Genomic DNA, 212,968 nt, shown 5'->3' on the forward strand with positions numbered 1-212,968 from the left:
GGTACACAGTTTGCTCACATCCAAAACACTGCAGGAGGTACCACTGCCTCTTGGCTAGTTACAGAAACTTGTCACACATTATATTTCATTCAGAGAATCCTACTGGATTGCATGCCTAGGAGTTATGAAAGTCTCCTCTTTCTGTTTTGTCTTTGGGAGACGTAAATGAAAAGGAAAAAGGAAAGAGGTGTTCCCTTTCCACTGCTGAATTGGAAGGAAGGCACTTCTGGAGCACATGATGGCAGTAGAAGAGGCCAAAGACTTCTGCACAAACTTCAAGGAGTTCTGTGAAGGCCAGTGCACTGAAACACTCATTTCTTCCAGTTCTCCACATGTAATCCTCCTCCTTCTGCCTGTCTTCCTCCCACTGTATCCAAGATCACAGAAAAGGTAATGCAGCAGGGACAAAAGTGATCCTGCATTATCATATAGGATGTGCTTTTCCTGGGTTTTATTATCTACCAATTTAAGATTATTTGAAGTGTTTTAAATATTGAAAATTTGCCTCAAACATATTTGTAGCTAACACTGATATGTTTTACAATGCATAGCTGTAAATGCAATTTTATTTCCCATACATTCTGCCTGCATAACTATTAAAAATTATGTTGTATATTGCAATTATATTTTTACACTTGACAAATACTTTTTGATATGGATCAAACAATACATCCATTTCTTTAGAAAAAGAGAATCTCTGCATGTGGCTTAGACTTGGGCTACTGGTTCTCTGTAGTTCCTTAGTACCATTTTACAAGCAACTGTAAGGGTTATTTTGGGTTTTGTCACTGGTTGGGAACATGTCTCTGAGTTAATCTGGAGAAGATTTTCTTAGTGGCTGTGCAACGTAGCAGCCCTGACCTGTCATCTTTGTATTCCAGAGCAGACAGCTGGTACTTTTTTCCTACATTTCTTTCCTTTGCTGTGGTCTGCAGAGCTGAACCCCAGCTGAAGGTGTCTTCAACCTTGTCAGACTTAATGAGAAATTTTACACCCTTTCCATTTCTGGTCCTGGCCTTTATGCCAAAAGCCAAATTCATTATGAGCCTATAGTTTCTAAAACATAAAAAAGTGTAGTCTAACAAGAGTACAAATGAATGTCAGGATGAATCTAACCTAAAACAGGAGGAGGCAGAATCTCTGTCTTCTATACAAAGAAGTCATGGCCATTAAAGACAGGAGAGATGTGAATGGCCTATGGTGAGCTGCTACAGTATCTGATGGAGACTGCGAGAAATTTAATTTTGATTAATCATTTTTTTCACTACAAACAAATGAAAATTAGAACAAAAACCCACATATAACTTTATAGGAGTTTCCCCTCCTTCATAACGTGTTCAGTACTAGATGATGATCATTCTTAGCAAATATATCATTGACCATTTCTTAGTTAAAAATACCTTTCTACACTAGAAGTGTGTTCATGACACGATCATCTTAAAGACTCGTCAAAATCCCATACCAGAAAATGAAAAATACCTGAAATAAATGAAACCAACGAAAAGGAGATAGCATGTCCCAAACAGAGGAAGAACCAGAACTATTTGGCATGGTTACTGATTTTGAGAACAACAATCTGTGAGGCTTTGCTGGCATGTGTCAACATAAATACTTGCCAAAGAAGTGCTTATACTTATCCTAAGTACTTACACTTCTTTTCCCCTCCAGACAATATAAGAAAAAGCTGGAAATCTTCTTAGAGCATTTGTGCCCTGGTGTTTTGAATAAGAAGCACATGTAGAGCTTTCTCGTCACCACTGAACACCAACAAAAAATACATAACCTTAACACACAAATAAAAAACCAACTGTGATCAAGGCTAAATACATCTCAAAAACCACAAATTAGTTAGTATTTATTTGCCTTTGTTTATGCGTGCATTTGTAAAATATAATAAAAATACCCAGAGGTCAAAATGACTAATACAAAAAATAGTTTTTGCATAAAAATGCATGAAACGTACAAGCTTAGGAGAAAAAAAAAAGTTTCTTCTTTTCAGGGTGCCATTTAATTACACTTCTTGATAATTTTCAACATTTGAAAATTGTTACAATAATAGTCTCAGCCATTGTGTTTGATGACTTTGTTAGCTTTAGAGCTAACACAATTAACAGAGACATTCCCATGCATGAACAGAGATATTCCCATATATTTGTCTCCAAATATTTACCTTTCCATTATTATTGGTACAAATAAAGTGCTTTCCATAGAGAATTAATAATAGCTCAAAACTTTAATTTTCTCTAATACATTTTAGCAAGAAATTCCTAAAAGTACATGAATTGCTTGCTACAGAACAATGGAGCCATGTTTACAAATGCAGTTTAGACAGCAATATTGAGGAAAGCTGTAGACAAATAATTAGTAGAGATGATTTCCCTAGAGAGGGATATTAGTGTTTACTTTTTTTTTTCCTGTGTTTTTAATCCAAATCCTAAACCCTTACTCCTGATCTTGTTGAGCAAGCTGTTTGCTGAGTTCATTGGAAATGATGTCTAAGTACATTCAGGCTCCCAGTAAATAATTAGTACCCAATGTCAATTCGTTCTCTAATTGTATTTCTTCCGCTTATTTCTGTTTGTGCTGTGGGATGTCTTTAAAAGTATCTCTCAGGAAAAAAACTTTGGATTTTCCTCGGTGCTTGGTTCTGCCATTTATTTTCTGCATGACCTCTGTGAAAGTACTTAATCACTTTTAATAGTGTGAGTGGAACAAGAATGCATTCATTAATATTTGTGAGGCTGCCAGATACTATGCTGTTGCAAGCATTTACAGTACCTTAAAAAAGAATTATAATTGCACTATCCAGCTGGTTAATGTTTATCCAGTTACTGAACAGCTAAACAAAAAGCAGAGAGGCAGACCTACTCTTTGCTCTCATCGGCATTGAATTTGAAAGGACTTTTTCCATGTTAAAGCTGTAGAATTAGGCAGTAGATGAAATACCATTAGCAGGCCTCTGTAGAGAATAATGAGCTGAAAGCATGCCCGGTGCTAGTCCGCAATTAGGGTGAAAAGTGAAATAGGGCAAGAATCAGAATACCATTTCGGGCTCTCACTTTTCAGAGCGTGCCCTTTTCATCCCCACCAGGGGGAGCCTACTTGAAGTTAATAATTAGGAGGCACAAATAGCGTGTGTGAAGAGGATGCTTTCCTTTGCCACTTTCTTGAAATAGAAAGATACTTTGTGATCTTTGCAAGACTTTGCCCACCCCCCGGCTCCCCCTTCCCTCTTTCCTATCCCGCCCCCCGAAATTCCTTTTGCTTCAGCTATCCTATTGTAGCAGAGAAGCAGCTTGAGTGTTTTTCTATGTCCCGGGGCTATTATTCTGAACACTTCTGTTATTAAGCATTGATGTCAAGTACAAGATGTAGCTCAGAGTTTACCTAGAACACCAAATGGAAGTCTCCTACATCTTGGCATGCACGGCTATTAATGCTGCATGTGCAACTCAGAGTAGTCAAAGTGCAGTGAGAATCCACATCAGTTCACCTTGAGTACAAGTGACCAGATTGTCCTTACAGCTCCTGACGGTAACTCAGGCATAATTCTGTTCTCAGCAAATTATTGTACTTCCCTGTACTCTGCCTCTAGGGTGCTCCTCTTCTGTGTCTAGTTAACCTCCAGTCAAACCTGAAATACTGTTCAACTCTGCAATCCTTAAAACCATGCTCATATAGAGGGGCCAGTGTGTGTTGTTGGATGGCAGGAGGCATGCAGGCAGCAGGCCTCATGATTCGTTTGCATAAGCAAATTTTCAGCTTTAACACCTAGATATATTATGGAGAATCCTTCAGATTTTCTTTGAAGTAATAATTTGGCCCTTTGTGTCTAAAGAAAATTATAGCCTTGTTTGAAACGAAGATTTCTCTTTTGAAACTGAGAAATTCTTTACTGTGAGGGTGGTGAGGCATTTCAAAAAGTTGCTCAGAGAAGCTGTGGATACCCTATCCCTGGAAGTGTTCAATGCCACACTGAGTGTGACTCTGAGGAACCTGGTCTAGTGAAAGGTCCCTACACATGACAGGGCATTGGTACACAATGATCTTTAAGATTCCTTCCAATGCAAGCCATTCTATGATGTAAATAAAATGTTAGTAGATGCCTGTTCAGCATTTCAGCACTTAACAAAATCTGAAATTTTATGTTCTGCTGCAGATGAAAAACATTCATGTAATACCTGTGGGAACAAGTGGGCTCACACATATTCTTTAGAAGTGGTGGGATCAACCATTTAATATATGTTTAAAAGCCTTTTTCTCTTTGAGATGTAGTTGCTATCTCTCCCAGCCCACTTGCAGTACTTCAGACTCGTGGGGATCTGAAGAGGGGAGTGCCCTCTGCTGCGCTGTATGCAGGTAAGAGTTTCAACCAAGTTATTAAGGGGGAAAGATTGCACTTGAAGGACTATCATCAAATTCACTGTCAATATTCTCAGCAGCAGTTACTCTCACTGTCTCATTTTGCTCAGTGATACTATTATTTCAGTCATTCAATAAGGTAAAATTCAGTAATAATTTATTATCATGGACTACTTCTGTGTGGAGGATTTCTTCTCATGTAAAGCAAATAATACAGGTTATGGTGTGGCATTCAGGAAATGTTACTAACAACAATAGGCCAAGACTCAAAAAGATTATAATGGATAATTGCAGAAAGAATGGCTGGAGAGGGAGAAATTAATGAGGATCCTTGAGAATAGAACAGACATCTTGCAATTGGGAAAAAATAGTAGTCACCTACCATAAGCAAGAGAGTTTCACAGCTGGGAATGCAGTGCCAGGAATCTGATCCCCCTGGCCTGGGCTGCTCTTTGGTGAGGCACTACCTCCACAGGAGAGAGCCTGTGTCAGTGGTGAGGAGAGCCAGAGAAACAAGCTCGCTGAGCGTCAGAGAGCAGAAATGCTGCTGGACTGGAGTCCCAAAGGGATAGGACTTTTCTAGGTACTCCTGGGAGGAACTTGAGTGGTTTCCCTTTTTTTATGTGGTTACTGAAGGCACCGGGATGGAGGTAGCTATTGGAAAGACGATTGCTGGGAAAGGGGTCAATCAGATAAGCATATGGAGGGAAATAATAAATTCTGTTTGTGTGTTCATTGCTTACTTTTCTTTCTCTGTAGTTGTATCCCTTTCAGGCCAGACCTTCAAATTACAGAGCAGGCAGATAAATGGAAATGAGGAAACAGAACAAGCATCTGTGATCAAAAGTATTTCTCTCTCCTACATCTACCTTGAGCTCACTCATGCTGTAGAAAATGCAGGAAGCAGGGAGATCAGCATAGAACAATGCATTGCATGTGTTTTCTTTCCACAAGACACTTTAGAAAGCCTTCAGAAAAGATGCTCAAGGCCTCAAATGGGTGGCAGGAGAAGCACAACTGATGTTTTTATCTCACTACTTTTTTTTAGAATAAAACTTGACAACATGTTGGCAATAAGTATCAAAAGGAGAGGACTTAACTCTCTTAATTCTCTTTCTTCTGAAATCTTTTTTTTCCGCTTTCCTTTCTCCTTTTTGTCGTCCCCCCCCCCCCCCCCATTTTTTTTTTTTTTTCTATTTATGGCAAACTGACACGATAATTTCTGGGAGTTGGTGGTGTTCCCATAGAAACAGCCTTGATTTGATGATATCACTGCAGGTTGCTGCTGTTATTCTGCTATGTTCTAATTACAATAAAATCTTTGTAGATACATTGTATTTAAATCCTCAGACTTTTTTTTCTACGCATTTGGACTGGTATAATCTCCATTTTTCTTACGACCATGTTTGAACAAGGGCCCAAAAATTACGATGATCAAGACACTGTTCTCTTTGAAGCAATCTTTTTGTCTCAGTTCTCCAGCATTCATAAAACCCTAGTGGGCTTTTATGCCTAATAATAGTAGTTATAAGTGGCTTTAAGTGATTTGTGGGATAAAAGCTGTAACTGTTACATGCCACTGAGGAGCTGCTTCTTTTACTCAATGTTTAATACTTTGTAATAACAACTGTTTTTGTTTCAGGATCTCAATGCACTTTCCATTATTATGGACTTAAAGTGCTAATGAATTCCACATTAAAAGCCAGATGTAAAAGTATCTGAGAAAAAAACTCTCCAGAGAAATAGTTCGATTGCCTGCAGTAACTGTCCTGCAAGTTACAAAAGGCATGGTGTGTCAAAACCACTCTTTTTTGTCTTCTTGTTTGCATCCACTTCTCCTGTAGGGCATAGAAAAGGCTCAATTGCCAACTCATCTGTTCAAGATACTGAGATGAAAATAAAATTGTGGGTTTTTTCTAGCTTATGAAGCAAAGGATATTAAAGGACAGAAGGGCAAAGCAGGATTCCCTCAAGTTTGTGTGAGTTTGAGAGACCCACTACAGTTCTTATTGGTGCTGACAAAGACACCTCACCTTCTCTGACATGCGAAAACTTCTGTTGCAAGGTTTGCTACCATCTGGTTTGAGGTGACAAAACACTAAGAATACAACCCAGCTCTCATTCTCTGATTTCTCCACCTGTGGTAACCTAGCCCAAATAACCATAAGCATTGGTGCTCCTCAGCAGAAGGCAACACGAGTAACACCACGAATTTCACCTCTCCCTAGGAAAAATAAGATTAATACTCTGTTGCAGAGGAGATGTAATTTATATAAATGCAGAAGTCCCACAAGTGGAAAACCCATGAACAGAATTTGGGGCAAGATCTTTTTTCTGCTTTCTCTATCCAAAACTTGCCATCAAACTCCCTTTTATTTAGTGCTTTTATTGTGCTTTGTCATTTGGTTTTAATCATATATTTATCAAGTCACTATGTTTATCCTCAGATAAACTCTCATAAGTAAACAAAATTTACCTGAACATGAGGTAAAATGCATCAAAGCTGAACGCATCCTTAGAAAATACTGGGAGATGAAATTTACCAAGGCAGAGATCACATTTTTATTCTGAGGCTGGAGTGTGATGTTTGTGGTAGGATCAGAGAAAACTGTCTGAGGATCCTTGATAGTACAACAGTAAAAGAATATAAAAATATTTGTTCCCTTAGAAAGTGTTGCAGTATCCAGAACTGCCCAAACAACTCATCTCAGAGGCATAGCATGTACTTCAGTTCAAAAGCTAAATGGATAAACAGAACCAGCCCAGACAAAATAATTTCTAATTGGATTTCCAAGGTATGCAAAGACAGTGTGCAGAGGAGCAGCTCAGCACTAATCAGGCTGATTATTCTGCTGTTCAGCACAAGAGGGCTGTGGAACGGGAAAACCTTCCCTCAAGGCTGCTCAGGTAGCCCTCAGTTTCCTTCCCCTCTAGAAAACTCTGAAGCAGGGCAGGTGCTAAACACCACAGGTGCTCTGGTGCAGGAAAACATGGTACAGAACATGTCACCAGCCAAATTCGTCTTGACACAAAGGGCAGAATGACCCCGCAGAAAACAAGCTGCCGGCACGTTGTTTGCAATCAGCCAACACCTCTGGCTTGTACTGCACTGCCAGGTCTATCCCAGCCAACTGAAAAGTCACTAACAAAGCCCATTTTAAATGTTTCCAGGCAACAAGGTCACCACATCTTCCTCAGTTATGCCATTTTCTTTTTACCCAGCAGGCAACCACTTTGTCTTAAGAGCTAATTTCTGCCTTTTCTTTGCCTTCTAGGACTCTCCAGTATATTGCATACCACCCTTTTCTCCAGTGGGGGGCAGTTTTTGGAGGGCTCAATAAAAAGGAACAGATTTTGATGCAGAATTTGCTGAAATCAGAGGTTTCTCACCAAGTGGCTTCTGCTACTCAGCTGCTCAGCTACTGCTTTTAATGTACTTAGTGATCTCTTTCATGGATCTTTTTTATCTACTCATCTTTGAGATCATCTATGTCTCTTTCATTCTGATTTATAACAGATTGATCCTTTATTTCACATCTAAGATTTTCCAGTTTATAGTTTGTCTTTTGAAGAAAAGAAAGAAAAATCTTTTTGATTGGAATGGAAAACAAGATTTTTTATTTTATAATTTGTAAATATCCTGACATTTAAACAAAAGTTTTCTTTTTTTGCAGATGGTACGTTTCTTTGTGAGCTTTTGTATATATAGTTTGGAATAAAATGACATTTATTAGGCAAAAGTGTTATGCTTACACCAGATTCAGCTTAAGGCATCTCAGCAGCATCAGAAAAAAAGAATTTTCCTGCCTGCAGTTAAAGCCTCGGTTCATTCTACTACAGGAAGGGAGGAAGGGAGGAAGGGAGGGAGGGGAAGGATGGGACTATAGAGAAAGTGGGGAGGACAGTTCAGGAGCGCCTGACTTGCTGCTGCCAGAGGAAGGCAGCTGCTTACTCTGAAATGGCTCATTCCCTGCCCTAACCAACAGTCCTGATTAGGTTTTCAGGCTCCAGGTGTGGCAAAATGAGAAGCAGGACCATGGATGTGTACTGCCTGTAGTACAGCTCTTGCTGTCTCTGCTGCTTGTAGTTGGCCTAAATCCACATACAGCTCTCACTTAGGTTACAGGAAGATGATGTTCAGATCCCTTTCTTGCCTGATTTGAAGAAAGAAATTAAATTTAGGTCTGATGTTGTACGAGAGTGCCTTGGTCATTTATTTAAGGAGTGTTTGAACTTCTGCTCTTGAAACCATCCACTTTGTATAACTCTGGTGATCGGAGCTGGCCTTGGAAGACACACAGGAGATCCTTGAGGTGCACTGTTCTTTGCTCTCTGACCTAAAGGACATTTGACCTCTATGAACAAGCCCTGTGGGATAGACTGAGAAAAAACGTTGTTTCCATTACTCTGTCACTAAACCTGGATGTTGTTCTTGGTTCCCAAAACATAGATTTATTTTTCATTCTCACGAAAACACCCATTTCCTCATTTTGATTTTCACCTAGTTAGTTCAGCACACAACTGAAATTTACGTTTAGTTTTACATTATGTTAACAACAACATCATTGACCTTCACTCTTCTTTTAATGGTTCCTTTCTTACATGTCACACTAGTGCAGGGTTAATGTGTTGCAGGAATTTGAACTGAGTCAAAAAAAAAAATCCTGAAGGAAGTGGTTTTGTGTCTCTTCCTGAATCAATTTCTGTTTTCTTTTCCTGCATTTCTAAGTTCTGTGTGTTTTTATGGAACTCTGCCAATCTGATCTAGTGTGTATTTCTGCAATCTTAGGGCTCACACATATGACTGAGGCATGAGAGCTTAAGAAGTTACTGCACATCAGCTAAGCCATGGCAACTATCCTGTGTTCAGGCTTAGCCCACAGCAAATGCGATATAATGTGAGTTATCTTAAGCCTCTTTCACGACAGACTTATCTCTCCTCTGTACTTTCCTGGGAGGCTGCTGGGTGTCATTATTCCAGCTGCGCTGATTTGGCTGTTTGGGCTCTCAATCCCCCCACACTGTGAGTAATTAAATCACCTTGCACTATATATTTAACCTTGAAAATCTTTCCTTTTTTAACTTCACTTTAATTGGCTGTTGCTGCAGATACCTTATCATACTTTGCTCCTACGTGGAAGACTGCACTAAACATTACAGGCTGGTTAGAGGAAGGTTTTCAGCACAGAGGAGACCAAGAACAAGAGTGGATGCAAACAAGTCTGTACAAAAATGCAGAGAATCCCTTTCTAAACAAGTGTCTGCTGTAAAACAGACCACTCACCTGACTGCTGATGCACGAGGCTCCAAAGGCCTGATCAAAAGTGATGGATGAAGAGAGAACTGCACCCAAGGTAATGACAGATGCAGGACTGAGGTCTGCAGCTGCTGCTTGGGTGTGACTTTGGCCCAGTCTTACTTTGGTTATGGGGCAACTCTGGCCGGCACAGCCAGGGCTGCAGGCCCCTTGTCTGGTGCATTTGTGTTGCAAATGCTGGAGCTGCAGACTGCAGCCAGGCAGAGGTTAATGCAATGCAACAGGGGCCTGGAAAGCTGCAAGTCTAATCATTACAATTGAGCAACTGAAGTAAAGAATGTGACTGCTAAGGGCTCAAATACCAGACGAATGAGCAGAATGTCTGTAGTCCATCCAGGGACCGGGACAAGCCCACCTACAGCCTTAAAAGAAACAGTCTGACCTGAGTACCTGTCACTGCTGAGACTTGGAGTTTGTGCCCCTACTTAGGGCTTGGGGAAACTATGTAACTCTTTAGAAAGGCAAGGGTAAAACAGAATACTCAACAATATGTTGCAAGATACAAGAAACTAAATAAATGTATACAGAAGACATTTGCAGCTTGAGGGTTATGGGATTCTGGGAGCTGGACAGCTGACCACTGCTCAACTGACAGTAAACCATTTCTGTTTGTTAGCCCGCCCTAATAAAGTAAGGCCAGTCATAAATCTTGTGTCAGCTTGAGCTCTGTGGCTAAGCAAGGCTGGGAATAAATTTGGTTCCTGGGATAAATAGGATTTGAAATCAATTTAGGAGCAGGCAATTGTGGCTTAGCAGCTGCACCCTAGGGAGGCAGGAGCTGGAGTGAGGTCTGCCTTGGGGAGCAGCCAGGGCAGGGTGGGCCTGTGGGAAAAACTCATTTAAGAGTGCTCAGTTCTCGTGTCATGAAACTAAACAGGTCTGAAATAAGTTAATAGAACTGCTTTTCAACAAACTTTGTCTTATCCACATTTTCAGCCCAACTAACACACGAAAGTGGAACTAAAGCAATCCCAACATTCAAAATTCAAAAATGTCCAAACTCAACCCTCTTTCCAAATATGAGCTAAATATGGGCCAAATGTGGATCAAAAGTTTGCATCTCAGGGTCTTCCCTGCAGCTAATAATTCCAGAAATATTCTTCCCTTATCAATCATGCAATGAAACACAGCAGATATTTAGTAGCCTCCTCCAAAATACAGAACAAGACCACCTGTCAAAGGCTGGTGGAACTGGGTGCAGCAGAATCCTCCTGCCAAGTCACCAGGAGGCTGCCACATGTTCAAAAGAGATTAGGGCAATCATGGGACACCTACAAAATCTGTCCTGAATGTGTGCAGTCAGGTTATTACTTTCTGTAAGAGTTTTTTATGCCTTTAACAGATTGTTCATTGCAGCATTGGGTCTGTGAAGAGAAGACAGTTGGCCTATTTCACTATCTCATTACTTTAACATTAATGAAATTGCATAAACACATTATAATCAAGGGAGTCACACAGAGAACAACCAAACATTGCCTTAGACCCATGAGCAGATCCCTGTACTCTGAGACAGTTGCCAAAATGGTGCTATTTTCATGGCAACAGGGAAATAAAATCTACAAAAGTATGTTAAATTTTCATTAATGTATATGAATATGTAAAAAGGAAAAGGGTTTGGTTTGACATAAATAGAATTGTCACTGCTGTAGCAGAGTATACATGCACCCAAACACAGGAGGGTGCTGCTAAAGGAAGCTGATCCTCGTTTTCTGTTTGTCTCTCAATGTGGCTTAAACTGACAAAAGGATTAATAAACTTGTCACATCACAGAGGTTACAAGTCACAAAGTGACGCGGCTCCTGTTGCCATCACTGTAGGAATGAGAATAAAGGCAAAGACACTAAGAGACCATTTTGATAGTGGCGTTCATAGCTATTTATTCATTAAACCAGTAGGAGTTTAAACACAGCAATTCATTGTTCAGCCCCACGGCCAAATTTCATCTGCTCGTGGTAGCCAGACTTGGCTGAACTGAAGTGCAAACCCCTTGTGGTATGTGATCCAGATCCCATCTGTGCCGATTCACAGAGGCATTTTACAGCTCACAGCTACGATGTCAGTGATCTTCAGCTCAAATTGTAGCAGCACATAGATCCCTGAGGTTTGTTTCCCCAGGGTCTGAGGTTCATTCCTCAATGTATCAGTCAAGGCAGCAGCCTGCACACAGGCTTCCATTGCAAAAAAGAAATTGCATGTGAGACCTTGATATGACTGAGAAGATGGCCTAGTAAATATGTTTTGACACCAACACATCCCAGGCAGCCAAGATCAGCACCTTTCATGTAAAAGCTGTCCACGCTGCAGACTGGGACATTAACTTTGAATGTAGCTTCACCAAGTAAAGCTTTACACTTATCAAGGGACTGCAATTGTGTGATCAATTTGAAGACATAATTATTAGAAGGTGCATAAATCAGGTATTTTAATCCAGCAACAGCTACGTGAGTAGAGGACAGATAACATACTGATATTGAGGTGCTTTGCATCTTTATTTCCAACTGTTGCCCAGTTAACCTCTAGTATTTGCACTGTTTAAGCTGTATCAGCTTAAAACCAAATATAATTAACATCATCCTGCTAGGACCTGGTCCCTTGAATTTAGAATTTATTCCCAACCAGTATTCATGTCCTGACCAAGGCTGTTGTCATAATCCAATATAATGCTCATCAATTTGGATGCACAAAGGGAGGATTGGGCTCCTGTGAGTGATGGAGCCTTCATTTCCCACACTCTTTAGGACTCCATGTTGCTCACTGCACAACAGATTTCAACAGCACCCTGTTCCTTTAATCAACAGGAAGCAGGAAAATATAGGTCTGGCATTCCTCCCAGGTTTTAAGCAAACACATACCTAGCTACATGGTCTTATGAACATATTCCAACCCTGAGTAATGTTTGCATAACTACATGCATGATAAAGCATTGGGTATTTGAGTTTTGCCACAGTATTTTCGGGACATGAATTGTAACAGTGTGACTGTGGCATGGTGGCCACATCCTGAGTGCAGTCTCTAGTATCCGTGGGATGACTGGAGCTGAACCCCCTTTTCAGGTTTGAATTTCAATGCCTCTGCCGTAAGTTTGACTTAACCATGCAGTTGGTCTTGAAAGATAAAGTTATTTTTAAAATCAGTAATCTTGAAGTCAAATTTCTTTTGGTTCTGTTCCTGAGAGGCACTTGGTCCTTGCTGCTCAACAGGGAGCCTGTTAGCAGTATTGGTGGTTTGATGAAACACAAGCCAAGGTTCCCAAGACAAGATTGTCTGTATTGGATCACTGGCTCAAAACAGAGTATAATATAATTGGCAAGAGGCTCTTTATTCCAGTGAATAAGTGAAAAGTTGTCTTGTGTATGTCTGTGTAATTGTGTCTTTGGAGCTGGTTGCATTTGGTGATGTGTTTGGTCACAGTGCAATGAATCACCAACAAGAACATTTCATGATGGTTCATGGATCACTGGAGACACAGAAGACATGCTTTGTTTAAGAGCCCAGAAAGAAGTCAGTCTTTTGCAATTTTTTTTTCATTTAATAAATCACGTGGAACTAGAGACTTGTTCCCCACATTGTAAGTGCCATTTAAAAAACCTGGGATATGTAGGAGAGGATTAATGATTATGTAAGCACTGAATTTCTCAAAGGACAGGATCCTAAATGCCCTTGCTTTTGTTAGGTGGCAGCACACAGCCTGCAGATGTTCTGGGTGAAATGGTTTCTCATGAAGTCCAGGAACATGGGAGGGGAGCTCCATGGGCCAGGAACTGTGGTTGTGATTGCATATTCAGTAGCTGCACCTAAATACGAATTTCCTGAAGATTGTGGGTTTTTTTCTTTATAGCTGGTTGGCTTTTATAAATGGCAAATGATGTTGGACTGCAGAACTTATTGCAGAGCCCTCCAACAACACTCTGGAACACAGAATGAAGGTGGTCTGAAAATACTATTTAGACATGACTTCACTTTAAAAAATTGCTAGTTGTGACCACAAGAATTAAGGTATCTTGAAGTGATGTAAAAAGATGTTGGTTTTGCAGAAGAATCAATAATGGTAATTATTTTGTGTGTGTGTTTTCTGACTTCTGTTGTAGAATACAGAAAACACTTTTGAAATGGCAAACAAATAAGGATAGATAAAGTAACTGCAAAGTTATATTTAGTGGACTAAGCACATTGACCTCTAGACCTCTAAGTAGATGTAGTACATGAAGTTCCTCTTCTTCCTTCTTTCAGCACTTCCAAGTTGACAGGTTCCTTCTGTGAGTCAAGAAATTCACTTTTAAGCAATACGTTTTGGTAACCTTTGGTAAATGGAAGCAGAGCTAGTGCCCAGATAACTTTCAAATGCCTCCAAGAACGGTGACTCCACAACCTCTCCGAGCAGCCTGTGCCAGTGCAAGTCATCCTCACAGTGATGGCTGCACTAGGTGATATTTAGAGGTCCCTTCCAACCCAAACCATCCTGTGATAATGGAAAGTGTTTCCTGATGTTCAGACAGAGCTTCCTGTGTTTCAGTTTATGCCCACTTGACAACACTGAAAAGAGACCCATCTTCTGTGTACCCTTTGTTCAGATATTTGTACACATTGATGAGAAACCCCCGCTGAGGCTTCTCTTCTCCAGGCTGAACAGTCCCAGCTCTCTCAGCCTTTCCTCATACTCTGCAGCCTGGGATACTGTTGGACTCCTGGTAGCTCATGTCCAGCTTGTTGTCCAGGACCCGCTATGAATAATTCTGTTCTCCCTGCAATCATAGAGTTTACAAATAACATTTATACGGCCAGAAAATTTGTGACTAAATAATAGCATGCTAATTTTTAAGAGACTTAGCTGCATGAAACCCAGCCAGCTAAAAAAGTAGATGTGTTAATGCAATCATTTCTATTGAGTTTTCTGAATGGTGATAAGTCAGAGTTGTGCAGTTCAGGTGGTTCTTGTCTTTGTAATAACCAATGTCAGTGGTTCAAATAAAAAGTTACCTACTTAGGGCTGTTTCTTTTAGAGCAGGGCATAGTAGTGAAAGCTATGTCATCTACATTTAAATGGTTTGCCTCCTTGATTAATTCGCTCTAAAATAAGAACTACCTTTGATTGCATGATCCTTAATATTTACTTTGCATGTGTTATTATGGCGATATTTTCATCTGCACCGTCATTTCTAAGCAGTGCCATACACCTGCTGCCTACGGAGCTGGAAAATGGCATTAATTCCCTTTTACCACTTGGTGGCGATCTCTTAAAAATTATGGAAACTAAAAGTGTCTTGCTCGTTCTTATAATTCCCGTATAAGTAAAGGAAAACTCAGAGACCAGACTTTAATACATCAGAATAGCAATCATAAAGTCTATCTAGAGGAGAACAATATTCTAGAGTCTGTTTTTTAGGCATAAGTCCCAGCAGATCTGGCTATTCTGAAAACAATATCATTTTGTAATGTCACCTGTGCCAAAGTATTCAGGTACTACAGAGTTTATTATGACTTCTCGCAAGAAACATAGGGCTTTCTACAGATGTAGAAAGAGATGTAACTCACAGCTTTGAGGAAATCTTTTAGGTGTAAATCTTCTCTGACTGGCATGTTTTTCAAAGTGAATTGCAGCTGCTTTTCAGTCACTGTTGAGGCTTTTGTAGTCACTGACACATATACACATAAGCAAAACTTTTCTGCTTCCACTCTGAAGTGACTCTGTCATGTCAGCAAGTCCCAAATATTTACCTCTTTATTATAAAAATAAATAAATATTTAGACTTACCCAACTCTCTAGGAATGCAATGTTACATTACCTAACCTACCTTTGAATTTGTGTTTTCTTTTGTAGAGTTTTGCAAATGCTACTGAGAGTGAATGGTGACCATTTTCTTGCAAAACATCGCTGTTTCCTAAATTCAAAGCTCTTCTGACTTTTACCATACTTCTATTATGCAGTGCTGCTATGCATGTTCTTTATTATCTTTCTCTGCATTTAACAGTAAGAGTGGAGTACCTGCCCAAAACACATTTCATCTCATTCTCTGATTATTGTCCAGATTAGGAAGTCACCAGGAAGCCCTTACCTTTAATGAAGACCTACCAGCTGTGGTCCTGCAGATACACCAATTCCTTTATCATGCCCTCAGATATGAAAATAGAGGAGGCAATGTGGTCAACAGGATAAAGAAAAATAGAGAAATGTTTTTGAGAAACCTAGCAATTAGCCTTTTCAATATACTGAGGGTATGTATTGTCCACTGACAGTGTTTCTAAATGGGTTTATTTCATAGCCTTAAAATGCCACAGTCTGTTTAGAAGCACGGCTGTATACTCCAATTGCTTCTAATTAGTTGAAGTTTAGTTGAGCTGTTCAAAGGAGCTATAGGTTAGATACAAAACTACCAGCTGGTCATGCATCCCCTGACAAATCTCCCAGGTTTGGGAAAGTTTATGAAAGTGATACCTCATAGATGGGTGCATTATTTTATTGCATCTATTTGAAAAAGTATTTGTAGTTTCAGGATTATTCTGATTGATGCTGGCATATGCTTGAAGAAGTCTTTTATTTATAGCTATACTTCTGTTAAAGTTTTTAACAAGTGTTTTAAAACCCCAATGATAACGAGCTGCATAGCACTACAGTGCTGCAGAAAAAAAAAAAAAATTAATATAAGGTGACCACTACCTTTTCCTAACTCAATCAGAAGCCACAAGACATGCCCATTTCCTTTTGACAACAATTAAATATAGAGATATGGATTTCAGGGAATAAGATAAATAAGTTGAGCCTGGACTCTGCCAACTGCAAACAAAAGCTGAAGAGCAAAGGTTGGCACCACACCCAACTACCCTTAGCTTGCTTGTTTTCATTTAGTCAGCTTAGTTACAGCTGAACAGCGTGAGATACACCTTCTTCAGTCACAGGACATGCTGGGGAGATCAACAGGACCAAATGGACAAGGGGCTTTGGATCTTGACAGCTTTCATCTCTTTCTTATCCTAATGAGATAAGACAAGAAGGGTCATAATTTTTCAAATTTACTAGAAGTGTTCAAAATATGAAACAATAAAAAAGCAGTATCACAGAAGGCAAGAAAAAGCCCTTAGAATAGCTATGAGATGGAAGCACTGCAGCTCCTTTGCCAAAGAACTGTTTCCAAAATGTTTGTCCCTATGTAGCATTATTACAGTAGTCATTCCTGCCATGCATCTCACAAAGTTATGTCTTCATTGCTGGCTTTTGGATTTATTCAGGAAATTTAACTCTCTAGGTGCTGTGGAAATGCAGAATCACCCTTCTGAGCGACCACTTGGCTTTTGGCCAAGACATTCTTGCTGTCACTGAGCAAAATGGAAAGGAATTATGACCACAATAAAGCATTCAGCTTACTAATTGCTATTTAATTGCTGCTCAGAATTTCCATTGCATTAGTTAGCAATGGCAGTGTTGCATAAACACCTGAAAGCACCAGCTGACTCTTCAGGACAAAGGGAAAGGCAGTGTCTGGCTGCGTGAGTTCATGTGCATGTTTGGAGGCACTGGACAGGAAAAGGCTTCCCTTCCCCACTCTGCATGACATATAGCCAAGAAGCATAGCGATTTCTCCACCAAAGGAGATAGCCACTGAGTCTGGGTGCTCCTTTCCTACAGACTTAAAGTCCCAAGAGGATGTACATATCTTCCAATACAAGAGCTCTCTGACAATGGGCTTCCATCTTCCAAATGGAACTCCTGGATTTTTTGTTTCCACCCCCACTCAAAAACACTCCTCTCAAAATGTTGAGCTTCATTAGAAATGCAGTCTGAAAATGCAGGATGAAAAAAAGAAAATTAAAACAAAAGCAGAGAAGAATCATCTACTTCCCTTCTCTAAATGGGGGGAAGAACAGCACACAGGGAGAGCTGGGGGAGACAGTAGGACTAGGACCATAGGGAGCCTGCAGTGCAATCCAAAGCCTGGACACAATCCATCAGAGGCAACGGCTTCCCATGAGCAGAGTGTGGTTGTGGTTTTAGTGGGCTGAGATGTAGCTGCTGGGCTGCATTTCAAATGCTTTCAGAGCAGCACAAATCTTGAAGTGTCCTTAGCTCTGTGCACATCAGGAGGGCAGACCTGCACTTCCCATGCACTGCACTCTATATCTCTGTTTCTGGCACTGACAGCTTAATAGCTAATTCACATTGTGTGAGTCTGACTTTATTGTCCTCTGCAGGCTCTAATAAAAAGAAGGAAAACTGATGCAGAAATCCCATCAGTATTGTCCCATCAGCAGGAGTCGTGGTGCCTTCCCTATGAACTATGTGAACATTCCCTTTCCTTCTGCACTCCTCCATCACCACTCTGTGGCACAAAGGGTGAGCCACCAGCACGTAGGCACCGCAGAGACTTTAGGAAGGGCACTCACTCTGTAAGCACATAACACTGGCAGATGTCCCAGTGAGGTGTGGATGACACTTTGCTTAAGGTAGCACTGACGACTACATAAATTCAAATCTATTTTCTGTCACAAGCTTCCTGTCTGATGTTGGTCAAATTACTTCATCTGCAAAATAGGGCATAAAATAATTTCTTTTAGAACCTGTTTGGGGTAGAGACTTTCTCTCTGAAACATAGATGCATAGTATTGACTACAAAGAAATGTGGGTTTTATCAAGAGTCTCTTCACATGCTTGTAACATATAATGAAATAATAAAATAGTAGTCATGGGAAATTTTCTTAGTAACTCATAGATTACCTAGGTTGAGGGATTACTTTGGTTAATGTATCTGACTTCACAACCACCATGAATTAGGAGATTTTGACAAACATTTTCTTGCTTGAATTAAAGCCTTTTATCTATAAATAATTTTATTACTACCTTAAAATTGCAACGATTTTATAAAAAATTACATCTTATTTATAATCTGGGTTTGCTGCCATCCTGTCCTAGATCTTGTTGTATCTTTGTCTGGGAGATGAAGGAGGCTGAGATCAAAGTTTTGTCATGCTGTGGCTCCTTTGTTAAGCTAAATAGATTGAACTCTTCTTGTCTCACACCGAGGTCTATTTTCTAGTGCTTTAATCATTTTTGTATGATCTTACATGATCAGCTTTCTCTCTAATCACTCCCAGACAAATAAAGTAGATGTTCCTTTAGAAGTGGCTACACCAGTGGAATGGTGGAGGCAGTATGCCTTCCCCACTCATTCTCATCATTCTCCTGCTCACACATCAAGGTTTATGGTACATACTTTGGCCACTGGAAGCTTGCAAAGAGGGCTTGCCTTTCGTGGACTGAATGCCCTATGGTTTCTGTAGGAATTGGGTTTCTTTTCTATGTATTGTTTGATGTTACCAGAAGACTCAGACTGGTCTTTGTGCATGACGCCTCTTTGTTTTTTCACCCACTATCTCCAATCTTTGTGTAAGCTCAAGACTGCAGTAATTGTTAAAACTGGGAATTATTTTTTTCTTCCATGTCACTCATGAAAAATGTTTAATTACACAGGAATAAGAGCCAATTCATGTCAGATTTTACTGGCAACACAACCATGTTAATTTCCTACTGGCAGTGAGATTTTGGACATGTCAAGTATTAACTATTAAAATTTTTTGCTTTTTGTTGGTTTTCTTTTGACTATTAATAAAATAGCTAGTGTTTTTCCATTAGTATTTCTGTACATAACAGTTTCTGTACCTAACCAACCATACTTTAAAATCAAGGTATTTAGGGATCAAATTCTTCCCCTTGCAATTTCTCCCCCTTGCAATTTCTCTATTCAGGCTTTAAAACTGAAACCTAAATATCTTTGAAAGGGAAAGGCTAGTCCAATCTCCATTGTCCTGCCAAGGGGCAGGGAGGATGGAGGCACAAGTATACCTCAGAATCAGAGAACCACAGAACTTAATAGGCTGGAAAAGACCTTTCAGATCATTGAGTTTAGCCCATGAACCAACACCACCTTGTCAACTAAACCATGGCACTGAGTGCCACATCCAGTCTTTCCTTACACACCTCCAGGGACGGTGACCCCACCACCTCCCTGGGCAGCCCATTTCAATGTCTAATCACCCTTACTGTGAAGAATATTTTCCTAATATCCAACCTAAACACCCTGTGGTGCAGCTTAAAACTGTGTCCTCTTGTCCTATCACTGGTTGCCTGGGGGAAGAGACAGGCTACAAACTCCTTTCAGGGAGCTCTGGAGGGTGATAAGGTCAGTGAGCATCAGGAACTGACCAAATCCCTCTGTCTAGAAGGAAGCTGGACAAACTCCTGATCAGCAACAGTGAGGGCAGAAGGGTGCAAACTCTTCTTGCAGAGGTTGTGCTCCCTAAGGAGCACCCATCTGCAGCTACATCTTCCTGCTTCAGGGACATGCTCCCTCCTGCTTGACAGTTTTGGCAGAGGTTTACCCAGACAACTTTTATTCTGCACTCCATCTCCCACAAAAATCAGAACTCTGTGAAATCTGTTTACAAGGAAGCAGTGAAAGCTTGTCTTCATCTTGCTGTAAGGAGACCCAGCCACATTAGATGAACAAATGAACCTCCTGTGGAACCAAATGGGTGGCCAGCAAATGCCAGTTCTTGCTCCATGCTCTGAAACTCCTCAGCCAAAGACTTTTGCTGCTATTTAATAATTGGATTTTTATTGCTAATTTCTAACCTAAGTTGGCAGATTTACTGCTCTGAGGCTGTGTTTGCTGCTGACAGATGGGAATGTGAATATTTGCTGTCTCCTCGGATTTGTGCAGCTCCAGGGTGGGCACTGTGTTTCCTGCTGTTTAAATGAAACATCCAGGGACTGCTGCAAGGGACTGAGCTGAAACATTCCCTCAAGTTGATTCATGCCTATTTTAGGGTTCTCCAGATGCAGACAAAACTATTTAAACATTTTTTCTTGGTTAGGAAATGAGTTGCTCCAGCTCAGGCAAGAAAAGGTAAATGTTTGTGGGCACAGTGTGAGACGTACTGGGAGAATAAAACACATGAAACTCAGAACTTTCCCACACTGGTTTGTTCTGGACCATGGAAACACCTGCGCACACTGGTTCTTGCTGAGATTTTATCTTCTGCTTCTTCATCAGAGCCAGTTGTTCCTCTTAGCATGCACTTTGCATTTATGGCTTCAGCTTCTCCAAGGCCAGATGGCTGCAAACCTCAGAGTCATTGTGGAAAGGGCCAAGTTTTGGCATTTACAACCCCTTACAAATCTTATTGCTGAGAAAGACCCACCATCATTCCCAAGAAGAGGCTTTCCTTTATATTACTCTACCTTCCCATAGTATGTGCCAGGTATCATGGAGGTGTTATGGCCTTTGCTGGTGTGAAAAATATCCTAGGTCCATACAGGGATTGCAGTTATTCAGCGTCTTTCCCAGGACCAAACAAATGTTTTACGCATGATCAGGTTCATATAAATTTCTTCCCTTGGTGGGAATGCTCCTCCTGTGTCCATAAAACAGCCATCAGAGACAGACAGCCACTATTTCTCCCTTTACAACCAACTGCTTGGAAGGCTGGAAGGAATCTGAAGAGATCCCTGTCTCCAGCCTCCTGCCCCAAGGCAATATTATATTTCTGAGAGGCCCTTATCTTAAAGCTGAGTACAGCAAAGGCAAGCTTTCCAACCTTTGCTTTTTCAAATGTCAAGCCTAAGCTTCCACTTTCAAGTCAAGACCTATTACTGCTTGCATTAGCTACCAAGGACACAGGAAGCAGATTATTCTTTCTTACAGCAATTTTATAGGTGTTTCAAGATCATTATGTTTCCTGTTCTTTCTTTTCCTTTCTAGATTAAAACCATCTAATTTAATTTCTCGTCTGTCCTCATATATCACGCTTTCTAGGCTTCTGCTCATGCATATTAAGTACCTCTCATAAACCCTTTTTACTTACCCACCCTATTTCTTAATGCCTGAAGGGTTCAAACTTGGATGAATACTCCAACTGCAATCTCATCAGTGCAGAACAGACTCGAAGTATTGTATCCTTGGCCGCCCTACCCTTGATTCAACACCTTCTCTGCAACAGTTAAATAGCATTGTTGGTGGGCAAAAAGCAGGTCATGGTGTTTAAGGCACTTCAAGTAAGAGCATGGCATTCTTCACAGGGGTCAGAATGCACCTTCAGGAAGAAAAGGACTCAGAGGTCTGGACACATGAAACAATCATTGCTTTTCTACAGGTTTTTTTGTTGTTGACGTTGTTTTGCTTTCAAAGAGACTTCCTGTTGTTTCTGCAATAAACTGGAGAACAGTACATCAATGCCTTGTCAGTAAAATTATAGGGATCTTATGCTCATTAAGGATATAGACTCTTCAGTAAATTACTGTCATTCTTCATTTCATTGAGCTGCTTCTGTGATGCAGCTCATCCAGACTGCAGCAATTCTCGCTGCCCTGGTTGTTCTGCTACCACAGCCTGTCATTTGCATGCAATCTTTGCACTACCTTCCTGGTAAATGCCATACTAGAGCAAATCTTCCTAACAGCCATATTCCTATGATGCTTAATGACAATTTCCCTCTAAACTGATGAATAAACTCCTCCCTTTCTTCCTTCAGTTCCTTAAAACCAGCAGGCTGCTTCATCTGAGGTCAGCTGAAACCTAGAATAGACATTTCAAGAACAACTAGGGGAATTCCATGCTTTTTTCCCACTGATGACAGCAGAAGTTGGATGTCTAAAACATATTAACATTTAAAAAAATTAAATAAGAATTCTATAAAGCTCCGTTGTGAAACATTGCTTGGCCTCTGGATTATGTGAAAGGTTGTAAGATAAATAGTCCATTTTTAAAAAAAAAAGGATTTTTAATCCTAAAGGGTGCTGTTTGTAACTCCCTGAAAATACTGGGACTCATTTCTAAACATTTTGTCTACTCGCATGAGTAATTGCATGTTTCATTTTACAGAGAGTATACAGGCAGTCACACCATGAAAGGAAAAGGACTTTAAAGAGGAATAGTTCCACACTTTATTCTGTCTCTCTCTGAGAGAGCCTTCTTTCTGTTGCTTTTTTTCATTGAAGCATTCTTTATTTAAAACAGAAGACGTTGAAACATATCTTGGTACTTTGTGGAGAATATTCCACAGGAAATGATAAGGCATTTAAACAGATACATGATCACTAACTAGTGCAAAAAGGAGTGACTCATGGTTTGGGTACTCAACTCGAAAAGTAATTTAAAGTATTTTCAAGGAGGAGCCCAGTTTTTCCTGAGAAAAAGAACTGCCAACAGAGAGGCAGAATTTAGCATTTTAGCCGGGGCCACCAGCTCAGAGCTTGGCAGTTCCACGATTGTTTTCACCTGCCTTTTAATTTCTCTTGGAAATATCCCATCCATGTTCCAGGAGGCCACGTTTCCTGCCCACTTTTCAGAACTTGGCAGATGACAAGTGAAATTACATGGCTCATCCGAACCAGCTTTACCTCCATGCTCTACTACAGCTTTCCCTTCTTGCCCTTCTTTTGTATTCACTGTTTACATTCACAGGACGTTCCACAGGGGCACTTCCACTGAAACTTTGGTCATGGGATTATTTTGGTGGGGGGGGGGGGGGGAGGGAAGTTGTTTGTTTGTTTGTTTGTTTGTTTGTTTGCATTTAATGTGAAGCAATTAGTTGTCTTCAACTCCAAAGCCTGTTGGCTAAAACATCTCCAGTTACTGATCCTCCAGCTGAACCAAAACATCCATTTCCATAGCAAAGGGCAATGGCAGACACCAGCTTTGCTCCACCTGAATTGCCAGCTTCCAGCTTCCCCAAAACGCCATACTCTCTCTCCCCTTTCAAAGAGGGAATATATGCTGATCAGTGAATAATGCCTTTGCTATTGAAAGTATGTGAACTTAACCTGGAGGGAATATGCCAGAGAAATGAGTGATTTCTAAGTTAGCACTTAGGATTTCAGAGGGTGGCATTGTTGTGAGTAATGAGCTCATGGGAAATGCAGTTGCAGAAGTGAAGTTTGCCAACAGGAACAGGATTATAGAAAGTGAAGTTCAGTTGAGCTGAACTCAACCACAGCTGCAGGAAGGTGTTGGTGTTTGTTGTTTTTTTTTTAATAACTACTGGACTCTCAGCTATTTCTTCAATAAGTATTTAATCTTTCCCTAATTCAAAGTGCAACATGTAAAAATAGTGTGAAAACATGGCACAGCTGTCCTTAAAAATATAACTTTTTTGGTGCCTTTTACCAGGGGAATTTTTTTTAAAACCATTTAAATTTTCTTCAGGGAAGTCTTCTCATTCTAAAAAATGAGGCTACTCCAGTGTCTGTCTGCTTCATAGCCATTAGCTAACTTATGTTTGTAAAGCACTTTGAATTCCTCATATAATGAATGTTACTAGACAAATGGGAAAATGTGGTTGATTTCTGTTAAAGATAAATCACTCTTTAGTCTGGATCTCTCTCTAATCATGAAAAAAAAATCTTTTCTCAGCCCTCTCTAGCATAAGAGTTAGAGTTGCTAATTCATTGAGGCTGGTAATATTTCGTAAACTCTTAGCTCTTTGAAGTCTGATTTATTTTCAGAGATTAATCTAAAACTGTGAACTCTAATGCACCTCAGACTTGCAGTTTAGGCATATCCTAATTTTTAAGATCCTATACAAGAATTTGTTAAACCAGACCAATTGGTAGCAAGACCCTGATCTCAAAGCAACTATTTGACTATAACAGAGAAATAACCTTTTAAACTACCCTACGTCCTGGCGCCAAGACTCTGCCATGACCTGTGTTATGAAAATAACATAATCTGTGGCAATATAACAGCACTGAGTTAGTATCAATAGTCTGACAGAGGGTAGATAACGAGCACATCATGCTGTTTTAAAACAGCTCCCTGCCATATATTTACAAGGGAATGATAGATGGCTTGTATACTTTTTATGGGACTCACAAGATAGCATGTATCTTCCAGCACTATCTGATGTACAAACTTAATTTCAGTATTTGCCTCTCAAACAGACAGATTTATGGCTCCCAAGTGCAGCCACACTGGATCTGAGCAAAGGTCCATCCAGGCTGGTAGCTGGACTCTGTGGCAGCCAGTAGCAAATGTTTGGGATAAGAGTGTAAGAATAAAGCAAGTGCACAATTCTACTTCCTCTGGTATATTCTCACAGATCCTACCAGACTAGCTAGGGCCTACCTGAAAGAGGGATTTATTCCATATCTTTATATTTAATAGTTCTGATGGCTTTTTTTCATCTGCAAATTTATTCATAACGCTTTCCTCAACTTACGCTTTTTGTCTCCACAACACCCTATGGCAAGGAGTTGCACATCTTAATCTACTGGCTGTGAAAAATAAATCCTAACTGCTTTAAACCAGCTATCTTGAGCTTTTGTATAGAGAGAAAATAATGGTGTTCTCCTCACCTTTCTTTGCTGTTTTTGATTTTGTATAGATGTGTTATATCTGTTATGTTACTATTTTTGGACAAGCAAATGTGTCTAATCTCATCTCGAACAAAAACCTTCCCAAACCTATGACAGCCTCTTTACCTTTCTATACACCTGTTCTAGCCTACCATCTTTTCACTGAAATAAGGACCAGAATTGCCTTTGACAGACATACTGTGGTCACATCATGAACTTGCAGTTTTCATGTTTGTTCTCTGATCCTTTAGTGATAAATCTTAACATTTGATTTACTTTTCTGGACTGTCACAGGGTACTGAACTGGCATTCTTGCTGAAAAAGCCAACACAACAGTTTCAAGCTCTCTTTATTGCACAGTAATGATTTCTGGAGAGTTTACCATTGCAAGGGTTATTTTCCTCGGACCCATTACTGTACTGACTTTGGCTTTCATCTGTCATTCTATTTATCAGCCCTTGAGATTGTAGTTTAAACTCTGACTTTTCTGAATAATCAATAGTCTTGTCACCTTGCCCTCCACTGCCTTTTCACCGAGAGCTGCTTCCAGCACTTGACCGCTTATTACCCTTTAAAAGTTGTGTCTTTTAAAATATTATTTTCATGAGAGGACTATTCCTTTTTCAATTAAATAATTTATTGCCCAAGTAACAAGGGAATCATTCTACTAAGTTTTGATTGCTGTGGAAGACAACTTTTCAAATCCATGCCCTTTTTATACTTACAGCTTCAGTCTTCACACACAAGAATTGAAAGAAATGTCTTTCTTTAAATATAACAGCTCTGGATGCTGCAGTCAAATATGTATAATTTTAAAATACATAAAGTGATTGCTGCACACTGAAGCTAAAACATTACTTTAGCCATATAGTCCTATGGTCCAGTAAAGCTCTCCATGTATCTACCAGTAATTAATTTTTTTCCAAAGTGCCAGGAAATCAAGATGTCTCTGCATATAAATCTTGGACAATAAAAGCAGAAAGAACTCATAATAGTTCTCTTGTCTCTGAGGCCAGCAGGGACTGTTGGTATACTTCACTGAGTATCAGATATCAACAGTATAATAGGAAAGCTTTTCTGTCCTTAGCAGCTTTTCTCAGTTGAGAAATTAAATGTCCTTTCATCCAGCAACCATGGAACAGGATTAGCTTTTGTACATTACTACTTAAAATGCCAATAAAGGATTTGTTAATAGGCATTGTGTCGTGCTCATAATGCAAATAACAACAAAAAACAGAATTAGTGTCAACCCTGCTCCCAGTCTGTTAGTGGGCTCTTTTTCTCACCATACCAAAGCAGACTGCTTGTCCACCGCATAACATGCATAAATACTTACATCCAAATCTGTTTCATAATGGATGTCCCTTCTGAAGACAGTATACTGTCACACCTTGTTCCTTTCTGGCAGGTTTCCCTGCTGTGTCTGTAACCAACTCAGAGAACATGATGTCCTGCTCCTCGGCTGCTGGTCTTCCTGCTCCTTCAACCTTCCAGCTCTGGCACAATTCACAGTTCAAACCAACAGCATTTGTAGCACTCATGGCAAAATCACAAAGAATAAACTGTATTCCCCATGCTCTGGCTGGTGGAGAGACAGACTTTGCCCTGCAGATTTCTGGCTCCCCTCTCCAGGTGCCTTCTTGGACATTTTCAGGAGCATATTGTCAATGGGTTATGGGTCTTGTGCCATCCCTTTTGTGGAGCTGGCAGTGTGCATGACTGCAGGCTGGGAAACATCCCTTGATCAGCTTTTCTAAGCCAGCAAAAAGCAGAACTAGTCAGCACATGCAGATGGAAAATGCAAAAGCCTTACAGAGAGAATACAGAGTGAAGGACCTTTCACCTATGCCATAGCAGCTACAGGTAGCTGAGCAGAGGACAGCAACAACCCCACCTTTTGAATAGAGCTACTAGGGAAGTTGGGAGAGAGAGATTAAAAACTATTTTGGTGCCCACTGATATTGCTCTGGGCACAAGAAAAAACCATGTCAATACAATGAACTGGTGAGATGCCTATGTACTATTTTTTAAAGCTTTCTGCCACTTCTGGCAAGAGTGAGCCATTCATCCTTCGTAATGCCTTAAGCACCCAGACATACTTTTACACAAGCATTAAGAACACCAGATTAAGTCTTCCTCTCCAAGGAATCTAATAAAATTATAGGCCTGACTTACTTCTGATTTGGTTATATAGAGTACTCTTAAATTTAAGCCAAATTAAGCTAATCCTACAGTGTGTTATTAGTTGTGGATAGCAGACAGCTGTAGAAAATCTGTGAAAGTTGTGTCTTTAGCTGGGCTGTCACTGTCAAGAGGAATGTCCTCAAATATGAAAATTAACGTTTATACCATCATTGCTAATGTATAAAGCTTTAGGATATTTATGTTTATCATAATTAAAAACCTGATTAAAACCTCTTGGAATCTCCTGGCTGTGTTTTCCCTTGACATACCAGTCTGCAGTTTCAGCATGCCTCTTGAGACCTCAGAGAGCAGAGTGTGAAGACTGATGCATCAAAGAGCAAAAGGTTTAATTGTAATGGAAAGCTTGAATCTTCCAAACAGGATCACTCCTGACAGAAAATCAGAATCAATAGCAGCAGCTATATTCAGTGCCCAACAAATAAAGCTTGTAAACTGCATGTTTTCAAACTCATAGGAGGGTGAGAAAAAAAAATTTGTGAGCAGCAGATTGCGTCTGGGACTCACAATTCCTACAGGTTAAAATCTCAGTAGTTACTGAAAGACAGTTGTCTGATTTCCTTGCCTCAACTTGGCAATGCAATTTACAATAGCTTCTACTCCAGAGGTACTTGAAGTTCCTTCAAAAAAAAAAAAATCTTTGGATTTGTTGTTGTTGTTGATTTCTAAACAGATTGTGAAGTACCTATGATAAAATAAGTATTTTTAGTGATTTTTTCCCTTGGGCTTACTACAGTGGTGTAAAAAGCCAGTCTTTGTGACACTGAGGCTGTTGCTGAGGAATCCCACACAATCACAGAATATTCTCAGCTGGAAGGGATCCACAAGGATCAAGTCCAGCGCCTAAGTGCATGGCCCATAGGGGGTTGAATTCATGACTTTGGCAATATTGTCACCATGCTCTAACAACTAATACCTAGAAACATAAACTGTGAACATAAACTTAAAGAAGCTACTCTGTGCCAGCTCAGGAAATGATCAATGTTAAGCAATTTTATGTACGCATGAAATGGTAAGCTTCACACGGCTGGAATTGTACAGGTAAAATTCTCACTCTTCTTGTAGATTAAACTTTTACCAGGGTGTACTCTAGATCATCTTCAGGTTACAACATAACTTATTTAAAAATATTTCCCTTGGTATGTAAGTTTAAAATCTGCGGTCATCAGAGAGTAGGTGAGTGTAAAAGCTACCTTCTACTACAAAGGGAACGCTGGAGATGACACATCTGGGTGTCTCCATTGGGAAGGGGATGAAACCTCCCAAGGATGTGGGTGAAAAGCCTCTCACATCAGCCCCTCCCTGTAGCAGGAAGGACATTTTCCACTACTGTGTAATTCTGAATATTTTATTGTTTGAACATTGGACAGTTTAATTGCCATAAACACCTGCATGCCATTTCACCCGGCATATGCCTGGAGCTGTCTTTTGTGATTATTGTTGGTTTGTTTTGAGTTTTTTTAAATATTGAACATGACAAAGCATTTTAAAGATACTTCATGTTCTAGTGCAGGCACAGGACCTCCTGCCAAGTACTCGTTCACCCCTAAGAGCAGAAAGCCATTCCTTCTGTTCATGCAGCACCCATGCAGAGGAATTCAAAAGCATTTAGGAAATACTATCCGCCTGTGAACAAGTACATGATGTGAAAAAGTACAGCCACAATTAGATAAAATATGGCAAAGTTATAGCTCATTGTAGCTGTTGCAAAAGGTACCTGTTAGGTTTGAACCAGAGAGAAACCTGCACTGACAAATGCACCTTTACTGTAGTCTTTAGTAAAGGGTCATTGCTCTGGTGCAAATTACTTCTGGTGTGATAGCACAGCCATGTTCCCTAAGGAATTTCAGTTTTGGACTCCATTCCAAACTCAAAGCTTAGGTGCTGAGTTCAGGTGAAAGTTCTAAGGACAGTCATGAGTACTTTGTGTCCTACCTTTCTGCTGGATCATGCTTCCACCAAGGCCACCTCCAGAGCCTAGGACTGCCTCTTGAGCCCACATGCAAGCACCATTTCTTCCACAAAGACCCAGAGCTTATTTTCAGTTTTTCTTTTCAAACAAGATACAGGTTTTTACCAGGTCAGACTGAACATCCATCTAATCCTGCACCCTCTGACAGTAATTGATAGCAAATATTCCCTTCTCATCTCCTGAAGAGGATGAACATGGGATAACTCTTCTGCTATGCTCTCCCACTTCTGACAAGACATCAACACTGACTGTTAGAGAAATTCCCGTTGGGGGGTTATAACCCCATCTTTGTACTGGAATTTGCCTAATAGTTTTTGAGCCCCATCAACAGCACTGACATACCAAACCTGACATTTAAAGCACTTACAAGGAAGGTGGCTCCCTCAATTATGTTTCCCTCATGTCTGAGGGGACTCAGACCTACCTCTGTCACAAGAGATACCTGGGGCCATAAATCTTCCTAGTCTATTGGATGAGCAGGTTTCTCTGAATGCCTGATACCACAAGGCATCTCCATCTTCAGGCATATTTTTAATAGCCTCTGGGCAGGTTCAGGGTGAAGATTAACAGCACGGGCTAACAGACCAGCTGTAAGGAAGACTGATTAAAATGGCACACGGGTGATACATTGCCATAAGCATAAAAAGAGGACTGCTGACATGCCTGTCTTAAAACCAATTACATGAGTGAAAAGTCTGCACATTCTCCACATGTTGGGATCTCACCCATTGGAAAGGATGAAGAGCCTCAGGTCTAAAATCCTTCAGAGTGCACACCCTACTAGAGTGTAAAGGGCACATAGATCCATCCCCCATAGTCAGCTGCATCTTCAGATAAGATCCTGCCACTCATACTCATGAGAATTTGATGGTTGTGTTCACCAACAGATAGAGGCCTTAGACAAGGGAATATCTCCCCATAAATTTAGCTCTGTTTAATCACCTAAAAATGACTTTTCTCCAAGTTCTTTCCTTAGTCAAGCCTTCAGTGAACCACACCCCTTCTCAAATCTGTCAAACATTTCCAAATGATATTGCCATGCTACTTAAAGGCAGATGAAAGCAGGTGGTAAAGCTGTCACAGCAATAGGCAGCAGAAACACAGCTCCCATAAGCAGCTTTGATTTGGCAAAGAAGATGAAGAGGCGCTTCTCCAGGATCCCCGTGGCACTAACACCGCTGGTAGTAGCTTTTACTTCCCAGTTTGTTGGTTGAGCAAGTTGTCTTTCCTCTCGAGGAACTGCCAAGGTGCTCTAGGAGAAATGTGGTGGACTCAGCCTCCTCAAGCCCAGTACCACTGACGAGTCACACAGGGTGTGCAGGGATGCCCCAATTCCCAAGCAAGATAGGAAGGACAACATTTTTTAAATGTTTCCTGCATGCTGATTTGCACAGGCTCATGTCTAAAAGCAAATCCTTCACACACTCTGGCAGCTGGCATCTTATGTGCAGGTACCAAAGGCTGGGTGTGTATCCTGAAAATATCCCACTTGCTAGTGCTCACTGGGCATTTGCATGCAGAAGTTGCCAATCTCAAGAAGCCAAATTTGTGCTGTCATTTTTGCCTCTTCCCTAATAGCAGGCACTTTCTGGTATCACTTGTAGAAACTGCTACAGAGCACACAAATGCCATAAAAGACCAGCAAAGTCTTGGCAAGTGACCTTCCCTCAGCCTTGGGAACAAATCCTGAAAACCTTTACAGTGATGGTTCAGACCCAAAAACAAGTTAAAATTGTGCCGCTGGTTTCTACTCTGGATTAAAGGGTTTCGAAAGGTGTCGTATGACTGCTGCTTGACATGGGCATTTGTTGAAGCAAATATTTTTAAAAAGAGCTTGAATGGCTCTTAAGTAAATGGGTTTGTATTGTGCTGTGTGAGGGTGTGCCCTATCCTGGCTGGCAAAGCAAAACAGGTAAAGGCCAAAGCAGTAACTAACACCGAAACACAGGGAGGGATGGGGGGGGCTCCACACACCTCAGGACTTAAAACCCTCTTCAACCTTTGGTCTTGTTCTCAATGCACACAAAAGCATGAGAGAAGGTTTCATTGGGCTTTATAAAGAAGCTGTTTAGCAGTAAAAGCTGATCTACAGGCAGTGGACAAAAGAACAATAACCCTGCCGAAATGCTACACGGGGCTGATGTTCTGTAAGGAATAATTTCAAGTCGACTGGAAAAGATCAAATAGCAGCTGGAAAGCAAGAATATACCAGGGAGGAGGGGAGAAAGCAGCCACACTGCTTCAGCACAAACAGCTGAAAACACAGAATAAAAAATACGTGTGTTATTAGGCAGGTCTTTTGCATTGTTAACTCCATTTGCATTGGTAAATAAACCAGAAATTTTCCTTTTTTACCTTTTCATCTTTAGTACAATTTTGACAGTTTTGTGTAAGTACGCTCCCTTTTTTATGGGGTTTTACTGAAGCTTAGAGCCACAAGGGTTATGAGACACCATTGAAGTAAATGGAATCAGACACCTCAATGCTTTTGTCAATGTGACCCTTTGACCACACTGGAGATCTGCAGCTGCACGAGGGGAGACACATTCCCACACAATCACACTAGTTTACATACACATCTTAGGATATAGCTGAATTGTTTTTCCTATGTGTGCAAGGGGGATGCCAATGCCACAGATGCAATTCCACTTCTTCCTGTCTCTGGTTCTAGTTGAAGTCTCAGCCATGTCCTGGAAGTCGTTGTGCAGTGATGTGTTAAGTTTAAATCATGTTAAAACTCCCACATACCCAAAGGTTCCTCTCGGAAATTTAAAACTTTAGAAAGCCCATTTGACACTCTTGCCTCCACTTTTCACACCTTGGTTTTCTTAGGTACTTTTGGTATAGTCTGATTTCTGTTCTCAGACTAGATGCATAATTTTGTTCACATACTTAGAAGCTTTACTTTAGCCCTACTCCCTCCATTTCCCTTCTTGAAAGTAGGGATGATGCATGCCTTTTTTCAGAAAGATGAAAGGATCAGTTTTCAGGTGAGCTCACTTCTCCACAGCGCTCCAAATCTGCAAGGTTATGAATTTGAGTTTAGGTTTATGCATAAGTCATAGGTTTATCTTCTAATTTTGTGGAAACATTTTGCAGGTGACAAGCTTAGCCAAATTCTTGCTTCAGCAGAAAAAAAGTGAAAAAGCAATCAATAAAACTAAGGAGGTAATACATAGTGTGTAAGAATAGTCATTAAAAAGGTATCTGTATGGTAAACTATTACAGCAGAAAAATAAAAAAATATGGATTAAGAAAAAACCAGCTGTCATCAACAAAAACAGATAATATTTTAAGTGCTTCAACAGGTCATTTAAAGCTTCAGCTTCTAAAGCCTATGCAGTTTCAGTCATGCTCAGCAATGTCTGCTGTTCTAATGTGATTCCTCACTTTCTCACTCTTTGCCATGTCAGAGGCAATTCAGCAGATGTTAATTAACACCTGTGATAGCTAATATATTACCTAGAGGCATTTTCCTATCTATTGTTAGTCAGTGGAGAATTGAGCCAGGAACAAACCATAATTTGCCAGCCTTGCAGGAAGAATTAAACTACCTCTAAATGCTCAGTGCAGTATCTAGCCATGGGCTTGTCTCTTCCTTAAATGTATGCCAGTGTAAAATGCTGTCCTTGTTCATTCTGTACATCGGCTTATTTCTTAAATTCTATTTCTCTAGCTGTTTTAGGGTCTAGCAAGGAGATTGTTATAGCACTGGTATAATAAAAAAAAGAACACAAGAATAGAGAAGTCAGAAAATGTGCTTTTTTTCTCCTCCTCCTCCCCTTTTGCAGAGGTCTGAGCAACAGAATTTCTAGGAAGTACTGTTGGCAGGATTTCTCTTTGAAGTTTACACCATACTCCTAGTCCTGAACCCAATGATGTTAAACAGGACAGGTGAACCAATTCTGTTCTTTGGAAGCTTGTCACTGAAAGCACATGCCAAGATAAACACAACCAAGAATGTACAGACTATGAGGCTCCTTCTGTTTCCCAGGTAGTCATAGCTCCAGAATCAAGACTAAGGCTCAGTTCTGCTCCTGTTCATAAAATTCAGTGGGAAAGAGGCCAGAAACAGATCTATTTTAACTTTCCCTTTTCCCTTTGCCACTGAAGTGCTGCCCACTCTTCTGTCACTGAGAAGCTCTTGAGAGATCAGTGGATGGTTTATCTGCTCAAACATTTACAGACTGAGGATAAAACAAAGACCCGGAAAGCAAAATGAACTTAAGTCAGCAGTGGGAAAAAAGGGTGAGTCACCAAAGTTCAAGTGCACACTACTTCTAAGTTTTCACTTCAATAGGCATACAAAGGTATGGTTCCTATTTTCAGTAATGTGGAGAGTAATGCCCTTTACCTCCTTACATGAAAGGAACTACCACCATGAACAATAACTTTGGATGGGGGGAAAGACCAGACACATTGCAAGCAGGCAGCTGGAGATTCACAGCACGCACAGGCTTGTGTTTGAGAATCATGCTTAGTTCCCACAACCCAAAACATCTGATAGTATGGTAACTAATACTTTGAAAAGAACCATTCTATCTCATTTTACTTGGAAGAAACAGGATGTTAAGATCCGATAAGGATTATTCACCAGGGTAGATTTTTTGTTAAAATCATGCCTTACAGCTATCATGGAAAGCCACTTGCTATCCCCAAAACACATATTATCTGATGTTATATTGCTTTATCTAGATAAAATGGACAGTAAGTCAAATTCATAAGCTGCAGCAGCTAATCAGTATGCTTTAGTTGAAAACTACACTCAAGTACTCTTTCTTAGAGCTACTTGTGAATTTCAGATGTGTCATTAAGGATAAACTATTTCACTACTTCTGTTGTCCAAAAATTGAGCAACTTTCTCTCTTTTGTTGTATTCTGAAATGAAAAATCAGAGCCAGCAGATTGGCCATCTTATTTACAGTAAATTAGAGATGAAGGGGAAAGGTTTGCTTTTCAAAATGGTGTAATTAGATGGTCTCAAATATCATCCTATAACCAACCCTCTCTTGCCCCAGCTTTTAAAAGATATCTTAGAAAACCCCAGGTTTGGGTTTCTTTATTTTGTCCTACCAGATAGAATCCCAAAAGGAGCAAAATGAGCTTCCAGTTTGTGCCTGTATTAGAAACAGCTTGTCTTCTGATATCAGCTGTTTAAGTGAGCCAAATTAAATATGGACTTAAAGGTCAAGCATCCAGCTACACTGGCCAGGCCAAGGCCAGGAGTTCTGCCCTTCAGATTTTAGCCTTCATATGAAGTTATCTTGCTCAGGGACAAGACACTTCATATTTCAAATATAAAATTATCGCTGGTGCCATTACAGTGAAGAAAAAACTAAGAAAACAACAAAGCAATAAATTCACCACCATTACCATAAATACCTCCAAAAAACCCAAAGCAAAAAAACCCCAAAAAACCCCAAAAAAACCCCCACAACTAAAAAAAACCCCAAATCAAAACCAAACTGAATGAAAAAAACCCCTACAACCCCTCCCCATCCCCACTAAAGAAAACCCAGCCCTCCAAACAGTGAAGACTCCTCTCTTCCTCCAAATAGTGTCGTCCCTTCTCCATTCTTCCAATTCAGTTTAAGTCATACCCTGACATAACATCTGAGGTTAGAAGGCTTGAGGCTTTCAAGACATTTATTCCAGTGTTTCCAATTTAGGATCATTTCCTGCAGGTGCTCCCTATAATCTTTGTTGAGGTCCAGACCGACCAACCTACAATAGCAGGGAATGATTCACCAGGCAACCACTCAGAGATTTATTTTTAGTTTGGGCAAAGAGTAGGAATAAGCAAGCATATACTTTGCAAGTTTATTTGAAAAGTTCATTCTATTTGCTAAATATTTTTTATTGCCCCAAACCAGCAATCTGTAGTATCTGGGATAATATTAAGAAAATGGCACTATAACTGGCATAGCTGAGGTTCACCTCATCTGCTTATTTCCATTTATTTTGTCAATGTGTCACTGCCTACTTTAAAAATACACAGCAAGTACTTTTTCAGTTGCTCTATTTCCTCAACATTTTTTTTGATCCATGATCTTTATAAAGAAGATGAGAAAAATACCCATACTAAGAGTGCAAACCGCCTTTTAATAATCCAATGCCCAGAAATGCAGTATTGTTATAACAGAGCAAGTATTGTCCAAGACATAAGAAACGATTTCCACTTCAAGGGTTACAAACAGTAATTCAGGTGCTCCATAAAATGCCTTTTTTTTTTTTTTTTTTAATCAGCTTACTTAATTTACATGTGTACAGATTACTTAAGCTTTATTTGGTGCTCTGTCTGAGAAACAAGAGGCCTTCTCCCTCCTCCTGGTACATGGGTGAGCACTAAGCTGCAGGTATTGCTGTGCACAGAGGGCAAGGAAAGTGAGACGAGGCAGCCAGCCCGTTTTCTCATGGATCTAGTTTTTCAGTGGCTGCTATCATATTCATTGAAGCAAGGATTTGACTGAGCAGGAAGATAGAATTACGTCTCCTTCCCACAGCTCAAGGTCAGGATAAAGATGGAGGAGCGCTGTGAGGTATTTTACGTGTGTTTATTGACTTTGTATTCTGACCAAATTTCCAAGATGAAAGTATCATACACAAGGATTCAGACATGGCTAATAGTCACATATTAGCCAGTATTGATATTGAATCTTAGCAGCAGCCATCTGAACAGCACACCAGACTTCTCAAATAAAACCCAAACTGGATATTTCTTGTGCCTAGGTAAAGACTTGCAACTAACAAACCTGAGGCATTTCCAAAGAGCAAACAGAGGTTCACTGTAGAACAAGGCAGCTCTGAGGTACAGAAGAGAGGAGGAAATTGTATTTTCACAACAGTTAAAGGATTAAAAATGCAGAAACATCTACAGGAGATATATAAAAACCAGTAGTTTGCATTCATTCTCCAGCCTCTGGCTAGTTCTGAGGATCTGATCCTCACAGAGCTCACATCAAACCAGATGCAGAAGTTAAGAAATGAATCAGTGCAATTTCTGCCTACTTGTTCTTCCATTTTGGGCACACACACATACAAAAATGTTTCTTCGGACCTTAGAATACATAAACACAGGCAGACTATTTGTGCCTGAAAGAAAAATGAACAGTTTGCCCTCCAAAGGTAGTGTGACAACCCTGACAACAAAGCCATCCCCTTCTGCCTCGTTCTCCCCCACTCCCATCCCTGGGTTATCTGTAGCTGGAATATGCTTCTTCTTCATCCATGTCTCTGTTTCCAGCTTTTAAACTTTCCCCCTTCTCTCTCACCCCCTTTTTTCAAAACTAGGTTTGCTCTGATTGCTTCTTCTCAAGAGAATGATTTCAGATGTCCCTTGACTGAAGAGGCCTCCCACAAGAAAAGCACCTCTGTGGAGAAAGTTTAAAGAGCTCCCGTAAGCCCACCCCAGATCTTTGCTTGGTCAGCATGGAGTCACCAAGGCAGTCCAAATCCAGTACCTTGTAGTTTTACTAAATGAAATTTAAAAAGCATGTATCTACACACTGGGTGAAAAAAAAAAGAAGCAGATTTCATGGAAATCTATTTGATTTTGTCCTTGGGATCCAGAGTCTGAAGGAGTCAATGACCAGTGAGCACCTCAGCAGCTACGTTGTCCGAGTTTATTGCACAGCAGCTTTCAAGGTTCATTACATATTATTGTGCACATTGAACCACGGGACACTTGTCCAGCATCTAGTGCAACATTTCAGTGATTGTCAGTGAGTGGCTGGTTTAATCCATATTTTCAACTGGAACTCAGGTCTTATTTCCTTTCCAGTCACTTTTTATTTTTAATTGACCTCAAATGATTAGTTACAACCAAACAAAATCATAACTGCAGAATACTTGACCGTAAGGAAATAATTTTCAGTGCCTGCCACTATGCAGTATCTCGTATTCAGAAAAACTCTAAAAGCATTTTAACAATATAAAGTATATTGCAAATGCATTTCAAATAAATAAGTCAGTTGTTGCTACATCACCTACTATCAAGAAATGTGTAATTGCCAAGTATTTTTATCTGATTTTGCTCTGTAAGGCACAACACCAGTACAAATCTGGCTTACATTTATTTGTCCAAAAATCCAAGAGCTCTTAGAGGGAGCAGATAACTACTCGAGTGAAAGCTCATTATCTCACCATCAGAAGAAATCCTGGGACATTTAACCTTGCCTCAAAAGCCTCAGACATGGTAAACAGTATAAACACTTCCAGTGGTGCCCAAGCCTACTTCCACCTTAGAACTGCAACCCTGCTTGTGCTCTCCAGGGCTGGTCTCATCTCCCAGAAGAATGTCTACATACTATCACACAATTTCTTCATTGGAGCTTCATTATGCCAGTTATCACCGATTAAGCAAAAATCATGTATCCCCTGGGTAAATGGTGAGAATTGCTAGACAACGTGGGCCTCCCTCTGTAACAGAGCTATCTCTGTTACAGGACCAGTCTCTGAAATACCTGCTTGGTATCACACAGCAAGAAGAGGGAAAATACAAGCATGGTCCTGCCTTTTCCATATGGAAATGTGATGTGGGACATGGGTGAAGGCAGGAGCCTGCCCCTCACAATACCTCACTTTTGACCCCAGTGTGGGATGGAGGATGTGTTCGTGGCTAAAGGCAGGACAGGTGCACTTTCAGCACCGCCGGAGGTCCTCAGCCCTGAAATTAGATAAGAGCACTTTGTTCCCCCCTTCCTTCGATAAGACAGCTTGGGAGATGAAAGCAGCAAAGTGCCTCCTTGGCTTGAGAGCCAGAAGGAGCTGGCTCACAGGCCTCAGAGTCATCACGTTGGCTCCTGGCAAGGGCTGCAGAAAGGTTCAGAGAGCCCACCATCGGCCTTGGGATAGCACCTTTGAGTCCGCTCACCACAGTACAGGGAGTGGGGAGTTTATTTGTGTTTTTTTAAAAAGACAATCACATCGTCCCGTCATCAGGGGGTTTGGTATTGGCGGTGTTCAGGTAACACAGCGCGATTCCCTGGCCCTGGCAGCGGTGCCGGGCTTCCCGCAGCGTCCGGTCAGGGTTTGGGAGGCCGCTGCCTGCATAGGTCCAAGCCCAGCTGTGGGGCAGTCACTGCCTCCGGCTGCCGGTCCCGCCAGTTCTCCGGCCACCCATCCAGTGGCAGCTCCTCGGCAAGGTCCTGCGGGGCTACTCGGCCCCTTGGGCGGCATGGCCTGGGGCGCCGCCGCCGTCGAAGACCTCGGGGCTGTCGGCCAGCAGCGAGGTGCGCACCTTCCGCCGCTCCTTGAAGCGGCCCGAGTGGGACACCCGGAGGCTCCGCCGGTTCCCGACTCCGGTTCCCGCGGCGTCGCCGCTACCGTAGGGAAGGGGCTGCTCCTCCCGGCCGTCGGGGCTGGGAGTGTCGGCGGGGGTCTCGCTGGCGACGGAATGCGGAGAGGCTACCGACGCTTCCTTGTGCTTCTTCTTGCTGGTCAGCGATTTCCACCAGGGCCCCGCCGAGCCCTTCACGCCGGCCCGAGGAGCGGCGGTGGCCGCGGCGCTGTCCGCCATCTCGGTCTCCTGCGGGGCGAAAGAGGGCGAGGGCGGGTTGGCAGCCAGGCAAGCCGCGTCCCCGCTCGGTCGGCGCCGGGACCCCTCTTCCCCAGCACCGGGGGGCGGGCAGCGCAGCCGGGGCGGTGTGCCCGGCGCCCGGGAGCGGCTCCTGCGCCGGCGGCCGGGCGGGCACGGGGGGAGCGCTCTGCGCCCCGTCCAGCGGCTCGGAAGCGCCGCCCGCCTCCGTGCGCGGCTCGCACAGTCTCAGGTAAGTGACGCCCGGGAGCCGGGCCGCGGGACTCGCTCGCTGCACTCGCCACCCGCCATACCCAGAGGCAGACCAGGGGTCCGGTACCTTGGGGCTGCTGCCTCCCCGCGGGACGAGGCCGGCAGCCCGGCGCGTCCTGGGGCTCCTGCGACGGGGCTCCTTTCTCTCCCCCCCTCCCTCCTTCCCTCCTCTCCCCGCCCCGCCGGCTCCCTGCGCAACAGGTACGGGAGGCGACACTGACCTGCGGCGCCCGCCCGGCGCTGCGGGAGCGCTCTCCTGCCCCAGGGGAAGCGCGGCCGCCGCACGGCCCTGCGGTCCGCGGCGCGGCGGGGAAGGAGGGCAGCGGCCGGCGGGGAGGGCGGCCGGGCGGCTGTGCGGGGCGGTGCGGAGCGGAGCGGCGGCAGGTGCCGGCCGGCCCCGCGGCTCGCCCCCGTGGGCGGAGCGGCGGCCCGGCCAGCCCCGGGGCCGGGCGGCTCCCGCTCACCTGCCCGGCTCCTGCGCGGGACTGCAGGGAGGGGGGGGTCGGTGTCCCCTGTAGGGAGACCCGGCGGTGGGGAGACAGGGGGAAGAGGAAGAGGAGCAGGGAGCCTCAGCGCAGGTGAGGCAGCGCCGTGAAATCCGGGGCTGCCGAGATGGATGCGGTGTTGACAGCGTGCATGGCTGGAACAAAATATCACTGCTTTTTGTTTGTGCACGTGATGGATGTGTGTGGGTGGGTATTTTATAGCCTTGAAGAAAATAGAATTGTGGTTAACTCCCTTCTTTAAAAAACGAATGGCGCTGTAGGTCACACGGTGTAGTCTGGTACTTGTATTCAAATTGACTTAGTATTGGGACTTTGACTTTCTGTGTGGTGATGGATATATGACCATACAAACAACTTTGAGGTATTTTTATTCACCAAGAAAGGAGAAAAAAAGATTTGCTTGTGCCACACTACACGTTAAAAGTGATGATTTGCTCTTTGGAGAGCTACGCCATGTAACATGCATTTCATTCCTAACGCCCTACCCATCAACTACACAGTCAGCCACTCAAGGGTGCCTATGATGGTACCGAAGAGTGTGTGAAAGCATCATATTTCAGCCTCATCTTCTTTTGCAGATCAACTTCTGCTATTTGCAGCTTCCCCGAATAGCCCATAAAGGTAAGAGGTATGGAAATTGGTGAGTGCAGGTTACTGAGGGAGAGGAACCTGGGGCATGCACTATACACGTTACTCTGTAGATTGCCCTCTTCAAAGCTAAAGGCTTTTGGATAGGGAAGCATACACACTTGAAAGTACGCCAAACTGTCTATCACACTAATTAAGATCAACAGAAAAAAACTTCTGTGGAATAAAACACTAACGTCCAGTGATAAAAGATGGCCTTCACATTCCCTCCTAACAAGTAAGCAACTAACATTTTCCAAGACACAAAGCACCAGGGCATCAGGCTCTCCTTGGGCCAAGGGCAGGAGCAGAACACAGGGTCAAGTTTCTCCTTGTGACTATGACCTACTGCTTTGCTACTCCCTTGTATCTGTAGAGAAAGAGAACACCAGCATCTCTCCCCATCTTGTGTCCCAGAGAACTGCCTGGGAAAAAAGGAATTTATGTGGCCATAAAGGTAGTTTTTATTTTTAAATGCTCTTTTCCCAAAAAACATTACTGGTCATCTTTTATAACATTCACTCTGCAAACAGGCTCATACAAAATATTTAGTATTTATTTTATTTTGATTACCATACATCTTAGCTCATAAACCATACTCTTAGCTCTCAAAATGCCAAACTTCCATCAAATCAGTGTGTTGTGGCTTTTTTTTTTTAAGTAAAAACCCATTTCAAAGAGTCCTAGAATGTGAGTTTTTTTCCTTTTTTATAGTGTACTGAGAGCAGAGTCTACTGAAAAGAGAGAGGCAGGTTGGAAAGATTGTAAGAGATGTGGGAGTGGGAGGATGCTGCCTGCATGAGTCTGTGGTGGTGCAGGAGGAGAGCAAAACCTGCTCTGCTTTTGAAAGTCTCAACATGCTGTTCCACAAGATTGTCACTAAGGTTAGTGTTTATACAAAAACAACTCTGACAGTGAAAATGTATGCTCTCTCCCATTCTTGCTGCAACAGTATTTGTTGCACTCTTTCAGCATACATATATTTACAGCGTTTATTTAAACAGAAAAGTAAATAACATATTGCTTATTTCAGTGCATGGAAGTTGGATAGCACATTCATTTAATAAGACTGCTGCAGTTAAATTCTGTGCTGTCTTTGCAGGAGGCTGGGATAAAAAGCAGTGGGGTTTTATAGTCCCAGGTAGGGTGTCTGTGCAGGATTCTAGCAGATGCCACAGTACACTGCAAAATAAAACAGTAGGGCCTTTCTTTATTATAGTGTAATATATATATATTAATATATAGTGTAAACTCCTTTTGTGAACAGTTAAACCATATCGACATAAGTTTCTTCATAATTCTGCAGGCTCTCCAAAATTCAGAAATATCCAGGTATTTTCAAGACTTAGATTCTCAAAGACTGATTTTAATATCAGTCCTCAAACTAATCTTATTTACAACCCCTAACTGTTATTGCAGTGAATGGAAAAAAAAAATAGTGCTTTTTTCATTTCTCACTGTCCTTTTTCCAAACTTTGCAGACTCTACTGTGCTCAAGTTGAAACTGGGCTCTGAGAAGCTTGGATTGCCAAACCACACCCTTATCTAACTGTGTTGAGGGAACCCATCTCTACTAGCAAGACAAGAGAGGCACCATCCACTGCAGACATCAGTCTTCTCAGCACCATGGAACCCTTTGGCTTCCACAGCTCTGATATTAAATGCAGTTACAATTCTACCAAGGGGACCCCCAGAATCATAACATGCACTGGTGAATATTGCTATGAGAGCTCTCATTTATCCTGAAACCCCAGACCATCAAGCAAATACACTGGATGTTTGAAACTTGGGTTTCTCAAATGCTAACTTTAAGGCCAAGGATGTGTTCACACCAACTGAAAAGAGTATATTGCACTGGTACCTATAGAGAGCAGAGCTCTACTGAGGTCCTTATTCTCAGCAATATTCAAATTGTATGTTCAAATTTCAATTAAACTCTTAACTCTGCCCTGAAATACAACGGAGCAATTGGCTCATAGAAAAAAAAAAAAAAGCAACACTGATACCTGTTGGCACAAGCTGGCCCTTTAATATTCAGCATTAAAACAGTTCTTGGAACTCCTAAGTCTCAGAGCCTAAGTGTTATGTTAATTTAAACCAATGGACCTCTGTGGTCAGGAAAAGACCACACGAACAACTGTCTCCCATCTGCGTCAAGCTGCCAATTCAGAAGAAGCCAGCAGTAACTTAATTTCTTGTAGATTTAGGTTTCCATGTGCTAGCAGCATCTCAAATCTTAGCTTTTACCATAATAACCACAGGAAGGACTCCAGCCATTTTTTTAATAGGCAAGAACATTTTCCCTGTTGACACCGGGCTGCTGCTCAAGACTGGAACTGCAGCATTCATTACCAGTCTACATCTGCCCTGCCAAAAAATCCCAAAAACCAAAAACCAAAACACCAAGGAAAAAAAACCAACAAAAACAAACAAAAAAACCTCCCCACCCCCACCCCCCAAAAAAACCAACCAAGAAAAAGCACAAATTAATACCAGGGCATGGGTTTTAACCCTGGACCTGGTATATTTAGCCTACTAGTGGCGAGTCCCTGTCATAATTTTGAATCTGGGCCTCTGTCTGTGTGTGCACTGGTCAGGCATCGTTCCAAGGCAGCGGGAGCAAAGGATTATTCCCCTTAAGCAGAATGGATGAAACTATACAAGTTTGTCCCCCTCCCCAGCTTTATTGCTACAGGCTTTGCACCCTCCAACACTTCAGTTCACAACCACTCCTCATATAACAATCTAGGACATGCATTGCACCATAGCCTCTGGGCATGAAAGCAGCAGTTTGATGGGCTGAAACACAGCCCTTGCACAATTTTTGAATCAGTGCCTCTAGAAAAAAAATGAATCTCAAAGGCCACAGGTGACACCATGGGCCCCTGAGAGGACCTCATTTAAGTAGAATGTAATATGGATAGGGCACGATTGCCTTGACTCCATTTTATTGACTGACACAGATGTAGTCTTAAGTTTTCTGGTCTTACCTCCACACTAGGGCAGACAATATCCTTATTTACATGGGCCCTAAGGTAGCTCTGTGAAGGGAACTAGTCCTGTAGCGGAATGCAAGGCGTTAGCTTAGTGCTAGTGCTCATTCTCATTCAACGGGAAGTTCAGCTGCATGAATTGTCTCAGAACTCAACAGATTCTGAAACTTTACCTGAAGTCCCCATAACTACAAGGAAGGCCCAAAACTTCATCAAAACAGACCATAACACACAGCTCCTCAAATTTTCAGTTCCCAGCCAGCCTCTGACACCAGCCCATTCTTCTTCCATTTGCATGCCCAGCAGCAGACTCAGTCTGATTCTTTGAATCCCAAACTCTTAAAACTTGTCTTCTCCTTCACCCTCATACTATCTGAAGAAAAAACTAAGGTCCTATTCCTTCAGCAGATCAGAAAAACATGGATAAATATGGTGACTATTGACACCAGTACCCTTCCTAGCTCTGAAGGCCTTGCAAAAAAGTCTGTTCATCTAATATCCCTATTCTTAACCAGAGAGTCCACACACTGTGTAGAAAGACAGAACTGCTCATTAGTGATACCAACATGCTGCAGTTTTCACAGCTTTGGGAACCACTCAGTCTTAAAGGCTTTAGATTTCCGAGGTCTGTCCCTAATTCCTACTTTAATTGTAACTGTGACACTCATGTCTGAAACAACAGAAACCCCACCAGAACAACAGCCCATTACTGACACCATCCCTATTTCTAATACTGAGGGCTATGCAGTGACAATACTGGTTCCTCAGTATCTGGATTATTAACCTCACCCTAACTGTTACCTATGGATGTTATGGATACCTATGGAGCCCAGTCTCCTGAAGTTCTTGGGCAGCAGCATGTGGTAATTAATATGGATTTTTATGCACATTGATCATCGTATATGCCCTACAGTAGAACAGAAATTAAGGTATCTTCAAATATGACTGGCAGCAGTTTGTGCTCTTTAAGATCTGCAGTTCCAAACCCTACATCTAACCCTACTCCTCATTCTAACATTCCTTTTAGTGGCAAAAAATGGCTCATACTTTCAAGAAAAGAGAAAATATTTTGACTGGCACCTTGTCAGGCCCTGCAATGAAAGCAGATCCAGTGGCAACCTTGGTTTGTGCCATCCCCAAACCTGCTGCAAACTGAACCCTGACAGTTTCTCTACTTATAAGCAGCTGTTCATTTGTACTGTAGCTCACAAAGCACTTGCTCCATCTGACACAAGCCTTCTTCCTAACTGCAGTCCTTAAAACATCCTGCAGTAATCCATGTCCTTCAGGCTTTGAACACCCAGTCCTGGCATTACCTGCAGCATCAGCATAGTTATATAGTTATATTTAGAACAACATGCCTTTGGAGAGAGATAATGTAAAGTACGGCCCCATATAAGATCCACTGATGCCTGGAATCTGCAGGCCCTAGGGCATTCAGCAATAATCTTAGTTCCCTAAGGTTCAGATTTCTGAATCCTAACTGTTTTCTTTAATCAAGGAATTAATCTCTACAGCTAAAGAACATAAAGTGTATTGATGCTCTCATTCTTATCTCTATTAGCCCTATAGTCTCCTCATTCCCTTTGGACAGCTGTAGGGATAGCAGTGTAATTCTGCTTTGAAGATCCAGTTAGATTGCATTCTTCTTGCCTAGGTGTTTGTGAGCTACTTCCCTACTCAAAGAGTTTTTGTGCTTTCAGTCCCTGGTTATGGGTAGGGGGTTTATTGGCACTGCAATATTTTTCCTCTCTTTTCTGCAGAACTTCACTCTGTACTTGTCAGTAAAAGAGATAAGAAGATGGTCCTGCAGGGAGGTTGCAGAGGAGTTGGACTAGACAGCTTTCAAAGGTCCCTTCCAACCCAAAATATTCTATGATTCTATGATTATGTAATTTAGTCCAGCTATTTATTACTCCAGGTATTCCCAGCTCCAAGGTCTCACTAAGCCCAGAGTTTAGCCCAATACCACACCTGCAATCCCTCCTCCCTCCCGCATACTGCATTTCCCAGTAATACACAGCTAGGTCTGTCCAAATCCTTGTTTCAGAAGAGACCCCAAACCTGATGCATTCCTTCCCTGAGTGAGTCTTAGGCTAAGTGCCCCTGCAGCATTGTCTCTGTCAATAAGACTCAAATGCTGTGTGATCTTTGAGAATGTTATGTGTGGGGAAAAGTGTAGACTTACCTCTTCTTAAGAAGTAAAATGAATGTGGTTCCAATTCACCCAGCTTTGTGCTCTCTTAGACTCGTTTTGTAGCTTAAACTGACCTCAGCTTGCAAAGCAGAGAGTTGAGAACAAAGCTCTCTCTTCTTTGTACTTTGTAACTTCACGTTAAAAAAAAGTTTTCCTTACTATGCACTTTCTTTCTCTTTCTTCCCCCTCCCCACCACAAGCTCTTCTCCTTCCTCAGTAACTTCTACATCCTTTGTCCAATTCCAATAGTATTTGACAGCAGGAGAGAAATAATTTTCTCAGCAACTGTTGTCTGGGTGGAGGAGCCCCGAATTGGTGCCTCATTTGAGGAAGTCCTTTGACAGTTCCCTGTCCAGTGCCCTCTCAGGATGTGTGTGCTTTGGAGTCAGACACAGAGCACACTGCCTTGTCTCCAGCATGGCGGTGCCAGGAAACAATTTCTTTGCTCAGTTCCCTGGTGGTTTCCCAATACTTAAACCTGACAGCAGTGAGTCTCTCACAGATGAGTATAAGGAAGATATTTCAACTGTTCCACGGCACTCAAAAAAGCTACCACCTTACAAACCATTAACAACTTTGATGCAATGTTTCACTGACTGTGGCTAAGACACTTCTGCTTTGTGGAGGGCAAGTTGTCTCACCTCAGTTGCTGTGAGTGTCTACAGAGCAGCACCCAGAACATGGGGATAGCTGAATGGCAGACGGGAATCGGAGTGAGTGGCTGCAGGAGGGGACTTGCTGCTTCACCAAAGGCCTTCTCCAATAGCTGGAGGGGAACAAGGTTTCTGCTGAACACCTGGCTGCAGGCAGGATCCACTGCAGTCAGACACTGGTGTCACACCTGCTCCTAGAGGTGCAGGACTGTGTTCTAGTCAAGATGAAAGGACTTAGCAGGGAAGTTACATGGGCTCACACACAGCCTCCTGGAGCATCCTTCAAAGGACTCTTACTACTACTCACTGCTAGTGCCTCACGTGAGACAAGTCATCATGCTCTTCTTGCTGAATGCTTTGAAACAAAGGGAAGGATTTGGTTTAATCCAGTCAGACCCTTTTCCCCCACCTGTGTACTGGATTATAGGTTTCCATTAAAGGCAAACATGATTTTTCTACTGTGGCAGCAGTCAGTTTTGCAGAGGGAAGTCTGCTGCCTTTTACTTTCTCAGATGGTGAATCTGAAATGGTCTGACCTCAGCGGTGCAGCTCAAGCCCAAGTGCAGCAGTGATGGCCACAGCAAGTCCGACACAAGAGAAGAAGCAGGCACAGCACAAGGTGGCACTAATGAGGTGTGGAGGGAACAGGGTCCTTTTACCTCCGTGCTCAGTATGCCCCGAGGATGCTGGACATCGGCTGATCAGTTAGCCAAGTGAAACGTGAACAATTTAGTAGATATTTGTGTTTTAAGATGCAGAATCATACTCATTGCTCTGTCCAACAGATTAGAAAACTTCTGCTCTCCAGACACTAAGCATGGGTGCTTCTAGGCACACTGCCTTGTACTGTCATCAAATCCTTAAGATGGGACATGTGTTGGAGATTCCAGACAGCGAGACAAGCTAAAGCTGCCTGTGTGCTGTCTTGAAAAAAAAACCAACTCATAATGGAACCGAGCAGAAAGAAATAAAGAAAACCACTGTTAGTCAAATGTTTGTGTTGAAGACTGTGGAAAAATACTCTGATGGCATTGATTCTCGGATATTGATTGATGCTGGGATTCATAGCTTGCTTGAAGTTTTGCATAGAGGTGGTTCAGCATGGTCTCTGAAAATAAATGTATGCATGTGCTTGGCTGTGGTAGTATGGACAACCAAGTGCCAATCTGAAACTGCAACATGCAGTAAAACTCCTCTAAATTTCTGAGCAGGAAAGTTTCCAGTAACGTCAGAATGGTAATTAGCGATTGATTTTTGTTTGGCAGCTTGCCGTGTAGTCACTGACAGACACCAAAACTCTTTTAACACATTTAATGGGATTTTTCCTTCCATTTACACTATCATAAATTACAAAGCATATTTCACTTCACAAAATAAAACCATTTCCAGATCATCTTTATGACAGTATTAAGTAGTACATAACCTACAACAAATAGTCCTGTACAAGGCAGGAGGATCTATGGAAGTATTGGGAACTCAGACTATTTAGCACCTGCTCTGCAATCTGGGTTAATCTATCTAGCCCTTAGTTATTTCTCTAGAAGACAACAAATTTACAGTCATACCCTCTACCTCTCTTCATTATCATAGTTACACATATTTTTCAATTTGAATAGAAACATGTGCTCCCTGAAATAATTCAGGAAACTGCATCACTGAATTACCAAGCATATGATACAAATGATCAAGATGAGGGAGTATTAGAAATTTTCTTTGTATTGAAAATTGAGTTTGGTAGTAAAGTATGTTGATTTTTCTATGCTTGTAGAAACATCTCATGCTGAGAAACAGTTTTAACATTAGGAATAAGTTGCAGTTAGACTACGAACTCTATAGGTCAATGTTTGTGAGGGGAGAAAATATTAAAATTTGGTAATAATTAAATTTACCAGCTCCCACATGTCCTACACATTCTTTCTTTCTTTTTTTCTTTTTTTTAACAAACCATCAGGAAACACATTCAAGATAAATACCTACAATTTTAGCTGATTTACTGTACATTTATAAATAGAGAAACATGACAAAACATAACTCAATTTTTACAGAAAACCCAAATCCTTCATCATTCACCCAAAAAAGTGCTGTCTTTCAACAAGGCCAGAAAATATCCAGTGTCCCAGCATCATGTAACTTATATATTACTGTAATCCAAGAAAAATCTGGCATGTGAAACTGATATTACCACCAGGACTTTTAAAAAATTCTCAAGACCGTATTTTACATGGGAGGGAAAAAAAAAAAAGAGAAAATTCTATATGTTTTGGGAAATAGTAAATGGCTAGAAGTGTACAATCCTAGGATGCTAGTGCCTAAATGCAAAGAAACCTAAGGAAAATTGAAATATGCACAAGAAAGGTATTCTCCTTTAAAACACTTGCAATGGAAGAGGTATGTCAGGATAATACTGCATTAGTGGCAATTGTTTTCAATATATCATAGCAAAAACGCAGGAAACAATTACGTGAAAATAATCAATGCACCGCATTGATTTATAGTTTGCTAAAATAAAATGCCATTCTTTCAGCTAGGTGAAGTAAAAATATCTTTATAATATAGGTTCTGTTTCACAATTGACATATATAATTATGTCTCATGAAGAAGGAAATGTATAGGCGTATACAAGTAACACTGATTAAGTACCTTTTTGCTTCTCTAGCCATATTAAAATACGTTTTGCGTTTCTTAATAAGTTAACAATAAAATTGTTTGAAACTTCTCAAAACAAATATACATCTGAGGCAAGGCAAAAGATACAAGGTAAGAGGATTTTTTCTGACCTTCTTCTTCCCTTCTACAAAGAGGCATATGTCTATGAGACATAGGCTTTCCCTAAACATTTTGGCATCCATCTGCAACTTTGCAGAAATTGAAGTGCAGTCAAGGAACTCTTCCTTTCTGTTTAAAAAAAAAATTAAAGAAATGTTTTTTTTTCCTTCAGACTAATCATCTTAAAACAAATGGCTTTGAAGATATGCCTCTCTGACTAGAAGAGAACATCTTCATTTTCTATTAAAATCTGCACAATTAACTTCTGGTACCGCATGTCATTCAGTGTAGCAAGGGTACTGTCCTCTGGAGGTCTCATTAAAGTAGGTCCAAACACTATTCCCAGGTTTTCAGCATTCATAAAATTCTCCTTTTCATGCAAGGTAACCCTAAAATAGAAGAAGAAGGAGAAAGAAAAAAAAAAAAAAGCAAAAAAAAAAAAAAAAAAAGCAAGTAATTAGTTGGTTACTTTCCAGAAAAAAAAACAAACGGGTATCTGCATCTTTTTCTGTAGTCTTGCTTCACATCAAGCACTAGTACATAGACATTTTTCAGTTACAATTTCTACTTTATCTCAATATAATAACTGTTTCCACAACAAGTACAATGCAACTACAGTGGGACTGTTGATTTTTAGTGCCTTTAAACACCTCTCATGGGTCTCTTCAGTGATTTTTCCATGTAACGGTCTCTTAGAGTGTAAGAATTAGTGGAAATTGCTTTTTTAAAAGCGTAATCATGATTTAAATTATGATGTATGGAACCGTCGTCTATGCTACAGTAACTGCAGCTCTCTGGCAGGTTGTGCTTGTTGTGTATCACATAGGGGGTGTGGGTGTGCTCCACAAATACAGGCAGAGATTTTCCTTAGACTAATGACACTCCCAGACATGATTCCAGCCTGCAGGAACCTACCCCTTCTCGTGGATGTTCTGCCTTGCTGACTGCCTCAGGCCAACCAGGAGCTGAGTGACTCCAACTACTTGTTCCACTTCAGGAGTAGGGTGAATCCTGCACCTGCCTGGAGAGGTGGCTTGCTTAAATCAGGCTGCTATAAATGCCATCTATCCTTGACACAGAACAGAGGCACTTCAGGGAAGAGCCCACTGCTTTGTTTGTTGACATAGGTCATATAAGGTAAATGCAAGAATGGATGGACTGCTTGTGGCTGAAAGCAAAGAAAGGCCACCAAGGATTGGCCAAGCTGCAGAGATGTCAGCCCTGACTGGAAAATCAGTCAGGCCTGCTGGAAAACACAAGGTGTTCTCAAGGTTTCCCTCCAGGTAACAGTGCTGGATGACATCAGTGTTGTCCTATTTGAGTGGCATATTGAATTCAGTCCTGAGAGTGCTCTTTGCATTGTGGTGTAGGACAGCCCCTTGTAGGACAGCCCCTTGATCCATCATGATCCTTGATCAGTCATGGACCAGACATTTCCTGTGAGAAGTACAGCCTGGATAACGTTTCACATCTCTTTCATACAATGACTCTGCCAGGGTGAAGCACAACTGGTTTTGATGACAGCTCTGCTGGCAACCGCTGCAGCCTTTCCTAGCCACAGCAATTCCCAACTGGGCGTTGTGAGTGGATTCACTCATGCCATCAGGGGAGCACCAAGTGGCTGAAACCAGAAGTATTCTGGTCTTTCCTCGTTTGCAAGTACTCATGTGACTTCGTTTTGCTTCTACTGTTGTCTCTCTGCAAAGAATGGCTCTGTCACAGAAAAATGTTGTTCCTCTTTGCTTTCAGGACAGAAATCCATGAGTGCTCCTACTCACAGATACACCCTCATCTTCTAGCACATATATTAGTTGTGCTTTGCAAAGACAAACCAAGGCTGCAAAGCTGAAGCCACCTCTGTGCAAGTGTGTTTGACACTCTGCTTTCCCTCTGTGCATGTATGCAGCAGGGATGTTCAACAGCTGTGCAAAGCTACACAGATCTTACTAGCACCTCTGTTCAGGAGTGTGGGGCTTACTGAACAGTTGGGGTGAACACAGAGAAGATTCAGAGCTTGACTGCAATGTCAGTGTGGATGGAGTTGTATGTATTTCATCACAGGGGGACTGCTCATACATTTCCTTCAATTTTGAGCAAAAAAGTTATAGAAAGATAATTATTGACCAACAAACTCAATTTTTTTGTGACTGATGTTGTACTCTGCTGGATTTTCCTGTTTTTTTAACAACAACTCTGGAGTTTCTTTTCAGTTGAGAAACAGCAGTGGTGTACAAGTTGTGACCATGCCGTCCTTACATAGACTTACATACTGGTGCCATGCAGCAAGAGTCCTGTGGGGTTGAAGTTGGAACTCTGTGTTTAATCTACAGAAGAGCATAGCCTGAACCTTTATGATTATTTCCTCTTTCACATTCAGATCTCTCCAACAGATTCTCCATGGGAACTGATGTGCACTTGATTTCCATGCAGACACCAAAAGCTACAATTTGGGAATTGAGAGGAAACTCATTGCATGACTTGAAGATATTTGAGAGAGAAAGCCTAATCAGCACTTTGGACTCGTTTTGCCTCATCAGTAGCTCAGCTCAACAGCTGAACCAAAGCCCGGACTGCAATTCATGAGAAGCAGGAAGGCAAGTCCATACATGTCTATTAATAATTTGCTGCAGGACATGAAAGTACTGATTCTGTGTGCAGATCACTTTTCTACAGCCTCCACAGGCCTTCTTAAAAGCTAAAGTGAGTCATCATCAGTTGTCCATGCATATGTACTGACAAGGGTGGGTATTTGCACATCTCATTTCCTCAGAGTCCAAAGAAGCTCCTGCATGCCCAGGTAATGTCCCATCAAGGGGAAAAATTACTCAATTGTAATGACCTGAGCTGATTCAAAATGAGGAAAAGTCTCTGCATAATGGGAATGTGATAGAGCATGAAATGCACTTCACAAAAGTTCTCTAATGCAGCTTTATGTGAATTGAGGTCCTTTTAGGTTGGCATTAATAGTGCAGAATAGTGCAGATGAAACCCAGGAAGTACTCCACATTTACGACTGTGTTGCAAGTAGTGGGACAACTAAGAAGAGATCAGTGATTTTCTGAATAAAAGGTCAGCAGCTTTATTCCTCCCTTATCCCTTTTTCTGTCATTTCCAAGTAGCAAAGTTTAACCAGAGACAAGGAATAACTTCGGCAATATAGCCATAAATGAAGGTCTGCTTTGAGGTGACAGCACCAGTCTGTACTCAGCTTCAGTTTTTAAAAATTTAGAAAGAAGACCTCTTGAGGCATGTAAATACCCAAAGCAGAAAAGTAGAGTTAGCATGGTTTTGAAAAACAGTTTTGCTTGAAATGAGTGGAAGTGATGGACCTTCTCTGGAGCAGTCCTTAATTTTTCTAGGTACCTAGCTGAAAACTTGGAAAACTTGGAAGTACACTCCTAAGTACCTTATAAAATTAAATTTAGGCACTTTTGAAAAGTTTGAATGCTTTATGAAGCTTCATGAAGCCCCTCATGGATGTGTTATTTATGCCTAAAGAAGCTTTGGAAAGCAAATGAGACCAAACATGTTTAAAACCAAGAGAGATATAACTGGGACCTGCATTACTTTTACTAGTCATATAAAAATAGGGCCTGCTTGGTTCTTGGCTTGCTGTGATTTGAGCAAACAACTCACACGAGACAGCTCTTTCCTTTTAGGGTTATTATACAAGAAGACAAAACAGGAAGTAAGGAGAGGCAGAAGCAAAACATGGTCAAGTGCTGCCTCACAGCAGCACATCTCTGGAGTACTCACCATTTGGTATTTTTTCAGATATTATCTGCCTCAGAGAAGCATGACAAATGTCAATTAACTCTTGAAAGGCTTGCAATAATATGCCAGCAAAAGGATCTATGCTATATAAGTGCACAGCTTATTATATGCACTTATACAAACAGCTTGTCTGCCTATCTGTAACATTATTGGTTTAGTGGCAGTGCCCTAATGGAAGCTTTATTAGGATTTCTGTAATATTTCTCTTTCAAAGCAGAAAATTGTTAAGCTCTTCAAGAATTACCCTGCATGTCAATTAACTCACTTTTTGAGATGAATCATTAGGTATCTAAGTGTCTCATAGTGAGCAGCAGGGAGCAACATCAACACTTCATGTATTGCTTCTAGTCGTTCATCAGGATTGGAGATTTCTGTAAAAACACCAAACAGGATTAATGTTAATAGGGATTTCCATGTGTACACAGCAATAAATCAGGGAGATAACTTATTATTATGGAATCATTTACAAGCCATTGACTGTGCTTGCAGGGATAAATATTGCACTCATAAATGTGATGCTTATCAGCAACTTCTGCATCCTCAAAAAAAAAAAAAAAAAAAGGTTTTCAAAAGAAATCAGCAACAAAGACCTCCCAGGAATTATCTCCATGGTCTGTAGCTCTATCTACAGGTCTGTAGAGATGCAGTACCTGAGCTTTGTTAAGTGCTTCATAATACTATTCTGCCCAGAATTGTCCCTTTAAAATGTTACAAAAAATTACTTCCATTAGCCTTCAAAACTAGATGGGAGTGCAGATATATGACTTTAGGAGACAATGCTTGAATGTGATGGTTTAGCTAGAGATTGAAATGGCATGGAATTACTTCAAGATTCTCAGTGTATTTCAATATGTAGGTATCAATGATACCTACATATACTGAGCATTGGTGCTCATTTAAAACTCTTTGGCAATCTCTCTGAAAATCTGAGAAGGATTCACACTATTTTTTTTATCTTGACATACAAAAAGACACTGAAACCACATTTTCTCATACCAGTTGGTTATTTTGATACCATACATGTACTTCTATTTTTTTTTAACCTGCATGATATCCCATCTGATGAACAATCAGGCAAAAGCTTCATGTGAATACAGGACATGGCAGAGAAAGAATGAAGACAGCACCCATTTTCCCCAGTCTTTTTCCTGTCCTTTCCTTTAACACGGACAGCTTGACAGATGGGAAATGTAAATAAAGGTTGGTACAAATGCCATGCAATACTTACTTGCTGCCTCTATGAACTTGGAATAGGTGTCATAGGTGATCACGGGAATTGGTAAGTCTCTGAAATATAGCTTCAGTGCTCCAGCAATGATGTTTATGTCTGGATAAATACTGGCAGAAATATCAGCCTTGTCACCATCTAAAAAAGGAGGAAGAAATCTATTTAAAATCACCCTAATTTTGATGCAAGCAAGGCTGGACCTCTAAGTCAGATTTATTGTGTGCAACCTGACAAGAAAATCAACCTGAAAGTGATTGGAAGGCTTAAATGAGAATATATTGCTACCAGCTTTACAGTATATCAATGAGGAATGGTAGTTGCCTTATGTTTTAGTAAACACTTTCTATGCTTACATCTCTTGTAGGGGCTGCATCCATATCTGCAGTGTACCACCTCAAACATACTGTTTTAATGATGGATTAAAAACCATGTTAGTAACATATTTCTTGCATTTAGCCCATTTATTCATTGAAACTAAGATATTAATAACTTATTCTGACATCATATTTTCCATCTGCAGATCAGTGCATAGGAGTATGAACCATTTCTTCATCTCCACTCAGGGAAAGAGAGGCGTAGAGAAATAACATAAATTTCCAATGACCCTCAGGAGACCAGTAGGAAAAATCAAGAAACAGCCAAATCTTGTGCATCTTGTACACAGTGATTAGCTGAAAAGAAAGCTGCCTTATTTTCTGCTATCTTCTAATGTCTTAATATTTCGCTTATTTGTTTATAGCAAAGATCTGAATTTAAATAGACATGCTAAGGCATTTAGCTATATAATTATTCTGAAATGTGCATTACAAATTTTTAAAATTAATATGAATACTTGTAAAGGATGAAATGCCAAACAGATGAATTATGCATCTAAAAAGGCATACATTTTGTTTGCCACAATATAACAGTTAGTCAGAACTCTTTTACAGAGCACTTTTAAACACATGAGCCTAAAGTTTACAGGTGTTGCTGGAAAGTCCTGGCTTGCAGTGAGTGAAATTACAAAAAGTAGCAGCATGGCAGGATCCCTACAGTTTTTCAAGTTCAAATGACTACCTCTGTTCTGTACTACCTAGTACTCTCATACCAACATTTATCTCCATATCAAGAAATTCTGCTGTCCTCCCTTCCTAGGATCTGTCTATCTTGGTGGTCTTCCAGTAGAAAGATGGTCCAAGTAGGGGGTGTGGCTGTCTGGATTTAACCCCCAGCTTTACCTCAGGCTTCTTGGAGATCAGTTATAACTTGTAGTCCCTATTTCCCACCCTTCAGCTAAGGATACTACGCTTCCCTCAGGGCAGGTGGTGCAGGTGAGCACCACACGGTGCACGGGGTGATGCAAGGTTCTGCCTGCTTGTACAGCAGAGAGGGGTTTGCTGTGTCTGCCAGGAGGTGCAGGCACAAGCTTGGGCTGTTACCAACAAGGTGCTGACATGTTGTAAAGCCATTGCCTTGCTTGTCTCACAGTAACAGTGCTTGTGGACATGGCCTGATACGGATGGATGAGTGGGGGTGCTTGATGCACAGCATCCAAGATGGAGATAAAGGCTTTCACAGCACAATAAAAGAGTTTATATTGATTGCAGACATTTTATACAAACCTATGGCATTAATCTTGCAGGGATACGTCCTGTCCAATGTATGCACATAATTCTCATTAAGACTAATAGCACTACATGTTCTCATCAAGAGGAGATTATATGCTTAAGTGTTTAAAACAAACAGCCTTTCTTGATGCAGCTGAGCAGTCTGAATACATCCATCAGCATTTAATTTAATACAGCATCAATAAGCCCTAGGAGGATGTTTACACTGCCCCAATCTTTTGTTTAATCCACACATTCCAGGCATGGTAGCATTAGTCTTGTAAAGCTTTGTGTGGAGAGCTCTATTTAATTGATGGACACTCAAAATGCTCCACTGAAAACAGATACCTCCAAGGAGCTAGCAGCTGCATCAGAACAGATATAGCAAAGCACAAGCTTACATCTATTATCCAGGTCACCAGTACACTAAATAGAAGTGTTATTTATTTAGTAGTTTTACAAAGCAGCCCAGCAAGCTTCCTTAAAGGGGCACTTCAGCATGAGGTACTTCAAACTACAATGTACTTCAAACATACCTCTTATTTACATATGTGCTTACTGCAGGAAAAATTATGAATTCCTGAGTCAAAGATTTTACTCTTCCCTTCAGAAACAAATACACATCCATTGGAAATGCACTGAAGTTTATTTAAAAGTAAGCCCAGCAATACATCTACTGTAATATACTCTGCACATTTTTGCAGCAGATATGTAGGGATTGGTGTGTGTATGCATATATGAATTACATGTGGTTTACATGGTACTTTCTGCATTACCTCAATAACTTTTTTCACTCTTCAATACAGGAACTTTTTCAGGTTGGAGCTGGTATTTTCAGTATCATTGCAGCATTCATATGGTAATATAGTTTTTGTGGGTGTTTTTTTTTTTTTTCCTTTTGGATCACAAACACATTTCAGCCTTACAAACCTAATTCTACCCAAACACCATAATTTCCCTTTCTTTGTTGGTTTGACTCTCAATGTATTTTGTTGCATTATGCTGAAATTTGAGTATCTCAAGAAAAAGAAAGTTTTTATTCTTTTCCTTAAAGGTTTCAGCTGACTTTGGATGCCACGGAAATCATCAGTAGTTCATTACAGAATGAAATAGAATAAGTATTACATTCTTAAAGCCTCACTCATGTCCTCTGAATACTGAATTAGATTTTATTTAAGTTCTTTTCCCCTAAATGTTTTTTTAATTGCACAACTTCTATCATGCTAGCATGCTTCTTTTTGCTTTTTCTTTGATTTAGCATTTGGTTTTCAGCTACGCTGGCAAAAGAGTATGAATTAGGATGCTTCTAAATACTCATGTAATATTTAACAGCATAATATTTTTAGCAAATGTATTGTACCAGCCAGCCGTACAAACAAGTGGGGGGACAGAATGTGGTGGTGACAATGGCAGCTCTGTGGATAAAATGCACAATGGGTGTTCTCTGGATGCCACAACGCCACAGCTCAACAATGCTGACAGAGAGCAACTGTCATTCTACAGCACCAACATTCACCAGATTAAATAAATCCACATTATTCCCCTCCTTCTCATTACAAAAATCACTAAAATGGAACATTGTCAATGCCTCAGAGAGAGCCTAATGCTAATTTACAGTAGGGGTATTTATACTGCTTGGGCTTTGGAAGGCAGTTTAAATCAGATGAAGACCAACTTCACCCTTTTTTAAAACCAACTATCACAGCTACTTTTGGCCCAAGTACTATTATGTGGGATGCTATTCTCTTCCGGAGATGGTAACTTTTTTCTGCTCTTGCTGTAATTCTTTGGAATCACCAAGTGACTGCCTCTTTGTCAAGGCAGAATTAGTCAGAGGGAGAGCTGGCTGCTCTTCATTGCACCCCTTCAGCTGCACATGAGATCAGCAGGAGAGGTCCCCCACGGCCAAGTCAGTTCCCATGCCTCATCCTACTGTATCCTGCTGTCTTCTGGCCCCTGTGGCTTGGTGAGGAGCTGGGAACCAGAACACTCGATGGCATTATTTGAAGGATGGATCCTGTGCATTAAAATGGGAGGACTCTTTGCCTGTCTGTTTTCAAACCCTTTTATTAAACGCTGTATTTCTGGAGATGCAAAAGTGTCCTGGAATTTAATTTTATTCAGGTGCCTGGGGACTGACTCAGAAATGATGGGCAGGGAGGGACCTCTGGAATGCTGAAGTGCAGTGTTCTGCCACTGCAGGCACCTTCTCATAAAACCTGCAACTTCCATTTATAAAACTAGCTAATGTTTTTTATCCCTGCTCTTATTAGAATGTTTTTTTCAAAGCCTTGCTTTCAGATGGTTAAAAAATGGTCCTTAAATTGTTAAGTGAAATTTATTCCTGGCCAGTGTACATCCTCCAGTAGTGTGCCAAGACTATCAATTAGATTAGAGTCCTCTTCTCTGGTTCATACCCCTGCTCTCAGCATCTCCTTTGACTATCCTTCCCCCCCCCCAAAAAATTAATTTCCTGTAGTTTTAGTTTTCCTGTAATTTACTTTTTTTCTTTTTTTTTTTTTTTTTTATTAAAAAAAAAAGCTAATTTGCTGTAGTGAATGCGGAAATAAAAATTATGTAAAACCAGCACAAACTTCACTTTCTGGGCAGAAAATTAAATTTGAACAGAAAACTTCCAGGTAGTGTTGAAGACAACACCTGCCACCTAGCACTCAGATCCTTTCTCTCCCAGTGCTTTCATCTGGGACAGAGAACTTGGATAATCCTCATTCTTAGGATAGTTCATTCCATGCTGCTCTGACTTCTAGTACTAGAAGAGTTAACAGGGCAACAGAAAAGCAGTGTGTTCCTACCTATGGGGCTGGGATGCAAAAGAGAGGGTGGCATCCCTGTCTGTGTCAGGATCTGACAGGGAAACAAGCCCTGAGCTCTCTGATTGGAAGTGTCTTGTCAATTCAAACTTCTGCCAGCTGACAAGCACCTTCAAGCTGCACAGCCCAGAAGTGAGAACAAAAAAAAGCTGTTTTATTTTTCTTTAAATTCTTTCCTGTAAAAACTCTCAACTCTTCCTGCTTTTCCACCCCAGTTCAGGGAGAAAACATTTTCAAAACAGGGAAGTGTTGAAAGTTGTCAGCTTCTGGTCTCCACATTACTCTAGTCCTCAAGCCCATAACAGGATTATGTTCTTTATTCTCCTGCTTTCATTCATGCCTTTTTATGCACGGCAAACCTTTCTTAGCCCTTTCCCCTCATGAAACTGTTAAAAAAAAAATGAAGTCACAGATTTTGGTCAATTTCTGTCCAATGGTCTTCCCCCACAGCCTTTGTATACAAGCTCTGTTCTTGCTTTCCCTGCTTTCATGTTTATCCATTCTTTTTTTCCTTTGGAAATCCTATACTGCTAGTCACCTTCCTCTTCCTGTTTCTAGGTGCTGCTGCCTTTGTAAATTACAGTTTCTTCCTTGCTGTGTATCTAATCCAAGTGTGTATTGCCATCAATTATGCTGGGAGTATACTTAATAAATAGGTAATAAACTGAAGTGGCTCCAGTGGTTCAAAGCATTTGCAAAGGAACTACAGCTGCAGCAGTGCTGAAGTCATGCTCAGACATACATTTAAATCTGCTTTCTTGCAACTCTTCTCTCTACAACCTGTGCCTCTCCTTCTGGGTTTCATCCAGGTTGGTACACTTAGAAGAGAACTAGCACACAAAAAAAAAGGGTTTCCCAGGCTAGATCTACCTGCAGGGAGCAGAATGGGACCTGTGAGGACTGTAAGCCTCCCAGGATCATTGCTCCTGTGGCACATCTGGAACACTATCTTGCCATGATAGCAGTCATATCACTGTGCATCTCTCTGGCCCGAAGAATGGCTGACCTACGTGTGTGTATGCATATGTTCACAACTGCAGCATCCGACATATTTTAAAATATGTTTTATTTTTTAAAGAATATTTCAGGATGAAAACAGCCAATTTGGAAATTCCTAGCTGGACTTTCTTTATGGTGGTGTCTGCATGACAAACTGCCTTCAAACCAGAAATGTTCAGGCACAGCAAGTGCAAGATGTGCCACCCAAAGACCTTGATGGCCTATGTAGCCTCCTCTGAAGCCCCCACATCTCCTGCCCATGGGCCCCCAGGGCCCTCAATCCCTGCCTGAGTGACATCATAGCTGTCTCCAGCTGCACCATGCTGATGTGGGGCCATCCACCCTTCTGGTCACTACCCTGACCCACGAGCTAACTCTCTGGCTTGTCCTGGACCTGCCTTGCACCCATGGACTTGTTAACACAGGGCTGTGTCTGATCCTATTCTCTACTATGGCAGAGGCAATACCTGAAAAAATTAAGTAGGAAGGAAACCACTATTTATGAGAAATGAGAAGAATATTCACGCAACTTATCAAATGTACTTGCAAAGGTATTTTCTATTGATGGAGGCCCTACCCTGTGCTCACTTACATACACACTTTAAGTTAGTCCTGTGTGCAAAGGCTGTGTGCACAACCAGAACCAACATAATCAGCTCAATCAATTCAGAAGGGCTATGAGGATGGTAATTAGGCAGTGTTTTAATTGTTAGTTTTTCAATATGCTGTACAACTCATCTCAATGCCCCTCTCATCTGTTGTGCAGATCCAATCACGTGTGCAGTGGTGCAGTGCTTTCTACAAGGCTACATGCAGAAGGACTTCCCAGTTGGAGTTCCTGGTCCTTAAACTCATAAATAGACTACTGTATTGTAAAGCACTGAGTCTATTAAAGACAGGACTTACAACTTTCCCCAGGTACTATCTATGCTCACACTTGAACTGGGACCCTAGGCTGTGCTCTTAAGTTGAGCAATCATCCAGTCCCCCGCTTAAGCTTCTACATACCAATACTTCACATTTAATTATTCCTTCTAACTATGTAACATAATTTCTTCTTATGAAAAGGACTACAGATCACTTTAAACTCAGAAAAGACAGGTTACTTTCTGCAATTCTGCTTATATGTCAGTTTCATTACCATGGCACATGTATAAACCCCGAAAGATCTGAAATGTCCAGAACTGAAAGCTTAGATTAAAACTGTACAAGATTAAAAAGTGGTGTACCTCGATCAAAGGCCATTTTCACATCTTCAATGTGCTCAGTGAAGCCTGAAACTCTATAGAGGCCCTCGGACTTTAAACCTGAAACAAAAAGTTCTTTTTAACTTAGCTTCAGTAACCAACAGATATTTAGGCTTAAGAACAATAAAGGAAGAACAACAGACCTACTAAGCAAAGCAAACTGTTATTTGTAATGTGAAACTCTGGAGCAGTTGAGGAAAGATCAAGATGATGTTAAATTTTTTTAAAGGATTAAAGCATTTTAGAATTTATATTTCCTGATTTTGTTAGGTACACGGTTGATTTGATTATGTTAGAGAAAAATACTGCAATTTGCTAATGGTGAGGCCTGTGATGTTATTACTATTTATTCATTTTAAGTAGGAGATTTTCCTGGATTTGGCTATAATTAATAAAGATTTAGAGGTTTCCCTTCCTTTTACCAGTTGCCTAATGATAAATAGCAATGCAAGTAAAAGACTGCCTTTCCCTATGAGCACAATTCCTTCCTGTTTTGCTGTCAGCTTTTACTTATACACAGCTGCTAGATATGATGGATACAGTTCTTGCCCATATCAGTTCATCCCTTCTACAGTTCTTTCACCACAAGAAATCTACTCACTTGCACAACTCTCCCCCAGTTGCTCCATGCCAACATGAAATGCAGGGCAGCTCAGCAGAGCAAGTCAAGTTACACACACATTATTCATTTCAATCCTCAAATCCCTTATTGTAACTATGCACTGCGCTAACCTACTTATAAGTTCCTATATTCTTTGTCTTAAGAACAAAATCAGAATCTTTCATAGTTCTATGGCAATTAAGGAAAGAAATATAAAGATGTTGAAAAAACGGAGAGCAGGCAGCAGATTTTACCTCAATCAATAAATGTACAAGTAAGTGATTAGATCTCAAATGCAATGTAGCTTCCTGCTGTATCATCAGAGTAAAGCTCTTCTGTCTTAGTCCATACTATTCTTTCCATTTGTCCCTGCAATGATGATATAATCCTGCTAGAGCTTTACAGAGCAGTGCAGGGGATTTACTAGTAAGTCTTTGAGTCAATTCAGTAGATGATGTGTGGGTTTGAAATCCCTATGGCTAGTATCAGTGTGTTGCTATGCAGATTACTGGGATGCCATGAATTCAACATTATTAGATTCCTGTTCTGAAGCACTGGCTAACAGGAAAATTTGGCTTATTGGGCAGCACAACATGCACATTTGCTATCCAAAGGAAAAATACATGAATATTACATGATTTTTGAAGGTTTTTCCTTGAATCTGGCACACATCTGTTTACCAAAAACCTGTCACAAGCTTGAGTTTTGGCTGTGACACGCTGCCTGTGCCACAGGATCCATCAGTCAGTAACAGAGCATCATGAGAAACCCCACACAGTTTGTGTCCTAGCACAAAAACACCATAGCCCCGGACCCCACTTGTCTGAGTCACTTCCAGTCACTTGTGTTCTCTTGCCCACAATGTCCGTAAAGGTTATTAAAAATGGATTTGATTCAAACTGATTACTCTGAAATTAGATGTGTCCCTAGGTATGTTAAAATAAAGTAATGAAAAAAGACACATAAACATGAACTTAAAAGTTCACTTTAAAGTTCACCCCTTTCAGAAGTGTAACGTAATACATGTTTTGACATGTTTTCAGAAAGCATTTCAGGGAATTGCATTAAGGAATGCCATGATTTAATTTCACTAGCTAATGCAAAGCAATGCATCACCTACACTAAAACACCCCTTTTCTCATCCTGTTCTCAGTGTGCATGAGCACAGCACCGTGTTCCAGCTTAGCACGTAACTCAAGTCCTCCTCATCTCGCTGTGTCTGCTGCTCTCCCCAGCACACAAACCTCTTGCTTCGATCTCCCGAATGCAGGAATCCACCACCATGGGCCTCTGGGTGTTGTGGGCCTTCACCAGTGTGGTGAGATCGCAGCAGTAGACTCGCTTTATCCTCTTGAGGTCTGGCTGGCAGTCGTTGGGTACGTATTTGGAGCACTGCTTGTGCACGTTCAACCCGCAGTCTGCAAGCAGAGTTAGCCAGGTTAACTCATTAAGTAATTAATACTAAGGCTGATAGGTCTTGTCTAACAATTCATCTCCCTGGTCCACATCGAGCAAGGGGCGCAATTTCCCCATCAGTCAGGAAAGATAGAATGGTGTGGAGGTGAGAGGGATGAGCATGAGAATGTGTAAAAATCTCACGGTGGTAAAAGTAAACTCTAGCAGGGTTGTCAAAAAGCTTTAAAAACTCTGGATGTTCCTTACACTCCTCTGAGCTGAAGGAGACTGCTGGTGCAGTCTGGATCAGTTCATTACTGGACATATAGCTCAAGGTGTTGCATTTAAACACGTGAGACTTAACTTCTGGGTATTTTAGATTAGCCATAAATAAAATTGGCACAGTAGTGACTGTCTTCTGCCGACTGTCGTGTGGCTTAGCACTGATCACAGTTGGAGAACCTAAGATTCACCTGAGCACCCCAACTGGGACAGTGCTGTGAGCCAGCATGCCTCACTCCCCTTTCCACATTGCTGCAGTGTCACATTCTGGCTCGCTCTGCCACATCAGCAGACTCCCCATCTCTGGCCCATCACTTCACTGGCGACTAAGTGTCCCCTGTGGCTTAGCCTGCAGGTCAGCTTAGGCATATAAAATGCTGTGAAAGCCATGATGTACAAAAGTGATTCATTTTACAATTAGTTCTTGCTATCTTACTCTAGAGCCAAATACTGCCCTCAGTTGCACAGGTGGGTTTCTCTTAAACCACCACTGCTTTACCTCCACAAACTGAATTTTTCTAATAGATTCAAGTATTCAGCCAAATGAATTTATAAGCTTCAGTAAAGCAAACACCACCACTGTGAGTTGCATTATCTTATATAACTCTGATTCCTGTTTTAATGCCTTCCCAGTCATGCGCATCACTGATGACCCTTTGAGATAATTTAACATTAAGATACTAAAAATGTAAACATGACTAATACTGACAGCATGTTTCAACATTATACTCCATAAAATATTAATCAAGCAAAATCATAACCACACCTAAACATGTAATGGAATTGGGTAGGTTTTTGTGTGCTTCTCCATACAGTTATTACTGCATAATACATTCTTTGTGAAATCTAAACAAATGTGAGGAGCTGCAGTTAGGATCCTGCCTGCATTGTGTTCAGTGCTGTTCTCCAGGCATGTGAAGTTAAATTTAAATGCATATGTCTACTTAGAATTAAATCTTGGTAATTTTATGAGGGAGAGTATTATGTTTCATATTAAATAAATATGCCTTTTCATAAGTTTAATATTTTATGTATGTGAACAAATACAGTGCTGTGCATTAGTGAGGTCAGGTTTTGTACACTTGTGTTTAAGATCAAATAGCTGAAAAGCAAACTACTATTCTTTTTTAATGTCCTTCTCATATTCTTTGTGTTACCACTATTTACTCACAGACAGACAAGATGTAGCAGTAGCTGAGACTGCGCTTATTAAACTGTGCATTTGTGAAAGCTATTTTGATCCTTCAAACTGTGGTCTAAATTAATTTTAGGTAACAACCACCTCCTCTGTCTATGAAAGGCAGATGTCAGGGTTGGATGTGTTTGGTGAATCTGAGATCAGGAATGCCTGGAGGTCAGGGCAGGGAGAGGTAAGACAAATAATTTTTTGAAGTGATTTCAGATCTGGAGAAAGAAGTTACAAAAATCCATTTGTAATGCACCAAATAATAATTCCTTTGCTGAATCCAAAAGCACATGATGTGATGATTATTGCGCTTTTGCAAGATAATTTTTTCCACAAATGAACAAATTAATTTAAAATAATTAGGCACTATTAAAATGCCAATATAGGCACCAGAAAACCAATCCCTCTTGGAAAATGAAGGTCATATTTTTTGTTTTTATCTTGAGGTGGGATACTTCAGGCTTGCAGCAATGCATGGTATTTTTATGGGAAACAGGTGGCAGTCTTTTTTGCAGACAAGGGCACTTCCCAGCAATTGGTAGCAAAAAGAGGAGTCAGGAAGCCTCGTTGCTGGCTAGCTTTGCCATTTTCAGTGCTTGCATCTTAAGACATAAAAATGTCTTTGAATGTATATAGTAGGCACAGGCACAGGCAGGATCAAGGCACTACTAGAGGATGTAACTCAGTAACCAAGGGCTGATGGCTTCATTTCCAAACCAGCTAACAAGGCAAATGAAAATGCCCTAACTTCTATGGGAGGATTTCCTACTTTGTTCTTTTAAAGAAATTCCAGCCCTCCACTCCTGCAGGGAGAGCAGGCTGGGGTGGGACAGATGTCTGAGCATTTCAAGAGAATGACAGAAAATGTTGAAGTGCTACCTGAACACCTCACTCCCTGAGCGATGAGACCCCACATGAAGTTGGCGCAGTACTCACACCAGTGCGGACCTCGAAACGTATGGACCTGTAATACAAATGGGGGTGGGGGAAAGAAATGGGGTCACTGGGAGGCAGATGGTCTGACAGATGGAGCAACTGAAATGGATAAACAACAGAAGACTCAGTAGGAGTAAATCTTTAGCACATAGTGCCCACATCCTTCCAACGTCTAGATGAAATAAACCATGGGAACAGAAATTTGCTTTGATCTTGAAATTTATCTTTCAATAGGCTTAACATAGCAGAGAACCAGGCTGTGGATGACACTGAAAACAAATAATTTTTGCCTGCTGACATTCTAGCTATAGCAGAGGGGGGGAAACCAGGAGATAAAAAGTAAAATTAATAATCCAGAGAACTGTAGATAAAAGCACCCTTCCCCAGTCTAGCAAGTAATTTAAACTCACATAGGGGAAAAGATGTCAATAGACTCTTTTTCAGCAGATCAAACTTCATTTTGCTACAGTCCACACACAAGCAAATAAAGAAGAATAAAATGATTTGTGTGCTGACAGAACCCACATCTCCCCAGCCACGTTTTGCACACCACTGCTGCTTCCGCCACTGCTTTTCCAAAGGCTACAGCAGAAGATCTTTTTATTTAAGATGTGTATTCTGGTAAAGTAAGCATTTAATTTCCATTGAAATGAAGAGTAAACAGTGAGGTCTATGCCCCTGTGAATGGGCATGGTATGAGCTAGTTCTGGCCAGAGACTTAATTGAGCTTAACAAAACATAAATCATGCACACTCTGGCTGCAAATGCATCCTTTCCTTCTCTCTGCTCTTGTTTACCCTTTGGGTGGATGGCTGAAAGGCCACTTCCACCCCTGGGATGGGAAAAGCTGCTCTTTGCTTTTCATAGAGTGAAAAAACAGTCATTGGCCTTTTTCATATAAACTGTAAAGTTTTAGGCCAAGCATTTTGCATGCTAATGTTTTTGCCCCATTTGTCTGCAGGATCACACTGACACAAGCCTGTACTCTTGAGTCCAGAAAGACGAAGTATTGTGATTTTAATAAAGACTTCTCTTCCTGATTTTCAGATGAAAATGTGAGCCTGACTGTAAATGGCTCCTGACCACCTACTCACAGTCAAATAATTGTGTTAATAAACCTAAAGCAATAGTAGTTCATCTTCCCTTTTTACAGTGAAAAGTCAAAACCGGAGTGTTTGACTTTGAGATGGTATTTTACCTCTCAGAAGAACATGTGTCTCTGTGAAACAAGAGTTGGCAATAAGGTTTGAGATAGATATATTAATAGATACTTCCTTCTCATTTAATTTGATTTTGCAGAGTGGGTAGCATGAATTTCAGACACAGCTTTTTGCGGGGGTAAATGGCTCAACGCAACAGCTGATGACCCGAGTTTCAGTCAAATGTACTATGTGACCTTTGGTGAATACAAAACTACAGATAAAACTAATTATGCCTGCATCTTTATCATTTATAGACTGAAAGCCACATAATTAGTAGGTCTGCACCTGCACTTAATTGTGGGTGAAAATCATCTGCTGTGGGAAGATAACTATCTGCGTCTTCTGCTTTGCAGCAGTTTACAAAGGCTAACCTTGTGAGAAGGGGTTGTAAGAGCTCAGCCAGGACTTTTAAAAATGCACCATTTCACAAATAAAGTCCATTGCAGTTGCTAGGATATTTGAGGCCTACTTGCTCACTTTACATAAAGCTTATTTCAACTGATCTGGCTGAGGCCTATTTTGAAAATGGTAGCTGATTATTCCTTGATCTTTCCTGCCATTAATTGGAAAGTCATCAATGCTGACTGAGGGCTCCAATTGAGAAGTGCTGACAGCGCATCCTTCCCTTTTTCCATTCAGCTTGGTGGCCCTCAGAGGTTGAGTTCTCTTTATTCATTCACTTCAATTTTTCACGGATCCGCATTTTAGCTCAAATGGCAAGCCTCCAGCTGAAATACTCTGTGAAAAGCTAGTCTTGGTGGTTTCTGGCCAAGTTGAAAAGGGGAAATGAAGTGAATAAAGGGAGAACTTCAAAAGTTTCTAGATGAAGGTGCAAAAGTTCCCTTAAGATGCAGTTTCGAACTAAGTCTCTTATGGTTTGTCATTAATTTTAAAGAAATAACTGAGGAAGCCTGTTCTTAGGAGCACAACATTTTTGAATGGTAAATAGGAATTTTGCCTGCAAGATTGGCCTTATCTCTGTTTCTAAAAGGAAGAGGTAACAGCAAGTCTCAGATTTTTGAGATGGAGTTTTAGTTTTAGCCCCATCCTTTGTAACCACATCATTACAAACAGACTGGGCATAGATTTTTTGGAACTGTGATCTGGAACTATTTATTGCTCGTTCCTACCCCATCCTGAAGTCTCAGTAGACCTCTCTGTGTACACACAGCATAGACTTGAGCTGCCTGAGTTACAGTTGACACACAATTCAAACTTTTAAAAATAATTTAAAATAAGCCAACTCCCTGACGTTTCAGACTATACACTGTACTTTTCTTGTTCAGTCTTTCATCTTCTTCCAATGAAAACTTGTTTCTTACATTTACTGTCTCTTCTCTGCTGGACAATCTCACACAACACTACCCTGCATGTCTCTTCTTGTTGCCTTCCTGTTCTCTTTGCCCTTCACTGCCCACCCCAGTGCCCTTGCTTTCAAATGGCAGCATTCCCCCTGCAGGTGCTACCTTATTCACTTCTAGTTTGTGTCTGAGTCATCTTCACAGAGGGGGAAACTGAGACCAAAGTTAAGGAATGCCAGTACAGTGGCAAAACAAAATAGTGCCGTGAATAATACTGCAGAAATGAACAAAAACAATTGTCCTGTATTGAAATGCCCCCCCCCCTTTTTTTTTAATTGACATTATACAGTGTTGTTTTTGAGACAATTTTGGTTTTATGTGACTGGGTCTGAAGACTTTTCTATTTGCTTTCCAAGAAAATAATTTTTTTCAGACTTTTGCCTGAACACAGACATATTTAGACTCTTTTGTGGACTCCTGCTGATCATGAGCCATTTGCAGGGAAGAAAAGCTGACTCTGCTGTTATTTTTTGTTTAAATGAATGCACATAATCTTGGTGATGTCTGTAAAAAATGTCTCCCCCAAACCCTTTGTCTCCCAGAAGCAGTATTATCTGCAGTGCTTAACACAAGGGTAAATTTATCCCAGAGCCCCCTCTCTCCCAGTAGATCTCCTGACTTTTCTGTAATCAGCTGCCTTTACTCCAGTGGCCCTCCTGCAGAAGGGATTTGCCAATGCTCTGGTGGCAAACAGGCACAGTACTGTGGTAAATGCACATTATTCAGCCATATTTGCCCACTCAAAGCAGCACAGAAGCCCTCTCATGAACTCCCGGCCTAGAACAAAAAGTGTGGAGCATCCCCAAACTTCGTGCTGCTGCCCTCAGGCACAAGGTAGACCTCACCACCAGCTGGGACCCCACTGAAGCTGGCAGGTAAAGCATATCCAAAAGAGACTGCTGGATCTGAACTGAAATGAGATGCAAGAGGACTTTGGGATCCAGTTAGGCTGACACCCACATAGCTAGAGAAATACCTCTGTGTTTTTATAACAGGGCTTCAGAGATTTATTCTCTTTCCTGAGTTATGGTATGTCTACACTGGCTTATGCAAAGTTGTCCCGCCAGACAGACGCCAGCTCCAAACCTAAATCCATGTGACTGTGTGGTGTGCTCCAGATGAACACAGCTTAACAAATCAGCCTGGATACTAAATCTTTTTTTGTCCACTTGCCTTGAGTGTCCTGAAATTTGGAAGAGAGGCTGAATGAGAAAGCATGGATGCTCAGAACAGCATAAACCTGGTGCCCTCATGCTCCAAACTTCAATGCTGACTTTTTAATTTTTGTATTAGCTTGGCAAGGATGGAGGGAGAGCCGTCCTTGCTCCGAATTTGTGCCTTGTGCCTATTTCTTCCTTTTGTTTCTTCTCTCTTGCAGTAAGTAAGGTCTTTGGTATAAGACGTACAAAAATCCCATCAGCTTCGCTAGAAATGTGCCCTTCATTTTCTGCCTTCTTCATGGGTAAAGGACAAAAGCTAAAGAGTGCCTGTGTTTTCATGAAGAATTGCCTGTGACAAGATTATGAGGGACACTGTGACACATAACCTTTATCCCTAGAAACTGAGATGAATGATATAATGCCCATCAGTATTCACCTAAAAACAGGGAAGACAACTTTTTGGATGTCTTCAAAATAGCACTGTCCTTCAGATAAACCCCATATCATCATAGCCTGAGTGCTGTCAAAAGCCATCAGGCATCTTGCCCCAAGATCCGTAAAGCCATTCTTTCTTTTTTAAGTGTTTTCTTAACCCTTTTATGTAATGAATATGGAATATATTAGCCTTGAGCCATGTTTTAAATTTAAATGTTCTGTTCTGAGTATACTATCCACATTTTTTGTTCAACAACTGGACGTGATCTAATATATTCCTTTGGAAAAGCAACTGTATTTGCATAGTGAACATATATGTCCCTTAAGCAAATGTAACACTTTTTATTGACCTTTCTGGACAATTATTTTTAAATTGTTTGTTCCCTAGGGTCTGTTATTGCCTTTACTAGGATAGAACAATTCTTTTCTGCTGTCAAGTCGTTGAATACATATCTATTTTAATCATGTGGCTTTCCAGTTAAACTATGACTCTTTTGAAACAGAAAGGAACTGAAAACTGTACAACAGCTAGATTGTGCAAACACAAAGTTAACTGGGCACAGGTCCAATTATAAATCAAAGCCAAAACAAGGGAAATTTTGAAGAGGAAAGAATGCATGGGTCAAAGTGGAAAGAAGTCTCAGTCATGAGAAAATATTTTCTAGTTAAACTTAAATAGTTTTGATATTAAAATGATAATGAGGGCAAAACCCAGAAAGAATGGAAGTTGGCTTAATCAAGCAAGAAAACACAGAGTGTTTCCCCTATTTCCTTCAGTGCTGATCAGAGAGATAAATATCGACTTTTCTGTAGACTGGGTCAAGGAAGGGGAATGAGAAAAGGGATGCCATTATTTGCTTTGTTCCCTAATATTAAATTATTGATTTGCCAACAACAGCAGAAGCACTGCAGAGGTTAGAAATGTCTGCAGAGCAGAGTATGTAGAAAAATAAGAAGTGAAACTTTTTTGCTAAGTGAAATGATTTTGATCAGTGCTTCTCTTTTTTGACAGGCCCTAGATGAATATCAGAAAATTCTTGTTCTGCTAATGAGTTGAACGATTCTGACAGTGACCCAGATCACCATCCTCAAGGAGCATTAACTAAACTGATGTTTCAAAGCTGAGATACGTTCCTTTCTTGTCTTGTTACTGCCTCTTATTCTTGATGCTCATCCCGATACGCATCAAAACACAATCTGACGGCATTAGTGACGGTAACTGGCTGGCATGCTCCGAAACCAGCACAGTCCTTTTGGCAAAACATTTTAACACAAGCTGCCTGGAAGGTCCGTTTCTAAAGCTGAGTCACTTCCCTGCTGCAGTCTGCCAGAGACTGCACTCGGAAAATGAATCCCTAAGAATCTGATTTTGTACGTATAGATAGCAGAGACATGATCCATTTAAATGTCCCTGTGTTTGCCCAGTGATTTGTTTTAGTTTGACAAGCAAACACAAGCTCAGATCCTATAGCTCAGTGGGACTCTGAGAACATTTCCTTAGCATATGGTGAGGGAACAAAAGCAGGGAGACAATACCCACCACTGTGCTTTGCTTCATTGTTAGAAGCACCCGAGCTCTCTCAACTTCTGAAATCAGAAATGGTCCAAAATGTTTGATGGTAAAATCATACTGGCTTCTGATAATAGCTAGATTTTGAAAAGTGGCCTTTTTCTTATTTAAAAGTAGAAACACTTAAGATAAAGACAATAAATATGAAGTACTTTGTTTCTGAATAAAACAAGAAAACCAAAGCCATGAAGAGTTAAATTGTCAGTCAAGTAGTACAGTGAAAAGGAAAATCATTGTTTGGATTAAGTGCCTATGTAACAGCATACTAAGAAATCCGTTAATGGAACTTAACATAGGAAGAAAAATTAATTTTTCAACACTCTTCTTAGAGCTAGTATAAATAGGTGCATGCAAACCTCATCACAATAAAAAATAAAATGTGAGGCATCTCAACATAACTTTTTTTTAGCTGAAAATAATAGCGAGCTGTGCTTACCTTAAAATTGTGTGCTTTTTCATAGTTGAAGTGGTTGTCGTTCTGAGTTAAGGCTGCTCTTCTGACCAAGGAGGTGATCTGTGAATAGGCAAAGAGTTTCAGAGGTTGCCACAAAAGTGCCCCCTTGACTCCCACCTTCACCCCCAGGGCCACGGCCAGCAGCTCTTGACGCTTCCTTCCTCGCTTCGACTTGTGAACAACAGCACAGTTTTTCTCATTTTCCAGCCACAGGTCCTCTGAGAACATAGCGCTGGGATCCCAAATCTTTTCCCTGTCTTCCTCGGCGCCGGGGAGCCTGACTGTAGTCAGCACGGTACAGTTTGTCCAACTGCTTCTGATGTTAGACAGCAGATTTGAAGCAGCTGCAGCCCATTCTGCCGAGACCTCTGGCATGTGACTTGAATGGGCCGTCTTGTGGGACGGAAGGAGCTTCTGCATCTGAATAAGTAACGGCCTGTGCCGTGCAGTTTCTTGAGGCAGATGTGTGCCTCGAACAATAGCACGAATTCACACACTGAGCAGCCTCCCCCACCGTGCTCCCTGAGCGGGGGTCCCCAGATAGGTGCTGCCGAAATACCGGCTGGGGGGCACACAGCTTTACAGCTTCACCCCCAGAGGCTTTTCCAGGGACAGAGCTCTTCAACTCTGCAGCGGGTTAAAAAATGAACAAACAAACAAAAAGCCCCTGGAAAGCCCACACAACCGAATCCGATGCTGCATCCAATTACACTCAGACTCGGAGACTTACCAGCCGGCAGTCTGCATGCCAGCAGATTAAGTTCTTAAAACCATGATGATTGTTTAATCTTACAGGGAAAAAAAAAAAAAATCTTTCTCTCTCTCCCTCTCTCTTTTTTTTTTTTTTTTTTTCCCCCCATTTTCTTTCAAATCCTGTACAAGGGAAAAAAATCCAGCAGCACTCCAAGCATTAATAGCACTTTCATGCCACAGTATAAACTAATCATTTTGTCAGTGTGCTCTTGGGAGCACTGAGGTAGCTCACTGCCAGGGAAAGCTGAAAACCCAGCTGGGACTAGGAGGGTTGCAAGCCCTGGAGCTCTATGCAGAGCTCTCGAGTGAAGGCAGCAGGGGAGCTTCACATGGATGCAGGAGGCCCATATGCACAGCCCTGGTTGCAGAAGAGTCTTCACGGTGGCAGGACTGGTTGTTCTTTGCTCTAGTTACCTTCATCTATAGATTTCGAGGGGAACTGTTTTCTGGTTAAAGCCCAGGGACAGAAGGTATTGAGACCCTGACTAGTAACAGCTTTCAGTGTTACTCTGGACATGTGATCCACTGTTTTACAGGCAGGTAGTTCCATGTCCCAGGACAGAGATGTCTGATACTGAGCATTTGCTGAGGAGCACATTCAGTGCCCCCTCCCCACCAGTTTCCTTCCCTCCAGCTCCCCTCTTCTACTCCTTTACTAAGTATTCCAATCCCCCATCCATAAGAGGAGGACAGGAGTTAGCTGCTCGGCAGAGCACTGAGAGATTTAAGTCTAAAGGTGTGCCTAATGCTCAAAGTGCTGCGACAGAGCAGAGTGGGGAGTTGCCAGTGCTACCGGGAAAACTACCTATTTGAACTGGAGACACTAAAGACCGCATCAGCCTCATCACATCATAAAGACCACAGTCTGTCCCTCTTCAGCTAACCCAGAAAATATGTGAAACTGAAGTATTTAATTCACTTATATTAACTTGTGAAGTGGACCTTGCATCTATTTTTTTCCAGTCTGCTTTTACCTCAGGCTGGAAAGTCAGAAGGTTCATCTAATTCACTTACTAACCCCTCCACCACACAGACTGCCTGTGCTTAGTAAAAGTGATGCTCTGCTGATTTGGAAGCCCATGGGAACAGATGGTTGTCCATCAGTAACATCAGGCCGTGCAATTTCAGAGAGTACCCTAATTAGGGTTTTCAAGACGTTGTGCAACCTGCAAAACCAGCTTCTCAGTCATAAAACGATGCACGTACGTCCGTGTATAGCACACTTAATTCTTTTCTTTTTCAGGTAACTCACACCACCACTTTTTACACCCTTCCATACTTCAAAGCTTCTGCTCCCCAGAAGGGAGGACTTCCACACAAACCCCCTGCTCCCTGAGCAGTTGCTGCCCATTCAGCCTTTCCCCAGGGCTTGGCACTGTTATCTGACCACTGGTGACAACTGGCTGTGGTGAATGCATGAACATTGCTGTGCCTGGAGGAAATCCCTGCTGCTCTTCCATGTGTCCTCTTGTAGGGAGTCCCAGTTTCTGGTAGCTTGGGACCTTTATCTGCTTTCCAGCAGATAGGACAGACTATAGCTGCCCAGCTCTTTCTCCATGTGTTTCAAGTGGTAAAAAGTATTGCTTTTTGCCAGCAGCAATGGCATCGGTTTGGGCCGTCACAAATGAAACCTTGGAGTCACTCAAATTTCTTATCACATGCCAGTTTCTTTCCTAAACACCATTTAAAATGTATTTATATTTATCAGAAAGAAAACCTCCAAACTAGCTCTGGGTTGTCAGACACCTTTGAAACTACAGCATCTAAATCCCCCACATATAAATAAGCTACTTTTTCTCTAACTTCCCACATAACACATCCAAAGTCAGAGAGAGGTCGGTTTCCTAATAATGCTCTAATATTTGCATTTATGTCACTAGACTGATAAAAATCCCATTATATAACCAATATTTTTTACATAACATGGCAGATTTGATACTCAAGTGACAGGCTTATGATGATACATCTTGGAATTTCAATTTATTAAACTATTTTTGGAATATCACAGTGTCATCCTGGGATCAGACATACAGACATATTTAATGGAAACTCTGAGTGTTCGCACAGAAGCATTAAACTTAATAGGCTTGGGGAAGGAAAACTCAGCCAAACCAGTTCATGTGACTAAGGCAGAGCAGTATTTACTGTTTATCATATATGAAAATTTATTTATCCCCTGGGTATCTGCCTTGCTTGGGCCCTGTTTAGACAGTTTTTCAGGGGGATTCGTTAGAGACACAGGATGTGCACAGAAGGCCAGCAGTGAGTGCATCCTCTGGAGGAGTTTTATCAAAGCCGCCACAGGTTTGGTGTCTAAATGGTGCTGCAAACCTCAGACGAGCTGGACCACCTACACAACCACTTCCTTCTCTAAATACAATGCAAACTTCAGCAATGACAAATTCTCAGCTGCAACCAGTTCCTGATACCACAGGCTGAATCCAGTGCTCCTCTTTTATCTGCTTTCTTAATACAAAATTGGCTGCATATGTTGTCAACTCATTCAAAGAGCATCCCTTGATCAACTTAGCCTGCAGCTAAAAAGGAGAAGGCCAGTGGCTAAGAATATTATTGCTGGTTGTCACTGAATGTGAAGCTAGTGAAGGCTGGAAGGCGAATATGGATTATCTGTGTTTTCAGACCACAGAATTTCTGCCTAACATATAGTTTTAGTTTACAAGTCTCTTTGTAAAACAGATGTGCTGTATGGGAAATTGGGCATTTAGAGACAAATAAATGTCACTGAACCAGAATAATAAAATGAAGGGGCGGAGCAGGGGGGTAGAGGGCGACAACTCAGCTGTTGCGCTATTTCCAGTGCGCCTCCGCAGTGTGAGCTGAACCACACCATTGTCTCTGCCCTCAAAGACTGGCGTCTTGTTTGCTAACAAAGGCCTCGGGCGCAGGAAAGAACAAATTGCAGTATGAAAAGCTTTTGGTTTTGTACATGTGGCATGATTTCTCTTGCAGTCTTGAGGGCAGCACAGAGGACTTGCTGGAAGCAAGTGGTGGGGGAACTCTGCATGCTGCCCTGCTTGTCTGTGCAAGCTCCAACACAGTGGGAAGAGATGCTGTGGGAGTGGTGGCTCCTCTCCTGAGCTGCCACCATGCCTGACCGTGGCTGGCAGGGAGGGGAGATCAGGCAGCACATCCTTGGCTTGCTGCTCTGCCTGCTGAAGGACACAGCTGCGGGGGGGAAAGGAAGAGCACGGGCATGTCTCTTTGGACGACATCACAAGTGAAAAGGAGATTTCTCCATGATGAGGAACTGTGACAAATCTATGACTGATCTCTAACTAAATACACTTAACTCTGCACATAGATACAGTCATAGGTCAAAGAGAGGCCTGTTTCCTTGCAGGCACTGCACACTGGGTTATCTGCCAGACAGATTATGTTTGCTCAATCGCAAACACGTGGTGGAGATGACACACGGAGCAGGAATCTTGCAGCTATTGGGTTTTTCCTAGTTTTCTCCCAAGGAGCTCTTCCGACGATGCACAGAACACGTCAAAGAAGCCATCTCTTAGCAAGACACAGGGCACAGAGGGGAAATGGTGCTGAAGGCCAGTCAGCCAAAGGCCTTTGCCATACCACAGTCCCACCAGTCTGTGTGTGCCTGCCACTGCCATGGCACTGTGAGTTGCCATTGAAAGGCTTCTGTGCTGCTGAAACAGTGGGAGGAAACAAGCTCCAAGCAGAAAACATGCTAAACACAAAACCAAGCACAATGCTTGAAGAGTGGTGTCTGCCAACCTGTTCTTGCAAAACCCGCTTTCCTAAGAAACCCTCTCTCCTGCAGGAAGGCTTCATTAGGTGAGCAGAGGTTGCAGAGCTGAGCAGGGCCAGGAAGATCCACAACATGTGGCCAGGGGAGAAATCAGATTGCACAGCTACTGGGCTGCTGCTACTCTCTAGTTTGCCTCTTCCCCAACCCAAATCCAATAGTCTCTTGCTTCCAGCAGAAAACTTCCTTTCAAAGTGAATTGTCATTCAATAAACTGAACACTGTTAATAAAAAAAAAACCCAATCAAAACACTACTTTTTTTTTTTTTTTTTTTTTTTTTTTTTTTAATGATTAAGATTTATCTATAGTTTTGCTTTTTACTACTTGGATTTTCAACTTTCTTTTTTTTTTTTTTAATAACCACCAGTACCTCTGAAAATTATGACTGAGCAGCTGCCAATAGCATGCATAAGTGTTTAGGCAGCAGACTACCTACACTGGGCTCCTGTTATGGACAGCCTGGTTGCACTTCCATCACCATCATTCACGCCTATCTTTTGCAGATAATCCATAGCAAATTAACTGTTTATGAAGAATCCCCAAGTACATGCTCTAATGTTAAAGTTATGGAAGTTGTAATATTTACACGTCTCCTAAATTAATGTGATTTATTAGCATCTCAGCAAACAGCTGTCACTTATATGCACTTATTTTTGACCATGAGTGTATTCAGTCCATTCTTCCACAGATAAAAAATATCATTTACCTATAGCAAATGGAAACATAAGCTCCCAAAAACTTCAGATCTCCTTTCTAAATCCTCCCCAAACAGATTTTTCTGTATGCATCATGATTATTTTCCTCAAAACAGTGTAGTAAACCAAAGAATACAACAGCCAAAGGTGAAATAGTGTATAATCAGGAAGGCACTACTGAGACTATTATTAAAACTAATAGTTGCTGTAAGCCTCTTATGGTGTATTAATATCATAAACTATTGTCTATTTTGGAACAACATTAACTGGTATGCAATTACATAGTCATCTTCAATTAAAAAAAAGTGAGGGGATTAAAAGATTTTATGTTGTCAGGCAATTCTATCACTTAATGCATTAATTTGTGTATTTCCCATCCACCTTTTTATTCAATATTTCTGAAACAGTATTTTGATTTCTTATTTTTGACAACTGTGATACATAGGCATTGTGTTAGAAATACAATGTCAGTGTCACGGAAGAAACAGTCCAGAAACGAGGAAAGGATCTAGGCACAGTATGAACTACTACAGCAATTCCCTCAAATAACCCTGCAGAGATTAACATGGTAACAGCAGGTCTGGCCTATTTATTGTCTCGACTTCCTTTCCTCCCACTCTCTCCTTTATCCTTCCCAATCCATCTCCATACTTGTCAAGGTTATTAATGACGTTTTCCTGGCCAAGTTCAAAATCCTCTCCTCTGTGCTTAATATTCATCACCAAAATGGTAGCAGAGGGACAAAAGAGAAGAGGTATAAGGACTAAGAGGGGCAGATGAGAGCAGCACCGCACACCACGGCCACTGCTGCTGCTGCTGCTGCTGTGGTGGAAAGGGAACACCAGGTCCCCACAGAACACCAGCCCCCACAGGGCTGCCAGGAGCTGCTTCATCTGCAAACAGGGCTTGCTCAGGGAAACTGCACTGGATTGATTTCTGAATCACCTCTTGTTCTCTCTGGGGATGCAACACATGCAACTGACTGAATTTGCCTGCCTGCAGTGTCTGTCAATGAGTACTGTTATCACACGTATAGATCAATGTGTATCCATGATAATATCTGGCCTCTAGACAAATGAAAATTCAAGCACAATATTTATCTTGGTATTTGCAAAATATTGGCAGTGATCCTGTTATTCCGTCAATGATGATGGTATTTTTTGACAACAGAACTAACACAGTATTTTTCTAACAAATAGACATTTAAGAAGAGTATGGATGAATGGATGCATGCATGCATATATGCATGCATAGCAGATGTCTAATCTAAAACAGTAACATGTTCTTGCTTTATAAACAAAGGAGAAAACCAGAAACCTCCAGACAGCGATTCATCCTCTTCTATGAGAGGTTAAGGCTAAAATGGATGAGCTTGAATTGCCTTCTTGCAGGTCATTTATGGATCATATAGGAAAACTCAACGGCTCTGGTAGAAACAGATAGCTTTACTGTAAGGTAGTCAAAATTAGGTAAAATCAATGTCTCTTTGTACTATTTTCTGTATCTATTCTGTACTATTCTTCTGTTAGCTATTCAGTTTTAGAATAAATTAAGTAAGGAATAATTTATTTTATCAGCCTTAACCATACCTATAAGTAATTATAGATTAACAACTGTACTTTGTTTTGGTTATCAATACTCCCCATACTTCAGACTGGCTAAGACTCATGCTCTGGAAACACGGAATATCCAGCTTACTACATTATTTGTTACACAGCTGCATGCAACTTTATAGGTTTATCTGGGCTCACTGAATGAACTTTTTCAAGAATTGGAACTACAGAAGGAGGAGTCTATATTAATACAGATTTCTCACACTGACTGTGTAGGTAGCCAATATTTTGACATCTCACCCACAGAGGAAATAGCCTAACAACATAATGAACCTAATATGACATACAATGGCCTCGATGAGTTAAGAAGGAAGTGACTCATGCTGTCTGCAATATCAAGTCAAGAGACAGAGATTTAAAAAAATAACCTAAACACTACAGTTTTTATCCAGATCCCCAGTGGATGTTGGCTCAGCACCATGTAAGCTATACACCTATACAATCTGCTCACATTTTCACTATGAAGTTCTTGCTTTCCAAAGAAACATTTCTTTCTCTAGGAAAGCCAGCTTGCCATTGATTAAAACCATCATTGCCCTGCAAGGAGACTGCAGAGCTTGAACCAGAGCCAAACCCACTGGGCTGCCACAAAGAAGTGGAGAAGTTAACGCTCTTACTTCCCTGTCTGGAGAGAGGCAGGGAGGAAAGAATGTCCCTTCTGAGAAAGACAGCTCCTGTGAGTGTGGTGCAGTACCCTTGAAAGGATGTGATGAGAGGAAAAGGAAAAGATGGCAAAAGGTCTGAAGGTGTCACAGGCAATAGCAGACCTGCCCTTGGGGCCTCTAGGCATGCTCATGTGGGCTTGTCATTAACCATAACTGCTTAATGGAGCTAGTTGGATGTCATGCTCAAACACAGGGTTAGACTGAGGCATGTTTTGTGAGACTGCATTAAGTCTGTGTAATATCAGCTTTTTAATAAATCCCAGTGCTATACAGATACTTTCTTGTACAGTGGGCACAAGGCTTGGATGTTTGACCTTATGCCTCGTTATACTCCCTAACGTACACACGGCACCCTACACAAACACCTACACTCTCATTTTCGGGATAATTCTCATTTCTCTGCTTCAAACACTACTACACCCTACAGCCAGCTGTTATCCCAAAGAAACACAGTAACTGTCTATCTTCTCCATACACAGTGAAACCTAACACAACAAAAATAAACACAAAACAAAAAATAAAAGCTATAAAGTTCTTCTGTTTCTCGCTTTGACTTCTGATACTATATGTTAGTGACAGTAAACTTCTCCTGGACTCTGACCAACTCAGCTTTGCAGCACACACTCTGGACTGAAACTTACAGGCTGCAGTCAGAGTGCCTGTTCATACAGAGAAGAAAAAATCTGCCCTTCCTGGGATTATGATAAAATGTGGAGAAAAGCAGGCTTTGTGAAAGTTTCCCAGAAACAACAGTCGGAGAGCAATGGTATTTATGTCCGGAGCCACTAACCGCCCAGCAGAGCCAGCATATCTCTGGAGGAGCTGCCAGAATGTAAAGTATGCTGTGGCAGCCTCAGGAACCAACAGCAGCCCCCCAGGTTTTGCCCTAGCTTAAGACAGCTTAAAACAAGAGACTTTGTTGTGGGTTAAATAGAGATTTATGCAGCCTAGAAGGGAACAAATAATTCGTGAACCAGTGAATCATGAACTGCTGATCATATTGTCTAAAACACTGGCAATCTATAAAATTCTTCCTGGACAGTAACAGTTCAGGAATGGATTCTCAACGGTGTGATGCTCTGTTCATTTAGCACTCACAGGGAGATGAGAATGATAAGCAATTTGTAGGGGGGACAGTGCCAACATCAGCATCAAGTGGAAAACAGGATTTTTCTCAAGTTTTGGCAGTTTCTTGGTGGTGTGAAAGAACTCTAAAGCTTCATCTCAAACTTAATTCACATGACTGAATTACACTGCTGCTCAGCATTCATGGTACCTTCAGATAAACTACACAGTACAATGACCTAGAAATGTAGTCATGTGTTTTCCATCATTAGTAATATTTCTGTCCCCTTTTACTGCAGCATCTTGTGACTTTTTCCCCATAAAACAAGCATAAACTCTGTAGACAATGTAAGGTGAAAAGACTTATTCATGCCATTTAAGAAACAAAGTAGGCAACTAGCAAATAAGAACCCAGCATGCCTTCAGGTTGAAAGAATACTTTTTAACAAGCCTGAACCAACAGCCCTTAACCAGAAAAAAAAGGGAGAAATGCTAGTTTTGTAAAAATGTTGTGCTTTATGGCTGTAGACTTTCATTTCAGTATACTTTAAGAACTGTCTTGTAAAAAATCAAAGAGGGCAATAGGGAACTATTTTCCACATGCACAAGTGAAACTGTGGCAAGGAGGAGATCACTGGTTTTGATGATGGCCCAGCCATGGCTCTCTGACAGCTTGTCTGAGCTCACTTGCATGTCCATGGATGTCCCAGGACATGTTCCCCTGAGACAGGAGCATCCAGTGCTTACAGCTTACCTGTTTGTGAAATATGTGCTCCTGTCCATCACCTTTAAGGAGTGTCATTAACCCTGGTAGTGACAGACAGTGTCAAATTCCAGGCTGTCATCCCAAAAGAAGTGGTAAGACTGTATGGTCCCTGGTATATCTCTGGCTACGAAATGTGTGTTTGCTTAGAAACAAGGAAGGAATCCATGCAGAAGAAAGTGATGTGGGGTTAAAGAAAAGACAGAAGGCTCTGAACTCAGCCTGGTTAACTTACCTATTTCATTATACACCTGGACTTTACCCCAGGAATGTATTACATTCCCCTTGTTATGCAAGAAGGGTTCCTATAGCTTACTCTTGTATCAGTTTCTGTTCTGAAATGGACCCGGCACAGAAGAGAAGAGTTGGGACAGGACTGGCACCACATATGGCAAAGTTGAAAGACATCTGCAGGAATGGGCAATTTCATTCTATGGGTCATGTACCCTCCTTCAGCTCCTTCCAGCTCACCTTGCTGAAAAAGCCACTCAAAGCATAACCAACTTCTCATGCAAGAGGTTTTGAGCACCTCAGCCCTCGTTCAGCTTCCCTTTTCCCACAAAGCAGCAAGGGAATTCCTGTATGCTCCAGACTGCACATGAAAAGCGCGGTTCAGTGTGCTTTTAGAAGGGCATGTTACAGGATACGAAAACCACTTGAGATCACACTCTTTGAACTTGCGTAAAGTACCAGAATGCATCCAAGCTGTTTTATTTTCCTTTCAAAATAATTGTTTTGTGTCATATCTGCTTTGCCCTCTGCTTGAAGCTGGCTTTGTTACTCCATCACTCCATGGGTAAGTAGCAGCACAACTATCCTTGAAAACACACAGGCATTCCCATGGCCACTAGAGAAAGACTCAGACAAAGGCTGACCCCACTTCTCTGCTAGTGAATGAACACACAAAGGCTGTATGATCCTAGTTTTATTTTTCTGTACAGGTGTCATTTGACCCTGATAGCCTTACAACCCCCTTTGGCCTGCAGCCCACTGCCCTCTGGTATGAAGCAGAGGCTTTTGTTCCTGATGGCACACCGTGCACAGCTGCTTCCATCATTGTCTGCAGAGGGACAGATGGCTGCTCTCAGCACAAAAAGGAGATTAAAAAAAACCTGAGGGAATGACATCACTCCTCAGCCTGTGATTTAATTGATGGGACCTGTGGGGCTACCAGTGGCATGGACTAACACTCCAGTTGACTCAGCCCACAGACAGGAAAACGTTTGCACTTTGCAGAGTAAAAGACATTTTTTAAAAATATATACAGTTGCCAACACTCTGATACTTTTATTCTTTAACAGGTTTTAGTTCATCTGAATATATACTATCTTATCAGCAGCAGCACTTGGAAAGTTCTCTGAAAGCAAGACTGATACAGTACTTCTATCTATGGCTGTAGTTCAAGCCCAGTAACTTGGTTTAAAGCTTATTTATTTTGTTTCTATTGTAATGAGGAGTTCCTAAGATGTAGCTGGGGAAACATAATACAGAGCAAATGACTTTCATCATTAGGTCCAATCCTGCTATAACACTTGGTAGGTAAAAGATGCCATCCATATCTCATAGACCCATTAAAGTCAATTGAACAGAACAAAAGAAAAAAAGTGTAAAATGTTAGTTCTGGAAGTAGTGAGCTTTGTTGTCACTTTTCTGCCTTGACTTCAGCTCTAGATCTATGAAATCACTGAATTCTTCTTTTTGTGATTACCAGACACCAGAGGTATTTATCTGAATTTATTTATTATCTTAAGCACATTACTTGATTTCTGTTTGAGACACAGGAATTTAGCCTCACTCTCTGAGGTATTTGGTGCCATCTGCACCCATGTTTTTCTCCAGAGCAGAGATTTTTGCTTTGCAACAGATGTCTCATTGAAGACCCTTGTCAAAGTGGCCACTTAGCTGCTACCACACTCTTTCTGTTACTGGCAGGCACTAGATGTGCAGGAATGCTGCCACAGGAAGGTGAAGCCATTCCACAAAGAACACAAAGAATAGAACGCTCCTTCCAGGCTTGGGGGAGGTTGTTTTTGTTTTTTACTGAAAGGAAAGAAAGCAAGCAATTTCTTCTCTCCTTGAGTGTCTGGGAACATCAGAGATGCACTCCTTCATGCAGCCTGATGGAGCTGGGACCCATCATATGACAGTGCCCTGGCACAGCTCCAGCTTCAGCCCCAGGATCAGGCTCTGGCTGGAGGATGGTTTTGCTCCTCAGTGCTGATCAGCATCTGTGGGAGCCATCACTGTCTGTTTGTGATTCTGCCCAAAGAACCAAGCAGAGCCTTTCCTTGCGTGTAACCTCCCAGAGTAAGGTTCAGGTTATTCCCTGGGGCACAGCTGTACAAACCAGCTCTGTCTGGGAGACTCCTGCAGCAAAGCTGTGGCTTTCAGTATGTTTGCACAGCAGTGACCAGAGGATAGGAGTGCAGAAAACGATGATACTGATGAGACAAGAGATGTAACAGCTCCCATCCAAACACACTCCGAGTTTTACTGTCTCAGCAATGCTGATGGCAACATAAAGTGGAAGGCCTCGAACCAACAATATGTTACACACCTTCCACTGTCATTAATTCAGAGTAGATGGAATTCAGCAAACCATAGAGTTAGACAAGAGGTGATGACTAAGAAGAGTGATGATTCCTTTGCTTCATAAAGTACTATCATGTTTTATTTGCTAATCTGAAGAGTAGAACATCTTATCAGGCAGTATGCTTGAACCCGGGGGTGAATTTTTCAGGGAAACAGTTTTTGTTGCAGAACATGTGACTCATCAGACCAGGGACTTTGCACAGGGAAGTTCTGACCAAGAGCCAAATCACGTGGGGTTTTTTTTGGTTTTTTTTTTTTTTTTTTTTTTTTTTAAATGTGGAAACACTTAGGTTTAAAGTATTTTAAAAACCAATTTTTGTTTCTAGTTTGAAATGTTTTGCTAAAAACAGTTAATAAAACATTAAAAGTAGTTGGAACAGTCTCAGTCAATCGAACTTAAATATTTTTCTGCCTTTATCCTGACTCCTCAGTGCTTGGTCATAAAAAGTTGAGTTTTACTTTTATCACCAATCAGACAGAAGTAAAAACAGAAGAGCAGAAATTACCCATTACTGTTACAACCCTCCCCTACATGCTTTGATAAAACATTAGTTTCAAAGGTGATCTTCTAATGATGACTGCCAAGCAAGTTTCATTCCCCTGTATGAACTCAATACAGAGACACAAAGGCTTTACGTTAATTTTCTTTTTGTTAATCAGTTGTTCCCCTGGGCCCTTTTAATCTGCGGTGACAGCCTCAGTACCACTGAGAATGCCTTTTCTGCTATTAAAACAAAAGGCACATATCTAAACACTTGATAATTTCAAGCAGAAAAGCATCTCATTCTCCTAGTTAAAGAAAGCGGTAACAAAAGACTCATGTCCTAGAAGGTTGATGTGAATCATTGCCATCTTCTGCTTTCACTTTTGCTCTCTGGGGACTTCCAACTGAAAGACAGACTTAACCCAGCCAGCAAGGTAAGGGGCCACACCACAGCCATGCCCCTGTGAAAGCTAAGGGATGAGAAGTGCTCCTGAAGGAATGCCTTGGAAAGGCTCTCAGCTGTTTGCAAAGTATCACACTTCAGTCCCTGTGGAGGGGCCAGGCACACTTAATATAGAAGGCATTAATGAAGAATTTATTCAGTCAGGACCAGACAATGCAGCAGCATTTTAAACCCGGAGTTTACAAAAACCAGACAAAAACTTGCCAGAGCACAAGACAACTGACATCAGACCTCAGTGCACTGAGACAAAACCATAGCTCCAAGCATGTCCTTTTGGGTAGCACGTTTTCACACCACACCGATTGCCTCCATTTATATTACATCAATTTCCAAATTAGATTTTTTTTTTTATTTCCACGTTAAAAATAACAGCTTGTTGGTTCTACATTTGAAAAATAAGCTGTGCACTTAATTTTTCATTCAAACACACTAAGTTAACTTATCACTTAAATGCATTTTCACTTCATTTTTAAGCCATTTAATCTTTCAGAAGCTTAACAAGGTGGTTTACTATTGCTGTAATACAGAGAGATTTCATTAAATGACCTGCCATCTTCTATCAACATCATTACGATTGCATGTTGCCCTTGTTTTATTTTAATTTATAGAAATTTTTTGGTCCTTGCCAACATGGCTTCTTAGCAATGTCACAGACTGGCATGGAAAGCAAGCCAGTTGCTTCCATTTTCCCTGTGGTCAATGTTTCATTTTCATCCCAGTTTCACAGCCATCAGTGCTGCATGGTACTTGCAGGGCATCAAACCTGATGTGTAGAATGAGTTCTTCAGTTGGGCTTTTTTTTTTTTTTTTTATGCTTTCTTACTTATCTTCCACATTAATTCCAGCAATGGCAAAATGTTGGGAAGAGAAAGGTTCCCTCAACAGGCAACAATTCACAATCACCTCAAGCGTTATAGGTTTAAGCCTTTCAAGCATTAACATGCTGAATTTGTTCGCAAACCAACAGGCAAAACGTGCCTTACAACACGTGTGTACCACTTGCTCTGCAATGCACAAGCCACCACAGAAGCTCTTGCTCAAACACCAGTTTCTGGCTTGGCTTTTAGGAACAAGCAGCTGGTAGCAGCAATGGGGCAGCCTGTGGTGCCAATTAATGTTTCTAGAGGGAACTACTGCAATCACCAGGTTGTTGAAAGGTAGTAAGTGGCCTTACTAGAAGTGCTGAAGAGAAGCAGAGGGTGCAGCAATACCTCAGCTGCAGGCTCTAGTATCACGCCACAGACAAGCCTTGGGACTTGAAGGAGCTGTTACCCTCAAGAGATTTCCAGGTGGCTTCACCACATCACAGAGACTCAGCTCCAAGTTATCTGGAACTTGCCTGTGCTGCTGACTTCCACATTGCTGCCCCCATCTGCAAGATGCATTTGTGGGTGAGATAAAGCCCTGCACCTCTGAAGTGCCACAGTTGCCTGGCCTCTGGCAGGGTGGAGACAAGGAGGAACATCTGTCCCGGGGAGCTCCCAGGACAAAGAACCAACACCTGGAAACAAACAAGTGGTTGCTCTCAGCTAACAAAAAAAGCCACTAAAAAGCAGTTATGGCTGTTTCCCCTGCCAACTGTTTGCACTGACAGTGTGATCAATGATGAAGAGTGTGAAAAACATACAAATTTACTGATAAGGCGAAGAGCTAGGAACCATCCAGATATCAGCTCTCTACATTCAGACAAGGACCAGGTACTGGGTTTTGGCAGGGTGCAAAGGAATGAGACAAGGATGGGGAAGCATCACTTCTTAAAACCACAGCAGTGCTAAGCACCAAATGAGATCAGAACAACTTTGGAGATCAGTCAGGGACAAGGAGATTAGCTCCTCAGTTTCACACAGACCAATGTCATGGAAGTTTAACCTACAAGTGAAGAAGAACAGTGGCAATTCTGGCAGATTTTTCCATATTTGAAAAACATCACCTAAACAATCAGAAAGTTGCCCTGAGCAAGCAGAATAATGTCTAAAACATTAATCCAAAACGACAGTGTCAAAGGCAACTTACAACAGCAGCTCTTTTATTTCTTACTTTTGCACAATACAGTGTTCCACTTCGAAGGAAGAACTCGGTGAATACTCAGTCAAGACTCTCTTGCAGTTTGGCACCAGCTCTAAACAGTGATCTCTGCCTTGTCATTTTGACAGACTTTTACCTTGTATATTTTTCACCTTCTGCTTCCTGCCCTTGTGTAATTGCCTGTCTCAGATTAGAAATGGGCCACCCATCCCACTGAACACATTTGGACCACTATTTTCAATGCAGTTTTACATATGCTATCCACAACATCAATATTCCCATGATTTCCTGTTCACATTTAGCTGAGATGACTCTGGTCCCACAACCACATGAAGCACCAAATGAGAAAAATACTTTCTGAGATAATTCAGCTTGTAAAGTTCCATCTGGAATCACTACTACTACTAGAATTAAGTCACTGCCTAGAGAAACTTTTTTTTTTTTTTAAAGAACAAAAAAAGAAGAAAGGCCCTCTACAGTTACCTTTATGATAATTCATGAAGTAAAAGGACTGATTAGACTCTCCGCATTTACAGAAGTACTTAGCTGTATGCTTTAGCAACACTGCAGCTTACAGAGATTTATACTTACAGAAGCCCTTTAGGGCAGGATCCCAGAGTAAGAATTCTCCTTTGTTTAGGAAATCTGTATAGTCTCACTATTTATTGTTAACATGAAATGTCATCATATTTACCATCAGCAAATCTTCCAAGGCCTGCAAATTATCAAGTAGCTGCATGGCTTATTTATAAAACTCATTACTATTTTAAATTGTCACTACATGTTAAAACAACCTACAATGGAGAGCATTGACTTTGACACCGGATTTTCCTCAGTTCATACTTAGGTTAGACTCCAATTGACCAGACAGATTCTTTACTTTTCAGTAGTGTTTATTATTTGCATGGCAACAGTGCACAGAAGCATGAGCCTTTGACCAGGTCAAGGCAACAACGATGTGGTACAAACAGAGTAAGAGACATTCCCTGCCCTGGAGAGCTTACACTCTAGAGAGCTGCCCTGCCTTCAGGATAACGACATTTCTTTATCACACAAGAAAGAAAAACAAACATGAAATGAAACATAACCACAAGAGATTTAATGCTGTAAAGAAGAATTTTCATATATCAGATTAAGGACCCAACAGTAAATTACTAGAGTATTTTAAAAGTGCACTATATGTAATACCCCAAGTAATAAAGTTCCTGCTTAAGTGAGAATTTTTTAAAAATAAAGTCTCTGCTTAAGTGCTGAATTCCTGAATAAAATGCAAATTAAGAAGAGTACAGAAGTAAAAATCCCATTTAATTCAAAGGTTGTTATCCTTGCTGTCCCTGTTTGATCAGAATAACCAGATCTCTTATTTGTTCAGGGAATAAGTTCAAGAGAGAAATGCGTACAACAGTGATCAGTCAATGTATTCAATGTTTATAAGAATCTAGAGTTCTCCCTGAGTATTATAATGGGATGTAGATTATTTTATAACCCAATACTCCATTTTGTAATTCCTGACAAACCCCAATCTGCCCAAGAACCCTGCTATTGCAAAACTCTGCAGTCCACATCACAACAAAACTATTTTTGGAACATCTACTGAAAAATCACAAGTAGTTTTGTTCAAAATGAGCCTCTCATAGACTTTCCATTAAAATACATCTTTAAAATAACTTTCTATCTTTATAAATAGACTGCAAACTAAAACATCGGGAGCCAAGAAATACCAAAGCTAAGAACTATCTGAAGAATTCCCCCTCTGCCCTTCTGGGCACAACAGAAATCTTACCTACTTACAGACAACATATTTTGTCTAATTTGGTGTGTGTGTATCTACATACACACACATATACACATACATAGATCTGTATGTACTCATAGAGTCTGCCAGTCCATGAACATAACAGGAAAAGGCAAATAGTAATATAAAGGTGTTGTGGATTAACATGATGAATTATCCTACTGTGAGTGGACTAGGCTTGGCTGCAAAGAACGGCGTTTGTTCTCTGTGAAATCTCTTGTATTTCTTCCAAAATTTTAAACTCCAGGGGAAGTGGTGGGCATTTGATGGAAGGAGTTTTCTGGCAAAAAATGGCCCAGTTTCAGGTCTGTTATGCCTGGGGAAGATCTGCCAGCCAGACTGTGGTTCGGGTTCTCAGCTTAATGGCAGACTGCCTAAGGCCCAGGGATCATTAGCTTTCAACATAATTAGCCCATCTATCAGGCATATTAAACTGAGGTTTAGGACACCCAAAGAAATACAAGAAAGTAGTGAGGTGTGAATGCTGAGGGTGGAGGTGTGATGTGTGAATACATATGGTCACTTGGAGTCAGTAAAATATTTTTTTCTTTTGACTGAAACATTTCAGGCTCAAATAAATCTTTTCTGAGAAATAAAAAAGCAAAAAACCCCTAAGTATTGCTGGAAAACTTCCAAATATCTCTAACCTGTACTCCTGCTGAAGGAGATAGTGCTTACTGGAAGAACCAGGACTAATTTAATGAGCAGTGGGCCTACTTTTTCAGCATTGAAGATAAAAATAAATATTGAGCAGCTGCCTACTTGACTATGCAGCAGCCACAGGCTTTAATCCATTTGATAGACTGTAAATCTGCATGGAAACCAAAGAACAGTGAAAGTATTTTATATTTATGAATCTATTATATGCATGTAATGTAACATTAACTATTTGTCTTTAGCATGTCTGCATATGTACATATCTTTTGAAATGCTACACACATCCTATATATACATTTAATATGCATATCAGTATAGAAAAATCTCTATATCTAAATTTAATTAGTTGTCCTTATTTGAAAAATGTATTAAAGATGAAAGAAAGACTTGGCATGTTAACTGGAGCCATGCACAGTAAATACTGCCCTCATATACCCACAATCTGTCTCTAAACTAGATAGTATTGTGCTAAATTGTGTATGGGTAAGATATAATAGTCAGGATGTTTCATCAGAAATATGCAAACATTTAGACTTTTGGATGCACATTTTTGGCTATTACCATCCCACACAACTGTATTTTATAGCAGTGGATATACAGGGAAAAAGTACAGCATTTAGAAAGACTGACCACACTTTTTTCATAGAGTTCATGAAAGTTCATAGTCAAACCAAAAGAAAGCTTTTTTTTTTTTAGCAAAATGTGTCACCTATTCTTCCTGCATACTTTTCAAATATTATTGTTTAAAAAAAGATTGTGCAAGGAAGCACACTACTAAAATAGGAATCCCCAGGAGCTCTGTCAGCGAATGTATTTGGTCAGTACCTAACTGTCTACCCAAGAAGTATAAATCATCTTTCCCTAAAATGGTACCAGCAATTAGCACAATTTATTAGAGCTAGTATCCCTTCTCAGCCGTCAGGAAGAGCAGTGCCTTGCATAATTTAAAACGCCAATGAGGATGTGAATTTTTTTCTCTCACGTAGACTTTGCAAGCAAGAATCTTCCCTGGTTTACCACCTCCGGCGTGAAAGAACTTCCACCCCATTTGCTCAGGAGCAAACCTGGAGCATCCACCTGAGGCTCTACATGCCAGGCTATAGCGACCAGAGCACTGGGCTCCCTGGGATTCACTTCTACCCAGTGGTTCTCCATCACCATTTGGAACTTTGCTTCTTTCTCCAATTTCCTTCTAACATTTAAACTTGGCAGGCTACAGAAACATCCACATAGATGGATTTCTGAGATTGGCTGGATTTTGAAGAGAGAATAGCAAGGAAGAGTACCAAGCAAGACTGACCTGCCAACATCATCCTTTTTTTGGATTTTGTTGTTTGATTGGTTGCTTGGTTTTTTATCTCCCTGAAAGTACCATTCCAGCTGCAGGCCATGCTTAGACTCTACTGTGCATCACCTACTATGTTTTTGGGTTTTGTAAAACAAGACCTGTCACAGCTGGGCAGGAAAGATAAATTGTTATAAGTAATAGATAAATAAATACAGCCCAGAAAGATTCATTTTACCTTACTTCAGGCAAATCCCAATTGATTACAAGTTTCCAGGAAAAGTAACTCTCTTCCTTATTTGTACATAAAGTGCCTAGTACGCATCAGTGCTACTAAAGAAAAAAAAAGATTTTAATAAGAAGAGAAACTATTAATAGTATTCCTCAGGATATCTATGAGATGAGCAGACGCTTCTGGGTGATGGGAAGCAAGTGACCAACTGAGGATCACAGTGAGCATGGTCTAGGGATAAACACTCTAGAGAATGTTCTGAAAAAGCTGATTATTTTCCTTTTTATTACAATATTCTGACTAAAAATTTTTGCTTCTAACAACCACAATGATGGTTGTTACCCTTAGTGGTAAAAAATGCTCTAATCAGACACATTCTGCTCTTGAAAAACTATGAAACATTCCCTGTGTCATTTGTTTTATTTGTTTCTTCCCATGACTTCACAGAACAAACCGGTGGCTATTTTTCCATCACACTGACTTGCGCTCAGCAAACAGCTGATTACTCATTGTCATGTATGTAAATCTTTGAAGTGCAAAGCAAAGGAAAGAACGTCCCTATTTATTTCTAAAGTGAAATCCCAGCATCCAGCAGAATTTTAAAACTGATTTTTCTAGGGCAATACTTCTTTCATCCTCCCAATGCTAAATATTAATAAGAGAGATCTGTCTTAATTCAAGCTGCGCTCTGACCCTTGAAGTCTTACGATGCTGTGTGTGTTTACACGAGCAGAGACTATTTTTCTCCAAGCTAGTTCACATCACGCACGTTCCTCTCAAACTCTTCAGAATCCAGAATGTTAATGACCCTCCCTTCCCTCCTGGCTTGTCAGGGAATTGGGAAGCTGTGGAGTCTGGATGCTGCACAGCAGTTTTCATCAGAAAGCTGGTATTATTCCTGGTTCATTGACAAGAGGCTGACTCGTTATATTAATCTTTTCTCATTTTTGGCATCTAATTGGAGTTGCAGCTTGCATTTTTTAAATAACATTTAATAGGCTGTATTATTTTCTATATTTAGATAACAGATCCCATTAGTTTCACCTGCACTTACTCAATACTTCTGCAGAATCTAATTTGTGCACTCAGTAGCAGAAGTAGCCTCATTAGCCTCTTAACACGTTTGAACTACTTGCCAACACAAAATGAAGGCTATGGGCAGGGATGTAATCCAGCCTATTGTGCAACTTTCAACCAGTTTCATCACTGCAGCAGACTTCTTTTTTTCATTTTCATCACATGCCTTTCGCTTCCATAAAGAGCTGGGAAAAGCTGCTTGTCCACAGCTACCCACTCACTCACAGCCATGATTTAATAGTGGAAACAACTGAAATAGTAGTTAGCTAGAGCTGTGGCATTCAGGGGAAAGCAAAGTTTGGAAATTCTTCTTGTTTTTAAACCTCTTGAACTGAACCCAGGGAAAGCAGCATGTTTAACTACATAACCATGCTGCTTTAGTGGAGCAAAGGTTCCCCAGTGCACTGAGTGAGGCAGGAAACCCACAAGAAGAAAAGAGATCCTGTAACTAAAACCTCCCCCACCATGTAAATGCACAGCTGAGGTTGTACTGGTGACCCTCTGTCAGGCGTTCCTTATCCTAATTTTGTGCCTTCAAAGCTCTTTTAATATTGTCTCTTTAATTTAATTTCTTTGGATTCCTGCAACAGTGTGAATCTCTTCCCCAAGCTAAAAGTGTGAGTGGGGGTACCCCAATGACTCCAACATGGTTAAATGCCCAGACTGGACCAAAGCTTAAAAAAACAAGGACAGACATCTGCAGTATGAGCCAGCAGAGCTCAGCAAGGAGTAGGTAATAACTTTGTGGATGGGTCAATCATCGGAAGAGCATGAGGAATCAATGAATTTTCACTTTTTTTTTTTCTTTTTTTTTTTTTTTTTTCCCCTGACAACAGGGCAATTATGCGACTATGGACCCAGAATTTTTAAGTCCTAAAAGAGAGTGTGTCATGTGTTGGCCAGCCTCAGGCTCCTTCAGGTTCTATCTGCTAAAGTGAGCAATTTGTTGGAGCGGAGCCTCCACTACAAGGAGTTGGCATTTTTCAACAGAAAAATGCTGTGTTGAAAAATTCCGAATGAACTACATTAGCTGGAATCTTCTGTGTGCTGTCAAAAGCTTGTACTTTCCCTCAACCTCATCTGAGTAGTTTCCAGCAGTCAGAGAAGAAAATCCAGCTTGACGCATATGTGGAAACCTCCCAGTCAAATGGCTGAGGCTGAGCAGAAGAATGTTTTTTGGGCCTTTTTCAAATGGAGAAAATCACGCATTCATCTCTCTGCACAACCAAGACAGTAACTCACCGGGAGAACAGTCCCACTGAAGAAGAGAAGGAAGCTCAATCTCTCTTGGAATCAGGCCAGTCAGAGAAATGGAGAATAAGTTTTAGAAGTAGCCTAATCAGAGATTTAAAACAAACCAAACCTAGAGGATGCCATTTGATGTGTATTTTTCTGTTGTATTTTTTCTGTATCACTGAGCGCACATAACTCCAAGCACAATTTGGGGAAGTGGAGTTTGCAAACTAGTTCAGAACAGATTGTCCTGAATGATTCTAGTGTCTACTCAGGTACAAAGACAAGACCAACTCTGGAGGCCCTTCTCACCACTTCTGCAAGGAGGCAGTGTATGTTCCTTAGCTAGGGACATAACTCCATCACAGAAGGGTGATAGCCCTTTCACCGGGAGTCCTTGTTCCAAGGGAAGGAGGTAAAAATGAGAAATTTCTCAGAGATCTCTGATAGAAGAGGAAAAGGAAAGAGATTCCCTCAATTTTATCTGTTGTAGGTAAACATAAGGGCTCTTTGCCCCTTCCAAAGCTGCTATTCCTAGGAGCAAAAGGCAGGAGCAGTTGTTCTGTTCCCTTCAGTCCACTCGAAAAGAGGTAAGTCTGGCAGCCAGATGCTACTAAACTGTGTGAAAAAACAGCTTGAGTAAAATCTCTTTTTTTTCCTCCACCCCTTGTAAAAACACCAGCCACTTTTTGGAGAGGAAGGACTCACTCTCCTCACAATTTCAAATGAGCATGTCTCAGACTTTTGGTGAAGCACCCAACTCTCCCACAGACATTTTCTTCCAGCAGCTCTCAAGCACTGACAATTGTCATCAGCTACACCTGTGGTATTCAGGGAAATTCAGATATTTATGTTTTTTTTAAGCCACCTGAAACCAACCTGTGAAATACAACAATTTGGCGAGTCACAAACACCCAGAAGCAGGCTGTGTGACACTGGTTAAAACCACTGGAGCCCCTGCAGCCATGTATTTTGCAGACAGAAGTAGGTTTACAAAGACAGGGTGGAAAAAAAGGCAGAGGTAAATCTTACCACTACACTTACACTTACAGGAAGGTAAAAAATATGCCTAGAAACTGTATCTATGGAGCTTAAAAATATTATTAAAAATAAAAAGTAATATCAGCTTCAAATTAGCCAGGCTGCCTTAGAAATGTGATTGCAGTGTACGTCAATCTCTTTCGCCACTTGCCCTATCTTCTGAACCAACTGGCTGATTTTAGCTGAAATTGATGGAACAACAGTCTGAGTATCATGAAACTTGGTAGCTTGATTGAGGTGACAGATGTGGTCTGAGCTGCTGCGCTCCCTCCTGACCAACCTGGAAGCAATGCCTTCTGCCTCCTCTGCAGGTGAAATTAAAAGGAAATAAGGGGAGAAGAGGGTAGAGGAAGGAGGAATGGAGGTGAGGGATGGATGTGTGAAAGGTCAGGAGGGATGGCTGGGCTTGCTGAAGTGGGAGTACAGTGTGCAGAAAGATAGAGCACAAATGAATAGGGAACCCAGGCATCACCAATTCCAATGCTCACAATAAAATAACCCTTCTAATAACTGGTTCCAGGTGTTTTGTGTCAACCAGAAATATCTGGAATTGCAGAGATTTATTCTTTTATGTATTAATAGATTTCAGTGCTTAAAATTTCAAGGCATTGCATATCTTTGCTATGGGGCTCCCTTTAACCCCTTTGCTGCTGGTCCTTCTTGCATCTTCTGTGCTGCGGCAGAAGGTGACAGCTTTTCTTTGCTGTGCCGGTGCTCCATAGGCAGAAACCAGGGTATCTGTGTTGGGGTTTCTGAAGCATAAAGTGGGAAAAAGCCAAAAGAAAGACTTTTTCTTGTCCTGGGAAGGCAAGAGGGGAAATAATGAGGAAAACTAAGGCTGGCATAAAGTGTTGTTTTAGGATGATAGCTTGAACAAAGGAAATTAAAATGATTGAAGGAAAAACCACAAGGTAAGGGAGGGGAGATATTTCAGTGCACCAGATTGGAGACAAGTGTGTTGGTTTCTCATGTGATGTTTTTACCAAAATCTCTCTCCTTAAATTCTTAGAGTGTTAAGGCAAAATTCCTGCTGGGGGATGCTTCTGAGAGACAATTTTATACAGCAATTGAATTTGCAACCTTTCCTGCACTTTATCACAGCTGACTAGGGTGAAAGTTGTCATTTCCTCCAAGATTACTCAGAGCAACACCTGAGAACTTTGCAGGCAGAATCCCAACATAGAATCCCAATTTGAGACCTAAAATGTTGAGTCCCAACATGTTTTCTTGCTGGCAGGGAATGTAGAAGGCTGAGGAGAAACACAAAGCAGGCTGTGCCCTCTGTCAGTCTGATCCTTTTGGCTCCCAAAGAACAGGTGTATTTAGGTTTTTTTCATGGAGCAGATCTGAATTGCCTTTTTCCCAGTCTAGATCCCCCTGCTGTCACTGGTCTTTCTCCTCTCCCTTCCCTGCTCCTCTTCCAAAAAAACTACACATAAAAGAGTATGCCTCTTGATAAACATCTGCCTCAGGGAAGGAGACCAACTCATTGACTGGATTAAAAACAACTTTAAAAAAACTTTCCAGGGCATCCTTTCCCTAGAGTCTCAGAAGAGGCTCCATTTCCACTTTGACTTCTAAAACAAGTCAGCAAGGACCTGAGCAGCCTTATGGATTGTGTGTCCTGATGTTGCTCTGATTAATCCTGCTCTAATCAACACACTGTGATGTCCATAATTTCTTTAGTTAATAAGGCAAAAGCTGAGACTGCCACACACTTAATGTCAGCTTTGAAAATACTTCCCAATGAGGAAGTATTTCCCACAACCAGCCTGGATGACCTTGAAGAAATTAAAAAAGGGCAACAACAACAGTTTTCCCCTATTTGTGTACATGACCACATACTGAAAAAAAGGGTATTGTTTTTCTAGAAAAAAAAATTATTATGGACATAGAATTCTTTAAAATTTATTGTTAAAAAAGTGTGTATTCCACAAAAATAATGTTCCAATTCTTCAATGCCTGTTTTTTGGCAGACAGATCTTACAACAGCCTCAAGCTGATACAAGCTGTTGGAGAACCAGATCCAACAGTTTCTTAATCTAGAACTTTTTTGCTTTACATAATTTTCATTTTCATATATTAGCCGTATTCAACATCTACATAATAGTTATGGTATCCATTTGGGGACCAAAAAGAATTAGTTTTATTTCTTAATAATCTTCTTCCTTTAAATGATGATAAGCACATTTATCACAATCCCTGGGTATTTTAAAGGGTGCTCCTAAAAATAAATAGTGTAGCTTAGCTGGATCCAACCCTTTATTATATATTATATGTGTGTCTGTAATACACGGCCATTTTGTTCTGAATTTGGAAGACTTCTTTCCACTTGTTGCTGTGCCTTCAATTTCACTTAAGGCTAAAGAAAGATAAGAAGGCAATTTCTGTATATCCCTCAAAAATTCCCATGTTTGATCCTTGAGAGTTTATTTAGAAATGTGTACATGTTGTTCAAATGAAAAGGGAAGTCAACACACACTAAGATCTGCCCAGAGAGATATTTATTTCATATTTTTGATGTTTGCTTTTTTCTCATTGCTTCCCTGGAAGTGATGTCACTTGTCAGAAGAAATTACTAATGCTCTGTTCCTTAGTAGCAGCAACAGGAAGTCACACTTCTTATCACGTGTTTCTCTTTGCAACGGAATCTGAATAAACCTCAAGCCCCGTTATACCAAAATTATTTGTCATTTCACCCCTTTTAAGAGATTTATGTTGCTAAAGAGGGACTGAGGCTGATCTCCTGTCCTTCAGGCTAGTATCCAAACAGTGGGAAGGATTTGCAAATATCCAGTGGGAAGAGGTATAAATAAAATCTGGTGCTACACACTCTTCCTTCTCTGGGGTTAGGCTAGACACCACAACACAGCTACAATATTTATCATATTTGGTCATCCCTCAGAGAAGCAAAGGATGGGACAGTACATCAGATCTTGGTGCTGTCTCTTCCCAAACACCAGACACCTGAATTTCTTCTTCTAACTATCAGCAGTGGCCTACTGCTGGAGTTTCCCCTTCACTGAAGGGTGGCAATGGCAGTAACTCAAAGTCTCATGTCCTGGGGCAAACTGGTGGGGACTGTTTGTAGTAGCTGGTATATGGGGCTTTCTAAAAACCCAGTGGTTTCATATGCTTGTTGCCCATCAGCTCAGGAGTGCAGACAGTGCAGTTACCAGTCACTGCCTCTCCTGTCCCTCTTGCCTGGTGGAAGAGGCTGAAGCATAGCCCATGGTGACTGCAGTATTGGAAGACAACGCTCAACTTTATTGCCTATCCCTCTGAACAGAGCAGCAGAATTTCTTCTGAAGTGACAGCACAGCACTTGTATTTTAAGCAAAATATAAAATAGAGAAAAAAATTGATTACTGCTGTGGGACATATGCAGACCACGTCTTTAGATTCAACAATAACTCCTTGTTTTGAAGTGTCTCCTTCAAAAGATGTGGAATCTAACCACATCCACAGTTTCAACTTCTTTAGAGACAGTATTTCAAAATCACTGTTCCTAGCTTGTGGTTTGCACAGTTTCATGTGTCAGAACAAGTTCCCTGGACGCCTTTATTACACCACCAAAAGTTCTCAAGCTTGATTTTGAGAAGAAAATAGTAAAGCCCTGTAAAAGCAAGTAATTAGACTGAACAGAACGGCCCAAAGCTAAGGAAGGTAAAGTTCAAAGCACCATTACCGGAGATACACCCATGAGGCCTCAGCAAAGTCATAGATGTGGAAGCTGCAAAATGTTTAACTGGAAAAAGAACACTCTATTTATGAAGTCCCTCCCAAGCAGACAATGTAAAATTTTACTCAGGGCTGATAAACTGAGGTAGTGGGACCTGTTGAACCAAGGGATGAACTAAGAGGCAAATGCTGCTATAGTCAAACCTTTGCTCCCATCTCACTGTGCACAATCAAAGGCTCACCACATCCCTGTGCTGCTATGTTCAGATGCAAATCACATGCTTGTCTACTCATCTGACGGAAGATTTATTAAAGCCAGGGGAGTTTGGAAATTCAGGCTTTGGCAACTAAACCTGATGAAATCTGTAGCACTATCTTTCCTGTATTTGTTTTACGCTTACCTACAGAGATGTATTAAAAATTCTGCAGGTTTTAGATCCAGAAGTCTGAACTATCAAGACATTTGTAAAAGTGTAATTAAGGCAAAATGTTTTGACTTTGGCATTGTGCCACAGAAGAACGTTCAAGGAAAAAGGCTGATGACTGAGAACAGTAAGCAATTTTTTCAAAGCCTTTTATGCCATTTCAACATATGCTATTGTTTCTGCCTCTCATGGCTCCGTAGTTTCTTCACAATAGCTGTCTTTTCTGTGTTTGCCGCGGAGATCAATAAGGAGATGTTAATTAAAAGAAAATCTGCTGGAGGTTGTACTTTTCTGTTGGGATTTACCAATCTTTGGCAGCCACACCTCACTGGCCCTGACTACAATGCCAAAATAGGCTTGGTCTTGGCTTGTCATGGACACATGCTTGGTATAACCCTGACCTTTAGTGACAGTTCCACTAGCACACATGTGCCTCCTTAACATCCCCCCCACCACATGCCCTCCTCTACAGGCTGACTTCTGCAAGCTGCTAGGTATACAAAGTACCTTGTGCATCAATATTACTATTCCAAATAAACCATCACGAGACCACATTCACAAAACAACCCCAATTACCATAGCCACTGACATATCACCCTTGAACAAGACAGATCTGCACTTCTGCCCTAAAGCAACTGTTTGTGCATCTTCGCTTTCCTGCTTTCCTTTCTGTGAATGGAAGAAAGTGTCCACATGTAAAGTCTCTTGTGCAATAGCAGTGGAGATAAGGTCTTAATGGAAGCCATGAGGAGGGATATCATCAACTGCTGAGATACAGACATTAATTCATGGCTACATACAAAGGTTAAGGGAAGACAATGAAGAACTTCCCATTCTTTGGCTAGCAAATGACAATCACAACAACACAAGAGGTTTTCAGTGCAGAGGTCTACCAATGGACCAACTGGGCTGTGTAAAAATGGCACGACAGACAACCAGCTCAGTAATACAGATTCAGCAGAATGTCCACTGCTAATGGAAGGAGAAAAAGCATCCTCTGATGCTCTGTGTGACAGTTACTTTCACCAGGTTCAGAGAAAGCAAGCTGAAAAAACCTCCAGCACCCCCCAAAAAAGACATCCTGCTGAAAATAAACCAGACAGTTCAATGCTCATTACTGTGCATTTTGCCTGCACCTGTGTGTGGGCTGAGAATCCTTTTTACTAAGTTTCTTGCTTTTTAAATATATCACAAGCACACGCATAGACAAAACACGAGGCATAGACCTGTCAGAGGCAGACTAATGTCAGCACTTCAGCCTCCTGGCTGTCAGGTCTGATTCCAAGTAACCTTTTGTCTTCTTGTTCCAGCTACTAAATTACAGATCAAGTGAAAAATGTAATTATACCCCAAAAGGCCATGGACAGCATCTTGGAATACAGTGAATTGTGAACAGAACAACAATAATAAAAAGATAAACTAGTATTACCTGTGGTGCATGGCTGATTCAAAATGCTCCACGGTCCCACATGAGCTATTATAAAACTGTTTCCTATTCGCCAATTTCTCTTTTTCAGGGATACAAACAATTCCTCCCACATCCCCCCACTCCCCTGGCTCTTTTTAAAGCCTTGTGAAAAATACATCTTCCCTGTTGCAATAAATACTCAGTTATACTGTTACTGAATTCTACTGTATTGGTTTTTTTCCTTGAGGATGATGCAGAACTTGTGTTTTTTAAAGTCTTATGAAGCTGCAAATATCAAGACTTATTTTCAGTGTGGAAATTTATCTGCTAAACTTTCACAGAAGGAAAAAATTAAAAAATTCATAGGAATTATTATTTTCTCAATTGGCTCTGATGTTATATTAGATTGGAGGTGCTATCAAAAACTGAATTAACTTCTTTTTCATTTGTTTATTGGAATATTAAATATTCAAGGACTTTCTCTGCATTCTTGCACACATCTCTAAATACACAACTGTTCAAAATACTAAATTATTCTTAGCAGCACCTGACAAGATAAAAGTAGGTGGTGGTGTTAGAGTGTAAACTTTCACAGTTGTTAAACCAATTTACATACAGTCAGAAAGGCTGCTGATGGCAGAAATTTTTAATCACCTCTTTCTTATTAGTGTCAAGATTCTTACCCTTACTCAGGTACTTGTACTCATGTTTTAAAAGGAAAATAGGCAATAAACTGGGAAAGTATTAACCTTTCAGCTACTGCCCCTTTATTTGCAGTCTTCTATCTCAAATACAACTGCAGAAGAATCAAGCTTCCCACCTCCATTTGCTGGCACCAAAGAGGGTTCTTCTGAGCCTGAGAAGATACAAATATTTATTACTCCATAGACAGCTCAGGCTGTGCTTGCTCAGGAGGCTGGCTCAGCAAAGCTCCAAGGCACTGGGCCCTGGAGATGTGTATCACAACACACTGGTCCACATTTCTAGTTCTGGGCAGCTCTAACAGGACAGCAATGTGCCTCAACTCGTGGCTATGCAGGCTTGCTCTCATTTCAGCTGGGGCAGTATCACACCTTTGTTCGAGAGCATCCACTGTGACCTACAAAGAAAGAAAACGCTACAGGTACCTGAGCTACCTTTTGCTTTTTAAATTTTTTTATATCTGCAACATCAAATTTAGTGAGAAATAGAACAAAGGAAATCAGAGGAAGTTTTGTATTTTCTCATGAATTTCAGTGTCTATAGGTGGATGATACAGAGCTTGTACACTGCTTGCATGTGGAGAAGGAAACAAACCATGGAATTGAGAGCTCATTAAAAAACCACACATGGCAAAATTCCCTACAAAGTATCATGTGGAAGTTATATGAATCCTGCACTGAATGCAGTGTCTCATAAAAAGCAAGTTATATCACCTGATAACTTGACTCTGTTCAACTGGGATTCTGCCAGCCCACAAAGACACCACAATCCAGACTTTTCCCTTAATTCCTAGTACTTCGAGGTCTATGAGAAACCAAATCAGGTGAATAGTGTCCTTGAAAAGACTCTCGTTAGTCCAATCTCTGGTAGTATACATCAATTTCAGCCATTCTGGAAGTGCCTTAAGCTCTGTCTGCAAATTCACTTGGCTTCAATTTCAGCAATGCATTATAGACCAGATGGATTTAGGAAAGTCCACTGACTGGACTGATCAAATTAAAGGAAGGGGATGAGAGAAACAAATAAATAAATAAAAGAAAAAATACTTTTCCTCTACTTCCTAAAATATATAAAGAAATAGAATTAATTTGTTTGAAATTAATAGAGAGGTGTCTCTCTTTGTACTTAGGTTGCAAACCACAGTTTTATGAATGCAGCCTGGCAGCAATCAGGGATCCAACCATGGACATGCAGGACAGCTGCTCACTGCCCAAGCTACATGCTGCTCTATTAGTATTTTCCTGAGGCCTGCAAAAATAACAGACATAAAACCCTTTACAGAATATGGGCACCAGAACAACTGATAATGGAAACAGGCATAAATTCATCTTTGTGGTACGAATCACAAAGACTCTCCTGATGCCAGAGCACAGATGCTTCGGGCACAGTTTTGATGTCCTAATGCAAGCTGTTAAAATCATAGAATCACAGAATCATAGAATGGCTTGGGTCGGAGGGGACTTAAAGATCACCTGATTCCAACACCAGGCATGTCTGGGGTACAGTGTTAAAAGCAAGGAGAGGATCTATCCCCATAATCTTGTTCTTATGGCAAAGTCTCTTTTCCACACTCCTCAGCACTGGCATAATGAGCACACCCCATATTTAACTCCCTTTTTATATGGCCAACCTTGTTTGTACGAGCTCACGCTCTCCAGATAAAACCAGTTCTGTCAACTCAGGTCCATACATAAGTTATGGCAGAGCAGACTGACAGACAATAGGATTCATCCCAGAATTTCGTCTGATGGGGCAGCTACAACTCCCTTCCAGGGAGAGCTGCAAAAACCTGTGCCATCAGCAATATGGATATCTCCTGCAAGAACAAAGTTTATCTTCACAGTATCTGCAGTTAGTCCAAAGGACCTATTTGTCAGCTTAGAGCAGATATACTGAACAGTATTTTTTTGGTAGAGGCTAAGTGCTCTGCCCTGGTGATGACTGTGGCCCTGGCTTTTCTCAAGGTTGAACTATGTGAAAAGGCGCTTTTTTTCACACGACAGAAGATAGCTACACTTATTCTTTCACCAACAGAGAAGCAACAGCATACGTTAAAACTGCAGTCTGGGTGATGTAAAACGAGTCACACAGACATGCAGAATAAAAACATATTTTCTGTCAGTAAGTATTTAGCACTAACCATTGGATGCCATTGCTTTAAAATCCCACCTCTGAAATCAAAAGCTGTGCTTTTCGTTCCCAGAAGAATAAACGTTTTCTTCATTTGAATTTTTAAATGCATTATATATTCCCACATTGGCTTTTCAGATAAGTAAAACAAGTAAATCATATGATGTATTTGCATATTAAAACCTGTCACTATTTATGTAAGTCCTCCGAGACTGGACCCTTCTGTAGGACCATCTCCATGTACACACCTATTTCTTACAGCACTGCATTTCACAATCTGTTTTAAAACAAAAGTCACTTTGAGAAGCTGAAGACTAACTCTAAGGCTGAATTAAGCAATGGTGATGTTGTGCCACGTTTTTTAAGAACAAGATGAATGCTTGTTGCCAAAAAAAGGCATGGGGTGGTCATGTTCCCATGAAACCACCCATTGCTCAAGCACAAATGGGTGCCAGCAGTGTAAGATACCCCAATTCAGTCCCCAGAAACTCTAAAGTAAACATGCCACCTAGTGTTTAATTGTGACAATTTCATCCATAAATCATCTTGATTGATTCCTCACAAGCTGTTCCCTGCAAGTCTAGGTTGTATAGAGTCTAGGCAGAGTTATCTGGAAACACCTTCTCCAGATTTCCCCCCTTCCTCCCCCACAAAAAGCCCTGTCTCAACTTCTGTTTTGCTACCGAGAAACTCTGCCAAGTTACACTACTCCCAGTCCATCCTTCTTTTTTGAGGAGCCTGCAGTGCAGACTGCCATGAGCAATTCAGAAGGAAGGCACTGAAAACTGACCTCAGAGAGTCATTCCCACTGTCAAGGTCCCAAACAAACCCGACAGACTTCAGAAAAGCTGCCTTGTACCACCAGCCAAATGGCACCTGGCACAGACCTCCAACATCTCCCTGCCTAAAGGTACTGGGCAGAATTACTCTGGGAAGGTGAAGCACAATCTCTAGCTTACAGCTTGCCAAAAATGGATGAGTCACCAAAGCTATAGGTACTGTTTTGATGGATGGAACCAGCAGAAAACCAGGGAAAGATGCTTTCAAAGTATAACATCATCAAAAGCAGTGAGGACAATTTCTCTTGACGCCCTGGCAAACTCCTCCTTCGTCACCTCTAGCCTGACACCCCTGGCTTGAATGCAAACAAGCCTCCCCAAAGAAGAGCTACCGCCCCTTTGTGGCTCAGCTCCTTTCTATGCACTTAAACCCCACCAAATTCTCCTCTTAAAAATTCTATCTGAGATTCTCTTGATGCTTCTGCCATGGATGCTCATTATGTTCCTAGGGATTAAATTCCTACACTGAGTGACATCATAGCACAAAGTGTCCTGAGTTTTTGGTGATGTCTTGTTTGCCTTTTTTCCAGATCAATAAAAATCTGAAATGAAACTCCTGTTCCTGCAGTACTTCATCAGCCACTTTCCCCCAGCTCATCAAGTTGCTGTCTATCTCTATTCTTTGCTTGAAATTCCTCTACCTATTTTTGGTCCATGTAACCATGTTCATGAGCCAACCAAATTTGAATTAATGTCAAGAGTGCAGTTTCATGAGAGATTGTACCACTTTACTAAAAATCCAATTATTCTGCATCTGCTGCATTCTTTTCACTCAGTACTTTTGTAAATCTGTCAAAAAGGCAATCAAGCCTAACTGGCAGCATTCCTTCTTTATAACCCATGCTGACGACTGTGCGCAGTCCCGTTGATCTCCAGGGCTGAGAATGCACTAAAAGGAAGAGCCCACTGTTACCGTCAGTACTCGTCACTCCACGGCATCCTCTTCTCCAAACACGAGCAGTTTTTATAACTGGTTCCCGAACTCTGGAGTCCAACCTCAGCTGAGAACAGTCAACAGCACGTGCATCACTGTGGCCAGCTGTCCTCCTGCCCAGGGTGCCTTCTCCCGCCTGGGAGAGCCATCAAGCTCTATTAACTGAGACTGTGCTCAGCTTTCTGATGCTGACCCAACCTGAAGGTGACCAGGGAGATACCTGCACCTGGATTCCCAGTATCCCAGTTGAAGGATGTGGATGTAGGCTGCTAACCTGTCTCTGTGGTGAGAGACCAGATGAAAAAGCCTTGGACACCAGGATTGTGGCTGCAGTTAGTGCCTTACTAGTGCAGTGGCAATTCTGAACTGAAGGTTGAATGTCCCCTCCTCCCAGAGGGAGGAATCAAATAACCAGTCCTTAGCTACTTTTGTACATTGTCTTCATCTAGCCAAGATGAATCAGAGCCCACATAATATATTTTCAGACACAGAAAACCACAAAGAAATAGGACTAGAAGGTACTGTGAGATGTTTTTCTCCTGCCTGCCTCAGGTATCCATGCTATCTGTGCCATTTCTGCCAGATGTTTTCTAATATGTTTCTATGCCTTCTGATGAGGCAGATTTGTCACCCCCTCAGGCACTCTAGCCCAGCATTTCATTATTCTTTCTTTTCTCCTTTAATAGCTAACCTGCAATGTTCATCACTGTATTTCAGTCCTATCATTTCTTGTCACATTCAGCATGAACACAGAGGATAGGTTATTATTTTTATATAATTAGCCAAGACAATGTATGACCTAGACATGCAAATCACTTAAAATACTTATTTTCTAATCAAAATATAAAGGAAAAACACTACTCACAACTTAAATCCTCTCTTTTTGACACTAATTCTGAGTCCTCCACTACCAGAAATTAGTATCTCTCTCTTACATTCAAGAAGTTGAACACTTGTCTTCCAATTTCAAAACATGGCAGTTTAAAGGTGCTTGTAAAATTTTAGTTTCTACTCCTACACAGTGTCTCAAGATTCATGCAAGATAATCAAGTCTAGATTTTTACTTAAAAAATGCCTTTTCATTTTCTAGTGGCTAGACAAATGAAATGTTTATGCTGAAGGCTTCATCCCAATCCCTGTGGAAGTTTATTTATATGAATTTAATGCCATCAAACTGTGTAAAGAGTATAAAAGTCAAGATAATATACCCTCACATATGGTTTTATTTTTAGTACATCAGAGTAAGCATCGTTTTTATGCAACAGATGTTTAGCCTTAGTACAATTACTAATAAGATCATAAGACGAACGTACCCAAGAGAAAAGGGTTAATTTATGAATTTGGTAGGGGTTACCTGCAGATACAGTCCTGCACTTGAAGACACAAGTGGCATTTACCTTAGGAGTACTCTAAGCACTTCTGGTATATTGAATAATTTTTATTACTAAACTGAAATTCTCATCTGAGAAAATTTCAACCTAGCTGTGATGTTCAAATTGCTTCCTTTTGGCTGTCTTTCAAAAACACTGGATTGGAAAACAGTATGGTGGTAACAAACTTGGTATTTACCTTTGCTCCATATGCTTATCAATGCCCTGAACTACTCCAAGACTCAGTGAAATCCTTGGGGGTCTTCCCCTTAATTCAGTAGCATTTGGATCAGATTATACCCATTGCATCATGTAATTTGTGTGGATCAGTATTGTCTCCAACTTACAAGCTCTCTTCAGGCATAATCACATCACTTCTTCTGCTTAAGGCAAAAGTCATGAATTCTAAGCTGACAGTAATAATACAACATAAACCAGGAACCTGGAGAGATGTTAACAGTTCAGGGAACAATGTAAGCAAATACTTTGCTATGGAACTTCTCTTCCCCTTGATTCCCTCAATTTTCACTATTTTTATAATTAATAAAAAACTACTCATTTCATAAATCCTTGCTTAATCAGGCTAAATATAAGGTAATAGTTAGGAGTGTCACTGAAAACTACAAAGCACTACCCATTTTCCTGTGCATAAACAAAGACAGCCAGAGGGAAGGAATTGAAACAGACACTTTCCACAATTATGCTTGGGTAGCTTTCTTATTTTTATTTCTTATATTGTGTCTATTTTATATTTATGATACACTAAAAAAACAAAAAGCTGCAGAGACATGGCTGGAAAATACAAAAGAATGCCAACACTGAAGGGAAAAAAAAAAAGATCAGCAAAATATATTTTTGGTATGATGCAGTTTGTCATTTGAAATATAAATTTATTAAAAGATATATGCTGGTAGACCTACTGTATTAATATAAACTCCTCCTTGCTGTGCTGTAATATCAAAGAGTATTCTGGATGGAATCACTCCTGAATTGCTAACAGTTATTTAAAGAAGAGAGTCAGCTATGTAGTTAAGAACTCATGTCAAGGCAGGCTACAATTAAGTACGTACATGTGGTAACCTGTGTGTAGAATACTACTCTTGCAGGACAAGCCTGAGTGACTGATGAAAGGAATTCATTACTCCCAAAGTCATTTTGATGTATTAGTTTGTTGCTTCTAGCAGCAAAAATGCCACAGATCTTCTATCACTGCATGTATTACTTAACCCTGAAGATAATGGCCACCTTTGTGTGCAGGATTTATGTTGCTTTTTATCAGTGTGGTGTCTGAGCATCTTCTGGGAAAAATCAGTACCGCAAGGGAGAAGTCCCTTGTGAATTCTGTGGCTATGCATACATGAGTGTGACTGTAACCCCTAATAAAAGATGATGGTGGGTTGTTAATATTCATTTAGAACTGAGCATTTCAATTTTTTCTGACCAAGCATGCCGCAAAAAGAAGGGAGTTGAAGGCAATGTAAAATACACCATATCAAATTATCAGTGCCTTTCCAGCCCAGAGTCTGCAGGATGTTTCTGCTCACTACCTTCTTAACCCCATGATCTGCTGCTGGGGCAGCACAGTGCCCTGCAGCCCTCCTGTGGAAGGAAATGCTCAACATCTGGATAGACATCCCAGCAGAGAATTAAACACTATCTAGCAACCTGTAATAGGATCATTAGAGGTTATGGGGAGCTGCAGAATGGAAAGAATAATGAATAAATGAAAGACTGAAAAGATTTCTTTATTGTTTGCTAATAGCAGTACCTGTAGAAAATTCAATGAAGAGACAAAAATGGAGTTGTAAGATGAGGCTAAAAAGCCTTCAGAAAGGGACGTGGTGCGAATAACAATGTAAAAGTGTCAAATACCTACAAAAATTGAACCAAACCACAGGTTGTCTTAAAATTGACAGTCTCTTGTACAATTTTGATGTACAAGAAACAGCAGTGCCCCTAAAAATTTAGTTCCATAACCAGATTACATCTCCAGTTAAGGGATGTTAGAAAATAGTCTTTCCTGGAAGTCTTTCATTTTCTTCTATGGGAAACTGTGTGTGAGCAGCATGACTAATGAGGACAGCACTATCAGCTCCTAGCAAAGTTATTCTTCCTTTTCTGCCACCTTTGCCTTAATAGGAATAGTTTTCTTATCTGTCTATTACTTGTGTGGGATTTTTTGCCAAGGAAATCTACAACTTCTCAGACTTCATAATATGCTAATAATTTCTCCTCTTTAGTTCTAGCTACAGTGTTAACTGTGGGCACTTCAAGGTCTAGTTATGAGTTCCACCAAAACAGATACAGAGAGGCTACCATGTCAAACAGCCACACGGAGTTTTCTGCACTGTCCCGCTGCTAAGTGAAGACTCCTGGAACAGCTGGCTCTTGGTTTAGCTCGAACTCTGCACCGTTCTGTACAGACCATCACTGCTAAATGCCTCATGCTGCTTCGGGCATGTACTTGCAGCCAGAGAGCAGAACAAGCACTCCAGCCCAGGCCCCAAGCAAACTCATATTTCATGTACAACCGGTATGTTTGAACTGACTGAGCCAGATCTGACTAGGAGAGAAGTTGATGGGAGCTTTGCCAGGACCCAAATAAGCAGAGACTTGGCACTGGAAAAAACCTTCCTTAATCTTTACTGCACTTACCAACAGTTTGTCCTCTTTCAGATAGATTAAGATCATTCTTTTTGCAAACACTTGAAGCTCAAATGCTTCCAAGGGTTTTCTTTAACTCCAGCCTGCTCTTCTCATCAGACCAGCGCAGCAAAGAAACAAGTTGTGGGGCACAGCCTTTCTCTGACACAGGGCACTGTGTCACAGCATCCAGGTCTCGCCCAAGGCACGGGGAGGTTGCAGTAGTGCACAGGGCAGGTCACAGTAGTGGGATTGAAAGTGCAAGAGCAGGGAACCAGGATGGCTTTTCCATCAGCAACTGCAACAGTTTTACCTGATCAGGGCATTCATGAAACTACAGCTTTTATTTACTTCCAACATTTCAATTCTTCAAATATATTTTCCAAATTACACTTGCTGAGGTAGGATTCGAAAGGAGTATTATTTTCTCCCTGTCTGTGGCAAAGTCGGCTGACTCAGTGAGGGCAGCATTTGCAGGAAAATGCGATAGCAATAAATGTTTCAGAACTACATATTTTACTGACAGATTACTGCAAATTTTTTCACTCCTGGATGTGAAGATTAATTGCTTACAGCAGGTTACACTTCTTCTACATTCACCATTAACTTGAACTACTGGTAATTAATTACAGGCTGCACCAGTACCAGGAACTTATCTGTCCTACATCCTCTAGTATGTGCTCATTTTCCCCAAGTACAACATTCCCTAGGCAGAACAAACATAAAGCAGGGGATCGCAACTTGCCCAAGCTTAAGTCACAACTCTAAACAGACAACAGGCGATCATCAAATTTTCTTTGCACAAAAAACTATCCAAAATGCTTGTTGAACCTGGATCCTGTTAAAAGGACAATTGCCTACACTGCTAAGAAAGAATCTGCAGTATGCTGTTCTCCCACAACACCTCATTCCTAAAAATCATTGCGGTTGCTTTTAGATTAAAGATCTGTTAAACTACTCTGGCTAAAATTTAGAATTTGTGCCGACAAATCAAGCACTTCTTCAAAATCAGACAGAAATAACTTCTGGATGAAACACCAGCTTTAAGTATCTTAGAGCATAAATGCTTCCTTAGGTCCGATATAAAAAATGATTAAAAAAAGCATGAACAACAACAGCTTAATCCAGCCCAATTATCACATCCCCTTCTGGAATGGGCATGGCTCCACTGATTACAACCTCAAAGAAAATATCATTATGGGAATAGACAAGTACCCCGGGCAGTACCAAGACATCTCATCTGAGCGCTGGCTGTTCCTGCCACCCTGTCGGTGGCCCCCCTCTGCCGACCCACCCCCACGGAGGCGGTGGCACTGGAGTGACAGAGGCATTGAATAAACCCCCCTGTCACCGTGGGAGGCGACAGAACGAACAGACTCCCGGGATGGTGTTAACAAACCCATCGAGGAGATGAATGCCTTCAGCTGCACTTTCACACTCCGGAATTAGTTTCAGTATGAAACAAAATCTCGCTTATAAAGAGTCTAATTTCAGAGTACTGGTGCTTAACCTTAGAGCACCGAATTCTCATCCTCCTCTTGAGAAATAATGGAAGTTTCTGTCCTGCATGTATGGCTTCCCCCCATCATTTCGGAATCATTCAAAACACTCTAGGCAGCACTTTCAAATAAATCAGCTCGATAATCTTATTTTTTAACATTTTATACCTGTTCAGCTGGCCAGAGGAAAAAAATGAATGATTTTTCACACATTCAGCAAAGAATTTATTTTGCAGAAAAACATCATACTGAATATGCATTCACTTATTTCTAGAGGTCTGAAATTTACTGGAGTTACTGAAGTGGGTGAAGGCTGTGATTTGAGGGCAAACAGTGGCCTTTGTCTAAAATGCTGTACAAGACATCCTAGCCTCAGGCAAAACATCTGACAGAACTCTCACTGAACTACCACTTCCCCACAATATTCTTCTATTTTAGAGGATTTCTAAAGTTTATATAAAAAGAAATACAAAATTCCCTTTATCCTGTTTTACCCTCATTTTTTAGTACTGACAAATGCTCGATAATTCACCAGTTTATTCCAAAGCCCAGTCCATACTTTATCTGAGGCTACTGTGAGTAACAAAATGGAAGATGACCCCCGGGTCTCTGCTACCAAACCTCTCATGACTTCCCCCAGGTGAATTTGAATCAAAAGCAGCCATGATAGGCTTCACCATACAGACTTTTGTGAGCTTTTTACTTAGTTGCTAATATTTGACTTGATGTAATCTTTTTTTTTTTTTTCACATGGATTTTCATGAGATGATGGAAAACTACTGGTACTGGTAGAGAAGCCCACTGAGAGTCCAAATCATCAATATGAAGGCTTCAGCTGCTACATCAAGTCTTCAGCCTGAGCAGATCCCCTTGTCTATTTAGTCCCATTCCTCTTATAGCTGTGATTGCTCCTACTCCTCCTGGCAAGAAAAATATGCTAGAAACAGCTGCTATTCCTCCTTCTGGTTTTCCCCTCAGTGGGAGGAAGGCAGAGGGTTGCCAACAGTGTACTTGCTTAGCTGAAGCCAGCTATTTTTACATGACAGCACAGCCACAGAGCCCAGCCTTGCAGGCTGCTCCTGCCTGCACGCACAGAAATCTAGATGAGCACAAGTCCTTGTAGGCCAAGGACCTGCCTTTCACATTATGAACCTCAGAGACAAATAATTCTCTAAACACTTAAATTTCATTCAGCAGCAATACAAAAGAAGACCTAATATAATTGGTAATGAGGTCCAGAGGTGTGTTTTCACTATTCCTAGTGCATTGCATCAACTCAAAATGCTTTCAAGCACAGGTACCTGGAACTAAGAATGCAGTACTCCTCTCACCTTAAGCCAATATAACCATTTTCGAGCTGTTATCAGGGAAGAGTCCTGTGCTGCATTTCCACTCACATGAGGTGGATCAGGTAGCAGATGTGGCAGAAAATTCACTTATTTTTTCTTCTGGCTGAGTCAGTTTTAATCTGGAGCTGTTTGCTAGTGGCACCTATTGTGTAGCTGCACAAAACCATACACCAGTAATAGGGTGATGGAGAACAAGAGAGGCCAGGGGGCCTTTCAGCAATGGTTTGCCTTCTGTTGGTCTAAAAGGGTTTTTACAATGCCTACTTAAAACTGCCCAGCCTGAAGACTGGCATCCAACAGCAAGCACAACAGAAAACACAATCCTTTATGGAATATTTGGTACTAGAGCAAACCCCTCTGAAGCCTTTGAGAGCACTTTGAGAATAACAAAAGACTTGCTCCTCAACTACAAAAACTGTTAGTAAACCGAAACACAATTTTGAAACTGTGTTTTTCTTTGTACAAATCAAATTCTTCTGATTTCCTAGAGAATGAAGCATGGCTTTCAATTGCCATGACTGCTTTGTTACACTACATGCATGTAATAATATTTGCAATCATCCCAATAATGATCCAGTTTCCTTACTTACACAGAAACACCTACACCAAAAAATTTGTCACACTGCACTATGTCTGCTTCTTATTGTGCCTCAAATGAAGTAAAAATTCCCTTTCTTATGCCTGTTACAGCATTTAAAATCACCCAGTGTCCAGTCACAGGAATCAACTGAATGAGAATTGGATGTCTCAATGGCATCTACTCCTCTTGGATATTACACCACCATTCAATTGAACCAAAAACTACCATCACCAGTGGAATAATTTTGAAATAAAACGTGAATGGAGGACTTGTGCCATTCTCCAAATGCCTTCCCTGCATCAGCATGTCTCCCCTAAAAAATGTCATTGTCAATGAAATTTACTTGCTATAGAGGATGAGTAGGTTTACATGTCAGGTCAGTTACTCAAGCAATTACTATTACTGAGAAATCCAAACCAGTAAATGATCTGCCAATGGAGATACGTGAACCCAACAGACAATTCTGCTAGAAATGCCCTAGAGACACGAGGATACACATAAAAAAGCTGATCTCTTTCATACTTGCCATGACTATATGACAGCAAATTCACTCCCTGCTTTACAAATAAAAACTGGCTCTAGTTCCCAACTAGCTGGCCAGCATTGAACACCAAAATCAACAGTCACACTGCAGAAGTATGCTTAACAAATGTCAGTAAGTCAATTCAGCACAAGGACCAGAGTCAAAAACAAAGTTTTGTTTGACAGCTCTTGCTGCCATACCACCTGGGAAATGAAAATATCCACATGTCCCTGCTTACAAGGCTGTTTCTCATATGTAAAATAATTTCTAATTTTACATCTTCAGATGGCTGCTAACTGCACAAAATTCTCAGTTTATCATCATGTAAGTCCTAGTCCATACAATGCTCTGGGATATGAGTGTGTAAGAGAAGGAGATCAAGCAAAGCCCACTTCAAATGAGAAGAGCGAGAAGAAATGGAGGCAAACAGACAACATCCCAATTTCAGATCCATGAGAAGGAAAGAAAACACACAATATCCCAATTTGAGACCCATCCACCAAAGGCTTGTCAGAGAAGAAGAGCTTTGAACCACATACAGAAAGACAACAAACTTGAGCTGTGGTGAAGGGTCAATGGGAACCAGATTCATAACCCTACTGTGGAAAATGCTTGAGTATATACCTGGACAAATATAACCTGTGACCAATTTCAGATGCAGCTCCTAAGGTAAATGGTATATATCCATATATTTACAGGGTGAAAACAGTTGCATTTGGTACTTCTTAGAAAGTTTTCATCATAAGCTCTAGTCAAATATTAGTTGGGAGTCAAGGTCACATTAACAGGATGTAAACTCTGCAGTGGAATAGCAATGTTTATTAAAGTATAGGAAAATAGAAACAGGTCTCCTGACAAAACCTTTTCTTCTCAGGTTTGATAGAAGGACTGTTGTTAATTATGAAAATTTCAAACTGAATACTTACCTTTTCAACTGGAGTATTTTCTTCACTCGTTACACTTGCTTTTCTTGATTCATTTTTTGTTCTGCTCAGCCTCCGGGACACTTTTTCTCTAAGCAAAGTGGCATATCCAATGTGCTCATATATGGGGTTTGTTGTCATTTTGGAAATATACTCAGAAGCCTTTGTTTCTATATACAATGTTATCAAGCCATCTGTAACCAGATCATGGATTGATTCAAATCTTTTCTCTCCAACGAAGTGCTTCCCATCATAGAACAACCTGTAGTTTAAGGTCTGATTACCAAATCTGCCAACACCAGAAAAAAAACAGAGGGAGAGAAGAGAGAGAGAATTCAGACTGTGTGGAAGGCTCTTCCATCCTGAAGCATTTTTGAGGTGCAGAAAGTGGGTGCTTAATCACATATGGGCATATTTACAGTCAACAAAGAGATGGGCATCTACCAAGTAATCAAAATCCTAAGGGTCTGAATCATGCTCTGTCAGGAAGCCAGGGAGACCAAGCTCCTAATTCACGGCCCAATTAAATATTCAAAGTTAAGTGGGAAAACTCTAGCCCTATTTACAGCATCTGTAATCTATTGGGATTTTTAAACTGTTTCAATAATCCAAGTGATGTAGTAGTACATTCAGTTTGTGACACTGAGGCTGGAATCCCATCACTGATTGAAGCATTCAAAGATACAGTACTGTGTTAAATGGTCCTTATATTGCATCAAAACTGCATGTCTTTGCAAATTTTGTTGGGAATTCAAACCCCAGTGGTTTAAACCTCTTATTTTTCGCCCACATTTTTCATATAAAATCCCAATTTATAATTAAACTCGGATTTGATTCTACAAGTAATTATGCAGATGGATTTAAAAAACATATTGTTTCATCAAAACAATAGGCATTTTACCATAATTCTTATCCTTTATTATTTTTTAATTCTTCATTTTGAAATCTCCTCTAAAACCCTAAAAAATTGTGTTTGCTCTTTTTCAGCTGACACAAATTGGTTTTAATTTACACCACTTTTTAGTTGGCATGACTCACCAGCTTTTCCAGCTTTACCATCTGCACATCAATACAAATTCTAAGCATGACTTCAGCACTGTATCACAGCTACTTGGGGTAACTCCTCAAATGATTTTTCTTCATATCTTACCAGCAGAAGGGTAAAAATGCAGAGTTTTAGTTTGTGTATATCTCACAAGAGTAATAATGCTATAAAAATTGCAAAATATTGCCAAGGAGTTTGTTTCATCAAAACCCAAATGAATAGTTTGTCCTCTTGCTGCTAATGCATAGTGTCCTTAAGACCTGAGAGGGCAGGTTTTGAATGGCACAGCTAAGCCAGGAAAGGCACCTGTGAGAGGCAGTGAGTTTGGAGCTTAGATTCCCACTGCATTTTTCATTCAGTTGAATAGCAGCCTCTTCTTTGAGCAGCAGCATCCCATGTTTCACAATGTATTCCTACAAAAACTTGAGCTCTTACTGGGGAAGAAAACTGCCAGTTTTCAGCTTCTGGATGTCATGATTTTCCAGTTTTATTTGGGCTTATTATCATAGATAGTTGTTGATGTTTGTACACAACATTTGAGTTCAAGGACAACTTGGCTGTGTCCTCTACTGGGACGCGTTCCTGTTCTGTATTCACTCTCATTTTTTATAGAGTCTTGAAAGAGAAGATCCATCTTTACAAAACTTAACTCTAGGTTAAAAAAAAAATAAATCTGGAAATGGGCACTGCTTCTAAAAAAGGACTTCCTAGCCAGGTGCTGAAGGGGAGACTGGGTTGCTGCAGTATTGTGAGAGTCAAATTGCTGACAAGAGGGTGTAAAAGCACTCTAGTATCACACTCTGTATTAAGTAAAGTGGAGGCAGACTTCACTCGAAAGCGACCCATACAATTCCCTCCATTAAGCACATTTACATTGGAACTAAAAGCCTCCATTAAACCAGCATTTACCTGAGAGCAAGAGTGTAGCAGCCGGGTTGCCGCTGGCTTTCTCTAAGAATATACGCTCCTTCTACACCAGCAAGAATTTCATCTGCCTGCTCCCGAGAAATGATCCCATGAAACCTGAGGGGAGATATTTCAGTGACTTACAGAATAATCCAACCAGAAAAACATCCTTCTCCACCCCAGAAAACATTTGAAAACTTCAGCACTCTCGAGCACCTTGGCCTAAGCCATCAAGGTAGCATCCAAGGAGCAGGTAGGATGGTCACACGACCTGGACACGTTCAGCACAGACAAAAAAAATTAAAATGGAAATGCACTTTCAGTTGGGATAAACTCAGTTGTACACAAAGATTATTTTCTGTAAGTGCCCTGTCTTTTCTTATTGCAACTTTTCTCTTTTACCAGCCTATGCCTCTCCTCATTTCCTTTCTAATGGCCTTACAACAGAATTGAAAACTAGGCAAAAAGGCATTTTAAAAAAATTGAACTATTGTATTTAAATATGTAGTTATTTAAAGATACATATTTATTTACATAAATATTTAAGTATAATTAAAATCATAGGTCTTCTCATTATCAATTTGCTTTATTTTAATATTATATTGCTTCCTCAAATTTGTAAGGAAAACAGAGACAAAAAAGGAAACAGTTATTCAAAATTCTATTCTGCATATATTAAAGTAGAAGGTGGTAAAAAGAAGTCTCGAGAAAAACATTGTTTTCTTCATGTCAAGGAGCTCCTCATTCAGTGCTGGAAAAAAGCAATACTTCTCTGATTCTTTTGTCATTGCTATTTTAAGAAAGAAAGAGGGCCTAGGATGCACAATTAACCTTATGAAAACCAATATTTAGCTGTGATCTCTCCATAGGTACAAATTCAGTCTTGACAGCAGTTTGAGTCTTAACTCCTACGCACATTTTGCTAGCTGATAAGTTTCTGAGGGTCTCTTCAGAGGTTTAGAAAGTTTCTATTTTTGCTGCTGTCTAAAAAAAGGCACTAAAATCTACTGGCCTTCAGCATTTTCTCTTTTCTGACAATACATATGAAGTGGCACATTCCTAACACTGCCTCTGGCTTGGTAGTGAAAGAGAAGAAAAACACGTTGGATGTAAACGCAATTGTTTCATTCCCTTTATGTTGTCTTTTCACAACTAATACATGTTGAAAATATTAGGTTTAGATGACCTTTCTAGTGTGACTTTGTGTTAAAGGTAATGTGAATTGATTCATCTTTTTCCTCTGTACAGGTGGGGACAAGCATCCTCTAAATGACATAACTGAAACACGATTTTAACCAGTAAACTCAGGGCAATTCATAATTTTAATTGAAAATAATAAGCATAAGCTATTCCCCACAAAATACAGCAGATATCAGCTTAGATATTAGGACAAAATATCTGTGATCAATTTAAGAAATCACGTGGATGTGACACTTGGGGCATCTGTGAAATTTCTTTAACCATGGGCGGTAAGCACTGGGTAATCTGGGCTTTCTTATGGATATTTTTAGTACATTTTTATAAGAGCATGAAAAGAGCTTGTATGTGGGACAAGATCCCCTGAACTAATGCCTGCTTCTGACAGCAGCCAACAAGAAATGCTTACAGAAAGAGTGCAGGAAGCAGTGACATATTTCTTTCACTTCTTATCCCTGTCTATCCATCACTGCTTTAGACACAATTGTGTCTGATCACTTGTGACCTTACCCGTCACATATTTGAGAATCTCACTTGTAAACCCTTTTAGATCTTGGTGCTTTTGGCCTCTGCAGCTGCCTCTGGCAATGAACTTGAAAAAGGCACTGTGCACGTCCCCTTCTTGGGCACCACTGAAGTGACCTGTTCTCCTGTGGCAGGAGCTGCATCCCTTCAGTCCACCATTGCTGCCCCTCACAGTACCTTTCTCTTCTCCCATAACCTTGGAGAAAAGGATGGAGAAGGAAAGGATAGAGAGGGACCAGAAATATGTGCACTTCTTAAAATGCAGCCACATCACAGATTTATATAGTAATGTAATGATGGCTTTTTCAGTTTCTTTCCCTAGAAATTCCTGTTTCTCTTTCCAAGTACCACTGAGTACTGAGTCAACGGCTTTTAAAGGACTACCTCAGTACTTCTGAAATCTCCTTTCTGAATGGTAATAACTAAGGTGATCTTGCCTGGACAGGTTCACCAAGGTGAGGTCTTATAGTTCCTGTCAGCCCAGCTGCTCCACAAACCCAGGCACGTTCCTGGATAACAGACTGCAGAAATGGTTTTACAAGTCCTGCTGTAGGAAGTGTGACGTGTTACTCAACTAGCTGCTGTCTTCAGCTCTGTTGTACTCTAGTGGCTGCATCTGAATTCCTCCTTGGCAAAGGTAATATTTAAAAAATGAAACTTCAGTAATTAGGGGCGAAGCTACTGGCCCTTGAGGTTTCTGATGGTAGAAAAAGGATCATTAAACACAGATGGCGTGGCTGGGATGGAATAAAAAATAGAACACGGGATCTAAGTAATTCAGCTAGTGATAAGGGCGGGGGTCTCAGCATATTACTCAGCAAGCCTCTCAACATATTACTCTAGTACAAAGGCCAAATGCCAAGGCTGGGTGCATGCTGCAGTGGCTGTGCCTTTCAACTTCACCTATCCAGATCTCCGTGCTAATGCACAACACAGCCCCTGCCTGGTTATTTACTGGCAAAAAGACTGCTGAGCACAAAGGAATTACACTCTAGTGGTTTTCTATTTTCATTCATAGAAAAATACACCTCTTATTTGGGTATTTTGGACCCCATTACTTTAGCAGGGAGAACAGCAGGTGCACAAGCAGCAGCATACACATAATTCCACAACTCAGTAGGGCAGTGAAAGGAACATACACAAAAAGGCAGCGAGAGAGGCAAACTGCTTCTCCCCTTCCCAGGCCAGTGCTGAAAACTCTAGCAGGTTTAAGAAACAACTAAAGTAAAAGGAAGGAATACCTCAAACAACATTTTTTGCCCAGAATTCTCCTGAGAGTAGTGAAAATAACATGCAGGCTCACACAACAGCATAATCCAAGGATTGTGACCAGCAGCAATGGACTGTAGCACAGCGATATTATTAGGCTTTCATTATATTTGGCTCCCAGTTGAAGTGAAAGGTAAAGTAAAATATTTTATTAGACCTCCATTGTGCCTTTTTTTTATAGGTCTAGAATAATAACTTTTGGAAATACCCAACAGACAGTTAAAAGAGAAAAGCACTTACTCTCTTCCATAATACTTTGGTCTGTTCTCCACCTAAATTTTGAAAGAAAGAAAAGAAGTATTAAAAATACATAATTCTAAGTAACTACATAAAAATAAATTCCTCTTGATTAATAAGGGGGACTAATGCACCCATCTAAGCTACAATATTCTGCAGACTCAAAACTGTGACTGGAACATGACCACACAGAAGAACAAAAAAATGTAAACAGAAGAGGTGGTTTTATTGAACTATTTCTGGGAGGGAAAACACGAATCAGCAGTCAAAAAACAGGACTACACACAACTGTATGAAATCTGACCAAACAAACAAAGAATATTTTACTACGGTTTTGCCAAACCAGTATTTATAACATAAAGTAAGACTATTTTTGTTATATACCCTTTGTATACATTTGCATACCCTTTATTTATATTACATATGCATTACGTATATATACTATATATACTTAAGGACATTTATATACCATTTATATACATTTTTTTTCAGTCAGGCGACTGACTGAAAACAAAATGCTTAATATCCTTGGAAAAAAACCAGGCTTTTATGTATTTAGACCTAGTCCTAAATTCCGTGAAGTCTCAAGCTTTTGTGGGCCTGACCCACAATAGACTGGAAGTCGCCGAGAGAACTCCCAGTCGTTTCAGAGACCTTTGGACCAAACGTCAGGGATGCCGAGCTGTCACCCACGAGCTCTGGGCACGCGTGGCGCGGCGAGTCCCGGCTCCCGGTGCCATTCCCGGTGCCCGTGTCCCCTCCCGGCGGCTCCCGCGGCGCGGCCGGCAGGGGGCGCCGCCCGCCCAGCCTTGGCGCGGGGCCGCTCCCGCGGGCGCCGCAATTAACGCGGCCCGGCCAGGGAGCGCTCATTAACGCCCAGGGAGCGCTCATTAACGCCCAAGGAGCGCTCATTAACGCCCAAGGAGCGCTCATTAACGCCCAGGGATCATTAACGTCCCGAGCTCTGCTCAGGCGCATCCGCACCCAAGTGTCTGCAGAAAGAGCCGCTCCCTCTCCAGCTACAGAGCGCACCAATAGTGTCATCTTGCCGGGCTGCAGCTTCGGGCAGTGCTTTCATACAGTAAGCGTGACAGAACTTCATCTAAGATACACATTCTCCAAGTTATTGAAGAAGATTATCTGAGCTCTGTATATCTCAGTGAAGATGTCTGTATGGGTGGAATTACTGCTCCATATGTGCTAACACATGTAGTACAAATTGTGGTTTCAAGACTGCTTCTTTCTTTAGCATAAAACACCTCTAGTGATTTTTCCCTCAGTTTCTCTGACTAGAAGCAAGTGCACTTGTTCTTGTTTTCATGAATTATTATTTTGCTCATAAAAACTTTAAATTGGCAAAGGTTTTCTTTTTACTTTTTTTCTGAATAGCAAATGCATAACTGTCACATTTTTGATTCAATAATCTACACGCCAAGCACTGAAGAGAAGCAGCTGACTTTCTACCCTGCAGTCACTAGGGCTACAACACAGCACAAGATGAACAAAAGTCTGTACAAGATAATGAGAATCTTCAATGGAAGACCTATGGGAGTTCAATCAAGTCCTTATTGTGCTTCTTTCCCAGCTCGGCATTTCTTTTCTAGCACGGCACTAACAATAGCAGTATCATACCCTTGGAACTCCTACCCAGGAATAATACCTTGATACAAACATTTCTGAGGGGCAGGAATAAGAGAGAAAAGAAAACACAGAAGTGAAGAGAGAGCAAAATCAAAGGAATTGCCAAGTGCAGGTGCTGTGCTTCCATGTGCAGATATGGGATCTTAGAGAAGAAAGTGCGTGAATTCAACTTTCTATTTTTAAGTAAAAAAATAATATCAAGAAAAGATGTATTACCTCTGAAAGGAGGTTGTTCATAGGTTCATTTTCAATAGCACTGTATGACTATTATCTTGGAACTGTGCAGACTTCTTGTCATCCTTATAGACCTTAATAACCCTTGAAAGCATAGACTTAGCTGGCAACTCAAAAATTGGGTATCAGAAGCTGGGTTACATAAGACCACCAAATGCAATCTTCTCTTTCATGGAAACAAAGGCTACTCAGTACACTGAAAATTGCCAAATAAAACACTTAGACAAAAGAAGTAAAGCATGACTTTCATTTAGTAGTCAGAATTTGCTTCTGTTTTAAAACACTGATTTACCTTGATTGCATTTATATGCAGAATAAACCCCAACACTTTCAATCTACCTCAGAAAAATGAAAGAGTTACTCAGACCCACCTTTGAAATTAGCTTTAAGCACAGGTTCCCCCATATGTATATATGTATATATATGAAGCAATACATATATGTCAGGTATAAACACAACCTGGAAATAACTCCTTGAACAAAGAGAGGCAATTTTTTCATCCTTCTCACACTATTCATGCAAAAATAGAAACTTTTATGTGAAATTTTTATAATTTGACTAGCAACTGACTGAACCACACTGGATAATGTGATTTCCACTTTCCCTGCTGTTCATTAGTTAAAAGATTTGCTCTACTGAGAATCCACACAAAGCCTCTCTACTTCTCTTCTTCCTCCTATTCCATAGAACAGAAACCTTCACTCCAACATATTTTAGCATTCATGTGTCTAAAATCACCACAACTTCAGCATTGGCTTTAGACATGAAAGATATTGTAGTATTTCCTGAAATGAAGCTCCTGATCTGTCAGCCCATCCAGGTGCCTCAGAATCTAAAAATCCCCTCTTGTGCTTACTGCAACCTTTACCCTGAAATAATAATTTCTGTCCTAACCAAATTTACCACTAGGAACAAACACAAGGAAACAAAGTTAAAGCAAGATAAAAGATCAAAAATAACATCAGGATCTCTACATCAAAACCAGAATGTTGGACTGAACTTGGAAATAAACCAAAAGCCTGCACAATTGATGAAGCAGAGGCTTAAAAATATCAAAGGAGCCAGTAGGTCTGTTTTGTGCCGACTGCAGACTCTGTAAAAACTTCAAGGGAAATTCTATATATTCCAGAAGGCAAAGGTGACTGAAATTCAGTTGGGATTAGCTTTCCCTCTGCTGTTATAAATGGGCTTGCACACACAAAGTCAAGCAGATCCACCTAAAAAAACTCTCAGCAGTGGAAAGAGCAGAAAATCCACAGGTAGGGAAGTGACTATTTCCTGGTGGTAGGAGCCCAGAACAATCAGCCCTATTCTGAGGACACATGAGGTATTTTTGCATAGATAATGCCCATGAAGAACACTGTCATCACTTTCAGTATAGTCCTCACAACTTCCTTGCTGAAAAAGGAGACGCCTTTCCTAGGCAACCAGTTGGCTCTAATGCATAACTCCCATGACACGGAGCAAGGGGAGAAATCAGAGGGTTTGAATCATTTATGGATTCTTACGCTAACAAACAAAAACAAAGTACAAAAATGAGGAAAATTACCTAAGACAAATTACAGCTCTTCACTAGTGAAAGCATATTTTGCCTTGAAGAGCATCACAGCTTGTTTTTACTTCCCCCGTACAGAAGATAAATTAAATGGTTTCTCCTTCTCCACTAAAAGTATGTGGCAGCTTTCAATTCAAATGTGAGATGATAATTTTTTGGCTTAGAAAAAGGCATTATTGCCAATTTCAAACCAAAAATGTTCTTCCAGAGCAGGCATTTTTGGCTGTTGTTCCAGAAACCATGGGGAATATGCTGAAAACCATTAATGAAATTCATAGTTGTATAAATTGTGAAACACCAGTGAATGCCAAAATTGTTTAAAACTCATGTCACATTGATCAGGAAATAAGATGTATGGTAAAACAACCTAAATCACTACTAATCCAGTAATCTTACAAAGCCAGCAACATTCAATGACATCTAATCTTGATGCATGCTCAAAGAGAAATGAAACCCTGCACAGCTCTCCTGGCACTCTACAAAGGCCTTTGGAAGCTCATGTTTGAGAGACTCTGCATACTCCAGCCTGCCAAACCTGATTGCCTCTCCCACCCACAAAAACCCCTTGCTTGTTCACAGTCTAATTTTTTACAGTGTTACAGCATATCCTTCAAGGTTGTACTTGGATTTGATGTCAACACTGAGAAGAAAATAAGCCTTCTTAAAATGAACTACCTATCTGAGCTAATTCAATATATAGTGTTTACATAATTTTGAAGTTTACTGAATTTCAATGCACTGGGATTTGTGGCTCCTCTTCTGGCCAGGATGGTTTAGCCCTAGCATGACATACTCCCACTAATGTACAGATTATTGTATTAAAATCCCACACCACTCTGCAAGATAACTCATCACAAAACTACTGGGAATCATGAAGGCAGGAGGTGAGCATCGCCTAATGTGACAGATTTTCATTGCAAGCATCGACATCCGAGCCACACTGCACTCAAGATTTCAAGATACCCTGAAGAATTCTTTCTGCGTAAGTACTACCACAGAAATAGAATAACCCTAATTTCAGAAAAAATTAATTTCTCTTCCGTTTCATTGCACAAGTCATATTTCCTTATCCAGTGGCCAGAGCTGAAATCTAGAAATGCTGGAATGGAAGTTTAGAAATTCCCCTAGGACAGCAATTCTCTAAGTCATAAGGGCCAGCACAGTATAACATTGTGGACCCATTTCAGCCACTACCTTAATACATCCATGATGAGAATATAAAAGGGGAAGGGAACCAATAAGGTGGGTAGCTGCACCTGGTTCTCTGTTCTTCAAAATACAGAACAGAGAAACACGATCCACGAGTTAATAATGTTGATGTGTTTACTCAGCGCAGGCAGTGAGGCATTTTCCCAAAGGAAGTTTAATCGGATATATTTTCTGTTTGGAACAATCCTAATTATTTTTCAGTAACTCTGGTTGACTGGATATAAATATGTTTTTCAGCTCAGTTTGACATAAAGAGAAATAGAAGGGTTGGAAGAGAAGTTTTCAAGACAAACACAGTAAAACAACAAACTGTAAAGAAAAGGAGTTTATTGTCTCTACTGTTCAGCTTTTGGCAGATTTATCATAAGCCCACTGCAAACTTTATACCTACAATCAACAACCAAAATGGATTAAGAGAAATTGCAAGCCCCCGTTAAATGGAATGAAGGAAAACTATGCTGTATTTCTTTACTCCTATAAAACCTTTTTTTGCCTCCGCATTTTTAAAAGGAAAAATTCTACTTAAATCAGTTAACATGTCTAAAATTCTCTCCAAATAGGACAAATTATTTCACACCAATGATTCTTAAGCAACTTGAGAACATTCTTTTGGAAGGGAAATATTTATCTCTTTTTCTTTTACCTTTTAACCATTTTTTTCCCTTTATTACCTTATCAGGCTTTCTGGCACCAGGTTTTCAAAGAGAAACAACTCTTGGTTTTGCAAAATGTTTCACACCACAAAGCCTGTTGCTAATTTGGTCAGTAGGAATAGCAGCAACACAACATCTCTAGTCCCCAGCCAAGGACAGACCAGTTGTGGAACTTACAGTGCACCCTATGTAATGAAAATATGGTTTTCTCCCTTAAGATTTTCAGTCAATGCCATGTGTAACTTCCTGAGTCTGCTGCTGTACTTTGATTGTGTGGTGAGGGAGGAGCAAAGGCATTCCTCAGAAAGAAACCAACCCAAGTCCCCAGAACATACTCCACCTGCATTGCCCATGTGCCAGAAGCTGTCCAGAGAGAAAGGTGACACGAATGGTTTGAGAGTGTGCACCTCCTTTTATCAGTCAGTCACAGAGCCACGGAGACACCAACGTTGTGGCCACCTGAGGGATGCACATTTAGCCATGAGAGAGCAAAGGATTACAGTGCCTCCAAGAAAGCAGCTGGGAGCAAGATGTCAAATCTATTCAAAACACCAGAGGGTCAGTGACTAGACAGATCTCTGCAGAAAAGGATCCTGCCATTGTTACAGATCAATAAATGAACTTGAATCACTGGATGCTGTCTGAAGCGGAAACTGCCAAACCCAGAACGTCATACTGAGGTACAAACCCAAGAATGCAGCTGACAAGACACCTTAGAATAATCCTCTCCTTGTGATGTCCACTCAGAAAGATGGAATACTGACTGTGAGTTCGGCGCCATGTCTCAAGAAGGACTGGAGTAAATAAACAGAGTGAGCAGGGCTTTAGCAACTGTGAAAAGACATGAAGAAAAATTGGCCTAAAGTACAGAAGATAGAGAGGGGCTGTAGCAGATAGGTACAAAAAAGGCTGCTTTCCAAAGGAAATAAATTTGTTGTCTGTGTGTTGACTACATGTGACAAGAAGAAATAGGCTTAAACTGCTTAAAAAAGAAGATTGAACTAAAAAAAAAGTTAATTAAACTAACTAAATAAGCAGAGGCAGTCAAGACATCTGCATGAAGCCTTTTTCAAGGCTTTAAGTTATGCAAACATATCTTCTTGACACAGGGATGACAACATCTTGAGTTTCTTCTGGCCCCAAGATAGCACAGTCCAGCCTATTCCTCATCTCTGCCTGGGCTGTTCTCAGGAGATAGGGGTAAGCAAGGAGCAGACTTGAACAGGCTGTAAAAATCACATACAAGAAAACAATAGTACTCTGCCCACCTCTATGAGGGCTCTCAGAAGAGAAGGCAGCACCAAGAAGGCAAGGCACCAAGACAATGGTTCTGGAAGAGAAAGCCAAGCCTTCAAGTGATAAACTTGTCACCACTTAACTAAATAACAGAAGCCAGTTTAAATCCATCATCATTATAATGGAGTGCCAAACTGTGTTTGGTATCTTCCAACAAAATAATTCTGTGGAAAAATTTACAGTGCCAGGCAGAAGGTAGGAGTGTTCTTCACCACTAGAAAGAATGTAAAGTAATATAAGACAAAAGTGAAGAGCAGAAAGAATGCTTTAATTAACTGCTGTTCAAAGCTGTACATCTCTGCTCTGATGGCATGCTGCAACCTATGGAGAAGGTAAAATCCATAACGACTCCTTTGCAGAAGGATAGCACATAACAAAGAAACACAGGAAGCTCCACAGATGTGACTGTTACTGTGGCACTTACTGCAGGTTGATTTCCACTCAGTCAAGGTTATTTCTACCATTTTTAAAGACAAATTATATTCAAATAATTTAATTCAAATAATAAGTTCACTTAGTTGCTTGTACCAAACTTTCAAAAGAACTGCTTTAAGCCATCCTTTCTGAGGGTATTTTTAACTCAGGTTTGTTTCCCTTCTGTGACCTTAAACAAGCTGACCAGCAGCCAATAATCAATATACCAGACAAAACACTATAGACTCCAGAAGATAACAAAAATCTCTCCCAACATGGACATCTCTATTTCTACTAAACCATAATGTATTTCTGTATATACTCAGCTCTAACAGAAAAGATCAAGATTGAATAGGAGAAGAAAATCCAAATATTTTCTCATCCTGTAAAGAAAATAATGGTCCCTTGAACATGAGCTAAAATAAAATGAAATAAATCTTAATCAAGAAGGCTGCTGCTAAACAGTCAGGGGAGACAGGGTCAGGTTCAAACAATTTCAACAGCAAAAGCAGGAGTCATCTATTTTGTTATGCAGCTTCCAGTCACTCAGTAAGGGCATCATTAAATGTAAAAGGAATATCGATGTTACCCTGAATGCAGGATGAAATATTTGAATATAACATTCAAACGATGCTCCTTTTTTCCAAGAACGATCTGTTGAGTCATTTAAATGGGAAGAAAAATATCTCCAGCAGCATCAGATAAATGCAGTAAGCCACATCAATGCTCTGGATCCTTCTGTAACAACTGAGAAGAACTAAAACATTCCTATGACACATGCCACAGTTCCAAAAAGATGTGTGTAACCGACTGATTTGATCATTCTTGTCTTTAGCTATATACAAACACATACAGGAAATATAGGAAGATAGAGAGATGTGCAAAGTTTCTATATTTATTTGTATTAGGAAATACAAATTCATCAGTTGCTCAATACTCTTGAGTTCCTGGTTTTGACTGGGGTAGAATTAATTTTCTTCACAGTGGCTGGTATGAGGCCAAGTTTTGGATTTGTGATGAACACAGAGTTGGTAACAGAGAATTTCTTTTTACTGCTGAGCAGGGTTTACACAGAAGCAAGGCCTTTTCTGCTTTCTGTACTGCCATGCTGATGAGAGGCTGGGGTTCTTGGGAAACTGGGACAAATGATCCCACCTGACCAGAGGGATATTCCAGACCATGGGACATCATGCTCAGTACATCAAGAGGGGAGAGGAAGGAGGTGGGGCAGAACATTCAGGGTGATGGTGTTTGTCTTCCCAAGTAACAGTTACTCCTGATGGGGCCCTGGTCTCCTGGGGATGGCCAAACACCGGCCTGCCCATGGGAGGTGGTGAATTAATTCCTTGTTTTGCTTTGCTTGTGTGTGCAGCTCCTGCTTTCCGTATTAAACTGTCTTTATCTGAACCCATGGGCTTTCTGCTTTTTATTATTCTGATTCTCTCCCCAATCCCACTGGTGGGGCAGCGATTGAGTGGCTGTGTGGGGCTTAGCTGCTGGCTGCAGTTAAACCAGGACAGTTCCTCATCTTGGAACTTGAGAAAAGATACCAGACACAAAGTCAGAGAGCACAGACAGTAAGACCCCCTTCTAAAGGCACAAGGAATACTGGCCTAAATTAAAACAGGTGTGTAAACCTGTATAAGCACATAGCTTTTTCACTTACACATAGGCTTATTGATAAACTTTATCTAGGTCAAGATATGAAAGAGGATTTCATTTATTTTGGCTTGAAAACTTCTTATATTCAACACCATGTCTAAATAAAAAGAACCTGCTTAAAAGAGTGATATGTAACAAGGATAAAAGGAAATAAAAATCTAGGAGAATAGCAAAAATCACAGACACACACATGCATCACGCACTTCCAAGGAGAGATGGAAGGGAGCATGAAACTGCAAAGATTTCAAGGAAACCCAGAGGGATAATTAGCATGTTCATCAGTCCATAAAGACAGCTACCTACTGTTTGTGCTCATCAAACAAGTCAGAGCTTACCATCATGTCTTGCAAAAAGATGGTTTTAACTTTTCCATTTCACAGTGATCAATAAAGGCACTAACTGGTTCATACTGTATTCCTCTGATGAAGATGAACACTAGTCTAATTTGCAAATCATAACCTAGACCATTAGTAAATCAAAACTGAGGAGATTCAAGTGAAACAGATAAACCTCTTCTAGTTTTGTTTAGCTGTAACTACTTAAGTGAAATATTTACTATCATGCCTGCAGAATAATTAGGAAGCTTTCTCCTCTGTTCAGTAGTCAATGGACTGTTAAAATGAGAATGATGTGGCTTCGTCTGAGTGCTCCACCAACTCAGTATTACAGCAGAGAGACTGCAAGACTCATGGACTCTAGGAGAGATGAGATTTCCTGTCAGTCACTAAAACGCCTTGGAAAAAAGCACCAGCAAATTTCTGTGATATGATGACTACAAGGGAATTTTGGGCAAGCAATATTCCAGCCTCTCTTCTTTCTTTTCCTTCAGCTGCAAACCACAGGCATACTGTGGAGAAAAAATCACTACGGAGATTCTACAGAAAAATGTCATTTTTCTGCAAAATTTTAAACCCACAATTTAAATTTATGTAGAAAAACCTGAGGGTAGCCAGTTTAGAGGGATGCTGGATACAATATGTTTTGACATTCAACGGGCCCTCGGCACCAGTTTAACTGAACACCGTCCCTGGCCTTCAACTATTCTCAGCCACCATCAGTGCAGCCAGGCCTCCCACTTCCTTGCTATGGGTTTCAGCTGAAGAACTTTCCTCCTTTTGTCATTGTCTATTCAAAACTGCTCTTTAGCCTCATTTGCCCACAGATTACTACTGTGTCCTCTTTGTTTCTATCATAAAGAGGATGATAAAAACACAATTAAAACATCAGCAATATTTTAAGAATTTGAAAATATAGGCTCCATTAAGTCTTATATGTACAAACATTTTCATTAACAAAAACAGTTTTCAGCACTATTCTGCTCATTTTCACTTAATTGCTGGCTAATGGGGTCTCTTGGTGTGTCACTGTGTGTGTTCTGAGGCTTCTTTCTAAGGGAAAGATAATATAATATTCTGAATTATCTCAGAGAAGCTCTCAGGACTGACAGTAAAAGACACCTCATGGCAGTGTCTGACTTTTTGCAGTAGAGTGATTTGAACAAGTGCCATGAAAATTCCCATTTACTCCCATTATTTACCACCAATTTTATGGCCAATTTCAATGCCCTATTACAGCTCTCTATTACTTTACCACAGCACAGAAATTGTTCTTGGAAAGATGAGGGCAGAGGCAGAGAGGAAATATTCAGCTTGTAAAGGTCACTAAGTGAGCAGAATAAGGGAATTCATGGAAGACTTATTGCAAGGATTAAATACTTATTATCCAGTCAGGTAAACTATTCAAATATCTTACTAAGGCTGAATTTTAACAACCTTGCTCAAACTTGCATAATCACAAGCTTTTCCTAACGTAACAGTATAAAGTATTGTTGTATCTGAAAGAAGGACTGATAAAAGTAACCACTGTTTTTAATATCGCAGTTGTTTAAATGATACTACTCCAATTACACTGTTCTCAGCTTGAATCCCATGCTTCAGAAGAAGCTTTGGTGAGAACTGAGCAAATATTAATTTGCAACAGTTCAGTTTCGGAAATGTGCAATAACCCTGTACATTTGCAGCTGGTAATGCACAAGATGGCAACAGCTTTAGAGACCTGCCAGTGACCATTTCAACAGCTATGCTCTATGAAATGCCATTATCTATACACTTGTTTTGATAAATCTAGGTAATGGATACCCAGAGGGTCAAAACAGTTTCTGACCCTCTGGATGGTTAAAGACTCTCAGCAGGACACTCTAAGATGCCATCATTATTTTAATCTCTTACAATGACTTAAGCAAAAAGAAAAAGGATTTTTTTTCAGAGAACAGTCTCCCTTTCATAATCATATTTGTTTTTAGTCAAGATACCATAATTTTTATACAGTAAAAGGCAGAAACAATAATCTCTATTGCTTCTGACACAACCTATTTGGAATTCAGAATGACAAGAAAGGCAATTAACTGACATTTTTCTACATAATAATATAAGTTAGGGCTCTAAGGCTTTGTCTACACTAGGGAAATTTAGACAAGTTTCTCAGTGTTGCTGACACTGGCTTGGCCAAGGCACTGTTAGGAATGTGGAAGGTCTAATGCAGACAAATTCACCAGTCTCAAAAATTGCTATCAGCAATTAAGGATTTCTTGGCACAGAATGGGAATACCATTCACAGGTATGAATATTTCTACAAAAATAATCCAAGAACTCATGAGTAAGACTCATTCCCTCTTTGAAAAAAATTTTGAATGTGCCTATTGTTTAACCAAAAATAGTCCAAAGTAATGTCACCATCCTTCCTTAATTCTATTACTTTGTTAAAGCCTCCATTTTTAAAAATTATATTTTAACTTTGAATAATCTACTCCTGAAATACTTCTTAAAATTAAGAATCATTTGACATGTTCATTTTGAATAAAACAAAGAAGTTGAAAGCTTGAGTTATTTTCTGAGCATGTAATTATTTCCTAAGCATTTCTGTAGAACAAACCCTAAAAGACACCTTATGAGTTCCTTGTGACATAGATTGGATTCTTTGGTTCCTATCACCACACCAATATTTAAAAGCTACTCCTCCACCTGAACAGTGCTTTTAAATGGAACTTTTTCTATTTAAAAGCTAAATCATTAAAACACTGCTGGAAGGAATATGGTTACAAATGAGGATATTGGCAGAAATCCAATGTTATTGGGAAGGTAGGATATTCACACTCGTCTGCTGCCAGTGGTGATTAATTAGAAGACGTTGGATACCTGAAGCCCGAATGGTTCATCCAATATTATTCCCATTGCAGGAACAACCTGCTTTTGCTGACAAGGTATTTATACAACCAAAGAAGAAAAGGCAAATCGTGATAGCAAAGCTCAAAGACACAAGGATATAAATGTTCATGTTTTATTTACAGGACCAGCTTTTAGTCTGGTGGTTTACATATCAGGAGAGGTGATTTTTGTCTCCACAGTATAGTTTATCAAGAAATCTGCACAAATTAGTAGACAGAAATGCAGAGCTCTGAGGCTAAAACCCCTGTGACTATGGAGCAACAGAGAAGTAATGGAAGAGCAAATGAACATGGAGAATGTGAAAGATGACAATGGAAAAGATGGAGGAATGATGAAAATGTTAAATGGTGAAAGAAAAAAGAACCTACGATCTTTGTTTATGTGTTGTTACAGATTCGGTTTGCAGCAGATGCTTTAATTTCCTTGCAAACAGTGTAGAATTTGCCAACTACGAAAGGCATCTTCCCCCAAGCGCGAGGGATTTCAACTTATTTGCAATTTTTAGATTTGTTTGAATTAGTCTGAATAATAAATTACACATGGAAATACCCTCGTCAAAGTCCACTTCCTATGATATGCACATGGGGAGACAAATCTTTTCTGTCAGCCACACATCCTGCTGACACCTTCTCTCCAAATACTGGATAAGCATCATTTAGTTGTGTACTAAATAACTACCCTGTTTCCAATTAATATATTTTCACAAACAACACAAAATTAGATTTTGAGATCTTTCTATGTAACTGGAAAACTCAGTATTAATAAAACACCGTCTTAGTGAAGCAAGCCTGTAAAATCATCACATGACACTGAAATCAAACTAGAATCAAGAAAAGCAGCCCAAAACACCCACCTTAAAGACTGTGTGCTAAAAAAATAGGTAGTTGGTGCCATAGGAGCAGAGTCCTGAATCTCCTCTTTAAAACAACCTGTGATGCTCTATAAAGCCACTGTGTAGTTCTACTTTAAAATATAAACTGATAATATGAACCACATATTTGTATATGTTGCCATCTTCTAGGTATGAGGACATCCCATCTGCCCCACCTCCCCAACTATATGCAAAAATAATGTACATCAGCAGTGTCATAGTAGTTTTTTGGCTCTTGGGTCAGAGAATGGTTTCTGGCAATCAGGCTGTGAACACATACAATTGAGCTACACAAAGAGTCAAAATCCAAGTAACAGGGACCAAAGATCATATTTGTGGGAATTCATACTGCTTTACATACCAATCACTAAATAAAGTCTCTGTACTTTCAGCTGTTTTACTAACTTAAAAATCCAAACAACTCAAAATAGGACTCTGCAGTCTATGAAGCGAGCAACTGAAAATTGTTCATTAGTTAGAACCAAACACCGGCTATGTGAAACAGACATCTTTTGCTTATTTTGTTATGTTCTGCTTTGTCAGTTATGTATTTATTTAATTAATATTATGTTTAATCTTTAATTAATTAATATGATTTTTTAAATTAATATGATCACTTCTTTGGAAGTGACCTGAAAAGGCACTAAATATGTATGGTCTTTAAACCTCAGGTAAAAAGTATAACTTCAGTTGTACATAAAATGGTCTTGAGTTCAAGGAAATAAGTTAAATACAGCACACTGGTAAGGAGTTCACAGCTGCACATTCACTCCCCTTGTGTGGATAATCTTGTTTCTAGAACAATAATACATTTGCTACACTACTTTGACTATTTTACTTTGATTCAAATTTTCTGTCATGGAGGCAAAATAGAAAATGTTTACATTTGAGTTAGCAAATAATGCATTTTGGATTAAATTTATACAGATTAATTTGTATTCTCACCAAGATGAGTTCATATTGTAGACAAGTAAGCATTCAGTGTTTATTAATCAGGTTTTCTAAAGACAAGTCCTTCCTCAAAGTAGTGAAATCGGTAAAATAGATAAACTATTATATCAAGAAAAGAAAGGAACTCCTCTAAGACTGTGCTGGAAGAAAATGAATTATTAACCTTAATTTTTTACCTTAAAAACTTTGTATTTTTATCTATACCATGACTAGTTTGATATCTGTTACGTGATATTAATTCAGTAAAAACCTTACTGTCCTCTCCTTTTAAGAATACCAGCCACAGAGACCTAACTGTCCTTTGGTTTGCATGAGGATTTCGGAGAGGAAGGTCTTGATGAAACCTGTCAGCACATGTGCAGTGAAGTCCCAGAGGGCTAGCACACACTTCTCCCCAAGCCTCATCTTTGACAGGGAAAAAGGACGGCACAAGAGTTCACCCACTCTGGTGTTCTGCTTGTCCTTCTTAGCATCCTCTGTATATGTCTTGAGACCATCCCAAACTGACAGGACTTGCAGACTTCCAGACTGAGGCCAAGAGCCTGCTCTCCCTGCCTGCCACTAGTGGAGGGCACTTGAGAGAAAAATGCAGAGCTCCCTTAGTTAAGGCTCTGGGTGGACTCAGGTAAACTGTACTCAATTCCTGCCTTTGCAATGGATTTTCTTCACGAACCTGTGCCTTGCTACAAAACCTCCTGCGTCACACAGAAGTGTTTTGAGACAGTATGTAAATGTTTGAGAGATGCTAGGACTCTGCTTTCATGGGCACACAGTGTGGGAAGCAGGAGAGAGCTCAGGATAATGTCTGGGAGTAGAGCTGTGTATCACACCATTAAGCTGTGGTTTCTTCCTGCACATCATCTTTTACATCCTGTTCAGTATTTCTGCTGCTAGTATCACATGTCTATTTGCACAAAATTTGTCCCTCACATTAGAGGAGATAAAGCTATTGCAGTTTTTTGGAAATGAGCAGAGACATCTACATGTTTTCCATTACTATTATGCTATGCAGGTTGATGAACTGACATACTAAAGCAAGTAGAAATGGAGAAATACAGAAGAAGAAAACAAGGGGACAAAATGACGCAGCTAAACCTGCAGCCCTGCAGATTTCTATATATTCTATATTCTTCAAAGTCTCTGTGAGAGAACAGAGCTCTCTGGCTATCATTTCAGTATTTTAACTTGAACATAGTACTTGGCAGGAAGCATTCAACAAACTGAAACTATGTGTATCATGTTGAAACACATCACACAGACGTTATTATGCAGATGCAGGAAGAAAAACACCTTTATTTTGACAAGGAAACTCAAAACTTTAGGTAGTACACTGAAAAGCACACTAAACAATGATGGGTAAGTACTTGTCTAATGGAGGTGCTTCTAGCGGTTGAATGAGGCTGCCAGTCCTAATTAGCAAATATTATCCAGCTATAATTAATCAACCTTAACAGAAATGATTATATAAAATAATGGCATAGAAAAGTTAAAGCAAATAATACCCACAGACCGTACAAAAGATTTTCTGGTAATCATATGCTGCTGACAATTCATCAGATATAACAAGATAGAGCAAAAGAACTGACCTCCCGAGGACAGATGATTCTCTTGGGACGTGGTGCCTCTTGTTGCAATTGATACACTGTCAAAGACAAAAATGTACAGATCATTAAAAGATGGCAACATACACAAACTTTTATTCAGATGAGTCTTTTTAGCCAGGGGCTGCAGAGAAAAATGCAAATGTAAAGACAGTGACAGCAAAATGAGGTATTTCAGTGTGTCTAAGTCATTTATATGAAAATTGGTTGTTGACTGGCAAATTAACTGAAGTGATCAATGCCTTAACTGTTAGAAGTATTATCCTTTAGTACTGGTTTTTACATTTCTATACCAGGGAAGACTAGCCAGAAAGACTTACTAGGTCTGTCTCAGGATAAAATCCCACTTTTGCATATACCATGCTGTAACAGCCCAAGAACAGAATGTTTACCAGTAACACAAGCAGTTTTTGTGACAGGCCAAGAAAAAGTTCAATACCTTTGAATGGGTTCATCACAATCTCATAATTTATTTCAAGATCTGCTGGCAATTACTGAGGAGCAGGCAAACATTTCTTTCAGAGCAACTATGCCCTATTCAAATGGCCCTGGATCAATTTTGCAAATCTTCTGAGGGCTGCAGGAGAGAGATCTGAGGCTAGGGGTAGTTGCTGCCTGGCCCCTAGACCCTTCACTGCATGTATTTAATGAGATCCTCTCCCTCCCTCCCACTCCAGAGTCGTGAGAAGAAGCTGACATGCAATGACAGTAATCAATTCCAGCACAGACAGACTGTCTCTCCGTAACTCCAGTAAAAATCCCAGAGGTTTGGATTGCCTCCCTCGAGAAAGGCCTTCTGTATGCTGACCTTCTTGTATTTGGAGAGATCATGTCGTGCCCATGAATTTTTTTTTTAATGTTTCCAGGCCACATTTATTCACAATATTAGTGAAGCTCAGAATCATGCCCGGAAAGGTGGGAGATTATGGGAGGAATCGAAATGTCTCTAGGTTTGATAAACACAGAAGCCCTGTTGCAGAAAGTGAATTGAAAAGGCAGGTGTTAGCCCTCAGCACCTTTTCCCACCTTCTGCACCTTATATTTAAATGGGGCTAGAGGCAACGGAATCTGGGAAGTGGGGAAATCCTCAGCTTGCACCCAAGTTTGTCACACAGACTTGATGGGACATGAAAGCTTTGGGAGGTCCTGCATTCTGCTCATGTCAAAGTGGAAAAACCCATAACCTCTTTAACCAATCCAACCTTCATCCTGGTTCCTTGGAGAGGCACAGAAAGACAGTCCATCATTTCTTATATTACCTACCAATTTTAATGCTGGATGTGATCCAGCTCTAAATTTCTACTAAGGCTTCGGATTTAGTCTGTATCATTCAACACTGTCAGATCTCCTGCTACTTTTGCACAAGATTTATGATAACTTGATAATATTTTGATGACTCCATGATAAATATGGTCTTTTTTACCTCTTGTAATTATGTGACTAAAATTCAAAGACTTCTACTCTTTTTTAATCTACTCTTTTGTGATCTTGTATGTCTGAATAAAGTGTTAAACAATGTATGAAAATTTTGTTCAAAAATCACAGATTGTTTTTTAACACTCTGATTATTCTGGAGCCCAATATCATGATTTTAGAATTAACTTCTGAATGTCTGAAACGAGCATAACCATTGATTAAGCAAGTTAATGATGCTTAATACTAAACACATCAAGAGGAAAATAACAACTTTTTCCTTCCAGTGGAGAGAAGGAACTCTAAAGATTCAAAATATGCATGGCAAGAATATGACTGCTTCTCATTTAAAGTAAATTATCTATTTCCCCAAATAATTAATTTGAATTTTAACTGAAAAATCATACTTCATAAAAATTCTATTTTTCAATAATGAAATCTGTTAAACATTGACTGACACAGCAAATTAAGCTAGTGGAGCTGTTTCTAAGACAGCTTTGATAAGACTGATGCAAAACAAGTTGTTCCGAAGAACACACAGGAAGCCTATCTTGTGATCAGCTGCATTTTTGAGAAATGAAAAAAGCAAAGCGCTCTCTAACATGACCAAAAGGATCTCTAAGGCTGATAACACTGAAGAAACAATGGTGGGGAGAAGAGTCAGCATTTCACAAAACAAAGGAAGGAATGATTAACAGGAAAGGGCAGATACATACATGAAAGACCTGAAAGGAAACAAAAAACTGGATGCTTATAGGGTGTAGTGGGATACATCAGTGTAAGGATTCACGATGAGTGCAAGGAAGACAAATCAACTTAACAACTGTATTTTGAATAGACTGGAAAATGTTGCTGTCATTTTCAGAGAAAGGCAGGTAATTAATCTGCACAGTAATATAAACTGAGAAACATATCTGATTTAGAAATACATCAAAAGAAGACATAGTAAGATTATTACTATCCAAATAAATAATTAAAAATTATGTGCTAAATGTACTGGATGAGAAAATGGCCCAAGCATGATCAAGACTTCTGTGAATGGTGGTAACCACAGAAAATGTCACAAATAGGAAATGGTTTCTTCTGAAAGACAAAAGATTTGCTCGTATTAACTTTAAATTGATAGTCATTAAGCTGACAGAAAGACAAACCAGTGGAGGAAGATACAGAATCACTAGATGCAGGGAGAAAAGGCAGACTGGGAGCAGAGAAAGGACTGAAAACCACCAGTGGCACTGTGGTAAGGGACACTGAGCAGCTCTGTGGGAGACAAACAACAGAGAAGAGACAGACAGACAGACGCTCGGCTGCCAAGGATGCCCAGTAAAGACATGCAGCAAGGCAAGGGTGGAGAAGGTAAAACAGTGAAAGTTCCGTTAAGTGGAAAACAAGGAAGGCAGTATCTCACAGACTAAGGCATTAAGAAGCAAAGCCAGTGCTTTGGTACGTGACCCTACCAAAAGCTGTGTTTTCCTTTAGAAAGGTCTCTGCAGTATCTGCTTCAAATGATTGCTATGAGGAAGGCTGATAATGGGCTATGAATACAGTGCAGTATTATGGCTAAGGTGACTTGAGAAAAATGTGCCCTACAGCTAAGTTCCAATGAGCACAGACACCTCATTAAGTGACCTCATTTTCAGAAGTGCTGAACATCCTGCAGCTCTGCCTGATCTCATTATACACTTTTTCCAAAGTGCTGGGCACTCACACTGAGGCTGACATTGCTGAGACCCCAGCACAGTCCAGGGGATGGTCAGAGATTCAGAAGGCACACGTCCCTCACCTACTTGCTCAAATGACAAACAATCCTTGCCTTTCTGCCTCATTTTCCCATCTCTGAAAATCTTAAAACAGAATTCAATGTATAAGACCATGGTTAAGTGAAATAATAGAAAAACACATTTAATGCAGTGGCAAGCAGTGATTGACATCTGACCCAGTCAATTCCAGCATTTAGAACTGACAGGCAGGTTACAAACCCACTGTGATCACAGAAAAGATGACACTCGAACATAATGATGCATTATTATTTTAGCCCTGAGAAAATTAACCTTATAAAAAGTCAATCGCATGCAAAAAGAAAATGTATTATCACTGCTCTCAGAGAACTGCATCAGACTGGGAGTGTTTTTTTGTTCAGCATCAGATGCAAATGAAATGCACAGTAATAGTGCACATTAAACATGAGGCAAAAATGCAGCACTGCAACAGAAAAATGCAGTAGCCTCTATTTGACCCTTCAACATCTTTATACTATGAATAGCTTGCCAGCATTCATAGTATAATAATCACATTGGAACTTACAGTGTTAACAAAACTTAGATTTAATATTGAATTACTTGAGGAACATTTCTTTGAGATGTAAAGTAGCTGGTTAGAATGTATCTTTCTCTCTTTTGTTCCCGTTACAGCACAAGTCTTGTCTCAGGGGATGAAACAGGGAAATTCTACAGTATTTTTTCGGAAGACCTGTCTAATTCCAAAATCCAATCTGCCTAAGAAACACACAAAAATCAACACTTACTCCTTTTCTGCCAGGGAAGAAGAGCTATCACCTGTTTCTTCCTACCTTTTTTTAAAAAAATTATTCTGCAGTGTGTTAGGACCTCAAGCTTGCTTTCTCCTTTAACTCACCTATGATGAGTGTTCAGTGATGCTCCAGCGGAGAGGAAAAATTCCTATCACCACTTTTACCAAGCAGCAAGGAAACATACCGCCTTCTGTCTCCGAATGTTTTGCAGAGTTCCTTAGTTTTACCTCCTCAGCCTCATCTCAGTCAGGCATTTTCTATCCATGTGCTGAGCTTGAACAATATGAGCTGTCCTATTTCTGCAGGATTACTCACATGCTTAATTAGGAACCTAAGTGCTTGGCTGAAACAAAGACTTAATTTCTAACAAAAATGAGTCTCGGACACTGTGCCTATTATTTCATGAAGGACAGAAGGCAGAGAAACTTCGTGAGGAGCTGAAGCATGGCATCAGCTGATGCTCTGTGCCTTGCCACTTAGCTTCCCACCAACACACAGATCTTGAATAATGCAAACATTGAAGTGGCATTGACACATGACTGACTCAGCACATGCTAATCTCAACAGGGGTAAATGGAGGAAAAGAGTGGTTTCACATCTCTTCAAAATTGAAGCACATATGTGCTGAGGCTAGAGACAAGCAACGACTATGCTCTTTCAGTCAAACCAATTGCCTGCTCCTCCCAATAAGGATAAGGTGAGCAAGTTCTCCTCTAAGAGGACAGTGCAGTACTGGAGCAGGTTACCCACAAAGGTGGCAGAAGCTCCACTCTTGCAGGTTTTCAAGACTCAGTTATGTAAAGCCATGGCTGTTCTACTCTAGAGCCAGCAATAGTCATGGGAAGCTGGATCAGCTCACCCCAGAAGCCCTGCCAACCCACATTCTGTGATTCTTATCTTTCTTTGTTTACTACCTCAGTGATGGTAAAATGGCAAAATACCATTTTCTATAATACTTCCAACATATGGCAGACTACAAAAAGAAATCTGTTATTGGAATGATACAAGAAATCTGTTATTTGTTGATCTTCTCAGGTAAAAATGCAATCAAACCCACTGTCTAAAGACTGCTGGCTGCTAGAAACTTTCCAAACTTTTTCCCAGGTTCCTTCCTGTTAATACAAAATTGTTCTTGCCATTTCTTTTATTGTCTGTGTCCCAGGGCTATCAGAAAAAGTCTGAAAATCTTTGTGACCGGTGAAGTCTATGTGAAATTCTAACAATTCTTCATAAGCAAGTAAGGATCTTCTGCACTGGAAATGTCCCTGTTTTCTAAATACAGCTGAATCAAATTTGTACATTATGTCAAAACAGTAAGGATTGAGTTCTGAAAACTGTTGCACTTTGATTAGTATTTGTCCATGGACACGTGTAAGACTGTTTATTTGAATACTTCGTCTGTATAAACAGGAAAATCTGGAGTTTCCTTCTAAGCCTTTGTTTAGAAGCTAGAAGGATTGAAGCCTTGATCTTGATGTCAATAAAAGGCAACACAGTCACCTAAAGTTATCCAGGACATAAAATAAGAAATCAAAACAGTATGCAAAGTATCTTACTGACATGTTAGCAAACTTTAAAAGTTACTAGGTAAAATACAATGAAAATCATTGTCAAATAGGCAGTAAACTCAAAGTGTTAAGCATGAAATATATACATAAGTTAAAACTGTCATGAGATAGGACAGCAGATTGAATCATAGACAAACACTATTGCTGGACATAACCCCTATAATTAATTTACCAGATCACAATTCTTCTTGCTGAGTAAAGAAGCATACATTACCTACCACTGCAAAGAAAAATGTTTATCTGTGGCTAAGCAGTCTCAGCAGTAAATCTTTCTAAACCTAAATTATTTTCTGCATTTTGGAGCTGTGCAACTTTTCCCAAGGTTATTCATGCATGGAGTTTAGACACTGAGACCCTGATTTTGTCATTACCACAATATTGGCATCCTACATACAGTAGAATAGGAAATTATATATTCATAGACTATTTATTCGTTCTGGTTGGGCTGGATTTCTTTATTTTCCATTTAAAAAAAATGTTTCCTTGGACTACATGTAAGCTATTGGATAAAAGTAACCAAACTTCTTCACTGCATGCAGTGATCTGTCTGCTGCACAACTGGGGCAACTAAGAGCAAGTAAATAAATGTATGTGCTTATTTCCTGACTTTTTAATGAAAACTTTCTGCTAAATAGGAAGTATCTGTCATTTGAAATGCTGCTCTTCTCAGAGTCAACGGAAGTTTTTTCATTGATTTTGAGTAAGCCAGCTTCCTCTTTTTAAAAAAATCACTCAACTCTCTGCTTCTTTTCAAGTACTCAGCAAAGAATGCTGGAATGGTCTAACATTCTTGATGACTTTTTAGGAGGTTTCTCTTACGTGTTCAAAACGTTACAACAACAACAACAACAAAGTATCTAGAAAACAGTTTTCTGAGAAGCAAGTTTTGTACTTTAATGGCGTATTCAAATTTTGGTTGAAAAAAATCCCAGTCCATTCTGGGTCAAAATGTCATTCTTAGGTAATACAGAGGTGATGTCTTTGAAGTCAGCAAGACAGTTTAATGTGTATTTAAGTGAAGTCGACAAGTTTATTCTAGTCTTTAAAATTACACATGAACATGCATGTAGCTACTGTGATCATTGTCTTTTTGTAGTTGCATTTTGGTAATGGCACTGTACTGAATTTGCCACAATAAAAGAGATGACTTTTGCTTAGGATAGTTCTGCCTCTGAAAATAAACAGAATTAAACAATTCTCTATACCCAAAGCTACACTCTTATTAAAGTTCCAGGAAAGATTTAAAATAAAAGATCAAATTTAAAGGCTATCTTTAATGAGGGATTTAAAAGCCAATATTTTGTCTTAGATCTGTGCTACTCTATTAGAAAATACATTTGGAACAAAGCAAAAGAGCATAAAATATGCACTTCTGCACTGCACTCTATGTAAATGATTTTTCTAAAGGCAGACAGGAAGGTTCAAAGAGCTGATAATGCTGTCTCCAACTTCTAAACCACCACTTCAAAAATCAGCTTCTATTGCTAAGGATCAAAAATATTATTATCTTAAAGTGATTTGGTGACCCATATAAAAAGACAAGTATTCTCAAGCCTGACCTTTAGTAAACATACAAAGCATTAACCTCTACCTCTGAAAACCTTCCTGAAAATCTCAGCAGAGAAACCATGAAATCCAGGAGCTGCACACTTGTAAGGCAATGGAGGGAATCTTGCACACATAATCCTGATGCCCTTGTTCCATGGAAATCCATAAAAGTTCAAGTTCTGCTGCTGTCCCATAAAATAATTTGTACAAGCATCTAGTACATTTATGTTTTTCTTCCAAAAAAAACCAAACCAAAACAAAACAAAAGAGAAAAGAGCTAACAGTGACTGACACCTTGGCAAGACACTAAGATTATTCAAATTGCTTGTATACTCACAGTATGATTTCCATATTGGAGGTTGGTATTCTTCAGCATCTAAAATAGAAACAAAAAGGGAGAAAGAAATCAGTCATTTGGCCACTGGGTCAAACTGTCAGCATGCATTTTTCTGCTGAGAGACCTCTACTTGTCAGCAAAATTCACATTTCTTTCCCAAGAGAGATGGATAGCCTATTTACAGTACAGTTTGCTATGTGAGAGAAGAATACAAATTTCAACCACTTGTGGATACAATGTGTTTTTCCCAAGTTATTCAACTGTATAAGAAATTAATTTTTTACCAATTTGCAATAATCACCAGTATTTTAAAATAATTAACTGGGCTGGTAACTACATTATTTATTTGTTTTACCCGGTATGATAAACAGATAAATCACTACTAGTTTTCATTCTGGTATCTAACCCCACTAGTGACATTTGAAAATAAGTATCAATGAATAACACACGCTGGTGCTAAAAAGATGCACAGCTCAGGCTGGACTCAGATGCACAGACATGACAGTTCAATGAGGTCAATTACACTTCTTGAACCCACTAGCATATGTAATTGGCATATTTTCCAGAAGCTGAATCAACAAAAACAAAATGGAGAAGACAGAAAAAGGAAAGACTGCAAAACCTGCCGTTACAAACAGGTTACATTATTGTGACAATATTGACTAAAGGGGCACAAAGTGTTGGTGTCTTTTGCTAATGACCACTCCACGGGGAGGTTTCCAGCTCTCTTCAAGAAAGTCAAATGCTGTAACCTACAGATATCCCAGCAGAAGCCAAGCTGGAGCAGAAGGAGCAACATCAGCAACAAAGGGTGGGGTACTGGGCACTAGTTTGGCTCTGAACTGTCAAAACTTTTAAGTTTTGCTGCCAAAACTTTTTAAGCAATTTACCATGGGTATGTCATTAACTTGCCAAAACTGTGCAGGTTAATTAAGGTGTTTGTTATTTACTAAACTTCTACTTAAGTTATGCTAATATAATTCAATTATAGTTGCATAGCCCATGTTCCTTGTCTATTTACATACACACAACTACTTTAAATATATCCCTGCAAAAGTCTGTTTACCAGGAATGTTAATCACTAACTACCATCTGCCACTTTTACCTCTATTGTTTTAGAGGAGGATAAATCTAGCAACAATCACAGTTAGTGTCTGGAATTGCACCCTACAACAATTTGTAGATATATCAATTGGGAAGCCCATTCAGTTTCAGTTTCAACTGAATCCACATCACAACTTCGACAAAGTTCAAAATGCTCCCAGACTGACAGAGTTATACTGTGCTGTGGCAATCCAAGAGTAATTAGCTTGCAAGTTCATTATGCAGAAGACTTACTTTAAATTATACGAGGCTATTCATGAGACGAATGAAATTTATTCATAAAAGAACTAATTTTTTCTCTTCTCAAATTATAATGTCTTCCCAAAGTATTATGTCACTCTTTTTTCCCTTATACAACTATTGCCTCACATATAGTTTACTGTAACACCGTAATACTGTGTATTAAATTATTCAGTCAATACTTCTGTGCTACTGCAAGAGAATTTCTGAATTTTTTTCTTCACTGAGTATATTTTTGCAATAGAAGAAACACTGAGATAATGAAACTATCTTATTATCTATGCTTGTGACTTCAGATAAGGAAGTAAGAGGGGAGAAACAATGAAAAACCAATGAGTATCAGTTGTTGCAAATTAATTAAAAATTGCACACTAAATTCAATAGTGAAAGCTGAGGTACAAGCGGCCATAAAGTGCTTCATTAGCGGGAGATGGACTGATGGTGAGGAAACACTGCAGCCAAGATGGAGAATCGTCCAGGGGATAAATCATAAAACAAAGTTCCCAGTGATTGCATTTGATTTGTCACAGTTTTGAATCTGTCTGCCCCAGAAAGCATGGTCAGAACCATTCCTCAATAGCTAAAATAATTCTAAAAGGCAGCACACTCTGAGGAAACCCACGTGTCACCAGCTCCACATTCACCATTACAAGGTACTGCTACATCCTCTGTGATCCCTCCAGTTGAAAGCATGCCCCTAAATCACAGGGAACAAAATGCCATATTGATAGTACTAATAGAGTTCATTGTCAATCTATCGTGCATTTGATGGCATCTATTTGTAGGGAAATAAAGTATAATTAGATTAAATACAACTTGGAGACAAGGATCATGGTTGAGGATCAGGGACAGGTCTAATGGAACCCAGATAGAAGCCTCTTCCTTCCTGTGTGGCAAGAGGCTGCTGGACCCCTGTATAGACAACTCTTATCCTTGTATGGTAAAGTCTTAGCACTCCCATCCTGGTTGACTAGATTAGACTGAACTTCAACCATTCTAAAGTCAGAGGCCAAAAGAGGCTAATCCTGCTTGAGCAGATTCAGTAACTACTATTTGCCCTTTTTGAAATTTTTGTTCTTCTGTATTTTGTTATTCCTCTCTATTACACAGCAGCTTTACTCATTAAATTGTGCTCCACTCTCCATCACTAGATTTTAAACAGCAGTTCTGGCTCACAGAAGTTACCAATACAAGTTTGGGTTGTTGGCTCAGTTACTATAGGACACCTCAACTCATAGCTTGTGCCTTCAGTTCTGCACATGGCAATGGTCTCAGCAAGGACTACAGACCTCAGCTTTGAGCCACTTAGCAAAAATAAGTCAACCATTTAATCAACCAGACTTGGCACAAATGACAAATGCCCTGCATTGATGTCTCATGAAATATCCCTCATGAACTTTGATTGTAACGACTAGCAAAACTGTGACTGGCAGCATGGGGAAAAGAGTTGACTGAGATACTCTCAGGTGATAAGACAGGGTCTTTCCTATTGCTCTTTTCTCAAAAGGTTCATATTTTCTACAGTGACTTCTTGTCATTTCAAAAATGTGCCCGCTAAGGTTGAAAGCAGTTGTCAAAGGAGAAACTCAGATCACAAGATGAATAACAGCTCTGAAAAACCCAACAAAATATCCCAAGGTCATACTTTTTTGAATGTCAGCATAAGAAAGACTCACTGTAAAAGAATTACAGACCGTCCAGTTAAGGTATTTTAAAAGTTCTTTTAAGTCTTCTCAAAGCTGTACCATAAATGACCTCGGTAAAACCAGAAAACCCTGGACCACTTACTGCAAAGACTAGAACTGGCAAAAAAGCATGAGAGACTTCCACAAATAATATTACAGGCAATACTATTAACTAAAAACTTTGAAACACACTGGCTGAGAAAGTATTTATTAAACCTAAAAAAGTACTAGAAGTCAGTTGTATGCTAAACAGAAGGGCAAAAGGAATGAAGAATGCTGACCCTTGAGGAATATTACAGCTATGAGAAGGTTTCTCATAATGCAAAATTGACAAAAAAAGATATTGGAGAAAACTGTCACACCAAAAAATGATACTTGGAACTGGAAAACGAGAGTAAAGAAAAAAAAAGGTTATTTCTTCACTGTATTTGCTTTACTCTTCACAGAGCAGAGAGGATGAAAAGGATCTTAGAAAAAAATACTTTTCTAAAGCTGATGGAGCACTTAAAGCTGAGTAAGTGTAGAAAGACCACAGTAAAGGGAGGACTGAAAAGGTGGCAAAGCTTTAAGCAGACAGATGAAAAGTAAAACTACGTAAGATTTTTTTTTTTCAAAGAAAAATGAAGACAGAATACAGTATTACTGCCAATAGTGGGCAGTAAAGGGTTAATACATTACTCAGAGCCATTCTTAAGCAATTTCTGAGAAACGATCCTACATTAAGTTTATAGTAAGTAAAGTTACCCGTGGACTTCAACCCTTGCTCTTCACTGGGCCTGGCCCTGTACCAAAGTGACAGCTTTCTGGATGTAGTTGTGAAAGACACAGGAATGACAGAACTGCTTTTCACTACTTCCTTGTACTTTGTGAAAATGATGTTGTAATGCCAACACGTGTGGGTTTGTGCTACCAGCACCGGGACTGACTTGGCTAAAGCAGATCTAATAAGAAACTAAGTTCAAAGTGATTCTTCTGACTGTCAAGACTGGTAATCCATCAAAAAGAATAAACTCTGTTTTACAGGAAAGCCCACAAATTACACCACATTTCTGACTTATAAGTGGCATTTTTTAGCATAAGGAGAACAGTAACAAATATCCATATTGTAGCTATATGCCATGCCCAGTTCTAGATATGCTAAAACGTATTAGTGATTCCCATGACAGTAAAGAGTTAAGCAGACTAGCAGCAGGACAGGTAACAAAGAGGAACTGTCATTATTTGCTGATTTCTTATGGTGTCTATGAAAAAAGAGTAAAGATTTTCTCTTTTTTGGCCTTTGTCCTTACTAAAGGATTATAAAAAATTATTTTGTAGTTCATCTTGGAAGAACTGCCTCAGCCTGGATTCTCTGCCACCATTGTCTGAATTTTGGACTTCCTTCCCAGTAACAACTAATTTTAAAACTATGACCTGTATGTGCAAAGAAAGATACTTGTGTGTGAGGAAAAGCCGATCTGGAAGCCACTGGTTTACTGGCAGTGTGCAGATAAATGATTCACCGGATGAACAAGTCTAGTTACTAATTTTTTTAATCATTTATTGTTATTTTAGGACCAAGACTAAAAATTATGAGTATTTTAATGCCCTTTGTGTATTTCCTTTAAAGAGTTTTTTTCACAGGTTTACCATGTACACTTTCATATTTATTGCTTTGTTTCCAAAACATTAAGTTAGCATGTATTATTAAATACATTTTTCTTACTTTTATATATGTAATTATATATAGAAGAGAAAACTGCTCAGTAAGAGCTTCTGTGAAAGATAAACAGCATTTGCACACTTTATGGACATGGGGTTTTTAAAATATTTTTCTTAATACAGACAGAATTTTATTATTTAATTTACTATAATGTGGATGGCCATCACAGAGCCACAGAATGGTTGGGGTTGGAAGGCACCTGTGGAGGTCATGTGATCCAAACCCCCTTCGCAAGCACGGCCACCTATAACCATGTGCAGACAACTCTTGAGCATCTCCAAGGATGGAGACACCACAACCCCACTGGGCAACCTGTGCCAGTGCTTGGTCATGCTCACAGTGAAGAGGTGTTTCCTGATGTTCTGACAGAGCCTCCTGTGTTTCATTTTTCTGCCCATTACCACTGATAATGCCACTGTGCACCACTGAAAAGAGCTGGCTTTGTTCTCTTTGCACCCTCACTCCAGATATTTATACACTTTCATCAGATTCCCCTGAGCCTTCTCTTCTTCAGGCTGAACAGTCCCAGCTCACTCAGCCTTTTCTGATAGGAGAGATCCTCCAGCCCTGCAATGCCTTTGCAGCCCTTTATAAGAATTTCTCCAACATGGCCATAGCTCTTTCACACTGGGGAACCCAGCACTGGGCTCAGCAACCCAGTTGTGGCCTCATCAGCACTGAGCAGAGAGGAACAATCACGTCTCCTCTGACCTGCTGGCAATGCTGCTCCTAATTGCAGCCCAGGAACCACCAGCCACCTTCAAGGGAAGGATACATTGCTGGCTCATTTTGAGCTTGGGGTCCACCAGAAGCCCCAGGTCCTTTTCTGCCAAGCAGTTCTCCAGGTGGGTGGCTCTTGGCATACACTGGTGGATGGAGACTAAAGTGAAAGAATAATAAGGGGGCTTTAGGGGGCATCAGTTATTTTTCTGACACATAAAACATACATCCATTCTTTAGTTTCCACTCTGTGATTAAAAAAACAGCAATTACAGAAGCTCATTTTCTCTTTATCTGATCCCCTACAGGCTAATCTTGTCCTTGTGAAGGGCTGGTTTAACTTATTTTGCCCTCTCAACAATTAATATATACACATACACAACTATGTCACTTTGCAGCCATTTTGCAAACTACTTTAATTTGGCACATTTTTCTATGTTTGATGGCACTCATTTGGCATATACTTTGGACATCATGATGATTTCTATTACACATGGTAGCTACCCTTACAGGCACATCTGACCACACTAAGAAAGATTATTCTTATTTTTAAAGTTGCAAATAATCATATTGTCAAATAAGTCCCCCAGTCTAACTCCTGAAAAGTCACTGCTACTGTGAAGAGTAAAATTAACTCTTTTGCAGTTAATAATTAGCAATAGAGCTGTTGAAATGTTTCAGCATGTCAAAAACTCTTTTTAATGTTTCATTCAGAACGAATAGTTCCCCATGGAGGAGTGAGCAGTTGCCAGTTTTATCACTGAACTTTCTCATCACAAGTACAGGGACAGTTAAAATATGGAATGAGACTTCAGTTCTTGTCTTAATGAGGCACTTTAGCTTTCAGCATAAGGTACAGAAATGATCAAACTGTTTACTTGCAACACAGTATATAATTGGCATATTAATTCAGATGATGGGAGCTTCCCACTGTGCTGTTCTCTCCTAAAAAAAATATTAAAAATCAGCAATAGCGTGTAATTTAGATGTCAGAGAAAGCTCACAAAAGGGGTGGAGTTCTCTCTCACACAGCAATTAGACTGAATCAGTAAGCTTTTAATAACCACAATATAAATTGACAGCTATTTTCTATCTTTTCCTTTCGCCTACCACAAACTTGCTATTAGAAAGCTCTGAAGGTAGCTCATTTAGCCAGTTCTACCAATCAGGGTCATTCCAAATTTATGTGATCCCTCCTGCTTTTGCCTCAGATTTCAAAATTGTATCTTTCCACTAATAGACAGGTAGTCAGTCCCTGGTTACTTTTGTTTAATGCTTGTGTTTATTTTACTAAAATGCAGTCAAAAGATCATGCAAACAGGTAAACTTAATAATTTAGAAGAGTTACCAAGTATCAAATAAAATATGAGTTTGAAGTAAGCGAGTTATTAGGGGCATACTCCAACAGATCACAGGAAATTTGAATTTTTTTAATCCACAGAAAACTTGTAGAACAAAATTATAAGGAGCTATGTTCTGTAGTTGGCAAGTGGTGTTCAGCCAGCTATGACCATTAGATTGGAGCAATAGCCCATTAATTAAATAATCTGCCTCTCTATTCTAATACAGATTTAAAGATAATTAAAAGCATTGAAAGTATAACTTTAAATTTGGAAACAGAGAAAGAATAATCAGAATTCTCAATAGGAATAGTAGAAGTGGAAAAGGGAAGGGTATCTGTACAGTTCTAGTTTTCAAACTCTCTTTAAGAGTCTAGTCTTTCTAAGGGCCCAAGAAATAGAATTAAACAAGCTTTTCCAGAGTGCAAATCCAAGAAGCTGACAGGGATGTAAGTAAGCTGATAAAAATATTCCGAATGCTTTAAATATTTCTTCAGAAATATGCAAGATTTAAGAGTGCAGAGGAGTAATCACACTACCTAATCTTAGATAGGTAGGTCCTTTGAAATGCTGAATCACACTGAATCTATTGCCCCTGGATGGCATTTAAGAACCTCCATAATCTAAGTGTTCTGAACAGTTGTTTTGTTCCCAGAGCAATAATGAAGAATTTCCTTACACAGATTATTAAAGATTTGTGTCTAAAAACTAGAAAGGTAGACAATGAAAAAATCATCAAAAATATTTGCATCCTTCATTGACAAAAAAGCTGTTGTAGTTATTAGCTGCCATTAAATTTAATCTGGTCCCTAAAAATTACACCCAAATGATTGTTACCATTCTAGTTTTAATACTAAGGCCAGTATAATTAAAATCTAACAGCTATTTTCACCTTTTCACGTTTTAAACCTATAAACCAGAGGCATCAAGGCATTAAAATGGGACCATCAGAGCTCTGCCTGACTGAGAGATTGGACATATTTTTAGGAATAAACCCATCACATAGGTTAAATCACATCACATTAGCAGACCTCCTATCTTACACCGATATTCTCTAGCTTCTAACTAATGACCAGTTAGTTCCTGGCTGAAAATCAAAACCAGATAATCAGCTGGCATATCTAAGCATAGTTTTGCTGCAGAAATTTTATCACTGTACAGGATACGGCAACGTATTTCCAGTCATTTACCTACTGCATCCTAAAACTCACCCCCCACAACCTTCCAGCCAATGATCCCTGGACCCAGCAAAGCAGTTCAGGCATGGTAGGAAAGAGCATGTGACAGAAATAACTACAAGAATGCCAAAAAACGGTCACCATGAAGTATTTGAATTAGAGCATTTATGTTGAAGTATTGCCAGCACATTCCTAGTTCCAGAAGTTCACTCATAACTTGACATGATACCTCTTTATCTGGCTTATCAAAGGAGCCAGCACATTCCCTGAAAACTTATTAACCTTTAGCAAAGTCCAAATCATTGCTTTTGGTAACTCTGTTATTTTTGACATGAGTCATTCTATCATCTTTCTGATGTGCAAGTGTTTGTCTGTTCAAGGATGTGAAGTGGTCCTAGTCCTGCAGTTGACTGTGGAGGCTGTTCACCAGCTTTTAGTGATCATCCCCATCTGCTCCATGCAGCTCTCCACTTGCCCCTCTCTGGATACAAAAATATAAGTATTTCTAATGACTGAAACTGCATACTCAGAATGAAATGGAAATCCAGTAATTTGTCTCACTCAGCAAAGCCACGGGAACCAGAATTTACACTGGTAGCTTCCAAAAACCACAAAATGTCTTCTATTCATCTTAGGGGCTATGCATATCCCAGGGACCATAATGAACTCTGTGGCCCAAACACACCTTCAAGCCTTGGACATCAGAGATGAGAACTATCCTGTCATTCAGAGCAGGCATAATGATCTGCAGAAGAATAAAAGCTTAGCAAATAATTAGATTTTACTTTGTCTCGCTTTACAGGTCCTGTAGTATTTGTGTCTATACATTAAAACATGAAAAACAGGAAAAACACCACCCACCTGCAAAGCATATTTATCATTACCACAGCTCTTGGATAAAACTTGGAATAAATGGGACTCCTAGGATAAGAAGCAACACTGTACCTATATAATTCCCCTGTTAGAAAAATGTGACAGTATTAATCACATTCTTTGGTGGGCAGTTTTATGTAAGTGTATCAGCTATGTTCAAGGACAATTGAATTATTATTTTATGTGAAGTTAGTCTCTGAATCTTCAATTTATCTCTTCTAAGAAAATAGTTTGGACTAAGGCCAGCTGTTACTGAGGCATCCACCTTCTCATCAAGCATGTTGTGCAGTTGGACAAACACTTCACAGGTGTGTTCTATTCTATCATCACCCATCATTTAACTGCTCTCCCACTACAGATGTTCCTGCTCTTACTACTTTGGATTTAAATACTAGAGAAATGTTGACCTTCTTAGAATTCAGTTCCATGATAGGATGTTTATGCTGACAAGAATCGTATGTCTCAGAAAGATCCATGTAACTACACCTTCTTCTCTGCAATTTTAGCCATAAAGTTATTACTACCAGTATTTAAAATACTATCATGGATTATTTGCCCTCAGAAGAATATGGTTTATGTATTGTTTCCTTACTTAGGAGGAATTTTAATTGCCTTGTGGAAGTCTATAATTCTTCCAAGAGCTTTTTACTACAGCCTGTCACTTCGACAGTTGATAATGAGTTCTTACAGTATAATATATTTACAAAATACCTTGCATGAAACACTGTAAAATTTAAAATACACCTTGGTCTTCCACAAGTTTTATCAAACTAACCAACAGGTCTGCACAAAACGTCCTGATGCCTGGGCAGAGGTGAGACAATTCCTCTTTGGCAACCTGCAATGTTGGCAGCGTTTTCCCCAGGGAAAATTTGGCCAATGGCATGTCTGATGAGGCCAACCCCATGTCTCTCTAGCATTTCCATTGTTAAATTAAAACAATTCCAAACTGGTGCTCATGGGAATACTGTATGAATGTCTCCAGTGGCATCGAGTGAGAGGACAGAATTCACCCACAATGTAAAAAGGAAGGTGTAACTGCAGCCTGAATAATGCCCCAGTTTCCTATTTTGCAAATTTGAAAGATGCAGACAGCACTAGAACACCATATTCAAGCATCTTAGAACACATGAAATTTCTTTACATGCTATAAGTAAATCAAATGGGGTAGAAGGAGTAATTCCTATATAAAAATGGATTTTGCTTCTGTGTAATCAGAGATAGGCTGGTTATTTTTACATAAATAAATTACAAAGGAAGGACAAAGGACAATTTTTCTCAGTAACTTTTCTGGAATTGTTCTTCACCCGTGTAAAAATAGCAAATAAAATTTGTTTCTTACCCCACTTATCTTACAGAAAGGCTCAGAAGATGGTAAAGCTAGTGCTTAAAAGCACATCCATCATGCCTTCGATCATAAAATCAGTCAGTAAGGAAAAAAATACCCTCTTCTATCCTGTTATTTTTAAAGATACACCCAATTGCCACAATTTTGACCAAACCCTCTAACTCATCCGCCTGAAACACTTTATGTAAGGACAATTAATTATGAATAATGTTTTGGCACAACAATATTTAATATATCTCATTGCAAAGGCTCAGGGAAAAGAAGCAATAGTCATCAAAAGTTTTGCAAATGTATTTGCCTTAAGCTTCTATCAGGTAAATAAAAAATATTCAATACAATACCATTAAGCAAGTACAAAATATCCTCTTTTATTTTTTTCCTGTGGGCCGAAATCAGCAGCTGATCTCTATGATCCAGCACAGTCTTCCCTTTAAACAGCAAGTGAGTCAGAATTCCTTAAATGCCATAGCAAAACCACAGCCTTGACGATGAAACCTGGCCAAATGCAAGGCAGAATTACAGAAGCTGTTTTGTCTTTCTGCCCAAACTCTCAGGGCTCACATGGAGGTACCAGTACTCTGGCAGATCAATACCTATGGACACAAAGAAGATGCTTCATCAGTTGTTTCCCAGTAATGAAACCAAGGAGAGCTTTGTTCTTCTGATAACATACTGATCTTCATCCAAGCAAGATTCATGTTCAAGCATTTCATTACTCCCGAAGGACAAGCGTGTGTCTACATGCTCAGATACTCAAAACTGACTAATGTTTCTCAGGAGCACAGAGGGGAGAACAAACAAAATTCAAGCCTTTCCTTTGGAAAGATCTGGCAAATGTCCAAAGCAAAATGATGCCATTTTCTAAAACTAAGGGAAGGGCTGGTGCTGAGCAAGAATTGCAAGTCTTAGTAGCAGCCACCGCTCTGCAGTTCTGCTCTCATCCTGGGAGACACAAAAGCTGGATAAAAAGATGAGCTAATACACTCATGTCCAACATCACCAGAGCTAGGATGGGTGTTTCATCTTGGAAATACACCAATACATGAGTATCTTTTTCAAAAAAGTTTTTCCTGCTTTTCCTGAATGTTCATTTTATCATACAGGAAAGCCTGTCAGAGCTTGTCAGATCATTCTACTAGCAAAACCTCCCAAAATACAGATTGCCTGGAGAGCCCAGAGGATAAGGTTGCTGGTAGTCTGTGAATGTATTGGCAACATCAGTTGTAACTAATGACTGAGACAGTGTGCTGCCCAAAAACTCACTCCAAAGGAAGCTGAGATTTTGCCAGGTTTTTTGCTTAATTTCATCAACATTATTTGGTGCTCACAAGGGAGATAGTGAGCAACTGTGTCAGTTTTGTGCACGGAGAACTATAAAAATATTCAACACCCGTAAAATATACATTTATTTTAAACTTTTACTTCTTGTTCTTATTATTTTCAAGGATAGTTAAAGGTATACCAATCTGAGCAAGTAAATATGCCTGCTTATGACAGCAGAAAATAGACCTGAATATTAAAAAGAAACACATCTCAAGAGGCAAGGGCAGTGAGACTTAAATCCAATTTGCAAGATAAAAGCTAACCAGACCACTTACGATTGCCATCTGATAGCATTCACTATTGCTTGAAATTCATTAATAGGCTAGGTAATGTAAGTACAGTGCATGTATACAAATTTAATTCTATTAATTTCTACATTAGAAACATCTAGTGAAAGTGGAGGAGAATAATTATAAGGCAGTCTTACCAATCTGTGAAAAAGGCATAGGAAAACCAGTCTAAACCTCAGAAGAATAATTATCCTATGAGACTTCCACTTCTTGGGAGTGCCCATTATTGTGCCAGGGGAACATAAAACTGACAGCTATTCAGAAAGACCTCCAGAGCAATTTTGGCCTAGTTCTACTGCTTATCCTACCTTGTCATCTTTTTAGGATATCTACAAGCTTCCAGCTAACTTACCAATATTGTATTTTATTTTTACAAGCCAGCAATAAATGCTTCTTTTATAGCATATACTTTGCTTAATAGTGTAAATGTTGGAAAAATGCTTATGCATCTTAAATAAAAGGTCATTCAAATTTAAACAGCTTTATAGAGTAATAATATTTCATTTAGATCTGCCTACTAACTGCTGATTGCTTAGTCAGATTAGGTGGAACTCTAAATGAAAGAGAAGCAAAGCATTTTATTATCATTAAATATTCCCATTATGGCAGCATTTGGAACCCAAAATCAGGTTTGGTGTTACGTCCAACTGCTAACAAGTACAGTTTAAAAATAAAACACAGCAATTGCTGACCTAAAAGTGCTTGTGATTATAGTGTGTGGCAAGCATCCAACAGATAAAAGGAAAAGAGATGGAAAAGGAATAGAGTAACAGGAGTGCTATCCACGTCAGCCATAAGTACCAGTCATAGCATCCTCCCCTAACTATTAAGAGAGTAGTTTCATCTGAATGTAATGAAAAGATAACTAGAAAACAGAAGAAGATGTTGGTAAAAAAAATGAATTAAGCAGCACAGTGCATCACATAAATACACTGGCAATAACTTAGGATAAGCTGATTTATTATTACATGAGAGAGGTTTGCTCATAAATGTTAAGAAAAATGGTGGAGATTTAGTTTCTTCTGAGAGCACAAGGAAAACCAACCTCAATACATTTATGTTACCTTTTTATAGAAGTGACACATCACATAAATAATAGAATTATTTTGGATCAAGGTTTTATAATAACCTATTTCTACAGAAGAGTGAATTATTCCAAAGAAAACTGCAGCTCACCCTGGGCATATCCCTCCCTGCTTAAGCTGCAACGGAGAACAGCAGCCGACTTCATTGTATTTTCAAAGACATGCCTATAGCCTATTGCTCAGCAGTTTGATTTCAGTGCATCATTTCATCCGATGCCAGTCAATTTACTTACACTGCTGCTGCGCAATGTGTGGTCCAGGGTCCCTGAATGGTAAACATTTTTGACTGATAAATGCTTCTTTTCTGAACCTAATTCATTCATAAGAACCACATTTCATCCCAGCTTCTCACTCATTAGGGTCCAAGCCTCAGTCCCTGGCGGAATGAGGAGGCCAGATTTGAGAGCAGTCATGTATATCTGATGAGGTCCACGAGGAACCCGATTGGTGCCATTAGACAGTGAAATTCAGGAGAATGCCAAGTCCTGCCGCAGGCAATTTACGATGACATAACCCTTGGATAGGAGGAGATGTGAAATGTGAGTTTCCATCAAGCAACCCAGTGGTTGTGCACAAAAGGACTGGAAGAATATTAACATGAGGTGGTTCTTCATGATCATTAGCTGCAAATCACGCATCCCCAAGAAATGCACTGCAGGCACTCCTAATACAGCAGGAGAGCCTTGTACAAATGCTAGTGTCCAAACACTCACTTGAAAATGCTTCAATGTTTTTATAACAGGAGAAACGACTGATTAAGTGCCAAAATGGTTGATACCATCTCTGAAGAAAGGCTTTGCAGCTCTTAGGATTTCTCTTAAAACAGTTTCAACTTTAAGTTGCAATGTCCTTCAAAGTACAAGTGTCTTTTTGTACTGGTTCCAACAAGGATTTCAGAGCTGAGCCCTGACTGCTCCTGCTGTTCTACAGAAGTGTTATTTTCTGCATATCCTAGACTGGTGCACTATATTCCTGCACTATTTATTCTGCATCTCAGTTATGACATTTATTGTGTTCTGGACAACAGGTAACAAATCCTTGCATGGTTTACTTAAAAAGTGCCAAAAAATATGTATTAGCTTAAAATCTATCAAAAAATGAGCTTAGGTGGGAATAAAGTAGCATAATTAGTACTGAAGAAACATCTCCTAAGAGAGAAAAAATGAATGCAACCTACAACTGAGACCTCCATGATGTTTCAACTCAATAAAAAAATTTATGTAAGAGATTGCCAAACTTTGATTTATAAAACTTACAACTGCTCCATTGATTTCAGTAGGGTGAGAATGATTTATTTCAGCCAAAGAGCTGACCAGAGTTATATATAGGCATTGTGAGTTTAGAAATGCCAGTGGTCACGGTGTTAAACTGCAGATGGTTCTCATGCTCTTTTGGTAAACTCAGTACCAGTGACTGCAATATATTCTACTTACCTTTACCAATTACAATAATTGTATTCATGCACTATATAATGCTAACCAGAGCCTGCCACTCACATTACCCCTTACAGTCCAGGGCTCTTGCCACTGAAAGGGCACTTGATCTTTGCATGTCCAGGTCCACTGATGTACTCTCCCATGACAGAATTTGCATGGACTGCTAAAGCAGTAAAGATTAAAAGCACCTATGGAACTACAGCAGTCTATTCATCAAACTACACACTGGACGAATACAGATTCCACCAATCACTGAAAGAAGTGTCCAGCCTGATGGAAAAAACCCCGAACAATTATTGAAAACCTCTTTAAAAGCTAACCTTAAAACGACTACAACCCCAAAATAGAAGCAGTATCAAACACTTTTTGATTCAAATCCACTTTAAGTTCAATTCCTTCATCCTTAAATATTGGCAAGATAACCTTATTTTACAACAGAAAGCTGAATCTTTACCTATAATCAAAGTAAAAAGCAGCACACCTGACCAAACACCAGTGCTGTACAATCAGATCCTGAAATGGATGTGTTTGCAATGATTATCCTAATGTAGATCAAAAAGTTTATTAACATCCAACTTTTTTTTTTTTTTCTGAATACGCTCATATACATTTACCAGCATATACAGACATAGATTTTTCTACCAAACATACTTACTATTATTTGGTCTTTATTTTTACACTTATGATCATTCTACTACATCCCTCTCACGTGCTCACTACAACTCTTTTGATCCCTTATAGTTTCACTGGATTTTTCATAATATATGAGTCACTAAGTTTTCTTCCCTCTTTGCACTGACTTCCAAAATAAATTTTATAGTTTCACCGATTTTTTATTCAGAGTTTCATGGGTTCAGCTAGACAAAAGACAAACCAGTGACAGAGTTCAGGGATATAAGAAGAAGGAACACCCTGACATCTAGAAATTATGAAGAATGGTTTGCAATTGAAGGACAGTACTCAATCTTCCGACACTGAGTTCAATTTCTAACTCTTCCAAATGCTCCCTGTGTTATGCTCCATAGATAAAAGAGAGAGAAAAACTTCCTCTCTCAACTTTCTGGGGAAAGGAGTCACCTTACCCCAAGTCTTGTGCAGCAGCAGAATCCCTGTTCAAATCTGGCCTTTAGACATCAACACAAAATGAGCCATTAATACATCAGCTGCCTCAAATAACAGGACACATTTCAAAAACAAGCAGCTCTCTACAGCAGAAAAAGAGAAGGAGAGGAAGACTGAAGTAAACAAATCCAATCTTCAATGCAAAGTTCAGCAGATTGGATATTTCTAATCTGACAAAAATAACCCTGTGGTGCTGCAGTGCACAAATCAGTGCACAGAAATCTGTGGCAGCAGTTGAGAGCATCATTGAAGCGGGGCACAGGGAAGGAAACTGCTGTTGTATTATGAATCAAAATGTGTCTCAGGAGCTTTCATTCAGCATTCCTGAACAGAGATGTCCATAGCAGTCAGCAGAAGCTGGATTCCCTTCCTCCACTCTGGTTTTATCTGCGACTCTGTCATGGTAGAGGAAGTAAGAATCTGAGGGTGTGGGTGTGGAAGGAAATCAAGAAGGAGCTTGAGCTGGGATAGTTTTCCTCCTTAGTAGCTTGTACAGTGGTGTTTTGGATTTAGGATGAGAATAATGTTGATTATACCCTGATGTCCAAAACTGGCCAAAGGGGTATTTCCCACACAGAGTATCATGCTCGGTATGTAAACTGGGGGAAACTGGCAAGGAGCTGCCAATGACTGGTGGCACATTCCAAGAAGTGATGACTTTACACCTGCCCCAAGCACAGCAGGAGGGTGAGCAGGAGAGAAGGAAAGCAGCTAAGAAAATCACCTGCCTTAATTCCCTGCCCTCACTGTGTCCCTGTGAGAGGAGCTGCCTGTCTGTGTGGACTGGCAATGTGCGGTGCAGAAGAATCTGCTGGATCACACCTGCATCTACCAGCTACCCTCTAACAAGTGCTTTGATGTGGTTTTGGCTTTCTTGTACAACTTGTTCTGGACAAAAAGAGCAGGTCAGGTTAGACAAACCTGCTGCTGAATACTTATCTTGGCAATTCTTTATTTCTTTATTTTAGTACCACAATGGGCCTTGGTGGGCACCACTGCCTTTTGGGCTCATCCCACAAGTGCTTTTGCATGCTGGACTGGTCCCATCTCAGCCTCTCCTTCTGAGGGCCTTCAGTTCTGACTGCTGAGGTGAGTACTTTCAGCCAGCAGCTTCACTACATCAAACAATTACTATCACTCTCAGCACTCTTTTCATTAGCCAAACATTTCTCTACACTCTTTTATGCTGAAACCACCACTTCTACTTAATAGAACAGCAATTAACTTGAAATACTTGGCTTTTTACTGCAATGCATCACTCTTTCCCAGTCTGATATGCTAATAAAAATTGTATGCTAACATAATGTATAAAATATCATCTCTGATTTTAAACTAAACCAAAATTTATCGGCTCCAGCAGTGCAATACTGATCTACCCAATGAATATTAATGTAATAACTTAGCTAGCAGATTCTTATGACATCAGGGAACTAAATCAGAATGGAGCAGACTGTACAATGCACTGAAGAAAATCTCAGTTTTTCTGTTTCAATAGAATTTCAAATCTACTCAAACCTGAATGCTGCTCCAGACTGAACAGTAAAGTTGAAATGATAAGGTATTTTTTGCTACCCGTCAGCTCTCATACCCCATAAAATATGCCATTGACCCCACAGTAAACAAACTAATTGGCAATCTTGCGAACAACAGTCCCAAGTTCTTTTATTTCTTCTAAGGCATCATTAGCAATTGCAGGATGCTGGCAGGATGAACTGTATTCTCAGTTATATCTCTACAACCCACCTCTCTCCTGCTTATGTTCTTAGTCCTTATCCACTTCCACTGAAAATGCAAATCCTTGCAATTATGACTGTAGGGATAATGGTACAACATTACTGCAGTAAAAGTGCCCATTTACCTCACCAGTGCTTAAACTCCAAGCCTCACATTGGCATGGATAAATATAAATTAACTGCAATGTTTAAATGCTTAGCCTAATATTGAGCAACCACCACCCAAAACCAAGACAGCAAACAACACTGCTAAACTCCATAAGGAGTTACACCCATCCATTTCATCTGAAAAAGGAAGCTGATGCAATGCAAGATGACATGAGAAAGTGATGATTGATTTAGTTCCTCATGAATAACAAAGTACTCCCTAACTCCACAAAGGAGCAGATAAGTGCAGGAAGTAACTGAGGTACTGAGACAAAAGTTACCAGCAAACAAAAACCAAAAAATCCTCCCACTCCCCCCACCAAAAATCCTCTAGGTATGTTAGAACAGACAGAATTATCCAGAGAAAAAGCTAAATCTCAAACAGCTGTATAGCTCAGGTGTCTCTTCTGATTTCAAGTGGTGCACTTTTTTTTCTGTTCACACTGGACATGTTCTACCTTACCCACTTCTAAAACTTATTGTTATATATCCAATTCCAACTCTATTCATTATTCATTTACTGATTTGGAATTTCATTTTGCAAACAAGCTGTTATTGAAAATCTTTCAAGAAGTGTCTCTTGTGACCTTTGAGATGTCTTCTTAAAAGAAACATAATTCTGAAACACAATTGTGCAGCAGACCTTGCACACTGATGTCTCATTGAGTAAACTTAATTAAGGTAAAAGTCAACTGCTCTTTTGTTACTTTGATACTAGAAAAGAGCCCAGGAATAAGCCATTTCAGCTTGAATAAGAAATACAATTAGTGAAATAGTGGATATTTGAGCTGCCATTAATGCATTAGAAAACACATCCACTCAAAGTTTGACCTGAAAAGCTTTCACAACATTATTTATCTATCCATCCTATTGACAAATTGTAGTTACCAGTAAAATGTACTAGAAAACACATTCACTCAAACTAAATATGTATAAGAGAAAGTTTAAAGTATAAAGATGTAAAAGTCATGAGAACAAAGAGGTGGCAACACTAAGGCAAGACAAACTGCCTGTCTCAGCTGACACAGTTTCCAAAGAATGTGAGAGCAGGACAATCAAACTGAAGGAGATTTCTTCCCACATGTCACCATCAGTGCTCCATCACACCCACTCCCTCTGAAGTGCTTTGGACACAAACAATTCCATGGCATACATCAGCATCCACATAGAAAAACCATGGGCAAAGTTTTACATATGCATTGCTTTACCTTTACTTTAAAATACAGATTATATCAAGATTGTACCATTAAGTGGACTCCAAAGTAAAAAGTAGATGGGTTCACTTCCTATATTTCAATTTTATGACACTTTAACTGCACTGAATTAAAAAATGGCAGCGCTGTAGTGTAACTGGGAAAGTATTATGTTGAACCAGAGCAATTCCTCTGAACAACATGGCCATTTACGGCACTATCCCAATATAATACATATTTATAATAGAGTGCCTGCTGAGATAAATTAGTCATACTGCAAATAGCCATCAGGGATATGGAAAGTAATAGTTTCTCATGACCTGTTACATGTGTACAAAAGCAAGTGACTGAAATGATGTAAATATTCAGATGGTATCTTTAGCAGGCACTCCTCTGCCCTGGAGGGAGAGCAACGGGTACAGGGAACACCGTCTGTGCACTCACAGCTTCCGGCGCTTCCATGAACACCCAAGGTGCAGGCACACATCCTCACCAACAAGCAGCTCTGCTGGTTAAAAAGGCACCACAGAAGGAGGATAAACACATTGCTCAGTCACTAGGGGTTAACCCCAGGAAGGTCAAAGGCCAGCTACAGCTGAATTAGCCAGCTAGGGAAACGAGGGAAACAAGAAGGGCTTCTGCAAGCAATGCCAGCAGCAAAAGGAAGTTCAGGGGAAATGTAGTCCCAGAGATTACTGAAGCAGAGTCACAATATGGAAAAACTTGCTTTCAGACCCCTGTATGGGCCACTACAGTTTTACAAAGTTTGGGCAGTTGACAGTTTGCAAGTAACTGCTCAGGGACTCATCAGCAAAATTCAATGTATTTATTCAAACACCTGGGACTGGAGGGGATTCATCCACAGGTGCCAAAAGAGTTGGCTGCTGTCATTGTGTGGACATTATGTATGAGAAAACGCACATGATCAGAGTAGGTTCCTAGAGCTGGAAAGAGACTGATAAGCCTATTGTAAGAAAAGCATGAAAGAGAACAAAGTGAACAACAGGTCAGTCAGCTCATCTCAGTACAGGCAGGAAACATATACCTGGGAGTTTACTTCCAGACTCATAAAGGACAAGAAGGCAATCAAAAAGACTCAACACAGGCAGACCATGCTTCATAGAGCTGACTGCTTTCTGTAACAAAAATAACCTGCTCTGGGGATGAGGAGACGTGGATACAATATATCTCAGCTTATTACACTTTTTGACATTGTGACTCTCCACTCACTTGAGAGTTGAGGAAGTAAGGGCTAGAAGAACAGATTCCTTGGCCTGTTGAAAACTGTTTGGTTGGGCTGACAGTCCTGAAGGGACTTTACCACTGCTCAGGTCATCAGCAAAGTACTGCAATATCAGTAGCAGGCTGATATTGTTCAGTATCTTCATCAGCTACTTCAGTGATAAAACAGACCCCTCAGCAACTTTGTGGAGAATCATTAATTACTTTTTAGCTCAATCTCGCCTGAAGAGATCCAGCTGAGAATCCAGTGAGGTCCCAATACTCCTTAAACTGAGGACTGGGACAACAGAAACTTCATCGTGTTCAACTACAAGTGAGAAGTTTGGTTTCTGAGCAGACTAAACCCATACATCACTGTAGCCTGGAAATTGACTGCTTGTGCAGCAGCCCTGCTGAAATGACCTGGAGGTCATGATGCACTCCAAATAAATAGGAACCAACAGTGTGCCTCCCTCACAAATAACACAAACACCACACAGAAGGCATGTGACCCCCAATGAAAGGTTAAGGGAGCTGGGCTTTGTTAGTGTTGCAAAGGGAAGGTCAAGAGGCAATCTAATAGCAGCCTAAAATGGTTTAAAGAGCTTCTGGAGTGCTGACAGACCCAAATTCACTTTGGTAGTAGCAGGAATACAACAAGTGGTAAACATCACAAACTACAGCTTGGATGCTTCAGATTTGACAAATGTGATTAACAAAATTCCAGGCAGCAGTCAAATAGGCTGTCCAGTGGGATGGTGCAACATTGATTCTTGGAGATTTTCAAGACTAAGCTGGACAATGACCAGGTTCATTACAGATAGTGATGAAAATGGTTTTGATTCAAGACTCCCAAAGGCTACTTCCATCCAACTTTTTATGGTTTAATGAAAAAGATTATTGCCCAGCTCACTCACACAGCCCTCCTGCCAGACCATGGAATTATAGAAACATTAAGGTTAGAAAAATCCACCAAGATCATGAAGTCCAACCTGAGATGCCTCACCCCACAAAAGTGCATCAGGTAGGGTTAAACACAGACATGTTTTCCAGGCTGCATAAATTAACCAAGCTTGTTTAGGATGGAACAAGGTCAGGAAACATCTTAAATAAGCATATCTGTGGGAAGATCTGAGAACATAGTTCCTTGTAGCACTACAGCCATGATAAGAAATTGAGGATGGGCTGGAAAAAAAGCTGCAACATGTTTCAGAGTTGGCAATGGCTGCTGTGTAAGTAGCTGTACACTTCTTAGCTTCTGCCAGGATTGCTCTCTATACACCAGGAACTCTACACCTTCCTTACCTCCCCACAGTGGCTCTACAAACAGCTGCAAGAAGTTTCATGTCTTGTCCTCTTTTTTTCTGATTTCCAACCAAACAGGCAGGTCCAGCTCACTGACATTACACTACACTCCTCAAACAGTAAAACTCATCACATCTGGAATTTAAAATTTATTACACTACATCCAAGCAGAAATTCCAACCATGCTGACACAGTCCCAACATCTCAGCCAAAGGTCTCCAATAAAAGCAGTTTAAAAGCTGATTAACACAATCCAATTAGCTGATGAGTCAAGATCCAGTGCATGCAAGTATACAGAGCACAAAGCTAGTAAATGGTGCCATGACAGTGGATAAAGATGTAAGAACTGACAAAACTTTAGCTAATGGCTTCCGATGGTGTGACATTGGCAGAAATAAACCAGTAGCTAAAACCCTGTCAGGAATCACAAAGGATAAATCACAGATCACACACTGGTGTTGTGTTCAGTATATTCTTTCCAAAGAAGATAAAATCAATGCTACCTTTTGCCTGAATCTGCCAATGAAATGATGGGTCAGACTGGCATGTCATTTATACTTATTTAAAACTGGTTAATCTGATCTATTTTCTACCAAACTTTAGATGATACACCTGTGCATTGAGACACCTGGACACAAACCCACCAATTACTGGTAGGCTGGTAACCAAACTGGTTTGGTTCCTCTGTCAGGGCTCAGACTGTCCAAATACTATGTCTGAAGAGTGAGCACAACAAAACATTTCTAGGGGTTTGTCTCATCCTAGCCACGTAGAAATTGTGCATCTAGGTCTCATCTAATAATTTAGGCTATTTTAAGTACCAGTCTAAAGAGAAGCTTCCAGGTGTGTTTGAGTCCTGTGCAAGATGAATGGAATGAACCCCTCTTTTCACTCTCTTCTCATGCCAAGAGACCTACATCTCTTCACTTCTGCCATGGGGAAGAAGCCATTTCAGAACATTCTGACAAGTGGTGCATAATGGGGGAAAGTTTTTAGAGGATTTTTATACTTACCTCTATAGCACAGAATCTGCTTATGCAACTGAGCACTGAAAAAGATGATCGAAGATAAAGACCAGATAAAAATACTGTTTAACTACAATTTTCAGCCGCTTGGAAGTGTGATTCTGAAGCCAAGAATTTATCATCCAAGGTTATGAAGAGATCCTGAACGTGTTCATGCATAAAGGAGATGCAGAACATATATATGCATATGCATGACCTTATCTATGTAGCTCAGAGCAAAGTTGCACATTCAGTTCTCTAAAACTGAAATGGTGTTCCCAATGTGAATTAAGAGAAGGTTGATAGAGGAAAGACCTCACAGGATCAGTTTCAAACCATTTCAGAGCAGTGCAAAATTTCCCCTCAAGAGTTTTAATTTATGTGAAATCACCACTGGAAAATTAATTTCCAATCCACAATATAAAATTTTGTTATACATTTTGCTGTTGCTATGCATCAAACTTCCTATAAACATCAGGACCTCTAAAAAAATGTCAAAGGAACTGAATATATCTAATGTAAAGAAGACCCCCAAATACCTCCAGCATCTCAGAGCCACTATCTGTATTTTATAAATTAGATGTTGGCTGTTGTGTAGCTCTGCTTAAAAATTATCTGCATCTGTACTTATTTCACCTAAGAATTCTTTCAACCATATTTAAAACAAAGGTAGGAAATGGGAAGAGAATTGTAAATAATTAAAATGATTTCTTTTTACAGAGAGACAGGAAATCACTGTTTTAATTTCTAAATCCTGAGTTTAAGGAGTTCCCTTCATGAGGAACATTCACTCATTTTTTAATGGGCACATGCTTCAAAAAAGAAAATGGGAAAGGGTTAGAGTAAATGGCAATTAGCAACATCAAGTTTGATATCAGAACATGTTTTTTCCTCAAATGAACAGTGACAATAATTAAGTTTTACTTTTTCCTCTCATGTGCTACTCATTTGCTGATGACGCTCTCCTCTCCATTCCCAGGTCTGCAGAAGGTCAGGTTGCTCTCACACAGATGGCTCTAGAAACTGGAACTGTCACACAACCCATCAAAACCCATAAAGTCATTATCAAACATTGGCCTTTCCCCAGACTGGATGCTTGGGGCTGGATTTGTGGCAGAGTTTTCATTTTATTTTCTAAGACGAAAGCTTCAGTGAAATAAAGTTCACCTCCCTGTAGCTCAGAGGCCAGAGAGGAAAATAAAAGGAAATGCGTAATTCTCCAAAACGCCATTCAGCACTCAAAGCTCGGCTAATGATAGGGAAGGAAATAGAAGATTATTCTAATTCATGACCCAGAGTTAGCTTTAAATGACTAGGATGGCAAAAATAAGAAAAATTACAAGCTGCTTCACTTGACATGTAACAGTTCAACTTTGGAGCAAGAAAAAATACAGAAAATAAAAAACTAGAGCACTGAACCTCATTTGGAATCAAATACCAGGTATTAGTGACAGTTTTCTTCTTCCAAACCCATCTAACATTTCTTCCTATGTCATTCCTATTAAATATAACAATCTTCTAGTTTTTTGTAGAGATGAGCGTGAAGGGGGCAGAGGTCAAGACGCAGAGTAGATACCATTAAAAGTCTGACAAGGTACAGAACCTGTAAGACCATGAATTGCTCCTGCAACTGGTCATTTTCAGAGCTGAGCATGGTTAAAATTGAGGGTATTTAGCACTAACCAAAAAATGAAGCTGAACATGAAAACATAGCACCGCATTTAATTACAGTACTCAGATCCTTCTGGGGAGAGTCCTAATGATCAAGTATTTTTTAATTCAAGCTATGTCCCCCTCCCAGGAGGCATCAGCTGTACTCCCTCAACTGACCTTTCCCTGCAGCTACTTTTAAAGAAATGAAAACTCCATATAGTTAAGGAAGAAAACCCCTCATAACAGTAACAACAACAACAAAAACTATTTTAAAAAATCACTATGGCTGCTGCACTGCTACCAAAGCATCTTCCTCATTCCTAAAATTAGTGCAGTAAATGTTACACCTCAGATTCCTATAATCTTTCCTGAAAGCCTCCTTCAGAAGAAAATGAATTCAGAATAAAGAAAAATAATTCAGAATAAAGACTGACATTTTAAAAACTCCTTGCAGTTGCTCTAACAATAATCAGTTAACAATAATCAATAATCAATTATTTTTGTGGTCATTTAACCTTACAATACCATTTGAAACATTTTTGTCTAACTCTTTGGAAAAGTCCATCTCCCTCATGCTTTCCCTTCCCCAATCCTGATATCCTAAAGTCATAAAATTTTTGAAAAACAGCATCACACACTTTGCCACATGGCCATTGCCATTCACTCAATTAAAGAAAAGCAAAGAATTATTGTGAATTGCAAATAAAACTGTATTTTAACCCTTCCTCTCTTGGATTTTCAGTGCTGTTTGGCACCACCCTTTTCAGTATCATGTGCATACTAATTAGTAACGCTGCTTTACAAATAAAAGCATTGTGAGATGGTAAGAGCTTTAAAAGACAAACATGAAACATAAGACTGAGAAAGGTTTGTGACTGATTCTCATCATGAATTTAACCATTGCATTACTTTAGCACTCAAATTGGCCCGTGTGTAGAACTGGAACCATAACAGTAATTGCATATAGGCTTTTTGTGGATTAGTTGCTACATTACTGTCTTCAGTCAAACGGATCTGGTCATTTTATTAAGTTTCACAGGACACCAGGCCTGAGACTACGTAACGTCCTATATATCAATCACATCCTTATTTTTTGTACTATTTTATGGAAATGCACCTTTTTGAGAAGAGTTCAGTTTTGACTGAAAGAAATCAAGGGATAGACAGTGCAACATATCCTTGCTCATTCATTGTTTCTCACATTTAATTGAGTACCTAATTTCTACTTGGACTTTATCTTGTTTCTGTTTATGACTATGACTCATTTTCCACTGAATTAAAAAAAGCCTTTAGCACTCCATATCTCCTCTGTGGAGGAATTTGTACTCTGTAATCTAGCTCTCCCTCAAATTACTTTATGAAAAAATAAGTCTGATGTCTTTTTTTGTATTTATTGTATACGACTCATTCATTACTCAGACCTTATCTCTGGTGTCCCTCTTGTTTGCTCTTACCTTTTACAACTTCCTTTTTGAAGGAGATGAGGATTGACTCAGTACTCTAGAACCAGCTGCACCAGTGGCATGCACACTGGAAGTCATTGGTCTATTCCTGATAGTTACTGCCCTACTTACATGCTCCCAAAGTTTATAAGTTTGTTTTGTAAAAGTCTCTCTCGAGTTGTGTTTTCACTATCAGTCTTCAAAAAAACACCCATCTGCGGGGATCATGTAGCCCCATTCTGACACAGTCAGTTAGAGATCACCCTTTAAAGCAGGAACTTTAAACTTTTATAGGTTTTTTTGGGTTGGTTCAGATAAGCATACAGTTCTGCAAAACTGCTTTGTCATCAATATATACATTATATACAAGTATATACATTATATACATCCACTAAAAACATCAGCAGCAATTTTGTATACTCTAAGATTATTGATCAAAGCTTCATTCCTCTACAACCCAAAAAGCCATGAACCCAATTTAGTCTTTATTCCTCATAAGTACCTTCTGGTAAATGTCGTATTATTTTTCAAATCTATGCAGATCACCACACTATCATCTGTTTCACATTGAAATTACTCTGAAAAAAATCTGCAGAAAATCAGCAAGGAAGCACAAGTAGGGCCAATCCTGTTTCATTCCAGCTCTTTTCACCACTCAGTCATTTTCAAAAGCCACAAAAAAAAGCAGAGCTCATCAACACTCACCAAGTGACTCAACTGTCACAGAACATAAAGCAAAACCAGGGAGAAAGAGAAATGCAACTGTGGTGTACTGAAACAACAGCAAAAACTGCCAGAGCCACAACTTTCACGACAGATTAACTGTGAAGTTTTACTGCAGCTAAAAGCACGTTGTGTGGGAAGACTGTCCAGATTCATCTTAGTATTCTGTAACCTTGCAAATGAGCATTTTGCAAAACCTTATGGTCACAAAATCACACAGAGTGCACCACTCATATTATCTGACACAGGCATAATAAAAAAAACCATTTTCTAATCCATTATGTAGCATTGCAAACAATTTACCAAAGAAATGGCTAAACTTAAAAGCCCATCAACAAATATATGACTAATAGAAAGAATAACTTTTTACTTTACTCCTTAGCTGGTATGAGTTTACTAGGTGTTAGTCTATGAGTTAGTCACGGGCTTCTCTGCATCTTAAGCAGTAGAGATCTTTTAAAGCTGCTGACAATCCAATAGAATTTTAGACTTCTAACATCTCAAACTTTTCTTTCCCATCTAAATAGTGTCTTAAGGCTACAAGTGTTTTACGTGTCTTAAGGCTCACATTGTATCAGCTGCATTCTCAAAAACAAGGGTTAAAATTTACAACTCACCAATGTGGGGAAGGCCACAGAAGGGATTTAAGAGCTTGGTTTGTTAAATTTAAGAGCAAAGCATAACTGCATAGCTGGCAGTCAAGGGAGCATGAGAGGAGGAAATAGGACCGGGAAAAGAGTACAGGGTACTGCTTTGAGGCAAGGGAGACCAAAGAAAACGCAGCTGCAGATACTGGGGAGAAGATCAAGGTGAGGAGGTTAATGTTATGGACCCACAGCAAACCAGGTTTCATGGCAGTTCTGCTCACGGAAGAACTTGTTCTTGATCATGATGATTGCACAATTGAGGAAGTATTATATTCATCCTCTCTGGTGCCAGGCATAACTGTACATCTAGCCAAAGACTCCATTCATTGTCCTTTTATTCCTGCAATTGTGAATCATCTCCGCCTTTGCATATTCATGCCTAAACCTGCAATTAACCTGCCAGCCATGTTAGTCACAGGTAGAAATTGCCAGGTTCCTTTCTCACTATTTATTCATTTTTGTTTGGGCAATGAAGATAGGGTAAATACATAAAAACTTACATGGTATTTTATATACTCTCTAGCCTATACCTGATTATTATGAGCAAATGATCTTATCACACTCAGATAGAAAGCTAACATCCTATGAGAGAACAGCATATCTGAATCAGATATTAAAAGACACTTAAGGCTGTCTTAAACTTTGGAACCAAATAAAAGGAAAAACAACATGCAAATCTTTTACCAAATAATCTGTGTTATAAAGAATGACTGTTTACTAAGCAAAATACATGTAAATACTTGTGTTTAGGTATCAAATATTAAAAAATATGTTTTCTGCAAGTTCTGTGTTCCTATCAGCATTAAAACGATGCCAACTGCTCATACTTTTCAAATACTAAGCCTTTGGCAGTGCAAATTTGAGGTTAGCTGGGGCATTGACCCTCTTTTCAAGAGATTCTGAGTTCTAACTTTTCATCTTTAGAAACTTTCAACCAGGTGTTCTTGGACTACAAAGCTGCTCACCTAAAATTTGGATAGACTAAGCATCAGTTGTAACTGAAGTCACTCCTTTATGTCACATTTTCATCTCCTTTTTGCAAAGTGAAAACCTCCACATATCTATGCAGTGCTTAGCACTGAGGTTCTCTGTTGCACACCCATGATCCTAAAAGTTTAATTGCTTAGTTAGTCTGAATACTCATGCAACACAGTCCCTGCAGACTTGCCAACTGCCTCACCTGGGAAGTTCCACGCCACCAAAGTCTACTTAAAGTCTTCAAAATGTATTCTCTGTTTGACTTTGATTCTCTTCAACCTTGTCTTTCAGTCATTTTGCATTACTGGGGACACTGTCTTGCAGTGAGGTGATTTGAAAGGTACAGCTAAGATAACACCATGCTTTTACACTACCTGTGGACATTCTGACTACAACCCCAACAACATTCTCATAAATCTTATTGCTACGTGGAGTTGAAAGAACTGTGCCATATGCAGACTAACACTATGATGTGCAGACTGAAAACAAAGAACAGCTTCAAACAACCACACTGCCGGAGGCAGAGAAGGCAGAGGGAGGCTCCTCTTGCACCAAAGCACCTTTGAAGCTAGTAGCATTAGTGGCAGGTCTAGACTAGCATCAAGCCCATAAAGTAAACAAAAAACATGTAGGTAAAATTTGGGATTATCAGCCTTACAGTGTCTCTTAAAACCATTATTTCATTGTTGATACACTTTCTCCATGGCTTTCAGAATCATACCTCCTATTAAATTTCTCATGTGTAACATAAGCAAAAATATACAGGAAGTGTTATATATAGCAATTAATAGCTCTGGGTTGGTTATTTCACAACACTTTACACATCTGATTTCTCTAAGTCATCTAGTTATGTTTTGTTTCCTTATAGTAGACATTAGAACAAATTATAGACTTAAAAGCAAGTGATAGTTGGGACATGGGATTGAAGTCAACTTATTACTAAAAGTGTTGTCCTGACTGCATTGCAAGAGGGTGGAAAACAAAACTTCACCTCTCCAGTTAGCACCCTACAAAAGGGTAAACCAGAATTAGAATGACCAAGTTTCAGTGTATTACTATAACATAGATTACACAGATTTTAAATTTTAAACCACGAATTAAGCATTTATTTCCATTTCTCATGTACAACAAAGAAAATTACTTAGTACTTGGGAATTTGTCATGATCTTGGCATCTTGTGCAGGAGACCCATGGTAGTTATACTGTTGTGGCTTCTCATACTACCCAAAAATAGTAAGCAGATCCCTCAGTAAATCACCCCTGAGCACAGGATGAAGCCATGCCAAAATGTTCTGAGTTAGGCTTTTGAATCTGGAATGCTTGATTAAGCTGAGGCTTCTGCTCAGAGATGGGAAACCAGTGATTTCTTTCTGCTCAGTTTTTAGGTGCAACAGTATATATGAAGTAAATTTTAAGCAGCTTGTATGAAATATGAAAGGAATTCCAAATTATTTTTTAAAAAGTTTTAAAATGGGATTTTAGGCCTGCATTAACAGCCTCTCCTTGATGAAAATTTTGTTAACATTGAAGTTGATTATACCAGGCTCATTCCTTAAGGCATTTGTCTGAACTTATGGAATAAATACAGTTAACATAAAAATCACTTTCTACAGCATGCAAATGTATGTTACTGTGTAAAACATTCAGGTCTTCTTTCATTAAAAGAAAAATAGAGTTTAACACACCCAGTTCTAACAGGCTGTCTAAATACAACCTTCAGGAAGGACCTTTCTACTTTGAAACACAACACTCCCTGTCTCTGAAACTCTGTCTGCTTTATACCTTTCGCCATTTCCCAGTGTTACCTACCACTCTATCAATTATGTTCAAAAAGCTGGAGGCACTTTCTGTTTCCTCCCTTTTCCAAGCTATGTTCATACAGTGCTACTTCTCAACATCTCTAGGGCTGTCTCCTAGAGCAGGACAAAAATTGTTCTTCAAATCCCACCAGCTCTTGTCTGAATTGCTGATCTGCTCAAAAACAGGTCAGCAATGTTGCCTGTAGGTCTAACTATATTGGGGAAGGCTGCATAAACATAACGATTTCTGAAGTGCCCTGGGGTCTCCAATGCTCTGGATGGACAATCCCAACAACTTCTCTTGGACTTCTGTCCTCTTAACAGTATTTAAACTTGCTATTGAATAAATGTTCTCAGAAATCACTCTATTTTTTCATACATGAAGTCACCTAGTTACATCAAGCCCAACTAACATCCTTCCCAAGAGCAAATTCACCAAGAAGTGCTAGGTCCAAAACCTAAATACCATCCATGTGAACTAGACAGCTTGCCTTAGCCAGCAGCTCATTAACCTCATTCTAATTCTGAGGATGCCAATGATGACTGCAGCTTTCCACAGACCTTCAGTGTTTTCTCTCAGTGGAAATCTGATTCAATGTTATATGTACTTGGTCTGTAATAAGAGCTGTGCAAAATGGTTCTGATGTATATTCCTTGCACTCCCAAACCTTCTACTGCCACTTACAATCACTTCTGGAGTGCAGGGAACACAGGAGCAGCATCTAAACAGTATCTTAACACACAAATCGTATTTTCCATGGGGAAATAATGCACAGCTTTTGCATGTGAGGAGAAATCTCAAAATATTCCTTGGTTTCAGTCTCATTTTTGAAAAGCCTGAAGCATTTGGTAAATAATCTCTTTCCTCAGCTGCAGAATTATGATTCTGAAGCCACACTGTATTGTTCATTCCCAGCTGGTTTTGCCGAGCAGAAGGCAAACAGGAACCAGAAATTGTATGAAAAACATATCCTTAAAAATGGTGTTTTAACATCCTTAAGCTTGACCATCACTTCTGCCAACAAAAGTATTCTATACTACACTGGACAGAGACTGAGTAAGATTTTCTGAAGTGGTTAATGGCAGCTTGTAGGACGAGGTTCTCAGTCCCAGATTGGACATTATGGGCAGTATGGCAATAAAACATCAGACTATAAACATGGCTAGTCAAGAAAAGTGACATGAATGAAAAAACATTTATAAACAAAGCTAGAATACCACACTTTCCAAGTTTTGTTTTTCTGTGAAACATTTAATCATTACCCATTTACAAAACAGGATATGAACAGTTTAAGAGGGGAGTGAAAGCGTGCAGGGCTGCACATGATCATTTCCTCTGGGGCTTCACCAGCAACTTCTGTGACCTGTGCTTAATCAACAATCTGAGATAGGAAATGCCTTTCAGAAGTGTTCCACTACAGAGAATTCAAGGCAGACTTTTAATAACAAAACCCACAGCAAAGGTATTTATCCTGGATTCCAGTATTTTGTGAGGGTCCTCAATGTCACTAAAAATTTATGCTTTTCTCCTGCATGAGATTTCTAGTTTTATGGAATTTCTATACTTGTTGAAGTCTTCATAGAAATTACAAATTTTGAATCCATGGCTCCTCTGGATGTAGTTTCATCTGCTAATTAAATTTCAGTAAACTGAATATGTTTCTGGAGATTCTTTTCATTATGGAGAATTTTACCTTCAGAATTTAATCTGTAATTTGCATTGGAAAATTACTACTGTATGTACTGTTACTATTATATTGCCTTCCTGAACAAGTAGGAGACATATACATGGGGCACACATTCTAATCCATGCTTTCAAATTTGACTTGAAAGCTTTCTTCTTTTTTTACCAAGAAAGAAAAAGCAAATATCCCAGGAAGTGCCAAGGTATTCCATTTAGCGTTTCTTCTCTTGGATAAGATGCTATTTTCTTTTTTATTTTTTAGTTTCTTTTTCAATTCCATCTGTGTTATAAGAAACTTCAGAACATAAACCAAAACACCAGCATTTTTTTTTATCAACAGTCTCGCAAAACAAAGATGACTAATGTCTGAAAGGCATAATTTCCCAGTTATTCTCTTCACTGCAGTCAGATGCTACCTTCAAAATCTGTCACTAAATGCTACCAGTGCTGAGTGGGTCAATGCACTAAAGAAATCTGAAGAGGTAATTCAGCTTCCAAGCACCCACTCTGACTCAATCTGGCACCCCTCTGATAGTGCTAGTAATAGATAGCCCCAACCCCTAAGATTTTGCATGTATACAGCCTAGTGCTACAACAGCTGCTCATGTGAACAACACAGTTAGTAGATTTGCATATTACAAATATTGTTTTTCCAGAATAACTCCTCTCATCTTCCTGAGAGTGAACAATGAACTCTATCCCACATTACCGAGCACTCACCTTCACTCATTAACTTTCGTTATGCATGAGAGTAGGGCCACTGCAACTCTCTCTTGCAGCATGTTCCCTAAAAAATCAGAACTGGGCACAGAGAGACACATAAAACTTTCAGCTAAAGTACTTAAAGATTTTAAAGGCAAAGTAAGATGCTGAAGACCTCTATACAGAAAAATCCAGGATGGGCTTGGTATGCTTTGAAAACACGCACCAGCTTCCTACCTATGATAAATTTCTTCTATCAATTAATTTACTCTTTTCTGCTACTATCCAAGTGTTCAAAATTTCCCTTCTTGCCCACCTATTTTATCCCTTTGCTATGCTCTCTCTATTGGCATTTTCTTCTCCAAGCTGTTATATCCATTCACAAGTAATGTTTTTCACTTTCCTAATGTTCAAAATCTTTCACCTTTCCATACCCCTAGGTCTGGACTAACTCTTTCCCTTAAATTCCCCAGAGAGCTGGTGAGTATATTGGCTCAATGCTGCTGCTGGAAAGAAGCTAAGAGAAATTAAGGAGCAAAATTACCCAAGTTTGAGCATTCCCAAAAATGCTGTGCTTGTTAAGATCCAAGTAATGCAAAGGTAAATGCACAAGTTCCTTAGCTGCATAAACAACAGGAAGAGTGCATGAATATTAACATGTAAAATAGGTATCCATGAACTGCTACAGTTTACAGCATAACCTGAAATTACAATCAGAAGAATGAAAAAGACCTGGGACATGATGAAAAACCACACAAAATTCAGTTAATTCTACCTGGCAAGTGGGCCATAGTTCCGTAACTTTTCTGTACCCTCAGTGTTTCTTCTGCTCAATTAATTACATTCCAAACTCCAAGTTTTGGCTAACACATTTGCATACTCTTTGTACTTCAAAGGCTGACTTGCTTATTAGCATAGCCTAGTTCCTGTTACTTGTATAAATAACTATGAACAGGAGTCACATTGATCTAGCTGCACTTCATTTCTATTGTCTGTTCTGGGAATTCCTCAGATTCAAGCTCAAGGAAATTTTTGCTTGGTTTAGTATAATCCATTTTTGATTATGTGTTTCTATAGGAAAAAAATGTCTCTCATTAATAGAAGAAATTAATTTTGTTTGGGAAGCTACAGATGTTTGTGGGCTCAGTGGTAGGTAGTAAAAAGCTGATGTCAAAACAAATGAACTGAGATACAAGGAATACATACAACATATTAAATACAAAGACTAGAAGACAGAATTTGATCTGATTTTCAAATACTTTGTAAGAAAGACTTCATAGACATGGAGTTTTCTCTAAAAAGAGCTTAACTTTAACAGAGTTCACTTAATACATTTGAAAAAGTATCAGAAAGTTTACATCATTTCGGAAGATTTTTTTCCAAGTAGAATAAAACTATTAAAGTATAATCTAGAGCACACGGGTCAAGTAAGGTGCAAATACAGGCTTGTTCAGTTCTAATCCATGACAATACCTAGGGCCCCACAGCTAAACTTCAGGCAAGTATTATGGCCACTGAGAAGCTGCTGAATCAGACCTTTTAAATGTCCTTCAAAAAAACACAGTGAGGATTTTTCCGCCTCAATCTATTCCTTGTTTGACACGGATTGTTTCCTCTGAGAAACTGAGGTTGTGCTTTATTTCTGGAAGGGCAGGTACTAAAAGTTTTCTCATGGCATCACCCATCCTGCCACTTACCACAATAGCACTTCAAAAGGAGATTAAACATCCTCCTGCAGGATGACTAGAACATCTCATTCTGACTAGCAGGACAGAAAATAAGGTAGAACACTTTTTCTTGGGATGTGCAGGATAAAATTCATTTTCTGGGGTTTTGTTTTTTCTCCCTGACAATGAATTTACATACATTTCTGAATTTTTACTAGAACCTCTCTGGAAACGTCACCCAGTTAAGGATTACTTGGAGTCATTGTTTAATGAGTTTGTAGACACAGCCTGCCTTTCACAGGAGAGCAGGAAGGATAGTGGACACACGTGAAAGGGCCTATGCCATCTGCAAAGGCTCTCAGCATCCCCATTTCCTCAGTGTATTCTGACCAGCTGTGACCCCAGAAAGTCCATTTGGATGAGGGTGATCAACTCAACAAATCAGGGCATGTTCTCTCTTTGGTAATGTAGCAGGCAAAGTCTGGGCAAAGCTTGGTGTTTTGAAAAGTGTGCTTTCAACTTTCTTCTAGACAGAAAACAATGGAAAATTACTCATTAATTTTAGTATCTTATAACCTAGTTTGTATAAACCATATATCCCACGTCAAAACAAGATCAAGGAGGAAGTTCCAGTTTCTTCACAGCTTCTACTGAGCCCGCAGCCACCACCAGCCAGCACCGTTATGGAAATGATGCATCCTTTTGGAGACACATTGACAACCATCTCTTCGAACTGAACTCCAAACTCAAGATGAGTAATGGCAACATGCCCAATGTCTTTGTGCGCTAAGCCACTAAATGAGCCTGTCACCCTTGCATTATCTTCCATGCCATAGTCCCCTGCGCCCTGGCTTAAAAGTGATTTATTACTCATCAGTTGAGAAGACATATCAAGGAGGAAAAAGGAGTAAACTTCAAGTGTTCAGAAATTAGCATGTACATTGCCCAAATTATATCACCTTTTCTGCTAATCCATCTATGGGTTTTAACAGGAAAAAAGCCTTGTCCGACATATAATTCCCTAAGTTTTTCATCACTAGATGAATTTTTATATGCCAAATATTGTCTTCAGCATATGTATGTTCCTAGTGCTCTAGAAGGAGAAACAGAAAATTATACTTAAAAGACAAAAAAAGACTGAAGACTCAAATACAAGAAATAGCAGAAGTACTGATAGATGAAACTTTTTTATTCAGTTTGTCGTTTGTGATATATCAATTACATTAAATGAGATTTTTTTCCCAATTTTTTTCCCTATGGAAGGGCAAAACTGTTTTTAGAAAACAAAAGTGTGCAGTTTTTGACTTGACATTATTTTGGAAACTTGCAAAAGTATACTGAGGGGATGGATTGTTTGTTCCTTGACTGGCTTGCTGCTAACAGCAACATATGCAAACAGACCAGAAACTCAAATCACTCTTAAGATGCAGGAATTTTTGTCATATTAATATTTCTTACATTATAATTTAGTCATCACAGCCTGTTAGTCAACTTCTAATTTATTAAGTACATGTTTACAAAAAGATTAATTCCATGAAAAATTCCCATCAAAATGTTAATCTGTCAAAACAAATAACACAGAAATAGCTCATATAGCTATCACATACTCATCAGAACTATCAGGGGGAAGATTGCGTTCAGCTGCATTTTGAAGAGAAACACACTCCAGCCTTTACTATTACACTGCCAGATGCTCAGGTTTCATTTAATGGAGTTAAGTGGAATAAATTTCTCAAAACATAGTTTTATATATGCTGAACCAAGCATTCTAGAAAACATTGCATTTTCTAAGAAGTTAAGACTTGGCTTTTTTCCCCTCAAACAAAAAATGCCCAAGTCAGGTTTTTTAAAAAATACATATTTCATATAAAATAATGAGAACATTATATTTGTAAACTGAGATTTTAGTTCACAGGCTTTTTCAATCCCTTTGTCTTAGAATGACCTATTTACACACCTGAATTAACAAAACTGAATTTGGATTTCTCCTGCAGTTTCAACACTCCTTTCCTTCAAAAAATTCATCACAACATCAAAACGTTTGTTTCTCCCAGTAAACAGTAAAGCAGGTCCATTGCTCACACACCTCACAAATTTTACAAATTAGGTAAAATGCTGTTTTGGTAAAGGTTTTCACAGCCTTCACTGAAATATATGTGAAAAAATAGTACTCTTTAAACTGTTAATTTGTACTGATGTTGAAATGATACCAGGCACTTACGAGAAATTCTGTGAGGTCAGACCTTGCCTGGACAGAAGGTTGGGTGCTGCCTGCTCCAGGCTCCTCCACTACCTATGCTACACACCAAGGTGCTGGCAAACCTTCCAGTCCCTACTGCCCTTTGTCATAGAGGTTTTGGCTAAATATACCCACAGGCATTTATCCACCCTTCAAATACTTCCTCTTCAGATCAGTGCTTCACTGTGCACAAGGAAATGTATCCAGTTACATCCTTCCCCTCTGTGAACTTGACTAGCCTTTACCACTCCAAGCCCCTTCCAATATAAAAAGAAACAATAGGAGCAAGTTCTCTTTCTCTAAGGAGCCATTTGCCTTAGATTTAAGCCGTATTCTGCCTTATTCCTTAAACCCAAATGTAAAATTAGAATTAGACAGGCTCATTTGAAGATTACACTTCACCTACATAACCTGCGCACTACACTTGCTTGCTCTGTGTTTAGGTCTGCCTTTTCCAGGCACATTTTCCACCCACAAGTATGCTCTTAGCAACCCTTCTGAATAAACCCTTGAGGTAAACTGTGAAGCATGACTTTTAGAGCCCCACTTACTCCAGATCTACAGACCCTAGTTCATTTATCCTGCTGCAGATGAGGCTTTTATTTCCGATCTCCCTTTCCTTGCTTTCTACTGGGTTTCTTCCACCATTTCACAGGCAGCATCCCCCAATGAAACTTCCTTTGCGATTCCCATTATCCCTAGTCGTTGCCTGTTGTTTCTCTGAATGACAACAAATTGCTTTCTTCATGCAAGCCTGATGGATAAATCTCACATTTGTCACCAGCTGTGACAAACACAATAGCATGTCACAATAGTTTACAGCAAGGCCAGCCAGGCTTTAACACTACGGTACAAAATGTAAGGTCAGAATGTGGGTCCACAAGACCAGGTGGGATCCCAACACTCAGAAACAGGGTTTCAATGGATGTCTCAACCCAAGAAAAGCAGTGCAACTTGCATCTGGAATCTGAGCTTCAAGGCTGAAAGGCAGGAAAAGAGGCCAAATCAGGTAAACTCAGGAACTGCTTGGTTAGGAGATATCTCAGCTTGAACAGGCACTAATAAAAAGTCACGAAAACTGCAAGTATCGCCTTAGAAGTTTTCAAAGATATTCCTCTACAGCTCTGTTTATAAAAGGGACACATCAGACATGAAAGAGACTAGCTCACATTACAGAATACATTGCATCATGCTAAAATAACCCCAGTGCAGCTGGAAAATTTCTTCATGGAGAATGACCCAATTATAGGAAAGAAATTTAAACACAAGCTTTCCCTCCTATGCCCAAATGCTGATTATGCTTATATATCTCAAAGACACGTTAACAGATAAATTCAAAGACATGTAAATTTCACACCCCAACAAACATTCATTCATGAAATGGCGTCAATGGAACAGCTTTTTGTGCACTTTACTTTGAATTTTTGATTGTTAGGGTACATAGAAAACTTGGCACACATGGCTACGTAGTAAGATTATCTCCACAAAAATGTAGTCCTCTTAACTTGAGCCCTTGCTCTTTGACAAGACTGGATGAATAGTTTTGAAATGAGATATGGCACTCCATGGCAGCACTCTGTAAAAAGTGTACAGAACTCAGGCACCTCTTGAAGATACCTTCCCATCCTATATCCTGCTGTACCATCCCAGCTGACCCAACAACCACAGAGTGTGGGTCTGGCATAGATTAGATTTTGAGTCAAAGTGCTCAAAAAATGTCACTTTTCAATCACCCATCACACAGTGTCATCTGCCAGGGCCTCATGGCAGCAGGCAGAAAAGGCCTTGTCTAGAGCCCATTTCCCACCAGATGAATCCACAATCCCCAAAAACCTTGAAGGATTCACATCTTCCTAAGGACAAGCTCTGCTAAACTGCTCTGAAGGTTTTTGATCCTACTACTTTTAAATAATGGGAAAATGTAGACATTTTTGTGGTCCTAGAAACGATGATATTGGCTTTTAATACCCAAATAACTGCTGGAGAGCTAACAGGATGTATCTCATGGAGAAATGTGATGTTTGGATCCTTTTTTCTTATGTTTATATTCAATTCTTGAGCTCAGAAGGCATAGATGCTAAAGGCATAAATGCTTCTGGGATTGCTGTCTTCCCCTACACTGTTGCTACTGAAGATTCACTCAATGCCTCTAAGCCAGAAACTTCAGCACAAAAGAAGAAGCAGGTTGGGGTTCAACTATGGATGATTTCTGGAGTGGAAAAAAAAGGCATTTTAGAAACATACAGATACTTAATCATACAAACCCATATATTGAGTAACAGTGCCAAGAAGCGGACTTAATCCTGAAGTCCTTAAGATGCCAGAGCTCAATGAAGCTGAATGCTATGGTCCCAATTAGTAAAAATACTTATGCACAAGCTTTGTATTAAGCACCAGTGTAATCCAATGAAGTTTATGAAAAGCATGTTGCCTCAAACAAGCAAAACTTGTGTTGAATACAATGGGAGTTCTGTTTATGCAAGATGGAAAGGCTACCTTAAACAAAAAATCCAGTATGTGAGAGAGTAATACTGGGGTTGAATGACTAATCTCTCTTACTCACATAAACCTTATTTGCCTGCTCAGAGAATTCTGTCCCACCTTTTAAGGTGTTTTTAATTCTGATGGATATAAGAAACTGAATACTCCATCCATAAGGTTTCGGGACATGAGATGTGGAGGATTTAATTCTATTATGGTTTTATCAAAAGAAGCTCTTTTCATTCAGTTAAGGATCAGAAAGAAAGCATTTCTAATCCAATGACTCTTCTAATTTTAGTAATGGAGACCTAATTTAATTTTAGACATGTAGATAAAAGGATACTAAAAATGAGATATATCAATGAAGTTGTTGTTACAAGTACTGTAAACAATTGCCTGTTTTCACCTCTTATTGTCTTAAAGCCCTGTGAGAAACTGTCTTCACTGAAACAGGTTCCTTCAAGAGCATGCAAATAATGTAAAAACAAAATAAACTTCATGATCCACACTCATGTTCATACTTTCAAAGAATATCAGGAGCAACTACCTTGTTTGTATGAAATCTTTAAAAGAAAGAGGAAAACAGTAGTGCCGCCTATGAAATTTTAGTGCCCATTTCCCTTTTCTACATATCCTACTTGCAAGAGACCACTGCCACTGCCATCCCAAGCTAAGAGAATTTTTGTTGCAAATTGGATTCCCACACACACATGCATGGAGGGCAGAGGGGAGCATAGCACTAAGCACCTGGCAATACATCACCCTGGTTGCTACACCTCGTGTTCATCAAACATGCAAATGTGCTAAGAATGCACTAATTACTGCTTCCCCAAGATAATTTCCCCTGTTAATATCTTCAGTTTGCACTGTGGCTACTAGTTACTGCAGTCTCCAACACAGCAGCAGCAGTAAAAGGAATCAGTAGCTTACCTGGAAATCTTTAGGCTACTGATACCTTTTTTTTCCGCATGCTTTGGCAAATTTGTACTATTTCACTGCCTTTTTGGTACATTCAAAATATCCTAGCAAATTACTTACATCCTGCATTTAGACATTCGGTATTATAAATATTAAGTTAACTAAGCACTCTTAGAACCCAGCCAATTTCTAATCATGGTAAACCCGGTAATCTGTCAACAGGAATTGGCTTTCCATGATTAAAATCAAGAAAACAGTTCTCATCAGAGCAGATAACACAGAATCTGGTCTCTGTTCTAGCACAGCATCAATCTAAGATAAAGCCAAGAGCAGGAAAACAGAAACTTGTCTTGCAAGTAGAACAATATCCTACTAAACAACTATTTGAGAATTTTCATGTACTTTGGATGTATTTATATACATTACCCCAGAGCACTCATTTAAAGCAACCAATTTTCTCTTTGAATTCACACAGCAGTAAACATTCCAAGTCTGTATCAGGTACTGCAGAGCCAACCCAAATATTAATTAAAATTCTTGCCTCATAAGTGTTTAGATTCTTTTGACAATCAGTAAGAGGAAAAGAAGCAACTGGTGATACACTAGGTCAGATTTGGATTTTTATACTCTGATGTAAAATCATCTTCTTTCAGTATTTTTCAAATTTGCAGGAAAAAAAAACTTTCAGCTTCCCCTTAACTGCTGCTATTGAATGATTTTCCATCATTTCGCAAGCCTGCACTTACTCAAGCTGACTCTCTGCATTCAATGGTGACTAATAAGGAAGGACTAATGAGCTTAATTCCCTCTTTCTTTTATGGTTCTAAACAAACAAAAGCCCATGCTTTCTTCCTTCTTTTCAACAGCAGAAAAGGAGGGGAGCACTGGCAGCTCAGGGCTAGGGTAAGGACAGACGAGAGACTGGCAGATGGAAACCTAATCCTTAGCAACCTTCTCCCACCCCTGCCCCCCCCCCCCCTCCTCCCCAATTCCCCATCCCTCTCTCCTATTAAGACCTGCTGAAGCTGACAACTCGCCTTCAACATCTCCTTCCCTCCCATCCAAAAATGCAAGTCTGGGGCCCCAAAAGAGGACAGTGGAGGCAGAGGGCCCAGGTAGCTGAACACTGTGATTTCAAACAGAACGGAGAGAGGAGAAAAGACATCCAGGCAGTGGGATAAAGGAAAAAGAGAAGAGCAGGCAAGGGAGGCAACGATAGGTGCTTACTAATTTCTGAGCAGACCAGAGGATTAGTGATGAGAATCTGGGCAGAACAAGGCAGCGAAAATGCACTTAACACTAAAGTTGATAAAATCATTTGGAGATTGAAAACAACTCGGTATAGAGTTACAAAACAAATGTTTTCAACTAGGTAGTAACAGGTAATTGGCAGCAAAATATTCTCCAGTTCTATCAATCAAAACATGCTTTTCAAAATACATAGTAGCATCTATTACCCTTAATACCTTTAAATAATATTGTAAGAAATTTGTCAGGATCCTGAAACATACAGCCTTGGGGAAGAATAATTTCAGAAACTTCACCCACCCAAACATCTCTTCAAATGGCCCTATTTTACATAGACATTTGTTAAATGTTCATAAAGAATAATTGGAGGGAATAGCCAGAAAGCAAGTCCACTCCCCCTCTGTGGGCCATGGCTTCACTCTGCTTGTGTCTGTCAATACACCAGGCCTCATTTTCATCTAAAATTGGTGTCATGCTGCAAAATGTAGTCATTCACTTTGAGAACTGCAATTATTGCTGTGCTCACATGCAGCAAAGCACCATCTGGCCTGTTCACAATGCAGGCACAATGCAGGAAGAGAGAGCACTGATGTAAATGGCTTTCTAGTAATACTGAATTCCTCCATAAAAAGCAAGTACAGTTGTATTTCAGTAATTACTCACAGAATCAAGCACTCTTAGATGTCAATGAATACTCAAACATTTTTGAATGAACCCTGCTATCATCTTCTGTTACATTTCAGTCAATATTTCAGGGACCTGAAGAATCACTGAATATTAGAATTTGTATCTATCTGGATGAATTTCCAAAATTTCTGAAAAAATGCAAGACTGGCATTCCCCATGGCATATTCAGGTATATTCCTATTTTTGAGTCAGAGCAACCTATGGATTTATCAAACACACAATAAAATAGTAGCAATCCATGTGGTCATTTCAGAAATAAATTACACAGCTATTAAGTGCTTACCATTTTTTTACATCTGTTAGCATTTAAATATACATGATCTAATGCTCAAGCCAGCCTTTCAGCTATGCCTCTATGAACAGCAATAATACCATTTAAAATGAATAGTCTGCTATAGTCACAGAATGCATTACTGAGCATATAATGAATGAAACTGCTCACATGGATGGTGGTTCCTCCTCTATCCTTCTCTCCCCTCCACTTTGGAAATAGATCAATAGTGATGTAATAACACAGGCAAAGTACAATGAGAAGCATTAGTATGGGCACAGACTTCGGTGATTTTTACACCAGAGTTTAGACACGGATCAAACAACTGTTCTGGCAGCAAGAGCAACCCAAGTTGCAAGGAAAGGCAGTAACTCCAAAAATTAGCTACATCAAATAAGTAGAAATCTCACATAATTATTTGTTCCAAAGACATCATTCCCTCTTACACTGAGATGTGGTTAAAATCACTGCTCTTGGCAAAGCCTGATGCCTTCTCAACCAGAACAAGGAGACAAATACTCTGTGGATTTTGGATTATTCCCAGATCAAAATGTTGGAGTACTTGAGAACAAGGTTTCAGTTTGGAGCCAAAACTGATTATAATGCTTAGCAGAAAGCAAGTGGCAATTCACTTACCAAGCTGCCACATTTCAACATTTTGTTATAAGGAATTAAACTTGCAAATTTCAGCATGACTGTGCAGTAGAAGTGAAAAACAAAATGATAAGGACTACCAACCACAGAAAATTTGTGTTCAAACTCAGATTCAGCTCACTTAGCCCAAGCCATCTGACGCTGTTGCAAAATCATTGAACGTAACTCTTAAAGAAATGAGTACTGTCTTTTACCAAGTGATGAACCCTCGTGTCAAATACCAGGGAACACAGATAAGACCCCAGCTGTTAAAAAGCTGGAGCTCAAGACTCCAGGGGAGAAGAGAAAGGAGGGAGGGACCCAGGGAGTTCTGTCTGTGCCAGCCTTTCTTTGTCCATAGAGAAAACCCAGTTAATGACTATTAAATCACAATACATGCCAAGGTACTCAAAAAGATCTCATTTGATAGAGGAAAGAAGCCAGGATTAAACTGAGAACAAGTACAACAAGGAATGGACGAGGGAAATGAATAGGAAATTTAAAAAGATAGCACATTATTTGTTCCCAGAAGCACAGCATAAGATGTTGGATACAGCAAGCATGTCCACCATTGTTCACATGATGTCTTTGTTAAGAATGTAATTTAAGTTTTTGTGTAGACTACAATATATAACCAGGACAGATAAATGAATTTTATATCACCCAACTGAATAGTCTGCAACCGGAAGTAATATAAAAATTAACCTTGTACAGATTGCTTCCAAATACTTCAGCGAATATTTACACATTTCAGAATGCATCTATTAAATTCATGAAAAGAGAATGAAGGCCAGGAAAGTTAAAAAGGCCATTTTAAAATATTAAGAAGGCCATTTAAAAATATTAAGGAAAGAGTACTTTAGGAAAAATGGTAATCCATCTGCTACATGTCAGCGTGTAATAGTGACAGAGAAGAGTTGCTCGTGTTTTGCAGCAAGAAGGCAGCCAGTGCATGCAGTCCAAAGGATGACTTACAAGTGTGCTCTTTTGTAACCATAAAAGGAGGAGAGGAAATCTAATGGCCAAAAATAGAATCACTGTAAATTAAGTATGGGGAAAAAATGCTAGAGAAGCACACGATAAATGAAATGGTAAGTAAAAAGATGGGCAAGTAAAAACAAGGCCAAAGAATGAAGTATCAACATGACACAAGGGGAATATAATGCAAAAGCATTCTGCAAAGGATGGTGTCAGGCATGAACTGACTGCTGAGGTCAAGGAACCCCAAATTCCTGTCCTAGCACTGACTCTGTAGAGGAAGAGAAGTTATTTCACCATGCTGTTTTGCTCTACAAATCAAAGGCAATGATAGCTACCCACCCACCTATCTCCTGGACATGGCAACAGAGAATCAATCAATGTCCTGACAGTACTGCCAACATTGCATATGAAATCCTGGCACTGCTCAAGCCAGTGGGATTTTTTAGCGCTGACTTCAACAGCGCCAGGATTTTTATCTACAATTTGCTATCAAAAATGTTGGCTGATATTATTCAAAAGGATTTTGAAGCCTTCATTCTTAGTTACTTCACAAATCAGAATTGCTCAGTCTATGGGTCAGGAAACAAATGGGGATGTGAAAATCCCACTCCCTTCTTCCTGACTTGCCTATTGCTGCTGTGAGCAAAGAGTCAGGAATTGACCTGAACCGGCAGTTTTGCTTTTTGTGTTAACAGAGAAGCACCCAGTTCATTGTTACACAGCTAAGATGGATCTTAATGTTAGCACTAATAGAAGGGTTTCAGACATAAAAAGCTGGCATTTCTATGTTGCAATTTTTCCTAAAACAGCTATTCTTCAATATCTGCCTCACAGAACTCATTAAAGATACATAAAGGACAGGGAATTAAAAAAAGAAACACAAGATCAACAAAAATTATTTCCTGCTATCGTTATCCTTTTTATTAGATCTATCAAAATGCAAAAGAAGCTGTCAATATTAACATTATAAATCTAAAACAAACATTCAGAAAAATTGAAATTCCAGACAAAAGGCAAAGCAGTTTCCTATGCTAAACAATGCTGCAAAATAACACTGCTGGCACTGTAACCAGGAGATAACTTCATGCCAACATCATGGCTTCTCCATATGTCAGCTAAGAAGACAGAAGTTGTTAGTGAAAACTTCCAGAGTTCTTTACAGAAACTAGGGGGAGGGGGAAGGAAGGAAGGAAAAATCCTAACATGCTATATATATATATATATATATATATATATATATATATATATACTTAATTAATAATACCTCTCTGGAATATATGGCATGGAATCACAGAAGTGCTTCATTTGAAAAAGACCTCTAAGATAAAAGTTCAACCATTTACCCAGCACTGCGTAAGTGACCACTAAACTATACCCTGAAGTTCCACATCTACACAGGTTTAAATACCTCCAAGGGTTGGTGACTCCACCACTTCCTCAGACAACCTGTTCCAAGGCTTGACAACCCTTTCAGGGAATGAACTTTTCCTAACACAGAATCTAAACCTCCCCTACTGCAACTTGAGGTCAAGTTTCCTCTTGTCCTAGTACTTGTTCCTTGGGAAAATAAACAGACAGGTTTCCTTCCTTAAAAGGATTGATCCCTCTGCTGTCCGATCACACTTCGCTCCTAACATCTCCAGTGCTAAAGTGTCAAGGGTGTCTCACTCAAAATTTGTGGAAATCCTGGTTCATTACAAAAGTTCTTCTCAAGACTGAAAGTTCTTATTACCAGTTTGAACCTCAGTTTGGACCTGTGCTTGTCAGATACACTACTCTTAACATTTGCAAGTAGGAAAAACTTCAGGAAAGAACTACCTCAGCCTTGCAGCAGTCACTGCAATGGAGCGCAAATAAATTTTGTAGTACAGTGAAGCCATTATCCCTTTGTATTCTTTTTACCTTGGAAATTGAATGGTATTTTTATTGAATGTGGATCTTACAATGGTCAAAGGCTAATATTTTATAAATCACTCTTCGTGCTTCAAATGTATTTGCAAAGGATTAAGAAAGAGCTTAGAAATATACTTAAAAATAATAACCAGGAGCTTCAGTAACAGTATTTATCATTCAAACAAGAAGTAAAAGCACAGCTTTGCTGTGGGGGAAGAAGGCATCAGCTCACGCATTAGCAAAAACCACTGAGGTCTGTTTTCATGTGCCCCTGTCATGATCAAATGGTTATGCAGTCCTCTCCCACCCTGATATCAGGATGCTATCTGCTGTATTTCAATTTTTACAAATTTATGCTCTGTTACTTCAAGATGCTGCAGCTAAAAACATGTCTAGACAGAAAAAGGTGGCAGATTCTACCTCTGCTGTTTAAACCCATGCATTTTCAAGTCTTAAAATGTAGCTACTGTGTGATAGACTTTGATGATCATCACAGCTGCTCATGAAACATCTGGAGTGAGAAGTGCCAAGTCTGTGTCTTCAGTTTGAAGGTGACGATAATGTTGCCCTTTGGATTTGCACTGGGCTGATCTCCTGTGCAAACTCCATGTGTTGCCTGCAGTCACCTTTTAGAGAAAGTCCATAAACCAGCACAGTGGATTGTTCCATTCATGACTGACTTTACACCAGCCGTGGCAACGACTTCACTCTCAGCACTAAGCTCCCCTTTGGGGTGCTTGCAGCTCCCTCCCTTACAAACTCCTTTGCAGCAGATGCTTTCTAACTTCCACTGCTGACCTGGTGACCCTGCTCTGTGCTGGAAGGCTGTGGCAGCACTTAACCCCCAAATTCTTCTTCTAGTGCATTTGAGGCAGTGAAGAGCCTTAATCCCCTGACTGATTAAATGTCTTCCTTGAACATGAGGTATCGGCAACATCAATCAAACCAGCTGGTAGTGTTTCACCTGGCCCCAAAATTGACATTCTTGTGGAAATGAATGGATGGACTTAACAACAAATCACTTCTCAAACAGATATAACTGTAAGTTATTTTGAATTATGGATACTTTAATTTAGATCTGTCTAAAAATATAATTATTTCTTATTGTTAAGGTAAGTTTCAAGATGAAAGGGAAAAATTCTGACTTGAAATGACAGGAAGCAGAAGTTTCTCAGTGTTTTAATTAATCGCAAAGATTATTAATATTGATATTGTTTCATTCACAGGCATCAAACCCTAACATTTTCTCCCTTTTTTAATGTAACTAATCAGACTGAAAGGGATCACATTCAGTCACTCACATAGACACAGCAAATCAGCTTTCACACTTCTAAAAAGTTGAGTTTCAACTTAATTCCAAAATGACAGTCCCTGTTTTTCCACAGGCAAGAAAACATATTGTAATTCATTGCCCAATTACTATTCAATTTAACAAAGTGAAAAATCTAAAAGACACTCTGTTCCTGTAGGTTTATGTGGCTGTGAGACTCAAAAGACAGGGACAACTCAAATACTTTAACATCACTGGTGGAGTTAGAGAGCAGAACTCCATTGGGGATGTCATTCTGGAGACAAACAGACAACCCCTGATGGGTTGCACACATTTCCTGATGAGTAAGTGCACACACAGCTGGAGACTAGCAAAAGGACGGGGTGACTTTCTGCCAACCAAGCCCAAAAATACAGAGGTTACTTCAAGAAGTAGCTTACAGATTTAGAAGAGGTGGAAGAAATTAGGGGGGGCTGCAGAGAGATGGACAGAGGGGGAAATATGAGTACATGAGAGATAGGAAAGCAGATAGGGACCATGCCTGGAGTGCTACAGCTGGGGTGTCACACAGCATCTAACTGGGATCCGCTGTCATGGTTGTGGGTAGCTTAGAGCACTCAGGATGAAGAGGGATAAGATGCTCAACTATTCACGGAATTCCTTATTTTAGTGCCCATTCCCCAAGCTGCCCACTACAAACTCCCCAGAAATTGCTGTTAAGACCAAACAGTTCCATTCCAAACCAAAGTCTAGGCATGTGTTATCACAGACAATAAACAAACGCTGTGAACATAACTGGATGAAAAACACAATTGAATCAGCTAACAGAAACAAAATAATCACAGGTTTTATCCCCATGATCAAGAACACCACACAGCCCTTAGCTGACCAACTGAGACTTGCTGTCACTTCATTTTGATGATGCAGTTAGCTCTACACAGCTGATACATGTACTGTGGGGGGACCTGCTGATAGAATTGATGTTCTGCAAAGCAGAAATGTGTAGCCATATGGAGCTCATTGCAAGAATGAGCCTCTCTTTACACTCCTGGTTGAATTTCTCACATATCCTCATTATCTGTTATTGAGCATTTGCAGGGATCTAATATTCTGAACCATGGAGTCAATTCCACTTAACTGTTCTCAAAAGCATTTCTACTCCACCAAAGATGTTTTAGAGACATAACTGTAAGTGGCATTTACTCCCTGTCGAAAAGACTTGAAAGTCTCATGTTTTTCCAACTATTTTTTCCAGAGTTTAAACTAATATCTGTGTCATCTCTGAAGTTCCCTACATAGCTATTTGATTTATAATGAGTTGTTTCTCAAAGTTCAATGGGACCAAAGTGTTTCATGTGAATAAAGATTTTATGTTCCTTGTTTTACTATCATGTCACTTAAGCCCATCATGCATCTGAAAACTTAAACTTATCAAATTACTGACAGGTTTGCAGAATGCGTTCAAGTTACAGGAAACTGTTTCCTAAAATGACACAGTCTGATAATCTCTCTGCTCTTAAAGTAATCTAAGTCTCAGTTGCAAAATATTTCATATATGAAAGAAGTTATTAATTCAGCATTTAAAAGCTGCAGTTGAAAAAGATCTCACAGGAAAATATACCCCCAGTAAATGTTATTTATCTAAAGCTGCTCAAGACACAGTTTGGGTTAAAAAAAAGAAAGCAACACTGCAACGATTAATAATTAACCAGTTTCTAGTAATAGCTTTATTGAATTGGAAAGAAAAACTGTCAGCTGTACAGAAATTCACAACATTTTTATCACCCAGGTAGCATGAAATATTGAACCTGAAAATTGGCACTATTTCTCCAGGCAGAAAAGTTTTCTTGGCAGTAGCCCAAGTTAATACAATAGGTCAGAGAAAATCATCATTTCCAGTCTACAGTTTCAAAGGAACACGGAAAAAAATATGGAAAAAAAGACTGCATCCCTAGGAAAAAAAAAACCCAAACAAACAAAAAACAAGTCTTTTCAAGCAGACAGCAAAGCAGGACTCTAAAATGTTCATGCATGAGTTCACTTCTGCCTCCTTTTCTTTTTTTCTTTTTTAATCCTTTGGTGCTATAGGACTATTGCCACCTCTGTTTAATAAGCACATTTCATTTAAATAGCTTGCTTGAGTTCCAGCTCACCCACCTAATAAAACACACTGTGTTTCAGAGATAGAGTAATAGTCTAAGCACAAACCGTGTGACTTTATGTTTTGTAAAGTAACATTACATCATACGGTTGATAATTACATTTTAATATTGATGCCGACAGTAGCCCATGAAAATGTGCACCTAGACTCTCAACTTTGGAATTTTATGGTTTATAATAACTTGGTAGTAGACACTCTTTAGCACCACTTTTGCTTCGCTTTTAATGCAGGATATTGTTGCTTTGCTTTTTTTTTTTTTTTTTTCCTCAGAAACCTCCCAGTATGGTCAGCTGTGCTGAAAGTCAAAAAAATATCCAAAGATGCCCTATTAAAACCTGAAAATGGCTCAGATACTAAGGAATCAGCAAAATCCATGTACAATTGATAAGGTTAATATCATTAGCTACATGAAAGGAATAATACAGGCACCAAAATGTTTTACAGTTCCGAATGAGGGGAGGAAGGGTGGGGGGCAAGCTGAGGAACTGAGAAGAAAGATTTGGGCATTTTGGAAAGCCTCTGCAAGCAAGGCTGTTACAAATTACCAACGTGCCATGTAAAGCGTATGAAGAGAAAGAGAAAGCATATTTAAGGAGAGGAGACCATTGCTAAGCAAATAATGAGCCATAATGAGATTTCTGCTTTTCACTGTCAACCCTGCTCCTCAAGCGGTGCCGGCTGCCAGCTCACAGAAGGACAAGAGGAGTGCCAGCACCACGAACGCATGGCAGCAGGAAGAGCAGGGACCAGGAGGAGGCAGCAGGCTGGGACACCACCTCTCTCTGGCACCATCAGCATGTTCAGCCTGCTCCAGCTGCCTCCTGGATCTTCACACTGCAATCCCACTCCACACATCTTGTCCAGTGCTAGGGATTACTCTGAGCAAGGTGAAAAGGATTGCCATAATCAAGGTGAAAATGAGGAGCAAGGGCTAAGATGGAGGGGAGCCACACAGAGCATGGCAGGTGCATTCAGGAGGAACACATTCCCTAAGGAGATGCCTCAGGAAAGGGAGAGGTGAGGACAAATCATCCCAGTCAGATGGAAGTTTCTGGGGTGTTACTTCTGCTGCTTCTGGAATAGACCTCCATTCACAGGAATACAGTTCAGTGTCAGCTTTTCCTTCATTAACATAGAGCCCCACCCCTTCAAAGCATATTTAAAAAGTATTAATAAACTACAAAAAAGCAACCTGAAACCACACACTTCGTGTCATGGGGAAACTGAAAGGTACTGTGACCAGCCGAGAAGAGGTGCTTCTCAGAGACGGGTATTTCCAGGCTGCTCCATCTCTGCACATTACTCACGCAGCTGAACTATTCTCTTGCAAGGTCTAAAAATAAATGTGCCTTTCAGATAAAGCTCAATGTTGTAAATTTCAAACGCATGGAGGAAGGTTCAGAAAGTCAGCATGGAAAAAATTATATTATCATAAAGAGAGCTCACATTTGAAGTTTAAAGAAGAAAGTTCACAGAGCAAGCGCTTCTTGTCTGGAGCAGGTCAGATCAAGATTAATGGCTGGGTAACGTGACAGCTCCTGAGTACATGTATATGTGTCTGTAGCCTACCATTAAATTTAAGCAAAGTGCAACATTCTGGTTTAAAGAAGAATGTCTGCTCACTGTTTTATCTTTTCTGAAATTCTTTTACCTACTTCTTTTAAAATATTTGCAAATCACTAATCCCTCTCAGTTTCTCTTCCCTTCGAGCAGCAGTGTTGTCTTATGATGCAATCCAATTACCCCTACACTTCTGACTCTCTACAAAGCTTTTTCATCAAAAACAATACCACAGCTAAGTGACAGGACTTTACTAAACTTGCATGGACTACATCAGCCCACATTATTAAGGCTCTTCACTAACACTTACTGACTCCTCAGCTGGATTTATCACAGTCAGATGTGACAAAGATACGCAGTTTTAGGGGAGGGCTCCAGATTCTTCCTGGAATAAAGTTTTCCCACTTTGGTTCCAAAAAATGTATGTCTAATTGTACAAGCAGTCTTGCTAAAACATCTCAATCCAAACTCCAAACTGCAGTAGCTCAAAACTGAGATCTCCCTTCCCAAACTCTGGGTACAAAGGCAGCTTTGCTGACCCTCAGGCAGCCACAGGTGCTGGAGATGGCAGCATCACATCTGAAGAAACATTTTCTGCTGGTTTAGAGCCTGATAAAAACAAACAAAACCCAGCTTTGACTGCCTAGATTCTACACTTAGAATTATTCCTCTTGTCAAGAACGATTATCTGCTCTTTATCTATGATGATCAGACACGCACACTTACACAGTCACACTCAGTTCTTACAGTCTGGACTTTTTTAATGGATGTATAACCAACTGTAGGTAATGTTGATACACATACCAGGAAATTTTGACAGGACTGATAAAACCTTCAAAATCTGATTTTTAAGTCACTCTGGAGAATACATTAAATCTTGCTACAAGGAAAATAGCTAAATAGGGAAGCTAGGAGAATTAAACCCTCCCAGGTAATATGATAAACAGAGATAACATGCTGGAGGCTGAGTGCAAATACATGCCACATAGCACAGAAAGATTTAGGAAAGTGGTAAAGCAAGCCAGTGTAGCTGAACAACAGGGAATGAGAGGCTGTAAGAAGCAAACAAACATGCTTCTGAAAGCTGAAGTCATGTCAAAATGAAGGAAGTAGGAAGACTCATGACCTATTGTTGGCTAAATAAGTAAAAAAAAAAAAATCAACCCAAAATGAAAGCAAACTTAAACCACAATTGGGTAAGCCAAAAGATGTTTGCGAAATGACTATGAGAAGACATAAGAACAAACCACAGCCCCTTTTTCACATCTGAATGCAAAACCTGTCAGTCTGGCCAAGAGATGATCAAGGGATAAAAGCAGCACATAGAGCAGAGAAGAAGTTATTTTGAGCTCTGCATACACAGAACCCAGAACCAAGAGAAGCTCACGTCAAAACATTTCTTTATGAGGTACTGGTTGGATCATCCATTTTAAATGGAGATTTCAGTGGAAAAGGCTACAGAACAAACATATGAACAGTAACAATTTGCACAGATCAGAAGATAATATGAAAGCATTCTTAATGAACTCATGGATGAAACAGCACTATGTGTAACTGCCTCTTTTAAAACTGCCTCAGAATCAAAGGACTGCAAAACGGCTTAGACCATGACCATTTTATAAAGGGCCCCAAGAGAAAGCCAAAAAAACCCCAGGTAGTGCCAAATTGATAGAAACTACTAAAAAGAACAGTACTGGCAGACACATGGTAATATGTTATATTAGGCAAGTCAACACAACTCTCATAAAAGCATGAAAATACCACAAATGGAAAAGGAAAGCAAATACTAAGGAACTGAGAACACATCCTAACTTCAGTGGAATAAACACAAAATGAATCCATCACATGATGACTGTTTTAATGTCTGGTCCATTTTTATAAGATTACCTGAGGACAGGAAAAGAGTAATAAATATGGATGACCAGAGAGGTAGGCTATCCCAAACAAGGAATGATCAAGTACCCTCTGATTCCTCAGGCTGGAAAAGAGTTGACTGCGGCATAATGATAAAAGGCTTTAGGCTGCTTCAGATTTCACACGAGTATAAAAATTAATTTTCACTGTTTATTCAAATAAAAGCAGTGTGTTGTATGAAATCAAACTAGCCATATGAGTTCAAAAGCAACTGGAAAAGGCATCTTTTTGCATAGCACATTCAAAGTCTGGAGCTCTTCCTCACAGGATGTTCAAAGTTTACATGGGTCCACATAAGAACTTGCCAAATTCATGACATCAAATACAAGAATAAAAAAAAATATATTAGACTTCAGACCCCAGCTTTTTGTCTCAGGAAGTTCCCAAGCCACAGATTTCTGGATGCCGGCAGAATATCCCGCAGCAGTTTAGTCCACACATTTTTCCTATCTTTATGCAGCACCGGCTGGTGGGCGCAGGTGGAAGGAGGACACAGGGCTGTAGCTGAGCCTGTGGCCACTGCTGCAGCTCTTCCTACACAAACAAGCTCTAGTGGCTGTTCTGGCTGCTGTGCTACAGCCAGCTGCCCAGCACAGCCTAATATCCTGCAAAGGGACCAAGAACAGGGAAAATGGAATGGAGACAAAGTCATCTAACAATAATTTTGTTTGTCCCCCTGCATACTTTTTTGGCTCACATACCTTCTCGTACAGTTATTCCGCTGTTTCCAAAGGTAGGGAGAGTAAGGACCAGCACGAGCAAGACATTTTGACTAAGTTCTGCAAAGGGTTGGAGACAGTCTCCTCATACTGGTAGAACTGTAAGGCAAATTTTTATATTCCTCTTACTAAGCCTGTCCAAAGGAAATGTACCACTGACAATATAAACCCCACACCAGCATTACTGATTCAGACTTAGTACCAGATCTGGTCTGATTCCCTTTTGCACTGCCAGGAACTGAACACTGCTCTGTCACGTCAACTACCAGGACTTAACTTCTCATAGAACACTTACAGGCAGACTCTGATGGAAGGACCCAGTTCATTGTCCCCAAGGTTTGGTCCCTTAGGATTACGGATTATAAACACTTGTGTGTTCACTAGGCAGAAGGGTGGAGGTCTGGCTGTTTTTGGAGGAGCAGTGGAATGAAGACAGGCTGGCTTAAAATTTGGTTTGGTTTCAAGTAATAACCTCACTACAAATCTCTTTTTCTCAACACTTCAGAAATTTGGTCCAGGCCTGAAGGTGAGTTTCTCATTCTTTCCTAGAGTTCCCTCAAATGAGAGCTGGCATCTCCCATTACATGGACTGTAGGCTCCAATAAATCACAGGATACAGCAAACTGAACTGACTACTGAGTCTTACCCATAAGATCATATTTCTTTAAGTTTGTCACAACCTGGCAGGTAATCAGAACGAAAATGCCCTTGCTCCTGAACTTACGGGAGCCCTAGATACACAAAAATTCCTGAAGTCATTCCTGCTTGACATCACACAAACAGACTCAGTATCTGTGCGCAAGATAAATATATTCATGGTGGGAAAAAATCTGTTAAAATAAAATATGCAAATGCTTTCAGGCTTGCATGTCGTTGATATTTTGGAAAGGTTTTGTGCGCCCACGATGTTTCTCCTTTCAAGGATGGTAGGGGACATGTCCAAATCGTTACCTCAGCAGCTGCTATTCCAAATGGTGCTCCACAGCCCCAGAAATGAACAGCACCAACTTCTTTAAGTACGTAGCAGTGAATAAATCTGTTCTGAAATGTTTACTTCAGAACAGTCTGATCATCAAGGATACAGAAAGTCAGTATCAGACTAAGTACATCAGAACATAAATCCAGGATAATACTGTTCATGTCATCAACATTTCTTGCAGTCATTTAACTGGTCCAAGCATAAGTCTACCTAACCCTAGGCCTAAGCATAGAAAAGCTTTACATCTGGGGGAAGACAGTACATATGAGAAAGGAGGAATAAACAAAAAGAAATCCATCTAAATTTTACTGACACAAAGCATGTCGTAAACTGATTTAATTAAAAGAACCAAAATTGTATAAGACAAATTAGGACACACTATTACACAAAACCAAAATAAGGTAAACGATATGAATAGGGGAAAAAAAATACATCCTTTATATGAGAAAAAGTTCCCAATGAGGTCCAAGGAGGGACTGCAATTCATTCGTTGATGAACAAAGAATGTTTCCTGATGGATCCTTTATTTTTATTCTATTTAGACTTTAATTTTATTCACGATAGTAGCTGAGTGGTTCCATTTTTCTGCCTAATTTCTTCCCAGTTGTGAAACAGGTGCTGTGAAGATTAGTTAAGTATTTACAGGGTGATGAAAAAAAGAGTTTTTAAAGAAATCCTGCTGTTACCAAGCTTTTAATTATGTATTATAGTATTTCCAGTACTTTTGAAGTTAAAATACTTCTTACAAACCCTAGACAGTGATGGAGTTTCCTTCTATAAAACACATCCCTTTCAGACAAATTTATGGACAGTTATGCTTTCTAGATGCTTTGGACGCTTTCAATCAATACACTACTGCCAGGAGCCAGTGTGCCATTTTCTAAATCTGCTTAAGAGGTGGAGCTGAAAGCCTTTTCCTGTAAAGTGAAAGTAAATTACACTACTCAATTACACTTACAATTATTTTATATTGAGTTTTTTCTTACTCAATTTTTGAAAAGTCTATTTTCATAAGCTTATTATGCATATTGATAAGTCAAGTAAATTCTTTTTTAAAGTATCAACCTGAACCAGACTCTCCCTCATTTTCATCACTTAGGCGTACTTGCCAATAACTGTGAATAATATAAATTTTAAATTACACTTTTCAGTGAATGTATTTATTACTGTCACATCTGAGCAAGAGGAAGCAATAGTAATACCAAGTGATGACACACACTCATCAAACCAAAAGAGATCAAAGGATCTAAAACAAACACAAGACAGAAAAGGTTTTCCACGAGCCAAAGTTCTCTGCAGGGACTCTTTAGAGACAATGTGCCTCCTTCTTCTCAGTTAACAGAATTAAAATAGAAATGGCTCATGTGGGGCAGGGAGAAAATTCCTGCTATTTTCCTAAACATTCTCATTCCTTTTAGTTTCTTAAACATACACACACATTTTCATACATCTCATTAGCAAAATGTGCCAGTTCTTCACCATTTTGACAGTAGTTTATGCACACTACCCTCCTGCTCCTAGCATTTTTCAAGTTACAAGATTTTTGTTCTCCCAACAGGCATTTATTCTATATTCATACAGCTATCAACTTCTCTGTGGCTTTTTCAGCTGATTTCTATATAAAAGTATTGTCTGCATAAATGATACAGTAGTAATTATAATATACTGTTCAACAACATTCAGCAAAGCAGACCTCCAGCCCTGACTGCACCTCTCACATGCCTATGAACAATTCAAACTAATAATGACCTGTTTTGTTTAGCAAGGTTTTTACTCTGAAATTAATCATCTTTATCCTCTTTTCATCCCTTTATAGGTAAACCATCATGTGATCAGCTCCTGGACTAAAAAACATAAAACTAAATAAAAGAAGAAAAAAAGTCCTTGAAAATGGCAGGTTCAGTTTTAAATTTCTGATGCCAGGAATGCATTCTGTCTCTGAAAAAAAGGCAGTAATGAGCTTCCAAGAATATATCAAGCAGAAAAGAAAATGAAAGATGAGAAGCTTAGTGTTACTCAACAAATGAGTATAATTAATGCTGTATTCCTACACCTTTTAAGTCAATGATTTACATTACTATAACATAACTGAACGATGTTCAGGAATAACTGTTCCAGAATAATTATTCCATAGTAATTCCATGTCTGAAAATATTTTTTTTTCAGTGTAGCTCTTACAACTTTTTTTCAAAACAGCTTTCATGTGCAAACAAACCCACATACAACCTGTGCACATTTGTCGTATTTTGTAGTGCTAGAGGAAATCACACACTATGTGCTGATTTCTTAGGTTGCCAGTGCTTAAAGATTTACTGTTACATTAATCATTAAAAATAATACACTTGACTCTGGTTTTGCACTTATACTTCAGGTTTATTTTTAAAATCAATGGTATAAGGCAATGTAATAGATCTGGGAGGAGAGTTTCATGAATTTTCTTTCTTGGAGCTTATTGAAGGAACTAATCCATCAATTCTGAAAGGAAATAAAGCAACTCTTTAGCAGTTTGCAAAAGCACTAGCCAGCCATGCTACTCAACAGCATGCCCAGAAAACCTCATGTATTCACAACACTTCTTCAAGTTGCAGGAGAAATCACTCAAACTGCTATAGGGAAAGCTACCACAGTGGTCACTCCAGGCACCCTGCAGATGGAAATGCAGCTCTTGGAGAGTTCCATAAAACCCTGAAACTTTGTATCTTAGAAATGCTATTGCATCACATGTGTACCTAAAATGCTACCAGAGCACAGGGTAATTCTTCACTTTGTCACCTGTTGGTTCAGTTGGAGGAAAATGGGCTACAACCTAAGCTTTTGTGGCCAGGGACTGATGGTATGCCTTAGAGCTCATCTGTTCATGCGCTCACTCAGAAACACCAGGTAAGGCCTGAACCTAGCATTCAACATTTTGTATCAGGCTTTCTCTCTCACATGCTTAAGTGTGCTATCATCTACTACCAAAATGACCAGCAATTCTACATTAAAAAACCATACATTCCCACCCTGGTAAATAACATGGGCTGGTACAGTAACAGCTTTGTGATGAGAGTTCAGCATCCTGATTTTCTTTCTGTACGACCAAAATAAAAACATCTATTTTTTTTTGTCTACATACTTGTGAATACTCACCAATATAACATCTACTTACCTCCATCCTCCAGCTAACTTTACTCCTCAATGGCTTACTGATTTAATGCTGGTTTTAGTGTCATATTGGAACAGAAGAAAAAAGGACACTTGTGAATCACTATTTCCATGGCTTAATAGATCTTCCAGTCTGAAATTTCATCCATGACAGTCAGCTCTATTTCCTTATTTATAGCTATATCTAAACTTAAGCAAAATTTCCAACATACACCAATACATTAGAGATGAAGAAGGATGAGGAAGCTTAGAATTGAAATTAGTCTGTCCTTTTTTTATTATGACATCAAAGGGTTCAATATTCTTTCAGTAAATACATTTGTCAACATGAAACATTCTAACTACATGCTTCAGTTTGCAAAATAAAACAAATGGAGATCACATAATGATGCTAAAAGCTGTCCATCATCTTGGTTTGCCTAGCAGAAGATCAGGAGTTATGGAGACTATGCTCTCTCAAGAAGCAGGTGTTTACAGAAATTACGTATAATTTAAGTCTTGTACACAATCCTTGTAAATTCATCACCGATGAACTGACATGTTATATATATATATATATATATATATACACACACATATATATATATATGATATATAAATCAATTGAATATTAAATAGGTTATGTGCTTGGATGAGGGGAGTTTTACCACATAGCTTATAATAATTTGTTCCATCATAACAGCAGATGCTACTTTAATGGAAACTGCATAAAAATATTCAGAAAAGCAGTACCCTGTCCAGTAGCTGCTGATTTACTAACTCAGTGAAGTGGGAACAGAAGGGATCAAGCAGCTTGAAGGGTCAGGACTTAACACCTCATCTTCATAAAGGGTTTTTCATTAACAAACCAAATCTTCTACAAATAATCAATTTAGCTTTATTACACTTCTGTGCATTAAAAAAAAATTTGATTGGAACATTCAGGTTTTTTGTAAAGCCCTAAATCTTGGAGCTGTGAGGAATCTTATATGAAAAATTCTGTTCTAGCTCTTGAAAGTTCATTAATTGCTAGCCTTAATACTGGAATCAGAAAGAATGAAATGTGATCCAGCTGTAGTTGGATCATAAATCCAGCTGGTTCATGTATTCACAAGGCAGAGGAGAAGAGGGAAAAAGCCTTTCAATCAAAAGAAGAAAGGGAGCTTGAGACAAATTTATATACTTTTCAATACAGCACATGATTAGTAAGATTTTCCTGTCAAGTCTCCTTGTAACACAGGTGCAGGTTTTGGTTCTGTTTTTAACCTGTAAAACACAATGTCAGCATTCCATGTTTGAAACTCATCCCCAATTTTCCCCTCCTTTTAGGAGCCCTTGGCTTTAAAACTCAGGACCTAGAAGTAAAGGTGTGCTGATTCAGCAGCAGTAACTCTACCAGCCCGACAGATAAGAACGGCAACGACAGGTCAGATCAGTAGATTATCTCCCACAGTGACTATCAGTGGATACATAAGGAAGTGTTAAAGAATACAGCAGCTTTATAGCGTACATATTTCACCAGCTTCCCAGCTTACATACAGCTCAGGGACTTCAGGCAGAGCTGGTATCATTGTGCTTAACAGCAGTTGATGGATCTTTCTCCCGCCAAGTTATCTAATTGTGCTAACCGCCCAGGTCAGCCTCCAGTACCTCTAATTTTCCATGCCAAAGAGGTCCACAGTTAATGTATGTGCCTGCTCTAGGCAGTGCCTAACCCTCAATGCCTGGGCAGGAGAGGATATGGTTTGCTGTTAAGTTATACGTGCTTACACACACTGTAACTGCCTAAAAATGGGACATACAAGGGCTGGCACTATCTGTGTAGCCACAGCACTGTGAAATGTGCCAAAATATTACAGGGCTACATGCACAAAAAGATAGGGTTCAGCCACACTAAAAGCATCACTCAACTGGCTTTAACACCAACCATTTCAATGCCTTGGAGAAGCTGAAAATTGAGAATTTTATGTGTCTCCCAGTAAACTGAGAGTCTGGGTCTCTCACGGTCCTCCCATCCTTCCCTCTTTCCTTTGGGACAAAGTGATTTAGTTTATTGGGGAGTTAAGGTGGAATCAGTGCAGCTTCACACAGCAGAAAAATGTGACAGCAGATATGCATGACTTTTGATGGCAAAATTAATGCTGAAAGAGCTCTTAGGCTTCTTTTGCTTTTGACCACAGCACACATCCTCTGGCACACAGTACACTGCTGGAGGAGAACTACTTCTCCAGGGAACTTCTGCCTGCCTTTGCCATCAATGGCTGTGCCCCGTAAACCTGTACATGATGTGTACTTGCCATTTTTCCCCCTTGCCACACATGAAGCCAAATATTTAACCAATCAATCTGTCACGATAAGACAAACTTTTAGCAATTAAACATCTGCTAAACAACTGCGCCTCATTTACAAACTGAGGTCTCCATCTCTTCTAACATCCATTTTAGTTCCACGATGAAATAAAAAGTGTAACACCACAAACACAAAACACACCACTTTATCTAAAAGCTACAAGTGATGTTTAAGCAGCCAACAAGAAGATGAGAAGGAAGGAGAGGAACAGCTACATGACAACCTTGTAAGACGAAACTGAGAAATGTGACTTGACACACAGGTCACAGCAGGTGACACGTGATTTACTAATGATAAGAAAGTGCCCACCTAGTACTTTCTACACTGTCAGTAATAGCACCACACTGGAAACACCTTGTCTCTGTGGAATTGGACTGCCTGATAAAGATATCCTCAGAAGAGATGTCTTATTTACTGAGCTGATTCTTTTGTGATGACCTTGATCAATAACACCAGAAGCAAGGCGTGTGATACTTGTGTATTCTTCTGAATTTTAAAACCCCTTTAACCTTACCAAATACATCAGTCTGCACTGTCAAGTTTCACTGGCAAACTTTTAAGTGTGTTAATGTTATGAGAGCACTATTGCAACATCAGTTTCCCTCTGCAGGGATACACACACCCTCCAGCCCTTGGATGTGGACTACTGCTGAATAAAAAGGGGTGATGAAACAATTATTGCTGAATTCTGCATGATTCATAGTTGGTAATAACCACCTCCAAATGCAACATTCAAATTTACATTCTCATAATCAAAGGTCAGAAAAAGACAACAGAATGGGTCATTATTCACAGCAGTTAAAACTGTACATTTACACTGGATACTGTGTAATTCTTAGACAAACTGTGGCTACACCTGTAAAAAATGTGATATTTATAGAACTACAGATTTATAGCTTCTTGTATAAATCCTCCTACATTTCCCTGCAACAAAAGCTTTTTCATGCAAAATTAATGTGCCATTTCCTAACACAGAGTCCTCCAAATATGTAATCTCCTTAGTATCTCTCTTCCTTTGGTAGAAGAGAAGAACAAGTGACAACCGACTGCCTGCCCAGCATGGGAACAGCTTCTGCCAGCATTCAGTGTTGCAAGCAAGGCCAATCCAGCCAGTGCTGCCCTTTAGCCAAAGGTATGTATATAAACTAACTCTGAAAAAAGGGGTGGTATTTTTTTTTTGTCTAAAACACCAGGTTTGAGACTTCCCTATGTACCACAGTAGCCAAATTATTATGATTTCAGACATGTAAAATATTATTAATACAAGAGGATTCATTATAACACTTATCAATGTAAAAATATTCCTATCACTCAGCATTTGGCATACATAAGCTTCCTCAGAACCATCAAACAGGAGGGAAGAACTCCAGTTGAACAGATATCCAAAAAGGTCATCAGCATGACAGCATGAAAGACTGTTCACCTGATCCTCCACATATGTCTGTGAGACAAGCAGATCCTTAAGAAGAACAGGACTTTTGCTTTACAAAGCATGAGTGCTTATAAGCTAAATTGTGAAGCAGACATGCATTGTATCAGTTTCCAGGCTATTTTATTCTCAGTAATCACAGCCTACATGTTCAGTAACTAACTATTGAATCAATCACTACATCAGAATGGGGTACTATGGCATTTTCCCTATTGAATTTTTATTATTTTTAATAAGAATGGTGAGTTCTTTGTAATCACCAGATACAAAAGACTTCAGCTTTAATTTAGAGCAAGAACACCCTGGCCAACAGAAGCTTGGCATGAAGAACAGAAATAAAAAAAAACCCTTATTGCCCTTTAAAAAATCAAAAGTAGCACCTTATCAGCATAATGACAGCATGATTTCAATAGCTTTCATGTGCCAATTTCACAACACTATTTCTATTAAATCATTAAGAATAAACATCTATTTTTACTTACTAATCTTTTTCCCAGTTAGAATCTCTCTGAATCTCTGTACAATAGTAATTTCATTTCTTCCCACTTGCTTGCATCTTAATTAAAATCGGTCCATGTTGACTTTCATTTTCATAATATATCTGCCTATTTCACATCATAGCACCTTCATGACCCCCAGAGAGTCATGAGCCTTTAATATTTTATTTTGACCTTGTTAAGTTACTGGAACCATCAAAGATTTTTCTTCTTCCCTTGATAAGCACTTTTTAATCCTTCTCAAAATGTAGAGGTTGTGTAAAAACACATGGTTGAGAACCATGCTTTCTTTAAACAACTCATGCTCGTTTATTTAAAAAAAACCCCAAAATTTTTTGCCTCTCAATTTATTGCAAGTATTACTTTATGAACCATAAACTTAATTATTAATTAGATAAGGGTCACTACTTAAATGATACTTAAAGGCCTTTTTCTCTGAGCTTCAAGACAAAAAAAATTTGATTTTCAATTAAAAAAATACCATCAATAATCAGTGACTTGACTTTGTAACAGTTTTCTCTACAGTATCTGAGTTTACAAAAACAGGGGGTTGTGGGGAGAATCAGTTACCTTTTATTAGAGCAGCGGACCCAGCTGAAAAGTAAAAATGTCCTGACAAAACACACAAGCCCTTCTTGGCCTGGGGCAGAAAGCTTGCCTGTGTGTTTTAACTCCATCACCTGCTCTACTGACAGGTATTACTCAAAATGCTTACAAAGCACATGAAGAAGCACCAGTTCAGATGGGAAGCAGAAAGGTGCTGAGCTATCCCTTCAGCCTAACACCTGCAAACTCGTCTTTGGAGCTCAAAGAAGAAACAAAATACTGGGTACACTGGCACAAATATTTACATATCTGCCTTGGGTTCTCACCCAAATTTTTGTAGTGTTACCACTCTCACAGCCCAGGCTCAGGCTCATGCAAAGGTTTTGGCACAATCTGAGTCCTGCTGTCAGAGGCAGCCTGCTTACACGTTATCATTTATCAGGCTTGTATTTGCATTTACCTTCAGTGTGGACCCGTACCTGACAGACAGCCCAAGCCATCTAACCTATCCACCTGCCACAGGGAGAGTATCTGCCACAAGACTTCTCAAGCAGAAGGGCAGCTTTAAAAGCCAGCTGGCATTTACAGCCACTTTGTACTAACTCTGGTTGGCAGAACTGCAGGAAGAAGTACAGTGCCTAGAAATTCCACTGCACTCAGCCTAGGTGGGAAACATGCTGCATCTGTTGCTTCTTTGAGAAACAAAGCAGGCACAGCCACAAAGGTCTCTTCACTCAAGCTTCTATTTACATTCCAGAAAGTCGAGTCTCAAGTTCATCAGTTCTGTATAATCAGTATTTGGCTACTGGGTGGAGGAAACTGGAGGCAGCTAGTGACAAATTGGGAGAGGTGGATTGTTTGCCAGGAAAAAACGGAGAAGTTTCAGTAACAGCAAAAAAATTTTAAAAAGAACTATTATGAGTGAGCATAAGGGTCAATACTAAGATGGGCACTGGGAGGGAATGTCTGTTTGAAGGAGACTGCAGCATGAAGGAAAGCATAAAAACATGCACAGTATTCTTTAGAGAACAGGAGAGAAAGAAAAGATGCTGCTCGCGGTTAAATCAGCACTTTGTCTAGGGAGAAGAACAAAATTTAGGGGTTTGCAATGAATACAGCTAATAGATCACCTGGGTATGTGTTAAAGAAGAGATTACAGGAAAGTAAACTGGAATTCCCAGTGGAAGTAATTATAATTTCAGTTTTTTATACGGTGTGCAGATTTATCCAAGGTCCAAAAAAGAATACTTAATGTAATTGCTTTCCATGCTCCCTTCTTTCTCCCCCAGCCTCTTCAAACACAACAGCTGGCAGTCAGGGCAGCTTAAGTTCTGTTACGAAAAGCAGAGAGCTTGAAGAAATAATATATGAAGAAATACAATACAAATACCCATGGCACTCCTGCAGATTTTGTTACCAGTGAGTGCCAGCTTACTGAAAAGAAGTCCTTCATAAGCTTCTGTCAGATGAGGCCTGTAACAAGTACCTAATATTATTGAACCTATAATTAGCAGCCTCACAGTGGCTGTTGAGATGCCAGACCATAGACATAAGCTCTGAAGGAGGGACTGGTACTCCAGGGGTGAAATCAAAGGAGCAACAGCCTCCTGAGTATGAATATTTGCTTTACCATTAGTGGATAGTTGAAGCCATAACCCTCCATGCATGTTAGCTCCCTACTTGTACAACACCTACACCTCACCTCTCTTCCACAACACTGGGCACGTAGAGCTTATCAATAACCACTCCAGAACAGAACCATTCTGACCTTTAATGTAGACACAAGTTCAAGTGTGTCAAGACTATAAATCCCACTTGTATATTTATAGAAATATAAGTAGGCAAGCAGAATATCTACACCATAAAATTCTTGGGCCTTCCTCACAATAAATATATTTTAACTGTTTAACTTTCTCATTGACAAAAATTGGCAGGAATTGAAGCAGAAATGCTACATCACAAATGGTCACTTGTAGTAACACATTCTCAAGCTTTGGCAGCATTCATAAGTAGTGGTAGAGCTGAATACTGCAGCGTGGTATTCTCCTATCAACCTCAAACTTCACTTCCTTTTTTGTATTAGCAAAATGTATTGTGGTAGTATAACCTCTCCTCTTCTGTGGAATCGAAATACTATTTGGAAATCTTCATATTGGCATGTTAAGCATACATATAAATTCTACCAAATTAAATTTTAAGGCAAGACCATTTGTTTAGACCATGTAAATAAAATGTTGTCAGACTCGCTGAGTTCTGAGAACTTAAACCACAGACAGCCAGAGTACAGCTGCACATAGTCAGATATGGTGTGTCTGCTAATATTGGCAACTTTATCATGCTGCACTGCAAATTTAACATGCAGCAAATTTAACTGCTGGTTAGTATACACATAGACGAAATATAGATTAAATAAACAGAAACAAAACCACAAAACATCCCAAGGTCATAAGTTATGAAAGTCAAGGGCACTCAGTTGCTTTATAGAATCCTTGACAGTATTTATTATTTGTACTACTGTGGCACCTAAGAGCTCCAGGCATGGGCCAAGGCTCAGCTGCGCACACTCTTGCAAAAATACGAAACAAAAGATAAACCACAAACTGTTGTAGTTTGTGGTTAAGGGCTTCATACAAAGCAGGGTACTGTCAAGTGTCAACTCCTGATGTACATCTTTTAATGATGCACAGCTAGAACCTAGATCTCAGTTCCTTGGCTGGATGTTACTTTTGGAACTAGATTAACCTGGTGAGCAGGAAGCCACCTGGAGTTGGATGACATCAACTGCTCACACCAAGGATGCACCTGAACTCCCATTCTTCCCTGCATTTCAGGCATTTGAACCAACACTGCAGGAGATGCACATCTCTCAATTCACAAGACAGGTTCTGAAGCCCACATTTCGTAACGCCAGAGGGGATTCAGAGGTATGCATTCCGTATCCTTCCACAGACACTGGAACAGTATGCAAGAAATCTCACGGTCATGAGATTCATGGAGCAAGGGAGCTACACACTTTCTCCAAGCTGGGGATGTGCTTCTGCTGCTTAATGGTTAAAGCGCCAAGGAACAGAGACACAGGTTCCAGTCTGGGCTTTTAAAGTTGTTTCTGGTTTTATCACATAACTTAGATGTAAAAATATACAAATGATGCATAAAATAAAAAAACACATTGCCAAAATGAGCACCTTCACTAATAAGCCATAAAGCTGGCTGGGTTCTTGCTTATTTTCATTCTGGTCTTGCAACTCTTGCATCGTGAATTTGAACACAAGGCAGAATTTCTTGTGCCTACTTCTTTCAGGTGTTTTTGAATTAAGGCAGTAAGGGCTCACAATGTTTCTGTTTCTTTGTTAAAACTGTTAAAAAATGTTTTTAGGACCTAGTTCCTTCTTCGGATCTGTTTGCAAGTGTTGAACACTGGAACAGTGGCATAAAATATCTTGTGTAAGTTACATACATTATCTTTTAACACAACATAGGTGCTCATTGGCCATTACACTTATTTTTATTTTGCTAGAGTTGTACTGATAGTCAGAAGAGCTTGTCTGCTGTTCACAGCACATATTGCTATGTTTAAGAAACGCTCTTAAAAATCTCAGTCTGGCACCTCAAATAAAACACTGAGTCACAAGTTCCTTGAACCCCCAAGTTGTTCATGCTTCTATTTACTCCCTCAGCCCACTGGAATGCCAGGATGTTACTCTCAGCCAATTTCTCATAACTTAAATATTACAGTAACTGCTCGTGAGCTAAGCAGCAGGCAGTGGTACTCTCGTATCACTGCTTTCAATTTCAGGCTGCCTCGGTTAAAAACGCACCGTAACTTTTCTGCCTTCCTGCGGGTCTGCAGCGCAGCCAGCCCCAACCGTGAGCGGGGCACCTCACCGCCTCCCACCCAGCACCCCCAAAACCCAGAGCAGGCACAAGCTCCTCACACCCGCGGCCGAAACCCTGGGGCAGTCCGTCACCTGGAGCATTTTTTTCAATCTGGATCGGGAATTTAATTGTTCCCAGTCCTGCAGAAGTACTGAAAACGCGAGGTGTGTCACAACACTCACCAGGCGGCACGCCTGGCAACCCCCGCCCGCCCCAGAGCACCACGACGCGCCGGGGCGCGATGCGGGGCCGGGTCCCGTACAGCGGGGACCACGGCAGGGGATGCGCGTTGGTCTTTGAACGCTCTCCTCACCCCCATCCCCACGGCGGGAGCTCCCGGTAACGCGCCGGGCGCGCCCCTTCCCGAGCCAGGAGGGATGCTGCTCCCCCGGCGAGGCAGCCGGCCACGGGGCTCCCCTCTCCCTCACCCCACACAAAGGCACGGCAGGGAGCCGGGGAGGCGAACCGGGCCCCGCAGCGCTTCCCCGGTCCTGGCTTCCCCCTTCGGTGCCGCCTGAGGGATGGCCGACCCCGGGCAGGGGCACCGCCACCCCCGGGGAGCGCCTGCCCGGGGCTCGGGGAGCGCCCGCCGCGCGGTCGGGGCGAGCGGGACGGCGAACCGCTCTGCAGACAGGTAGCTCCCTGCTAAAATGGAGGGAGGGGAGAAATGCGGCGCTCGCTGGAGAAACTTACCAGAGGAAACCGACGAGCCGGACAAACTGGAGTTGCTGGATGCGGCCATGGTCCCTCCTTCTCGCCCCTTAGCTGCGAGCCCCGCGTCGGCCCCCGCTGCTGTCCGGCCGCCGCTGCCGCCAGCCCATCGCAAAGTGCAGGAGCCGCGCCGCGCCGAGCCGCCGCCGCAGCCCGCGCTCGGCTCCCCGCACCGCCGGGGAGCAGGAGGCGGCGGCGACCCGCCGAGGCGCTGCCGGCCGCTCTCCGGGGCTGGGCGAAGCCGCTCGGCAGGTCAGGCAAAGGGCCCCGCGGCGCTTCCAGCGCCTCTCTCCGCCCCGGGCAGCAGGGCTTACCTTGTGACGGGGACGCGAGAGCCGCCCTGCCAGCGCCTTCCCTCGCCTCCTCCCTTCCCGTCCCTTCCCTTCCCCGCCTCCTCGCGGGCAGCACTGACAGCCCGCCGGAGGGACCCGCCGCAGCTCCCCTCACGCACACAAAGGAAGCGGCGGCGCTGCCGGCCGGGCTGCCGGCCCCGGCTGAGCGGGCAGGGTGGCTCCCGCTCGGGCGAGCCCCGGCGGCGCGGCAGCCCCGCCGAGCGGCGGCCAAACCCCTTCCCGGCCGCCGCCGCCGCCGCCGCCGCCTGGCACGGGGCTGGCAGCGAGCGCGGCTCCTGCCATGTGCCGGCCCCGTCCCGGCGGGGCGGCAGCGCCTGTTGAGCGCCTCGGCCGGCGCCCCCTCGGTGGTGCCGCAGTGTGGGCTCCGCGCTCGGCTGCGCCCCCCGCCCGCCGGGGACCCCCGCTGCCGCACCGCTACGGCTGGGGCAGGGCTGCGCCCCTCGCCCTCCCTGCCCTTTGTCCGTCTCCTGCCCCCGAGGGCTGCTCACCGTTCCCGCGGGGCTCTCTTTCCCTTCGGGCAACCTGCCACCTTCGCTTTTTTCCTTTTTTTTTATTCTTTCTTTCTTTTTTTTTTTTTTTTTTTTTTCTTTTTTTTTTTTCCTTCTTCTGACATCCCTTTTTCTTAATAAAAACCTAAAAATCAGGCCGACACCAACACGGGGTTTTGCTCTGCCAGGTGTACAGCGAGTGCGGGGCCCCGGCCTGGCCACATTTTGGGTTCGCCCTCCCGCTTCCCTCCGCAGCGCTCCCGGCCCGGGGGCACTGGGGGTACACAGGGGGCGGCCGCCAGCATGCAGCGGGGGACCAGCCGGGTCCGCAGCCCTGTGTTATGGTGTGCAAGTGGGAAAGAAGAGCCAAGAAAGCATCACACGGAGGCTTCCTCCTGTTGACTGCCCTTCTCGTTCCCTTTTCCAGTGTTTTATCTCCAGCCAAAGCTTCTATCTCACTTTGTAAAACGAGAGTGGGAAGGCCGCAGGAAGGCAGGCACCCGAGTGGCATGGCACACAGTCTTGCTGGCACGGGATCTGTAAGAAGCTTAAAACCTATTTGCCATGACGCTGATTTATGAAAGCCATCCATGTTTCGTAACAGGGAGTCTCTAACACAAAGTTACTTCGGGAGCGAGGAAGCGCATTAAAGTTTCTTTGGCAATCCAAGCCTTAACCCACCCAGCTACTCCGCGTCCCAAACCAGCGTGCAAACCACCGGCCCGCTCTGTACCCCGCGCCCAGCCGCTTCCCTTTTCTCGCGAAGCCAAACTGCAGCCCGGTCTCCCTGGAACCTGCAGCCGGTTCCCGTTTTTTCCTCGGGAAAGCAGGTCCCGAGTCCCCTCTAGCGGCGGAGGCGGCAGCGGCAGCGCTCCCCGCCTTGGCGGCTGCCGGTCCCGCTTCCCCCGCGGGGGTCCTGCGGCAGGACTGGCAGCGCGGGCGAGGCCAGTTGGCTCCTCCAGGGTTTATTTCGTAATGCCGGCTCGCTCCGTGTGAGAAGGAACGAGCTTTAAACCAGGCTTTAGCACTAACTCCTATTAATCTGTAAATTGGCACGTACGGACATAAAAGCAGGACAGGCGTGTCACTGCTTTTTGGTCTTTGGCCAAATATTTCATGTCATGCATTTTGAAGACCGGATGTTAAGGACAAAATGAGAAAGGCAGATAGGTCATAAAACCAGGCTGATACCTGGGGTGTAGGAAAATACTGCAATAATACAGTAAATACCAAGACTGTCCTAGTAAATTGTTACTTGCAGCGTGTGGCTCTTTCAAATAGTCAAATGGGATTCACTTGTATCCTACATGGTTGTTTTTTCTGCTCCTCCTGCTGTATCTCTTCCCAGTATTTGCCTCCTCATAGTCTGCTAAGTCTTTAATTTCCCCTCCACAATCCAGCACCCTCTTGCCCTCATCTCTCTCCAGCAACTCTTGGAATTGTGTCTTATACAATTGGTGAAATATGGTGGTGTTAACAACACCAGGGACAGGGACAAATAACCTGAAAGAGAGAAAACACCCTCATTCTGTTGAGACTTGGCACTCAGAAAAGAATTTCCTAAACTAATCTTAAATTATCTTTCCACCCATATATCTGGATAAATCAAGAGAGTAATTTCTTCAAAGAATTATTACTCCAGATACTCCAGTAATTGAAAATGGAGTATTTTCTATCCAAAACCAGTGAGTACGAACATGTCTGGTTATGAGTGTGTGCACTTTTGAAATTATCAACAGGCAATTGTTGATAATTTTTGTGGTAACAGCAGGTATGAGTTTGTATAATCTCAGTTTCTACAACACTGAAAGGTAAATCAATAAAGTTAAGTGAAATGCATTGCAGATTAAAAGAAACTCACATTTCAAGAAAGAATGGCTTTTTTCTTGTTACAAGCAAAGATCATAAAAGCCATGAAACTAGAGGGGAAATTGCTACATCAAAGGGGAAGCAAATTTAAATGACACAAAAGTAGCCTTGTTATGTGTAAAATGTGCGAAGTAAAGACAATGCAATCAAATCTCAGTTCTATTTTACAGAAACTGTGAACGGATTCTGCCCTAGTCTAATTTGGCAAAGCCCAGATATATCCATTACTACTGATATAAATATTTAGTATCAAGAATATATTTTAAATTGTAAACTCTGATGTAAACTATTCCTGGGCTTTCCATAAGTTTATGCTTCATGTAACTCTGATGATAAAAATCTTCTACTTTATCCTCCCTATAGAACTAAATTTAGTGCCTGCGTCCATAATATCTGCACTTTGTTGAGAAGCCACAGCTTCCAAAAGTTTTGCTTCTAGATTAGCTCAATGTAGTATTTACTGACAGAGTTTCAGTGTTTGGTTCTTGGGGATGTTTCTTTGCCTTGTTTTTGTTTTTGTTTTTTAATTAAGAGATTAAAGAGTTTGTTGAAGAATTAACAAACCAGTCCTCAGTCCATAGCAAAATTCCAAAGAAGTGAGTGCCTGCCTAATGCTAGAGCTCAGCTACCAACGTGATATTTGAAATAACATTTGACTCACTGTGGAAGAGGCCATTGTATTCCAAAAACTAGTAGATATGGGAAGCTCAAAGTGATAGTTGGACCATTCAAGGAACCCAAATCCATTGACGCTTGATTCTAAAAAAAAAATCTAAGAAAATACCTAAAAGGTTTCTCCAAGCTTTCAATGTGTTAGATTATTTCTGTAACTTAATTGTCCACTCTCATATTTCAGCATGCTAAAACTCCAGTTCAAGCTGGAGCTCACACACATTTTCTTCTCCAATAAACAAAAATGAGTGAACACCATGAAATTACAGCAAATAGCAGGTCTTGCAGCCCAAGAACTATTAAACCAAATACAAAAATAAGTAGAATTATGTTTGAAAGTAATTTTCTTTCATGTTGTATTTTCAAACCTGTTAGTGTGTAGGTACATGCATAATTTCATTGTCATGCAAACTGGTGGAAGAATTTATTTTGGTAAAATTGTAAGTGTAAGCAGGGTGAGGACCTGCATTTGGAGAGCCATCAGTGCAAAACATAGTGACTTTGACAGCTGAGGACACGTCTGTGCTACTTTTGTGCTGTGGAGTGCCCTCTGGAGTGGCCTTGGTTCCCCAGCCAAGTGGTATCTGGCTTGTGTCCTTATTTCAAAACAAAGGCCCTGCAGATGAGGAAGACCACCTGCCTTCTGCATGGTCATCACTATCATAGCTAGCTTGCAGTGACTTTGTGAAGACAAATCCTAGCTGACAAATAGTTATTAAGGTTCCCATGTGATAAAAGCAACCATAGAGTCACCCTTTTGTACAGCGGATTGAAAACCTAGAAATAACATATAAAGGAAAGCAGGCAGAGCTGTGCTGCTTTCCTTCAAGAAGCTAGATTTTCCCTTGTTGACCAAATGGCTTATTGCATAGCTAAATATCCACATATTTAACACCCTGGTTTCCTCTCATTCAACTTTAGACATGGTAGGCACTTTCACAGTAAAGGAAAAGACCTCTGCAGAGAATTTCTTTCATTTTACTGACTTGGCAGAATCCTTCCTGCTGCAGAAAAAGAGATTTAAAACACAAGTATAGATGAGGGGGGGGGGGGGGAAAAAAAAGGTCACTAGATAGGGCCTGCATTAACATGAATTTCTGTATCAGCCTGGATTACTTCATCTCAAAGAAATTAATCCAAGGCAGACAATTATTTATGTTGGTATCTGTTGATAACCTGTTGAAGTCTTCATCATACAGGAGCCATTTCATAAGAGCCCTCCTAAAAGAATCTGGCTTGAAATCAGCACATCCTGAGCCTCCTCAGCCTCAAGCCCTCTCCATCCCATATGGCAGCCAAGGTTTGTGTTGCCTTCTGGCAGCCAAGCCCCTGTAGGTTTCTGCAGCACAGTCCCCAAACCCCTTCTGGTTTTGCAGTCACGGCATCTGGGATTATATGGAATCTCCATAATCCACAGTATCTGATGGCTGGGAGATTATAGCAGAGGAGCAGGGGCTGACTCTGTGCCACAAACTTTCACCTGACAGGGAGAACAGCACTTTGAATCCTAGGGAATGAATTTTTTCCAGCTTGAAAAGTGGCAGTTGTTATTTCACTGTGAGTGTAGATACCTTGGCAAAAATGTTGGAATTTAATTAATTATGCAAATAAGGGGAAAGTAAAGATGTTTGGCCCACTGCTCTGATTATGTAATAGGTATAGAAATATAAATGTTCTGTGCAAGACAGCAAGATATATGACACAAAGATTTAGAGTGCAAAGACCTAAAATGCTAATCCTTCCTTTGATGTTTATATTGCTTAGCTGGAAAGGGAGGAAATGCATTTTTCATTCTTTGATGCTGTGGAAGGGAAAGGCCTTTATAAGCAATATATAATCCGTATTTATATACTCTCCACAGTACTTGGAAACTTTATTCAATATAAGTAGAAGCTATAATAAGAAAAATAAACCAAAATATCAATAAATAGCAGATGCACACTATTTGGGTATGAATAAATTATGTGAGTCTTAATGATTGCAACAGCAGGTGGTGGTGTAGTTCAAGACTCTCTGTGATTTCTTGCTTTTTTTCTCATACTCCAAAGAGGAAGGCTTGAGACCCCTTATGCCTGGTGCAATTTTTAGCTTTGCACCTTCAATAGGTGAACAAACTAGAGGCATCTATTGAATTTTATTAACTCTGCAAAAACCATACAGCAAATGGGCTGGTCATAATTTGTGAGTGCTAAAGCTGCTGCTATGACTAATTTATGAACATCCATCCTATTTGTCCTTTCCTCTTTCTTCCTGTCTCATACATCCTATTTTAATTAAATCTCAGATAGAGAGTTTGCTGGAGTAGACAATTTCCTTGTTATGTTGTTATCAAAGTTTTTTATTATGGAGCTCTAAAGCTGTAATTGGAAACTGATAAAGATTTTGAAATTACCAGTCAATTATGTAACTGTTATTAGACTTTATTATAAAAGCATAAATTGTACAGGAGCAGTTCAGGTGAAATTGAACTTCAGTGTATTTTTTCTTTCTTAATAACTATCAGCAAGTTTCAAATATTTTGCCTTAGAGAACAGAATTTGAAAGTTCTGACTATTTGGAGTATAGTTCTCTTTTACATCATGATTACACTCTTACTTTGGAGCATGACAGAGTTTCATTTAAATTTTTCCTGAGGTGGAACACAAAGCTACTAAATATTTAAACATATGTCTAATTTTTTTACTGAACCATAAACACTAATAATTTTGGACAGTGAAACCTTTTGTTGGTCCAGGAAACTAGTGTCAAACAAGTCCTGCACATATAGAAAAAGAGGACTTTTCTTCATGTTTCTGTACTGCCATTCTCTGAACAGAATGCATCCCTATTTACTGTGAAGGTTGTATCTGCATACGAGCTACTCTCAACCTCTATAATTATTGGAAGCAATTGCACTACCACATAGTTTGATGTAGGTGAAGAAGTGAAAAAAACAATAATAGAAACAATTTTGATGAACCTAACAACAATAATCAGTCTCCTTTTCTGCATATTCTAATTCTTATGTTACTATGTATTAACAAAACCAATATGAAATATGGGCCTAATGGGCATAAACTAAGATTTTCATATAGGATTGTTTCAAGGACATCACTCTCAAGAAGAAACACCATGATGTACAATGTATAGCTTTTATTAACCTTTGGCCTTTTATCTAGATTGATATTTAAATAAATTCTTTTCCTCATAGTTCAACCTCTCTTCTTTCCTTAACCTGCAGTAAAGTCATCATGTTGAATTCGCAGCTTCTCAATTACCATGACAAAGCAGTGATATCAAAGCCTCAGATTTACTCTTTCATTAAGAAGCAAGAAAGAGTGGGGTTCAGAACAGAGCTACTTTAACTCTCCTGTCATCTTTTCCTTGTATGCGAATTATGTGCAAACCTACTAAGATTTAATTAATGAATTTATTTGCTATTTCAGCATACTCACTATTTCTTGCTACTGAATACATTTTGGCTGATGGATTAGAGAACTGTTCAATGCAAAAATGTATTCAGATACTCTACACTCACAAATAGTGGTAGAGCTGTATGTTTTGTTACTAAGTTGTGTGTTATGAGCCTTTAGAAATTAAACCACAGTTGTCCAAAGTAAGTTCTATTTCAGCTACAGAAATGAAAATTGTGTTCATCAGACTATAGCAAAAACAAAGCTTTGCTCGTTTA

The 212,968-nt window shown here is 40.1% G+C and overlaps 2 protein-coding genes and 1 long non-coding RNA gene across 3 annotated transcripts; 1 reads left to right on the top strand and 2 right to left on the bottom strand.

Annotated features, from left to right (window-relative positions):
- Window positions 1-36,801: 36,801 nt before the first annotated feature.
- Window positions 36,802-39,313, bottom strand: PRR15 (proline rich 15). The gene is made up of 2 exons (XM_066195078.1): window positions 39,202-39,313; window positions 36,802-38,719 (listed from the first exon to the last, which is right to left on the bottom strand). Exon 2 carries the CDS (start codon window positions 38,708-38,710, stop codon window positions 38,348-38,350), a length of 363 nt encoding a protein of 120 aa, XP_066051175.1. The 5' UTR covers window positions 38,711-38,719; window positions 39,202-39,313; the 3' UTR covers window positions 36,802-38,347.
- LOC136296200 (uncharacterized) lies at window positions 38,907-42,123 on the top strand. Its single transcript, XR_010722878.1, has 4 exons — window positions 38,907-38,960; window positions 40,065-40,107; window positions 40,828-40,997; window positions 41,595-42,123. It is a non-coding gene; the product is annotated as an uncharacterized lncRNA (long non-coding RNA).
- A 5,129-nt stretch (window positions 42,124-47,252) lies between these two features.
- CHN2 (chimerin 2) lies at window positions 47,253-206,230 on the bottom strand. The gene is made up of 13 exons (XM_066195100.1): window positions 205,899-206,230; window positions 140,088-140,126; window positions 132,677-132,732; window positions 117,384-117,415; window positions 114,156-114,269; window positions 112,205-112,490; window positions 70,952-71,029; window positions 64,731-64,815; window positions 62,233-62,406; window positions 60,370-60,447; window positions 53,725-53,862; window positions 52,762-52,867; window positions 47,253-49,111 (listed from the first exon to the last, which is right to left on the bottom strand). Exons 1-13 carry the CDS (start codon window positions 205,945-205,947, stop codon window positions 48,940-48,942), a joined length of 1,407 nt encoding a protein of 468 aa, XP_066051197.1. The 5' UTR covers window positions 205,948-206,230; the 3' UTR covers window positions 47,253-48,939.
- Between the last annotated feature and the right edge of the window lie 6,738 nt (window positions 206,231-212,968).

This window comes from Chamaea fasciata, unplaced genomic scaffold (assembly GCF_029207755.1).
Source record: "Chamaea fasciata isolate MVZ Bird 193981 ecotype frontalis unplaced genomic scaffold, bChaFas1.0.hap1 SCAF_1, whole genome shotgun sequence".
Taxonomy (NCBI): Eukaryota; Metazoa; Chordata; class Aves; order Passeriformes; family Sylviidae; genus Chamaea; species Chamaea fasciata.

What these genes read in the sequence shown, in the direction of transcription:
- PRR15 (XM_066195078.1), bottom strand. Translation starts at nt 38,710, where the DNA reads ATGGCGGACAGCGCCGCGGCCACCGCCGCTCCTCGGGCCGGCGTGAAG.
- CHN2 (XM_066195100.1), bottom strand. Translation starts at nt 205,947, where the DNA reads ATGGCCGCATCCAGCAACTCCAGTTTGTCCGGCTCGTCGGTTTCCTCT. An exon ending in CCAAAGTATTATGGAAGAGA is followed by an intron (nt 114,270 to 117,383) that starts GTAAGTGCTTTT and finishes ATCTCCCCTCAG; the next exon opens with GTTTCATGGGATCATTTCTC. An exon ending in CTAATGATTCATCTCAAAAA is followed by an intron (nt 49,112 to 52,761) that starts GTGAGTTAATTG and finishes CTTCTATTTTAG; the next exon opens with GGTTACCTTGCATGAAAAGG.